At 40.8% G+C, this 269080-nt stretch overlaps 2 protein-coding genes, 1 long non-coding RNA gene, 1 other non-coding gene and 3 pseudogenes across 16 annotated transcripts; 3 read left to right on the top strand and 4 right to left on the bottom strand.

Moving 5' to 3' along the window:
- Positions 1–12812: 12812 nt before the first annotated feature.
- PCDHB1 (protocadherin beta 1) lies at positions 12813–17248 on the bottom strand. The gene has a single exon (XM_072825093.1). The coding sequence runs from the start codon at positions 17056–17058 to the stop codon at positions 14602–14604; it is 2457 nt and encodes an 818-aa protein (XP_072681194.1). The 5' UTR covers positions 17059–17248; the 3' UTR covers positions 12813–14601.
- A 39648-nt stretch (positions 17249–56896) lies between these two features.
- LOC140633522 (protocadherin alpha-C2) lies at positions 56897–244778 on the bottom strand. 13 transcript variants are annotated; one of them, XM_072826190.1, is made up of 5 exons: positions 234772–237335; positions 94656–94714; positions 91235–91323; positions 59524–59625; positions 56897–59083 (listed from the first exon to the last, which is right to left on the bottom strand). In XM_072826190.1, the coding sequence occupies exons 1-5, from the start codon at positions 237298–237300 to the stop codon at positions 59037–59039; spliced, it is 2826 nt and encodes a 941-aa protein (XP_072682291.1). In that variant the 5' UTR covers positions 237301–237335; the 3' UTR covers positions 56897–59036. The 13 variants fall into 13 exon arrangements, with proteins under 13 accessions (XP_072682291.1, XP_072682285.1, XP_072682279.1 ...); XM_072826184.1 differs by lacking the exon at positions 234772–237335 and adding an exon at positions 242199–244778 and having other exon boundaries at positions 56897–59625; XM_072826178.1 differs by having other exon boundaries at positions 56897–59625; positions 234772–237323.
- Positions 70626–95833, top strand: LOC140633532 (uncharacterized). Its single transcript, XR_012031121.1, has 3 exons — positions 70626–70728; positions 71065–71362; positions 95093–95833. It is a non-coding gene; the product is annotated as an uncharacterized lncRNA (long non-coding RNA).
- LOC140634596 (U6 spliceosomal RNA) lies at positions 127838–127941 on the bottom strand. Its single transcript, XR_012032018.1, has one exon. It is a non-coding gene; the product is annotated as a U6 spliceosomal RNA (small nuclear RNA).
- On the top strand, positions 178253–179265 carry LOC140632942 (small ribosomal subunit protein uS2-like; annotated as a pseudogene).
- Positions 244779–254277: 9499 nt separating the features above from the next.
- LOC140632941 (small ubiquitin-related modifier 2-like) lies at positions 254278–254763 on the top strand (annotated as a pseudogene).
- Positions 254764–266119: 11356 nt separating this feature from the next.
- LOC140632940 (keratin, type II cytoskeletal 8 pseudogene) lies at positions 266120–268227 on the bottom strand (annotated as a pseudogene).
- Positions 268228–269080: the final 853 nt, after the last annotated feature.

The raw sequence follows: 269080 nt of genomic DNA, 5'->3' as shown, positions 1-269080 counted from the left end.
GATAATATAGCTGAGCAACCAATAACTGACAACCAATAACTTTTCTGGTAAAGACCAGTGCAGACCTGGGTCTGGTCAAAAGGGTGACCATCAGTATTGTTATTATTAAATTAAATTCAACCTATTTCTTTCCACTGAGAAATTTGCCATTCCAGTTCTGGATATTTCCTGCTATCGTTGTTCTGGCAGTTGTCAGGAGTAGACATGGGACGTGATATTCAAGGTATACTTATGAATACTACCATTTATACCCAAGTCCCACCATCTTTATGGACTTTTGTTGCTACGGGAATGCTCTATTGGATTTTTGGCAGCATTCCCAAGTCCAAGAACACACTGGTGAATGATTACTTATATCCATGAATCACAACTTGGAAAAATGCTAAGGATTGTACTTAAGCAACTAAAAATTCAGCATCTATGTCTCACTTAGTCTCTACACCAACCCTGGATCCAATTTCTATTCATTCATTCATTCATTCATTCATAGAGCAAGGAGGGGCAGAGGGAAAGAGAATCTTAAGCAGGCTTGAAGCCCAGGACAAGCCCAATGTCAGGCTCAATCTCACGACCCTGAGATTATGACCTGAGTCAAAATCAACAGTTGGATGCTTAACTAACTGAGCCACCCAGGTACCTCCTAATTTCTATTAGTCACAAATCCTGAGTCTGTTGGTTTGAAAATGCTTTTATCTTTAGAAATATTAATTACCCCTCATTCTTCCCTCCACCCGCAACTACCACCAAATAGCTTCTCCACTCTCAGGCCCAAAATATCTGTGAAATTAGCAATGAAGGAACTACTCTACAGTGCCTTTGGAACAGAATTCTGCAGGAATTCGGTTTCCTCTAGTATATGCTAAGTAAAATAGAATAAAAGTTTGCCTTAGGTTGGGCTTTATGTATTCCATTATTCCTTCTAACTCCTTAGCAAATATGACTTTACATAATCAAAGCTTTATCACACTAATATTTCTTTCTGGTATTTATACCACCATAGTCTCAGGCTTCCAGTACAACTCTCAAAGTCAGGGGAGTGTAATATGGAGTATACAGTACTATATATGCAGTTGGGTTGCTTTACCATCTAAATCTGCAGTGTCATCATCTGGCCTTTTAGTTTTTCAAATTCCACAGAAAGAAGGAAATTTAGAAAGGCAAATGGAAATATCAGATATTTCACATTTATGTAATATAGCTATTATTATCCAGTGTATTGAATAATGTATATCTTTATTTTCTCATTAACTATTCATATACATAAAAAATCAACAATTATATCTCATTTGAGGCATCTCATGCTTTTGTATCCTCTGCCTTTGATTATTCTAAACTATATCAGAGAGTATTAAACATTGATGTAAAGAGAAGAAAGATGAGATTGTTTTGCCACTCCATGTTAAATGGATTTCCTTTTAATGTATTGGAGATGCTGAGATATTAATCACTAAAGTATGAATGATTTTTGAGGTTAACAGGAAAACTTAGCAAAAATTAATACATACAAATTTAGCATAGTAATAAATAAGCTACATAGCAACTCAGTGATTTACACCTTAAATAATGAAAGAGACATTTATTTCTATCAATTACTTTTTTCCCCTGTGGTTTTATATCTGTATTTGATTTTGTCTCATCAATGTCATGAAAATAAAATGACTATTTAAAATAAGAAGTAGAAAAAAAATAAAAAAATAAAAATAAATAAAATAAAATAAGAAGTAGGGACTCCTGGGTGGCTCAGTGGTTAAGCAACTGCCTTTGGCTCAGGGCGTGATCCTGGGGGTCCAGGATCAAGTCCTGCATTGGACTCATTGCAGGGAGCCTGCTTCTCCCTCTACCTATGCTTCTCCCCCCCTCTCTCTGTCTCTCATGAATAAATAAATAAAATCTTTTAAATAAACAAACAAGTAAAAACTATGTAATAGTAATCAAATAAATAGTTATTTGAATTTGGTAGATGGACAGCAGTCTGGCTGAAAAGAAGACTATCGCAGTTTATGGGCCATCATCTATGAAATATCGAGAAAAACAAAAAATGACAAAACACATAGTCTGGCCTTCCCTGAGAAGACTTCTCTCTCGAAGACTATCATTTTATGGATACATTGGGATGAGTTTCCTTGTCAAGCATTGGATACCTCCTAGGATAGTCCACACAAAGTTTTAGGGGTAACTTACCTTTATGAAAGATCAAAGGAATTTAGGCCTTTGGAGAAAACAATGCATTCTTTTTCTGTACTTAATAAAAAGGTTACTGGCTTCTTTTTTTTAAAAAAATATTTTATTTATTTATTCATGAGAGAGAGAGAGAGAGAGAGAGAGAGAGGCAGAGACACAGGCAGAGGGAGAAGCAGGCTCCATGCAGGGAGCCCAATGTGGGACTCAATCCCAGGACTCCCGGGATCCTGAACCAAAGGCAGACACTTAACCACTGGGCTACCCAGGCGTCCCAGGCTACTGGCTTCTAAACCAAGACCTTTGTGAGGTAAATAAAAAGATAAAAATAACTAAATCATCAGTACTTGTTGACCATAAATGAGCATTAGCTATGCTTCAAAAGAAAAGAAAACACTACTAAAGGTAGAGCCATAAAACAGCTATGCTATTCAGAAAAGGAATGTTTTCTTTTTTTAAGATTTATTTATTTATTTTTATTTATGATAGACACAGAGAGAGAGAGAAAAAGAGACAGAGACACAGGAGGAGGGAGAAGCAGGCTCCATGCTGGGAGCCCGACGTGGGACTCAATCCCAGGACTCCAGGATCGAGCCCTGGGCCAAAGGCAGGCGCTAAACCGCTGAGCCACCCAGGTATCCCCGAAAAGGAATGTTTTCTTCTACTTTTTATCCAAGGCCCAAAAGCAAGAATACCAAGGATGATAGCTGATGTCTTGTTTTCAGCTTCAAAGAACTTAATTTCATTTAAGATGAAGTGATGTTGCCTGCATGTATCTCTCTTCTCTCTGTCCTGCATTAGGTTGGTAGTGTAGGGAATATTTTTAATGTTTAATGGGGGAAAAAAATTCTGGAAGGAAAGATCGAGTCATTTTCTTTTTAGTCCAGAGTGTTTAGATTATGATCCTTAAAGGGGTGAAGTCTGTTTCTGGAAGTTTTTCAGGATGAGCAGGGAAATGTCAACATGACCAATTCTATGGAATTGTCATCCAACCGGAGTGTCATCCAACACTTTTCACAGGGAGAAAGATTTCTGAAAGTATTTCTGCTGTGAATTTCCTGAGCATTTGCCATGTAGCCCTGAAATTGCCTGGTAATTTTCTTGCAGTACATGTTTATAATGCACAGATATGAGCAGTAATTAAAATGTTTGGTGAGTACTTTCCAGATACTGGAGGATTTAGTGAGCCTGGAGAATTCAGCGAGCCGTTTCTTAATTTTTTACTAAGACTAAATCTTCAGCAGACTTCTCACAACCAGGTTGCCCAGGGGCATGCATCTGAAGGATTGTCACTGGTTGTCACCATTTGGCCCTAGGAGGTCCCACACTCTTGCTGATATCTACCACTCCTTTCTGCAACAGTTAAACTTACCTTGGGTTGTTCTTCATCCAGTGATTTTTTTTTTCCCAACGAATGAGCAAATTACTTACCCCACTATTGCTTCACACTTTACTGTGAGAATGGACATTGAACTGATGGTGTTGTTTCCAATGACAGAAAAGTCACCTAAATCTCATCATGCATGTCCCCGGTGCACATTCTGCAATGTTCGGAAGAATTTTTCAAAGAGGGATCATCTTGGACTCATACCTTTTTCTCAGAAAGCCAAAATAGAGTTAAAGGTGATACTTGGAAGCCGAGGTCCTACAGGTCTGGTTTCCTACTCCGGAGAAAAGCCTGTTCTTTAGGTGTATCTAAAACATTCTTGGATCAGTTTGGAAACCACCCTGCTCCCCTCTGTCGTCCCACAGGTACACCGACCCTTCCCTTCCCGCAGCCGGCGCCAAATCTCGGGGCCCTCTAGCCATTAAGAGCCGCCCTCTTTTTGCGAGGCCGCCTGCAATACGCACAGGAAGAGAAGCAAAACTCACCACTTGCTTTTTCTGCCAGATTTTCTCCCGCACAATTTCCTGCACATCCTCTGAGTACGTTGTCTTTAACCAAAAAAAAAAAAAAAGCCTTGCGAAGTCTTGTTAGAGAAATAACGTCACCGTACGTCTAGTCCTCATCCAGTTGAAGAAGAGTCTGAAATCTGAGGTTCCAGCCGACGCTTCCCCAAGCCGCGTCCAAGCCTCCAGTGCCTTTCAGATTTTGTCTTTTCTAAGATGGAGTCTGCGGAAATGCCAGGCTCCTCCTCCTACTCTTTAGCCTGTAGCACCACCAGGCGTCTGTACTGAAAACCTGGCATTCACAGCGCTTTCCATCAGAAACTGTCAAAATCTGTTCATCGCCACGTCGTTTGGTGGCAAGGTTCTTTTTTTTTTTTTTTTTTTAATTTTTATTTATTTATGATAGTCACAGAGACAGAGAGAGAGAGAGGCAGAGACACAGGCAGAGGGAGAAGCAGGCTCCATGCACCGGGAGCCCGACGTGGGATTCGATCCCGGGTCTCCAGGATCGCGCCCTGGGCCAAAGGCAGGCGCCAAACCGCTGCGCCACCCAGGGATCCCTGGTGGCAAGGTTCTTAAATCACTTCTTCGTATTACTTCTCCGATTTTTGATTTGACCAGTGTGGACAAAAACATTTGATAATTTGTGTATGGTTTTATGATCACATTTCTAATTATCGATTATTTTACTATATTATCATAGCTGTGCAATTTCTGTCGAGAGTAACTTGAGCTGGATTTCTGACATTTCAGACGGGTCACCCATTTGGTCACGCATCTGTTGAATTTATTATTTCATCAGCAGCTGTTTGTTTGAGATTATATTCAAGTCCTGTGAGTGGTATTGGGGACATAAAATTGAATAAAGCCTGGTGCCTACACCCCACGACATTACAGCCTAGAAGGTAAAGAGACATTTACAATAGTGGGAGGTAGGTGCGAAGAGAAATTTACACAGGCACTATAACTTCTCAAAAGGGCAATTTAAGTGGGAACAGAAATGAGGTATCAGGAAAGATTCCCAGAGGAGGTGAAGTTTGAGCTAGTTGCATTTTATGGTATCAACTTAAACACAAACCCATTGAAATTATTTTCTACTATAGGTGAAATACTTGTGATTTTGCGAGAAATGAGATTTTCTCAAAAGCTGGGTATGTGAAATGCGCAGTCTTTCAGCAAGTCAACAGCACAGAGCCTTGCACGATGTGTAGCTGTTGGAGAACTAAAAGACTAGAGATGACCCTGTTTTCCAATTTGAATTTGGTCCTGGTAACCAATACCCAATTTAAAGGACAGTCCTGCAGCTTGAATGTGTGCACGTGTGGGTGGTTTGTTGTGTAAAAACATCATTTTTTAAAGTGGTGATTAAGAGTATGGGCTTTTATGTCAAAGGACTCATAATAAAGTCCTGGCTTTACTACTTCACATATTTTATATTAAGAAAATTACTTAATCTCTCTAAACTTCAGTTTCCTCATGTGAAAAAAAAGCGGCTATAATACTGTTCTCTACTTCATGAAGTTGTGAGAATTATTTTAAGCAGGTTCAATGCCCAGCATAAGGCTTGAACTCAAGACCCCGAGATCAAGAATTGCATGCTCTATAGACTGAGCCATCCAGGGACCTCAGTGAAACAGTGCTTATGAAATGTTCAGCCTAGGGCTTGGAACATCACAGTGTTTCATAAATGCTAACAATTATTAGCAGTAATATTACATAAACAGTAACTTATCTATAGTCCTGTTTGCTCCTTCAAACAAATGTAAGCCTAAATGACTCCTAAAGGGGAACCCATGTGCAGTGTTCGTGGGAATGTAAATTGGTACTGCCACTGTGGAAAATAGGATAGAGGTTCCTAAAAAAAAGATGAAAATGGGGCGCCTGGGTGGCTCAGTTGGCTCAGCGCCCAACTCTTAATTTCAGCACAGATCATGAGCTTAGGGTCGTGGGATCCAGCCCACGACCCTCATATACATATATATGAGGGAATATTATTCAGCCATAAAAACAAAGAAGTTCCTGCCATTTGTGAAAACATGGATGTGTTTTCACACATCACACATAGTGGCATTATGCTAAGTGAAATAATTCCAACAGAGAAAGACAAATATTATAGGTTCTCACTAATTTGTGGAACGTAACAAGAGCTAAACTCATAGAAACAGAGAATAGAATGGTGGTTGGCAGGGGATGGGAGTGGGGGAAATGAGGAAATGTTGGTCAAACTTACAGTTATAGGATGAATATATTCCGGGGATCTTATGTATGGCATGCCGACTATAGTTAACAATATTGTATTATAAACTTTAAAGTTTCCATGAAAGCAGATCTTAAATGTTCTCACAGCACACACAAAAATGGTAATTATGTGAGGCATAAATAATATCATTCCAGTTATTTCAATCAGATTTTGATAGCAGGTATGGGAAGTGGAGGGAGATGTTTTAAAATACAAATTCAATTTCCTTAATAGTTATAGGGCTATTCAAATTACCATTTCATGTTGGGTGAACTATGGTAGTTTGTGTTTTTTGAGAAATTAGTCCATTTTATCTAAGTTATCAAATTCATGAGTGCATAATTATCTATAGTATTCCCTTATAATCCTTTTAGTATTTGCAGAGTCTGTAGTAATAATCTGTTTCATTCTTGTTATTAGTATTTTGTGTTTTCTCTTTTGCTTTGAACTTTTCTAAGAACAAGCTCTTTGTTTCACTGATTGTCTCTATTATTTTTATGTTTTGAATTTCATTGACTTCTGCTATTATGCTTTTTTAAAAGATTTTTTAAATCTCTGCATCCAGTGTGGCACTCGAACTTACAACTCCAGGATCAAGAGTTGCGTGCTCTACTGATTGAGCCAACCAGCCACCCCTGTGCTTTTATTCTTATTGTATATGTCCGTCTTCTTGCTTTGGATTTATTTATTTATTTTTTTTTTATGATAGGCACACAGTGAGAGAGAGAGAGAGGCAGAGACACAGGCAGAGGGAGAAGCAGGCTCCATGCACCGGGAGCCTGACATGGGATTCGATCCTGGGTCTCCAGGATCGCGCCCTGGGCCAAAGGCAGGCGCCAAACCGCTGCGCCACCCAGGGATCCCGCTTTGGATTTATTTTGTTCTTTGTCTAGTTCTTGGGTGCTAGCTTAGATTATTGATTTGAGGCTTTTTTTTTTTACTCTATCCTATCCTAATGTTTTTCTCTATCCTAATGTTTGTACTATAAATTTCCCTCCTGGCACTATTTTAACTATGTCCCACAAAGCTTGATATGTTGTATTTTCATTTTCATGCAACTCAGTGAGTTTAAAATTTCCCTTGACACTTCCTCCTTGACATGTATATTATTTAGATGTGTATTATTTAAGTTTGAAGTGTTTTTGGAGATTTTCATATTATCCTTCTATTATTGATTTCTAGTTTGTATTTATTGTGGTTGCAGAACACCTTCTGTATCATTTTAATTACTTTAAATTTGTTGAGGATTGTTTTATGGCCCAGGATAAAATCTACCTTGGTATATGTTCTGTGAGCACTTGGAAAGGGTATAATTCTGTTCTTCTTGAGTGAAGTGCTCTTAAGTGTAGTGCTCTATAAATGTCTACTAGATCCTGTTAGCTGATGGTATTGTTGAATTCTTGCTGAGTTTGATCTACTTCTTTGTCAATGGTCAAGAGAAGTGTTAAGGTCTCCAAATGACAGCTGTGAGTTTGTCTATTTCTCTTTTCAGTTCTATCAGTTTTTACTTCACATATTTTGCAGCTCTTTTGTTTCATACATGTACATTTAGGATCACTATGTCTTCTTAATGAACTGACTTTCTTATCACTATTATGTTCCTTTCTGCCTCTGGCAATTATGTTTCTCTGAAATCTCAGGTACTAATATAGCCATACCTGATTTCTTTTATTAACATATTTATGATATATCTTCTCCCATCCTTTTACTTTTAACTAGCTTGTATTAATATGTTTGAAGTGAATTTATTACAAACAGTATATACTGAAGTCATGTTTTTTAATCCATTCCGCCATCTTCTGTCTTTAACTGGTGTATTTTGATCATTTACATTTAATGTAATTATTCATAAGCTACAGTTTAAGCCTGTCATTTTATTTTTTAAAGATTTATTTATTTTAGAGAAAGCATGTGTGCGTGCGCATGCACACACAAGGGGAGGGGCAGAGGGAGAAGGAGAGAGAATCTCAAGCAGATTCCCAGTTGAGCTCAGAGCCCAATGTGGGCTCAGTCTCAGGACCCTGAGGTCATGACTTGAGCGCAAATCAAGAGTCAGATGCCTAACCAACTGAGCCACCAAGGAAGGCACTCCTGCTATTTTATTTTTCGTTTTCTGTTTGTTTTGTTTCTGCTTTCCTTTTCTCTGTATTTCTGTGGATTACTCAACCATTTGTAAAATTTTGATTTTTATTTATCTATAGTGTTTCTGAGTATATTGCTTTATATTGCTTTTTAGTGGCTGTCTTTAGTTATTATATTATGTACAAATAACTTCTCATAGTCTACTAGTGTCATCATTTCATATGTTTGAATGAAGTATAGTCTCCTTACTCTCCCTCTCTCTCCCTCTCTCTCTCTCTCTCTCTCTCTCTTATTTATAACATTGTCTTGGTTACTCCACAGTCAGAACCACATCAGGCAGTATTATCATTTTTTAACATAATTTAGAAAACCCAAGAGGAAAAGAAAGTCTACTATATTCACCCATCTTTTACTCACCGTGCTCATTCTTCCTTCCTGATGTTCCAAGATTCCTTTTAAAATTATTTCCTGTGTGTTTAGAGAACTTCTCTTAGCCATTCTTTTAGGATCAGTCTGCTGATGACAAAGTCTTTTAGTTTTCCATCACCTAAGAATATCCTGATGTCCTCTTTATCCCTGAAGGATATTTTGAGTATGGGATACTGGGTTGACAGTTCTTTTCTTTCAGTCACTAAAAACATTGTGTTACTTGCTTCTGGCCTCTATCATTTCTGATGAGAAATCCTCTGTCATTCACATTGTTTTTACCCTGTAGGGTCTATGGCCATACCACCCTGAATGCAGCCTATCTCGCCTGTTTTTACCCTGTAGGTAATGTGTCATTTTTCTCTAGATGCTTTCAGGACATTTTGCCTTAATTTTCAGAAGTTTGACTACAAGGACACCTGCGTGGCTCAGTGGTTCAGCACCTGCCTTGTCTCAGGTCATGATTTGGGGGTGCTGGGATTGAGTCCTACATCAGGCTCCTTGCAGGGGGCCTGCTTCTCCCTCTGCCAATGTCTCTGCCTGTCTGTGTGTCTCTCATGAATAAATAAATTAAATATTTAAGTTTCACTACAATATGTCTTGGTGTGGATTTCTTTGGATTTTTCCTGTTTGGAGTTTGCTCAGCTTCTTAAATATCCACATTCTTGTCTTTTGCCAAATTTGAGTATTTTTCAGCCCTATCTTCCCTCTCCTTTCCTTCTAAGACTTCAATGACACAAATATTACATCTTTTGTTATTTTCCCATACATCTGGGAAGCTCTGTGCATTTATTTTTTAGTATATTTTCTTTCTTGTTCAGTTTGGGTAACTATTGTTCTTTCTTCCAATCAACTGATTCTTTTGTCTCTTTCCTCCATTCTGCTGTTAAGCCTATCCACTAAGCTTTTTATTTTGTTTATTGTACATCTTGGTTCTAAAATTTCTATTTGGTTCTTCTTCATATTTTCTGTTTCTTTACTGAGACTTTCTTTTTTAAATTTTATTAATTTTTTTATTTTAATTCCAATATAATTAATATGCAGTGCTATAATACTCTGAGGTATATAATATAGTGATTCAACAATTCTATACATTACTCAGTGTTCATCATGTAAGTGTACTCTTTAAACTCCATTTCCTGTTTCACTCATCCTCCTGCCCACCTCCCCTTTGGTTACTGTCAGTTTGTTCTTTATTGTTAAGAGTCTGATGGAGCATCTGTGTGGCTCATTTGGTTGGGCATCCTACTCTTGATTTCAGCTTGGGTTATGGTCTTGGAGTCATGGGATGGAGTGCAACATTGGGCTTATGCTCAGTGCAGTCTGCTTGTTCATCTCCCTCCCTCTCTGCTCCTTCCCCCACTCGCAGGCAAAGTGCTCTCTCTATCATATAAATAGATGGATAAAATCTTTTTTTAAAAGACTGGTTTTTGGTTTGTCTTTCTTCTTTTTATCTTCCTTTGTTTTGTTTCTTAAATTCCACATCTGAATGAAATCCTATGGTATTTGTCTTTCTCTGATTGACTTATTTCACTTAGCATTATACTCTCTAGCTCCATTCATGTTTTGCACATGGCAATATTTCATTCTTTATATGGCTGGATAATATTCCATTAGGTACATGTATCTATATATACACATACAAACACATATACATATATATGACACTATATATATAGTTATATATATATATATATATATATATATATATATATATATATAAAATCTCTTCTTTATCCATTCATCTATCAGGGAACATTTGGGCTGCTTCCATAATTTGGCTATTGTAATAATGCTATAATAAACATAGGGATGCATATATCCTTTTGAATTAGTGTTTTTATGGGTAAATGCCTAGAGTGCAATTACTGGATAATAGGGTAGTCTATTTTTAATTTTTTGTAGACCCTCCATAATGTTTTACACAGTGGCTGCACCAGTTTGTATTCCCACCGACAGTGAACAAAAGTTCCTTATTCACCATATCCTTGCCAACACTTGTTGTTTCTTGTGTCTGACAAGTACGAGATGATATCTCCTTGTAGTTTTGATTTGTATTTTCTTGATGATAAGTAATGTTGGGCATTTTTCCTGTGACTTTTGGCCATCTGGATGTCTGCTTTGGGCAAATGTCTGTTCATGTCTTCTGCCCATTTTAAATTGGATTATTTGGTTTGGGGATGTTGGATTGTGTAAGTTCTTTATATATTTTAGATACTAACCCTTTACTGGATATTTCATTTGCAAATGTCTTCTCTCAGTTGGTTGTCCATTAGTTTTGTTGATGTTTCCTATCTTTGCAGAAGCTTTTTGTTTTGATTTGGTCCCAATAGTTTTTTGCTTTATTATTCCCTTGCCTCAGGAGAAACATCTAGAAACATGTTGCTATTGCTGATGTCAGAGAAATTACTGCCTGTTCTCTCTTCTAGGATTTTTATGATTTCAGGTCTTACATTTAGATCTTTAATCCATTTTGAGTTTATTTTTGTGTATGGTGTAAGAGAGTGGTGAAGTTCCATTCTTTTGCATATAGCTGTGAGTTTCTTCAACACCATTTGTTAAAGAAACTATCCTTCTCCTATTGCATATTCTTGTCTCTTTTCAAAGGTTAATTGACTGTAAAATCGTGGGTTTGTTTCTGGGCTTTCTATTCTGTTCTTTTTATCTACATGTCTATTTTTGTGCCATGACCATGTTGTTTTGATTACTACAGCTTTGTAGTGTAACTTGAAATCTGAAATCGTGGTAATTCCTTCTTTTCTTTTCTTTTTCAAGATTGTTTTGGCTGTTCAAGGTCTTTTGTGGTTCTGTACAAATTTTAGGATTATTTGTTCTAGTTTTGTGAAAAATGCTGTTGGTATTTTGATAGGGATTACACTGAATCTATAGTTTGCTTTGGGTAGCATAAATATTTTGACAATATTTGTTCTTCCAATATATGAGCATGGAATATCTTTCCATTTGTGTTTGTCATAACTTTAGAAATATTTTGGTGGTGGTTTTTCAACCCTTTTTCATGAACAAGATAGAACCATTATACCTTCTGGCTGTAAGCAATGACCCTTGCTTTTATTCTCCATCTTGCATGGAGAATATTTTTTTCCAATAGCCCATAAGAGCCAAACTTATTGCAACTGATGCCAACTTCCCATTTTGCAACTCAGAAATGTCAGGGTTTCATACTTGTTCACCATTTTATGTTTGTTACATTTTTGTTTTGTATTTTCTAATTTTTTATTTTAAACTTTATCTATTTCTTTCTGCATTCATATGAGCTTGCTTCACCAGCTTAACAGAAAACTGTGCTATTTTTAATTTTTAATATTTTGTTTAAATATAATATAAATACAACTGCTACTTTGTTATTATTTTTACAGTATCACATAAATTTGTAAACAAAGTCAATTTTTTGGTTGGAGAACAGTTGTTTAATTAGTCGCATAATTTGATGAAGTTCAACTGTAGAGAATATAGACTTTATATGAGAGACTTACACAGATGAATTTTGCTTCCATGAATGAGACGAATTCATTTTTTTTTTTTTGAGAGAGAGAGAGACAGTGAGTAGAAAGGTAAAGAGAGAGGGAGAAGGACAAGAGAATCTCAAGCAGGCTCCATGCCCATTGCAGAGCCCCACACAGGACTGGATCTCACAACTCTGAGATCATGACCTGAGCCAAGAATCTGATGCCTAACCAACTGAGCCACCCAGACACCCTGAGAAAAAGTTCATCTTTAAATAGAAACCAAAAACAAAATACAGAGACATGACAGAGAAAGCAATGTATTTACTTATTTTAGGATAACTAAACAAAACCAGATAGACAAATACCATTTCTTATATATCTGTATGTCTAATTTCAGCATATAAATCTGTTTTAACTGACATCTCTATTATACATAGCTTACAAATCTATAAACATGCCCATATAATAACATTTGAATTTTTCATAGTTTAGTATCTATTTAATAGTTTTATAATTATAATGGAAATTTCAAATCAAGTTAACATAATTTTCATTTAAAGTTAAAACATCATTATGAAGAAACCTTAATAAGATTTAGGAAATTTATACTTGTTTAAGATCATATAGCACATAGGGTTACAAATAAATACTTATTTTGGTCAAAATGTATTCTATGTGGATAATTCCAGTCTTAAAAATCTGCTTTTCATCCCAGATAAAAGAGTTTGCTGAACAACAAAATAAATAATGGTAGCACTGGATTATAACCTAAATAATAAAATATCCATGAGTCTATATATACAGGAATCAGGGAAATAGAAAATTACCACTCGAATGCCACAGTATTAATTGCCATCAGAAGTAGCCAGCAATAGATACTAAAATTAATGAGCAAAAATTTAAGCAGAAACATGATATTTGCATAATTTCAAAGTGTCTCTCTCCAATTACTTATTCATTACAAAGAGAAAAATAGCAACTGTACAGTGGAGAAACTTGACATAGTACCTTAAGTGAGTGATGAGGATTAGTATTACCTTAACACTACTGAACTGTATGCTTAAAAATGTTTGATGTGGTAAATTTTTTGTTGCTTTTAACCACAATGTTTTATTTTTTTTAAAGATTTTATTTACTCATTCATGATAGACACAGAGAGAGAAAGAGAGGCAGAGACACAGGCAGAGGGAGAAGCAGGCTCCATGCCAGGAGCCCGATGCGGGACTCGATCCCGGGGCTCCAGGATCACGCCCTGGGCCAAAGGCAGGCGCCAAACCGCTGAGCCACCCAGGGATCCCCCTAACCACAATGTTTTAAAAAATTAATATTACTGCTCAATAGGACACATTGACATCATGTACCCCCTGATAATGAATTTGAGAAGGATACAATATCATGTCTGTGGTATTTTTCCCAATAATGCAGAACATCAATCTAACCTAAAGAAGACAAGGACAATCTGAAATTGAGGGGCATGTTTGTTAACTAAACTTATTATGGTAATAGTTTCACAATACACGTAAGTAAGGTAATTATGCCATACACCTTGAGATTATATAGTGCTACAGTTATATCTCAATAAAACTGAAAAAGTTGAAAAAAGTAAAATCTAGTAATATGTGAAAATGTATCTTTTCTTAAGGCTACTTAATTGGTATTCATGATCATTTTTTCCTTAATATCTTTTTCTTTTATAGTTGTGTGCTAGCAGTTGTTAACTATAGTAAGCCTAATTTATTTTTTCCTTACCTACCTTTCATTCCCCACACTCAATGAATGTGATAAGGAATGGAATGGACATCTGGGTATAAAGAGAAGTTTGAGATTTGCCTTAGGCCATAAACAGCCATTAAAAACTCACATATAACTTAACTTTGGAAAACATTCTTGAACTGAATCTCTTTAGTCTTATATCTGCCTTTATTCACCTTCTCAAATAAGTCAATCTTTTTTTTTTTTCTTTTTACCTGTCTTTCCTCCTGATTATCTATGAGGACACCATTCACCAGGCATTCGTGTTATTATGAATGATGACATGCAAGATTTTGAGTCAAAGATGATCTACACATACTGAGGCACAAAAATCTAGAAACTTCTGAGTAATGATAAACTATATTTCTGCTTCTCAAATCTAATTGCTTCCTGATATATCAAAACTAGAACCTAGTTTTCTTCCCTATGCATGCATAACTGTCTACTGGAAAATAATTTAAAGGCAAAATAACCAGATCTTTCTATGCAACTAAGCATTTCCAGGGCCAGGAGTAATGAACCCAAGGGAGACATAAATAATGGCTGCATATAGCTCATAAGTAAGAGCTACATACAGTTGTCAGATACTCGACCATGATCCTCTGACCCCTGAGACCTATTCCTCTCAGAATCTGGTGGTAAACTGGAGCCAGCCTCTGTTTTTGCCTCTCCAGTGCCATGGGGGAAGGGAAAGTTGGGCATAAAGCGCTTAAGAAACCGAAACTCACTATTGCTGGTGCCAGTGGCTGAGCACATTTCATAGGGACACGGCTGAGATAAAGACCCACTGGCCCCTCCTTGTACCAGGTTGTTAGGGAAATTACAGTCATCATAGAAATGCTCTTGAACTGTGAACTTTTCTCTATATTTAACCTTCTGGTAGATGTGAAGAACAAAGATCACTGTGACAGACAGGAGAAAGAGAAAGGAAAGCACAGCTAGAGAAATGACCAAATATTTAGTGGATGGATTTACCCTTGTAGGATTCTTGGATGGATTCCGGAATTGCAGATAAGGTTCAGAAAATCCATCTACCAGCAAGATGTTGAGTGAGGCAGTAGTGGAAAGAACTGGTTGGCCATGATCTTGAACAAGAACGATCAGTTTCTGAATCATAGGGTCTCTCTCAGATATCTGCCGCAATGTACGGATTTCCCCATTTTGTTGTTGAACAGAGAATAACCCAGGGTCAGTGGCCTTAAGGAGATGATATGAGAGCCAAGAATTCCGACCTGAGTCACCATCCACAGCCACTACCTTGGTTACCAGGTAGCCCACATCTGCAGACCTGGGCACCAAGTCATTGCAGGGTGAGGTGCCATTCTGCAGTGGGTACAAGATCATTGGGCGGTTGTCATTGTCATCCAGAACAACCACTCTGACAGTAACCTGGCTACTCAATGACAAGAAGCCCCCATCAGTTGCCTTTACCACAAACTGAAAATCTTGAATGGCCTCATAATCAATGGTTCTCAGTGCATAGAGCTTCCCGTTATCTGAATTTATGGAGATATAAGCAAACACGGCTAAATCTCCACTTTTTGGAGGCAGCAAAGTATATGTTACTTGGGCATTCTCACCCAAATCTAGATCTTCAGCATGAACTTTGCCAATAAAAATTGCTGGGCTGTTGTTTTCTCGAACAGTCAAAATGTAGGAGTCTTCCTGAAATACTGGGGGGTTGTCATTAATGTCAGATATTAGCACCTCAATCACAGTTTCTGTGAACAGACTGGGTGGCCCAGTATCCATGGCAACAACAGTGACATTGTAGCCGGAAACCTCTTCCCGATCCAAGCCTCTGTCAGTAACCAGTGAGTAAGAATTCCGGAAAGTAGGTTTGACTGCAAATGGAAGGTCTTCTCTGAGGAAGCAGATGATTTTTCCTCCCACCTGAATGTCCCGGTCTCGAATAGAGAAAAGGGCTACTACAGTTTGTAGTGGGGAGTCTTCGGGGAGAGGGCTGGATACAGAGGAGACTGTCACCTCAGGAGGATTGTCATTCACATCCACCACTTCCACCAGGACTTTGCTGTGGGCAGAGAGGCCCCCTCCGTCGGTGGCTTGAATGTCAATGTCGTATGTTTCAATTGCTTCAAAATCTAGGGGCCCTCTTAGACGAACCTCTCCAGTTTGAGAGTCAATCTGAAATGTCTGGAGAATTGTTTCTGGGTTTTGAGCTAAGGAGTACGTTATTTCCTTGTTGGAGCCTTCGTCCAGGTCTGTGGCACTCACAGTGGCCACCAAAGAACCATTGGCGCTATTTTCCGGCACCTGAACGCGGTACATCAGTCTAGAGAACTGAGGTACGTGGTCATTGACGTCCAGAACCTCCACGCGGATGTGGGCGATGCCAGATTTGGGTGGGGACCCGCCGTCCACCGCCGTAATGGTCAGGTTGACTTCAGGCTGCTCCTCTCTGTCCAGAGGCTTATCCAGGACCAGCTCGGCATATTTGGGCCCTTGGCTGCGAAAACGGGTGTGCAGGTGGAAATACGCGTTGGGGCTCAAGGTGTAGTTTTGAAGACCATTGAGGCCCACGTCCAGATCCTGGGCGCTCTGCAGAGGAAAACGTGAACCCAAGGGTGTGCTCTCCGGAATCTTTAAAAGCGGCTGCTTGTTCAGGAAAATCGGGGCATTGTCATTGATATCAAATACCCTGACCTCCGCACGAAAGGACTGCAGCGGCTCCACCAGGACTATTTCAAAGTGCAGCACACACGGGTCAGCTTTGCCACAAAGCGACTCCCTATCCAGTTTCTCCTTCACGAACAGATCCCCTGTCTTGCGGTGGAGCCGGAAATGCACTTTGCTGCCTTCGGAAACCAGTCGCGCCCCGCGCGCAGCCAGCTTCCCTACCTCCAGCCCCAGGTCCTTGGCCACATTAGCCACAAACGAACCGCTCTCCATCTCTTCCGCCACCGAATAGCGGATAGTGGCCGCGCTCCCCGTAGATATGCACAACAAAAAGAGAAGAGACCCTACTTGCCTGCTCTGCAAGAATTTTCTGCGCGCAACCGCCATCCGTTCTCACAAGTGCACTCTCTGCAGCAGCCACCACCTGTTGCGGATATACTTCACTTTTCCGCCGACAGGTTCCTGCAACTGCAGGCGCTGAGCTTTGCTCGGCTCTAACCGCAGCGCCATCAACCGCTAGCCGCGCCCGGTAAGCTGTTTTGCACTTGGAAGAAAATTTGCATTGAGCAACTCAACTCCCTAGTCTATCCACTGTATTAATAGGTATGTTCTCATTCCGGAGATCAGGTAGAGGATGAAAGTCGTTGCCAAAGCAACGGCTGACTCGCCTTTTAATTCCCTTTCAGAAAAAAAGTCCTTGGGAATTAAAAAGCCAATGAGGTTAGTTAAGCTGAAGTCGCCTACCTGAGAGCCAGCCGGCTGGGGCCGCTGCGGCAACCGGCAACCGGCAAACACTGAGGAGTAAGCAAGCTATTTTGAATACTCCACACAGTCCGCCCTGAGATCCAGGGAGAGGCAAAAACGTCCTGGAGCCGGATGGCAGGAGGGCAGAGAGGGATGGAGAATCGGAGACAGTGATCAGCAGGAAAAAGAAAGGGGACAGACAGAGGTTTCCTTCAGGAACCTGGTGTCCATTGATAGAGTAACTGGCTTTGATTTGCATAAATCCATTCCTTTCCCAGAACACTCAAACACTCAGGAAACAGTTGGTTTGGCACTTATGATTATGATGGTATTAGTATTTTTTGATGGCATTAATATTTACTGAGTATGGTTCCATATAGTGCTGGTACTGTGTTGTTTACGTGCATTATCTAGTTAAATCCTTGCAACAACTTCATGAAGCACACATCAGTATTTCTTTCTTTCTTTTCTTTTTTTTTTTTTACAAAGAAACTGAGACTGGATAAGTTATGTCACTCTCCTAAGACCCCCTAACTTAATAAATATTAGAGAAGGAATTCAATTTAATTTTGTCTGACTCCAGAGTCTATGCTGTTAATTAGTACATTACTGTTTCCCAGATAACATGGTGGATAAATGAAATGAAGTTGTTTGGCATTGGATTAGAAAGGAAATGAAATAACAGACTACTTACATATATTGAAAACGACCTGAGAGAAAGTTGGGAGATATTTGTTCAGAGTTTCTTTTACAATCATAGGATCATAGAAGGTTTAAGAATGATAAGCCACCTCAAAAAAGATGGATCCCTCAATCTACATTACAAATCTTAACATTTGGCTTAAGTGTGCATCCCTAAACAGCTTAATTTTGCCTCTTTAAAAAAACTATATAAAGAAATACAATAAAGTATATGGAAGGTAATTTTTTTACTATGGTTAAAAAAACACATGACATTTATAGTGAATAATCTTTTGAATCCAATTTCTTTCCTTCATTATTTAGCTCAGTGTGAGACTGATGTTGTTGTGTTTAGTTCTCATTCATCCATTCCATTGCTGTATAGAATTCCAGAGTATTGTCAATACCCTTTGGCCACAGGGCATCAGGAATGCACCTGTAGTTAAAGAGTTGTATTTTCTGACTTACTGGAATAAATATGCTCAATGCAAATTTTCTTCCAAGTGCACACCACAGAGAATCATGGGACATCTCAGTAAGAGAGTGTTAGAAAATGATTTCAGGTGGTGAAATAGGACTTTGTTTGGATGGGATGCTGCCAGAAATGGAGTTGATACTATGGTTGGATATATTAATAATTCTTAGGTAGAAAGTGAGAAGAAAGGAGGAGGTAAAGCTGGGACTGGCAAAAAAGCTATGATTGATCATTCATACTAGCCAGGATAGATCATTTTTGTGCATTGGATAGTGTTCTTTTTGTCTGTGTTTAGACATGATTATGGCGTGCTCTTATCTGAAATTTGATCCATCACAGTCACAGAGTGGCATTGTGTAACATTGGTGTTCTATGAAATTGTTTTTGTTCTATAGGCAAACACCATGGCCCAGCTTGGAGTATCAGATCAGCTACTAGCTATCAGATATTGCTTTTGTCTTTTTCAGTATGAATATAGCAAAACTCATTTGCACATTTGATTGAGAACTGCTACTGTTCATAGCAGTGTGCCCTTGTATGTGTCACTTTGTAAACATGTATATGTATTTTGGGTAACAGGGCATATACCCAGAAGAGGCATTGATGTCATGGGGTATGTTCTTTTCAGCTTTACTTCTTTTTTTTAATTTTTATTTATTTATGATAGTCACACACACAGAGAGAGAGAGAGAGAGGCAGAGACATAGGCAGAGGGAGAAGCAGGCTCCATGCACCGGGAGCCCGACGTGGGATTCGATCCTGGGTCTCCAGGATCGCGCCCTGGGCCAAAGGCAGGCGCTAAACCGCTGCGCCACCCAGGGATCCCTCAGCTTTACTTCTTATTGTCAAACTGCTAAGAGGTCGTACCTGTTTATACTCTCATCAGCAGTGTAAACTCCAGTTGTTCAAATTCTTACCAACACCTAGCATTACTTATTTTTTTAAAGTCTATCCATTCTTGGTATCTCAGTATGGGTTTAATTGTATTTCTCTGATGATAAATTATTCATGAGGTAGGACACTTTATCTTTGTTTTTTTTGTAATAATAAATTTATTTTTTATTGGTGTTCAACTTGCCAACATACAGAATAACACCAGTGCTCATCCCTTCAAGTGCCCCAAGTTCCCGCCACCCAGTCACCCCCACCCCCCGCCCTCCTCCCCTTCCACCACCCCTAGTTCGTTTCCCAGAGTTAGAAGTCTCTCATGTTCTGTCTCCCTTTCTGATATTTCCTACCCATTTCTTCTCTTCCCCTCTATTCCTTTTCACTATTATTTATATTCCCCAAATGAATGAGACCATATAATGTTTGCCCTTCTCCGATTGACTTATTTCACTCAGCATTACCCTCCAGTTCCATCCACTTTGAAGCAAATGGTGGGTATTTCTCGTTTCTAATGGCTGAGTAATATTCCATTGTATACATAGACCACATCTTTATCCATTCATCTTTCGATGGACACCAAGGCTCCTTCCACAGTTTGGCTATTGTGGACATTGCTGCTAGAAACATCGGGGTGCAGGTGGAAATTGAAGCAGTCATCAAAAACCTCCCAAGACACAAAAGTCCAGGGCCAGATGGCTTCCCTGGGGAATTCTATCAAACGTTTAAAGAAGAAACCATACTTACTCTACTAAAGCTGTTTGGAAAGATAGAAAGAGATGGAGTATTTCCAAATTCGTTCTATGAGTCCAGCATCACCTTAATTCCAAAACCAGACAAAGACCCCACCAAAAAGGAGAATTATAGACCCATATCCCTGATGAACATGGATGCAAAAATTCTCAACAAGATACTAGCCAATAGGATCTGACACTGTTTAGTATATCTTTAGTCACATGGTTATCCTTTGGGTGAAAGGAAGGTTGTTCAGGTTTCTTGCCCAGTTTTTACATTAGATCATTTACCTTTTTTCTGTTGATTTGTAGCTCTTTGTCTATTCTGAATATGAGTCCTGAATATCGTGAGAGAATGAGACATGTTTATCTTTAGTCAATATATGTCCACAGAGTTTTTGTTTTAAAAGGAGATATTTCAAAAACAGGGGGAGGAGATATTTCTGGGACTCCTGGGTGGCTCAGCGGTTGAGCGTCTGCCTTTGGCTCAGGGCGTGATCCCTGGGGTCCGAGATCAAGTCCCCCACTGGGCTCCCTCCAAGGAGCCTGCTTCTCCCTCTGCCTATGTCTCTGCCTCTCTCTTTCTCTCTCTCTCTATCATGAATAAATAAATAAAATTTTTAAAAAGAAAGATATTTCTCCCGGTGATTCACACATTATGAAGAAGCTTATGACATCTTAGGGAATCTTTAAAAATTGAGATGTAATTAACATGTAACATTATGTTAGTTTCAGATGTACAACATAATGATTCCATATTTGTAGATATTATGAAATGATCACCAGGCTAAGTCTAGTTAAAATCTATCACCCCATTGAGTTAGAATATTTTTTCTTGTTATGAGAACTTCTTAAAATTTATTTTAATTCCAGTATGGTCAAGAGTGTTATAGTAGTTTCAGGTGTACTCATCACAACACATAGGCTCCTCTTTCCCCACCTATTTCACTTAACCCCCCGCTAACCTCCCCTGATAAGAACTTTTAAGATCTGTTTTCTAGCAATTTTCCAATATACAATATAGTATTATTAACTATAGTCACCACCTTAAAGTCTTAGTGCAATCAATTTTCAAATAATGCATCCCAAAGCCATAAATTTTAAATATCAAAAAAAATAATTTATAATTTTTAAGACTCCCAGTTTCTGGTAATTTGTTATGGTAGTCCTAGAAACTAATACACAGGGTAAACCAAGTTGTGGCTTAAAATATACTATAATAATTGGGCTTGACCTCTTGTTCTTCTGTCACCTTGATAAGAACATTCTCATTTTAGCCCACTGACCCAAGGATGAGGATGGAACAGCACTGGACACAGCTTGCATATTGAATCAAGCACAGCTGATTTCAGCCTAAATCTGCTGACTCCTATATGCATGAGTGGGAATTAATGTTGTTTTGAGCAACTAAATTTTGAGGTGTTTTGTCACACTATTTTATGTGACAATAGCTGACAGATACAATATGTAAACATTTAGTTTTGCTATGAGTTAGTTGCAGACATCATGATACATCGTCCCGAAATATCTCAACAGGCACCTCTTATGAACAGGAGCATTCTCCCACATAATTTCAAATACAGTTCTCAATTCAGTGAAACTTAACATGAATGCAATCCTAATACTTAATATATATTCCATATTCTAATTTCTGAATTGTTCCAATATTGCCTTTTGTGGTTGTTTTTTTAAAATCCAGAATACATCCAAGGATTGCACATTACATTTAACTGTCATATTTTTCCAGTTTCCTTTAAACTGCAACAGTTTAAAGAATGCTTTTTTACAACTGATTTTTTTTTCATGAAACTTCCATTTTTAAAGAATCATTTTACAGCATATTCCTCAATTTGGAATTTTTACCATGTCTTAATGATTAGATTCAGATGAAATATTTTTACATCAACACCACACAGGTGATGTTGTATCCTTTTCAATACACTACATCAGAAGGTATATAATGTCATTTATTCCATTATGGCTGATAGAAAGTTTGATAATTACATTATAAAATAGCTTACATCTAATTTCTCAATTGGAAAGGTACCTTTTAATTCTTTCCTTAATTAATTAGTTATCTGTGGAGAGATGCTTCAAAACTATGTGATATGCTGTTTCCAAAACAATGACTCAGTGTTTCCCAACATCCATGGGTGATACTTACCTGAATTAGTACATACCTGTACTAACATCTTATAAGTGTGTGTATACACAAATACTTATATAAATGTAATCATAGTACTTATACTTTCAATTCATTAACACAGGTTTCTTAATTTCCATCCTCAATTTGTATTTGTACTAGCCTTGTACCAAAGTGAGAATCTTTGCTTCCCAACATTATCAATATATTTGCTTATTACCTAAATCTTAAAATATATGATACTTTTACAATAAGATCCAGCAATCCCTCTCCTTGTTATTTACCAAAGGAGATGAAAACTTGTGTCCTTCAAAGCTCTGCACACAGATGTTTAGAACAGCTTTAATCACAATGTCCTTTAGTCATGTCTTTGGTTGCTTCTAAGTCTGGGCAATAATGAATAAAGCTGCTATAAACATCCATGTCCAGGTTTTTGTGAGGACATGTTTTCAACTCCTTTGGGTACATATCAAGGAGCATGATTGGTTGATCATATGGTAAAGAGAATTTTAATTTTGTAAGACACAGCCAAACTACTTTCCAAAGTGGTTGGACTATTTTGCATTCCCACAAATAATGAGTAAGAGTCCCTGTTGTTCCAAGTGCTCACCAGCATTTGGTGTTTTCAGTGTTGTGGATTTTGGTCATTATAACTATGTGGTAGTATCTCATTGTTGTTTTAACTTGTATTTTCCTGATGACATATGATGTGGAGCATCTTTTCATATGTTTATTTGCCATCTTTGTATCTTTATATAATGAAGTATCTGTTAAGGTCTTTTTTTATTTTTTTTATTGGTGTTCAATTTGCTAACATATAGAATAACACCCAGCACTCATCCCATCAAGTGCCCCCCTCAGTGCCTGTCACCCAGTCACCCCCACCCCCCGCCCAAGTTAAGGTCTTTGACTCAGTCTTTAGTTGGGTTGTTTGTTTCCTTATTGTTGAGTTTTTAATTTTTTTTGTATATTTTGAATAGATGTGAACCTTGGTCATTTATCAGATATGTCTCTTGGAAATATTTTCTCCCAATTTGTGTCTTGTGTTTTTGATCTCTTGCAAATGTCTTTTGCAGATGATAAATTTTAAATTAAATTTTTAAAAGATTTATATATTTATTTGGGAGATGGAAAGAGAGCGTGCCGGGGCAGGAGAGAGAATCTTGAAGCTGATTCTCACTGAGCAATGAGCCTTACATGGGGCTCAATCCCAAGACCCTGAGATTGCCACCCGAGCCAAAACCAAGAATCAGACACTCAACCAACTGAGCCACCTAGCTGTCCCCAAATTTTTTATATTTTAAAGACATTTTTAAAAATATTTTATTTATTTATTCACAAGAGACACACACAGAGAGAGGCAGAGATATAAGTAGAGGGAGAAGCAGGTTCCCTGAAGGGAGCCTGATGCGGGACTCAATCCTGGGACTCCAAGGATCATACCCTGAGCTGAGGCAGATGCTTAACCACTGAGACACCCAGACACCCCCAAGTTTTTTATTTTAATGAAGTCAAACTAGTCAATTATTTTTTTGGTCATACCTTTGGTATTGTATCTAAAAATTTATCTCAACATCCAAGATCATCTAGATTTTCTCCTATATTATCCTCTATGAGTTTTATAGTTTTGTGTTTATATTTAGGTATTTTTTCTTTTTTTTCTTTTTTTGAGACAGAGAGAGCACATGCATGAGCGGGTGAGGAAGGGCAGAGAGAGAGGAAGAGAGAGAATCCTAAGCAGGCTCCACATTCTGCACAGAGCCTGATGTGGGGCTTGATCTCACAACCTTGAGATTACGACACAAGCTGAAATCAAGAGACACGCACCAACTGAACCACTCGGGTGCTCCCTTTTTTCTTTTTTGAGACAATTTTTGTGAAGTGTATAAAGTCTATGTCTAGATTTATTTTTTTTCTGCATGTGTTGCAGCATCATTTGCTGAAAATTTGTTTTTCCATTGCATTGCCTTTGCTCCTTTGTCAAAGGTCAGTTGACTGTTTTTTTATTATTATTGTTTAATATTTCACTTATTTAACTATTTTAGAGAGAGAGAGAGAGAGAGCATGTGTGAGTGGGGGGAGGAGCAGAGGGAGAGGGACAAGCAGACTGTGCTGTGTGCACCTGACGCTGGTAGAATGCCTGATCCCCAACACCACGACTGGAGCTGAGACTACAACTAGAGCTGGAACCAAGAGTCAGACACCCAACCAACTGACCCACCTAGGCACCCCAGTTGACTTTTTAAAGAGATTTGAATTATTTATTTATTTAGAGAGAGAGAGAGAGAATGAGCAGTGGGAGAGGCAGAGGGAGCAAGAGAGAATCTGAAGCAGACTCTGCTGAGCATGGAGCCCTCCATCCCATGACCCTGAAATCAGGACCTGAGCTTAACAGACTGAGCCACCCAGGTGCCTGACCCCCTGCAGTTGACTTTTTTTTTTTATGATAGTCACACGCAGAGAGAGAGAGAGAGAGAGAGAGAGGCAGAGACACAGGCAGAGGGAGAAGCAGGCTCCATGCACCAGGAGCCTGATGTGGGATTCGATCCCGAGTCTCCAGGATCGCGCCCTGGGCCAAAGACAGGCGCTAAACCGCTGCGCCACCCAGGGATCCCAGTTGACTTGTTTTATATGGGTCTATTTTGGGGCTCTCTATCCTATTCTATCTGTTTATTCTTTGGCCCATATCTTTATTCCTGTAGCTTTATAAGAAGTCTTCAACTTAGCCAGTGTCAGTCTTCTGACTACGTTCTTTTTCAATATTGTTTTGACTCTTCTGGGTCTTTAACCTCTCTAAATAAATTTAGAATCAGTTTGTCAATATCCACAGAACATCCTCCCGGGATTTGTATTGGGATTACATTAACTATGCATCAAGTTGGAAAGGACTGACATCTTGACAATATTGAGTCTTCCTATCCATGAACATGGAATATCTCTCCATTTATTTATTTTTATTTCTTTCATCAGAATTTTTCATATAGATCTTTTTTTAAAGATTTTCTTTATTTATTCATGAGAGACAGAGAGAGAGATAGAGGCAGAGACATAGGCAGAGGGAGGAACAGGCTCCCTGCAAAGAGCCCGATGTGGGACTTGATCTCAGATCCCAGGATCATGCTCTGAGCTGGAGGCAGACGCTCAACCACTGAGCCACTCAAGCATCCCCTCATATAGATCTTGTACATATTTTATTAGACTTGTTCCTAAGTATTCCATTTAGGGGGTACTAACATAGGTGGTATTGTGTTTCTTATTTTAAATTTCACTTGTCTGTTACTGGTATATAGAAAAATTATTGACTTTTTTATATGATGCTCATATTCTGCAGCGTTGCTATAATCACTTATTAGATCCAGGAATTTTTTGTAGAGACTTTATTTTTTCTATATACCTACTCATGTAATCTGCAAACAAAGTTTTATTTCTTTCTTCCTAAGCAGTATACCTTTGTCTCCTTTTCCAGGCAATCTTTTGGGGTTTTTTTCCAGGTAATTTTTTTTCCAGACAGTGTTTAAAAGCAGTGATGAGGGGCACCCAGGTGGCTCAGTCGGTTAAGTGTCTGCCTTTGGTTCAGGTCACGATCTCAGGGTCCTGGGATCTAGCCCTACAGTCATGGGATTGAAAAATAATAATAATAATGAGGAGGGAAAAAACAATGCAACCAAATTGGAAAGAAATAAGTACAATTATGTCTGTTTGCAGATGATATGAAATGATATGTCCAAAGCCATAAAGATCCCCTGCCCCGAAAACTGTCAAACTCATAAATAATTTCAATAAATTTTCAGGATACAAAATCAAAAAATAAATATATAAATAAAATAAAGTCTTGGAGACTCAGCTCTATAAGCCCGTGAAAACAAGCCTTGGAAATCCCTTTCATGAAGATGGTGCTGAAAGCGAAGGAAGCCCCTACCCCTCCCAAAGCCGAAGCCAAAGCAAAGGCTTTGAAAGCTAAGAAAGCAGTGCTGAAAGGCGTGCACAGCCACACACACACACACACACACAGACGATTCCTACATCACCTACATTGCAATGACCCAAGACCCTGCGTCTCAGAAGGCAGCCCAAATATCCTCGAAAGAGTGCCCCCAGGAGAAACAAGCTTGATCACTATGCCATCATCAAGTTCCCCCTGACTACTGAGTCAGCCATGAAGAAAACAGAAGACAACAACACACTTGCGTTCATTGTGGATGTCAAAGCCAATAAGCACCATATCAAACAGGCTGTGAAGAAGCTCTATGACATTGATGTGGCCAAGGTCAACACCTTGATCAGGCCTGATGGAAAGAAGAAAGCAAATGTTCGACTAGCTCCTGACTATGATGCTTTGGATGTTGCCAACAAAATTAGGATCGTCTAAACTGAGTCCAGCCCGCTATAAATCTAAATATAAATTTTTTCACCATAAAAAATAAAGTAGGGGATCCCTGGGTGGCTCAGCGGTTTGGTGCCTGCCTTCAGCCCAGGGCGTGATCCTGGAGTCCCAGGATCGAGTCCCGCGTAGGGCTCCTTGCGTGGAGCCTGCTTCTCCCTCTGCCTGTGTCTCTGCACCTCTCTCTCTCCCTCTCTCTCTCTCTCTATCATGAATAAATAAAATCTTTAAAAAAAAAATAAGCCAAGTATTTTTTAAAATAAACACAAAAAAAGAATTTGGGGGATCCCTGGGTGGCGCAGCGGTTTGGCGCCTGCCTTTGGCCCAGGGCACGATCCTGGAGACCCGGGATCGAATCCCACGTCGGGCTCCCGGTGCATGGAGCCTGCTTCTCCCTCTGCCTGTGTCTCTGCCTCTCTCTCTCTCTCTCTGTATGACTATCATAAATAAATTTAAAAAAAAAAAAAAAAAAGAATTTGGGAATTTGGACTTAACACTATTACAGGAGCGCCATGTTTGTTTGTTTGTTTGAAAATCTACTCAGGCAAGCCAGAAAAATGTAATTAGACTCACATTGGATAACAAATTCTTATTATCCCATGTTCTGTCCTATACAACTCTGTATTTCCTAATTATAAAGTTAGTTTAGATTAAAATCTGTTCTAATATTTTTTTGGTAAAATCTGTTCTAATATTTATGCAAAATGTGTCACTTATGTTTACTTATTTACCTTTATACCATACATTTAAATGCTTCTGAAATTGTTCTGCTGAGAATTTTGTCACTATTTTCAACCTCTTTCAGAAAAAATACCCTATCTAACTAGGATATTGGAGAGATTGTCCAATGTTTGGACAGAAACAATAGATTATTTCTATTATTGCACCCAAACTTCAAGTTGTCTTAGAGTTGTAATGTTTGTACTTTTTTGTTATAGTCATATTATATTAATATCTGGGGTCCCCTCAATTTTCTTTCATATATACTCCTTCCTTAATCTGGAAAAAACCGTATTTGGAGGGGGGGGCAATGTATTTTGAAACACTGAGGTCACATCTGCTGTTTTAGATTTTAGTACTATTTTAGAATTCTTTTCTTTCATGTGTCTTTTCATGCATTAAGTTTCTTATTCATTTGGCAGAAACATGAGGCTTTAGGGGTCCAGAAGTCTTTCTTAGGCAGCTCAATGCACCGCAGCTGCTCTTAATCTACCATCTGTTGCTTTGAATGACAATACTCCTTATTGTTCACCATGTGCATATGCATATAATGTTTCAGTCTTTCACAGTAACATAAGAAGGCATAATATAAACCAATACCATCTATAGTCCAGATTTATATTACATTCTTATTTTAAACAGATGGCTTTCATGCCCTTATTCACGCTTATTTGCTTTCCATGTTGATTCTGGTGGCATAGGTTACAGGTGCCTTTCCATGAAATTTGACAAGTGTTTGGGAAACTTCCCAATTTAATCAAACGGAGCCTAGGCTAGAGTGGTAATTTTTCTCTTCATTGAACTCTGACCAATTTCTTCCTTTTATAATCAAAGACAATTCACATAATGACCTCAAATCAGTACCTCAATTTTTTGTTGAAATTAATATTTTGAATACGTTTTATACCTTGAAACAGAAGCAATAACTATATTTTCTATGTTAAGATCCACAGAGCAGCAAATGAGAAAATTATCTTAAAAATACTAAATATTAACTGGGTTGGCTGACAAAGCTAAGCGTACTTCCTGAATAGGTCTTTTCTTTCTGAGATTGATAAATTTGTTCTTTGAGAAAGAATTTTATTTTGTCAACTTGCTAGAATTGATTTTACATTGTAATCCATGCATCTGAACATATATATATAGTAAGGCTCTGGCTATATAGCAGTCACCTATTTCAAAAGATGGAAGAATGATATTAAACTAATTAGGAAGGAGAGCTTACCAGTGGAGACGTGGAAATTGGATGATTAATTGACATGAAATTTGACTTTATAGCTTCTTTCATTTACTTATTAGCATTTTTAATTTAAATTCAGTTAATTAGCATATAATATATCATTAGTTTCAGAGGTAGAGTTCAGCGATTTACTGGTTTTATATAATACCCAGTGCGCATCACATCATGTGCCATCCTTAATGCCCTTAATGTCCATCATCCAGTTACTCCATCCCTCCACCCTGTCCCCTTCATCAACCCTCAGTTTGTTTCCTATGATTATGCATCTACTGGGACGCCTGGGTGGCTCAGTGGTTGAGCATTTACCTTTGGCTCAGGGCGTGATCCCAGAGTGCAGGGATCGAGTCCCACATCAGGCTCCCTGTATGGAGCCTGCTTCTCCCTCTGTCTATGTCTCTGCCTCTCCCTCTCTGTGTGTCTCTCATGAACAAATAAAATCTTTTTTAAAATGTGCATCTACTTTTTTACGGTATTTTTAAAATCAAAATAACACTTCAGTGAGGCATTTCATTACCTCTTTCTCCTGTTTTCTTCTTGCTATCTATCAAAGAATCTATTTACTTAGCAACCTAAGGGGATCCCCATCTGAGATTGAATAATTAATTCATGGTGATTTAATAATCTCTATATTGAAATACAAAGGGTAAAAACTGCAAAATACACAGAGTAAAAACAGTAAGCATACCAAAAAATCCTATTATGTTCACCTCTCTGATAGCTTGTATACGAACACAGGAAGAAAACAGGAAAAAAATTTACTCCTATATTCGTATTACTTCTTGCCACATCTAAATATAATTAAACATTTTCCTCCCACAAGCTGAAATCAGAGCAGTACTCCCAACTATGCTCTCTTGGAGGTATTTGGCTAACAATATAAAGTATTTCTTCCAGTAAAATGAACTCTGATTATTTTAGTAAATATTTCTAAATTCCTATATATACAAATATTTCTTAAACACCTATCTGACAACAAGATGTGTTGGAAGAAATGCTTGAGAAAATTTCAGTCAGTTTGTACATTATTTTCTTGGATAGAAGTGAGAGATAACTCTGGAAATTCTCAATTTCCCTATACACCTGTATGGATTTTAAGAAGAGGCAGATCTCCCAAAAACCACCTCTGGAAGTCTAAGATCCCAAAATTTTCCAATTTGTTTTTTGTTTTCCAATTTGTAGGGTCTCAATCCGAAGTCCTCTTTGAACTTTATCAAAAGCATTTCCTACTCTACCACCAGGTGGCAGATGGATCCATTCTTTGGAGCAAGAGCCAGACCCCGCCCTACCGGAAGTTGTCATTAAAGGAAACCTCTGGCCACGCCTAGAGTTCAGCACCCTAGACGCGGACAGCGACACCGCCCAGTTTAGTCTCATGACTTGTTACAGAGGCTTTCACCTGACAAAGGAGCTGGCCAATCCCAACTGGCTCCAAGGGGCTCGTGACCGACTAAGTTACAAGGCCAGATATGGAGGGGGATAAAAACCCCTTGATTTTTGGATATTTAGGCTGGCAAGGACACCAGCTGGCTTTAAATAATATTCCCTATTACAAAATGCCAACTTTGTTCTCTCTTACTACTGCCGGATCCTAAGTGCATGCTGTAAATGCTATCTTCGTGTGTGTGACAGACATTAGATCATCCAACCTTGGTGTATTGGTTTATTCCAACAAAATGCGTAAGACAGCAAAGGCGGTGCAAAAGTCTGTGAGTTATGGCGGCCAATGCCTCATCTTGTACAAAGCTGTTTGTCAGTTTTTCTAAGAAACCAGCGTGAAGATGGACTTTTTTTTTCTGCACTGGTTTCCTATTAATTACTCTCGAAAACACAAATAGCAGCTATCTTTGTTCGCATGAAATGACTGTTTCAGGCAAAGAGTGTGCTCAAGAAGTGGCAGTTTAAGTGTTGTGTTTCCGGTTGCTTAGCAATGCATTAGACAAAAAGAGCATGTTGGCGGGTTTTAATTCTCGTCTCAGAACGGCAAACACCCAAGGGCGAATGAAAAATGGGCTCAGAACAGCATAACATATTAACTGAGAGTAGGAATTAGAATCATAGTCTAATTTAAATCTCAGTCCTGAGGCAGCAGCAGGTAGGGCTAAATAGGAACAAGTAGCTGTTTAAGATTAACAAATAAGTTAAATTAGACCTAGTTTTAGCGGTAATTTATCCATGTTAAACCGATTTCTGTTTCCCACTTTGTCTTGGCGGCGATCATTCAGATCTTTAACCAGCAGAGGGCGGATTGGCTGCATTTTTTTGCCCGTAGGACACTCCCTCCTCCCGTCCCCCTACCCCTACGCCTCTGCCCTGGCCCCAGAGAAATTAATTTAGTAGGCTCGTCAAATATACACCAGCTGAGGAAGGTGTGGTGGAAAGACACAGAACTTGGCAGAGTGCCCATCCGGTCTCCCTTGGATCTGTGGCTGCTCTTGGGTCTCCTTGCTTGGGGCTGCAAAGGGGATTGCAGTGGTTGTTCCAGGGAGAGACAGGGATGAAAAGCAGCCCCATTCCAGCAACTGGATATATGGGATCCCTAGCTTCCAAGAATTAAGAGGACCAGAGGTAGCCTAGTTAGAGGAGGAATGTAACCTATGGAGGTTCCAAAGAGAAAAGAAGCAGTGTACCTTTCAGACTAATAACTAAGTATTCTGAAACATCAACCAAAAAAGGCTCTGCTCTGGCTTTGATAATCCAGAAACAAAAATGGGGGGTTGAGGAGTAGGGAAAGGAGAAGATGAGAAGAAAGACTAAGAGTCTGGCTGACTCATCTTTAATACAAAACAAGTGAAGCAAGCCACTCAGGGAGAGAGACAATGAGAGAAAGCCTGCCAGAATGCAGGGCAGAGAAATAAAGCATACTGCACGAAGTTAATTTACTGTTGGACAGAGCCCTCCACATTCTGGACAAACATACTACTCACTCCACAGGGGCGTTTTACCTAGTATTGTAGGATTTTTGCAGAATCCCCTTGGGCAGGCAGCCAGAAATCCCATTAATTGGACATGTCCTTTCTTCTACATATATCTGTGTCTCAGAATTCATCTAACTCAGTTTCAAACTAGTAAAATTAGGGATCCCTGGGTGGCACAGCGGTTTGGCACCTGCCTTTGGCCTAGGGCGTGATCCTGGAGACCAAGGATTGAATCCCACATCGGGCTCCTGGTGCATGGAGCCTGCTTCTCCCTCTGCCTGTGTCTCTGCCTCTCTCTCTCTCTCTCTCTCTGTGACTATCATAAATAAATAAAAATTTAAAAAAAAACTAGTAAAATTAATTTTTTTGGAGGCCATTAAACGGAGTCTTACGTGGCATTGCATTTTCTCTCCTTCAATTGTTACATTTCTGTAAGGCTTATTTTTAATTCGACTCCTGAGAGAGTATGAAACTCTTAAAGTTGGCTATGGCAGGGGGCAAGAATAAGATGTCTTAACAAGATAGATCAACGCTTTTTAGAAAGCATGAGTTGACTCAGTTTCATGATTAATCTTAGATATAAATTGTATTTTGATGATATGTTGGACACTTTGTCTTTGTAGAATTCCCTCTCTTTTATGTGTCTTTGTAGCATTCCCTCTTTACATAAACACTTGTAATATAAATTTTCTATGCATATACCAAATTTCATTTGGTTGTACCAAGATCCAAATGAGTGCTTAAAATTGGCTGTATAATAATTATAATCTCCCCATGGAAATTAATATTATATTTGAAAAACCTAAGTAGTAAGTCAGCAAACACCTAATAAAAGAGAACACCCTAATAGCCAATAATCATATGAAAAATTTTACAACATCGATAATTATCAAAGAAATGGAATTCTGAACCACAATAAAATGTCTTTACCTACCCAAGAGAATGGATTAATTAATTCATTAATTAATAATAAAACCTAACATTTTCAAATGTTAGAAAGGATTGGATAACTTCAACTATCACACACTCTGGTAGAATGTAAATTGGTACAATCACTCCAGAAAGCTGGCAGCATTTAGTAAAGTTTCATATACGTATACCTTACAACTCAGTAATTGCACTCTTATGTATATATTCAATAGAAATGCTTATATGTGCATAAAAAAAGACATGTACAAGAATGTTCATCATAGCTCAACTTTGGAAGCACTCCAAATGTATCTCAATAGTAGAATGGAAAAGGTATTATTATCACCAAATACAGAAATATGTACAGTACTGACATTTTTTAAGATCACTACTATAGCAACAATATGTATAAATCTTGCAAACATAACGTTCAGCAGAAAAAAATCAGAAACCAAAGAAAACATTTTGTATGATTCTATTTATATAAAGGTCAATAACTGAAAAACCTACTCTAAGATGATAAAAGTCAGAATAGCAGTTCCATTTGGTAGAGATAAATTCTGCAGGGAGCTCAAGGGAAGCTTCAAGGGTATTGGTAATATTCTAGTTCTTGACCTGGGTGATGGTTACAAGTGTGTTCCCTCTAAAAATCTAATGACCTATCCATTATGATTTGTATGTGCTAATTATATTATACTGCAGTAACAAAAAAAAAACCACAAGACAGATCATTTCATACTTAAAATCATTCAGTGTCTTCCTATCACACTGAGAGCAAAATGTAAATTCCTTAATTCACCTATAAGGCCCTGAATAAACGAATCTTACCTAATTTATTTTTTTTATTACCTAATTTATAATCTCTTATTAACCACTTTCTCCCTCCACTATCACACTTGAACTACTCTGACCTTTCATCAATGTCTAGAACATAACAATCTATTTTCAATCTTGGGGACTTTGGATTTGCTGTTTGCTGCCTGGAGTGCATTACTGCCAGTATTTTTCATGACATGCTTTTTTACCTTTTATAACTCTCTCACTCTCAGATTAATAACATCTTTTTAGAGAAGCTTTCTTTGAATCTCCTATCAAAAGCCCCTGTGGTATTTTTCTATGTACTGTTGTAACAAATTACCACAAACTTCATGGCTTTAAATAGCACAAATCTAGGGACACCTGAGTGACTCAGTGGTTGAGCATCTGCCTTTGGCTCAGAGCATGATCCTGGCGTCCTGGGATCAAGTCCCACATTGGGCTCCCTGCATAGAGACTGCTTCTCCCTCTGCTTATGTTTCTGCCTCTCTCTCTCTCTGTGTGTCTCTCATGAATAAATGTTTAAAACCTTAAAAAATAAATAAATAGGGAGATGCTTGAGTGGCTCAGTAGTTGAGCATCTGCCTTCAGCTCAGGGCATGATCATGGGGTCCCAGGATCGGGCTTCCTGCATGGAGCCTGCTTATCCCTCTGCGTGTGTCTCTGCCTCTCTCTGTGTATGTCTCTCATGAATAAATAAATAAAATCATAAATAAATAAATAACACAAATCTATTATCTTAGACTTCTGAGGTCAGAAGTCTAAAATGGGTCTCACTGGGCTAAAATCGAGGTATCAGCTGGAGTGCTTTCCTTCTGGAGGCAGTAGAGAACTCATCCCCATGCTTTTGCCAGTTTTTAGAGGCTACCTGCCTGTCTGGGCTTGTGGCCCCTTCTTCCATTCATCCTCAAAATCAGCTATGCAGCATCTTAAAATCTGACTTTGACACACTCTCTCTCACCTCTCTTCTTTACTCTTGTGATAATGTTGTACTCCAGGATGATCTCCTGACATCAAGGTCAGTTGATTAATAACATTAATTCCCACTTGCTATGCGATATAACATTTAAAATTCTGGAGATGTCTTTTGGAGGAGCATTATTCTGCCTACCACAGTCTCCCTTTTTTTTTTTTCCAGCACAGCATCATGTTTATTTCCACAAGAGCACTAATCACAAGTTTTAATTGTTTTATTTATTTGTTTACTTGTTCACTTGTTCACTCTAATGTAAATTCTATGACAGCAGAGACCCTATCTATCCATCTAGTTAGCTTGTTTCCTCAGTGCTTAGCATAATGCCTGGCACACTGTAGGAGCTCAAAAAGTATTAGTGGAAAAAATAAATAAGTGATTATGATTTTAGATTTATGTTTTGACACTAAACAGCTCTGTTTGATTTTTATCTTTCCTTCTCATATAAAAATATATATTGTGTCTTAGCAGGAGGGGAATTTCTGGAGGAATTTCAACCTAGATTTTTCAGACTCTCCATCATATTAACTCACTGTAAAAAAACAATGCCCATATATAGAGGCCCCTATATGTGACATACATATATGTGACTTATTATAAGGATAGTTAAAAGGACAGTTTATAAGGGTACCTTCTCCTGGAAAATAGCATATCAAAGGGCTCATTCCATTGAAGAAAAGATCATAAAGGATGAGAGGTTGTAATTCTTTGTTATAATCATGTGAGAAAAAATTTGGTGCATGGGGCTCTATGTCGGATCCTAGGATACAGTTACAAAGACAAATATCATCAGAAAATCATTGTTTATGTCTGTTTTACCAGATTATAATATCAGATACCAAAGGTTTTTTTTAATTTATTTTTAATCTTTTTTTAAGATTTATTTATTTATTTATTTATTTATTTATTTATTTATTTATTCAGAGAGAGAGAGAAAGAGAGAGGCAGAGACACAGGCTGAGGGAGAAGTAGGCTCCATGCAGGGAGCCCGATGTGGGACTTGATCACCGGTCTCCAGGATCATACCCTGGACTGCAGGCAGCACTAAACCGCTGCGCCACCGGGGCTGCCCTACCAAAGGTTTTTTTTTAATACTTGGTGATTCATCTATTTATTTAACAAATATTTATTGATCATCTATTAAGCATCAGGTACTCTTCTAGGCTCTGAGTACACAGTATCATCATACAAAGTCCCTATGTTTAGGGCACCTACAAATTGATACATATTACGTAAGGTATAGCAAGAGTTATAAAAAAGAAAAGTTTGTGGTTTTATTCAAAATGTTTATTTATTTGGCAGCACAAGCAGAGGGAGGGACAGAGGGAGAAGCAGGCTCCCCACTGAGCAGGGAGCCCGACATGGGATCAATTCCAGGACCCTGGGATCATGACCTGAGCCAAAGGCAGACACTTAACCAACTGAGCCACCCAGGTGTCCCCAGATAAAAAGTTTTGAATGGATATTTGATTTATGTCCTAAAATGAGAAGTTTGATTGTTGTCTGGGTGGAAGAAGGGAGACCAGTTAGAAGGACATTGCAGTAAATTAATATGCAGAAGACAATGGTAGTTCAAACTAGGATGATACCAAAGTTAATAAAAATTGGTTGGATTTGAGAGATATTTTCAAGATAAAATTGACATGGTTTGATGATGGATTTGGATGTGCAATGTTAAATAATAAAGAATGGCCCTCAGCTTGTTTGGAGCATCTTGGTGGTTGGTGGTGCCATTTACTGACATAAGGAAAGTTTGGGTTAATTTGGGGATGGAAAAATCAAGAATTCTGTAGATGTTAAATTTTAAAGGCTTGTTCAAGTTCTAAATTATATTGATTGGGCAATGGAACATTTGGGTCTGAGGAGTTAGGGGAGATATCACATCTAGAAATAGGAATCTTAGAGTAAAGATTAGGAAAACTATAATTAAAGCAATGAAACTGGGGATCCCTGGGTGGCTCAGCAGTTTAGCGCCTGCCTTTGGCCCAGGGTTTGATCTTGGAGTCCCAGGATCAAGTCCCACATCGGGCTTCCTGCGTGGAGCCTGCCTATGTCTCTGCCTATGTCTGCCTATGTCTCTCATGTCTCTCTGCCTATGTCTCTGCCACTCTCTCTGTGTGTCTCTCATACATAAATAAAATCTAAAATAATAATAATAATAAACTTCCTTGTTGATAGCTTTTTTGTTAAACTTCCTATTTTATATAAACCAATGGCTTTCAAAGTATTTTCCAATACCTGCGTTTGATACATTGATGTTACAAATTAGTTCCTTGTATTACTTGTGTTTATACCATGATGAAGCTTTTTCCAATAATCGCTATTGTGATCCTTAGGTCTCCTACTCTCACCAGGTGTCCACTTTACAGAGCTTATAAATCCTTTGCATGGGCCCAGTAAGGAAGTTTTAGAATGCAATCTCTAAATAATCTGTGCCAGTTTTTTTCACGGAAGTGTTAAATTGAGAAGCTTCTAAAGAGTGCGTCATTTCCCCTAACAACACTATAGTCATTCAGTTATTAAATATAAGCATCTTCTATGTGTTTGGCCTCTTCTAGGATCAGAAAATATGATATTGAATGAAATGGGCACCATTCCACCTTCACAAAACTTGGATCCTAACAGGTAAGACAGGTGATTAAACTGTTAGAATCAATATGTTACAGACTATCAGAAGAAGACTATAGGATAATAGAATAACTCAAAACAGCCGGTGGGGCGTGGAAAGTTAGGAAAAACCAGACTCTGGATGCCTGGGTGGCTCAGCAGTTGAGTGTCTGCCTTTGGCTCAGGGGGTGATCTCAGGGTCAGGGGAAGGAGTCCCACATTGGGCTCCCTGCAGGGAGCCTGCTTCTCCCTCTGCCTGTGACTCTGCCTCTCTCTGTGTGTCTCTCATGAATAAATAAATAAAATCTTTTTTTAAAAGGCTGGGGGGTGGGGGAGACTGGACTCTGAAAGATGAAGAGTTATCCAGGAAGGAAAACAATGACTAGTAATAGGGAAAAGCATGTACAGAGGTTTAGAGACAAGGAAATAACAGAAGGATAGTGCATTTGAAGAACTCTGTGAGCAACAGAATAAACTTTATCATTATTTTTCTCTCCTTTAGGATGACCTGCCCCAATACTTCTTAGTGACTTTCAAACTACCTTGAAATTGATTATTCACTATTATGGAAAGTGCCAAATTTTATTTTTTAACTTTAATAATTTGTCAACTTTTTAATAGGTTTGAATTTTTAAAAATAGAATAAAATTTAAAATAAAATAAATCTGAGCCATTGTGACTTTCTCTTCAGGCTAGGTACTTCTATGAGTAACAGTGGTTTCAAATAAAGCAATTTGAATTTATTACCAAGTAGCTATGAGTACTAATTCTTTTTTTAAAGATTTTATTTATCTATTTGACAGAGGGGGGAGGGGAAGAGAGAGAGAGAGAGAGAGGAAATGAGTATGAGCTGGAGAGCCAGAGGAAAAAGCAGACTTCCTGCTGAGCAGGGAGCCAGACAGGGGGGCTTGAATCCGGGATCCTGGGATCATAGCCTGAGCCAAACACAGACACTTAACCAACTGAGCCACCCAGGTGCCCCAATGAGTATTAATTCTTTAAATGTGACTTTTAAAACTTTGAAAAAAAACATTAGGAGAGGAATTGGAGGTGATAAGTAGAGGAAACACTTCCAAGATTTTTTTTTTTTTTTTTTTTTTTTTGGTACAGAAGAGCGAGGGGTATCTGGGTGGCTCAGGCGGTTAAGCATCTGCCTAAGGAAAAAAAAAAAAAAAGAAGAGAGAAATGAGCAGTAACTAGAAGGAAAAATTAGGTCAATAAATGGTTAAGGTGAGAGAAAAAACAATATGCCTGTATGCCGATGGGAAAGATCTCCTAGAAAGGAGAAAATTGATAATACAGAGGTGGTAGAAAGCAATGTCTTTAAATATTTGACATGGGAAGGGATTGGAATACTTGAGGAAGGATGGGTTTAGCAAGGAGCATGGACAGTTTATCTAATAGCCACAGAGTATCAGATAGGTTATATGGGAACAAAGACAAATCAGAAGGTCAGTGTGGTGGAGTTTGTAGACATGGTCTTCTGATTGCTTCATTTATCAATGAGTAAAGAAGATGCTCTACTAATAGAGAAGGGGGGAGCGTGATGAAGGTTGAGAAGAAAGCAAAGAGTATGAAGTGGTCACAGCAAATAGGTGAGGGTAGGAGGGCTTATGAACTAGGAAAACACAGTATGATCACCAGGCAGCATTAAGGGCCGTTTGAAACTTATAATTACAAGTAGAATGTGAGAACAGCCAGAAATAGTGTGATCTTTTTTATCTTTTTTTTTTTTTTTTTTTTTAAGATTTCATTCTGGGCGGGGGGATCCCTGGGTGGCTCAGCGGTTTAGCGCCTGCCTTCGGCCCAGGACGTGATCCTGGAGTCCCGGGATTGAGTCCCAGGTCGGGCTCCCTGCATGGAACCTGCTTCTCCCTCTGCCTGGGTCTCTGCCTCTCTCTCTCTCTCTCTGTCTCTCTTGAATGAATAAATAAAAATCTTAAAAAAAAAAAAAAAAGATTTCATTCTGGTTTGCCTGGATGGGTCAGTCAATTAAGCATCTTCCTCTCGCTTTTGTGCTTTCATGCTCTTAGGGTCATGAGATCGAGCCCTGCATCTGGCTCCACTGAGCATGGAGACTACTTAAGGTTCTCTTTCTCCCTCTCTCTGCCCAACTGCTCTGAAATAATATGCCCTATGCCCACACATTCTTTGTCTTTCTCTCTCTCTCAAAAAAAGAAAGACTTTACTTTTAAGTACTCTCTATACCCATCTTCAGGCTTGAACTCACACACAACCCCAAGAGTCACGTGCTCCAGCTGAGCCAGCCACACACCCTTCTCCCATCACTTTAATCAATGTGAATACAGGCCTAGCATAAACAAAGTTTCAGATTTATGAAGAGTAGGATTTTTAGAAGCATGTATATTAAATTGCAAGAAGATCAGGGAGTTAAGGGAGTATAAAATAGAATGATTATAATAACTGGCTACAGGCTTTTAGCTGGATAAAGAGAAGTAAAGACATAGGGGTAGTAGGGATGATGAAAAGATGGCAGAACTAATGGATTTCATGTATTGGAGTGGTTGAAGTTATTTCTGAGGTTAGGATCCTATAGGGAGTAAGCTGGAAAAGTTGGAGGGTGTGGCAGATAGTCCGATGTTTAAAAAGGTTAAAAGAGAAATTCTAAGTATTGATAACATGAAGTCTATATCTGACTTTGATTGGGAGTAAGTGGCTGAAGTAGGTAGACCACTGGCTAATTGCAGGGGAGAAGATCAAGGGATGGAGAGAGGCTATTGGGAAATAGACCTATGTGTATACCAATGTCACCAAGAATTATGACTGGGAAAACACTGGAGAGGATGATGAAGAGTCAACAGTTAAAATCTTCAAGGAGGTCCCTGGGTGGCTCAGTCAGGTTAAGCATCTGCCTTGACCTCAGGTCATAATCCCAGGGTCCTGGGATTGAGCCCTGCATTGGGCTCCCTGCTCAGCAGGGAGTCTGCTTCTTCCTCTCCCTCTGCCTACCACTCTGCCTACTTGTGCTCTCTCTCTGTCAAATAAATAAATAAAATCTTTAAAAAAAAAAAAGTCTTCAAGAAATGAGGATGAGAGACATAGGGTCAATAAATGACTGCCACAAAGAGAGGTAGAGGGTGGAAAAATTCTATGACATGAGATTCCAAGCTGAATGGTGGTAGAGTGATATGGAAGTGATACTGATGGGCAGGAAGAGAATTTCTTCTTTCTAGGTCCAGTAGTGTTAGGGCTAAAGAGAAGCCACAGCTACATTATGAAAAAAATAAATAGAAGTAATGTCTTCAGGAAGAGCTAGGTTTTAGTTAGAAGGTGTATTTTCAGAAAAGCGGCTGAGGATATAGGGGATTTTGCTGACTGACCAAAGGGCACAGTGGAAGCATTTCAAGAATGGAAGAAGGTGTGGGGTGCCTGTGTGGCTCCATCGATTAAGTATCCCTCTCTTGACTTCAGCTCAGGTCATGATCTCAGGGTCTTGAGATCAAGACCCATGTCGGCCCCGAACTGAACATGAAGTCTGCTTAAGATTCTTTATCTTCCTCTCCTTCTGTCCCTCTACACTCTCACCTCCCACCCCCTGCTTGCTTGTTTTCTCTTTCTCTCTAAAACAACAACAAAGAATGGAAGAAGGTAAACATCATATTGGAAAAAAGAAAAGAAATCCACAGAACAACGTGGAAGTTACTTTCTGGGGGCAAAGAGTTGATAGGGGAGTTCTGAACTTCTAGGAACTGACATGAATTGTAAAGTTAATTCTGATGGTTGCAATGGCAGATAGCATTGGTAAGGATGAGCTTCAGGGGCAAGGTGCAGGGAGTCTCGTGGGAAACATTCAGAATTCTTGGGCTCTCATGTAACTAAAACTGGTGTCTTCCCTTTGGCACAAGGCCACATGGAAACACCCTCCGACCCCTGCCAATGCAGGTTTGGAGGCCAGAGATATGGAGCAATTGCCATCTAACATGAGAGTTTCCTTCCACTACCCTGGATATTACCCACAAGAGGAGAAATCAAAGGTGCTGGCTTTCTACCCATTTTGAACTCAAATCCACTCCTGAAATCCACGCTTCTCCAAAGACCAGAACACTGGGATGATAATTGTACTGCCAATGCTGCCAGTTCTTCTCACACAGAGCAATGGCCTGTGACAACCAAAGGGCAACAAGAATATCTTAAAAGTAGCCTTCAGGGATCCCTGGGTGGCACAGCGGTTTGGCGCCTGCCTTTGGCCCAGGGTGCGATCTTGGAGACCCAGGATCGAATCCCACATCGGGCTCCTGGTGCATGGAGCCTGCTTCTCCCTCTGCCTGTGTCTCTGCCTGTGTCTCTGCCTCTCTCTCTCTCTCTCTCTCTCTCTCTGTGACTATCATTAAAAAAAAAAAAAAAGTAGCCTTCAGGGAAAAGTACTCATGTTTTCACTATAGTTATTAGCAGAAGGGTACTCTCACAATATGGAAGTTCACTTAGAGCTTCCCAGAGAAATTTTTTTTTTTTTTTTTTACTTTAAAAGTTGGCTACTTTCTATCACCAAGATCAGAAACCCATTGGCCTAATCAGTAACCGTGGACATTTTGAAACATCCTAATATTTAAAAGGAAATTAAAAGTAAGTCTTGCTTGCTATCAATGCTAAAAATCACAACAAGACACACTCATTCTGAGTCACTGTAATAATTTTCTGGTCTTAGTTCACTGAATCTCTGCAGATTCAATTTGGCATCAAATAACAGCCCATTCTTCTCTGCCACATGGCCACTGGGAGCTGATGAGGAAAGAGATAGCATCTCAGCTACAGAGAAGGAGAAAGAAGTGCTTTCAGGTGACATTTTGTTTTGAGAAAAGTCTAGAAATGTAAAAGTCTGTTTTTCTGAGCAACCTTGTTAGAAAATCTCATCATTGCTACCTTTTCTTAAATCAAAACTTAAGTAGGACTTAGAGTACTTTAGTTTGCCTCTGGTTCTATCCCTGACGCTTACAAGTCACCAGCTTACTCTGACAGCTTCTCCATGTATGCAAGTGAAAAATAAAACTGCCCAGAGTGTACTAGGGGATTTCTGAGCCATTGCTGACTTGAGACCAGGGGGTTTCAAACTCCAGGGTGGAAAGAATGTTCACATCTTCAGTTCTAGGCCTTGGCTAATAGGCAAGAAACAAAAACTGCTCCTCTCAGAAGTGGCCTCACTCATGCAAAGAGGAGAACCAGATGCAGATGCCAAAATCAAGATGGGACCCTGCAAGTAATGTCTACAAAATGAATCAGGTTCTTAGAAGGACATAGCTCACCAAGAGGGATGGACACCTTTTCTAAGCAGCATGCTAAAATGGCAATGAGGATTTAGTTCACCTGATACTATTTCATGTAAAGTCAATTCTCCTGATGCCAATTGACCTAATTGATTTGGCTAAAATTAGCATTTTCTAGAGCAGTCGTTCTTAATCTTGGATGTGAAATAGGTAATTCTTACCTAGAGTCATGAGAGACACAGGGAGGGACAGAGACACAGGCAGAGGAAGAAGCAAGCTCCCTGCGGAGAACCTAATGTGAGACCTGTTCCCAGGACCCAGGGACCAAGACCTGAGCCAAATGCAGATGCTAAACCACTGAGCCACCCTGGTGCCCCAGACCTAGGGAATTTTTTTAAAAGGAATGCCCAGGCTACAACCCCAGAAATTCTTTTTTATTATTTTTATTTTTTTAAAGATTTTAGGTATTTACTCATGAGAGACATAGAGAGAGAGGCAGAGACATAGGCAGAGGGAGAAGCAGGCTCCTCACAGGAAGCCTGACGTGGGACTCGATCCCAGGACCCAGGATCACACCCTGAGCCAAATGCAGACACTCAACTGCTGAGCCACCCAGGCATCCCCAACTCCAGAAATTCTGATTCATTTTGCCTGTGGTTGAACCCAGGCATTATCAGGTAAACAGGTAATACAGATAAAAACAAATAATAATATATTAATATAAATATATCCCAAATATTGCATGAGACATATTACATGGTACATATTCTAAGAAATTACTCATTATTTACCTAAAATTTAAATTTAACTGGCTATTCTATATTTTTATTTGCTAAATCTGGCAACTCTACCTGTAACTCTAGTTTTAGCCAGGATTGGCTCTAGTTATGTAGACCACACAGATTGGACTGGGTTTATTTAATGTTTTCTGAATAAGTTTGCATTTTTTTATTTTTTTATTATTATTAAGATTTTATTTATTTATTCATGAGAGACACAGAAAGAGGCAGAGACACAGAGAGAGGGAGAAGCAGGCTCCATGCAAGTCCCGATGTGGGACTCGATCCTGGATCCCGGGATCATACCCTGAGCTGAAGGCAGGTGCTCAACCACTGAGCCACCCAGGCGTCCCATTTTGCATCTTTTTAAAAGTAAGTTTTTCCCATTTCTAAGCAGTTCAAGGATTCACTTTTAGCCTGTTAGCTTCTAAGGAACTATTAAATATTATTTTCATATTTTATTTCATATATGTATAATATATTAGGCTTCATTTGATTCATCCAATTTAACCCTTTTGAGTATTTACTTCCTTTTTGCTATTTGCTATTGTTTTGTATGCCTTTGTGCATTTACTAGAATTTTAAAACATGTCCTATCAGATCCAATTAGTGAAGCACTGCAGCTTTGAAAGTAACAGATTTTTACAGATGAAATGATAAATATTTGGCATTTGCTTTAACACTCCAGGGGGTGAAGTAGGGAGAGAAATAAAACAGCATTATCAAGATGATGGTAAATGTTCAAAGCTGGATGATGGGCACATGAGGGTTCATTGCACAATTCATCCTAATTCATGTCATTGAAACTTTTTTTAATTTTATTTTTAAATTTTTAAATGTAATCTCTACCCTCAGTATGGGGCTCAAACTCATGATCCCAAGATCAAGAGTCACACGCTCCACTAACTGAGCCAGCCAGGCCTCCCATGTAATTGAAGCTTTTGATACAGTTTAAAAAACAAAAACAAAAACAAAAGACCCTCCCAGTAAATAGATGCAATTGACACTTCAGACAGACATCTGGACAGGGTTCAGTATTCCAAATAGCAAAGTAATACTAAATCATGACATATTAATAACCAAAAAAAAAAAATTTAAAATCTCTTACATACTGGTCCGCAGCCATGTTCTCCTTAGAGATAACCCACTAATGTCACATCTTTGTGTCTCTCCAGGGATATTCTAAACATACACCAGTATATATAAACATGCACATATATACTACAAAATGATAACTTATTCTATATACTGCTCTCAGATTTTAAAGGTCTTTCCATATAAAGCTACCTCATTATTTTCTACCTGCTATTTCCCTGTACGGATATATTGGCATTTTTTTTTTTTTAGATTTTTATTTATTTATTCATGAGAGACAGAGACAGAGAGGCAGAGACACAGGCAGAGAAAGAACCAGGCTCCATACAGGGAGCCTGATGTGTTGATCTCAGGACTCCAGGATCACGCCCTGGGCCGAAGGCAGGTGCTAAACTGCTCAGCCACCCAGGGATCCCCTATGTTGCATTTATTTAAGCAACCTCATATTTTGGGATTCGGTGGGGTTTAAAAAAAATCCTGGCCATTTTACAATGCTGTAATGCATATTCTTTTACAACCATAATTTCACACATGCTAAAATACTAGCAGATATCTTTAATAAACTTCTAAAGTGGAACTGTTAGGTCAGTATTTTAAAAAATTATAGTAAAAGCTGTCAAATTACTCTTTTTAAAAAATCTCTTTGTAAAGTAGTTTGCCTTTTTTTTAAAAAAAGGATTTTAGGGGATCCCTGGGTGGCGCAGCGGTTTGGCGCCTGCCTTTGGCCCAGGGCGCGATCCTGGAGACCCGGGATCGAATCCCACGTCAGGCTCCCGGTGCATGGAGCCTGCTTCTCCCTCTGCCTGTGTCTCTGCCTCTCTCTCTCTCTCTCTCTCTCTCTCTCTGTGACTATCATAAATTAAAAAAAATAAAAAAAAATTTAAAAAAAGGATTTTAGTTACTTATTTGACAGAGAGCAAGTGAGCAAAAGCAGGAGGAGTGGCAGAGAGAGAAGCAGGCTCTGAGCAGAGAGCCTGATGTGGTCTCAATCCCAGGACCCTGGGATCAGTGACCTGAGCGGAAGGCAGATGCTTAACTGACTAGCCACCCAGGGTTTTTTGTTTGTTTGTTTGTTTGTTTAAGTAGGCTCCACACCTAGCCTGAAGCCCAATGTAGGGTCGGTACTACAGATCAAGACCCCAGCTGATAGCAAGAGTTGGAGGCTCGATTGAGTAAGCCACTCAAGGTGCCCCCAAACTGTTAAATTACTCTTACCAATACAAATCCCATTAGCAATATGTCTGAGCTCAATTTACTCTCTAAAAGCCTGAGGGAAGAGTTTGTGCACAGGTAATTGTCACAAGATGACCCAAAGGACCAGGAAAAGTGAGACAGAAAAAAAACCAATCCAAGATGTAGTATTGAGATCGCCACTGTGAGCAACTGAGGCTCCAACAGCCAGATTAGAGAGGGGTGTAGGATGTCTCTTGTAATTGTTCACCCAAGGATCAATTGGAAGAAGCATTTGTTTTTTATCACTCATTGGTTAAAGGTTGACCCAGAGGTGGTAAGTCCCAAACTTCTAGGGATACCTGTACCTTCAAGCACCAGTGTCCTGGGATAAGACATCAGAAAAGCCCTAGGAAAGGAAGCAAAAGACTTCAATGCATGTTTGAACCAGGACCCTGTCAGCCAGAAATGAGTCTAAGCCTCATTTGTTTATTGCCAAAAGAGGCAGAACCAAAAGTGAAGTTTAGAGGCCATGAGGGAAGGGACAGGAAGTATCTGAAAGATGGCAAATGAGGATACCAGCACCCTTGCTGACACACAGTGGCATTAAACTTCATAACCCTTTCTAATCAATGGATGAAAAAAGTTTATCTCAAAGGAGTTTTTTTTTCCCCAAAGGAGTTTTATTTTGAATTTGTTTGAACTATATTTGAAACAGCTGTATTTTCCATTTCTATGAAATGTTCTTTGCTCATTTTTCTATTGGCTTTGAGTGCTTTTGCTTATTTATTTGTAGGAGCTACTTTTATAGCTCCTATTTATTTGTAGGATAAGTAGCTCCTATTTATTTGTAGGAGCTCCTATTATAGAAATTAGTAGAAATTAGTTCTTCTCTATGATGTTAATAGAAAGATACTTAATCCTTTGACTTTTGCTCACAGTTGTCTTACAATGCCACTTTTAAAAATTTGTCTATATCAATTATTTTATCTTTTATCATTTCAGTATTCTGTCAGGCTTATAAAATCTTTCCCCACCTTGAGATTGTTTTTAAAATTTATCTGTTCTGTGGTAGAGACTATAGCCCTGATATTCTTCTTAGACAAAGAACCCCACTTTTTAGTTGGTCACACACATCCCAGCATTTATTTTTATTTTTATTTTTTTTCACATCCCAGCATTTAGTTTTGAGCATGTGATTGACTGATTGATTGATTTGACCAATGAGATGTAAACAGAAATGTTAGGTAGGACCTGTGGGAAATCTTCTTAAAAGATTTCCCTTCCTTCCTGTTCCTGAAATGGCTGGAGGTCTAGCAACCATATTGAATTCTGGAAGACCCTGACAATGGGAAGTCTCATGCTGAGGATGGCAGAGCAGAAGATAGGACCCGAGGTTCCTAATGACATAGTAGTAAGGCTACCCTATCAGCTTGACATCCTAAGACTTCTTTAATGAGACCGATATAACTTCTATCATTCTTATTCTGAAACTATATTGAAGTCTTTAAAAAATATATTAGCCTACACTAATCCTGATACAATCACATTTGCTTTCTTTTCACATTTGCTTTTAATATTATTATGATTTTTCTCTTCTCCCGCCCCTTTGTTTGTATTGTTAAAGTGCATTTCCAACTCTTTCAATACATCTAAGAACCACACCTAACAGGTTCCAGGACTGCTTCTTGGGGAGTTAGTCAAACTTCTATTAATGCGCTCAGAGACCCAGGAACAATGATATGTGGGCTCCTTTGAAGGCGTTTGGAAGACAAAATCTTGCATGTTCTGGTTTGGTCTGAGTCACTATAAAGACTGAAGGGTAGAAGTCTAGAAGAAAGGCAAGTGGCCCACTGTACTCCATGGTTTCCAAGCTCCTCATCCAGCAAGCCCCCTGAGACACAGGCCTAATGCATCCTTCTACTGAAATGTCGAGTCTGCATTTATTAGAGTAACTATTGCACAAATATATGGACTGAATATTGATTTTGGGATCACATACTGTAACTGTCTAACATATCTACTGGGCCAAATAACTCCATCAATTTTTTACACCTTTTTGAAGCCAAATTTGCTGCTTGGATTCTTAAAGGCATCTTGTATCCCGGTAAATATTTGACACCTGTTCTGTGCTGATCTCAGCCTATCAATAATAACCACAGTTGTGGCTGGACAGGCTCCTGTAGTTCCTGTGATTGCAAAACACCCCCAGCAAGAACCATAAGGAAACTGTGTGTGTGTGGTGGGGCGGGGCCGGGGGAACTTTATTACTTACAGACACTGAAAATCATGTGGCATCGCTGGGGTCAATGGCAAAGTCGCAAGTATATGCAGAGAGAGTGTGCAAGCGTATGCAAGCGTGCGTGCAGACCTGGGGTTCTGCTTTCATTGCTGGCGAGTTTCTTGTGGCCTCACTCTTTATTGGGGAATCTAAAATATAAGAACGAGGGGATTCCTGGGTGGCTCAGCGGTTTGGCGCCTGCTTTTGGCCCAGGGCGCGATCCTGGAGTCCCGGAATCGAGTCCCACGTCGGGCTCCCGGCATGGAGCCTGCTTCTCCCTCCTCCTGTGTCTCTGCCTCTCTCTCTATCATAAATATAAATAATAAATAAATAAATAAATAAATAAATAAATAAATAAATAAATAATTTTTTTAAAAAAATGTAAGAACGAGAATTTAAAGCATGGGGAGAGAAAAAACCAGCTACCATAAGGGTCAGGTATGGCTATCAACCAAGATGGGGGTGGAGGGCATTGCCTAGCTCTTTTTCCAGTCTTGTGACTTGTGCAGGCAGTTACTTGAGCTAGCCATCTTTGAAGTGGAGGCCTTTCTTAAAGTGAATGCCTCAGCATTGAAAACGTAAGTCAGGGGATCCCTGGGTGGCGCAGCGGTTTAGCGCCTGCCTTTGGCCCAGGGCGCGATCCTGGAGACCCGGGATCGAATCCCACATCAGGCTCCCGGTGCATGGAGCCTGCTTCTCCCTCTGCCTGTGTCTCTGCCTCTCTCTCTCTCTCTCTCTGTGACTATCATAAAAAAATAAAAATTAAAAAAAAAAAAAAAAAAGAAAACGTAAGTCAGGCAATTGCATAACAAAAAGAAAAGCCAGCTACCACTTAGCATACACAACAACCAAAAGATGAGTGAAATCACAATCTTCTGGTAGGAAAAAAAGTGCAACTCTATGGTAATCAAAGACCTACAAATTAAACCACAATGTTTTGCTTATCTTCTTTTCAAAGATGAGAAGGAATGATAGTATCCATTAGGCAAAAAAAATTCTCATAAAGTGTTGGTAGGAGTATACTGCATTTCCAAGGGGCCTAGTTGGTAATATGTATAAAAGGTTTTGAAGCAGGAGATCTAGGTTCTTGTCTCACGGACTTGAAAAATGAATCTCGCAGACAAAGGCAAGTGAAATTAAATCAAGTTTTATTAAGTGAGGTGGAGAAAGCTCTCAGGAGTGAGAGGGATTCCGACAGGTTTGCTAACATGGGCCTCCAGTCTTTTATTTAGAACTGACCAGGGAGCTGTGGCCTTACTATTCTTGTGATGTTTTGGTTCAGTAAGGACTGGTGAGAACATCTTTAATGGCTTCCTTTGGGGTCTGGTTATTCTTTGTTGGTCACAGGCGACTGTCATTAAAAAAAAAAAAAAAAAAAAAAAATCCTCCCCACCCACACCCAGGGCAGAGTGGTCTGGTTTGTCCCCTTATCTCTGGTTTCCTCACATCTCAGCATTTTTGGGATTTCCATGAGCCTGATCCCATAGCCCCCTATCTATCTCTCCCTATCTAGCCTTACCTGTCCCTTACTCAGTTAAATGACCATATTTTTTTACTTTGTAATTCCACTTTTTGGAACCTCTCCTGTAGGAGTATTGGACTAATGCGCCAAATGTGGTACAAGAGTGTTCACTGTAGCACTGTTTACAGTGATAAAAATATGCAAAACCTTTAATATCCATTAACATCGATTATTATAAATAAATTATAAAATAACCATATCAGGAAATAGATGCAAGTAATTTAAAAGATGTGTATATATGTGAGGGGAAAGCAAGTTACAGAAAGTAAGACTAGTACTACCCTTTAAAATATATATATATGGGGCCCCTGGGTGGCTCAGCTATTGAGCGTCTGCCTTTGGCTCAGGGGGTGACCCCAGGGTCCTGGTATGGAATCCCATATCGGGCTCCCAGCAGGGAGTTTGCTTCTCCCTCTGCCTATGTCTCTGCCTCTCTCTGTGTCTCTCATGAATAAATAAATAAATAAAATCTTTAATAAATCTTTAATTTATTAAAGATTATAAATTTATTATATACATATATATGTGTTTACAGATAAATGCATCTTCTCACTCCCTTCAATGCAAAGGGGACTCAGAATCCCGCTCTTAGCTTTCCTGTGCCCCTTGTTCACTCTGCCTCAGGGGATTGGAGTGACTTATTTTGATTGGCAATGTGGAAAGAATAAACTATTAATACTTGGCTTGACTCTGTCCCTTTGCTTCTTGGAATTGAGCTGCCTGCTGGGAATACTGGTTCTCTTCTCCATGCTATCTTTTCTGCCTGAAACTGGGATGGAAGCCCTAATACGGAGATTCAGTTAGTTCCTAAACTTGGCACTCACACTGATCCACATCCTCTGACCCATCTTTATCATTAATAAAAGTAATTTGTCTTGTTTATCAATTTATTCATTACTCTGGACAAGGAAGAAGGCTGCATTTATTGGGTCCTTCAGGCACCCAGTTATATATGCATTGAAAAGGGCATGAAAGAGTAGCTTCCAAACCCTTCATGGTACTTCTCTGTAGATACTTAACTTGCTGTTTCCCAAACTCTAGGCTTCTGTATATTTTATTTTAAAGATTATATATATATATATATATATATATATATATATATATATATATATGAGAGAGACAAAGATATATATAATTTTGTATCATTTTAACTTTCTCTTGAAGAGAAATCAATATTGATATTTCCATTTTGAATAAAAAGAGAAATAACAATGATGTTCTTACTCTCTATATAAAATAAATAAGGTTTCCTTAAATTATACTATTTATGGGTATGAAAGATATTATGAAATGGTGTTGTGCCCAAGATCTCGAATCCGAGAAACCACCAAGGAGCCGACACCGATGCAAACACACGAGGGTTTATTTACAAGCTCGAGCTTGGGTCCAAGTATACCCAACACAGCGGAGCTGGGACTTGGAGCCCGAGGCTAAGAGGCGTAGCAGCTTTATAGGGGCCAGTGGCCAATGGGATTGTAACATACGCAGAAAGTTGCACAGTCATGTGGGTCCACACGCAGGTGGCCAATTGAATAACATTTTACCCTATAGTATCCATTTGAGCTGGCCTATTACTTTGGTCAGGATTGGCGCGCAGTTTTGGTGGGCACAAGGCGGGGTTATATTGTTACCGGTAAGGGTGTGCCCAGCGGCTTGACTAGGGTGGGGCAGCGCCTTAAGCAATAAGCAGGTCATGTGGGGGTCATACAGGAGGTGGTGGGTGCAGCACAAAATGGAGTTAGTCCTGCTCTGCTTGTCCAGGGGTAGGGGATTTTTGTTAAATTTCCTGGGTCCCACAATGGGTTTTGTCATTCACTCTCAGTGGCCTCTGGTCTTGCAATCCCTGATAATAAAAGAGTGACTTTGCTTTGTCACTTACTAGCTGTGACCTTGAATGAGACATTTCCCTTCTTTGGTTTTTACTTGTTAAATGAGTTTCTGGTAGGCCCTTTCTAAGATTGTATACACTTAGGTTTAGTTTACCCTTGAGGAATATCAGCAGTCGGCAAGCTTTTAAAGTTGTCTCTAAATGTCTGATCTTCCCTTTTCTGGGGAAGATCTCTTTCCTTTCCTTTCTCCAGCCCACTGGCCCATAGCTAATAGAACCACACTTGACCATCCGACTCAGGGCAATCCAGTCAGTGTTCGTCTCCATGAATAATTTAGAATGGGTATTTAGAAAGAGAATGTAGGTTTTTGTGAGCCACTAGAACCAAGAATAAATACATTTAGAAGCTGTGGAAAGAGGAGAGAAAAACAGTCTATAGAGATAGAGAAGAATGAAGCAGGTTAAGAAAGATAATTAGAGAAGATGAAATTTAAACAAACAAAAAACGGTGGCTTTCTGGCTTCTAGGTCCCTTCCAGAGGCTCAGCTGCATTCCCATTTTTGGTTTCAATGAGATATCCTGTGCCATTATAATAAATTGTCCTTTTTAGCTTAATCTAGATGAAGCTGGTTTATTTAACTTGCAACCAAAAGTCTGTTCTACAATGCACATCCCTGCCAACAGAATGGACCTGTCCCATAGCCCCTCTGCCCTCTCATTACACATCTATACGAAGAAAGTAACTGAATGCTCCTATGTTTCTGATGTAAGCTCAGCCGTAGAAACCCATCTCCCTGCCCTACAAGCATCCCCAGGCTAGATCTAGCACTGCCTATTCCAGCTATTGCTCCCAAACATGTGCATCACCCACTTATGTTCCAGAACTGGCTTGCCAGACATCTGACAGGGCTTGAAGCAAGCTGTCCACTGTGAAAGATGTGAAAGGAAGACTGATACTTCTCTTGGACTGATCCCTTGCTCTTGGAAAATTGGCTGTAGGACCAAGGAAGACAAAGAGGAAAGTGATCTGGAAAGTTACTGCAGTTGAGAAGAAATGTATATTTCATCTGGATAATAAATGCTGTTAGCCATAGAGAATGGAATAAACCTAAGGACATGAGAGTTAATTCTTTCTTGAAAGGCTGATTTGTATCAATAATTTAGTGAGGCCAGTCTTTCAAAGGTTTAAGCCAGATGATTTTGAAACTGAGATTAACACATGAATGGCTACCTTGATCCTTGGCTGTCTCGGAGTCATTATTGATTAACAATTTATTTTTCTTACAATTAAATCTGTTCCACAGATACTAAATTCATATGTCTACTTCTCAGCTAATATGTAACAACCCTGAAGACAATTCGACTGCTTTCAATGCAGTATTCAACTAGATGGTCTAAGCAAGTATTTGAATTGTCTTTTAGGTTCCCTCTTCCATATATGCATTCCAATCTGTAACTGGATTAAAAAAAAGTCTTTTGGGTGAGATGGAGCTCCCAATAAATGATTTTTGGGTAAGTAATTGAAAACAAATTTTTCTTACTTCTTTCTCATGTGAATGTCTCTTCTGTTTTCATCATTCATCTATATAGATAGAGCCATAATTTACCATTGAGTACCAAAACTGAGTATGTATTCAGATGGAGGATGGTGGTTATTATGGAGGAAGTCACATAAAGTTCATAAAAGCCTTATAAAATTCCTCTTTGGGATACACCTAGACCAGATTTTATAAGGCTCAGGTACTGAGTTTCTCATTGCACACAACTGCCATTTTTTGTTTCTGGTAGCAAAAATCTGGATTAGCCTAAACGTCCATTAATAAAGGAATAGGCAAATTCATTATGATCTGGCCATTATATGAAATTTGTATAGGAATTAAAAGGAGTGATTTAGAGTTAAACTGGAGAAATCTCCATGTTATTGTAGATATTTTTTAAAAAGCTTCGGATGATGGGTGTGGTATTATCTTTTTTTTTTTTTTTTTTTGAAAAAGAAAACAATTACACTTAGGTGAACGTGATACACATGTATCACATAAGTTTGATTTTCTACATTTTACCTAGCTGGTTATGACAGTAGAGTTCCTATAGACCACTTTTAAGGCACAACTTCAAAGGGAGAAGAGCACCATGCTCAATGACTAGTAGTCTCCTTCCTAACTATGAATGTTTGTATGTGTCTGTGTGCATGCACACGAGTGCACGCACATAGGAAAAACACACTTGAACATGTTGACATCGGATACCTGTGTGAGAGAGAACTGTAAGATTATTTGATTTATAAAGAAGAACATGTGCTTTTATAGTAAAGATTCAGTGTCACGTAAAATTAAATCAAGTTAGGCTAGTGAAAACCACCCTTAAAAATGGGAGCTGTTTAATTAAGTCTCTTGGATGTTTATGCCTCAGTTGTCAATTTCTTTAGCTCTGCTCTAAGACTAGCTGCTGGCAGAGTGGTTGAATTGTTCATGTTCTTTGTGGATTGATGACTCCTCAGTCACAGGATAATTGCATAACCTAACAAACTGCTGGGCTGTATGTTTTTCACTGCCTAATCTCCCTTATTTCTTTGTGCAGACTAGACTCCGTGTTATGGAGTAAATCTAGCAGTCTCTGTCTCACAGGAACTTAAGCTCAGGTGATCCCTGGGTGGCTCAGTGGTTTAGCGCCTGCCTTTGGCCCAGGGCCTGATCCTGGGGTCCCGGGATTGAGTCTCATGTCAGCCTGATACTGGGGTCCCGGGATTGAGTCTCATGTCAGGCTGCTTGCATGGAGCCTGCTTCTCCCTCTGCCTGTGTCTCTGCCTCTCTCAGTGTCTCTATCATGAATAAATAAATAAAATCTTAAAAAAAAAAAAAAGGAACTTAAGCTCAAAGATAAACTCATAGACTTTTTTTGAGGCAAAAGACTTAAGATGTCGTGTTGCCCCTCCCAACCCCCCTGGCATTTCCCCATGGAACAACCCCATGAGAAAATGGGAACCAATAAACACTTCACCTACTGGTACTGACAATGAGGTTATGGTGTATGTACCACTTTTAGGCACAATTTCAAAGGGAGAAGAAAGAGCATGTTGCTCATTTACTAGAGCCCCCTGCTTTGTTATAACAGAAGGATCTGTGTGTGTACGTATGTCTGCATAAAATCAGAAGGGGTACCTTAGGTTGTGAATATATGTCCTGCTAGCCAGCAGCCAAGCTAATTTCTGAAAGAAATTATGTGATCTGCTTCTTCTACAAGGAGAGGAAATACATATAAAAGTGATGAAACAGGTCAAAAAGTGGCCAGCTTGCCATTTTTTAGGTAAGCTATTGAGGCTTTCAAATCCTAAAGAAGAAGCTTATCTGTAGTTTTTTGTGTGTTTGTTTTAGCATACCTCTTGTTTGGGAAGTTTTAAAATCTAGATTAAAGGGCAGACCCAGTGGCTCAGTGGTTTAGCGCCGCCTTCAGCTCAGGGTGTGATCCTGGAGACCAGGGATCCAGTCCCATGTCAGGCTCCCAGTATGGAGCCTGCTTCTCTCTCTCTCTGTATCTCTAGTAAATAAATAAAAAACTTTAAAAAAATAAAAATGAAAAAAGAAAATAAAATGTAGATTAAAAAAGAAAGATTTTATTTATTTACTCATGAGAGACAGAGAGAGAGGCAGAGACATAGGCAGAGGGAGAAGCAGGCTCCATGTAAGGAGCCTGATGTGGGACTCGATCCCAAGACCCCAGAATCATGACCTGAGCCAAAGGCAGATGCTTAACCATTGAGCAACCCAGGTGCCCCTAAAATCTAGATTTAACATTAGAATTGCTTTAGTGTTTGGTCAACTACATTTGTGCTTTAGGATTGAGTTTTGAATTTATAAAACCTAAAAAAGAGTAATAGGACATCTTGTGACTTAGAATCTTACTTTAGCCTAAAAGCCAAGAGGAAAGACTGACATGCATCGAGGAGCCTCATCCTTTAAAATTAGGTGAATTGTAATTCTTCAAAGGAATGAATCCTGCACTCTCTCTCTCTGTATATAAGACCCATATCAACAGCCTGGTGCTTAAGAGGGATACATTTGGTTTGTTCCTGATTAGCTGTAGGACACTAGGCAAGTTTGTGGACTTTGGTGTTTTGCCTACCTGCCAAAAGAAGTATTTGGAGGTGATTCCTTTTTCTCTCTCAAGCTGTTGCACTTAGGCTCACAAGGAATTTATTCATTGGAAGATGCAAAGTGACTTCTAAGCCCTTTGGTCTCTGGCTTTCAGATCACTGATCATTAACGTGGTACAGCTGTAAACAGACTGGTTGCTTGACCACTTAGAGACCTGATTATTATTCATGATAGAAGTAGGTAGTGTTATGAAACTGACCTGACTGCTTTTCCTTGAGAGGTGAGCAAAAATGTGGAGTAAAAATATTTGTATTTTAAACAAAAAGTTTATGTTGACTTATAATCTGTCACTCGAATTTTAATCAGTAGGAAAAGTGTCCTGAATGTAATAGCTAAATTTCTGAAAAAAAAAGTGAGGAGATGGGGGTACCTGGGTGGCTCAGTCACTTGAGCGTCCAACTCTTGATTGCAGCTCAGATCATGATCTCAGGGTTGTGAGATCAAGCCTCACGTTGGACTCACTGTGGGCATAAAGCCTGCTTAAGATTCTCTGTCTCACTCTCCCTTTATCTTCCCCTGACCCCACCCCATCCCACCCCACCCTGCACCCTACACCCTACCCCTTGCACAAATTCGTTTTCTCTCCAAAATAAATAATCTTAAAAAGGGGGGGGGGGGAGTAGTGTGAGGAGATGGAAGAAAAGGATTATTAAGAATAACAATTCTGGGGATCCCTGGGTGGCTCAGCGGTTTGGCGCCTGCCCTTGGCCTATGGTGCAGCCCTGGAGTCCCGGGATCGAGTCCCACGTCGGGCTCCCAGCATGGAGCCTGCTTCTCCCTCTGCCTGAGTCTCTGCCTTTCTCTCTCTTACTCTAAGTCTATCATGAATAAATAAATAAATAAATCTTAAAAAAAAAGACTAATAATTCTTTACTGAGCACTGTGGTGTGCCTGACATCATGCTAAAACTTTTTGAGATTCTCTTGCTGTATCAGCCCCACAAATCTATAAGGTTGTACTATAATTATTCCCATTTGATAGATGATGAAACTGAGGCTGAACAACTGAGAGACACAATGGTTTGCCCAAGGGTCCCCAGCTAATAAGTGACAGAACGATACTGGTTTGTTTCTTTCTTCTTCAGTTTTTTTTTTTTTTCAAGTTTTTATTTAAATTCCAGTTAGTGTAATATTAGTTTCTCTTTCTTTCTATAAGTAGACTCACCATACATCCCTGTATGCCTGGGATAGTCTCAGCTTACATCTTGTATCCTGATTATTTCCATCTCAAAAATGGATTCAACAACAAATTATATGGTCACTCTATCTCAAGAATTTTGTCTTGGTACTATTGACATTTTGGGCTGGAAAACTCGTTGTTGTGGGGAGCTGTCTTGTGTATTATGGGGTGTTAAGCAGCATCCTTGGCCTCTATCCATTAGATGCCAGTAGCACTTCCATCCAAGTAACAAAACCCCAAAAAATATCTCCAGATGTTACCAAATGTCCCCTGAGAAGCAAAACTGCTCCCAGTTGAGAAGTGCTCATAAAATGTAACTACAGAAGGAAAAAATAATCTGTTACAGAACATATGCTGTGAACTGAACCTACCTCGTAGAGTGGCTAGCATATACACTGCTCAATGAAAGTGTACTTCCTGGGGGCATTATTTGACTGCCCAAGTGTAGAGAGGACCAAAGGCTAAGCAAGTAATGATTAAGATGACTGGAGGGGTCTAGTGATAAAAATTGGTTTGTTGTAATTCTTACTACAGAAAACTGATAGAGTGTACTGGGAAGTGACCAAGAAGCCTCCTGGCTGCCCATTCTGGTCAAATTGTAGAGTCTAAGTCTTAATTCTGTTGGGTGCTTTGCCTTAGTGCTGAACACAGAAGCCAGTGGAAGTAGCCAGAAAATGACACTATAAGTTTCGTATCACAAACTTCTTCAGTGACAACAGCTAATGATAATCAGTGTTCTATTTCCTCCTACTCTTATACTTAGAAATGACCACCATTTCTTTCATACCACCATTTTCCATTTATTAGCAATAACAGAATAAATACCAATAGCACCAATTAAAAATGAATCCACATGATGTGTTTTATCCTTACAGCTGTAATAACTAGTAACTAACATGGACTGGAAAGCACTTTGCAAATGTAAAAAGTGCTGTACAGATACATTATAATTATCATCATTAATAAATTAGCCCGATTCTCCTAGTATTCAAAAGGCACGTAAGGTCAGATACATGGGTTCAATGGGGCAAAATGATCACAACCTACAATGTAGCAATGGTTCACATGTGTTGGCAACAAGTTTTACCCCATGCAATCCTGCAGAGCTGAAGTTACACACCCTTCAAAATATGGGAGAATGAAGCTAAAAGTAGACAAAACAGGCTTTTGTTTTTGAGATTTAATGTTTTTGTTTTAATAACAGACTCCTACCTCTCTTATGATAACTTTGAAAAGATAATATAGTTAAACTTGTACATTTTAACAAAATTAAAATTTCTTATTTAAGGTGACAGTAAATTTTATTCTTCTCTATGAGCTGATATTCCAGATGTCATTAGAGTTTCAAAGCATTCTGCGACTTCAGCGAGGTCAGATTGGTAAATTTTGTGCTTGCATACTCTCAGGTTGTAACTACGGTATTCATTCCAGAATTGTTACTAGAAAAAAACAGCTTTATCCATTCCCTTGCCAGCAGGAGTCTTGGCAAGAGACAGCTCTTGGCTGACCATAAATAAAATTCCTTGAATCACCAGTGTCTTGATTTAAGAAAGAAATTTTACTGTGCCTTTTATACACAAAAGCTGATTAAACAATGGTTAAAAAAACATTACTCCACTTTTTCACAGGTGTACAAAAGGAAATATAATGGAATTACATTCAACAATAAAGCTTAAAGTTCACTCTAGGTAATAGTTGCATTAACATTCACATACACAAGCACAGAGTAAGTATATTTCAGGAGTCTTATAATAGCATACAGCATACATATGGGAGATTGATTTCAGGTAACGTCATAGGTGTTAGCAAGATTAGCAATTCAGAGTGTTCTAAAAAAGGAAAACTAAACCAAAGAGAAGGTGTGGGCTAGCACACCAAGACAAATCACAGAATTCGAGGATTGAAAAGCCGGCTCACTGTGTGTATGAGAAAACAATTATTTTTCTTCAATTTCGGGGTCTTGAAATAGTTAGCTAGAGAAGGCTGTGTATTCAAAGTGCACGTAATTGTTTCTTAGAAAAGAGAGAGAGAGAGAGAAAGATCCTTTCACTTAGTCATTAATACATGCAAGAGGCAGCCCCAGAGTGACCTGAAAGAGTAAAGCTGTGATTGGCAGGTGGCCAGTATAATACAGATGTTTCAGGCAATTCTCTTAAAGCACTTCTGTAGCAGCATGATCATTTAAATGGCTGTAGACTGGATTCTCTTTTGAGGAGAGTTGAGGGGGAACTGTAGTCATCATATTTCTCTTTAAAGATTTATAGTTATAGATTTTCTCTTTTTTAAATAAATCTATCAAACAACAAACAGCATAAAATGAGGTGTTGGGGTTTTCTTTCACGTTTGCTTTTGCATATGTGTTGGAAAAGGATCTGGCCTTTTCATAAACATTGTGTGCAAAAGAATTTTTAATAAAGTGAGTACAAGGACATACACGGCAAACACATCAGATCTGCTTCTGTTGCCCCGGTTGGCCTCATTCAACACTGAGCCTTTGGCCTGTGTGATGAAGGTTTTAGGAATAATGACACCACAGCCAATAGACTTGAGGCCTCCTAAAGCCTTGTCAGTGGGGGTAGTTTTGTCTGCGGGAAGGTGGCTACCGCCTCTTAAGTTGTAAGATTTAAAAAGTCTGGTCCCTTTTAGTTTCGTGTTCCCCCTGGATTGGCAACTCCCACTGTTTCTTTGCCTTTCTTTGAACCAGCTCTCCTTGTACCAGCTAGTCTCACCTGGCCCATCCCAGCCGATGTCTGGCACTCACACGCCCCCGGTGACCACACAAACCCAGTGGCCACAGACACCCAAGCTGCTCAATCTCAAAATCTTTGAGCCTGCCCTGCAAGTGTCATCAAGACAGCATCCCCGGAGCACAGGGCAGAGAGTCCAACCTCTCACTGGCGGGACTGGAAAGCCTCTCATTTGCGGCGGAGGAGAAAGGAAACTTGGGTCTGCTTTTTAGGTTCTGAAAACAAGCCAGAGTGGAGAGAAAGAGTTAACACCAGACTTAGTAAAGCTTTTAAGACAAAAACCTGTTCAATGTGATCTACACAGACATGGGGAACTTTCTGCAGATTTCTGAGGTCTAGAAGAGAGGGCTCATGGAGAGAGGAGAAAGGTGTGGGGAGTTGCTACATGGGAGAGATTTGCCATTATTACAAAAACTGGCTAAGTGGCTTGTTTCCATGAGAGGACCTCACTGGTCACTGTTGTCAGTCGTGCTGTTCCCTTTCTCTTTTTTTTCCTGGGTCTTGTTACCCTTCTTCTTTTTCTTCTTTTTCTTGGTCTCTTCCTTTTTGCCGAAGGTTATGAAGTCACTTTTGTCAATTTGGCTGTTAGTGGGCTCCTGCCGGATGGAGATGATTGCGGGAGATCCCGGGATAATGAATTTGTCTGGCAACTCACCGGGACCAGATTGTTTGGGGTTGCCTGGTCCGTATTTAAAGGTCCAGCTGTTGCTGTTGACACCAGCACCGACTGGAGGGGACACCTCTCCTGCCTCTGGTTCTGAAAGACAGAATATCACAAGTCAGTAAGAGTCAACACAAGCCTTCCAAGCCACACTAGTGACTGGACTACAGGGGAAGCTGTACTGACGAGCCTGGCCCCCAAGGACTCAGGGGTTATTTCTTCAAGCCTGAGGCCAAAGTCAGTGTTTGGAAACAATCAGGAGGGCAGATTTTCTCACCAGAAGGTCTGTAAATCTAATTTTCTAGTGACATATTTTTGGTTCCTTGTGAAGAGTTTCCTAAAGAATACAGTTGTGATTACTTATTCTGATGGGAAATGTACTGGATTAAAGCAGAAGTAGCAATAAAAGAACTAGGAATTTATTTCACAAGGAGCTGAAAGACCTATACTATAAACTCGAAGATATTTATGGAAGGAATTGAAGAAATGACAAATAAATGGGAAGATATTCTGTGCTCCTGGAATGGAAGAATTAATATTGTTATGGAGTCCATGCAATCCTTATCAAAATTCCCATGGCGTTTTTCATAGAAATAGAACAGTCTTAAAATTTGTACAGAACCACAAAGACCCTAAAGAGCTAAAGCAATCTTGAGAAAAAAGAACAAAGCTGGAGGCATCGTGCTTCCTGATTTAAAGCTATATTACAAAGCTATAGTAATCCAACAGGATAGTACTGGCATAAAAACAGACACTTAGATCCATGAAACAGAACAGAAAACCCAGGAGTAAACCCACACATATATATGGTCTATTAATTTACAACAAATGAGGCAAGAATATACAGTGGGGTGGGGAACAGTTTCTTCAGTAAATGGTGTTGGGAAAACTAGACAGCTACATGCAAAAGAATGAAACCTGACCCCTGTCTTACACTACACACAAAAATAAACTCAAAACAGACTAAAGACTTGAATGTAAGATCTGAAAGCATGAAATTCCTAAAAGAAAACATAGGCAATACCTCCCTGATATCGGTCTTCTTGAATCTGACACCAAAAGCAAAAGTGAAAAAAGCAAAAATTAGCTTTTTAAACTAAGAAGCTGGGGGATTCCTGGGTGGCTCAGCGGTTTAGCGCCTGCCTTTGGCCCAGGGCAGGATCCTGGAGTCCCAGGATCGAGTCCCACATCAGGCTCCCGGCGTGGAGCCTGCTTCTCCCTCCTCCTGTGTCTCTGCCTCTCTCTCTCTCTCTCTCTGTCTATCATAAATAAATAAATAAATCTTAAAAAAAATAAACGAAGAAGCTGCTGCCCAACAAACTAAATCATCAACAAAATGAAAAGGCGATCTACTGCATGGGAGGAAATATTTGTAAATCATATAGTTGATAAATGGTCAATACCCCAAATATATAAAGAACTCTTACAACTCAACAGCAAAAATACATACAATCTGATTAAAAAATAGGTGGAAGATCTGAATAGACTTTTTTCCAAAGACATACACATGGCCAACAAGTACATGAAAAGACACCTATCACTAATCATCAGGGAAATGAAAAATCAAAACCACAATGAGATACCATTTCCCACTTGTCAGAATGGCTATCATCAAAAAGACAAGAAATAACAAGTGTTAGTGAGGACATGGAGAAAAGGAACCCTTGTGGATTGTCAGTAGGAATGTACACTGGTGCAGCCACTATGGAAAACAGTATGAAGGGTCCTCAAAAAATTAAAAATAGAAATACTGTAAATCCAGTAATCATACTTCTGGGTATTGATCCAAAGAAAATAAAGACACTAGCTTGGGGCCCCTGGGTGCTGCAGTTGAGCCTCCCACTCTGGGCTTCAGCTTTGGTCATGATCTCAGGGTGGTAAGACTGAGCCCCATGTTGGGTTCTGCAACTGGCGCAGATTAGGCTTAAGACTAAGCCCTCCCCTGGTTCTCTCTCTCTCTCAAATAAATAAATCTTTTTTACAAAAAAGAAAAAGAAAAAAAAAAAACCACTAGCTTGAAAAGGTATGTGCATCCCTATGTTCACTGCAATGTTATTTACATTGCCAAGATACAGAAACAAACTAGGTGTCCATAGATGAATGAATGGATAAAAAAAATGTGGTATATATTGTAAAAATGAGTAAAAAAAAAAAAAAAAAAAAAAAACTCTCATTTAAAATAGAGTCAGGGGGGTCCCTGGGTGGCGCAGCGGTTTAGCGCCTGCCTTTGGCCCAGGGCATGATCCTGGAGACCCGGGATCGAATCCCACATCGGGCTCCCGGTGCATGGAGCCTGCTTTTCCCTCTGCCTGTGTCTCTGCCTCTCTCTCTCTCTCTCTCTCTCTCTGTGTGTGTGACTATCATAAATTAAAAAAAAAAAAAAAAAGAGTCAGGGTGCCTGGGTGGCTCAGTCAATTAAGCATCTGCCTTCTGCTCAGGTCATGATCCCAGAGTCCTGGGATCAAGTCTCACATCAGGGTCCCTACTCCCAAGGAGTCTGGTTCTTCCTCTGCCCTTCCCCCCCTGCTCATGATCTGTCTCACTCTCACTCTTTCTCTCCCTGTCAAATAAATAAATAAAATCTTTAAAAACATAAATAAAAAATAAATAAAATAGAATGGAGTCATGAGGGGCATCTGGCTGATTCAGTCCTTGGAGCATGAGACTCCATCTCCAGGTCCCAGGTTGCAAGTAGGGCTTCCTTTAAAAAAAAAAAAATGGAGAGGCAGCCCTGGTGGCTCAGCGGTTTAACACCGCCTACAGCTCAGGATGTGATCCTGGAGACCTGGGATCGAGTCCCATGTCGGGCTCCCTGCATGGAGCCTGCTTCTCCCTCTGCCTGTGTCTCTGCCTCTCTCTCTCTCTCCTCTCTGTGTATTCTCATGAATAAATAAATAAAATCTTGGGATCCCTGGGTGGCGCAGCGGTTTAGCACCTGCCTTTGGCCCAGGGCGCGATCCTGGAGACCCGGGATCGAATCCCACGTCGGGCTCCCTGCATGGAGCCTGCTTCTCCCTCTGCCTGTGTCTCTGCCTCTCTCTCTCTCTCTCTCTCTCTGTGTGTGTGTGTGACTATCATGAATAAATAAATAAAATCTTTAAAAAAAAAAATAAAATAAAATCTTTTAAAAATAAAAAATAAAAATTAAAACAAAATGGAGTCAGGAAGCTCTAAAGAGGGGAGCTCTCTCACATATACCACTCCTAGCCGACTGCACTACCAGCAGGAAGAAGGAAGATAATTCTTATCTTGACAAAAATAGATACTTTTCATTATGCATTTCATCTCCTGCTTTTAAGAAAAAAAAAGGATGACCTCTCCCTGCCCTGGCATACTAACCATTACCTGAAGCCAAAGGGAAACCACCACAGTCTCAGACTCTTGTTCTTTGCTAAAGAACTTTTTTTTTTTTTTTTTTTTTAGGGGGTGCGGAGGACGGGTGCACAGGGAAGAGGAGAGAGAGAGAGGAAAAAACCAAAAGACCTGAGGCTCTAAGAGCTAAACAGGGCATTCCCTGCAGCAATTAGTGCTGTAACTTTTTTAGCCTTTCCACAATGAAAGACGCCCTGGGCATTTGTTCTTCTAATCACAACTGAAATACTTGAATCTCATTTGATGTCAGGTACTACACTACTGTTTCTCAAGCCAGTTCTAAGGGCCTCTGGGATCTCAAGTTTTCTGTCATAATTTTTCAAATGGAAGTTTCAATAACACTGGTAACATAAAAGGCAGCTGAAGAAGTAGATTTTGTATTATCTGGATAACCCCCCCCCCAACCCCCAAACTAAGAACTGCCAAAGGATTTCAGAACTTGTCTGCAATTATACTGAAAATGCTTTGTCTTCAGGTAATGGAGGAAAAAAAAAAACCTAATTTAGAGGTACATGATGCAGTTTCAGATATTAAAAGAAGGAAAAGAAGAATATGCTAATTAATAGCATGTGAATTAAAGAACACTCTGGGTACACATGTATTTTGACAACTACTCTGTCCAAAACAAAAGATAAATTAGTTGATTCAATTATTTGATCCCAAGTCTATCACAATCATCCTGAGGAGTGGTGGGATGAAGTAGAGAAGAGATGGAAACATGTGTGGGTGTAGGGGATATTGCCCAGGATAGGAGTATGGGATTCTGTTGTAAATACAGGTCTATTTGAGAAAAGCACTAGGAGCCAACTTTACACTCCTCCCTCAGGGTGCTCAGAGTCTAGTTGGGACAGACACTTAAGCGATTATAAGGCAAATTGATAAATGCAATGACCAAGGTACATGTGAAATGTTTTGGGGATTTCAGAGGATAAAATTATTAATTATACTTGAGAAAGTCAAAGGCGATTCCAGAGAAAAGATGAAATTTGCAGTGAGACTGGAGAAAATTATTATGCATCCAAAGGGGTTTTTGATGCAAGACTTTCCCAAGAGTCCAACTGGAAGACAATGACTTCTAGAAGAGTAGAGGTCAGAGCTAGAGAGGAAGAGTAATGGTCTATCTGGGCAAAGTAATCCCAGTGGCCATGACATCGAAACCCTTTGACATCAGAGTAGTGTCCTTGTATCGGACACTGCTCCTTCGGTGGCATCGTGAAAAAAAAAGTTCTGCCAGAGGAACTGTTTATGTTTGATTGCAGTTTGGGATTTTTCTACATCTACTCTTTCCATCTCCTGATCTATGACTTCCCTATCTCTTTGAATCTGGCATCCTTAAACACTACTTTTGTAATACTGCTCATGTCAAACCCACTCATCATATAATAGCCAAAGCCAGTGGTCACAATTCAGTCTGTGCTGCCAGGAACCCCTTGGGAGCATTTGTCAGTCCCTTCTGGAGACACTGGTTTTTATCAGTTCCCTGTCAAACCATTCTCCTGATGTTCTCTTTTGGCCTTAGACCACCTTCTCTTCTTTTTCTTCAACTCCTGTGGGGATTTCAGCCAGGTCCATGGGTATGCATACTGTCCACATGTACTGCTGAGACCCAGATTTCTATGTGGAGACCCCCCATCCTGTGCTCCAGTCTCACGTCTCCTAATACCTACCTATCCTGTATCTTCTCTTGAAAGTCTCATGGGGCATCTCAAGCTGAAGGAACTCCTGATTCCTCTTGTCTAGTTCTTTCTAAATCTCTCCAGTCTCAATAAATGGCACTCCACTCACTTTAATGCTCAAGCTGGAAACTTCAGAGCCAGTGTCCATTTTTTTTTTCTATTTTCTGTTCCCCATTTATCATCCATCAAGACCTGTCATTCCTGCCTCCTAAATATACCTTGACTTGGTCCTCTTCTCTCCATTTGAATTGTCACTACCTTTTTTTCAGGGCACCATTATCCAGAAGGTAAATTCCAACAATTGCCTTGTTCTGCCTGTTTTGACACTGGCTTCTCTCTAGCCCTCCACCCAGGAGCCAGAGTTCTCTTTATTGCTACTCTTTCCCTCCTTTTATTATTTTTTCTTTTTCTCCTTAAAAAACAACAACAAAACAAAACAAAACAAAATCCCCTGAAGTATAGCATACATACAGTAAAATCCTACAAAAATAGAAGCCAGATTACATCACTCCCCTGTTTAAAATTATTCAGAGGCTTTCTACTGCCTTAACAAAAAATAAATTTTTTTTTTAAAAGTCAAACTCCTTAACATGGTATAGAACGCCCTTAAATAAATATATTTTTTATTCTCCAATCGCATCTACAAGTCTCCCTCTTACCACATAGGCCTTCTTTCAGTTTTTCAACACCCCTTGTGATTGTTTTTGCTTCAAGAACTGTATACACACAGTTTCCTTTTGTCTAGAATGATCTCCCCTCCATTCTTAGCAGGACTCCTCATTCTTCAAGTCTGTGCTGAAATGTCACCCCCTGGCAGAGGTGTTCTATGACCCTTCTACCCAAGCATAACCCTTTTACCTCCATCTGTCACTGTAACATCCACAGAGGCAGAAAATATATGTTTTATTCACCACTAATAGTTGATGTCTAGTGTGATTCCTGGCCCATAACAGGTGTTTAATAAAATACTTGATAGGTGGCTGAATGAAAAAACAGATATGAGAAGTGGCAGCCACCCTAGCAGATCCAACAGCTCTCTACTTACTGCACTCTGCTGTCCCTGAAGACAGTGAAGTAATGCGTGTGAAGTGCTAAGCCTGATAGCCAGCGCAATGGAAGAGCCCAATAAACTGAATCACATACGGGATATATATATATATATCTTGGGGCTGGAAGGCAGGTTAGAATAATGTAAATTTAGTTACCAGAATGCAGTAGGGAAAGGAAGCGTTTTTCTTTCCACCAAATCCCTTTTCCTACAGCACGCTTCCCCCAGTGAAGCTTACTCTATAGCTCTTTGGACATAGGGCCATCTCGATGCTTTTTCTCTGAGACTAAAACTCATTTCTTTGAGCCATCTGAGATAAATCTGCAATTGAGCTCAGCCAGAACCTGCCTGTTTACCTTTAAAATACAAGCCCCGTCCCTGAGAGATGAAGACAAAAGCAAGACTGGTATTGAAAAGCCTGGGATTTGGCATCTAGGAGAACTGGGCTTCTGTACCAATCCATGGTCCTTCAGTGGCCCTCACATAGGCCAGGATGGAAATTTTTTCCAACCACAGCCAGGACTCTGCATGGGGCCTTGGAACTGTCATCTGGAGATGCAGAACTCAGAGATATCTTTATCTTACAGAATTAAAGGACATTAATGGCTCTGCCTGTTGGCTGAGGGACCCCCTCACAGCAGGACTGCTAAGAGTTAATGAGATTTTTTACATGTCACTAAGCTTCTCGGCCTTTGCTGGGAGTCCTGGTTGGTCTGACTCAGCCTTAGACTCCAAGAAGCAGAGATCCACTCTGGTGCATCTTCCTCTGATCCAGCTTATGGAATCCTTCACAGACCACTGTGTCTAACCTGTTCTGGCTGATGTGTAAGCAACCGTCTCTGAGGGTTCATTCAGGTGAAATAATAGCTTCAGGATCTGGCAAACAACATTTACTGACCTCCTCCTAATCTTGAGTCCCTTTTGGCCAAGAGCACTAAAGACCTTTGGCTGGCTTTGCCTGTGAAATGCTTGGACTTTGAGGGCAGAATCAAGGAGATGCTCCCCCTTAAAGAAGATGAGAAAGGAAGAGATGCCAGGGCCAGGACCAGCACACAGTCAGTTAAGGGAATGTTTCCTCTTTTGGTGCTGCTTCCCTTCCTCCTCTTGTGACTTGCCACAAGTCTCTCTCCTCTGGTCCCAGGGGACCTAACTTCCTGGCAAGGATGAGACTGACAAGCAGTCAAGACTCTGCCAGACTCCAGAAAGAGGATTTCAGGTACACATCAAGTAGGTGGGGGTCTGGATTCTTAGGCAGAGCCTTCCCTGACATTCAGATTTCAACCCAATGGAATTTATAAAAGCTTTAATAGAATATAATCATAACTACAGTAAATGGCTTTGCTTTTTTTTTTTTTTTTTTTTTTTTTTGGCATTGGCTGATTTTTCCACCATAGGTAGGAATACATTTAAAAATCAGAACAATATACATATTTTTAAAAATGTGTAAAAAAAAATGTGTACAGATCTGCAACTTAAAAAATTGCCCTCTGGAGGTAGCTGGCCACTTCACTTAATCCTATAAACTATTTTTTAAAGATTTTATTTATTTATTAGAGAGAGAGAGAATGAGCAGGGTAGTGGGATCAGAGGGAGAAGCAGACTCCCCACTGAGCAGGAAGCCCTACACAGGGCTCCATCCCAGGACCCTGAGATCACAACCCAAGCTGAAGGCAGGTGCTCAACCCAGTGAGCCACCCAGGTGCCCCTATAAACTACTTTAGACACCTCCCTTAGGCATTGCCCATGGTCTTTTTGGCAACATTCCCTACATCCCTCTTTTCAGCTAAAGGAACACTGGCCAGAGTTTGGCCTCAGGGATTCGGAGGAGCTGGCTGGAGGCTTTGCCAATGCAGATGCTGGGGAAGGTCCTGAAAATTGTGAAGCAAATGCCAGACTTTGTAAACTCATCCCCAACTCTTATTCTCAACTGCTGTGGACAATCAACTAACACCAGCAGAGCAGTTTTCTGATTTACACTGATTTCCTCCAAAAGAACAACACCAAGTCATTTTGACCAAGGACAATGTTTTCAGGAACGCTCTTGGAGGGCACAGGCTGGAGAATGTGGGAGGGTGGTTAAATTATCTTTTCCTCTGTTCATCTTGCTTTGTTCTTCTGAACTTGAGAGCCTGCTCTGACTTTAGCACTTAATAGTACACAGGCCTGCGCAATTTACGTAAATATTTCTGAACTATGGTTTTCTCATCCATAAAATGAAGATGATCACCTTCCACAGGATTATGGATGTATTTTAGATTTACTGGGATCTTCCTATGTGCGTGGCACTGGGCTAAGTAGATCTGCATGCAATATAATTTTTGCTCCTCACAAGAACCATATGAAGTAAATATTGCCAATATCCATGTCTGTTTTATGGATATGTCTGTTTTATAAATGAAGAGACTAAGGACCAAGGGTCTTGAGGTTACTAATTGTAGAACCCAGGACCTGATGGAATCTGGACAGTCTCACTCCACCACATCCTGAGCTGTGTATAAAGGCCCTTGGAAAATTCTGAAGCATTATACAAATGTAGCAATTATTTTGATTACATTTGCCTTGCCACCATTTGGGAGTCAGAGATGCAGGCAGGAACTTCTAAGCTAGAAACAGAAAGGGGAAAAAAAAAAAAAAAAAAAGAAGAATCAGAAAGGAGTGAGGCTGGGGGAGGGGCACGAAGCGGGAGTGACAAGCTCAGGAAAATCACAGCCCGGTTCTGCAGGTTTCTGCCCTCCCCTTCTCTCCCCATTCATCCCTTTGTTGCCATCTTTGGGATTTTGGTCCTGAGGTTAATAAAGAGCTCCCAGAAAACCCATCATTTTGATTAAAGCCCAGGCTATCTTGCCAGACAGCACTCTGGAGCATGCCTCCCGCCCACCCCGCTAGGTCAGTGCAGCCAGCAAAGGCTTTTAAATGATTACAGCCATTTCCGGCCCAGCCAGCCAGCTCCCCTGGATTGCTCATTCTCTGGCGGGCTGCTGCTGCTGCCTCTGGCTGCCCAGGGAAAAGTCAGAGCACGGGTGGTTCTGCAGATTCTGGGTTTGCAGGTGAACATCCAGGCTTTCTGTGTAGGGACACCCTGCTTCTCCCCACTGCAGCCAGCCGCTGCAGCCTCAAGCAGCTCTGATTTTGTTTGCACCCTTTTGGCTTTTATGCAACCATTTCATGCATCTGTCTGTCTCTCAGTTGTGTGTATGTGTGTGTGTGTGTAGCAGAATTTGGCAGATTGTACAGTCATACATGCTCAGCCTGACCAAAAGGCAAAAACCATCCGCCATCAAACCTGCTGCAAGACCAGGCTGAACAACATCCCTAGCTCCCCCTCCCCATCCTCCACTTGCGTCGCCACTAGAACAAGCTCCACCTCCTCTTGCTCACTCAGCCTTTATGAATTGGGCAATGTTAATCTGAGTAATTACAGCCCACAAATCACAGGAGAACCATAGTCTGCAACCCAAATGCTGTCCAGGATCAGAGAGAGGAGGAGAAAGCTCAAACCACCTGGGTTAGCATTTCCATCATTTATTTCCCCACTGCTTCTTAGATCTTCAAATGACGGTGGAAAGAATTTTCCATGGAAACAAGACCATGTAAAAATATACTGCTTGTTCTCTGTAAGGTATTAGGCTCTACAATCAGAATAGGTTTAAATATGGCAACATCATATAAATTATGTGATGTTTAGCAAATCATTTAACATCTTAGTTTTCATATGTAAAGGAGATAATATCTTTATATGTTTATATCTATCTATATTTATATATAAATTATAATTATAAATTAAAGTATATATAAGTTAAGTTATATATATTTATAGATATATAAAATATGTAAAAGAGTTTCCATTTTATAGGTAAGGAAGCTGAGGGCTTAAGTTACAGCAAGGTGATTTGCCCTGAATTACACGGGGATTTGGTAATAGAGCTGAAAAATTCTTCTCATGTGGACTCCCCAGCTCAGTAATAGATTTGTTATTATTATTTTACTCCTGTGAAGCCTTGGGGATGAGAGAGGAGACAGAGTTGAGCTCATTCACAGACCTAGCATTCTGACCGCTAGAGTAGCTGGGAGGAGACAGGGTTAGTGTGATGGGAGGCGGGCTCATGTGAATCCACTCCTCAGAGGCTGCCACTCCCCGGGGTTCCGCCTCCTTTGCTGGGGGGAGGTGGTGTGGTGGGGAGGAGGCTGCATGATCTGGAAGGAGATTTTGTGGATGTTTGTTGCCTCAGGCCACAGCTGGGCTAATTTTCAGTAATCTTGGAGCGGAAGAGATAAATACAGTGGCATATTTTTAAAGCCACAGCTCTTGCTTTGTGCCCAAAATAACTTTACCATTTCTAGGTTAAGAGTATAAAGATATCATGTGCTGTGAACCCAGATTCAAAAATTGGAATGAAAAAAAAAATCATATTTCTTTCCTTGACCCCATAACCCAGCAGGGCTCAAACTATGAGGTTTTCTGTACCTTATTCCTGGTTGCTAAAGTCTCCCTCAGTCCAGAGGGCAATTTCCCTTTATAGCCTTCTTCTTACAACGCCCCCAGCCTCAGCCAACTGTTATAGCCTAGGGGTAGCAGAATGCTTAAAATGAAAGTTTGGGGGACACACCGATTTGAGTTGGAATCTCAGCTTCATCACTCACATGTGTAACGTTGGGCAAGTCAGTAGGCCTCCCAGCCTGCATTCTTTCATATGTAAAATAGAGATGATAATATTCCCCTTAAAGGACTGTGAGCATTAAGAAGACAATGCTCGTAAATCACAAAGAACAATGGCCAGCCTGCAGAAATCGAAACAGAGGATGGGTATCATTAGGGTGCAGCATTCCTCTGAGGAACTTGACTTCCGGTGCCACCCCCCCACCAATCCATTTATTCTTGAATGCAGTATTTCCAGGAATTCTCTTTTCCAGGGGCCCTCCTCCCATCTGCCCCTGCCCCTCCTAGGGATCATTAAAGAAGTCTAGCTGTGAGGTTTTCCAGCTTAGAACTGGTTGCTAGGTAAGGAACCATTCTCCGGAGCCCTCTGAGCAAGGCAGGCGGGAAGGAGGCAGTCTGGACTTGGTGGACCACACAACAGATGAGGGAGGCATCAAAAGCCTCAGGTTCAAATTGCAGCTCTACCATTCTGCTTTCCACTCTTTTCTACTACACCAACTTACAGTTTCTTCACCCGTAACAAGGATAAAGTAGCTAACCTCCTGAGAGACACAGTTACGCAACTAAATTGATTAATTATGTACAATAAATTAGACATGGTGCTAGGAATTAGGGACAGAGATATGAATAATATTAGGACAGGAACCCTGCTCTCAAAGAGTTAAAGTGCAGAAAAAGACAAATGAATAAAGACAATATTGTTTTAAGTGAAAGGGGACTTCCACTACCTCCACTGTGACCTCAGTCTGTACTTTCTAACTGATTTAAGTTCTTCTTTCCAGCTCATCTTTCCCAGCGGGCAAAGCATTTGTGGTGGGAACTGAAATTGCCCCCTCAAGCATTAACTAACGCCCTGACTCCAGCAACACCCTGCATGATTGACCCCAACACCGTGGCCGACCTGACCTTTACTGCCCAGCACACCGACCCACTGCCCTTTGCCCTATATTGGAGACAGCAGCATTCTGGAGACAGTCTCTGATACACTAGTCTGCTGTCCTGGTGTTGGCCTCCCTGAAATAAATTCTGTTCTTGCTTCACCACCCCTGGGTTCTCTGCCTTTGGATTTTGTCAGCAGCGGTAAGTGACCCAGAGAATTTGGTCTGTTTGGGACGCCCCATTACCCAAAGCACCAGGTGCTCTTGCACCCTTGGGCCCCAGTTACATAAGGAATAAACAAGGTAAAGAGCTCTGGCATAAAGATGGCATTAAACTTTCTAGAGACAGTGTGTGCAGAGGTGAAGAGCATGGCTCAGAAGTTAAAGAGCCCTGTTTCAGATCTTGTCCCCAACACTTTAGACAGGTATGTGACCTTACTTAACCCTAGGTACTCAATTTCCTAGGAATTAAAATGGGTATAATATAGAGTTATCTTGGGGTGGTTACACAGAGTAAAGGAGATCATACATGTAAAGTGCTTAGAACAGTGCCTGGCTTAAGTAAACAAAACATGGTTTAAATGTACAATATAGGTAAGCCATTACTATTATTATTCACAAGTAAATTCTCTCATATCTCTGTTCCAGTATTCTCAAGCCTGAGGGCTAAGCCCCTTGATGGTGTGATCCTTAAGTGCTAGTGACATATAATAAAGTACTAGCTAGGGATGAGGGTCAGAGGGAAGTGTAAAACACATGCAGTCCAATCCTAGATTAGAACATGCCAATTTGGTATTTTCATACTCTACAATCCAGTAATCTCACTTGTGTAGTGCCTAAAATATATAAAAATGTATATTGCATTGTTTAAAAAACATAGATACTAATAAGAAACTGGATAAATAAATAATAATATAGGCATACAATATAGTATGTCCTTAGCTAAAAAAATGAGGTGGGTCTCCGTGTACTGATTTGAAAAGGTGTTTGTTAAAAAACAAAGCTGTATATTAACATGCATAACATCTCATTGTACTTTTTGAAAACCTACTTTTTAAATTTTTTTATTTTTTATTTTTTTAAAGATTTTATTTATTTATTTGTGAGGGACACACAGAGAGAAACAGAGACACAGGCAGAGGGAGAAGCAGGCTCCCCATAGGGAGCCTGATGTGGGACTCCATCCTGGAATGCCCTGGGACACCGGGATCACGCCCTGAGCCAAAGGTAGAGCTCAACCACTGAGCCACCCAGGCGTCCCTAAAAACCTACTTTTTTTAATAAGCAAAAAATATTCAGAGGTGCCTGGCTGGCTCAGTCAAAAGAACATGCAACTCTTGATCTTGGGGTTGAGAATTCAAGCCCCATGTTGAGTGTAGAGATTACTTAAAAGTAAAATCTTAAAAAAAAAAAAAAATTTGTATAATCAATTATGTGACAAAAAATTATTTTGAAAAATATTTGGAAGAGCAGATCCGAGTGTAAACTATTGACTTTGGGTAGCAATGCATGTCACTGTAGGTTCATCGAATGTAACAAATGGACCACAGTGGGGGTGGACATGGATAGTGGGGAACGCTTGTGTGGGTGTGGGGACAGGGCCATATGGGAATTCTCTGTACTTTCCACTCAGTTTTTCTGTGAACCTAAAACTGCTCTATTTTTAAAAAATTTTTTTATATATTTATGATAGTCACACACAGAGAGAGAGAGAGAGAGAGAGAGGCAGAGACATAGGCAGAGGGAGAAGCAGACTCCATGCTGGGAGCCCGACGTGGGACTCGATCCCAGGTCTCCAGGATCGCGCCCTGGGCCAAAGGCAGGCGCTAAACCGCTGCACCACCCAGGGATCCCCCTAAAACTGCTCTAAAAAATAAAGTCTATTAATTTACAAAAATATTTTAAGGATACCCACAAAACTGTTAACAGTGGTTGCTCCACCGAGCAGGAGTGGGACTGAGGGAAACATTTTCATGCAGTGATGTTGTATGGTTTAATATTCATATCAACAATATAATTACATGTTTTATTTTACATTTTTTTGAACTTGATACACACTAAGCTGTTGGTAGTAGTTACTTTCTGGGAGCGTGACGGGAGATAGGAGGTAAGGTACTAGTCATTTTATTTTAGTTTTGCACAGATTTAATTTGTCACAATTTTTGGCCTGTTATAATTAAATCAGAGAGAGATTTAAAAAGATGACTAGCCCAGCCCCTACTTAATCAGCCGCAAATTCAAAAACTGGCTGAAAAATTAGCTGAAACAAAACATCTAGATAGTTTGGATCTAGGACCAGCTACATAATTTGTAGGGCCCGTAAAAAATTATTAAGTACTAAAAAATGGCAATAGCATAATATTAAACCAAAGAAGCCTTTCTAAGCACCAAGACCCCATGAAGCAGCCTCGGTGGGACCCCAGAGCTCCTGGGTCCCTCCTTCTTTTTCTTTTTTAGGATTTTATTTATTTATTCATCAGAGACAGAGAGAGAGGCAGAGACATAGGCAGAGGGAGAAGCAGGCTCCATGCAGGGAGCCCAACATGGGACTTGACCCCGAGTCTCCAGGATCACACCCTGGGCGCTAAACCGCTGGGCCACCCGGGCTGCCCTGGGCCCCTCCTTCAGCACCACAACTCCACAGGGACTCTTTCTACAGTTTTCATTCTGCCTGTTGGAAACTGAGGCACAACCATTTCACCCAACAATAAAACTGCTTCTGTGTCTGCTTGGGTTTTCAAACTTTTCATCTCTACCCTTCCCCCTCACTTTGTTGCAATCTGTGCTTCTTAAATTCTGGCAGCAATCCCAGGCTCTGTGTTGCTGTGTCACTTCTGAGCCTTGAGCAACCATTTCTAGACAAGCAGTCATCTCCCTGCACTGAGGGTATAAAATGGAGGTACCTTCAGAATACCGCAGTAGAAGAAGGGAAGTGGAGTGTCATCTGGGGAAAACCCTCTTCCACCACCACTATCCCACACTTTGTACTTAAAGTCTGTACCATTTCGTTTAATTTAGCAAAACCATTTTGAATCCTATTTACTGTGTGCCAGGCATTGTGCTAAGTGCCAGGAATATTAAACTGAGTAAATGATAACATTTTTTTAAATGTTTACCATGAGCTATGCACTGCACTATGCATTCTGCACGCACTGTCTCAATGAATCCTTAGAGCAGCCAAGAGTCTTTCTTCTTTTACACACTAATAAATCTGAGGAGCAATGATTGAGCGGCCCAACAAGAGCCTGAGGCCCTGTGCAATGCTGTGCTGCCTCCCTTAAGAAGCAAACCAAGGCAAAATTTAAACAAATCTGGCCTCAGTCTACACATTTGCTCATGCAAGATCAGATCAAGGCCACCAGAATTAGCTAAGAACATTACCAAGGACAGTCCTTTTTACAAAAAATGCTGTAATCACCTCCCTTTTGGTTCCACATTTCTAGACACTCAGTTTCCAATCTTACTAGAACTGAAAAATCTAGGATACAAAATCAATATACAGAAATCTGTTACATTTCTGTACACTAATAATGAGAGCATAAAAAGACATTAATAGTCCCATCCCCTTTAAATTGCACCAAAAAAATAAACCAAAACAAAACAAAAACACAAACCCCTAGGAATAAACTTAGAGTTGAAAGACCTATATTCTGAAAACTGTAAGACACCAGTAAATATCTTCAGAAATTGAAGATAACACAAATGGAAAGATTATTCCATGCTCATGGTTTGGGAGAAGAAATATTGTTAATATGTCCATACAACCCAAAGCAATCTATAGATTTAATGTAATCTCTATCAAAATACCAGCAGCATTCTTCACAGAACTAGAATAATCCTAAAATTTGTATGGAACCACAAAGGGCCCTGAATAGCCAAAATCATCTTGAAAAAAAGAACAGGGATGCTTGGGTGGCTCAGTGGTTAAGCACCTGCCTTCAGCTCAGGGTGTGATCCTGGAGTCCCGGGATCGAGTCCCGCATCGGGCTCTCCGCGCAGAGCCTGCTTCTACTCCCTCTGCCTGTCTCTGCCTCTCTCTCTGTCTCTCATGAATAAATAAATAAAATCTTAAAAAAAAGAAAGGAACAAAACTGAGGTACAACAACCCCAGATTTCAAGATACACCACACAAAGATTTAGTAATTAAGGCAGGATGGTATTGGCACAAAAACAAACACATAGGTCAATGGAACAAAACTGAGAGCCCAGAAATAAACCCATGATTATCTGGTCAATTAGTCTTTGACAAAAGAGGCAAGAATATACACTGGGAAAAAAACCATCTCCTCAGCAAAAGGTATTGAGAAAACTGGACAGCAACATGCAAAAGAATGAAAATGGGCCACTTGCTTACACCATACACAAAAATAAACTCAAAACGGATTAAGGACCTAAATGTGAGAACTGAAACCATAAAAATCATATAGGAGAGCACAAGCAATAATTTCTTTGACATGGGCAATAGCAACATATTTCTGGATAGGTCTCCTGAGGCAAGGGAAACAAAAGCAAAAATAAACTATTGGGCCTATATCAAAATAAAAATCTTCTGCACAGCAAAGGAAACAACAAACAAAACTAAAAGGCAACCTACTGTATAGGAAAAGATACCTGCAAATAATGACATATTCGATAAAGGGTCAATATCCAAAATATATAAAGAATTTATACAACTCAACACTCCAAACCCAAATAATCCAATTAAAAAATGGGCAGATGACATGAACAGTCATCTCTCCAAAGAAGACATCCAGATCGCCAAAAGTCACAGAAAAAGATGCTCAACATCATTTATCATTAGGGAAATCCAAATCAAAATGACAATGAGATATCACCTCACATCTGTCAGAATGACTAATATCAAAAACACAAAGAGGCACCTGGGAGGCTCAGTGGTTGAGCATCTGCCTTTGGCTCAGGTCGTGATGCTGGAGTCCTGGGATCGAATTCCACAACAGGCTCCACCTGCCTATATCTCTGCCTCTGCCTATATCTCTGCTTCTCTCATGAATAAATAAATAAAATCTTAAAAAAAAAAAAAAACCCACAAGAAATAGCAAGTGTTGGTGAGGATGTGGAGAAAAAGGAACCCTCATGCACTGTTAATAGGAATGAAAACTGGTGTGGCCACTGTAGAAAACAGTATGGAGCTTCCTCAAAAAATTAAAAATAGAATTACCATTTAATCCAGTGATTCCACTACTAGGTATTACCCAGATTAAAAAAACACTTATTCAAGATCTATGTGCCCCTATGTCTACTATAGCATTATTTACAGTAGCCAAATTATGGAAGCAGCACAAGTGTCCATCAACAGATGAATGGATAAAAAAGACATTTAAAAAATTGTTTTATATTTATTTATTTGATATCAGTAAGACCTTTTTTAAAGATTTTTATTTCTTTTTTTAAAAAAGATTTTATTTATTTATTCATGACAGACACACAGACATAGGCAGAGGGAGCCCGATGCGGGACTCGATCCTGGAACTTTGGGATTACACCCTGAACTGAAGACAGACACTCAACTACTGAGTCACCCAGGCATCCTAAGATTTTAATTTCTTTACCTGAGAAAGAGAGAGAGAGAAACAAACAGGCTCCCTGTTTAGCAAAGAGCCTGACATGGGCCTTGATCCCAGGATGCTGAAATTGTGACCTGAGCCAAAGGCAGATACTTAACCGATTAAGCCATCCATGTGCCCCTAAAAAATTTTATTTATTTATTTATTTTTCCCCCTAAAAAATTTTAAAAGATGTAGTATATATCAGTGAGGGTGACAGAACATGAGAGACTCCTAACTCTGGGAAACGAACAAGGGGTAGCAGAAAGGGAGGTGGGCAGGGGGTTGGGGTGACTGGGTGATGGGCACTGAGGGGGGCACTTGACAGGATGAGCACTGAATGATATGGCATATGTTGGCAAATTACTCCAATAAAAATAAATAAATAAATACATAAATACATAAATAAATAAAATAAAAGATGCAGTATATGTGTACAACAGAATATTACTCAGCTATAAAAAAGAATATCGTCTCGCCATTTGCAACAACATGGATGGATCTAGAAGGTATAAACACTAAGTGAAAGAAGTCAGAGAAGGACAAATCCTATATGCTTTCACTCATATGTGGAATTTAAGAAACAGAACAAAGAAAAAGGGATGATAAAATAAGAGACTCAAATATAGAGAACAAACTGATGGTAACCAAAGGAGAGGTAGGTTGGAGAATGGGAGAAATAGGTGATGGGGATTAACAGTATAATTATCATGATATTGAATAACGTATAGAATTTCTGAATCACTATATTATACACCTGAAACTAATATAACACTGTATGTTAATATTACTGGAATTTAAAAAGTTTCCAGTCCTTGGTTTAGGTAGAGAAAAACACTAAGTTGATAGCTCATGAGTTGTCTTGACATATCATAGAATGAATTTTGAAGAGTCAGCAGAGGTAAGGGAGGTCAATAGAGCATCTTGTCTTAAAAACCAACCAACCAACCAACCTTCTGGTGGCTCTCCGCTGTTAACAGATGAAACTTTCAAGTTCTTTAGCAGGATGTTAAAGGCTCTACAAAATCTAATTCCTGTATGCCTTTCTAATCTCATTTCCCAACAGTCCTCTATCCCTTCTACCCAAGTGTACTCATTCTAATTAACTAAATTATATATTTCTGATTTTTGTTGTATTTTTCTTTTTTGGGGGTGTTATTTTTGTTTTTAGAGACCGAGAGAGATAGAGAGAGAGAGAGAGAGAGGAGCACACATGCACAGACCCTGACACAGACCTCAATCTCACAAACCTGAGATCCTGACCCTGAAATCATGACCTGAGCTGAAATCAAGAGTCAGATGCTAAACCGACTGAGCCACCCTGATTTTTGGTGTTTTTTTTTTTTTTTTACATGTATTGTTCACTTTGTCCAGAACTCTCCTGTCCCACATCCTACTTACCATCCTTCAATACCCAGTATTAAATGTCACAATCTTTGAGATGTATCCCTAAATCCCCAATTCCATCTTCTGGGGTCCCACAACATCCAGTATTCAGAGTTGCTGAGGCAGGGTTTAGGCCCTGTGAAAACAATTTTGGGGGCCCTCTCAGGAAAGGTGGACCAGTTTATCACATTTACATGTAGTTTGTATTGATTATAATATAGATGGACATTGGGTCCCATTCTGGACGAATAGGCTCTGGTCATTTGTCCTAGCTTCCTTCCTTCTTATTGGCCCTGCCTGTGCATGGCACTATCACGGTCCTCATCACATGACACTATAATATTTCTATCTTATTTCCTTACATTTCTATCTTCCCCCACTAAATTATGATGACAGGACTGTGTGTTAACATTATATTGGCATCACCAAGACTACAGACCGACCTAGGTAGGTGCTTACTGTTTGTTTAATGACCGTATAGAGGGTTCTAACCAAATTCTGTATTAAAGCTAAGCCAAGGAAAGCACTGTTGGATAGGATACTCTAGTACTTCACGTGCGTGTGTGTCTGTGAGTGTGTGAGAGAGCGAGAGAGAATAAATGAACAAATGAATGGATGAATGAAGAATTTAAAAGAGACTGCTGGGGGTGCCTGGGTGGCTCAGTTGGTTGGGCATCTGCCTTCAGCTTGGGTCATGGTTGGGTGTGGTCCTAGGATTGAGCCCCACATCAAGCTTCCTGCTCAGTGGGGAACCTGCTTCTCCCTCTCCCTGCCACTACCCCTGCTTGTGAATGCTCTTTCTCTGTCAAACATATAAATAAAATCTTTAAAAATAAATAAAAACTAAAAGAGAATGCTTATGGTGGTGGTTAATGGTGGAGTTTTAGGAACCTGCCTGTGAGGTGGGTTTTGTGAGGATCTTCCTAGTACTCTTCAAATTACAACCATTTAAAGGGTTAGTATCCTAAATGCAGGGTTGCAACCCTGAGTGAGAGAAGACAAAGGTGGCTAATTTATATCTCTAAATCCCTAGATTTAGAGAGTTCATTCTTACTAAAGAAATTTCCCCAGAGCAAATATATTTATTTATTATTATATTTTAAAGATTTTATTTATTTATTCATGAGAGACACAGAGAGAGAGAGAGAGAGAGAGAAAGAGAGAGGCGGAGACACAGGCAGAGGGAAAAGCAGGCTCTATGCAGGGAGCCCGATGTGGGACTCGATCCCGGGTCTCCAGGATCCTGCCCTGGGCTGAAGGCAGCGCTAAACCTCTGAGCCACCTAAACCTCTGAAACACCGGGGCTTCCCCAGAGCAAATATTTAGAATCAAGTTCTCCTTGGTTCAACAGGGGGAAACTGATGTGGCCCTGATGACTGACTAAATACAACCCCGCAGACTGCAATGACAACAGCTGGATTAACATCTTGGTGACACAATCCCCTGCAGAAGGGATGCTGGCCTCCAAGGAGGTTCTGTCCTAGGTCTCATTCCTAATCATAGTCAGAGGCCTGGGGAGTAATCTGGTCTCCCATCAGAGCTGCTGAGGGTGCTGAGAGCCTCTCGGCTTTGGAGGTGCCTAGCCTGTCTGGGTCTCAAGGAGGTAGCTACTATGAGACTAGGTCTGTTAGGCAAAATGCTCCTAAACAACAAACAAACAAATCCTGTGTCCCTTGTATGCACAGCCTTGGCCTGCAACCATCCTAACCGATGGTCCTGATTCAGGACATCACACTCAGGAAAAGCAAGTGAATACTGACTGAAGTATATCTCCTCCCCTGAATTCCCCACGACCCCCAACACACACATGCACACGAATCAGGCTCTGTACTTTCTTCTTCAGGGAAGTCCTGAATATATGTTTTAATCTGCCTTCACCTAGACACGGATGCTAGATGCATACACAGGGCAGGCAATATGCATCATCCCTATCTTCTGGCATCACCTAGAGAACAGTGACTTTTCCACTAGCTACCACACCCTTTAATTGACTCCTTCCTTTTTTTTTTTTTAATTTTTTTTTAAAGATTTTATTTACTTATTCATGAAAGACACAGAGGCAGAGAGAGAGAGGCAGAGACAGGAGAAGCAGGCTCCATGCAAGAAGCCCAATAGGGACTCGATTGTGGGATTCCGGGATCACGCCCTGAGCCTAAGGCAGATGCTCAATGGCTGAGCACCTAGGCATCCTTAATTGACTCCTTCCAGATCAGGCTGTGGGTGATCCAAAGAGTTCTGTCCTCTCCTGACTGCTAACTCTTGGGAAAATACTCTTAGGCCTTGGACAGAACAATATCTTTTAGCTTTTAACATAACAATGTACCACTTCCTCTGTCTTCACATTTTCACCTCTGCCCATAGAAAAGAGACACTCAGCAACCAATACTTCCATCCATGGGGAATATGCTTGGAAGGGGGCTCTCGCCTTTAGCTCCATTTCCACACTTACCCTTCCCAAGAAGGAAAAGTTATTTGTTCAATTGGGGAGATTACCATGAGATTACCATAAGTCACATTTCAACCAGCTCGTGCTTTTTGATGGACAAAGTTAGCACTAACAGTCAATTTTTTCATGATATACCTCTCTTCTAACTCTTTTTCACTCTCTGCTCTAGCTCTGTTTGGTAATCAAACCAGGATAGTTCCCACTCCTTGCCAGGGGAGTGGTCTGCCATTCTTGATTTTCCTCCCTTGTATTTGGGAGGTGGAAGTCCTGCCATATTCTCCAGACCATCTTTACCAATAATAAATCTAATTCTAAACTTTGATTCCTCAGTTGGCTCCTTGCATCTATTTTTAATTAGTTAAGACTTAGAGGGAAAGGGAGGTGATTAATTAGTCTCTACCAAAGTTCTGACAATTAATAATAGCCTTCAAAGCCATGTCCACACTGGACTCTCCTCAAAGCTCTTCCTGTTCCTAATATGCACTTTATTTTACCTTCATCTCTACTGAAGTTTACAACACACAGATGCACACAGCCACATCTGTCTGAACATGAAAAGACCCTGTGGTAGGCAGATAATGATCCCTTAAAGAAGCAGCTATCCAGGGATCCCTGGGTGGCACAGCGGTTGGCGCCTGCCTTTGGCCCAGGGTGCGATCCTGGAGACCCGGGATCGAGTCCCACGTCGGGCTCCCGGTGCATGGAGCCTGCTTCTCCCTCTGCCTGTGTCTTTGCCTCTCTCTCTCTCTCTCTCTATCATAAATAAATTAAAAAAAAAAAAAGATGCAGCTATCCTAATTCCTGAAACCTGTGAATGTTCTATTACATGGCAAGGGGACTTTGCGGATGTGATTAAACTGAGGAAGTTGAGATGGAGAGGTTATCTTAGATGTTCCAAGTAGGCCCAATGTAATCACAAGGGTCCTTATAAGGGAAAGAGGAAGGTAGCAAAGTCAGAGTCAGAGAAAGATTTGCAGATGCTATCCTGCTGGCTTTGAAGATGAAGGATCCAGGAGTCCAAAAATGCAGGCAGCCTCTAAAAGCTGGAAAAGGCTAGGAAAGACACCCTCCTTTAGAGTCTCTAGAAGGAATGGAGCCCCGCTGAAATCTTGATTTTAGTTCAGGGAAATACATTTTGGACTTCTGATTTCCAGAACTATGAGATGATAAAGTTGTAGTGGTTTAAGCCATCTAGTTTGTGGTAATTTGGTACAGCAGCTGTGGGAAACTAATACAGATTTTGGAACCTGGAAGTGGGGTCCTGCTGTTACAAATATCTAAAAATGCTGATGTGGCTTTGGAATTGGGTAATGGGCAAAGATTGGAAGAATTCTGAGAAGCATGAGATAAAGTGCCTAGCTTACCCGGAACAGATTGTTAGTAGAAAAGTAGATACTAAGACTCTGCTAGAGAAAACTCAGAAAGAAGTAGTGTTAGAGAGAACATATCATCATCTCAGGGAATACCTAAATTGTCATTATGAACAGAATGTCAGTAGAAATTTGGACATTAAAGGGGCTGTCACTGACAGCTTTAATGCAAATGAGAAACAGGTTACTGGAGACTGAAGGAAAGTGGATATTTGTTATAACAGGAATCCACTGTGATTTTAGCTCAGTAAAACTTCTGACCTTCAGAACTGTACAGTAGTAAATTTGCATTGCTTTAAACCATGAGATTTGTGGTAACGTGTTATAACAGTAATGAGAAACTAACATAGATCCCACAGTCAACTTGGAACTCAGACAATGAATAGTCCTCTCCAAGTTACCAAACTATTCCCATCATCTGGTATGTGAGACAAAGTATCAGTAGTGTGTTAGTTAAGTACACAGGATTCACCAGCAGGCAGACATGATTTCAAATATTGCCTTTGCCATTGTATTCATTAATGAGTTAACAAATATTAAGCACTACTGTGTGCCAGACGCCTTGCTTGATACTGGAAATATAACAGTAAGCAAAAAACACTAAATGTGTAAATGTATAGAAGTTACTTAATTCCTATGAGTCTCAATTTCCTTATCTAAAACATGGGAATAAGAATGCATTTCTCTCTTAAGTATGCAATGCATATAAAGTGCTTACCAATGAATGGATAAAGAAGCTGTGGTTTATGTATACAATGGAATATTGCTCAGCCATTAGAAACGACAAATACCCACCATTTGCTTCGACCTGGATGGAACTGGAGGGTATTTTTTTTTTAAGATTTTTATTTTTATTTATTTATGATAGACATAGAGAGACAGAGAGAGAGTGAGAGAGAGAGAGAGAGAGAGAGGCAGAGACACAGGCAGAGGGAGAAGCAGGCTCCATGCCGGGAGCCCGATGCAGGACTTGATCCCAGGACTCCAGGATCGCGCCCCGGGCCAAAGGCAGGCACGAAACCACTGAGCCACTCAAGGATCCCCAGGAACTGCAGGGTATTATGCTGAGTGAAATAAGTCAATCAGAGAAGGACAAACATTATATGGTCTCATTCATTTGGGGAATATAAAAAATAGTGAAAGGGAATAAAGGGGAAAGGAGAGAAAATGAGTGGGAAATATCAGAAAGGGAGACAGAACATGAGAGACTCCTAACTCTGGGAAACGAACAAGGGGTGGTGGAAAGGGAGGTGGGCAGGGGGTGGGGGTGACTGGGTGATGGGCACTGAGGGGGGCACTTGATGGGATGAGCACTGGGTGTTATGCTATATGTTGGCAAATTGAACTCCAATAAAATAAAAAAAAATAAAGTGCTTATCACAGTTCAATAAATAATAACTTAGCAAGTCTTCCTTTTTCTTATTCTAAAGGCTATTTTACAATAGGGGGCAACAGCACAGGATTTAAAGACTGAAACTTTAACAACAAAGACCTTCTCATCACCATACATACTTCCTTGTTAATAGTTATCTGTACCCCATGGCGCATCATCAAACACAGAGCCAATCTCACAGACTCAAAATGTCTACCTCAGGGCTGTCTACATCTCTAGTGTTACCCTTTCCCCCAAAAAACTCTCTGACATGCAGCTTGGTATGCATCATGTAATGTAAATCATTCACACAGGCTGAGACTTTCAGCCGTGCTACAGACTTTTGGGTGACCCTAGAGGATTATGGGAACAGAGATGTGACACATGTGTTTTGGATATGACTATATTTATAGTGCAGAGTCAAAAAACATAAAAGAGAAGACTTGAAAAACATCACCTCTTTACTCAGCCTGGCCCATGATGCTGTGTAGAGCAACAGTTCTGGACACAGGGTTGATCCAATGTTGGAAGTAAGCACAAACTGGCAGACTTTCTTGCACCATCAACAACAAACTTGTTTGTTCAGACTTTCTTCATTCTTAAAGTTTGTTTGGTTGTTTACAATATTCACTAGCAGCTGTAACTGAGAGGCCCAAGTACACTATTTGAGATTCAGCTATCAAAAGCCACAGTTCTAGTAACAACAATAAGCTTCTCATCATCCCTGTTTTCTTGTGGATACAAATTTGGTTACTTAAAGTTACCTTTTTATACTTTAACCTTATAGAGTTACATCTGTGAGTCTGTCTTTTACAAAGCTCCCAATTTCCTGTTTCCATACTGGTACAAACATACTTTTTAAAATTGATTAAGCTTTTCTCTTAATTCCAGTATAGTTAACATACAGTGTTATAGTAGTTTCAGGTATACTCCTTTTTGCTTTTATTTCTCTCGGTACTGCCATCCTCAGGACTGCCTTCTCCAATCCTTCACCTAGTCCCCTCTCCTGGAGATAGACCATTCCAGGCAAGGCTACTACTGAGCAAACTCTTGGTCCTACTGAGATAAGAGTGGAATGGCATTGATCTATGATGATCTATGCTCCTTCTCCTTTTCCTTTTCTTTCTTTTTTTTTAAAAAAGATTTTATTTATTTGAGAGAGAGTGAGTGAAAGAGATGGCAAGAGCAGGGGCAGAGGGAGAGGAAGAAACAGATTCCCTGCTGAGCAGAGAGCCCAATGTGAGGCTCAATCCCAGGACCCTGGGATCACGACCTGAGCCGAAGGCAGATGCTCCCTGATCGACTGAGTCACTCAGGCACCCTCCCTCTGCTTTTTTGACTGTGAACTGTGAGTAACAAGCGCTAAATGCAAAGGCAGAAAAGGCTCCTCTCCAGTCCACATGCTCAAGTACAGGTCTCCTGGCAATGAACTCTCTTATGACCCTTCCCTAGAGGCCCCTAGGCTCTAGCCAATGCTTGACCTGAATATGTTTCTCCGAATTAGGCAATGACCTTCTCAACTCAAAGTTGACAGCCTCTGTGAAAATGAATATTTCAAGTTCTTTTGGAATCTGGGCTGTTTCTCTGAAAATATTTGTCATTAAAGATCCTTGCTATTGCTGGGGACAGGCTTTCATTTCTAGTTTACTAGAATCAGTGAAGGCTTCATGCAACACTTGATAGAGCTACAAAGCTTAAAGTAATTACAAGCCATTAGCTCTCCTCTGCCTTCAACCCAGGTTATAAGTAGGTCCTTTTTGTCCAAGCACCTCCCAGGGAGGGGCACTATGCCCATGAATTCCAAACATCAAACAATCCAAGCCATCTTTCTGAAGTATAGACTCTCACCCTCCACTTCTTTGCCACAGGGCTCCCAGGCTACACAGGTAACCTGTCATCTTTGAGCCAAGTCAGGTGGCAGACTTGGTGACTCCCACCCTTCCTTGGTCTTTTGAGACACTAGAATTTTCCCAGTAGAAACCTGAATTTCCCTTTGGATAAGGGGCTTAAAAGTTTATCTACAAACTATGGTGTATAGACAACACTAGAAGAAAAGATAATTTGGAAACTCATGTCCCGTGCAACACTCTTAAACAAAAGAAAGATAAATGTGTATTATTTTCCTAAGACATTATTTAAAAGTTGTTTCTCATGATGAAATTTTTAGGGGCCAGACTGTATGCTCCAGTGACACATTAAATGGATCGATGATAACCTAAGGAACTATAATGAGTAACCATTTCCTGACCCTGCATAGCTGCTTGCCTGCATCTGTGGGATTTGAAGGAAAATGGAGCCAGAGGGAAGAGCTCTTGCTACTCTTCTCTCCTCACTATAGCCTTTAAATGTATGCCCAGGAACATACACTGGAGTGCACACGGGACTGTATTTTCAGGAAGCATAGGAACTCTGTTTGGAGCTATGTTTAAGGAAGAAATCTATTTATTATGTATCATGGTCCCAACCCTGACTGTATTTGGCCCAGAGCTAACCAATCCTGGAAAAAATGGTGTAGGAAAAGTAAGAGAGGTGAAAGAAACACAGGGTGGAGGGAAGGAACTATCTCAGAATCTATTTATTAAGCAGAAATGTTTAATTTTGAAAAAACTGGAAAGTTTTCATTCTAGTTTTTTATTTACATGACCATTGAAAATACAAAGTGCAGGTTGTTCTTCTAAGGAGGAGGCAAAGGTGAATGAATGAAGCCAGCAAAGACTTAAGCTTCATAGCTTCTCCTAGGTAGAAGATTCTAACTCTCCTTTCCCACCCTATCTTGTTCCCTCTCTCCAGGCCAGGTCAGAACACAAAACATAAACTACACAGAGAACTCCAACAGATAGGATGAGCACCAGACTCTCAGAAAGTAAAAGTGCATCTTCTAAGGACTCCTGTTCCTCTAAGCTAAAGACCTCTAAGCCAGGCTGGCACTCTGGCCCTGAGATGCAGGTGGGAGTGGAGGATGCCAATGAGGGAGCTGCCTCACACGCACAGATCCCTGATCTCATTTTTTTTCCTAATAAGGATCTGTACACACCTCCCAGGATTGTCATTACCATGACAACAGCAGAAGTTGAGGGCGAGCAGGTTAGTGCAACAACAAGCTTCTAAATTCTCAAACAAGGCCTAAGGCTGCACTCACTCATGAAGTGGAAAAATTCATCTTGGCAGCACTCCTAAACAGATTCCAAAAAACTTAAAGATCGTGGCTTCATTCTGGAGAAGAATCAGAGATGGAGTCTACACAAAGCCCCTTCATGGAAAGTTATTTTGTCAGAGAGTAGGAATCCCTAAACAAATAAAAGCTTGAATCCCCCCACAAAACTAAGGTGTGTAAATTGTATCCATCTTCCACAAAGAGATATGGCAAACTACGGCAAAAACAACCCGCCAGGAACATTAAAAACAAAAAAACAAAAAAACAAAAAACAGGCTCATTAAGAAAAATATCAAAAAAAGAAAAAAAAAAAGAAAAATATCTAGAGGGGCGCCTGCTTGGCTCACTTGGGTTGGGTGTTTGCCTCCTGCTTAGGTTGTGATCTTAGAGTCCTGGGATCAGAGACCACATCAGTCTCCCTGCTCAGCAGGGAGTCTGCTTCTCCTTCTGCCCCTCCACCCTGTTCATGCCCTCTCCCTCTTTCACCCTGTCTCTCTCGCTCTCTATCCCTCAAGTAAATAAATAAAATCCTTTAAAAAAAAAAAGAAAAAAAGAAAAAGGAAAAATCTCTAGAATAGAGACTACTGAGAACAACTCAGACCTCAATTCTCAATGTGAAAGGTAGACTCATACCTTGAAAAATGACAAAAATAATTGCCATCTACCAACCATTATTCTCTAGGTTCTGTAACATGTGTGCATTATCTCGTTTAATTCTTATAACAACCTTATTAGGTAGACACTACCATTATCTCCATCTTACAGAGAAATTAGGAATCAGAAAAGTTAAATAAAGGACTTGGAACTGCAAAGTGGCAGAGCTAGAATTCAAAGGAGGGTTACTCTGGAGCCTGAATTCTTAGGGATTTTCTCTCTGATGTAAGGAAAGGCCTACTGCTTCCTGCATGAATCGTAAGTCGATGCCTTCCTCACATGATTTCTGAGCCTTCAAAGATATCAGACAAGCTCAGGAATATTTACCCTTGATTCTACACCAGTTCTTAAACTTTGGGGGTACATCAGTATAACATGGAGGGCTGGTTGAACACAGATTTCTGGGCCCAACTCTGAGAATTTCTGATTCAGTAGGAATTAGTGTGGCTGCTCCAAGTATTGTACTTGGAGAACCACTGTCTGGTCACTCTAAACTGAGGTCCCCTAAGTCTCACTGCCTTAGTCACCTTGCCTGCCTAATTAATCTTTTCACTGCTTAAGTCCCGGATCCCCTGGGGTCTTCCCTGATAAGCCCTAAGTGTTATCTTTGGCAGTGCTGTGTGGTTTTGGAATTCCCTGAGCTCTTTTGAAAATACTATTTCCCACTCCAGAAATAATCTACTGTTGCCTTAGGTAATGAAATGTAGAAAGTGGGGGCCAGAAGAACTGGTAAGAGTTACCAGAGCAGCCTGGTGCCCTGAAGCCAGTCTTTTTAGTAGTCTTTTTATAACCTCTCGGGATTCTCTCTAGGAACTGATCACAAGAGGGCACTCATTAAAACCTCTTCAGAACATTCACCCTGATAAAGTGAGTTGTAAACGTGACTGACTGGCCCTTTAATACCGCTCCCTGACAAACACAGCCCTCTCTGAAGAAGTGGCTGTAACTGGAGGTCAGGCTCTCCCTTCTCAGCCCATTTTCTTTCTCTGCTCAGTCTCCTTGGAAGGTGCTAAGGAAGAAGCCCTTTTAGTCCAGGTCTGCTCACACGGAGGAGAGGCTGGATCTAGAACAGGGCCAGTAATCGGGATTAACCCCATTTGATGCCTGATTTGTTAATCCTGCAGGAAACATCACCTGGTGATGTCCCCATTGATCCTTTCAGAGATCCTTTCAGACATCTTCTCTTAGTTTTTTTGTGGACTGTGAAGATAAATGAACAGTTTAATGTCAAAGCAGAAGAATTCATCAATGCAGGAAAAACAACTCCAAGAAGACATGTGAATGAGGACTGGTGCACAGCAGGCCTCTCTCTGTCTTCATGCAGGGGGCTACAGCTATTTTAGGTGTGAGAAGGTAGTGGTTCGTTAGTGGGGGTTGCAGACATAAGTGTAAGGAGACCCAGGCAACAGGAAGAAGCCTTCTGGAAGCAACTGCACCTTCATCCTGAAGCACTAAGCAAAAGAATCAATGAAAGGCAGGCTCTTGGGACCAGAAACAACCATGTTTTTTGAAGGAGTTTCCTTTTCTTTGGACAAAACTAATGAAGCCTCCTTATTCCATCTACAGAAGGGCAGCTGGCATAGGGGCTAGGGAGAGTGCCTGGACTGTAGAGATGTCAGGATGATCCAGACAACCTTAGAGGGAGGTATCTGGGTCCAGAAATGAGAATTACTGAATTATGGCCACTAGGTTATCAGCCAAGGCCACATCACAGATTGCACAAAACTATTCCGGAAAAAAAGAGAGAGAGAAAATTAGGCACTTATTAATATTATATGTCAAGCATTATTTTCAGCTCTTTCTTTCTTCTTTAGTTATCATGGCAACTCACTAAGATAGGTATTATCATTATACCAGGTTTACAGATGGGATAATTAAGAAAACATGAATTTAAACAATTTTCTTATGTTCACCTAGCAAGGAAGTCTGGACTTGCAATTCAATTCAGATCTGATTCCAAATCATGATCTTGATCCTTATGCATATTCCCTACTAACAGTGCAGAACATATTTTGAATTCTAAAACCTAAAAGTGTCAAAAGGACAGAGCAGAGGGCAGAGGCACATCCCTTTGACTTCATGTCACTGGTGGGGAAGTGGTGTTGAAAAGTATGGTTGGGTCATCCATGAATGAGTACTTGAAAGATGTAAGCTCTGTCCAGCTCAGTCCATGAGGACTGTGACTTATGAGTCAGGAGCCATCACAGCCTGGAAAGAAGGGTTTAGACAAGACGGGTTGAGACAATAGGTAAGGGAAGTAGTGGAGACTCCTTCCTTATCTTCTGTCCAGAGGATGGGTTCCTAACATTCTTTCAAATCTGAAGGAGAGACCTGGGCCAGGGGCAGATGAAATAATCAGCAGATGGTTCCTATTGTACATTTGCCTAGGAATATACAACCTTCCCCCAGCATCACTCGTGAAAGGGAAAATGTATTCAAACCTAGTTCCTGGCTCACTCACCAGACTGACCTACAAAGCCTCTGTGAGAGCAAGAAAAGCCCTGAAATTAAGGCAGGTGAGCAGGGCATGGCTGTAGCCACTTTCACAGGAAGGCTCTTACCATTCCAGATGCCTCCCATCCTGCAATACTTGGCAGCCTAATACCACTTCCTCCTCCATCACTTCTTCACTCTATCACTAGCATTGGGGTTGCAGATTTGTCAATGAACTATTTAATGTTCTTCTCCTTGCCATCTGGCAATATTAACTCTCTAATGAATTGCTTTAATTTGTGTATTTTTTTTTTTTTTACAAATGTGACTTTTAGTTGAATCATGCAACATTCATAAATAGCAAATGCTGGCTGATTAGAATCAACAAAAGTTCTTAGAATTGCCAGCAAAAATGGGCCCTTAGCTACATGTTATTCAGATAGCAGAATCATTTGAAAGGCACCTGGTTATTTTTGGAAAGAATGTTTCACACGCACACTTATGTCATCTGTAACGTATCTATGTATGTATTTGAATTTGGATGGATTCTTGCAAGTCAGCCATGCTAGGAATATAAGTGCTACATACACGTAGATTTGGAGCTAGATACACTTGAGTTTGAATCCTACCTCTGCCACTTACAAACTACATGACCCTGGGTATGTTTCTTACCCTCTCTGTGTCTCTAGTTTCTCATATGTAAGATAGACATAATAAATCCCTTGCAAGATTGTCATGGGGAATAAAAGACATCAGACATATAATGTGCTCGGCACATGTCCGGGTAGATTATGGCTCAACAATTAGTAACTATTATCATCATCATGATGTTCTACTAATAGAGGATTATGATAGACACCATTTGCAGTCTCTGTATTCCTTCCTTTCTGAAAAAACTACCACAGGGATGGGCCTACAAAGCCATATTTTTTATTATATGACATTACTTTATTGATTAGGCCAGAATAAGGAAACTAAGGAAATGTGAATTAAAAGAATTTTTCTATGCTCTCATCAAACCCAGCCATTGGGTTTTTGGTCCAATCTGGCAGATTCTATTTCCTGAAAGTATGGATTAGGAATCAGTCCCCAATGGTCCTCTAAACTAAGAAACTGTGAGATGGTCATGTGTGCAAATGTACATATCAAGACAGTAAAAAATCGGTCTGCAGAATGATGTAGATAAGCAGAAAGAAGCAGATCTGACTTTGACTTGAAGTCAAAGAGAGTGGTGCCTTGGTTTTCATAACTTTCCACTTCCATGAGAAACTCCACTGCATCTGTCTATGTATATATCTCTTTATCTCTCTATGTATCTCCTTCCCTTTTGCTTAACCACTTTGAATGGGTTTCTATTGTCTTCAACCAAAAGATCTTTGCTAACTGTGTCATCTCTGTGAATGAAGACACCAGATCTTCTCCACATGGCTCAGATAGCCTAAGCACGTGAAAGATGCCTGGTTATTTTACAAAAGAACTTTACACACACACACACCCTTATGGTCTCTGTTTCAATTCTTGAAGGAAATGAAGTAGAAAATCAAAATAATCATGGATATATGTAAGGAAGTCATACATGTAAGGAAAAGAAGAAAAACTAGAAAGAAAGCCATTAACATTTTTGGTCTTAAAAAAACAAGTCATCTGATTGCCTTTGAGAACCCAATCAAGAAGAGAGAGACCTTGGGTCTTTACCTGGTGTTGCACTGGATACTGTTGGCCACTGCTGATCAGGCCCTCCTGGACCAGCCCGTAGAATGCCAGCCTCCTCTAGGTGCACAGAGCTGAGTAAACACACAGACCCAGATAATGGTTAGACCATAAATGACTTTCCAGATCTCCTTCCACCCAGAGAAAGTACATGCATCTCTGAAGGCAAGGCTCCAGCTAACACATTCTACTCATACTTGAACTGAAGCAATTACTGCTGAGCAGTTACCTTACATAAACAGCAAAAGCACTGCTGACTTACTGCTTGCTATACTATTCTGGCAATAAACACATTTTATCTTTATGGCAATTTTGGTTGTCATTAATGCCACGTGGTGTTCACTAAATCTAACAGGAAGCCCATCAGAGGGCTAATGCCGTTTTAACATCTTAATGCTGTAGCAGATGAAGAGAGCTTGTTCTCAGAAGCCCCAGGCCTCTCTTGCTGATTTTGTTTCTGAGTCATCTATAGCAAAGACAAAAACACATGAAAACCATTTGCTGACAACTATAGCATTATTCCAATTTAGTTGCCCAATTACTTCTTAAGCTTATTTTCTGTTTTACTTTCTGTATCTTTTACTTAATAGATAGACAACCCACTCTATATTTCCTGGGACTTGAGGAAGTCTATCACCACCACCCCCAGATCCCAATTCAGAAGAGATTAATTCAGCATCAGATATTGCAGGGAGAGATGAACTGGGACACCCTTAGAGGCAAACAGAAATAGAACATAAACAATTCAAGGATGGAGCAAACATCATAATGCTAGCACATAGTAGACCTTCATGTATTTGTGGGATGGATGAATGAAGGAAAAAACAAATGGAATCCAAAGAGTAAACATCATACAAGAAAATCATCACCAGAATCAGTATTCTTTTCAAAAAGACATTGGTTCATCTTGCAAATTAAGTTACTAAAACAAAATTTATACTATTGTCTAAAGGGGTTATATGAGGCAGCAGAAGCAGACAATCTTGAACTATAGTGGGGGAAGCCCAACTATCAATTAAATATACTTTCACTTGTGACTCTGAATAACATATCTAATAAAAATTCATTCATTAAGCTCTGTCCTATTGTTATTCTTCCCTTCATCTACATCCTAGAATCTTTTCTTTTTTCCCCCCAAATATTAATATCCTTCATGTGTTCCCAGATTCTACCAGCAAATTATATGGGTTCAATCAGATTCATTCTGAAGATATAACTACCCTGGAACCACATCAACTCAAAGCAGAAATTTTCAAAGGAACAGTTATATGGTGTCTGAGGCTGGAATGGCCAAGAAGCCAAGCACATGTGTAAAAAGAGAAGAGTATTCTTTAAGTTTACAGCTCGGATACATGTTCAGTGTATTATACTGCGAGGAATAAATTATATTTAGCTTCAATTTTTAAAAAGATTTTATTTATTTACTCATGAAAGACAGACAGAGAGAGAAAGAGAGAGAGAGAGAGAGAGAGAGAGAGAGAGAGAGAAAGGCAGAGGGAGAAGCAGGGTCCATGCAGGGAGCCCGATGTGGGACTCGATTCCAGGACTCCAGGATCATGCCCTGGACTGAAGGTGGCGCTAAACCGCTGAGCCACCCGGGCTGCCCAGCTTCAATTTTATTTCATTTCTTATCTTACTTATATCTCATGGTATCTTAATTGAAATCTGAATAGGAGCACACTTGCCTTTTTTTTTTCCCCATTTGAAAATGGAATAAGGAAGTTGTGGGTTTTAGCATTTTATTTCAAATATACTTTTTAAGGTACATCTCATGGCTTTGATACTTTTTAAGTACAGCACTAATTCAACTAGGATGGAAAAGCTGGTATGATAAACTATGCCTTTTCCTACTGTACAGTTTGCAACACTAGCTCAGATGCAGGCAAAAGGAGAAACCAGTCACTAACAAATATAAAGAGTCTTCCTGGGCAGCCCAGGTGGCTCAACAGTTTAGCGCCACCTTCAGCCCAGGGCATGATCCTGGAGACCCAGGATCGAGTCCCATGTCCCTGCATGGAGCCTGCTTCTCTCTCTGCCTGTGTCTCTGCCTCTCTCTTTGTATGTGTCTCTCATGAATAAAAAAAAAGAGTCTTCCTGACACCACATTACAGCATCTGCCCAAGTATTTCTGGACTAAAATTGCAACCCAGGTTCCAATATGACATTTCACTATGCCAACTACTAATCTTCTGGCCTTCACTGGTTGCTTCTTGTTCAGGAATAGCCCCATTATAATGATTTCCGCCTAACTTGTAATGTAAGGCTTGAGAATACGTTAATTTTACTTTAATGCATTTTTAAATGGTTTTAAAACTAATTTTTCATTAACTTAACACATACCATGTGAGCTCTCTCTTTAGAAATTGATGTAAGTTTGGTAAAGATCTAGTTATGTGTTACCCAGACATTTTGAGGGGCTTAAGTTTAGAGTTTATTCCTTCTTTAAAACTAAATCCTGTTGGTAGTAGTGATCATTAGTTTCTTGGTTTTCAGGCACTCTAAAATAAAGAATCTTTTATTTGGCCCTATGGCATTAAATCAGCTCTGGGGGGGATCCCCAGGTGGCGCAGTGGTTTAGCGCCTGCCTTTGGCCCAGGGCGCGATCCTGGAGACCCGGGATCGAGTCCCACATCGGGATCCCGGTTCATGGAGCCTGCTTCTCCCTCTGCCTGTGTCTCTGCCTCTCTCTCTCTCTCTCTCTCTCTCTCTCTGTGACTATCATAAAAAAAAAAAATCAGCTCTGGGAATAATGGTAGTTAATCAATTACTGTCAAAGAGACAAAATAGAGAAAGCAAAATCATACTTAATCTGAATCTTAGAGTAATGCTATTACTGTAGGTTCATTTAAAATAAGATAGATTTGGTCTCCAGATATTCAATAAAGTCCTTTCACAAGGCTCATCCTCTGAAGAGCCCAGGCCATTGATGGCAATGAGAGAGTAACAAGATGGAAAAGGAGTTCTAATATGGGTGAACATGAACAAGAAAAACAGACAATTATTGTGGTTGATAAGATATAAGAGTTGATATGTGACAGAAAACCAAAGTAGACAACACGTACCTATACTTAGGTCTAAATGCATCAGGTATTAATTTCTAAGGGAGGGACATAAAGTATAGATGAGAAGGGATCATTATTTCCTCATAGAATTCTGATGAAGGAATATACGCAGCAGCCTGTCTCTGTAATTTTGCAGGGAGTTCTCACCTGCCAGCACTTGATAAACATTTGGCACTATTTCCAATGTTTCAAGGAATAGACTTGGAGACAAAAGGAACTATATTCCCCTAGCAAAGTATCTAAAGCTTCTCAGTTTGACAGCAGTTTCCAGCCTCTAGACACAGAACGTGTCTGAGCCATGCAAAGTTAGTTGTTCTGATTGAAAAAAGTAAGGAAATACATACCTGTGCATTCCTGCTCGTAGGGAGGCAGAGTAACGCCAGTCAGGGTTGGGCTGTCGTGGCTGTAAAATCACAAAGGGGGGTTTTGTTAATAAGGCAAAACAATGATCTCCCAGTGATTGATTAGCTGTTTCTAAAATATTTCCATGTATCTGAAAAAAGTATTGAAGGAGCAATGTGCAACTCTAAGATGATATCTGTATATATAGCGCTTGAGGAGAAAATTAGCTCATCAGGGTCTTTACGCAGACTCAAGACCATGGAAAAACCAGATTTAATGATGCTGTGAGGACCAGCTGTGGCTTTGCTTTGCTCAAAACAGGTCTCTGTTCCTAAAGCAGCACTGCGGGGAGGGCAGTCTATTTTGAGACAGGGAAAGCTTTCATTGTTTTTGCTTTCAAATGCCTTACTAAAGGAATATCTCCAATTTGGTATTCTAGATCTAACAGGGTACACAGCCACAGAAGTTCTGCTGGTCTGGCTGGACTGCAGAGGACTGCAATCTGCTGCTGGCTTTGCAGACTGCAGCACGTCTGACCCAGGATGGATGAACGGGTACGAACTCCAGCATCCGAAAACCTTCTCTTCTGCTGATTGAAGAGGAATACCGGGGAGAGGAAAACACACCACGACGGGAGTTTGATCTTGTTTTGCTACATAATCCTTTTCGTAAAATTGTACTCGTTCCCTGCTTTTCTGAGTGTTTTGCCTCCTCACTCAATTACTGTTCACTCAGCTCTGATTGCTTAACAGGGAGTTGCTGAAACCCAAGAAGCACCTGGCTCACTCTGCACCACCTGTGTACTAGAAAGATCTGCTGTCCTCTGTCCACAGACGGTCACTTCAAAGTGGAGGGGACAAAAAGGAAATTATAGCCCCACCCCCAAAGACTGTTTGAGGAGTCATGGGCTGCGTAGAAGCTACTCAGGAATCAATGCGGACAAAATGAGCCACCATCACTATCTCGTTATTTATTAGCAAAAATTTGTTATTAAAAAAACCTGTGATAGATGTTTTCATGGGCAGAGATTAAAGTGGCTCTGTCACTGAACACTGAAGTCTATTTGAATGGAAAGATGAAGAGATGGAGGTTGTATTCTATAATTTCCTCTGGATTATAATGATCATATTTGGTAGACACAAAGCCACAGTAATATCAATACACTACTTCAAAATGTCAATCATTCTTGTTCTTATCCTTTTTATTGTTTATTCAAAGAAAGCAGAGAATTTCATAAACACCCCTTTTCACAACACCTAGGAAAGAAGTAATTCACATCTCTACTTCCTGACAGACTTTTGGGTGGTTAGATGGTATTTAGAGAGTTAGCCAAAGTCAAGGCCCAGAAAAAGCTACAACTCTAAGATACTTTACCTCAAATGTACCCATACACTAACTGCCCTCTCTGGTCCCTTCCACTTTGCTGGCAAAATATGAATGAATATGCAAACTGCTTCATCCTTGGTTTTTAAGTTCACAGTGTGCTATGGATGTACCATATAGAGTAGCATAAAACTCTACAGATGAAATGAAAGGATTCTCATTTTCTACTGGTGGTGCTGCAGAGAACAAAAGAGAAACTATTTGCAAATCATTCTGTAAACCTGGAACTATGACTGAAATATTTCCTATTAACCCAATCATCACCCTTACCATCAGCAGCCCTAGTATCAACTGTGAGAACCTTCTTTTAATAAAGACTTGGACATCTGTTGCCAGGTAAGTGTTCCCAATTTTTCTGTGAGTGGGTAATATTCATGATGAACACTGCTGCAACTTGATCTTTGGAATGAAAGCATCAACCTCATTTTGCTGAAAGGCACAGTTCTAACAGGACTGACCAAGAACTCAGTTTGCTACACAACCCCACTTCCTCAATGATAATTTGTCATACTGCTATTTTCTGAAATAGTCCATCAGCAACAAGGTGATTCTCAGATTCATTTGCCAGAATCATACTTATGACATGTCTTAGGATAGTAAGACTGGGCAGGGAAAAGGTAAAGAAGAATATAGAATGTTCTAAGTCTCCACACAATATTAGGCAAAGGGGTAAGCACTTTACATATTATTGCAAGTATCCTAACACTTTTTTTTACACCATAAATTCTATAAAAGGGATATCTCTTTTGTTCATAAAACATATGAATAGCCGTAGATATTCATAATACATAGCTATGTCCTCAGAGCTTAGCAGGGTCCAGGCATTTGGTAGGCCTTTAAAATGTTTTTGAACAAGTGAACTGTCATGCATGATAACATTAATGTACTTAAATCTATAGAAATATGAAATCTGAACTTGGGAAAGATTAGATTACTTGCCTGATTAGTGAGTGTGGCCGATTGTTACATTTAGGTCTCCCTAACACCAAAGTCTGTGGGGTTTTTAAAAAAGATTTATTTATTTGAGAGAGAGAGCAAGCATATGAAGGGGGGTTGGCAAGCAGAGAGAGAGGGAGAGAGAAACTTGAGCAGACTTTAAATTCTGAGCACAGAGCCTGATGTGGGGCATGATCCTAAGATCATGACCTGAGCCAAAACCAGAGCTACCCACTTAAACGACTGACCCACCCAGGCACCTCACAAAAGTTTGTGTTTTAAATTAATTTATATGGAATGACATATATTGTTAACACTTGAACAACATAGGTTAGAACAGTACGGGGCCACTTATATGTGGATTTTTTTCAATAAATACCATATAGTATTATAAATGTATTTTCCCCTCCTTATGATGTTCTTAATAACATTTTCTTTCCTCTAGCTTACTTTATTGTAAGAATACAGTATATAATACATGTAACATGTGTTAACCAACTGTTCATGTTCTCAGTAAGGCTTCTGGGCAACAGTAAGATATCAGTAGTGAAGTTTTTGGGGAGTCAAAATTTATACTTGGATTTTCAACTGTACATGGGCCTGGCACCCCTAACCCTTGTGTTGTTCAAGGGCCAACTGTACTTCCCTTTTTTCCCTTTGTTATATCTGAGTTTCCCAGATATTATTTTTAAATGATACAAAATTTAAAGTAATAAGTGTATATGGGTTTCACAAAAACTTGATTAGAGTTGGAAAAACTCAAGTTTAAAGGTTGACTACTGATATACCTGACACATTAGAAACATGTACTAAGGATTTGAATGAAGTGTGATTGTTTCGTCTGACACTTGGAGAGATGTTCTGTTGTTCTGCTGTTTCAAAGCTTAGTCCTTCAGGAGACTAACAGCCACAAAACTCCAGATGTGGAAAAATTGAATTAGGTAGTCCATATAGGTGACATAGCATTAATGAAGAACAAGAAGCCATTTCAGTTTCTATCAAAATTATAGCAAAGATTTAATGTATCTTGTAACGGTATTATTTATTATTTATACCATAGAATATCTGAACTACAGAAGGATGAATCACCTCTTTTGGGACAAATTTAAAATAGGCTTAAAATACCCTATCTCTGTCAAAAAAAAAAAAATCATAGGACCACTCAGGAAATGACACTCTTTGTCATGGAAATCCATGTTGAAGCTATCAGTAAATGGCCCTCTGAGACATGAAACTATAAGCAGCATCTTCTTCCCCTTCTCCTTTTTATTAGGACTCTATTAAGGATGTATCTACTGAAGATTTTTCACAGTCATACTTTGTGAACATTGATATGAACTATGATAGGCAGAATCCTAAAATGTCCCCCAAGATCCTCATATCTTGGTATATATGCATTGCATGATCTCCAAGAATAAATATGATGGATCGTACTCTGATTAGGTTATGTTATATGACACATTTGGCTTTAAGACAGGGAAATCAAATCATCTGGGCCGAACTGACCTACTAATCACATGAACCCTTTAAATCTGGGTCTAGAGATCAGAGACAGAAATTGGAGAGATTTGAAGCATGAGAGGGATTCCATGTGAGAGAATGTTCTCCAATGTTAGCTCTAAAGATGGAGAGGATCATGAGGCAAGGACCTGAGTACAACCCCTAGGAACCGAAACTGAGAGTGACCTCCAGCCACCAGTATCTAAGTATGTAGTCCACAAAGTAAATTCTGGCAGAAGTAAATTCTGCCAATAGCCCGAGTAAATTTGAAAGCATATTATCCCCCCAAGGCCTCCAGAAGAGAACTCAGCCAAGGTGCCATATTGATTTCAGCTCTGTGAAAACCTAAGCAGAGAATCTACTCATATCATGCAGGACTCTGAGATAAGTGGAAGTTGTTTTTAACCACTAATTTGTGGTAATTTCTTACAAAGCAATAGAAAATGAATATATAAACTGTTGGTCAATAAGGCAAAAAGGAGTATAACATTTAAAATAATCACTGCTGGGGTGCCTGGGTGGCATATTAGTCTTTTTTTTTTTTTTTTTTTTTAGTAGTCTTTTTTTTTTTTTTTAAGATTCTATTTATTTATGCATGAGAGACAGAGACAGACAGAGAGAGAGAGAGAGAGAGAGGCAGAGACACAGGCAGAGGGAGAAGCAGGCTCTATGCAGGGAGCCTGACATGGGACTCGATCCTGGATCCCCAGGATCACACCCTGGGCTGAAGACAGCGCTAAACCGTTGAGCCACCCGGGCTGCCCGCATATTAGTCTTCTAGTAAAGCAAACTGAAAAGATGATAAATATGAGAATTCTAAGTGAAATACTTTCCTCTGAAGTCACCTGCAACCCCCAATCCATGAAGCAGGAAAGTAAAATAAACATAATATTGAAACATACCTAATGGGTTCCAGTACAAGAGAAAGAGCTAGGTTCGCTTAATTCTGGACACACAGCCTGTTAGCACAGGGGTTATTCCCTCACTCACAGTTTTACTTCCCCAGAGCCCAGAGTGCTGACCCTGCAAGGCCAGAAAGGAACTGATGTTGCTTATGTGCCAAGGAACTAACATTTTCCTTCAACTTTGCAATGTCAAATATTTCTTTGCACTTGTCAACCTCAAATTCCTGAAAGAAAAAATTTTCATTTTTAGATGATTTGAAAGATTTGAAATACTGCTAAGGAATCCTCTCACTTTTGATTTTTGAAATCATGATTATAGATTATAATGCTCAAAATCTGATCATTCAGCTAAACTAAATTTATATTCATACTTAATATGCACAGGAAAATTGAACCAGGTGAACTCCTAACAAAAGTCATATTCAAAGAAACCTTTAAATCTCCATTAAATTCATCTAAACCTCTGGGTTTGGTGATGGCAAGTTTTCCTCAAATATTTGCAAACTGACATCATCCTAACCTCTCATTGAGAGCAAAAACTGGTGGCAAACCAAAGCAAGTATTCAGAACTGACTCTGCTATTCTGTGAAGCAGACAGCATGCCAATAGGAAATTTATAATATGCCAGGCTGTGTCCCTGCAGTGTTTGGAGGTAGACCAGATGCCCATGTGACAGCTCGCTCCTGGGTCAGAGGAAAGGATAGGCCAATGACATTCAAGCTACAATAAATAGATTTCTTCATCAGTCAGAATATGTGCAAGATACAGAGACTGAGAAGAGCTCGGCCATAATTTCATCTGGCTCAGCAGATCTGCAGAAAAGGGGAGGAAGGAGGTAATTTGAAGAAATTATTATATTACCAGACCAAAGAAAATAAACCTTTTCTCAGAAGAACAGTCCTATAACCAATATGGAAATGGCAAAACAAAGCAGTCCACCCACTTAAAAGTGACAATGAGAGGATGCAACACTGGAATGGAAGTTCACAGAATTTGTTTGCCTGTTCTGACCATCACACACTTTTTATGAATTCACCACCATGTCATTTTGTACCAAGTGTAAATTCTGATACAGGACAGAGTCACCAGATACAAAAGTCAGTCCTAGGGGAAAAAAATTAGATGCTACTAAAAGAAAGGTTAACTCTTTCAGATCATGGCATCTGCAATTAGGGTGAATGTGTATACACAGGGGCAGAAATACTGAAGATCTGATGGTTACAAATTGCTTGAAAATAAATGTCAGCAAACTTATTTCTGTTAGTCTTTTGTGATTTCCACATTGTATGCCACCTGGTCCCATGGAAGCACAGTTGGGCAAATCTGCCCAGAGTACTCAGAGTGACTCATGAGCAGTCACAGACCCATAAATGCACAGAATCTACCTTAAGATTTGGTTTCCTTTTCTTGGAGGCTCTGAAAGGGGAGTTAACCACATTCAGTATCAGGTTTTCAGAAATCTCCAAAGAGAAATTCTGCCCCATTGCCAAAAAGTTACTTCAAAAATCTCATTGCACAAATGGCTCATGAAATAAGCTCACCAGGGGTGAAATCTATCAAAAGATAAGAGTCTGGTGTTAAATTGCTGTTTAATAAGCAACAAAAGAGAAACCAGAAAAAGAACAGAGATGAAAGATCGTAACAGACTATGCCAGAGTCAAACAGATAAACAAATAAAAATATATCAGCCTGGTAGTAATATTTTTACTCATTGATCCTCCCATTTATGACCTACTTTTATGCAAGGAGTTACTCTTTCTCCAAAAGCAGTCAATTTACACTGCTAGATGAACCAGTGGTAGCCAAAATGCCAAAATATCACCTAACAAAAGGAGTATAAACATTGGGATTTCTGTCCACTCATATTATTTCAAACAGCAGAGCTGTTGGATTCAGACAAACAGGACTTAAAATAGACTAACAGAATGACTTGTGTGTGTGTTACTTAACCTCTCTGAGCTTATTTCCTCACATGTTAGATGTCGGTAAAGGTTTCTTTCATCTATGATTTACAAGAAATGAAATCACACAAAGCAGAACATTTTTATATAGCATCGTGGTCAATGAGTGCAGATTTCCTTACTCATCCCTTATAATCTTCATCTAATTTAACACACATGGCATGAGGTGCAGCTAGGACTCTTCTGCCATCTGCAGTAATTAGGTAGGGAAAAGAGAAAGCCTAACCTGGAAGTTTAATAGGCTGACCTAGCAGTCATGACTTTCAGAGTTGAGTGATTTTTGTTTCCATTTTGCCATGTTGACCTGACTCACTCTTTCCTCATAACTTTAATAATTTCAGGAGCTAGAGACCTTAGGGCTTTCACTGGATTTTCAACATGGCTGGCAGAAATCTGCCTTTATTACAATCATGCATGCATTGTCCTGGCAAAATCCCGCAAGAGCAAGCACTTTTCTGACATAATTTCCTCCCTCAATTAAAGCTTTGTGTACCAAAGTATGTATTTACACACAGGTCGGTGTAAGACAGAAATAGTTCATGTGTCAAAGTGCCCTACACTTTGAGCCAGGAGGAGGGTAAGATGTCATTCAGCTGAGCTTCCTGCTCATAGCTGGTGGCAAAGCTTGCCTGGCCTGCTCTCTCAGCCTCTTCACCACCTGCAGCCCACTCCAGGCCCCAAAGGGCTGCACAAAAATTTGTTAAGCAAATGTCTACAGCGTCCTTATTTAAAGCTAAGCCTTTTTACAAGCTTCCAAGAGCTACAATCTAAATATTTCTGGAAACTCCCTGATTTTGTCCCCCAGTTTTTCATAATCTGCAATCTGCTCCTGTGGCTGCTCAGTATTGGCTAAAATCAGGCTTCTCTGACACATCTGCGTAAAATGTATCTGGGAAATACTCTCTATCCATCTGGGGCATCTGGGGTTTTTTTCCTGTATTTTATGCATAACTTTCTTCAAGCTTAGCATGAATTTAGAATGTGAAACTACGAACTAATAAAAAGACAGCAATATGTCACTAAAAATACATCACAAAAATATAAGAGGGACAAATATTACTAATTTCTTCTGTAGTACCTCTGAAAGTCCTAGCTACAAAAGTAGTTGTTTGGGAAGATGACAATTCATTACTATTGATGGAACAAAATTTTGGCTTCTGAAATACAACTTTGAGGTATCACAAAGCAGATGTCTATTTTCAAGCATACACATGGAGACACATTACACAAACATATCTTCACATTCATGCACTGTCCAATTTATATACATTCTTCATAATAAAGAACAAGCTGGCCTCATGCCTACCTAAAACTTAAGGGGTGCCTGGGTGTTGAGGTCAGTTAAGTGTTCAACTCTTGGTTTTGGCTCAGGTCATGATCTGAGGGTTGTGAGATCGAGCCCTGGAGTGGGACTCCACACTCAGCACTGGAGTCAGCCTGGGATTTTCTCTCCCTCTACTTCAGCTCCTCCCCCACCTCCACCCTCCAGCTCCATACTCTCTCAAATAAATAAATAAGTCTTAAAAAAACAAAACAAGACTTAAAACCCATGTATTTACTAACACCTGTCTTTCACATACAGCAAGCCATCCATTTTCTAAGGCTTTTCTAGCTATTGCAAACTAAATTTTAGAACCTGAAAATGAACATGTGCTTTGAGTATGTTGGAGTGTTGTTTGAAATATTGTCATTTAACTTAAAGATATAAAGGGCTTGAGAGGCTACCTCACATCTCTCTCTCTTTTTTTTTTTTTTTTTTTTTACTTCACATCTCATTAAAAGCTTAGAAATTGTCAACAGGAAATCAGGAGATTACAGGTTGTGTTTAACATAACACAGGAAAATCATCTTACAATGAACTTGTATTACGTAAAGAAAGATGAGTATCTCCTTCTCTTTCTCCCCACTTGTCCTGGTATTCACCACATCCCCACATGTTCTAATATCTCCCTAGCCCAACCAGACAAATTGGTTCGTGGTCTCTTTGCCTTACCATCCTTTATCTCCTCTGACAGCCCCAAACAGAAGAATTACCACATCAAAGAGCCAAAGCAAACTTTGGCTTCAAGGTGGAGATCCATAGTCTATGGCTTTATTGGCTTTATCACCTCTGACATAAATTTCCAGAAGACCCTACCACCTCAGTTTAGTGTAATTACTGGAAATATTAACAGGATAATTTTCAAGGTATAAACAAGGACAGCATGCAGAGCTGACCACCACAACCCCTAGAGGTCTCACAGCTTTAAACAAACAAACAAACAAACAAAAAACAAATAAAAACAAAAAACCCCCACTATGATAGCATTTCCAAAGAGAACTTTCCCTGTAGATGATACAGCAGAGACCATTTCTTCTTCAATCTCAAAGCATTAACCAGAATGGCATCATCTCATTCTCAAGCCTGTTCCATTCTTCTGCAGAGCTATATTTTAACATCAAATATTTAAGTCTAATCCTTATTTCTCCAACAATGTTATGCTTAAGGCTTCATAGATCTGAAAAGAAAACAAGACAATTCTCTGATGTTATTTTTCTAGAGTGGAAACAAAGTAAATTATAATCAAGTCACAGGCACTATACACACACACACACATATACATACATATACATACATATATATGTATGTATATATGCAGTTTTCCAGATCACTGCTGTTACTGTTAGTAACTCAATAGAGCCACTGATACTGGTGGGGGGAGGGGATGTGTGAAAACACATGACCGTGGAAGAATCTCTTGACTGCTATCTCACCTCGTTTTGAGAAACAGCATCATTTTTGAGAATAATCAGGTTCCCAGCACTCTGCCCACTTTGGCCTGTGAGGTGCCTGCTGTCACTCGCTGCTGCTTGGGCTCCCCCAGGCCCCAGTCCTGTCTGTGCCCCTGTGTTATAAAACATGAAAGTGTCACTCCCTGAGCCTGCGGTCAGACAGGCCTTGTAGCAGTAGGTCTTGGTAAGGGAGCCATTCCCTCGCACTTCAATGAAATGAGGCTGCACTTTGAGGCCATGTGGTATCCTGGCATCAATATTGTTATTGGCCTGTTTGTTTAGTTCAGCCGGACACCGCTCTCTCACTCCACAGAAGCCCCCACAGCACGCAGTACCATACGCGGTGTAGCGGTAGCACTTGATGATGCTCAAAACAATGATTGTCAAAAGAAATATAAAAGACACTGTGCTTAATGCTATTATTAGATAAAGTGTAATTTCAGAGTATGTCCGAGGACTCTTAACGTGTCTCTGAGTATCTGGGAGGATCTTGGAGACTCTATCCACCACAGCCACTGTAATGGCCACAGAGGCGGACAGTGATGGCTCTCCATTGTCTCGGACCACCACGGTCAGGTTGAAAGTAGTTCCGCTCTCATCTCCCATCTTTCTGGTAGTCCTAATTTCCCCTGTGTGTAGCTCTACTTTAAAGAGGTCCAGGTCAGAAGTCTGGGCCAGATGGTAGAAGAGCCAAGCATTTTGGCCAGAGTCTGAGTCCATGGCTATGACTTTGGTGACCAAATAACCAGCAGGGGCAGTTCGAGGCACCATCTCAATGGCTGCTGACGAATTAGTTGAGGTAGGGTACAGGATGTGAGGGGCATGGTCATTCATGTCCACCACATACACATTGGCGGTCACAGTGCTGCTCAGTGGTGGACTCCCCTTGTCCTGGGCCTCCACAGTCACAAAGAACTCCCGAAACTTCTCATAGTCAAAGGAGTTGACAGCATAAAGGCTGCCACTGGCACTGTTAACGGAGACATAGGAGGTGACTGGTAGCCCTTGAATCTCCCTCTCCAGGAGGGAGTAGGTCACCTCTGCATTCTCCTTTTCATCTGGGTCTGTGGCTTGCACGGTGCAGAGCAACACCCCTGGCAAATTGTTCTCCTGGATATAGATGGAGTAGGAGTCCTTTAGGAAGCTTGGTGGATTGTCATTGATGTCAGAGATCTCAATCCGGAGTGTCCGCTGGGATGTGAGCTGTGGTACTCCCCCATCAGTGGCTGTCACTGTGATGTTGTAGGCAGCCACCCGCTCCCTGTCCAAGGAACCACTCACCACCAGCGTGTAGGAATTTCCAAAGCCATTCAGTCGGAAAGGCAGTGAGGCCTCCAGGCCAAGGCTCACCTTCCTGTTGAGGCCTGAGTCTTGGTCATTGACACTGAGGAGGGCCACCACGGTATTAGATGCAGCATCCTCAGGCACTGGGCTGTACAGGTCGGTCAGCACCACCTCTGGTGCATTATCATTCACATCCACGATGTCCACTAATACCTTGCAGTGACCCACCATGGGTACTGGACCCTGGTCCGTCGCCTGCACATAGATCTGGTAAGAAGAGGCCTCCTCATAATCTAGTGCTCCACTTACCCGCACTTCCCCAGTGTTGGCATCGATGCTGAAGAGCTGCCTCTCCCGGTCCGAGGTGTAGCTGCTCAAGGAGTACCTGAGCTCACCATTGGAGCCCTCATCCGGGTCCGAGGCATTCAGCTTCACCACCAATGTGCCCGGGGGAGCGTCCTCCCGAAGCTGGACGCGGTAAGTGGACTGGTCGAAGGTGGGAGAATTGTCGTTAGTGTCCAGGACACGCACAGAGATCTGTGCGGTGCCCGAGCGGGCTGGACTGCCCCCGTCCACAGCTGTGAGAACCAGGTGGTGCAAGACTGCCTGCTCGCGGTCTAGGCCCTTCCGCAGCACCAGCTCCAGCACCTTGCTGTTCTCCTGCAGCGGTTTAAGGTCCAGCTCGAAGTGCTCGCTGGGGCTGAGCTCGTAAGTCTGCACAGAGTTGGCGCCCACGTCGGGGTCCTGCGCACTCTCTATGTGAAAGCGCGCTCCGGGGGCCACCGATTCGCTTACCTGAAGCTGGTAGTCGGGCCGCGGGAAGCGCGGCGAGTTGTCGTTGATGTCCAGTACCTCCACCTCCACGGCGCTCACCGCCACGGGGCTGTGCGCCAGCACTTCCAAGCTGAGCAGGCAGCGAGGCCGCTGCTCGCACAGCGCCTCCCGGTCAATGCGCTCGTTGACGAAGAGCGCTCCACTTGTGAGGTCCAGCTCCAGGTAGCGCGGACTGGGCGCACCCAGATGGTTGATGCGCAGGCAGCCCGGCCCCAAGCGCCGCAGCTCCAGCCCCAGCGCGCTGGCCACGTTGCCCACAAGCGCGCCGGGTGCCTGCTCCTCCGGCACCGAGTATCGCAGCTGGGAGGCCGCTGGGCCCGGCAGCGGCAGCAGCAGTAGCAGCAGGAGAGGCGGCGGCAGCCAGGACAGGGGCGGCCGGAGTCGTGGATGCTCAGTCGCCCCGGGTCTGGCGCCCGCCAGCTCCATAGCCACCGGCCGCGGTGGAGGTAGTAGCCGGGCAGGGCCGGAGGCAGCCGCTTCCCCCGCCGGGCTCCACGCCCGGGCCCCGCCTCCGCCTCCCGCTCGTGCTGCCGTGCGCCCGCGCCCCACCGCTCACGCGCTAGCAAACGCCGGCGGCCGCTCCCCTCGCCGGCCCTCCCGAGGGCGCCGGGCCCCGCCGTCCCCGCGGGCCCCCCATATCCCAGCGCCTCGGCTCGCTCGGGGTCGCTCAGCCCGGCTCCGCCGCCTGCCTGCCTGCTGGCAAGCCGCCGCCGCCGCCGCTCCAGGGGGAGGGAAGAGGAAGCAGAAGGGGAGGGGGAGGAGTGCTCAGCGAGTCCGGCTCGGGTTCCGCACCGAGGTGGCAGACGGCGACCGGGAGTGATGGGTCGCTCCAGCCACTCCAGCCCCGGCTCCTTCACCCTGGACCCGCAGGATCCCGGCAGACCGCGGGAACGCGGCCACTCCCTTTCTCCCTGCCCCCATCTCCCTGTTCAGCCAGTCTCCACGGTCCCTCGGCTGTAACGGCTGTAGGGAGATTATTCTAGGACAAGCAGTTATGTCCCTAGGACTTGGGCTATCGCATTCCCAGGAAAAGACTTCAAGCGCAATTCAAGAAAATAAACTCAGGGCCGCAGCCAAGTATGGGCACCTGGGCGGCGGCTCCACGTTCGAAAGAAACGCAAGGGAGGTGCTCCGAGGTTGCTGATGTTAGGGATTATTTACCTGACCCCAACATTTTCCCTACAGCACTCCTACGTAGTGCAGAAAGTGTTCAACTCCAGGGGCAAAGGGAGGGGAGATGGTAAGTGCGGTCCTCTCCTGCAGAGCACGCCTAAAACTAACATCCCGGGATCCCGATACTCAGTTCTGCCAGTAGCCAAGTGGCGCTTGATTTCGGTGTGTACCTTGGCAAATAACCAGTATTTCAAGTTTTAAAATTTTCTTTTAGAAATTGGCTCCATGAAACTGCAGGCTAAGTTTGACCCCTTTATATCATAGTGGGGAAATCTGGTAAAATTTTTAAAAAATTCTTCCCTCAAGCTTTTCCTTCTTTTACTCCAAATCTTTTAAATTTATCATCTAAGACATTTTCTTTGTTCTTTCAAGACTGATTTTTACTTTTTTTTTCTTTAACAAATGACAATGTCTTCAAGAGCCTGCAAAACCACTTCATCAAGAGGGTTACTCTTGATCTCCCAAGCCTGGCTGGAATTTGGACTCCATTAATACTTTGCAGTGAAAAATCTGCTATGAAGCAAAATGCAATGTGGGAGACTGGGATTTACCTTTACAGCAGGCAGCAGTTTCAATGGCTGCAGCTCACCTACCATAAATGAGGTTCCTTTACACCTCTGGCCCTCCTTTCTCCTAAGACTCAACTTTGTGCTACAGAGACAACAAAAAGACAACCAATTTTCTCTATAGTGAACATGAAGGCAAAAGGATCAGAGGAAGTGTCTCTGTGCTGTGTCACTGCCTCTGCTTCTCTGTTCCAGACATCCACTCTTCCCAGGCCTCATCTCTTCCACAGGAATTTACAATCCATTGCCCAACGTGCAGAAAGCACTGGCCAAAAAGTCCTTTCCCTTTCTTATTGCCCAGCCTCCTCTCACTCCTAGATCTTCCTCTGTGGGCCATTTTCTAGCTATGGGCTGGAGTAAAGCCAGATGAGAGCTGACATATGGCATTCTTCCCTCCTTGAGGGGATAGGTGAGGAGGGCCAAGGCAATGATCCTGATACCCAGATTTCAAAGGCCTGAACTAGCACATCCCTTCCTTCCAGCCACTGAGTGTACTTGCTGACAACTCTCCACAAACCAGCCAATTTTATTCCAGAGACGCCCCCAGATTCCTCCTATCACTGCTGCTTCTTATTTGTCCTCTTTGTTTCCTCAAGGGTGCAGAGTGGGAAGCAATTTCCATCACCTTCTATTCCTGTCTCCTTTCTTAGGTCTCTGGCTTCTCCTTCTCTGTCTGCTTCCTCTCCGAACGTCCCTACAATAACTGTCTCGGTTTGCTATGGTGATTTGATCTCAGAAAGCCTTAAACTCTCAAGTGCATGAATTGTAGGCCTGGCCTGTGTCTTCACCCATTACTTATTTCTGAAAATAAATGGCTTATAAGTGGAATCAAGTTATAAGTTGTCAGGAAGGTGAACTTTTCTTCTCTCATGTCCTCCCAGGCCCTGACCATCACTGCCACCTCTGCCCACAGCTCAGAAAGCTGGCCACTGGGTACTGACCATGCATGGATCTGTGCCCCTGAAAAGATCACAGGCACTTAAGGAAGAGATTAAGGTGACAAAGGCTTGGTGAAGTTTTTAATGGAAGCCCCCAAGTGTCACATCTCTTGAGAAAAAACAAGGCTTGTCTTTTAGTAATTTTGTCATCTTTCAGCAAGGACACCTGCCAGGTTGTCCATTTTGATGTGTCAGGATCATAAGCTTCAAGTAGTATTTACTCCCTCGGTGACTGAGAAGGCAAACAGAAAGCCAACACAAGTCAGCCATCTTTTCAAAACCATAGTACTAGAGAGATTGTACTATTTTTGGCACTACAATGATTTTGTTCCTCACACTGTTGTACTTACCCTCTTGCCAACCTTCCCAGTTGGTGGAATGAAATTGCATAGACTGCTGGCAGGTATCCTGTCTACAATATGAATATTAATTCTTTGACCACTGCTTCCCCTGTTAGGTACTCCCTTCCTGGAACCATCAAGAACCCCTATTTAAAAGCAGAACACAGGGATCCCTGGGTGGCGCAGCGGTTTGGCGCCTGCCTTTGGCCCAGGGCATGATCCTGGAGACCCAGAATCGAATTCCACGTCGGGCTTCCGGTGCATGGAGCCTGCTTCTCCCTCTGCCTATGTCTCTGCCTCTGTGTGTGTGTGTGTGTGTATGTGACTATCATAAATTAAAAAAAAATAAAAGCAGAACACAGTGTTTAGAAGCACAGACTTTAGAGTCAGTCATACACTTGCCAGACTGTGTAGCCTTGACATGCACTGGAATCTAAGCTTCAGTTTAATCATTTTAATGGGGGAAGACAGACAGTAAGTATTAAGTAAAACCCACTGGGTAGTTATGATTACATGAGATGATGTATTTAAAGCTATTTGCATAGTGACTGCCAAGTATAACTATTATCATTACTAAAATCCAACAATTTATTATCAGATAATACCTTAGGTCTCTAGGTAGCATGGAGGAAGTCAGTGATGATAGGAAGCTGGTGTGTACCAAAGTTAAGCTCTTCCAATTACTTCTAGAGCCTATCCTATACCTTGAAAACAAAAACCAGTCCTTTTCTAGATCACTAAGGAAAAGGGACTTCTGTCATGAGAATTCCTTCAAGGAATTTGCTTTCTCACAAGAGATTCACCTTTTTTAAAGTTTTCATTTATTAATTTGAGAGAGCGAGCACACAAGTGGGGATGGGGGGCAGAGGGAGAGGGACAAGCAGACTTTCCCCTGAGCACAGAGCCCAATGTAGGGCTTGAGAGTTTGGATCCCAGGACTCTCAGATCATGACCTAAGCCAAAGTCAGATGCTTAACCCACTGAGCCACCCGGGCATCCCCAGAGATTCACCTTTTTAGGACACATGAAAATACTTTAGCAACAGAGTACAGAAGAGTTCTCAAACATGCTGTAATCTCCAGCACATAGTACAGTGCTTGGCACTTAATTAATGTTTTTTGAACAGAACTAAATTTACAACTTGTGCAATCCTCTCAAATAGAAATAGCTTCTTCTTTTCTCTCCCAAGTCTTATGTACATTTCAAAATCCATCTTAAAATTCATCTAATCCAAGAAACATTGTCTATTCTAATAATAATGCCTTTTCTTCCTCTTTCACCACATATTTCTGAATACTAACATGTGTCATTCTTTAATTCATCCAAGTGCTTTAATAATTATTTCTTTATCTGAATTATAAGCAGCCTGTAAGTAGAAGCCATGTCTTATATTTCTGTGTATTCTTCAGAGTGTGGAAAACCTTATAAATGCTCAATAAATGACGTTTGTGTCATTTTATTCAGATCCTTTTTAGCAAATTCAAGAAGAGCTGCTACAATTCAGGCTTGCCCCCTTTGTTGTATATGCACAGATCCTGTCTAATGGAGAGAGGTCTCAAGAGTCTGAAATGACTTTACCAAACATTTTTTCCTTTAAAATTTGAAATACTTTGTATTTCATATTTGTGTGTACCCCTGAAGAACTTAATCCCACTAATAAAGTTTCTGGACTCTAAAAGAGGCTCTGTCCAAAAGTATTATGTGATCTATCTTTCTATCACTTTATATTGTGATTATAAAATACAAAGTACAAGTATTTGCTGCTTAGAACTAACAAGAAAAGTGACAGGTTAAGAGAATTGCCACAAAAGACAAGGTTTTGTGCCACGGTGAGGATGGTCTTGTCTATCCTTATGGTAGACAATAATTTTCAAATAGTATTCCTCAATTGTATCCCTTAATCATATTTGTGAAATGCATCTATCATGAGGTCACTGGTCACAAGAGCAAAAGCAATCACAACACAACCAAATTAAACCTATAAGAAAAATACTGGCACTCAGTGAACTCTGCTAATTCACATAAAATTCCTTTATTATTGCATCATTACAAATAATTTTACTTTGAAATGATCAGAACCAAACCATCTGGAGTCTTCTGGCCATAGGGCAAGGGGACATAGTCCATTAGTTTGATCAGGCTTTGGGCTGACCATGATAATATCTGCCAAATCAGGAAGGATCTAATTTTCATTTGTAAGATGTATATTTATGTTGCTTCACAAACTAAGCACATGATATATAATTCAAAAACAGAGACAATGAATATCCCAATGTTTATTTAGCACAGCCCAAAGTTGTTAAACATTTTCACTTTATTATAAAGGAATAGGATTTCTGATCTTTAGGCATCTCTGGAAGTAAAATATTTTCCTATATGGTTACAGAATTCTCTATAAGTATAGCATCCAGTGGATGGAGAGACAAAAAGATTCTCCATATAACATGACAGCTAAATTTTTTTCACATTCCCCTTCCTTCAAAAGGCACTAGCATTCAGGGAGAGATTTCTACATTTTTAGTTCTGAGAAACTAAAGAATTGCTGATTCTTGACCGAGGCATCTAAAAATTGCTTAGAATAAACAAGGGACTCAAACTACCTTTGGAGGAATAACAATAAAAGGGGAGAATAGGTCGAAGGATTGGGGCACATAGAGTAATATTAACAGATAAAGTCAAACTGTTCAATTATCTTGTGGCTCTGCTTCTCTATCAGTGTTCTCCGTCTTAGGCTCTCCGATAGCCTAACAAAAATCATAGAATGTTAAAGATTGAAACACATTTAAAAAGTATGTCACCCAAATTCTTTATTTTTCATTGAAGGAAATGTTTAAGCAAACTTGAACCTTAAGATCAGTGCCAGAAGTAAGTCAAATGTCTTTAACAAGAGAAATGGTCTTCCAGGGTAATGGAAGAACTTACAGATGTGACCAGAGAATCAAATTTCCTATTTTTAAAAACACTGTCATTAGATTTGATATAAATTCTTTCAAAACTCTAATATTAATAAAGCAATTATTTATGAGCACTTAGAAATGAAGGCATTCATGCTACAGACTACTTTGGCTTAACAAAACTGTAACATAAACCAACTACATAGACTTAAAAAATATTTCACATTAGCATTTTAGATTTTCAGTTGCTATAATCTTTGTTAAGGGAAATACTTCAGACAAATCTATCTGAAGTTCATGGAGACAGTTAAACAAAATCTCCCAATTTAATTAACCTTGCAGGGAACATGAAGAAAGAAAGGCTGCAAAATGGTATAATTAGGTGATTTCATAACTGTTTAACACTGCCAAAGAGTGTTTATTACTGGAATGCTTCAGAAGGTTAAGTCTAAGTGGGTGAATACAGCAATCCACTACTGGTCTTACTCCCATTCAATATTTTATCAATGACTCAAGATAAGGAAGCCTCAAGTGTCCAGGCCAATCCAGCAACAAGTTGAGCTGTCTGGAATGAGAACAACTGCCTAGGTTAGCCATGTTTCTAATTCACTAAAATTAGTACCAGTATTTTATTGAGATTCAATACATGCCAAAAATTCCTAAGTTTGTATTTCAGCTAATTTCTGGCTTCTAGAAGTGCCACTAAAACTTGTTCCAAGTTGCCATTCATCATTTGGGGCCTCTTATTTTATTTATTTATTTTTTTAAAGACAGACTGTTTCTTTTTTTAAAAGATTATTTATTTATTTATTCATGAAAAACAGAGAGAGAGAGAGGCAGAGACACACAGGCGAGGGAGAAGCAGGGAGCCGGACGTGGGACTTGATCCCAGGTCTCCAGGATCACACCCTGGGCTGAAGGCGACGCTAAACCGCTGAGCCACCCAGGCTGCCCAGCCTCTTATTTTAATAGAAAACCTTGTCTGGCCCTGTTTCTCCTTATAATTCTTGGGATTTTAGCCATAGAACAAAATAAGATGGGAAACTGGCACTAAAGAACATCTTTGTTCCCAAGTGGGTTTTAGCCAAAGCATTCATTGATTTAGATACTTTTTTTCTTTCTCAAAAAAAAAAAAAAGTACATATTGTTGAGGTTCCTTGAATTTAAACTGTTTTTCCACAGACAGAGGGAGAAGCAGACTCCATGCAGAGAGCCCGATGTGGGACTGGATCCCGGGTCTCCAGGATCGCACCCCAGGCTGCAGGTGGCGCCAAACCGCTGCGCCACCGGGGCTGCCCTCCATTTTTTTACTCTTAAGTTTAATTTCTTACACTGTATTGATCGGGCACCCGATCTCTCTCTCTCTCTCTCTCTCTCTCTCTCTCATGAATAAATAAAATCTTTGAAAAATAAAAAATAAATAAAAAAAATAAACTGTTTTCCAAGATATGACCTGAGTTCAGTTTATTTATTTTTTTAAAGACGTATTTATTTATTTTTATTTATGATAGACACAGAGAGAGAGAGAGAGGCAGAGACACAGGAGGAGGGAGAAGCAGGCTCCATGCCGGGAGCCCGACGTGGGACTCGATCGCGCCCTGGGCCAAAGGCAGGCTCCAAACCGCTGAGCCACCCAGGGATCCCCCCTGAGTTCAGTTTAAATGAAGGCCATAATTTGCTTGCTGCTTGGAAGAAAACAAACTAAATTATACCTCTCAGATATTTATTAAAAGTATCTGTTCATTTATTCAGATTATGAAGTAACTGTTGGCTTTTTGGGTCCCTCTTTCATTCTGATGCCTAAGCAGTTAACAGTTATTTTTTTTTTTAACAGTTATTATTTCTATACATATCACCTCATTAAATCTTCACAAGAGCACAGTGAGGGTAGTATTGATGAAGATACTGGATCAGAATCTCCAGGAAACTTTTTTTATTTTTTATTTTTTTATTTATTTATTTATTTATTTTTTTATTTTTTTAAATGATAGTCACAGAGAGAGAGAGAGAGAGAGAGAGGCAGAGACACAGGCAGAGGGAGAAGCAGGCTCCATGCACCGGGAGCCCGATGTGGGATTCGATCCCGGGTCTCCAGGATTGCGCCCTGGGCCAAAGGCAGGCGCTAAACTGCTGCGCCACCCAGGGATCCCTAAAGATTGTATTTATTTATTCATGAGAGATACAGAGAGACTCAGAGACACAGGCAGAGGGACAAGCAAGCTCCCCGCAAGGAGCCCGATGCTGGACTCAACCCCGGATCTCAGGATCACACCCTGGGCCGAAGGCAGACAGACAGACATGCAACTGCTGAGCAACCCAGGCGTCTTACCAGGAAGCTTTTTTTCATGCCTCTGGTTCTTGACATTCTGCTATAACATCTGACCACTATTCATGTATTCCTGATTAAGAATTATATTATTTGGTCTCAAGAGCTATTAATTTCCAATTATTTCATATGGGATCCTATTCAGTTGTTTCCATAACTACAAATGTTTTTTTCCCTTTAGAGACTCCTATTGAGTCTTCTGAAAATTTTTTAAGACCTGGACTTGATAAACTTGTAATATAAAATAATTTTTAAAAAAAATTTATGATAGTCACACAGAGAGAGAGAGAGGCAGAGACACAGGCAGAGGGAGAAGCAGGCTCCATGCACCGGGAGCCCGACGTGGGACTCGATCCGGGTCCCCAGGATCACGCCCTGGGCCAAAGGCAGGCGCTATATCACTGTGCCACCCAGGGATACCAAGTAATATAAAATAAATTTGTATTTCATACCCCAACTTCTTCTTGAGTATCATTTTCCTACCTAAAATATTCTTTTTTTTAAAAAGAGCCACTCATATGTCCCTCTACCTACAATATTCTGCCTAAATTTACAAATGCGGTTTTACAAATGATTTGGACTTTTCTGATATAAATCCCACTCATGTATTCCTTGAGATAGATTTTGTCACTTAATTCCTTCAGCAGTACTGTACATAATACATTATAAAATGGGTAAAATAGAAATCCTCTAAATTAGCTAAATTAAGCTGCAGTGTGTTTTCTATGAATATTAAAAGATCCTCTAAGGCATTTCAATGAGATAATTAAGTTTATCTAATAAACTTTCTTCATCAAAGCTCCTTTTGGGGAGCCTGGGTGGCTCAGTCGTTTAAGTGTCTGACTTTGGCTCAGGTCATGATCCCAGAGACCTGGGATTAAATCCCACGTGGAGACCCACATCAGGCTCCTGCTAGCTAGGGAGCCTGCTTCTCTGTCTCCTCCTCTCCTCCCCGCTCGTGCTCTCTCTTGCTATCTCTGTTTCTGTCTCTTTCTCTCAGATAAATGAATAAAATCTCTTTTAAAAAACTTATTAAAGTTATTTAGGAAAGACATACAGAGTCTTCAATTCTGTGGTAACCTCAGAAATTTTTTACAAAGCATCTTTTAGGTAGTAAGATCTGGAATTAAATTCCACTAGCAATTATATACCCCCAGCTCCTTCAAGGTTTTTAATCACATTGTATGCTGAGATCATGCACCTTAGGTAGGGCACTCTTCTAGTACTTCTGCTTAAAATAAAACCAGATTCTATGATTCAAGATCTAGTTCTACTGTTTAATAATTATTTGTCCTAGGAAAAGTTGTTTAATTTCCCTAAAACTTAGCTTAGTATAATAAGAAACACCTAGCATTTACTATAAGCGTTTATTGAGATATAGCATGTAAATTTTTCAGTATATAATTATTATATTATTGATTATTAGCCAGAAAAAAGAAGGGGCCAGCATAGGGATAGAAGTCTCATAAAATTAACCAAATAACCTGAGGAGAAGGGAGGGATGAGTAAAAAAAAAAAATTGGAAAATCCAATCTTCTGCATTCTCTTTTTTAATATTACAAGCAAAAAAAAGCGTACTCTATCTAACCGACAGAATTAAGTAGAGTAAAAGAAAATCTAGTACTGGTTCTTTTTATACAGCATCTCTGAATTAATGGTCTCAAAAGAGTCGTAGGGCAGGTCTATTTTTAACTCTTTGAGGAACCTCCATACAGTTTTCCAGAGTGGCTGCACCAGTTCACATTCCCACCAACAGTGTAAGAGGGTTCCCTTTTCTCCACATCCTCTCCAACATTTGTGGTTTCCTGCCTTGTTAATTTTCCCCATTCTCACTGGTGTGAGGTGGTATCTCATTGTGGTTTTGATTTGTATTTCCCTGATGGCAAGTGATGCAGAGCATTTTCTCATGTGCTTGTTGGCCATGTCTATGTCTTCCTCTGTGAGATTTCTCTTTATGTCTTTTGCCCATTTCATGATTGGATTGTTTGTTTCTTTGGTGTTGAGTTTAATAAGTTCTTTATGGATCTTGGAAAGTAGCCCTTTATCTGATACGTCATTTGCAAATATCTTCTCCCATTCTGTAGATTGTCTTTTAGTTTTGTTGACTGTATCCTTTGCTGTGCAAAAGCTTCTTATCTTGATGAAGTCCCAATAGTTCATTTTTGCTTTTGTTTCTTTTGCCTTCGTGGATGTATCTTGCAAGAAGTTACTGTGGCCGAGTTCAAAAAGGGTGTTGCCTGTGTACTCCTCTAGGATTTTGATGGAATCTTGTCTCACATTTAGATCTTTCATCCATTTTGAGTTTATCTTTGTGTATGGTGTAAGAGAGTGCTCTAGTTTCATTCTTCTGCATGTGGATGTCCAATTTTCCCAGCACCATTTATTGAAGAGACTGTCTTTCTTGCAGTGGATAGTCTTTCCTCCTTTATCGAATATTAGTCGACCATAAAGTTCAGGGTCCACTTCTGGATTCTCTAATCTGTTGAGCACACAACTCTTGATCTTGTGGTTGTGAGTTTGAGCTCCATGTTGAGGGTAGAGCTTACTTTTTTAAAAAGAGCTTGCTTGATATCTGATCTGTTAATGAACTGGAATGAATTATTAAAGTAGAATTGGAATACTTTTATTCTGTAAGCACACATAGGTAATATTCTTGATTTTCTTACATAGAATAAAAATCATTCTAAACAATAGTTTATTCTCCTGATGTTTGGAATATATGACATTAAATACTTGTTCAGACACACACGCACACACACACACACACACACGAAAACATGTCCACGTTTAGATGCCAGGAACTTCTCATTCATTCAACATTTACTGAACATTAACTTTGTGGCAAGGACTGAACTAAATACTTAACCTCAGTAGCACTTTCCTGGCACCTCTCATATATAGTTTTAATTTATATATTAAATTAGGGTTAGGTGTGTACATATCTCCCCTGTTCAACATGTTTAAGGGACAGAGTTTACTCACTCATGTGACAAATATTGAATGATTATTATGTGTCAGACATTCTTCTGGCTACTGGAGGAGCCATAGCAAAAGAAATAGACACGGTATTGATCATGGAGTAGTCCAATAAAGGAGCTGGATGATAAACTGGTGAAAAAATAAGTAGGTTAAAAGTGAAAGGGATCCCTGGGTGGCGCAGCGGTTTGGCGCCTGCCTTTGGCCCAGGGCGCGATCCTGGAGACCCGGGATCGAATCCCACATCAGGCTCCTGGTGCATGGAGCCTGCTTCTCCCTCTGCCTGTGTCTCTGCCTCTCTCTCTCTCTGTGACTATCATAAAAAAAAAAAAAAGTGAAAATGTCATGAAAGAAACAATCAGGAAGTTATAATAAAGGACACTCAAAGGAATATACTTAGATATGGATATCAGCAAAGGCCTTTCTGAAGAGGTGATATTTAAAAATCATGACCTGAAGGATGGCAAGAGGCCATCTATGCAAAGACTAGTGGGGAGAGCATTCCCTGCTGGGGTAACAGCAGATATGAAGGTACTAAAGTAGAAAAAATCAGGGCATGCCTAAGGATTAGAAAGACAGTGTGGCTAAAGCATAGGAAGCAATGGGAAAGTGGCATAAGATGGATGGGAAACAACCAGGGGTGGGATCTTACAGTCTTGCACATTACCATAAAGAGTTTGGATTTTATTCCATTTATTCCAAAGTACTAAGTCATGGTAGGTTTTGAAAGGTTCATGAGATGATCCACTGTATATATTTAAAAATACTACCATAATTGCTACATGGAGAATGATCTAAGGAGAACAGATATAGGGGGTAAGGATGCGGGAAAATCAGTTACAAGGCTATTGCATCCATCCAGGGGAGGTAAAATGGGGATGTGGATGAAAGTAATGGCTACTGGTTGAAGATGGATACCAGTAAAATAAGTTTCAGCAGTGGAATTTAAAGGACTGATTCATTAAAGAGCAACGACAAGCTACTCTTTGGAGAGAAGCTGTCAGGAATGACTCCCCAGCTTCCGGGGTGAAGAACTGGGTGGATAATGGAACCAGATTCTAAAAAGACTATAGGAGGAGATGGTTTGGAAATCAATTTTAGGCACGTGTGAACTGCCTGTGAGAAAGCCAAGCAGAGTTAGGCAATCAGATATGAGAGTTTGGAACTCAGCAGAAGGGTCTGAGCTGAAGAATTTAAAATTACAAATTAATAAATGTTTTCTAAATGAATGTGGACACTGGGTAAAGTGGCAAAGGTATCCTTTACCTTTTAATAGTTGCTACCCAAATGGCCTTAAGCTTCCATTGTGTTATAACAATACTCCTTATTTCTTATATTTAGGTCCCTTCCTGAAATACAAAATTGCACAGAAGATCTACCCAAAGCAAAGTGTACTTGCTGTTCTGGATATTCTTAGAAGCAACTAATAAAGGAAAAAACATCTGGGGACCGACCATACTGCCATAAAAAAGAGCCTCTATTATATACATATGTGCTTTCTGAATAAGTGAATACAATATATACATATATTTTAGGTTTTTAAAAGGCATAAACTTTGGTTATACTTCCTATGTGATTTATTTTTAGTTTTTATTAGTCTTCTGTTTATTTAATTCTGGTTCAATAATGCATCCTTGTACAAAATTCATTTCATCCAGAATTGTAAAAAACAAAAAAGTCAAAGTCCTTTCAAATTCTATTCTCCTATAGACTATGCCTCTGATAGATAATTGTATGTCCCTCCAGACTTTTATTTATACATATATAAATATGTAGATATATATTTTGCTGAAATGTAACCATATTACTCTATACACTATCATGGAATTTTGCTGTTTCATTTTTATTTAACATATATGATGGACACCCTTCCATGTCAGTGCCTATAATTCTGTTCATTCCTAGTAACAGCTAAGACTGGATCCAACCATGTATGGATATTTTGTAAGTTATTTTTACTCCATGATTTAATATTTAGGTGCATTTCTGAAAGTTTGTACAAGTATACGCCTCTGTGTTTATCCTGAGAGGTGTTAAAAGTATGCACATTTAATTTTTAGCTAGATAGGACAAAATGCTTCCCTAAATTTTTGAGCCAATTTATACTCTCAATCAATGGTAAACAAGCCAATTCATTTACTTTTGATTTGTCTAAAAAATTCTTACCTTTATTCATAACACAGTAAAAAAAAAAAAACCCATGGAATCATGTTCACAACTTCCAGAAGAAAACATGAGAGAAACCCCTGAACCTGGGGTAAGTAAAAGTTTCTTAAATAGAACACAGAAGACATAATAATAAAACAAAAAATTATTTACCCTTATTGAAATTTAAAACTTTGGTCTTAAATGGACACTATTCAAAAAAAAAAAAATGAATGGGCAAGCCACAGAAGAAAAGATCTGCTATAAATATATCTGATATAGGACTTGTACATAGATTTTTACAACATAATGATAACAAGACATGCAAACCAATTAAAAAGAGCAAACAATTTGAACATACTCCATAAATGACATACAAATAGAAGCACATTAAAAAAACAACAACAACACTCAACATAAGTCATCAGGGAAATGCAAATCAAAACCACAATGAGGTAATGACTCACACCCATTAAAATGGATAATATTAAAGACTGACAATAGCAAATGTTTGTGAGGATATAGAACAACTGAAACTCCTACACATTGCTAGTGAACGTGTAAAATGGTGCAAATACCTTGTTTGTTTTTTAAAGATTTTATTTATTTATTTATTTGAGAGAGAGCAAGCACAAGTGGAGGGGAGGGGCAGAGGGAGAAGCAGATTCCCTGCTGACCAGGGAGCCTGACACAGGGCTCCATTCCAATACCCTGGGATCATGACCTGAGCCGAAGGCAGACGCCCAACCGACTGAGCCACCCAGGTGCCCCAATGATGCCAATATTTTGAGAAACAGTCTGTCAGTTTCTTAAAACATAAAACCACTACAGAACCCAATCAGTGTACTCAAAGGTAGTAGAGAAGTGAAAGTGAAATAACATATATTCAAAGAAGGATTTGCATACAACTGTACACAGAAATCTTATTCACAGAGGCCAAAACCGAGAAACAGCTCAAAGATCCATTAACAAGTAAGTAGATAATAAGAATATGATATGTCCTGGGATCCCTGGGTGGCTCAGTGGTTTAGCGCCTGCCTTCGGCCCAGGGCGTGATCCTGGAGCCCTGGTATTGAGTCCCACATCGGGCTCCTTGCATGGAGCCTGCCTCTCCCTCTGCCTCTGTCTCTCTCTCTCTGTGTGTGTGTGTGTGTCTCATGAATAAATAAATAAAATCTTAAAAGAAAAAAAAAGAATATGATATGTCCTTACAATGGAAATACTACTCAACAATGGAAAGGAATGAACTACTGAATATATACAACTACATAAATCGATCTCAAAATCATTAGGCTGAGTGAAAAAAGGCAGATACAAAAACTCCCTATTGAACAATTTCATTTATATATTATTCTAGAAAACGCAATTAATCTATCAGTGAGAGAAAGCAGATCAGTTGTTCTCTGAGGCCTGGGACAGAGGGAGGGGAATGAATGCAAAGGGATAAAAGGAAACCTTTGGGGGTGATGGAAATATTCTGTACCTTCATGGTAATTTGAAGAGTGTATACGATCATCAAAACTCACCGAATCAGGGCAGCCCCGGTGGCGCAACGGTTTGGCGCCGCCTTAAGCCCAGGGCCTGATCCTGGAGACCCAGGATCGAGTCCCATGTCGGGCTCCCTGCATGGAGCCTGCTTCTCTCTCTGCCTCTCTCTCTCTCTCTCTCTGTCTGTGTGTGTGTGTGTGTTTCTCATGAATAAATAAATTAAAAAAAAAACACAACTCACTGAATCATATACTTTAAATGAATGCAGTCTATATTAGCTACTATAATAAAGTTGATAAAAATAAAGCCAGATACATTGAATATCACTATAAAAATATGATTCATAAACCACAAAAGGATACTGGCCCTTTGTTTGTTATCATAATCAAATTACCTTGAGGTACTTGATAACAATCTTAAATGACAATGGGGGAAAATTCCATTTCTTTAACTGCATAGAGTTGTATATCTAAATTTAGATTACTTAATACCTAGGGGGAGATTCTGGGAATTTATAGTTTCTGTGCAATATTTTTGTATTATTTAGGATGTAAAACAAACTCTACTGATGTTATAAACAGAAAATAAAATCTTCACAAAAACTGATTTAAGTTTCTCCTGGTCTTGGATTTCTAAAAACCCCAAGGAAGCTTTTGAATAGGAGACTATTCAGCCATTATATAGACAAAAAAGAGAAAAAAGGCTCAAAATAAATTCAGTCAAATCACTCTAGGGTACAACCTTCAGTAGAACATTTCATGAGAACAAATGATAAAATACTGATTAATTTATAAATAAATTATAGAATGAAAATGGACAGTGTACTTCAGAGGAGAGGCAAACCTGAAGGAGGCAGATAGCAGCTGAAATATGCCTAAACTACAGATTAAATTTTCACAATTTATCCCTCTGCTCATCTAAGTAGGTTGAATACAGAATATCATAACTACAAATATGAATATAAACTACTTTCAACTCCTCACTTGTTACACTGATGGTAAATTCTGTTTGGTAGTAAAAATCAGTATGAGCAAACTTTTTGTGAGCCTAAGAGTCATAGATTATGAAGTACACTACATAAGAATAAAGGCAAATGCTTAAGCTCTCAAAATTAGATCTTTTGTCCTCCACAGAGCTACAAGGGGCATCATTATAACTCAGACCTATTAGATTTTTAGTTGAATAAAAGTTGAGAGGTACCCGAGATCACCAATTGTGATTCACAATGCACCAAAATGCAGACAGCATGCCTTATAACCTTCCCAATACTTTAATCTTCGGTAGTAGAGAACAGGTGCTTGGGAAATGCATTTCATCTTAAACACCTTAATAATTAACTATCTTGCTCAGGCTGTTGTTAATTTTGGAAGGTATCCTATGGAAGCCTTAATAGAGATGTAGAATATGTTCATTTTAAGAGAAGAAACCAAATATAAAATCTTTTTTTCCTATTACATGACATTTTCCAAATCAAAAGAACAGGAATGCAAAACAGGCCTGTTACTAACTTCCTTAGTGTCTATGTTATTTCTAGGTACCAAGTTGGAGACTAGAGACAATCTCAGTGGACAACTTGTGATTAATTATTAGACCTGATGGACTATTTTTAGTATTTTCCAAAATAGTCCCAACTATGGCTAGAAATAGGAACCAAAGAGAATTATGTTTCAGAGAATAATTCACGACTTACAACAATTACAGAAGCAGATTCAGCAGCAGAGAAGTTAAGACAATATTCTTAATCACAATCATCAACAGAAAGAATAAGCCAATATTAGAAGCTGAGAGCATGAGCAGATGTTTCTGCAGTGATAAGAACTATACAGTGGAATAGAAGATTAAAAGAAATAGAAACAGTTCTAATGTCTCATTTCAGAACTATGAGGAAATAGGCAAAAATCACTTCAAGAACTTCAACAGACTTATAAAATATAAAAGAAATTTTAGGAAGAAAACACAGCATTTTCCCCCTTGTAAACATTCAAGTTGCTTAGGTGTTCTAAAGCCAAATAAAATAATAATTATTCAAATGTATACAATGCAATTTACAATTATTTTATCTTCCTGATCCTCTTATAATTATGTAATGTCTATACTTATAACTATTAAGTTTCTTGCCTTAAGGTCTACTACAAGTGATATTTGTATAGCAAATACTGTATACAGTTTCCTTTTGATAAGTGTTTGCATGATATAATCTTTACCCATCCTTTTACTTTCAAACTTTATCTTTTAATAAAGATATGTCTCCAATAAACGACATATGGTTGTTTAATTTCTAACCAGTCTGACCATCTTTTATTAATTTGAATATTTAGTCTGTTTACATTTATTTATTTTTATTTATTATTTTTTTGTCAGTTTACATTTAATGTAACTACTGGTATACTTCAATTTATATAATCTCATTACTTTTTTAAATTGCATCTGTTCTAATTTGTCTTTCCCCCCCTTTCCTATAGATTAAGTATATTTTTATCCTATTGTCCTCCCATTAATAACTTATTGGTCTCATATTCTTTCTTTTTAAAGATTTTTAAATTTATTCAAGAGAGGGAGAGAGAGTGCACTTGTACATATGTGTGAGCATGAGCAGGGGGGAGGGTCAGAGGGAGAGGGAGAAACAGACTCCTCACCCAGCAGGAACCCCAAACCAGGACTCCATCCCAAGGATCATTACTTGAGCCAAAGTCAGACGCTTAGCCAACTGAGCCACTCAGGCGCCCCACATATTCTTTTAATATTTTAAACAGGATTACCCAAGGGGTACTTGGGTAGCTCAGCTGGTTGGGTGTCTGCCTTCAGCTCAGGTTATGATCCCAGGATATTGGGATAGAGCCCTGCATTGGGCTTCCTACTTCACGGGGAGCCTGCTTCACCTTCTCCTGCTCCCCATGCTCATGTGCTCTCTCTCAAATAAATAAATCTATGGCATAACTTATTTTTTACAAAGAGAAAGCAAAAATACTAATATGAGGAATGTAGAAAGAAATATGGTCTTACTACATTAAAATAATGAGAAATACAATGAATGACTTTAAGCCTATATATTACATTATGAAATTTAAATTGTGCATTATGAAATGCACAAATATGTGGGAAAAAATTTGCCAAACTGACACAACTAGAAATATAAAATTTCCATAGCTCTGTGCCTCTTGCAGATATTGAATTCATAATTAAAAATATTTTCATGAAAAGACCTTTAATCCAATAAGGCTTAATTCTGAATTCTCCCAAATATTTATGGAAGAAAAAAACCCACTGATTTATACAAACTTTCCAAAGAATTAAAAAAGAAGTAAAATTTCTTATCTTACTATATGAAGCCAGCATAGCCTTGATATCAAACCCTGACAGAAACATTACAAGAATTGAAAATTACAAGCCAATTTCTATCATAAACACATATGTTTAAAATTCTAAGCAAGATGTTGGAAAACTAAATCCAGTGATATAGAGAAGAATAATAAATTACAATCAACCAAGGTTTATCCCAAGAATGCAATATTGGTTTATTATTAATAAATCAACCAATGTAACTTATGATTTGAATAAAATAAAGGATAAAATCATATGATCACTTCAATAAACAGAGAAATAATATGATAAATTTAATACCTATTCATAATCTTTTAAAGATCTCTTAGTAAATTAGAAAAGAAAGGAAGCTTCCTTAACCTGACAAAGGACTTCTGAGGGAAAAAAATGTATCTCATATTAAATATAAAAAACTTTCTCTCTTAGATAAGAACTAAGACAAGACTATTATCACTTCAACAAAGCCACAAAACATAAAACAAAAGCTATATGAAGAAAGTTAAGGGCAGCCCGGGTGGCTCAGCGGTTTAGCACCGCCGTCAGCCCAGGGCCTGATCCTGGAGACCCAGGTCCCAGGTCAGGCTCCCTGCTTGGAGCCTGCTTCTCCCTCTGCCTGTGTCTCTGCCTCTCTCTCTGTGTGTCTCTCATGAATAAATAAATAAAATCTTTTTTTTTTTTTAAAAAGAAAGTTAAGAAAATAAATAAAACTAAGAGTATTGGAAATGGCATAACAGTGTATGTAGAAAATGTAAGATAATATAAAAATGTGAGCTTTCAAAACAAAATTTGGCAAGGACACTGGAAGCAAACCTAATACAAAAATTAGTTTTATATCTTCATATCTGCAACAAAAACAATTATAAAATGAAATTTTTAAATGCCATTTATAATAGCATCAAAATACCAAACATCTAATGAAATTGCACAAAATATCTCCACACACACATAAATTCACATAAACACTAAGAGAAAAAAATAAATAGAAGGATACATCATGTTAGTAGACCAGCTGTTTATGGATATATAGTCATTATGTTAATAAATTCCATATTTTTATACAGTAAATAAAAATCCAAGTAAAATTTTGTCAAACTGTCAATATGCCTCATATTTTCTGCAGATTTAATACAATACGAATTGAAATAAGAGCAGGAGTTTTTTGGCAGGAATTGACAAGCTGATTCTACAATTTCTATAGAAATGCAAAGGGTCAAAAAGAGCTAAATTAATCTGGAAGCAGAAGAACAAAGTGGGAGAACTTACACAACTGTATATCAATACGCATCAATATACAATGGTATTAGCACAAAGAAGAGGACTAGCCCAATGAAACAGAATGAGTCTAGAAATAGGCACAAATATACAGTCACTTGGTTTATGATAAAGGTAGCACTGCAGAGTAGTAAGAAAAGGGTGGTCTTTTATTAAATGGTGTTGTATATGTAGAAAATCCAACTGATTTACACATGGAAACAATCTCAGCTCCGACATTACACCATGTACTCAAATACACAATTTCAGATGGATTAAGATTCTTAATGTACAAGTTAAAACAAGAAAGCCGCTGGAACTATGGCAACCACTAATCAGATATGGCTATTTAAACATAAGCTTCAATTAAATTTAGTAACATTAAAAATTCAGCCCTGCAGTTTCACTAGCCACATTTCAAGTGCTCAGTAGCCATCTGTCCTATATACGTAGATATAGAAAATTTCCAACATACAGAGTTCCATTGGACAACAATGTTCTAGCAGATAATATAGAAGTGTATCTTCATGACCTTCAGGTAGGCTACATTTCATTAAAAGGATAGAAAGAATACTAAGTAAAAAGAAAATATCAAAAATTGGATATCATTAAAATTAGGAGTTCCTGGGAGCCTGGGTGGCTCAGCAGTTGAACGTCTGTCTGCCTTCTGTTCAGGGCGTGATCCCGGTAGCAGGATCGAGTCCCACATCAGGCTCCCTGCAAGGAGCCTGCTTCTCCCTCTGCCTGTGTCTCTAACTCTCCCTGTTTGTCTCTCATGAATAAATAAATAAAATTAAATTAAAAAAATTAGGAGTTCCTGTTAACCAAAAGACATCATTAAGAAACATGGAGGGGATCCCTGGGTGGCGCAGCGGTTTGGCGCCTGCCTTTGGCCCAGGGCGCGGTCCTGGAGACCCGGGATCGAATCCCACGTCGGGCTCCCGGTGCATGGAGCCTGCTTCTCCCTCTGCCTGTGTCTCTGCCTCTCTCCCTCTCTCTCGGTGACTATCATAAGTAAATAAAAATTAAGAAAAAAAAAAAAGAAACATGGAGTACTTTTATATACTACTACGGAGTGATTGCAAGTTTATATTTTTAAGTGAAAAAAACTAAAGTGCAGAAGAATATGCTTTATATGTCATAATTTATCCTAAAAAGCAGAAGATATACACACATACATATTTGCTTATATCTATCAGAAGAAGAAATAGTAAAAAGGATAAACCATAAAATTTGATTACCTATAAGAGGAAAGAAGGACTAAAGTAGAGGAACAGGCAATAGTACATACCAGACTTTTCTAAATATACTTTTTTTTATAAATGTATTTGGGAACCATTGTAATATTTTACATAATTAAAAAAGAAAATTAAATTTTAAAAAGCAAGTCCGATTTTAAAAAGTTTTTATTTAAATTCCAGTTAGTTAACATACAGTGGAATATTAGTTTCAGGACTATATTTGAAAGCAACTTAAAATAAATGAACCTAACTCTGTGTGTACTTGGCAGCTTAACACAGAGATGAACTATTCCAAGATATTTTTTAAAGATTTTATTTATTTATTCATGAAAGACACACAGAGAGAGAGGCAGAGACACCCAGGCAGAGGGAGAAGCAGGCTCCATGCAGGGAGCCTGATGCGGGACTCCAGGACTATGCCCTGAGCCAAAGGCAGATGCCCAACCGCCCAGCCACCCAGGCATCCCTCCAAGATATTTTAAAACACAGTAATTTGCACATTCCTAGTGGGATATATGCTACAGTGAAAATAATGACAAAAATATTAAACTGATACGATAATCATATTTTTAAAAATATTCTATTTAAATTCAATTTGCCGGGATCCCTGGGTGGCTGCAGTTTGGCGCCTGCCTTTGGCCCAGGGCGCGATCCTGGAGACCCGGGATCGAGTCCCACGTCGGGCTGCCGGCGCATGGAGCCTGCTTCTCCCTCTGCCTGTGTCTCTGCCTCTCTCTCTCTCTCTCTGTGTGTGACTATCATAAATTTAAAAAAAATTGTTTTTAATTCAATTTGCCAACATATAGTGTAACACCCAGTGCTCATCTCAACATATGCCCTCCTTAATGCCCATCACCCATTTATCCCATCCCCCACCCACCTTCCCTTCTGCAGCCCTTTGTTTCCCAGTTAGGAGTCTCTCGTGGTTTGTCTTCCTCTTTAATTTTTTAAAAATATGGAACACTTCACGAATTTGCCCATCATTCTTGCGCATGCGCCATGCTAATCTCTGTATCATTCCAATTTTAGTTTATGTGCTGTCGAAGTGAGCACGATACCATAATCATATTGTTGATGTAGTGCTGGTATTGTTTTCTAAGTCTGTTGCTTGAGTAGCATGTGGTAACAAATGAGTAATTACACTGGTATAAATGAAAACTGGGATTTTTGTTGTGGGGAAAAAGGAGATGTATACAATACTGAGTGAAATTAACCAGACATAAAAACATAATTATACTATATGATTCTATTTTTATGATGTTAGAACTCATGATAATGGTTATATTTCAGACGAGAGTAACCATAGATGGGTGGGGTAGGGGTGGGTTGCTGGTAATTCTCTACTTCCTTACTTCTGTGGTTGTTACATGATTTGGTTGGCTTTGGATTATTCATGAAGCTGTATACTTATGATATATGAACTTTTATGTATGTTACACTTCAATTAAAAAAATTTAAAGTAAGATTTGTGTGAAGCAGCTAATACTATGCTTAGTGGAAATTTATAGGTTTTTAAAAACTTTGTTTGTTTGTCTTGAGAAAGAGAGAGAGAGGAAGAGCACAGGGAGAGGGAGAGACTCTCTACCAGGCTCCATGTATTGAGTTCAGGTCCAACTCGGGGCTTGAGATCATGACCTGAGCTGAAACCAAGAGTCAGTTGCTTAACTAACTGAGCTACCCAAGCACCTCAGAAATTTATTGCTTCAAATCTATATATTAGAAACAATAAAACCTGAAAATCGGTAAGCTAAATAAAGCAGGTAGAAAACAAATGGAAAATGAATATGGGGAAAGGAAAATAAAGTTAAGAGGAGAAGTTAATAAAATAGAAAGCAAATATACAAGAAATAGAATTCTAAAAGCCAAAAAAATTAGTTCTTGGGAAGGCTAATATAACTAATAAACTACCTCCCAATCTAGTCAGGAAAAATGGTGACAATAACTAGTATCAGGATTTAAAAGGGGAATATCACTACAGATCCTACAGGTGTTAAAAAGATCACAAGAGGATATTATAAAAAAAAAACCTTCTACCAAAAAAGTTTATATGAAATTAACATATTTTTGGAAAAGACAATTTACAAAACAAGAAGAATAAAACTATAAATAACTCTTTACCAATAAAGAAATTTAATTTTCATGCCTTAAACTTCTCCACAGGGATCCCTGGGTGGCGCAGCGGTTTAGCGCCTGCCTTTGGCCCAGGGCGCGATCCTGGAGACCCGGGATCGAATCCCACGTCAGGCTCCCGGTGCATGGAGCCTGCTTCTCCCTCTGCCTGTGTCTCTGCCTCTCCTTCTGCCTGTGTCTCTGCCTCTCTCTCTCTGTGTGTGACTATCATAAATAAATTAAAAAAAAAAAACTTCTCCACAAAGAAAACTAAGGCACAGAGAACATCACTAGTGAATTCCACTAATTTAAGAAAGAAATATCACCAATCTTAATAAACATGTCCCGAGAATAGACAAGAGAAGGAAAAGAAACCCTTTGAATTTAATAGCGACAGCATAACTTTACACCAAACTTATAAGAAAGGAAAATGACAAGCCTATCCTGAGTGTTAAGTATAAATGCAAAAAAAAAAACACTACAAAGATGTCTTAACTAGTTGTTTTTATTTTGTATGAACATCATTTTTAGACTAAATAAAACAGCTGTAATCTTAGCTTAAAGATTCTAAAGAATAAGCATAATGTGCAAGAATTCAGAGAACATTTTTGAGGCTATGTCATTACAGTTTTCCTATGAAAACAGTATATATGTAGATGGCTACCAGATGGTTCTAGAACAGCCAAGAATTTAGGATGAGACAGAAAAGTTTTTTCTCTTTCTCTGCAACGCAGGATAGAGAATATGTGATTGCATATTCATTCTTAGATTCAAAGACAAGTTCCAGATGAATATATAATGACCTCCTGTGTTTATAGCTTGAGGAGGAAATTGTTATCCAAATTATTTTCTTTCTCATAAATGCAATATAAAAGAGACACGTAATTTATTTATATCCTGAATCAATTTTATCTTATCAATTAAAACTGGGAACAAAGTGAGTAGCAACCTTTATGATTTAGTTTTTGTTTTTAAGAATCATCTTTGGGGATCCCTGGGTGGCTCAGCGGTGTAGCCACTACCTTCTGCCCAGGGAGTGATCCTGGAGACCCAGGATCGAGTCCCACATCGGGGTCCCTGCATGGAGCTTGCTGTCCCTCTGCCTGTGTCTCTGTCTCTCATGAACGAATTAAAAAAAAAAAAAAAAATCTTTACTGGGCATCCCTGGGTGGCTCAGTGGTTTAGCTCCTGCCTTCAGCCCAGGGCGTGATCCTGGAGCCCCAGGATCGAGTCCCACATCAGGCTCCCTGCATGGAGCCTGCTTCTCCCTCTGCATCTCTGTCTCTGTCTCTCTCTCAGGAATAAATAAATAAAATCTCTTAAAAAAAAGAATGTAAAAAAAAAAAATCATCTTTACTGGGATACCTGGGTGACTCAGCGGTTTAGTGCCTGCCTTCCAACCAGCGCATGATCCTGGGGGCCCGGGATGGAGTCCCTCAGGCTTCATGAATGGAGCCTGCTTCTCCCACTGCCTATGTCTTTGCCTCTCTCTCTGTGTGTCTCTCATGAATAAATAAATAAAATCTTTTTTAAAAATCATCTTTACTAACAAACTCCTTATTTCCCATAATACTTCAGTCAGAACCCTAGGCTATGGTCCACATTCACTTGACATTTTTCAAAATGTTAATTATTTCTGATATTCATATTATATCCATTTGAGCAATGTAAAAGCATCTTTGCAATTTAATCCACCTTCACCCCAACCCAGCAAAATGCATTTAGTTTCTGGAATATTACTGTTTCCCTCTAAATGTAAATATTGAAGGCAACAAACACCAACAGATCATTAACATTATCAGACATGCTGTTAAAATTTTCCCATTCATGCATTTCCCAGGCATTGCTTTTTCCTTCTGTCTACTTGTTATTAAGCAATTTTTTCCTTCCCTTTTACTAGTTTGAGGTTTCTCTATTATACAACGAATTCTACTGTATGCCTACATAGGTTTTTTTTTTTTTATCTGAATGTATTTCATATGCTCAGCAAGCTTCCTTTTTTTAAAAAAATATTTTATTTATTTATTCATGAAAGACACAGGTAGAGAGAGAGAGAGAGACACAGGCAGAGGGAGAAGCAGGCTCCATGCAGGGAGCCAGACGTGGGACTTGATCCCCAGTTTCCAGGATCACATCCTGGGCTGAAGGCAGCACTAAACTGCTGAGCCACCCGGGCTGCCCTCAGCAAGCTTCCTTAGTTACAGCACTCTAACGATTTTCAAAATGCAGTTATGAGTTTCAAAGTCAAAATAGATAATCAACCAATGGGAAAGTCTACTGATGGCATATATTTAAACAAAAACACCTAGAATGTAAAAAAAAAAAAATTCTATCACTGTTAACGAATGTCACTTCAAAGGGAAACATTCTACATCCTAAGTATCCTGGCAAAGGGGAAACTGCTTCAACTCCAGATGAACGATACAATAATATAACATTGATGTGTCCAAACTAAAATTTTCATGCCTAAGTCAGTGGTTCACTGTTGCGCATTTTTGCCACATTATTATACTTATTATCCAAAAAATTTGCCAGTATAATTAATTTTAAATGGTAAGCAGAGATTTAGATTTCATAGACAACATCTTGGATACCAATCTAAACAAAATTAAATTGCTCATCACAAATCTTAGAAAAAATTAACATGAGACACATGTTATCTACTTGTTGCTCAGTACATCAGTTTTGTTTATATCTGTAAAATATTATCAACAGGAGATATACAAATAAAAATGTTTTCTGAATTACCTAAATGATAGATTTTAGTATTGTAAAATACTAGTAGTCTTGTAAAATATGTTTGTTTGTTTAAGTAGGCTCCATGTTGGGCTTGAACTCACAACCCTGAGATCAAGACCTCAGTGGAGATCAAGAGTCAAACACTTAACCAACTGAGCCACCCAGGTGCCCCAGTTTGTAAAATACATTAATACTTACACTGTAAGCTAAAACAGGACAGAAGGGCTTAGTATTTAGAGTACAATGCTAAGTGAAATACGTCAGTCGGAGAAAGACAGATAACATACGATTTTGCTCACATACAGAATTTAAGAAACAAAACAAATGAGCAAAGGATGGGGGGCGGGGAGGAAAGAGAAACAAACCAAGATTGGACTTTCAACTACAGAGAACTGATGGTTATCAGAGAGGAGATGGGTGAGAGGGATGGGTGAAATAGGTGATGAGGATTAAGGAATGCACTTGTCATGATGAGCACTGGGTAATGTATGGAATTGTTAAATCACTATATTGTACTTCTTTAACTAATACATTACTATATGCTAACTACACTGGAATTGAATTTTAAGCTTAATTTTTAAAAGAAGAACTTAGTATTTGAATGAAATATAAACACATAAACATCAACACGATTCTGTATGACTCAGACAGAGTTAAGATTGTTCAGAAATTGCACTCTTCAAAGGATTTTTGTTTTATAAAATTCAAGCAATAAATATTTTATTTCTAGAATTCTGTTGTTGTGTTTAAGGCATTCAGTGAACACTATGACAAGCATTCTTTTCTAAAGAATCAAGTTTGGATCACTATGCAATTGGAGAGGAAGAGGAAAACAATAAAACACTTGGGTGAATTACAAACACTCCATCTATGTAGAAGTTATTTTATCCATGCTCTTATACATCATACTTTTCTTAAATGTAAGGAAATATCCAGTCCACAAAAATTACTAGCAGACAATGGACTACCTAAATAATGAAATTTTAACATTGATGGAAAAAGATTGCTCAAGTGGACAAATGGGATGGCACAAATGGATGTATGAACAGTATATCTTTGCTACTGTCACTTATTTAAGCTTAAAAATTTGGTGGCAGGGAGTATTTTCTTTGTTATTAGCTATATTTATCCATATATATATATGTATATAGATATATATTTTTTTAAAGTAGGCTCCATGCCCAACATGGATCCCAAGGTGGGGCTTGAACTCACAACCCTGAGATTAAGACCTGAACTGAGATCAAGAGTTGGATGTTTAACTGACTGAGCCACCCAGGTACCCCTACATTTTTCCTTTTAAATAATTTTTCAACTTCCAGATCCAATTCCTTTCAAGTCTACTCAAAAGGTGTTTTTCAAACAATATCCGACTCCCAAACTTCAGACATTACTGGTATTCTCATCTCTCTTTGTTATAGAAAGCAATGAAATAGAATAAATAAATTATGAATTTTTTGGTAGGAAGAGAGTATATACATTAAGTGTTTTGATACCTGAAATATTAACACTATAAAGCACCAATTTTCTCCCTTAAAATTAAATGCACTCTTTTGTGTCCACTTCAACTTTCATGATGCAAAGACACGCATCCCTGATAATCACTTTGTCATCAATGGAAACTGCCATCATATTTAGCGCCAGAACACAGCATTGAGGTTGTTCAAGCACGCTCTAGGACCAGAAAATCCCACTTCGTGTTGTTTCATTATTAGACATGAGGAAGAAAATAACCATTGAAATAATATATTTGAAAATGATCTTTAAAGTGTTAAAGATATATACATATAAAGTGGGTAAATGAGTTAAATCTTTTCCCTTGATGTTGAACTCTTCCCTCTATGGTACCACACCATTCATACACTGCCAAATGTATTTAGTATTTCATTCAGCAAACATTTACTAATTGTATCTTATATACTGGATTCTATTATGTTATCTGAGAATATTAAATATGCAAAATTACAATGCATGTAAGTCATTTTATTTGCAGTTAACATCATTATTTGAAGGAGAATAACTTATAACTCGCTTTTCTCCTATTACCTGGAATAGTAAAACAAGGTATCTTCCATTCTCTTCCCTAATCTCTGCATACCTCCTTCCCTTGCATCCATGATCTCTATGAGAAGTCAGAAGTCTTCTTCTAGAGATCAGAACTGCCAAAGATAGCAAAACTGCTAAAGACTGTCATCATTTGATTTAAAAAGTTTCTGAAATGCAGAGGGCCGCTATGGATACATTTAAGTATTTGAATAACTTAATTTCTATTAGATGCATTACTCTCAGATATGGTATTTACATATTTTAAAGTATACTGCCCTCTAAAATAATAAGAAAATTAAATCCAACTTGAATGGGCTTTGAATGGCAAATTTACCTTGAATATATTAATATTTCTGATGTAATAATTTTCCTCTTTCAAGTACTAACACATGGAATTGTTGAATCATTACATTGTACACCTGAACTAAATATAACACCATATGTTAACTGGAAGTAAACTTAAAAAAACAATGGTTCATCTTTCTTCTTTGTGAAATATATCAATAAAAACACAACATTAAAGGTTGTCAAGTCCTATACCCAATGGTTTTATCTTCTTTCTATCAATACAAATCGGTGTTCTAAGACAAGCTTGTAATTTCCATATACTTACAAATAATGTGTGGAGCTATTCTGTTTTAGAGTGTCATTCTCACAAAAGACTACCTCTCCAAAATGGCATTTATTTAACGTATGACCTAGAAAATATGTTTCATTTTTATCAAATTGTGTATCACTCAAGATTAAATTCAAATGCCATCTCTACCACAACACCTTCTCTGATTCCCTCCCTCCTTTCCCAGATGTTCTCTCACAGTCTCTCTTTCCCTTCTCTCCACTGCAATTTATTTTTACATTTTTTAGGTTATAATCATTAAACTGTGTATTGTAATGGTTTGGACAAATGTCCTATCTTCCGTGATATTTTGCGTATGTTATGCAAAGAGTATTGCGTATTTTTTACTCCTACTTTTGGTATCAGAATGCTTTACACATATCTGTGACTCAAAATATTTTTTGAATGAAGAGATTTATGCTTTAAATAATTCCTTAAACAAATTCCTAAAAGGTCATTTATTACCTGTACCAAAAACTGGTGCCTTACTTCCAATTTTGGACCATTATACTATATTACTTTTATTGTTCTTTAATGGGTTTGAGTTTCTCAAAAACAAACTATAAACTCCTTGAAGTCAAGAATAGTCTTTTACAGTGTGGTACTGGCACAAAAACAGACACATAGATCAATGGAACAGAATAGAGAACCCAGAAGTGGACCCTGAACTTTATGGTCGACTAATATTCGATAAAGGAGGAAAGACTATCCATTGGAAGAAAGACAGTCTCTTCAATAAATGGTGCTGGGAAAATTGGACATCCACATGCAGAAGAATGAAACTAGAGCACTCTCTTTCACCATACACAAAGATAAACTCAAAATGGATGAAAGATCTAAATGTGAGACAAGATTCCATCAAAATCCTAGAGGAGTACACAGGCAACACCCTTTTTGAACTCGGCCACAGTAACTTCTTGCAAGATACATCCACGAAGGCAAAAGAAACAAAAGCAAAAATGAATTATTGGGACTTCATCAAGATAAGAAGCTTTTGCACAGCAAAGGATACAGTCAACAAAACTAAAAGACAACCTACAGAATTGGAGAAGATATTTGCAAATGACGTATCAGATAAAGGGCTACTTTCCAAGATCCATAAAGAACTTATTAAACTCAACACCAAAGAAACAAACAATCCAATCATGAAATGGGCAAAAGACATGAAGAGAAATCTCACAGAGGAAGACATAGACATGGCCAATATGCACATGAGAAAATGCTCTGCATCACTTGCCATCAGGGAAATACAAATCAAAACCACAATGAGATACCACCTCACACCAGTGAGAATGGGGAAAATTAACAAGGCAGGAAACCACAAATGTTGGAGAGGATGTGGAGAAAAGGGAACCCTCTTACACTGTTGGTGGGAATGTGAACTGGTGTAGCCACTCTGGAAAACTGTATGGAGGCTCCTCAAAGAGTTAAAAATAGACCTGCCCTACGACCCAGCAATTGCACTGTTGGGGATTTACCCCAAAGGTACAGAGGCAATGAAACGCTGGGACACCTGCACCCCGATGTCTCTAGCAGCAATGTCCACAATAGCCAAACTGTGGAAGGAGCCTCGGTGTCCATCGAAAGATGAATGGATAAAGATGTGGTTTATGTATACAATGGAATATTACTCAGCCATTAGAAATGACAAATACCCACCATTTGCTTCAATGTGGATGGAACTGAAGGGTATTATACGGAGTGAAGTAAGTCAATCGGAGAAGGACAAACATTATATGTTCTCATTCATTTGGGGAATATAAATAATAGTGAAAGGGAATAGAAGGGAAGGGAGAAGAAATGTGTGGGAAATATCAGAAAGGGAGACAGAACATAAAGACTCCTAACTGGGAAACGAACTAGGGGTGGTGGAAGGGGAGGAGAGCAGGGGTTGGGGGTGAATGGGTTACGGGCACTGAGGGGGGCACTTGACGGGATGAGCACTGGGTGTTATTCTGTATGTTGGTAAGTTGAACACCAATAAAAAATAAATTTATTAAAAAAAGAATAGTCTTTTAATATTTATATACTTCCAGGATTCTTAGCACAGTGTCCTTAGCAGGAGTGTCCAATTCTCAAGCAGAGCAGGACTAACTCCATTTTGTGCTGCACCCACCACCTCCTGTATGACCCCCACATGACCTGCTTATTGCTTAAGGCGCTGCCCCACCCTAGTCAAGCCGTTGGGCACACCCTAATCGGAAATCGGCTCATAACAATGTAACCCTGCCTTGTGCCCGCCAAAATTGCACGCCAATTCTGACCAAAGTAATAGGCCAGCTCAAATGGATACTATAGGGTAAGATGTAATTCAATTGGCCACCTGCGTGTGGACCGACATGACTGTGCAACTTTCTGCGTATCCCATTGGCCCCTGGCCCCTATAAAGCTGCTACGCCTCTTAGTCTTGGGGTCCAAGTCCCTGCTCCGCTGTGTCGGGTATACTTGGACCCAAGCTCAAGCTTGTAAATAAACCCTCGTGTGCTTGAAAAAAAAAAAAAAAAAGGAGTGTCCAATTCAAAGGATTTTTTTTAAAGTATTTTATTTTATTTTATTTTTCAAAGGATTAAATGTTGAAAGACTCACCTAAGAAGCACTTCAGAACATAGCTAGCAGTCGTCTCCTGGCCAAGGGAATCAAATCCCCAAAAATGTGCTTAACCTGGCATTGACATTTATGGTATCCCCTTTCCTATTCCGAATGTGAATGCAGGATACTGGCAAAGTCAGTCCTACCTCAGCAGCCAGATTTCTCAGGTCAGCAGCACTGTATTCCCCACACAATAGCAAACTGTTATAGTCAGAACCAAGTCCTAGAGATGCCTGATAGAGATAGGTCTGAGAGAGTCTCTCAACTGTAGTGACATCTATTGTCACTGATGTCATACAAGGATTCGAAGCCATCTTCCTCCCATACCTCAGTCCCTCTGGAGAGTGACAGCAGCTTTGAGAACCACAAACTGGGCTCTAATTCACCTTGATACACACAAAGAAAAGCAAGCACCCCGGAAATAAAAAGGAAATACAGGCCAGGGCAATTACTAAATACAGGTTCTGGGTAGAAAGGTGGCCTTCTGTTTCCCAGGTATCTTCAAAGTCTGGAAGGACCTGAGGTGCACAGTTGCTCAATAGTATACCCAATGTGATGGAAGAGGAAAGTGGTGGGTCTCCATGGTCCCTAACTACTACCACCACTCTCTGTTTCATTCCATCAGTGGGAAGAATTAAGCGGGCGGTATGGAGCTCTCCCATACTAGAGGAAACTCTGAAAAGGCTAGAGTCAGAAGCCTGAGAAATATGGTAGGAAAGCCAAGCATTAGAACCGCTGTCTGCATCCTCTGCTACCACTTTTGTGACCAAGTGTCCAGTTCTGGCAGAGCAGGGCACAATTTCCACAGGAATAGAGCCATTTCTGGGCAAGAGAAACAAGAGGACTGGAGCATTGTCATTCCTATCTACCACAAACAACTTCACAGTCACTGTTGTACTTCTGGGAAGAATGCCACCATCCTGGGCTTCCATTTGGAAGTGAAACCCCTTGAGCTGCTCAAAGTCAAAAGGAGTTCTGGCAGTGATAACCCCGCTGGATGGTTCTACTGCCATCAAGCTAGAGGCTGTCTGCCTTTCAGAGATAACATCCAACAGCTCATAGAAGACAAGGCCATTCTTCTCCAGGTCAGGATCTTGGGCAAACAGTCAGCCTAGACAGGCCCCAGGACCATTGTTTTCAGCCACAAAAAGTTCCTGTTGTGGTTGAGCAAAGCTTGGTGAATTGTCATTCACATTAGCAACAAACACAGTTAGTGTCCTGTGGGTGCTCAATGGGGGTGAGCCACTATCTGACTCAGTGATCAGGACCTGGTATTCGCTGACCTGCTTCCGGTCCAGGGGCCCCTCAGTCAGCAAGCTGTAGTAGTTATCAAAGGAAGCCTTCAGCTTAAAAGGGCCTCCACTGGACATGCTACAAATGACCTTATCATTGGGACCAAGATCCTCACCCCTTAGACTGCAAAGAGTGATCGCTGTGCCGGGGACAGCATCCTCAGAAACTGAACTGGAGAGACTCAGGAGATTGACCTCAGGGGCATGATCATTCACATGTCACTTCCACCAACAGTTTGACTGTACTAGCTAAAGCGAAGGTGCCTTTATCCTTCGCCTCAATGTATGCCTCCAACAAGGTTTCAGGTGAACCAAGTGAAGCAGCTAACCGCACCTCCCCGTTTCTAGGGTGCATATGAAAGTGGTGCCGCAGTCTTGCTTGCGTGCTACTGCTTAAGGAGTACCGGATTTCTCCTTTGGAGCCTTCATCGGTCTGAGGCCTGAACCTGTAATAACACAGTCCCGGGGGTGCAGTCTCTGGTACCGTGGCGCGGTATACTGTGCGCTTAAATACCGGCGCATTGTCGTTTGTTTCCACCACTACGATGGTAATTGTGCGTCTCCGGAGCGCGCGGGCTGCCCACCGTCCTCAGCGGAGAGCACCAGCTGGTGGGTGGCGCGCTGCTCCCGATCCAGCGCTTTCTCTAATACCAACTCCGGGTATTCACTGCCGTCGACCCGCGATCCCATCACCAGGTGAAAGCGCTGGCTGGGGCTCAGACTATAGCTTAGGACCCCGTTGCTTCTCTCGTCAGCATCTTGGGCATTAGGGAGGGTAAACCAGGCTCCGGGCATCAGGAACTCGGGGATGTGCAGCTGCACGTCGCCGGCAGGGAAAAGAGGCGACTTGCCATTGTCCACGACGTGAACTCGCATCGTGTGTAGCTCCAGCGGGTCCTCGAGCACCAGCTCATAGGTCAAGACGCAGACAGCTTTGGTCCCGCACAGCCGCACAGCCGTTCGCAGTCCGCGGGCTCTAGGACTACCAAGCTACCGCTGGCCAGATCCACCCCGAAGTAGGGCTCGCGGTGGCTGGAAAGGAAGCGAAAGTTCCTCCCGGTCAGAGCGGCCGCTGACAGCTTCAAGTCCGCGGAAACATTGCCCACGGCTACGCCCCGCTCAGTCTCCTCCAACGCTGAGTATTCCAGCCGTCTGGCGTCAGAACCGCAGGACACCCACAGACCGAGAACCGCCACCCTCCAGCCCACCATGCTCCCTCTCGGCGTCCTCGCTCCCCCAGGACCAGGCTCCGGACTCCCGGAGAGCGCGAACCGTCCGAGAGCGAGAGCCAGCCGCCCGCCACAGCGAGCTACAGGTGCACCGACCGCCGACCTGCCTCCCGAATATACTGGGATCGCCCGGGCCCGGCTGGCTGGAAGCTACGCTCGCCCGACTGGAGGTTTGGCAGCCGTCTGGGAAAGCCAAGCTGGCCGGTGCGGAGGGGCGCAGCGCCGCCTAGGGGTGCAGAGACGAGGTAAACCGCTCGGGCTAGGGAGGCACCGTCTCCATTCCCCGCTGGCCGGCGCTGGGGCGGGGCAGGGAAGACGCCCCCAGAAACCAACGCATCTTCCGTCGAACCGCGTTTCTAAGAGCGACACCCTCAGACGGCCCCGTCTTCACTTCCACAGCCTCTGCCTGAAGATTGCTCATAACCGGGGCTGAGCCTGGCTGGGCTTCCCCCTCGCCACTGTTGGGCAGCGCAACCTCTAGTTCCGGGGGCTCGGACCCACAGAACCCTACAGAGCCCGCGGAGAGGGCGCAACTCCCAGAGAAACCGCGGGGCGGAGGCGGAGAGAGGCGGACTCGGGCCGAGGAATGACCATGCCTTCGAAGCTTAAGGAAACGGGAGCCCCCAATCTAAGGGCTGAGGCGCATTGCAGCTGGATTGCCAGCCTCTCCGGGGCGGGTTAAAGTCTCTCTCCTTTACCTTCTTATATATACCAGGATCTAAGATTTCAATGGAGGGGACCAGCGAGGGGCAAATTGGGGTGTAGGGTCCTCCTGAAACTTCCCCGGGACCCTGGCTTTTCGAGGCACCCAGGTGGGCGAGCGCAAGGCTAACTGTGGGTCAGCAGTTTCCCCGTACCCCAGGAAGGCCCTATGGGGGGAGTGCCTCGCAAGGGGCCCTTGCCTGGATGAGAGAGGTTAGGAACCAGTCAATACAAGCACCTGAAACTCAGACTGACACTCATCCCCAACAGGAGGTGCGAAGTGGAGTGGGAAGAAAGTAACTGAGATTCTCTCCAGAGTGTAACCAGGAAAACTGTTCTGTAAATTTACTCTCTAAATATTTAGAAAGTAGCATAGGGTAGGAACTGGCTAGGAACTGGCTACATGTTCTCCGACTTCGTTTTGAGGCCGGTCTCCTGAAGGGAAATCGGTATATTGATCAGTTCTATGAAAAATAGCGCCGATCTACAAGAAACATCTCCAAATTTCGCCTTGCACCCTACAACCTGCGGCTTTCCGGAGAGGCGAGCCGAAAAAAGATTGCCTTTCAATGACTATTAAACACTAAATTCCTTAAACTTCTTTTAGTACAATTGCAGAGTCTAAAGCCCCGGAACCAAAATTTGACAAAAGCTGAATACAGGTCAAGAATTGAAGCTTTCAGGGCAATATATTTTCTGGTCAGAAAACTGCCTCGAAGTGTTGATAATTATTGAAGCTGAATGCTGGCTACATGGGAGCTAATTACGCAAGTCTCTTAACTTTACTGTATGTTTGAATATTGTTATGATACTTTTTAAAACTGCTGATTAAAATGGGGGTAGAGGGAAACAAGCTGTTCCAGCATTCTGGTTTTAAGACTGAAAATGGGATTGGTGAATTCATTATGTCAGTAAGAACCAATCACCTCCTTGGGGACAGTACAAACCCAACCCCTTATCTCTCCCAGGGAAGCAGGGCAAGCAGCAACATAAGGCAATTTAAGTAATAAAGGTCCTTGACTAATCTGTCTTTCTGAGTTAAGGAACCAAGAAAATCAGTGACACCAAGTCTTGGAAAAAATTAAAGCAAAAACATGTTAGCCCAGTGAAGTGTTAGGTAGAGTCATAAGTATAGCCATCACTGGGATTCCTCATTATGATGTGAAATAACCCATAAAAATTAAATTTATTCACAAAATTTCAAACCAAAACTAATTATCTACTTCAGTGACACAGATTAGGATTTGCATTTCCTCATTTTCATTTTTTTTTAATTTTTATTTATTTATGATAGTCACAGAGAGAGAGAGAGAGAGGCAGAGACACAGGCAGAGGGAGAAGCAGGCTCCATGCAGCGGGAGCCCGACGTGGGATTCGATCCCGGGTCTCCAGGATCACGCCCCGGGCCAAAGGCAGGCGCCAAACCGCTGCGCCACGCCAGCTAGGCTAACGGGTTTGGGGTGAAAGTTTATACTTTTCACTTTTCCCTTAGTAGCATATGCATCTGGAGAGACGCACTCAACTTTTGGAAGGCTGCTGATTTTAAGACCTGCGATCAAGTTTCCAGATATACTGGGTTTAGAATTTCTGAGCTCTGTCTAGGAGGAAGTATGTGTGGGTACGAATTAGTAAATTGGGAAAAGGAAAAACTCATACTGAGAATCAACGAGGAAATCTTGTCAAAAACCCATCCCCCTTCACATACCTCTCAGACTTCTGGCTTTCCCCCCTTTTCCCATTTCTGTCTAAACTGCCACTGATGGGACGCTTGGGTGGCTGAGTGGTTGAGCATCTGCCTTCGGCTCAGGTACTGATCCTGGGGTCCTGGGATGAGTCCTGCATCAGGTTCCCAGCAGAGAGCCTGCTTCTCCCTCTGCCTGTGTCTCTGCCTCTCTTTCTCTGTGTCTCTCATGAATAAATGAATAAAATCTTTTAAAAATAAAATTAAAAAATAAACTGCCACTGATGATTATTTTTAAAGGGTTTAATTTCTGTCAAGCATAAGTGAATAGCACTCACCTAATAGGATTTGTCCCACCATCTGCCTCCCTATCTTTAGGCATAACTGGGATTTGTGGGAAAATAATATTTAGGAGATATTTGGGATATTTAGATATCTCAAAGATGAGTTTTTCCTTTTGTATAAGTAGGTGAACATTAAATCATAAATCAACAAAACTTCTCATTAGCAGAACCTAATATTTTATTTTGTCATTTTATGCCATTTTCCATAATTTCCCCTAATTCAGGTATTTTCGAACTTAAATTAGGCACAAGTACAACTTTAAGTGGACTCAATACAAAAACAGTCTTGTTTTCTGCAGGGGTTCTATTGCCAAAACTATTATTATAAAGCTCTCCCAACCAAACCTAGCCTTAAATTATAAATTCCCAAGATTTCTAGCAAATACATAAGCTCCTACCAAAGATCTCACAGCCAAATAAGAAAATAGTAAATCTGACACATACTACAGAGTTTGTCAACAAAAGTGATGAGGAATAGAAGGAGAGAAACAGTCACCTTTAGCCCAGAAGGCTGACCACTGGCCTGCATAGTTTTAATAAGGGTCAAATACATCCTTAAAGGGTCTCATGACTGCCTGTGCATCTTACTGATAGTTTATATCGAACTGAAAGTACCAGAGAAATCCTACAGAAGTAGTTTTATGAGTAGAAATTTGAAGAAACATTTATGATCTAATACTCCCTGCATGTCCTCTCCCCCTTGAGCACTAAGTATATAGCCACCAGCTTCATACAACAAAAAAACGTAGCTCTTTCTGCCCATGGGTCCTGTCCCTGTCCCGTGCTACTTAAATAAATTACTAAGTTGTTACTAAGTTGCACGTTACATTACATCTCAGGAATTTCTTTTTTTTTAAGATTTATTTATTTATTCATTTATGATAGACACACACACATACACAGAGAGAGAGAGAGAGAGGCAGAGACACAGGCAGAGGGAGAAGCAGGCTCCATGCCAGGAGCCCGATGCAGGACTCGATCCTGGGACTCGATCCTGGGACCCCAGGATCGCACCCTGGGCCAAAGGCAGGCGTTAAACCGCTGAGCCACCCAGGGATCCCCATCTCAGGAATTTCTTGGCCACTCTGCTCAACTACCCATAACAAAAGGATATTGCATTTAAGACAAAATTAAGATTATATTTTATTTTATTAAATACTTTATTTATTTATTCATGAGAGACACAGAGAGAGGTAGAGACACAGCAGAAAGAGAAGCAGGCTCCCCATGAGGAACCCCATATGGGACTCGATCCCAGGATTCCAGGATCACGCCCTAAGTTGAAGTCAGATGCTCAACCACTGAGCCACCCAGGACTCCCTAAAATTAAGATTTTAAACCAGATTTTCTTAGTGCTTAAGATTATTCCTTGGGAATATATTATGTACTTAAACTGACTTAAAAGACAGGACATCAACATCACATTAAGCAAATTTTCATCCTGTAAAAGTTGATGTAGTGTCCAAATCAAGTCCCCCCAATCCCAAATCAAGTCTAGTAGAGTAGGAGTTCTTTGAGGGTAGAGGCCTCTATCCTCAAATTTTGTTTTCTTAAGTATCTAGCTAGGCTCTAAAGCACTCTCAATATACAACATCCTCTGCCACTTTTTTCTTGCATCCATTACCAATAACATATTACTACAGAATTTCTTTCTCAAAATTCTAATCCTAAGGAACTAGTTTTTCTCCATAACATAATACTATATAAAGAATCTTGAATCTTTCTTCATGAATTTTCACTGACTCTATATTGTTTACTTACTACTTTTTATAATTATGTACCAATTTTTTAAAAATTACTTTTTTCTAAAAATCTTTTTCTATTTCATCTTCAAAGTGTAGCCCTCAGAACTTAAAGTCATACTCCAGGTTGATCACATCTGGTGCAAAAGAGGAGCTCTGGCCCTTTTGATGCAGGCTGGCTGGGCTCAGGGACCCAGAAGGGATCCCAAAAGACCAGCAAAGAGGTTCTTGGCTTCACACAGGCTAGAAATCAAACACAAGCCATGGGGAAGTGAGAACAGAATTTATTGAAGATTTGTGGAGAGATCAGATACAGACAGTGTGTCTGGGAGACTCAGAATGAAAAGGGAGCTTGGGGTTTAGGGTTTTGATTGAAGATGGTGGTCTGGTATAGGTGTCCCTTCAGGCATTCAGGAACTGGTCAAACAAGGACAAGTGCTTAAGTGTCCTTGGTAAGTCACTTATGCTCTGGGAGCAAGGGTCTTAGTGTTATGTTAAGGTGTCTGGAGTCAGTGATCTTGGAAAATGTTCATTACAACCTTGCTCAGTCATTCCTTAGACGTTATCTGTTATGCTGAAAGACCCCCCAAAATCATTAGCTCCTTGACCTTTATAAGGAAGACATACATTAAGGCACAAATAAGGTGGGGTATAGGTCCTAGCAAGAATAGAAGCAGGAAAAGGAACAAAAAAGGGCAATTCTTTCATGCAGTCTCTTCAGTTTCTCTGTCTAGATCTAATCTTATACATGCCTTAATGTATGTTCTCCTGGTAACAGTCAAGGAGTTAATGATTTCTTCAGATTCTTCCAGCACAACAGATAACATCTAAGGAATGACCAATCGAGGTTGTCATGAATGTTTTCCAAGACCAGAGCCTCAGTGACTTATGGAGGATGTCTAAGAACTCATCCTTGTTTTGACCAATTCCTGGATGCCTGGGGGACACATATACCAGACCATGGTCTTCAATTAAAACCCTAAACCCCAAGCAAAGGTGAAACACTCTCCTTTCTTTTCTGAGTCTCCCAGACTATCTGTATCTGCTCTCTCTATAAATCTTCAATAAACTCTGCTCTTATTTCCTCCAGGCTCATGTTTGATTTCCATCCTGTATGAAGTCAAGGACCCTCTTGTCTGGTCCTGTGGGACCCTCCTCTGGATCCTTGGACCCAGCCAGCCTGAATCACTTTCATTATAAATACTACACACCAAGGAACAGAGTCTAAAATTGCATCGAACTCTTTTTTTTTTTTTTAGAGATTTTATTTATCCATTCATGAGAGACAGAGAGAGAGAGAGAGAGAGAGAGAGAGAGAGGCAGAGACACAGGCAGAGGGAGAAGCAGGTTCCATGCAAGGAGCCCGATCCGGGACTCGATTCCGGGTCTCCGGGATCACACCCCGGGCTGCAGGCGGCGTCAAACCGCTGCGCCACCAGGGCTGCCCGCATCTAACTCTTGAACACCCACATCACATACTTTTTTCATGATGGACTGAAAACTAAAATTCATTTTTTTTCTAGATGCTCTTAAGCCACAGATCCAAAAGTCCTAGACTTTTACACTTTTTCTTTTTACTCAAACTTGCTGAATATCATTGGGTTAAAGGCTAGTTCAATCACATATTTTACCTATGTGCAAATTTTGTATTACTACATATTTGGTAAGCAGTCACACTAGATCTTCGTCTGAACTACAGATGAAAGTTTTCATCAGGTGTAACTGAAATAAAGGCCTACAACCATTACCAACCAACGCTCCTGACGTCAGCTTAACCTGAAATAAAAATCTGACAGTCTCTTTCTCTCTGTCTCTCTCATGAGTAAATAAATAAAACCTTTAAAAAAATCTGACAGTCTGTTAACATTCTTTAAAAAGGACTCTACACAAATCTCACATTATAGTTTCAAAACATGCTAAACAAAATATTACTAGATCATTATAATAGATGCTTAAAAGAAATTTGATAAAAATTTGACAGCTGTCACAAAACAATGACTATTTTCATTTTAAACAGTAAAACACCAGAATCAGGGGGATCCCTGGGTGGCTCAGCGGTTTAGCACCTGCCTTTGGCCCAGGGCGCGATCCTGGAGTCCCGGGATCGAGTCCTACATCGGGCTCCCGGCATGGAGCCTGCTTCTCCCTCTGCCTGTGTCTCTGCCTCTCTCTCTCTCTCTCTCTATCATGAATAAATAAATAAAATATTAAAACAAAAACAAAAACAAAACACACCAGAATCATTTCCACGAAAAATCATGAGCATAATAAGACACTTCATGTCATAGTTATTATTCAGTATTAACTTGGGTATTCTAGACAACACAAGATAAAGAAATGTGTGTGTGTGTGTGTGTGTGTGTGTGTGTGTGTGTGTGTTAGAAAGGAGGATAACATATATTGTTAGGTGATAGGTTTATAGGTAATATAATTTTCCACTCCTAATATCCCAGACAATTTACGAAGAAATAATTTGAACTAGGGACACCTGGGTGGCTCAGTGGTTGAGCGTCTGCCTTGGGCTCAGGGCGTGATTCTAGGGTCCTGGAATCAAGTCTCACATCAGGCTCTCCACAGGGAGCTTGCTTCTCCCTCTATGTCTCTCTCTCTCTCTCTCTCTGTCTTTCATAAATAAATAAATAAAATCTAAATAATAATATTTTGAACTAAAAAGAGTTCAGTAACATGATTAGCTTTCATCTTTGATGAAACTCCGTAAAAACATTTGAACTTCAACCATTATATATATGAAGAGAAGTTACCAAGTGCCATGAAAATTGAACCAAGATGTGAGAACATGTAAGAGTGAATTCCTGCCACTGGAGACTTGGAAAGAGCTGGTGGACTGGAGTTTTCCAGAGTGGTACTTCATATTGAGATGCAAAACAAATGATCCCCTTGTTTGGAACTACAGGGAAGCAAAATATGCCACCCCAAAATGTCTCTTTGGCTAGCGCATTATTTTGGACTGGTTATTTTTTTCCAAGTTTTTCTAAATTCCAGTTAGCATACAGTACAATATTAATTTCAGGTATAGAATTCAGTGGTTCAAAGTTATATACGACAACCAGCACTCATCACAGGCTGGTTATTTTTTAAATATTTTATTTATTTATTTCTTGGAAAGAGAGGGAAAGAGTACACGCGCACACAAGCAGGCTAGGTGGCAGGCAGCGGGAGACGGAGAAGCAGGCTCCTGGGTGAGCAGAGAGCCTGATGTGGGGCTCAATCCCAGGCCTCTGGGATCATGACCTGAGCCAAAGACAGATGTTTAACCGACTGAGACACCCAGGTGCTCCACAGGCTGTTTTTTTTTTTTTTTTTTTTTTTTTTAAGAAACGGAAGTTTTTCATTTCTGTCTCTCCTCTAACTGCCTAAAATAATTTAGAGGACCTGCTCTGGGAAGGGAGCTATCACCATAGATAACTGCAGCATAATATGAACTAGACATGGAAGAACCTAGCAAGGCCTGTTTGATCAAAGTCCTCCCTATGTCATTTTTTTCTTGGACACATTTGTTTACCAAACATTTACTCTTTCCATTCTTCCTATGAATTGCCTTCTTCAGCTTTGAAGCCTTAGGCCCTATCCTTGTTGTCTCTTTAGTTCAGAAAGTCATATACGTACTTCATTTTGCCTAACTTTGGAATCTTTCATGTTTATGGGGATTCCCAGTAGGTATGTAATTAAATTTTATTTTCTCCTGTTAATCTGCATCATGTTAATTTAATTCTTAGAACAGCCAAAACAACTTTGAAGGATAGAGAAAAAATTTTCCTTCCCAGATCGGAACAAAAAGATCTAGGCACATAAGTTGAATCAGGTAGGATTCTCCTATAATCGTCTTTGTCAGCACAAAATATAAGAGAAAGCAAGACTAAATGTGACAGACAGCAGAGGCAGTCTTATTTCAAGAGTGAACCTAAGGATGTATGTAGCACAGTGAAGAGAAAATTCTGGATAACAAATTGCTCTGCAGTTGCCAATTCTCATCAGTTGGAGATATGTAAAGGCTAAGATACACACAAATCATTCTACCAAACAGTAATAAGAAAACATTCATGTCAATCCAGAGAAGTGCTAGCCCATCCATTTACATTCTTCACCTGCAGACAGCTAATCTTGAAGGAACTCCTTTTAAAAAATGAATGGGAAATATCAGAGAGGGTGACAGAACATGAGAGACTCCTAACTCTGGGACACAAACAAGGGTAGTGGAAGGGGAGGTCAGTGGGGACTGGGGTGACTGGGTGATGGGTACTGAAGGGGACACTTAACAGGACAAGCACTGAGTGCTATACTATATGTTGGCAAATTGAACTCCAATAAAAAAACATACAAAAAATTTTAAAATGAGCAATAATTAAAAATAAGTCAAAATAGGACTTCCATAAATACTATAAGAAATATTAGAAAATAAACATGTACATCTATCTCACTGCCAGAGCCACAAGGGGATCTTTCTTGGATGTTCACTGTGAGAACTTGGTGACATTCCTTACTACATCCCTAGGTTTACTCTTGTGCAGAATTATTGGACTAGAGGTTAAAATAACAAGATCCAACTATATGTCATCTAGAGAAGGCACCTTTAGATTCAAAGATAAGTTGAAAGTAAAAGATGGAAAAACATATATTATGAAAATAGCATGAGCACTGGGTGTTATACTACATGTTGGCAAATCGAATTTAAATAAAAAACATAAAAAAGAAAAAAGAAAATAGTAACCACAAGAGAGCTGCAGTGGCTATACTAATATCAGACAAAAATATTGTGAGGAGGGGATCCCTGGGTGGCTCAGTGATTTGGCACCTGCCTCCTGGAGTCCTGGGATCCAGTCCCGCGTCGGGCTCCCGGCACGGAGCCTGCTTCTCCCTCTGCCTGTGTCTCTGCCTCTCTCCCTCTCTCTCTCTCTCTGTGTGTGTGTGTGTATGTGTCTATCATAAATAAATAAATAAATAGGGATCCCTGGGTGCCGCAGCGGTTTGGTGCCTGCCTTTGGCCCAGGGCGCGATCCTGGAGACCCGGGATCGAATCCCACGTCAGGCTCCCGGTGCATGGAGCCTGCTTCTCCCTCTGCCTGTGTCTCTGCCTCTCTCTCTCTGTAACTATCATAAATAAATAAAAATTAAAAAAAAATAAAAATATTTTAAAAATAAATAAATAAATAAATAAATCTTTAAAAAAATATTGCGAGGAAAAAAGAGGGATATTTCATAATAACAAAAGAGTTGATTAGGAAATTATAACAATTATAAACGTATAGACAGTTAACAACAGAGCCCCAAACACATAAAACAAAAGCTAATAAATGAAAGGAGAAACAGACAATTCAATTCTAATAGCTGGAGATTTTAATACGTTACTTCCAGCAATGGATAACAAGTAGGTAGATAATCAGTAACGAAATGGAAGGCTTTTAAAAAACACTGTAAACTAGCTAGACCTAAAAGACATCTACAGAATACTCAACCAATTATAGCACAATATATATTTTTCTCAAGTATGCATAGAACATTCTCCATAACAGGCACATACTAAGTGTCAAGCAGATAACTATGCACCAGTTATCAACACCAAGAGAGGACTCTAATACTGCTGCCCATTGCATCACGGTGTCAGAGTTGCCAAGAAAAACATGATATAGTCAGGCAGGATGGAGCAGCATTGTACTTACATAGAGAAAAGACAGAGCAAGATCAGCTTCAGTATTGAGCATCAGTACTCCATGGCCATGGGTTTCTCCTAGGCTGTTGCAGAGCAATACGCCTATGTGCACCCATCTTGTGCCACATTAGAAAGGCCTTTTCCCCTCTTCTCAGAGAACAGATAAAACAGTGGGGTTGGCCAGGTGCCACTTGATTCACATGCTCCAACTGGAGACAAAAGAGTTTCAGTGAGCCTGAAACAAGGAAAGATATTCTCACACAAGATGATAAGCCTAGCACAGGCTGGTAGACTCCATTTCTTGGTAAGGAAGTGTCCCAACCCCAAGGCCCATTCTTACGTGACTGAGTGAAAGTTGAAAGACTGCACATGAGAGTGCCCTTCTCAACACTGTGCCATAAAAAAAAAAGCTTCAATAAATCTAAAAGGACTGATATAAAAAAAATTTTTTTTAATTTAAAAAAAGGACTGATATCATACAACATTTGTTCTCTGACCATAATGGAGTGAAATTAGAAATCAATAACAAAATAAAGTTTGGGGAATTGACAAATATGTGCAAATTAAATCACCTATGCCAAAATAATCAATGGGTCAAAGAAGAACAAGGAAAATTAGGAAATACTCTTAGATGAATGAAAATAAAGACACAATATATGAAAACTTATGGAATGCAACTAAAGCAGTGCTCAGAGGAAAATGTATAGTTGTGATGTTGACACTGAAAAGGAAGAAATGCCTCAAATCAATAACCTCACCTGCTAGTTTAAGACACCCGAAAAATAAAAGCAAACCAAATCTAAAGCAAACAGGAGGGAAATGATTAGGATTAAAGCATAAATAGATAAAGAAAAGAAAAATAGGAGAAAAGGATGACAAAGCCACAAGCTGGTTCTTTGAAAAGACCAACATAATCGACAAACCTTTACCTAGACTAACCAAAAAGCAAGAAAATGAAAATTACTAAAACCAGAAATGAAAGGAGACATTACTACAGTCCTTAAAGAAATAAAAGATAAGAGAATACTATAAACAACTGTATGCCAGTAAATGAGTAACTTAGATGAAACAAATTCCTAGAATACACAAATACTGAGTTTTAAAAAAGTAGAAAATCTAAATGGACCTATGAAAAGTAAAAAGATTGCATTAGTAACATCAGAACTACACAGAAAACAAAAACAGGACCAAAAGGCATCATGAATGAATTCTACCAAACATTTTAGTAAGCATTAATAGCAGCTCTTTTTTTTAAAGATTTTATTTATTTATTCATGAGAAACACACAGAGAGAGAGGCAGAGACACAGGCAGAGGGAGAAGCAGGCTCCATGCAGGGACCCTGACGTGGGACTCGACCCTGGGTCCCCAGGATCAGGCCCTGGGCTGAAGGCAGCGCTAAACCGCTGAGCCACCTGGGCTGCCTTAATAGCAGTTCTTTACAAATTCTTCCAAAGAACAGAAGAAGAGCAAAGGGCACCGGGGTGGCTCAGCTGGTTAAGCATCTGACTCTTGATTTCAGCTCAGGACATGATCCAGGGGTCCTGAGATGGAGCCCCACATCCATGCTTAGCATAAAGTCTGCTTGTCCTTTTCCTTCTGCTCATCCTCTCCTCTGCTTTCTTATAAATAAATAAATAAACTCTTTTTTAAGAAGAGGAGCAAATACTTCCTGGTTCATTCTGAGGGTAATATTGCACTGATATCCAAAACCAAAGACATCACCAGAAAAGAACACTACAGACCACTACCTTGTATGACTATAAACACAAAAACACTCAATATACTAGAAAACTAAATTCAGCAATACATATAAAGGAATTATACACTATTACCAAGTAAGAGTTATCCCAGAAATGCAAAGTTGGTTTAGCATCTGAAAATAAATAAATGTAATATATCTTACATATTAGTTTGCTCGGGTTACTATAACAAACTAAGTCACTAAGACTAGGTGACTTAACAACAGAAATTAAAAAAAAAAAACAGAAATTTATTCTTTCATAATTCTGAAGGCTAGAGGGGATCCCTGGGTGGCTCAGTGGTTTGGCGCCTGCCTTTGGCCCAGGGCGCGATCCTGGAGTCCCGGGATCGAGTCCCGCGTCGGGCTCCTGGTGTAGAGCCTGCTTCTCCGTCCTCCTGTGTCTCTGCCTCTCTCTTTCTCTCTCTACATCTATCATGAATAAATAAATAAATAAATAAATAAATCTTTAAAAAATTCTGAAGGCTAGAATTCCAAGATCAATGTGTCACCAGGGTTAGCATCTTTTGAGGCTTCTCTCATTGGCTTGTAAATGGCCATCTTCTCCCTGTGTCTTCACATGATCTTCCCTCTGTGTATGTTGATGATCTAATGTCCTCTTTTTCAAAAAGATTGATTGATTGATTGGTTGATTGATTTTAGAGAGAGTATATGTGAGCAGGAGGAGGGGTAGAGTCCTAATTTCTTTTTTAAGATTTTATTTATTTATTCATGAGAGACACAAAGAGAGAGAGGCAGAGACATAGGCAGAGAGAGAAGCATACTCCTCACAGAGAACTCGATGTGGGACTCCATCCCAGGACTACAGGATCACGCCCTGAGCTGAAGGCAGACACCAAACCATTGAGCCATCCAGGCATCCCCGAGTCCTAATTTTGTAAAAGGACATCAGTCATATTGCATTAAGGTCCACCTTAATGACTTAATTAATGACTTAATTTTAACTCAATTACCTCTTTTAAAATATCTCCAAATATAATTTCAAATAAATTGTGAGGTACATGGGTTGGGACACCAGCATATGAATTTTGGAGGGACACAATTCAGCCCACAGTGATATATCTGATTAACATACAAAAACTACATGGTCATCTCAATACATGCAGATGAATCATTTGACAAAATCCAACACAACTTAAAAATAGAATCAGCCAACAGACTAGGAACAGAAGGGAATTTCCTCATCCTGATCGGAGCATTCATGAAACAAAGAATGAAAAACAGAAGAGAAACAATGAAGCTAAAAGCTGGTTCCTTGAAAGATCAACAAAACTGACAAAACTTTAGGAAGATTGACCAAGAGAAAGAGCCACAAGACTAAAATTACCAAAACCAAAAATGAAAGAGGGATTATTATTATTGACCTACTGAAAAGTAACATTATAGTTACAGGTGAAAAACTGTTCTTTTGCTCCAAGGCCAGCAACAAGTCAGGAATGTTTTCTCTAACCATTTCTATTCAACATTGCACTAGTGGCTCTAGCTAACACAATCAGGCAAGAATACAAAATCTAAGACATTCAAATGAAATGGAAAGTAAGATTAAAACTATCTTTATTTCCAGATGACATGCCCTTGTACATTGAAAATCCTAAAGAATCCACTAAAAGCTAAATAAGTGACATCAGTGCGGTTATAGGATAAAAGATTAATATAAAAATCCATCTGTTATATTTTACACACTAACCATTGTAAAAATGAACCAACAAAGAATGAAATAAAACAATTCCATTTACAATAGCATCATAAACCTAAAATATTAAGGAATAAATTTAACAAAAGAAATATAAAATGTGTACTCTGAAAACTACACAACACTGTTGAAATAATTAAAGATCTAAACAAATAGGGGAGAAATCCCATGTTCATGGATCAGAAGATCTTATGTTGTTAACATGGCAATATTGCCCAAATGGATCTATAGATTTAACATACTCCCTTCAAAAGTAAGCTAGTTTCCTTGCAGAAATTGACAAAGTGATCCAAAAATTCATATGGAAATGCAGGTCACCAGAACAGCCAAGACAATCTTGAAAAAAAGAACAAAGTTGGAGAACCAATAGTTTCTAAAACTTGCCACAAAACTACTACAATAAAGAGAGTATGATACTGAGATAAGGATAGACGTATAAATCAATTGAATAGAAACAGAATTCCAGAAATTAACCCCCACATTTATTAATCAATTGATTTTCTTTTCTTTTTTCTTTTTAAATATTTCATTTTAAGTAATTTCTATACTCAAATTGGGGCTCAAACTTACAAGCCAGAGATCAAGAGTCTCATGCTCTACTGACTGAGTCAGCCAGGTGTCCTTTGATCAACTGATTTTCAACAATGGTTCCCCAACAGGGAAATATTAGTTCTTTCAACAAATGATGCCAGGATAACTGGATATCCACTTACAAAAGTATGAAGTTGGACCAGTACCTCACACCATCTACAAATATTAATTCAAAATGTATCAAAATTATGTCAGCAAAATATCAGAATAAGAAGTTCCAGCCCTTATTCCCCCCACAAAAATACCATTAACAACAACATATGGACCAAAATTCCTTTATGAATTGAATTGATTGATTGAATTGAATTGATTCCTGAATCCAGTTATGATGCTGAAGTTCACCAGGTGAATACAAAGCTGAAATAGCTGCACTGGGACAAATACAAAGAATAATTTTACTTTGCTCACATCAGCCCCTCACCCATGCTGGCACACCTCAGCACCAGAAAAGAACACCCTGCTTGCTACTTCACCTTCAAGGGAGAGAAGAGTATAGCATGTGTCCAGTGTATCAGCTTCTCAGAAGGCTGCCTTAAGGACTGGTTTCTATATTGCCTCAATCAGAACTGATTGAACTGGCATAGTCTGGATGCCTGGGGGCTATGGAGAACAAAAAATACTAAGGGAGCATCTCGCTCCTTTGGGAAGGAGGGAGAGAGGGACATCTGGTGGCTCAGCGGTTGAACATCTGCCTTTGGCTCAGGGCATGATCCTGGGGTCCAGGGATTGAGTCCCACATCAGGCTCCCTTTGAGGAGCCTGCTTCTCTCTCTGCCTATGTCTCTGACTCTCTCTCTGTGTCTCTCATGAATAAATAAAATCTTTAAAACAAAAAAAAGGAAGGAGGGAGAGAAGTGAAGGTGTGTCTGGCTTTTAGGGTTTTGGAAAGTAAGAAACTGGTATCTGTTTTACCTGACTTGGGGTGCTGACAGGAAACCAGCATACTTTGGATGCCTAATGACCACTAGGAACAAGGGAGAACAGCTCAATGCTGTAGAACCAGAAACTGAAATGCAGCAGACAATAGAGGGAGCAAAAAGATCATTTAAAATTATCCAGTCAAAAGGAACACTCTAGGAAACAAACTGAGGGTTGCTGGAGGGGTGGTTGGTGGGGGATAGGGTAATTGGGTGATGCGCACGAAGGAGGACACTTGATGTAATGAGCACTGGGTGTTATATGCAACTGATGAGTCTCTAAATTCTATCTCTAAAACTAATAGTGCACTATATGTTAACTAAATAGAATTTAAATTTAAAAAACTGTTTAAGGAGCAAAAAGAAAAAATAGTGAAAAGGAAGGAAGAAAGCCTGATGGGACATATGGGACTTATGGGTCACCTTTAAAAGAAACTATCACTGGAATCTCAGAAGGAGAAGAGGGAAAGGGGTAGGAAGCTTATTTAAAGAAATAATTGGAGAGAACTTCTCAAATATGGGGAAAGATCTAGACATCCAAGTTCATAAAGCTAAAAGATCACCCCAAAACGTCAATCCAAAACAATGTTCTCTAGGATGAGTTATAATAAAACTGTATAAACCAAAGACAAAGAGAGAATTTTAATAAAGAAGAACAAGAGAGAAACATTTCTCTCTTACAAACAAACTCCCATTAGGCTATCACCAGAAACACTGCAAGCCAGGATAGAATGGGGTGATATAATTCAAAGTGCTGAAATAAAAATAAACCACCAATCAAGAATACTTTATGCAGCAAAGTTATCCTTCAGAAATTAAGGCAAGATAAAGATTTTTTTAAATACACAAAAGCTTGGGGAAATTCATCACCATTAGACTTCCCTTACAAGAAATGATGAAAGGAGTTCTTCAAGCTGAAATGAAAGGATGATAACTAGTAACATGAGAACATGAAAATATATTATATGCTAGTAAAGGTAAAGTGTAGAATCAGATTCACAATATCCCAACATTGTAATATGGTAGTATAACCACTTTACTATAAGGGTTAAAGAACAAAAATATTTAAAATAGAACAAAAATATTACAAATAGGGTGTTAATGGATACACCCTATAAAAAGGCATAAATTATGGGACACCTAGATGGCTCAGCAGTTGAGCATCTACTAAGGGTGTGATCCTGGGATCCCAGAGTCCTGGGATCAAGTCTCACATCAGGCTCCCTGCAAGGAGTCTGCTTCTCCTTCTGTCTATGTCTCTGCCTCTCTCCCTGTGTCTCTCATGAATAAATAAATAAAAATTTAAAAAAATACATAAACTGTGACAACAGAAACATAAAATGGGAAGAAGTAAAAGAATAGTTTTGCATGTGATCAAAGCAAAGTTGTCAGCTTAAAATAGAATTTTATCTATAAGAGGCTTCAAGTAAATCACAGATAACCATAAAACAAAAAGCTAGAGTAGATACACACAAGATAAAGAAAAGGAAATGAAATTATTCTACTATGGAAAATCATCAATTCACAAAGGAAGACAGCAAGAGGAGGGGAAAAAAGGAACAAAATTACCGTAAAACAGCAAGAAAACAATTAATAGTTTGGACATAGTTAAGTCTTTACCTATCAATAATTATTTTAAATGAAAATAGATTAAATTCTCCAATCAGAGGCACGAAGCAGCTGAATGGATTAAAAACAAGACCCAGGTATATGCTGCCTCCAAGATATTCACTTCAGTTTCAAGGATATACATAGGTTTAAAGTGAAGAGAAGATAAAAGACAGTCCAGGCAAATGAAAAGAGAGAGCGAAGTAGCTATATTTATATCAGAAAAAACTGACTTTAAGTAAAAATAATGGAGTCAATTCATCAAGAGGATATAACAATTATTATACATCTACCCAACATGAGAGCGCATAAATATATAAATCAAATACTAACATATCTGAAGGGAGTAATAGACATTACAGTAACAGCAGAGGACTTCAATACCCCACTTTCATCTATGGATGGATGATCCAGACAGATAATAAATAAGAAAATATTGAAGTTTAACTCTACTTTAAACCAAGCGGAACTGACAGATATATACCTGCCAACCTCAGTAGAATACACATTCTTCTCAAGCACACAAGTAACATTGTCCAGGATAGATCATGTGCTATGTCACAACATAAGTCTCAGCAAACATTAAATGACTTAAATCATACAGAGTAGCTTTTCTGGCTACGATCATACAAAACTAGAAGTTGATAAATGGAAGAAAACTAGAAAATTCACAAATATGTGGAAATTAAATAACATTCCTGAAAAACAGTGGGTTAATGATTAAATCAAAGGGAAATAATACTTTGAAACCAGTGAAAATGGAAACACAATGTACCAAAACTTAAGGGATGCATAAAAAGCAGGGCTAAGAGGGAAATTTATAGCAATAGATAACTACATTAAGAAAAATGATGTTGGGGCATGGAGGTGGCACAGTCAGTTAAGTGTTGGACTCTTGGTTTCCACTCAGTGTTGTGAGACCATGCCAGGTGGGGCTCCATACTCAGAGCAGAGTCTGCTTAAGACTCTATCTGCCCTTCCCTCCTTCTTGCTCTCTCTCTCAAATAAATAAATCTTAAAAAAGAAAAATGATCTCACTTATGTGGAACCTAAAAAAAAACCTTAAAAACTAAATGATACAGAGATCAGATTGGTGCTTGTCATTTGCAGTGGATGGGAATAGGCAAAATGGGTGAAGGGGGACAAAAGGTACAAACTTCTGGTTATAAAATAAATAAGTAATATACAGAACAGTTACTACAGTTAATAATACTAAATTACATATTTGAAGGTTGCTAAAAGAGTAGAGCTAAAAGTTCTTATTACAAGAGAAAAAAGTTTGTAACAATATATGGTGATGGCTGTTAACTAGACTTATTGTGGTGATCATTTCCCAATACATACAAATATCAAATCATTGTATATCTGAAATGAATATAATTTTATATGTCAGTTATACTTGAATTTTCAAATATACTTATATTAGAAATAAATACCTATTAAATTAATTTAATTAATGGATGTTCCATATAAAAATTAAGATCCTCCTAACTAATTATGGAGACTTTTTCTAAAATCCATAAAAGAAAAATAGACATATCTAATATAAAATATAAAAATACTTTTATATGGAAAAATGTATTGTAATCAATATAAATTGCATAAGAGGAAAAATATTTGTGATATAAGTAGAAGATTAAAGTTAATATCTAATTTTACAGATAACTTTGTAAACTGAAAAACAAATTTTTTTCAAATAAAAATGGGCAAAGAATTTAATTGACAAATCAAAGGAAACCAAATACAAGTAATAATGTGCTCAGTGGCTCACCTATTCAGTGTGGTATATGGAATTAAAATTAAACTAACAATGAGATATCACTCTGGCAGAATATAAGATCATTACTGATTGTTGGTGGAATTTAAAAGAACTACAAAATTCGGGATCTCTGGGTGGCGCAGCAGTTTGGCGCCTGCCTTTGGCCCAGGGCGCGATCCTGGAGACCCGGGATCGAATCCCACGTCAGGCTCCCGGTGCATGGAGCCTGCTTCTCCCTCTGCCTGTGTCTCTGCCTCATTCTCTCTCTCTCTCTGTGACTATCACAAATAAATAAAAATTTAAAAAAATATTTTTAAAAAAAAAGAACTACAAAATTCTCAGAAAGTACTCTAACAATGCATTTTAAAATTAAAATTAGGGCAGCCCGGGTAGATCAGTGGCTGAGCGCCTTTGGCCCAGGGTGTGATCCTGGAGATCTGGGATCCAGTCTCATGTCCGGCTCCCCTCCCCTCATGGAGCCTGCTTCTCCCTCTGCCTGTGTCTCTGACTCTCTCTCTGTCTCTCATGAATAAATAAATAAAATCTTTTAAAATAAATAAATAAAAATTAAATTTAATAAAAATTATTAATGACCTTTGATATATCTATTCCACATCTGAAAGTGAATTTCACAGAAATAAAAGCACCAATATTTTAGAAATATGTAAATGATAGTATAGCAGGGCTTATCAGGGCAAAAGAAGACTTGAAACAAATTGCTAATCAACAGGTGAGTAACTAAATATATAAAGGATTCACCCTGCATTATGGGGTATTATACAGCTATTAGAAGTATCAGATCTGGGATCCCTGGGTTTAGCGCCTGCCTTTGGCCCAGGGCGTGATCCTGGAGACCCGGGATCGAATCCCACGTCGGGCTCCCAGTACATGGAGCCTGCTTCTCCCTCTGCCTATGTCTCTGCTTCTGTGTGTGTGTGTGTGTGTGACTATCATAAATAAATTTTTAAAAAATTAAAAGTATCAGATTTGTGGGGATTTCCAAAGACATTGGTGTTTGAAAAGTGTAAAATACATTATCTATCCTAATAAACTTTCTAAAATAAACAATAACAAAAAAACCACCAGATGTATGCACGTGTGGAGCAATTAAGTGACTGAAAATAAATAAGAATTTTCTTGACGGGATGAGCACTGGGTGTTATGCTATATGTTGGCAAATTGAACTCCAATAAAAAAATTTTAAAAGAGAGAAAATTTTTAAAAGAGAGAGAGAAAATCACGAGCTTGTTAGTATCAGATACCTGACATGAATGGTGATGTGACTAGAAGAAAATGAGGAGGGACCAAATAAAAAAGGTTTTCGTTAAAGAAATGAAAATGAACTTTTAAATGGCATTTTTGTAAAAGGTTATGATTCCCTAAAAAATGTCTATGAGCATACGTATAAATTTTTTAATAGACATTTAAAGTGTAAAAATTCTCATTAGCCTCACTAAAGCAAACTTTTTAAAAAAACAAACATTTTCTAAATGCTTAAGTATTCATAAAGTGTGGTTTCTTGTAAATGCTCACATAGAAAATACTTACAAACTGTTTGTAATATGAATAAAAACCCCACGAATTACCATCATAGGCAATTTATTATGCTTTTTTAACTTAACGATTTCAATCAGAACAATTATTTGTTTGTTTAAAGAGACAGAACACGCGCGGGGAGTGGCAGAGAGAGAGAATCTTGAAGCAGACTCAACGACCAGAGTGAGACCCGCTGGAGACTAGATTTCCCGTTCCTGAGATCAGTACCTGAGCCGAAATCAAGAGCTGAATGCTTAACTGACTGAGCCACCCAGACGCAAGCATCTGAACAATAATTCAATCCAAGAGTCAGTAACACTCATTAAATACCATGACGACGCACAATATTAAAGAATAAAGCTACACTGAGAACGAAGAATCTTAAACGATAAAACTGTGAATGAGCTAAAAAGAGTAAAGCAGACTTTGATACGAACTCACCTCTTTCAACTGTTCTGAGTTGTCTTCTCTTTCACCTGTTTCCCCCTTAGAACTCACGCAGGGAGGCAGGCTGGGGCTGAAGGCCATGAGGTCGGCCTTGGGCGGGCCCTCCCCAGAGCACACCCTCTGCCGCCTCTGCTGCGAGTACGACCAGCTCCCCACCGCGCTGGAGCACACCAGCGTGGGCTTCCCCGGCCCGCACGCGCCCTCGCTGGGCGGCGCCGAGCACCGCAGCGCCGTGGACAGCAGCAGCGTGAGCACCAACAGGCTGGACACCGCGCAGATGGCGACGATCAGGTACACGTTGACGTCCACCAGCGCCGCGCCCGCGCCCGCGCCCGCGCCCGCGCCGCCCGCCAACACTCGCGACGACGGCCTGGGCGCCTGGCCGCTCTCCACCAGCGACAGCAGCACAGTGGCCGTGGCCGTCAGCGCCGGCTCGCCGTGGTCCTTCACCAGCACCAGCAGGCGCTGGCGCGGCGCGTCCGCCTCGTCCAGGGCGCGCGTCGTGCTGATCTCGCCCGTGTACAGCGCCACGCGGAACGGGCTGCGCGCGCCCCCCGCCGCCGGCTGCAGCTCGTACGACAGCCACGCGTTGTAGCCCGAGTCCGCGTCCACCGCGCGCACCTTGGCCACCACGTGGCCCGCGCCCACCGCCCGCGACACCGGCTCGCTCAGCGCGCCGCCCCCGCCGCGCGCCCCGGGCAGGGGCAGGGGCAGGGGCAGCGGCAGCAGCGCGGGCGCGTTGTCGTTCTCGTCCAGCACGAACACCTGCAGCGTCACGTTGCTGCCCAGGGGAGGCACGCCCGCGTCGCGCGCGCTCACTTGGAACTGCAGCAGCTCCAGCTCCTCGTGGTCCAGCGGCTGCAGCGCGTACACCTTGCCGCTCTCCGCGTGCACCGACACGTAGCTCGACAGCGCGCGCTCGCCCACGCGCCGCTCCACCAGCGAGTAGGACACCAGCGCGTTCTCCTGCGCGTCCGCGTCCCGCGCCGACACCGTGAAGATGTGGCAGCCGGGCGGGTTGTTCTCCTTCACGAACACCGTGTACTCGGGCTGCGCGAATGCCGGCGCGTTGTCGTTCACGTCGGCCACCTCCACGGACACGCTGGCCGTGGCCGACAGCGAAGGCGAGCCTCCGTCGCGTGCGGTCACTACCAGAGCGTAGTTCGCCACGCTCTCTCTGTCCAGGGCGCTGTCCAGCACCAGCGAATAGTAATTCTTGAAGGTGGACACCAGCTTGAAGGGGACTTGGGGTGTGAGTGAGCAGGTCACCTGCCCGTTGGCGCCAGAGTCACGGTCGGACACGCTGATCAAGGCGATGACGGTGCCCACCTGAGCATCCTCTCGTACGGGGAGTCCCAGAGAAGTGATGGTAATTTCTGGGGTATTGTCATTTATATCTAGTATTTCCACCAAAATGGTACAGTGACCTGCCATTGGAATATTACTCTTGTCTGTTGCCTCCACCGATATTTCATACAACTTCTTTTCTTCGAAATCTAGTTTACCTTTTGTTCTAATTTCTCCACTGTTGGGATTTATCATAAACGCATATAATACCGCAGGCGATACAGGCCTTCTAAATGAGTAGATTATGTCTCCATTCGTACCGTCATCCAGATCCGTGGCATTTAGCTTGATCACTAATGTTCCATTAAATGCGTCCTCTAACACTGTCACTTTATAAATAAATTGGTCAAATTCTGGGGCATTGTCATTCACATCCAGAATTGTTATCAGCAGCTGAACTGTGCCAGTCAGCTCCGGTTTACCCCCATCACTGGCTGTCAATAATAAACTATGCTCCTGAATTTGCTCTCTGTCCAATGATTTTTTCAACACAAGTGACAACGATGACGTTTGTTCACGATTGTTTTGTGTGTCCAAAGCGAAATACTCGTTGGGATTGATTCGGTAGGTCAAGGCCGAGTTTATTCCAATATCTGCATCGGATGCGCCATCTAGTGGAAACCGAGTTTCTGGGGGTCTAGATTCTGCAATGATAATCCTTTTTTTACTTTCAGGAAACACAGGCGGGTTGTCGTTAATATCTTTAACTTCCACTTCCACATGGAAAACCTGCAGCGGCCTGTCCACGATCACCTCCAGGTGGATGCTGCACTCCGCGCTCCGTCCGCACAGCTCCTCGCGGTCGATCCGAGAATTCACAAACAAAATGCCATTCTGCAGATTTACCTCCAGAAGGTCCCCGTGGCCTTTGGACGCCAGTCGGAAAAGGCGCGGCACCAGCTCCGCCAGCTCCAGCCCCAGGTCCTGGGCGATGCGGCCCACGAAGGTGCCGTGTTTGGCCTCCTCCGGGACCGAGTAGCGGACCTGGCCGCTCGCGGGCTCCTGGACTGCGAGGAGCAGAAGCCAGAGCAACGAACTCAGGGCTCCTGGGTCTCCTCGCCAGGAAAACAGCATAGTACACTCGAAAGGATTCAAATACATCTGAAGTATATGTAATACCTTACCGCAAACTGACCCTCACCGCCTTCTATTGCGGGAAGAGTCACTAGAGGTTCTCCACTATCTGCCCAATTTTCTGCAGGAAGGAACAGAGCACCTTCTTCTGGGAAATGTTCTCAGTGAAGAGCGACACCATGTGCATGAATGTGTAACTGTAAAAAAGATTTGGTCTTCACATTTTCCATTGATGTAGGGGATTTTTTCCTTAGATTTTGTGATGTTTTTCACTGCAAATACGTAATTGAAGATTAAATGTCTTTCTTTCCAGAAAGACATAACCATAACCACCATTTCATCTATACATATCACTAATTAACACATGAAATTTCAAGTGAACTTTCAAAGGGGAAGTTTCAATGAACATGAAAAACACAAAAAGTTCAAAATAACTAAGAATGATCATACCTCAGTAAATCACTGTATTCTGGTCTGTATAGGATGCTAGTTGAAAATTGGCTGAATTCCATTTTCCACAAATATATTTTTGCAAGTGTAAAACTCTCATGCAGAAATTTTTTAAAATATTTTATTTTTAAGTAATCTCTATACCCAATGTGGCTCGAACTCACAACCCTGACATCAATATCAAAGTCACATGCTCTACCAACTGAGCCAGCCAGGCACCCCCATGCAGAATTTTAAAAGAGGAATATTCTACATTCACTTTTGGAAACCAGTCTGCCTACCTCTGGTGGTTTTCGGTTGGGAATATCTTTTTTCCTGCAATATTTATTTAGAACTATTCACACAACAGCCTGTAACTCCAAATGAAAACATAATCAATTATAAGAATAAAACAGATGATTGTGGAAAATATTAATACATGATATACTAGATGTGTAATATCCCCAAAATATGACTGAAATGTAGATAAAATATTTGTATTTAAAGGGAGTGTCCTGTCAATGTATGAGTTTGCATGTGAGCATGTTTGTGCACAAACATGATAATTTAGACCACTAAGATATTACAATGCTTTACATTTTTCTTTGCATAAAAGATGCCAAGAACTAACATCCTATGTATCTGATGGAATTTAAATTAATACCAATAATTTAAACTTCCCTCTTCTCCTCCCTATCCCTGGGGAAAACCTTACTATTATTTAAATTGACTCTGATTTTTCCAAACATCAACAGATAAACAGAGATGTTAACACATCTTTAGCAAGAAAGAAAAGAAGGGAATATTACTTTTACCTATTGTTACAACTATCTTTACCAAGCCACAAATTTCCAGATAAAATAGTGCTATAAAAGACACAGTATAGCTCCAATAATTACCTTGCCTGTTCTGTGCACAATTCTGCAAGACACAATAGTTGAGTTTGTTTCTGCATCTTTGCTCATCTCTGAAAATTTGAGTAGAGTATTTGATATTCTCTTAACGCCATCTTCCAGTCCTGTTACATTACTTTCATTAACATAACTTTACTCTTACCTGAGAACAGCCTCTTGATTCCTTCTGGTTGTTCTTGTCTATCAAGCTCTACCTTATTTCCCTTTTCTCTCCATCTAACCTAGACTACATAGTCAACTATGTAAATTATGTCAAACATCCTCAAAGCACTCACCCACTTATATTACTCCTCAAACATTTTCTTTAGCTTCCAACACACAATATAACTGTTCCTTTTCTCTCTCTCACTGAGCTTCTCCATTTAAGGATGTCACTTCGCCATGATCACTATATTCTCTACAAGTTTACTCACACATTCACCTTGATTTGGGTTTTCAAATGAATTCCTAATTAACTCTTTCCTCCTGCATATAGAGATTCTTCTATATTTTCTTCTCTCTCTTCTCAAATCCCCAACCTCATTTCCACCATTTTATTCTCAGAAAATTTACCCAGAGAGATAAGTAATCAAATATGAACTTGATAGCTCTTCTAATACCAACATTTTTCTTTCCCTACTAAGGGAAGTTGTTTTTTTTTTTTTTTTTAAGTAGGCTCCACTTTGGAACTCATGACCATAAGATCAAGACCTGAACTGAGATGGAGTCATATGCTTTACCGCCTGAGCCACCTAGGTGCCCCCATATCTTTCATCTTCATCTTCATTCCTTTAAAAAAAATTTTAATTCATTTGAGAGAAAGAGATTGAGCTAGAGAGAGACAGCATGAGCAGGGGGAGGGGGAGGGGAGGAAGACACTGAGCAGGGCTCAATCCTAAGACCCTTAGATAAGGACTTGAACCAAAGGCAGACCCTTAACTGCTTAACTGACTGAGCCACCTAGGCACGCCAAGGCTGGTTTTTTATAAGGTTTATTTTTAAGTAATCTCTACATCCAACACGGGGCTTCTACTCACAACCCTGCGATCAAGAGTAGCATAGTCCACTCGCTAAACCAGCTAGGTGCCCCATGGCTAACTTGGTGTTTAGATGAGATGATGCAATTAAAGATCTTAGCACAGGTCCTAGAAAATAACAGGAGATTGATTTTATGTAAATAAGGATAGTAAGTAACCAATCTCACTTAAAAGAAAAAGGCACTCCGTGTGAACAATAACAAAATTATTCCTTAGAATTAATAACATAATTTTTATTATTATAATATCTGAAGGACATTGTGCTGAAATTAAAGTGGTGACCAGGAGGATATTTTACAAGCTTATGTATATAAGGAACAGTAAAGGAATTCAGTTCATGATGTATGAAAACTATTTGTACTCTGATCATGATATTAAGTTCAAACTTAAGAGTTATCAAACACCTATGCAGGTTTTACTCTTATGTACTAATATTTTTCAAGGCTAATAATTCATTTAGGAGAAATGATAGAAAAGACAGTTTAAAATGTGGTGATCCATAACCACCATTTCATCTACACATATCACTAACTAATACATGAAAGTTCAAGTGAACTTTCAAAGGAAAGTTTCAATGAACATGATATACACAAAAAGTTCAAAATAAGAATGATCATACCACAGAAGATGTTCTCTGGTTTAAAAGATAACACGAAGAAAAAAGAAAGGATGTATTTATACCCTAATAAAAAGCTATGAAAGGAAACAAATATTTAAATGATATGAATGACTTACTTCACTGGAAGTATTTAAACAAACTTCTGACTGTGGAAGGCTGGGGCTGAAGGCCATGAGGTCGGCCTTGGGCGGGCCCTCCCCAGAGCACACCCTCTGCCGCCTCTGCTGCGAGTACGACCAGCTCCCCACCGCGCTGGAGCACACCAGCGTGGGCTTCCCCGGCCCGCACGCGCCCTCGCTGGGCGGCGCCGAGCACCGCAGCGCCGTGGACAGCAGCAGCGTGAGCACCAACAGGCTGGACACCGCGCAGATGGCGACGATCAGGTACACGTTGACGTCCACCAGCGCCGCGCCCGCGCCCGCGCCCGCGCCCGCGCCGCCCGCCAACACCCGCGACGACGGCCTGGGCGCCTGGCCGCTCTCCACCAGCGACAGCAGCACAGTGGCCGTGGCCGTCAGCGCCGGCTCGCCGTGGTCCTTCACCAGCACCAGCAGGCGCTGGCGCGGCGCGTCCGCCTCGTCCAGGGCGCGCGTCGTGCTGATCTCGCCCGTGTACAGCGCCACGCGGAACGGGCTGCGCGCGCCCCCCGCCGCCGGCTGCAGCTCGTACGACAGCCACGCGTTGTAGCCCGAGTCCGCGTCCACCGCGCGCACCTTGGCCACCACGTGGCCCGCGCCCACCGCCCGCGACACCGGCTCGCTCAGCGCGCCGCCCCCGCCGCGCGCCCCGGGCAGGGGCAGGGGCAGGGGCAGCGGCAGCAGCGCGGGCGCGTTGTCGTTCTCGTCCAGCACGAACACCTGCAGCGTCACGTTGCTGCCCAGGGGAGGCACGCCCGCGTCGCGCGCGCTCACTTGGAACTGCAGCAGCTCCAGCTCCTCGTGGTCCAGCGGCTGCAGCGCGTACACCTTGCCGCTCTCCGCGTGCACCGACACGTAGCTCGACAGCGCGCGCTCGCCCACGCGCCGCTCCACCAGCGAGTAGGACACCAGCGCGTTCTCCTGCGCGTCCGCGTCCCGCGCCGACACCGTGAAGATGTGGCAGCCGGGCGGGTTGTTCTCCTTCACGAACACCGTGTACTCGGGCTGCGCGAATGCCGGCGCGTTGTCGTTCACGTCGGCCACCTCCACGGACACGCTGGCCGTGGCCGACAGCGAAGGCGAGCCTCCGTCGCGTGCGGTCACTACCAGAGCGTAGTTCGCCACGCTCTCTCTGTCCAGGGCGCTGTCCAGCACCAGCGAATAGTAATTCTTGAAGGTGGACACCAGCTTGAAGGGGACTTGGGGTGTGAGTGAGCAGGTCACCTGCCCGTTGGCGCCAGAGTCACGGTCGGACACGCTGATCAAGGCGATGACGGTGCCCACCTGAGCATCCTCTCGCACGGGGAGTGCCAGAGAAGTGATCATAACTTCAGGGGTATTGTCATTCAGGTCCAGAATTTCCACTAGGACTGTACAGTGACCTGCCATGGAAGGAATCCCTTTATCAACGGCGTTAACCTGAATTTCGTACTCATTATTCTCTTCAAAATCCAATTTCCCGTACATTCTGATTTCACCTGTTTCTGGATTTATTGTAAAGGTACATTTCTCACTCACTGGCAAAATCAGTCTGATTCCATAGGAAATTTCTCTATTCACCCCTTCGTCTAGATCAGAAGCGTTTAGCTGAATCACTCTCGTGCCATTTGGGACATTTTCAAACAGCGCTACTTTATAGCCAGGCTTACCAAACTCCGGAGCGTTGTCATTCACATCCAGAATGTTTATTTTAATTTGAACGGATCCTGTTAGCTCGGGTTTACCGCCATCCTGGGAGGTCAGCAATATATTAAGTTCTGGAGTTTCCTCTCTATCCAATGACTTCCGTAGAACTAGTTCAGGCAATATACTTTTATCATTTTTCGTTATTATTTTAAGAGTAAAATATTCATTTAGACCTAACGTATAGGTCAGAAGAGAGTTTACGCCAATATCCGCATCGAAAGCGCCCTCTAGAGGAAAATGAGAATCCAGAGGTGCAGATTCAGAAATCAATACCTTTTGTTCTCCTTCTCTGAACACCGGCGGGTTGTCGTTAATGTCCTTCACCTCCACCTCCACATGGAAAACCTGCAGCGGCCTGTCCACGATCACCTCCAGGTGGATGCTGCACTCCGCGCTCCGCCCGCACAGCTCCTCGCGGTCGATCCGAGAATTCACAAACAAAATGCCATTCTGCAGATTTACCTCTAAAAGGTGTCGGCGGCCTTTGGACGCCACCCGGAATTGGCGGGGCACCAGCTCGGTCAGCTCCAGCCCGAGGTCTTGCGCAATGCGGCCCACAAGGGTGCCGTGTTTAGCTTCCTCCGGGACCGAGTAGTGGACTTGGCCGCTCCCGGGTTCCCAAACTGCGAGGAGCAGAAGCGAGACCAGCAGTCGCGGGGCTCCTGGGCCTCCTCTCCAGGAAAACACCATTGCAGTTAACAAGACCTCTGAGGTGGGACTGTTGGTTTTAAGGGATCGCTCACCTGCGAACCTTTATGAGTATGGAGTCAATCCTATTCTGTCAATGGGTGGAATCTGGGCGCGGAGACAAAATTTTTCCTTTTCACCTTCTGAGTGTACAGCGACATCATGTGACTGATTATGTAAGTACAAGAAAGATCCTGAGGTTCTTTTTGGTTTAGCCACTTTGTGGAACACTTAAAATTTTTTGACTTTTGGATATTTTCATAGATTGTTTGTAAATGCCTTTTTATTTAATGTATATAATATTAGTAACAAAGCACAATCATTTCCATCATGCTGCAGTTTTTAAAATATTCTGCTTCAGTCTATCATAAAACAATCATTGAAATACAGGGTGTCAGAAGCTACTCTTTGGCTATCATGGAGAATAAAATGAATAATATGCATCACCCTCGACCTTATTTTGCTTACAATTCACACTTGTTGCCACTTTTATCCTTCATGAGCACTTTTGTAGAACTTTAGGAGAAACTCAAGAACTCCCACACAGTAAAAAAGAAAAACAAAAAACCCAACTAAAGTATTTCTATTAACTGAGTATTTCACTCATACAAATTATTTTATTCATACTTCTGTTGGATATAAAAATACGTCATATATATGGAACATGTCATTGTTTTTGGTTCCTTGATGCTTAACTGTGATGACTTTTCTTAAAATTGCTCTCATTCCTATAACATGTTCAAATGAGGCTTGGCTACAGATCCTGCAGGAGGAAAGCATTTTCATGTAACATGTTGAATCAAAGCCTCTAAATTTCACAATATTCTAAAGTGGCTGTGAAGCCCTAATACAAAATAGTTCTGTGAGATATTTTGAAGCCCAGTGTCACTGACTAAAATCAAAAGAATATAAACTTCACAATGAGGGCAGCCCCCATGGCGCAGCGGTTTAGCGCCGCCTGCAGCCTGAGGTGTGATCCTGGAGACCCAGGATCAAGTCCCACGTCTGGCTCCCTACATGGAGCCTGCTTCTCCCTCTGCCTGTGTCTCTGCCACTCTCTCTCTGTGTGTGTCTCTATGAATAAATAAATAAATAATCTTTAAAAAAATAAAATAAAATTCAAGTCAAAATCTTTAAATCAACGATTTGTCACCATTCCTTTTGCATAAAATAACAAGGGGAACTGTGATAAGAAATCTTTATAGAATCATTACATAATAACCAACGATGGTTCTACAAGTATAAGATAACTTGAATCAGGGCAGCCTGGGTGGCTAAGCGATTTGGCGCCTCCTTCAGCTCAGGGCCTGATCCTGGAGGCCCAGGATTGAGTCCCACGTCAGGCTCCCTGCATGGAGCCTGCTTCTCCCTCTGCCTGTATCTCTGCCTCTCACTCTCTCTGTGTCTCTCATGAATAAATAAATAAAATCTTTTTAATAAATAAATAAATAAATAAATAAAATATTTTAAAAAATAAGATAACTTGAATCAACTATAAAACTGGCTTTTAAGTAATCAAAAAACCATTTGAATTTTGATGTTATTGGACTACTTAAATTGTCTGATATCACTAACATGCTTCTTCATTTTCTATCATCTGTTTTCAAGAAAATCAATGTACAATGATTACTAAGGAACTTTATTGAAGAAGTAATGTGCTATGTAGTCCCCACACGCTGTTAGACATAATTAAATTACTTAAACAGATAGGAGCATCTAAAATTAGCTCAATACTTAAACAATTGAACTAGAAAATGGTTGAAATTATAATTTTAGGGCAGCCTGGGTGGCTCAGTGGTTTAGTGCCACCTTCAGCCCAGAGCCTGATCCTTGGTGCCCCGGGATTGGGTCCCACGGCAGGCTTCCTGCATGGAGCTTGCTTCTCCCTCTGCCTGTGTCTTTACCTCTCTCTTCCTCTCTCATGAATAAATAAATAAAATATTTTTAAAAAATATAATTTTACACCATTGAATGTAATCCTGAAATTAAACACAAAATCTGCAGAAAATAGCCCACATAATTTGGAATTATCTAAAAAGGTGCATCAACCGCTTATGTACTGTAAAAGTAATAATTTGCAAAATTTTTAACATGTGCTTAAGACATTCCAGTATCTTTATTTATTAAATCTAGATGGTCTCCAGTCATTCTAGGAACTTCATTTGGAGATGGATAATAATGTGTGCCTTATCTAACATTCACATTTATTATGTTTACAGTTTCATAAATGATGTGATGGCTTAATCTTTTAAGTCTAAAGCACTTTGCATTTTAATTTGGCTGCCTACTATAGAATAAAGGAATTTTAGCCTCTAATTTTAAGGGGAGAATAGCCACATACAAATGTTCATCAAATTCTGAAAGAAGTGACTCTGCCACTATACAAATAGCTAGAAGAATGACTTAAGGGTAAATGGCCTTTTGTAGAATCATCAGATGTGATTATAGCACATGGAAAGAAAATTTCACAAACACCAGGAATAAAGAATTTAAAGACAGGAAATTTAAAATGCAAGATGAGTGAAATGATAATTTTCAGTTCACTTTTTTCTTTTTATAAATTTGTATTGATTTATGATAGTCACACAGAGAGAGAGAGAGAGGCAGAGACACAGGCAGAGGGAGAAGCAGGCTCCATGCTGGGAGCTCGACGTGGGATTCGATCCCGGGTCTCCAGGATCACGCCCTGGGCCAAAGGCAGGCGCCAAACCGCTGCGCCACCCAGGGATCCCCTTCAGTTCACTTTAATAGACTTAACATTTTCCTTTCTAGATGAACCCGCAAAACTTAAGGAAGACTGCCAACTAGTATATGTTGAAGATATTATAAGCTTATATGTTTGTCTTCAGCAAGTTTGAAGACTTGGGTGAGTAATATAAATAACTTTATTTGCCTAGTAAACTGTGTAAGCATAAACCTGGGAGTTCTGTTTGTTGTAGATAAATCTGTACCCATTACATGCAATAAAATCAATAAAACTTTTAGTTACATAATTTCAATGAAACCAGCATACAACAATACAAGACTGAATTTTTTAACTGCGAATAATATGAAAACAACTGGTATCCAGAAATGGACTTTCAAGTCTATGGTCATCTAATCTTTTGACAAAACAGGAAAGAATATCCAATTTGGAAAAAGGACAGTTTCTTCAATAAATGGTGTTGGGAAAATTGGAGAGCCACATGTAGAAGAATGAAACTGAAACATTCTCTTACACCATACACAAAGATAAATAAAAAATAGATAAAAGATCTAAATGTGAGACAGGAATCCATCAAAATCCTAGAGGAGAACATAGGCAACAACTTTTTTGAACTTGGCCACAGCAACTTCTTGCTAGACATGTCTATAAAGGCAAGGGAAATGAAAGCAATAACAAACTATTGGGTTTTCATCAAGATAAAAAGGTCCTGCTTTTTATCAGCAGCAAAGGAAACAGTCAACAAAACTAAAAGGCAACCTTCAGAATGGGAGAAGATATTTGCAAATGACATATCAGATAAAGGGCTAGCATTCAATATCTATAAAAAATTCATCAGACTCAACACCCAAAAAACAAACAGTCCAGTCCAGAAATGGGCAGAAGACATGAACAGACATTTCTCCAAAGAAGACCTACCCATGGCCAACAAGCACATAAAAAATGCTCCACATCACTTGTCATCAGGAAAATACAAGTCAAAACCACAATGAGATACCATTTTATACCAATGTTAAATGTCTAACAAGACAGGAAACAACAGATGTTGGTGAGGACATGGAGAAAGGGGAACCCTCTTGCACCATTGGTGGGAATGCCAGCTGGTGCAGCCACTCTGGAAAACAGTGTAGAGGTTCCTCAAGAAGTTAAAAATTGAGCTACCCTATGACCCAACAATGGCACTACTGGATATTTACCCCAAAGATACAGATGTAGTGAAACAACACTACATGTTCGTAGCAGCAAGGTCCACAATAGACAAACTGTGGAAGAGGCCAAGATGTCCTTTGACAGATAAATGAATAAAGATGTGATGTATATATACATATATGCAATGGAATATTACTCAGCCATCAGAAAGGATGAATACCTACCATTTACATTGATGTGGATGGAACTGAAGGGTATTAGGCTGAGTGAAATAAGTCAATCAGAGAAAGACAATTATCATATGGTTTCACTCATATGTGGAATGTAAAGAAAGGGACTATAAGTGAAAAGGGAGAAACTTAAAAGTTAAATTAAACTAAATTAAAAATTCGAGAGGAAAATGAACCATGAGAGACTCCTGATTCTGGGAAACAAACAAAGGGTTGCAGAAGGGGAGGTGGTTGGGGGATGGGATAACTGGGTGATGAGCACAAAGGAGGGCATATGTGATGAGCACCAGATGATATACTACATGTTCACAAATTGAATTTAAATTAAAAAATACGATAAAAAAAAGAAAACAGAAAATGGGTTTTATTTTATCAGTTGAGGCAAAACTAAAGATTATTTAATGGACAATAAATGTACAATCCATGTTTAACACTACAGAAAAAAAGGCAAATCTTTTCAGACTTAATGAAGAGACAGTTCAAACTTCGATACAAGACTGAAATAACACAAGTGAAGTGATCTAATAATGTGAAAATATTAAAGCAAAAGGCTGTTAAAAGAGAAAAAGGATGAATAAATTGAAATATCCATAGTAATTATTTATAGTGAGGATTAGGGAAGAAATAAAGTGATCCAGGTACTTCATGGAAAATTAGAAATTGTATCTAATAAAGTGATGACAGGAGAGTGGTTCTTTCATCTTTTAACATTTTCTACCAAACATTAGGAGAAATAGGGCATTTGTTGGCTAAAAAAAACCTGATTTTTCTCATAATTAAACTTGGATTTTTATCTTTTCGCATTTCACTAACAGAAATTGTTCTCTAAAACATTTATACTCGTTTAAAACATTAATACCCAAAATACAGAGTATTCGTTAAAATATTCAATGAAATAAAATGGATTGTTTAAAATTTAACGTAGACTTCAAAAGAAGAGGAATCTATAGAACTCACCTGCCCAGGGTGATTTGATCCTGCCTCCTGCCTTTCCCCTCCGACTTCTCCATCCAGGCCCCGAGGCAGGCTGGGGCTGAAGGCCATGAGGTCGGCCTTGGGCGGGCCCTCCCCAGAGCACACCCTCTGCCGCCTCTGCTGCGAGTACGACCAGCTCCCCACCGCGCTGGAGCACACCAGCGTGGGCTTCCCCGGCCCGCACGCGCCCTCGCTGGGCGGCGCCGAGCACCGCAGCGCCGTGGACAGCAGCAGCGTGAGCACCAACAGGCTGGACACCGCGCAGATGGCGACGATCAGGTACACGTTGACGTCCACCAGCGCCGCGCCCGCGCCCGCGCCGCCCGCCAACACCCGCGACGACGGCCTGGGCGCCTGGCCGCTCTCCACCAGCGACAGCAGCACAGTGGCCGTGGCCGTCAGCGCCGGCTCGCCGTGGTCCTTCACCAGCACCAGCAGGCGCTGGCGCGGCGCGTCCGCCTCGTCCAGGGCGCGCGTCGTGCTGATCTCGCCCGTGTACAGCGCCACGCGGAACGGGCTGCGCGCGCCCCCCGCCGCCGGCTGCAGCTCGTACGACAGCCACGCGTTGTAGCCCGAGTCCGCGTCCACCGCGCGCACCTTGGCCACCACGTGGCCCGCGCCCACCGCCCGCGACACCGGCTCGCTCAGCGCGCCGCCCCCGCCGCGCGCCCCGGGCAGGGGCAGGGGCAGGGGCAGCGGCAGCAGCGCGGGCGCGTTGTCGTTCTCGTCCAGCACGAACACCTGCAGCGTCACGTTGCTGCCCAGGGGAGGCACGCCCGCGTCGCGCGCGCTCACTTGGAACTGCAGCAGCTCCAGCTCCTCGTGGTCCAGCGGCTGCAGCGCGTACACCTTGCCGCTCTCCGCGTGCACCGACACGTAGCTCGACAGCGCGCGCTCGCCCACGCGCCGCTCCACCAGCGAGTAGGACACCAGCGCGTTCTCCTGCGCGTCCGCGTCCCGCGCCGACACCGTGAAGATGTGGCAGCCGGGCGGGTTGTTCTCCTTCACGAACACCGTGTACTCGGGCTGCGCGAATGCCGGCGCGTTGTCGTTCACGTCGGCCACCTCCACGGACACGCTGGCCGTGGCCGACAGCGAAGGCGAGCCTCCGTCGCGTGCGGTCACTACCAGAGCGTAGTTCGCCACGCTCTCTCTGTCCAGGGCGCTGTCCAGCACCAGCGAATAGTAATTCTTGAAGGTGGACACCAGCTTGAAGGGGACTTGGGGTGTGAGTGAGCAGGTCACCTGCCCGTTGGCGCCAGAGTCACGGTCGGATACGCTGATTAGGGCGATGACGGTGCTGGGCTGAGCGTCCTCTCGTACTGGGAGAGACAGGGAAGTTATGGTGACTTCAGGGGCGTTATCATTCGCGTCTAAGATTTCTATCCAGACTGTACAATGACCTGCCATTGAGGGATTCCCTTTATCTGTGGCCTGTACTTCAATTTCATAAAACTTGTTTTCTTCATAATCTAAAGTTCCATTGACCCTCACTTCTCCGTTATTTTTATCTAGTGTAAATAAGAGTTTTCCATTGGGCTTAATTGACATCAAGGAGTAGGTTACCTCACCATTGACTCCTTCATCTGGATCTGTGGCATTTAGCTTTATTACCAAAGTTTCTTTAGCTGCGTTTTCCGTCAGTTTCACCTTGTATTCTGATTGCTCAAATTCCGGATCATTGTCGTTAATATCCAAGACGTGGACGAAAAGCTGAATGGTGCCAGTCAGCTCCGGTTTTCCCCCATCTGCAGCCGTCAGTAGCAAATTAAATTCTGGAGTTTTCTCTCGATCCAGATACTTCTTTAATTTAAGCGACAGTCTTTTAGTCTGCTTACTTTGTGTTGGTAATTCTAAAGAAAAATACTCATTGTGACTTAGTCTGTAGGTCAATAGAGCATTTTCTCCTATATCCGCATCAGAAGCTCCCTCTAGAGGAAAATAAGAGTCGGGTTGCTTAGATTCAGGAATCAGCAGTTTTTGTTCTCTGAGAGAGAACAGCGGCGGGTTGTCGTTAATGTCCTTCACCTCCACCTCCACATGGAAAACCTGCAGCGGCCTGTCTACGATCACCTCCAGGTGGATGCTGCACTCCAGAGTCCTCCCACACAGCTCCTCCCGGTCGATCCGAGAATTCACAAACAAAATGCCATTCTGCAGATTTACCTCCAGAAGGTCCCCGTGGCCTTTGGACGCCAGTCGGAAAAGGCGCGGCACCAGCTCCGCCAGCTCCAGCCCCAGGTCCTGGGCGATGCGGCCCACGAAGGTGCCGTGTTTGGCCTCCTCCGGGACCGAGTAGCGGACCTGGCTGCTCGCGGGCTCCCAGACTGCGAGGAGCAGAACCGAGAGCAGCAGACGCCGAGTGCCCAATCCCCTTCTTTGAAAGCCGAACATCGCATAAGACTATGACTTCCAAAATAAGGTTCTTTACACTCTCAGTACCAGAGACTCCGGTTTGGAGTTGAAAATCTGGCTGAATTTTTGAGAAGTTTCAAAGAATCCTTTAATGGTAGCGTTCGGCGTGATTGAGTCGTTTTCGTTTGGGGCGTTTCTGGCTGTTCAGACAGACCCTGGAAAGAACTATTTCCACCGAGTAAAGAGCGACACCTTGCGCCTGAATAGTGAGTACTGTACACTACATCGTACACTTAAAGGAAAAATATAATTAACTTCACGTATTTCATTTTATTATATACTAAAAACAATATTTCCAAAGTGCTTACTGAGGGAACACTCTTATCATAAGTCATATTGAAACTGATGGTATGTGGGAAATGATCTTTTATTCTTAACATGAAATTTTTGTTCCTATGTTTGAAGTTCTACAATTCTTCTTTTACATATCCACATAATATACAGTTTAATTCTGCAGGTAGCCTTATGAAAAACTAGGGTCAAAAATGTCCTAAAGATATTGTTTCTAAAAAAAAAAAGATATTGTTCCTAGGGGCAGCCCTGGTGGCTCAGTGGTTTAGCCCCACCTTCAGCCCAGGTCCTGATCCTGGAGACCCAGGATTGAGTCCCGCTTTGGGCTCCCTGTAGGGAGCCTGCTTCTCCCTCTGCCTGTGTCTCTACCTCTCTCTCTGTGTCTCTCATGAATAAATAAATAAAATATTTTTAAAAATAAAGTATTATAAAAAAGATATTGTTTCTAAAATTGAAATGCTACCAAATTTGAATTGTTTGACTTCTAATCTCTCTTGTTACTTTGGCTTCTAGGAAACTCAAAGACACATTTGAGGTTTTTTTTTTAAGTTTATTTATTTATTTATTTATTTATTTATTTATTCATGACAGAGAGAGAGAGAGGCAGAGGGAGAAGCAGGCTCCAAGCAGGGAGCCCGATGTGGGACTCCATCCCAGGTCTCCAGGATCACACCCTAGGCTGAAGGCGGCGCTAAACAGCTGGGCCACCAGGGCTGCCCAACATTTGAGGTTTTAATAACAACTCTAGGTTATGCGTGTTATCTATGTGCATTTGCCTTCTTTCCTATCTATTTTCTTTAGTTCTAATTCTTTTTTGTTATTTACATTTAATTGCATTTTTGTTACAAGCAATTTTATATCCACTGAAAAACAAAAATATAATTTCAAACTTAGTTTTTAATACATAGAATTCACAATGGAAAAGTTTTGGATGTAGATGAAATTTATATTTGGCACACATGATTTATCAGGTAAGTTGCACTGCTAACAGTATAATATGAGGTATCAAAATGATACTTTTTGATGGTGTCAATGATATGGAAGAAGGTGTCTTTCAATTATAAAATAAATTTTATTATAATTCAATGAAATAAATGTCACCATAAAAATGGATGTGCCATATTGGCCTTTCTAAGCCATCAATGTTGGTTTTTGTTTATCTGTCAAGATATATTCATGAAAATAGCTGACTTTTCTTTTTCATTCACCTTACAAATGTTTTTTAAGCACCTCTGAGTACCAGGCACAGGAGAGGATCAAAGAGACAATACATAGGAAATTCCATTAGAGAGAGCAAGGCCTGAGCAGGGAAGGCTTAATTATCATATTAAAGAATTGGAGTTGATCTTTTTTTTAATTTATTTATGATAGTCACACACAGAGAGAAAGAGAGAGAGAGAGGCAGAGACATAGGCAAAGGGAGAAGCAGGCTCCATGCACTGGGAGCCTGACGTGGGATTCGATCCTGGGTCTCCAGGATCGCGCCCTGGGCCAAAGGCAGGCGCCAAACCTCTGCGCCACCCAGGTATCCCTGGAGTTGACCTTAAGGGCACTGGAGAGCCATTGTATGTGCTGGAGCAAAAAAGTAAGGTAAGATTTAAGAGGGCTGAGACTGGCCAGATACGCAAGGCCAGTTTGAAGGGGAGAAGACCAGAAGCCAGGAGACCAGCAGGGAGCTGTTGTAGCATTGTAGGTGTGACCTGAGGTGGGCTAGCACAGAGCAGAATTTCCAGGACACAGTAGGCACTCAATAATGGTTGAATGTCCTGTTTCTTGTTGAAAGAATTCTGGGTTTGAGACCATAAGTTCATCCAAAACTGGGGAAAGGATTTTTAATGATACCTCCTCTAAATGCCTAATACTGTGTTAAATATATATATAGAAAATAATCAGGGCAGCCCAGGTGTCTCAGCGGTTTAGCACCGCCTGCAGCCCAGGGTGTGACCCTGGAGTCCCCAGATAAAGTCCCATGTCAGGCTCCCTGCATGGAGCCTACTTCTCCCTCTGCTGTGTCTCTGCCTCTCTCTCTCTCTCTCTCTGTCTCTCTGTCTCTCATGAATAAATAAATAAGAAGTCTTTTTTTAAAAAAGGAAAAACTTAAAAAAAGAAAATAATCAAACAAAGCAACCAAGTAGCAAATGACCTTAATGTTTGTATAAATTTAATTTCATAAAATATCAAGTAGAAAATGGGAATTGTTGATATGAATTATTATTGCCTGAAGATGTAATTTGGTTATATGTCCTTTGTCTTTTCACACAGCCTTGGATTTAAAGTGTCAAAAGAGGATACAGTGGAAGTTAGAAGTACAGAGTGATTAAGAATAAATATCACTCTAGCTTGAGTATTTAGTTGTGTGATTTTGATTATTCATCTTCAGTTTGAAAATATAGAAATGGCATATGAAAAATTACTAGTATAATTATGTTAGTATTTTCCTTTATCTTGAGTACACACACACAATAGTTAATTTCAGATCTTGTTCCATTTTTTTTTCAAATTTACTCTTTTCCCCATATTATCATCCTGCTAGAACCCTTAGTAAATTCTTTCTTAAAAAACTATTAAGGAAAAAAAAAAAACTATTAAGGATGGGCAGCCCGGCCTTTCCGCGCTACCCAGGGAAGGGTCCATACGGCGGCGTTGTTTTGCGTTCCCATCGTAACTTAAAGGGAAACTTTAACAATGTCTGGAGCCCTTGATGTTCTGCAAATGAAGGAGGAGGATGTCCTCAAATTCCTTGCAGCAGAAACCCACTTAGGTGGCACCAACCTTGACTTCCAAATGGAACAGTACATCTACAAAAGGAAAAGTGATGGTATCTACATCATAAATCTGAAGAGAACCTGGGAGAAGCTTCTGTTGGCAGCTCGTGCCATTGTTGCCATTGAAAACCCAGCTGATGTCAGTGTTATATCATCTAGGAATACTGGCCAGCGAGCTGTGCTGAAATTTGCTGCTGCTACTGGAGCCACTCCTATTGCTGGCCGCTTCACTCCTGGAACCTTCACTAACCAGATCCAGGCAGCCTTCCGAGAGCCAAGGCTTCTGGTGGTTACTGATCCCAGGGCTGACCACCAGCCTCTCACAGAGGCATCTTACGTTAACCTGCCTACCATTGCTCTGTGTAACACAGACTCTCCTCTGCGCTACGTGGACATTGCCATCCCTTGCAACAAGGGAGCTCACTCAGTGGGTCTGATGTGGTGGATGCTAGCCCGGGAAGTCCTGCGCATGCGTGGCACCATTTCCCGTGAGCACCCATGGGAAGTCATGCCTGATCTCTACTTCTACAGAGATCCTGAAGAGATTGAAAAGGAAGAACAGGCCGCTGCTGAAAAGGCTGTGACTAAGGAGGAATTTCAGGGTGAAGGACGGCTCCAGCTCCTGAGTTCACTGCTACTCAGCCTGAAGTTGCAGACTGGTCTGAAGGCGTGCAGGTGCCCTTTGTGCCTATTCAGCAGTACCCTACTGAAGACTGGAGCACTCAGCCAGCCACTGAAGATTGGTCTGCAGCTCCCACTGCTCAGGTCACTGAATGGGTAGGAACAACCACTGAGTGGTCTTAAGCTGCTCTTCCACAGAAGGAACAGAATGGAAATAAGGTTGACCGAAAATAAACAGTTTCTAAAAAAAAAAAAAAAAAAAAAAAGGATGGGCAGCCCGGGTGGCTCAGCAGTTTAGTGCCGCCTTCGGTCCAGGGCGTGATCCTAGGGTCCCGGGGATCCAGTCCTACATTGGGCTCCCTGGGTGGAACCTGCTTTTCCTTCTGCCTGTGTCTCTGCGCACCCCCCCTCTCATGAATAAATAAATAAAATCTTTTTTAAAAAACTATTAAGGTATGCAGACTTGTCACTTTTTATAACACTGAATTATCTTCTGCATCTGTGAAACAATCAGTTATAAGGTCCTCTAATCAAAACATAACATTAGATTACACTAACAGTAGACTTAACATACTATCTGAAGCCTGTCAGATTTATTTTAGAGGAAAAGGAAGGAAGAGATCTCCAAATGCTCCATTACAGAAATTAGGGATTGAGGTGTTACCTGCAGTATGGAGTTCTCAAAGATAGACAGAGGGATGAACATCAGAAAGTTTGCCCAAGACATATAATATTATATGTCTGCATTAAAACTAGATGTTAATTTAGCAATTACTTTCCAGTAATATGGTATGTTTTGAGTATATGAAAGGACACCTGGATGAACACCAAGTCATAAAAGAGTTTAATATATTGTATAAGCCAATGGCCCATCTTCTGCATTTTGGCTCTGATATTTCAGATACCACCATCACAACTAGTCCAAATAAGAGAGATTGTGTTATCTTTGAACTCATCTTTGGGGATAAACTTGAGATCTGGCAATAAGCTAATGCCAAGAAGTTCACATCAATACTGTTTTTTTTTAATATTTTATTTATTTATTCCTGAGAGAGACGGAGAGAGGCAGAGACATAGGCAGAGGGAGAAGCAGGCTTACTGTGGGGAGCTCAATGCAGGACTTAATTCCAGGACCCCAGGATCACAACCTGAGCCAAAGGCAGATGCTCAACCACTGAGCCACCCAGGCGCCCCACATCAATATCATTAATTAACATTGATTTTGTAAAATTGATTGAAACACTGAGGAACTTTGTGCCTGACCTTTACTAAATAAATCTGGTTAGTCTTTTTAAAAAAGATTTATTTATTTAAGCTTGAGAGTGCAGGGGGAGGTATAGAGGGAGAGAATCTCAAACTGACTCCATGACAAGCATGGAGCCCAACATAGGGCTCCAGGAGAGGCTCCACAGGAGGCCCCAAAAGGCTGGATCCCATGATGGGGAAGATCCCAACCACAGATGAAACCAAAAGCCAGACAGTGAGCTGACTCAGCCACCCAGGCACCCCAATCTGGTTAATTTTAGTTTTAACTGTATGTCCTGCTAGTCATATAATAGAGTGCATGGTTTAATATTCTATTAGTCCTCATCATAGAGCATAACAGGACTAGTAATATTATTGAAATGTAAAACAGAGAAACAAATCTTGAAACCATTCTTGGAAACACAGGAGGTTCTTTAAAATCAATAAGTTAGAAGTACCGTCCAACATTGTATTAACAAAATTATAGGATATGCTTATTGATTGATGTTTATTCTTTGCTCTCACAGCTTATTGAAGTATACAGTTATTTGATCATAGATCATCTGACCAGTCAGCACAAATCTCACAGGCAACAATAAGACTGAAGCAGACTGAATTCTGAAATAGCCACACACACACTCAAAAGATTTCATGGGGAATATATAGCTTTAAAGCTGTTTTTGAAGTAAGCAACTTTGGAAACACTTATTGAATCCTTTGTTGATATCCAGGACCCTGGAAAGAATCATATTACCACTTATATTTGCCCAAAACATTATCCTTGTTCACAACATAAAAAGGACAGGGTCATTTTCGTATTTGTTATTTGGTTTTGGTGTTCTGGTAGAATGTTGCAGATCAGTCTTCTGGGTTTTCTCATATATTAAATGATTCTTCTTACTTATACTACTTTCAAACAATGAATACACAGTCCTTAACAATGGCAACTATTCATTATATACTGATTGAATGATGTAAATACCTATTTCAATGAGGCATTAGACAAATGATAATAATGTTCATGAACTCTACTGAGAAAAAAATCACTTAACATAAAAATCTCAATTCTTATCTCAATTATGCCACTGTACAAAATTAACTATGAGGATAATCATGGAGTTTTTCTTAAGCAAAACGGAAAGGAGGATTCACCTGTATATACTTTCTGCTTGGTTTTCCTAGCCAGAACTATGCCTGATCAGAGAAAACAATTAGTGTAGAAAACTTTACAGTGAATAAAAGAATGGTTCTGGGCTAAAAGATATATATTTGAATATCATCTTTATCATGGACTGGATGGATGTCAGTAGACAAAGGAGAAAAATATCTTACCATCTCTTAGCTCAACTTTAACATTTGGATAGTGAGGGGCGCCTCGGTGCGTCAGTCAGCTAAATATCTGCCTTCAGCTCAGGTCTGAGCCCGGGGTCCTAGGACAGAGCCCCATGTCAGGCTCCCTGATCAGTGGGAAATCTGCTGTTTCCTATCCCTCCCCCAGTTCATGCTCATCCTCTCACTCATCCTTTCTCTCAAATAAATAAAATCTTTTAAAAATATAAAATTTGGATAGTGACATGTAGTTTACAAGTTGATATAAGGGTTAAATAAAATTATGTATTTTAAGTCCTTCACACAATGTCTAATAAACAGAAATAGTTCAAATAGTAATGGTTTATTTATAGTTAGTGACTGTTCTTATTTTATTTTGTAGATATGGATGAAAAGAATTTCAGTATGATAAACTAGGGCATGGTTTTCCTTTTCAGAAAATTTCCTAATGTTCATCTTCATGGAAATCATCCTCTTTTTGTGGCTAGAAAATTGCCACTAAAAAAAAGAAAAAGAAAAAAAAGAAAATTGCCACTAATGTCTTCTTAGCACTCCTATTAACTTTACCCTATCCATAACATGGTTCTCCACCACATGTAAATATATTATATATTAATTTATTTCTCCATGCAATACAGTAAAGTGTTTCTAACTTGTACACTGGAGTAAATAAATAAATAAATAAATGTTCACATTAGTTGATTTACATGCTTATAGCTCTAAATATAAGTTCTCTGTGATCTCTTTAAAGAAAACAATTCACATGCATATAGCTTTGGGGCAAAAAAGAGTTTGCATCAAGTGTATTTAAAGTATACAATATTAAAAAAAATAAAGTATACAATATTATATTGTGAAATGCCATCAACATCACCAAATGGAAATGACTTTATAAATATTCCAAGGTTGTTTGCTTAAGCTATTTACATCAATGCCATTTCAAAGACCTTGAAATAGTGGCTTGGTAGACACACAGGCAGCAGGACGATATTTCCCCATATATGGGAAGATTCTCTTAAACACAAAACACAAAGAAGAGTGAATTTTCTTACTCTACCCTAAAATATTTCCATACAGCCTCACAATGGGTACCATGAATGGAAGAAACATAAATATGATCAAATATCAAATAAATCTTCCAAATAAAAAAAAGGAAATCAATGAATTAATCTGAAAGAGAGCAGCACTAGATTCAACACGCAATTAGCAAAGCTGAAATTATGCTAGGAAATAAGGAAAAATGTAGTTTATCTGAAGCACCTTATCCCAAAGGTAAGGCTGAAACTAAATCCAGTATCTGGAGCAATCAACTTACAGTAATATCACTGAACATACTCTGCGATTGACCTCAACAGGAATTAAATACATTCCAGAATTACTGTACTCACCTCATTCCGGAAAATCTGTTGTTCTCCACTATCTCCAGAACCTGAAGCAGGAGGAACACTGGGGCTGAAGGCCATGAGGTCGGCCTTGGGCGGGCCCTCCCCAGAGCACACCCTCTGCCGCCTCTGCTGCGAGTACGACCAGCTCCCCACCGCGCTGGAGCACACCAGCGTGGGCTTCCCCGGCCCGCACGCGCCCTCGCTGGGCGGCGCCGAGCACCGCAGCGCCGTGGACAGCAGCAGCGTGAGCACCAACAGGCTGGACACCGCGCAGATGGCGACGATCAGGTACACGTTGACGTCCACCAGCGCCGCGCCCGCGCCCGCGCCCGCGCCCGCGCCGCCCGCCAACACCCGCGACGACGGCCTGGGCGCCTGGCCGCTCTCCACCAGCGACAGCAGCACAGTGGCCGTGGCCGTCAGCGCCGGCTCGCCGTGGTCCTTCACCAGCACCAGCAGGCGCTGGCGCGGCGCGTCCGCCTCGTCCAGGGCGCGCGTCGTGCTGATCTCGCCCGTGTACAGCGCCACGCGGAACGGGCTGCGCGCGCCCCCCGCCGCCGGCTGCAGCTCGTACGACAGCCACGCGTTGTAGCCCGAGTCCGCGTCCACCGCGCGCACCTTGGCCACCACGTGGCCCGCGCCCACCGCCCGCGACACCGGCTCGCTCAGCGCGCCGCCCCCGCCGCGCGCCCCGGGCAGGGGCAGGGGCAGGGGCAGCGGCAGCAGCGCGGGCGCGTTGTCGTTCTCGTCCAGCACGAACACCTGCAGCGTCACGTTGCTGCCCAGGGGAGGCACGCCCGCGTCGCGCGCGCTCACTTGGAACTGCAGCAGCTCCAGCTCCTCGTGGTCCAGCGGCTGCAGCGCGTACACCTTGCCGCTCTCCGCGTGCACCGACACGTAGCTCGACAGCGCGCGCTCGCCCACGCGCCGCTCCACCAGCGAGTAGGACACCAGCGCGTTCTCCTGCGCGTCCGCGTCCCGCGCCGACACCGTGAAGATGTGGCAGCCGGGCGGGTTGTTCTCCTTCACGAACACCGTGTACTCGGGCTGCGCGAATGCCGGCGCGTTGTCGTTCACGTCGGCCACCTCCACGGACACGCTGGCCGTGGCCGACAGCGAAGGCGAGCCTCCGTCGCGTGCGGTCACTACCAGAGCGTAGTTCGCCACGCTCTCTCTGTCCAGGGCGCTGTCCAGCACCAGCGAATAGTAATTCTTGAAGGTGGACACCAGCTTGAAGGGGACTTGGGGTGTGAGTGAGCAGGTCACCTGCCCGTTGGCGCCAGAGTCACGGTCAGTTACACTGATTAGGGCAATGACAGTCCCTAGTGTAGCATCCTCTGGAACAGACAATGATAGTGACGTCACTAGTAACTCCGGAGCATTATCATTAATATCCAAGATTTCTATCAAGACCGTGCAGTGACCAAACATCGGGGGATTTCCTTTGTCAACTGCTTCTATTTGAAGTTTCCATAATTTGGTTTCTTCAAAATCTATTTTTCCGTTTACTTTTATTTCTCCACTGGCTGAATCTATGTGGAAAAAGTCTTCTGTATTAGAGGAGACATCAGTTGCAAAGGAATAAAGAATATGGCTGTTTGAACCTTCATCCAAATCCGAGGCGTTAAGTTTAATAACCAGTGTACCGTTTCTCGAATTCTCCAATAATTTTACACGATCGACAGCTTTGTCAAACACTGGGGCGTTGTCATTTACATCCAGCACTGTGATGTGTAACTCTGTGGTACCTGTCAGCTCGGGCTTTCCCCCATCAGTTGCTTTGAGCACCAAGAGAAGCTCTGAAGCGACCTCCCTGTCTAAAGGTTTTTTTAGCACTAGTTGGAGTGGTTTTACCTGATCATCGTTGGTGGGTACTTCCAGAGAGAAATACTCATTGGGGCTCAGTCTGTAAGTCAGAAGAGCATTGGCCCCGATGTCTGCATCAGAGGCGCCCTCTAGTGAAAAATGAGAGTCAAGAGCTGTAGTTTCAGAAATAAACAATTTTTTTCGTGGTGCTGGGAACACAGGCGGATTGTCGTTAATGTCCTTCACCTCCACCTCCACATGGAAAACCTGCAGCGGCCTGTCCACGATCACCTCCAGGTGGATGCTGCACTCCAGAGTCCTCCCACACAGCTCCTCGCGGTCGATCCGAGAATTCACAAACAAAATGCCATTCTGCAGATTTACCTCCAGAAGGTCCCTGTGGCCTATGGACGCCACCCGGAACAAGCGTGGCACCAGCTCCACCAGCTCCAGCCCCAGGTCCTGGGCGATGCGACCCACGAAGGTGCCGTGTTTGGCCTCCTCCGGGACCGAGTAGCGGACCTGGCCGCTCTCGGCCTCCAACGCTGCAAGGAGCAGAACCGAGAGCAGCAAATGCTTGGTTCCCTGGCCACCTGGTCCAGAAGCTAACATCCTGCTTTGCTTCTGGTTAATAAAGCAATATTTCATGAGCGGAAAGGGGTAGTCCTTTTAGATCTTTCTTTTGAGCCTTTGTTCCTGAGATCCCGACTGATCTTAACAACATAGATATATATACAGTCTTTAAAACACCGGAACAGTGGAGATTCTTTCTGGTCCGTGAATAATCGCAATTTTCTTCTGTTTAAAGAATCCTCTCCTTGGAGAACAACGACATCCTGTGGCTCAAAATGGAAGTGCGTTTGTGTGTATACTATTTTTCCACTTCTATTGATTCTCTCCTAATTCCTTCATATATTGGTCCATATTTTACTTTGTAGGCTTTTGATTCTTTATACGTTCCTTGTGTGTGACCACTAGCTCTTTAAAGGTGGTTTCTGTCTTACAATTTAGAATCCTAAGAAGAGTTTTTACCTTGGACATAGACATCTAAGAATGTACTGCTGGACCAACTATATTCATGTATATAAACACGAAAATCCATATTTGTAGGTTACTAGTGATGCTGTGTTTTTTAGACTTTCAGAAATTGATCATTTTGGAATGGGCTTTTATTAAGTTTACTCCACTGCTAACACTATAGTTTCTATTGCTTAATCCTTACAGTATGTTAAATTATTCTAAACATTTAATTCAACTGTGCAGAGAACAACTCAAGATGCAAGGTTTCTAAGTTACTGCCTCAACATAATGGTCTTTAAAATCAATGCTGATATGCAAGCTATTTATCAGTTTATTCAAAGATTTATTTTCTTTGATGTTAATGAATTTACCAAGTACTGACTCCTAGAAATACAAGGCATATTTATCTTTGGCTCATTTTAAAGCTTTTTCAATTATTGTGTCTGCTCAGAGTGAATGTCATAGTTTCCATCCTGAAGGATAACTTACATTTGCTTTATATCCACTACTATTTGAAAATAATTTATTTCTAACCCACCCCCAACAAAACCACTGAATCAGGAATTCAAGTTATTTTTGTCTGTTTGTTTATACTCATTTTTTTTTTTTAAATTTTTATTTATTTATGATAGTCACAGAGAGAGAGAGAGGCAGAGACACAGGCAGAGGGAGAAGCAGGCTCCATGCACCGGGAGCCCGACGTGGGATTCGATCCCGGGTCTCCAGGATCGCGCCCTGGGCCAAAGGCAGGCGCCAAACCGCTGCGCCACCCAGGGATCCCATGTTTATACTCATTTTATGCCAGAATTGGTTTCCAGAGACTAGAGCATAAAAATCATACTAAATCTAATTCATTTACTCAATTTTATTTTCCTGTTCTTATCTTAAATGCAAAAACCCAGTGGAAATTTGCATAGCAACTATTATCAATTGCAATAAAGCTTATCAGTCATATTAAAAGAGAAAAATATTTTAATCATTCTCAAGACTATTAAGAAGCCAACAATCCAATATCTGAAATCCTTCTGATAAGATGGCAGCCATTGGTAGAATCCCAAACTTCTCTAATGAAAAAAATTGTAAATAGCCATCCAAGCCAATCTTAGGTCATATGTGAAAGTGAGCTTCAGTATTCATTTGGAACACTTTTAAAAAATAGTGATTTAATGATTATAAATCTATGAACAAAATTTATAGTTCTAACTACTTGTAATTCTTCTTTAAATTGTAATTCTTCTTTAAACGCAAGACTAGCATAGTTGCATAAAGAAGAGCAAAATAATTTTAGCACATAGGGATTACTAAATGCAGAAAAAGACATGACTAAGAACTAAATTTCCTTGTGTTTGCTGATTTAAATAATCCAATCCCTTTGAGAATATACCATGCTGAAGGTCCATTCCATTTCTAGTTTAAGGAATTGCCTCATTGGTTAAGTACACATTAAAGATAGTTTTTAAAGCCCTCAAATTCTAAGGTTATCATATAGCTAAATAAATACAGTGTACTGATAAAGCTATGGGTTAAAAAAAAAAAGCTATGGGTTGGTTACTCATCTTAAAATAAACAATAACAAACACAATGCCATCAAGAGCTATAGAGTACTCATGATTAGCCTCATTTTAATATCACTTAATAAAGAGCATATTAAATATGATCATAAAATTAAGATGGTATAGTTTTTTTACATTTATTTATTTATTTATTTCAAAGAAAGAGGGAGACTGAGCGCATGGGAGGAGGGGCAAAGGGAGAGTAGCTCAAACCGACTGCACTGACTGCAAAGCCTAATGTGGGGCTCAGTCTCATGACCCATGAGATCACGACCTGAGCCAAAACCATGAATTGGGTGCTTAACCAACTGTGCTACCCAGGCGCCCCTAAGATACTATACTTTTAAGAGAAATTGACTAATTTCTTTTTTGGCAAGAATGTTAAAAGCAATCCTTGATTTGGAAAATTTTCTGGTTTCATTCTTAAATTTCAGTAATTCTGAATTGAATGAAAGAAACTTTGTCCATTAAATTTATTTTAAAATATTTATCTTAAAGCAGAGACAGAGGAAGATGTCCTTGCTAGTTCTCAACTACTCCTGACATCTCACCTCGTTTCATCTCCTACTGCATTGCTTCCTCCAAAGACTTTAAAATTATATTACTGGATAAAATGCTAACTGGTTATGTTAAAACTTTGGTGAATACTTGTATTTTAAATATGTCCCCCCCAAAAAGCAAAGTAAAACAAATAGGACTGAATTGGTAAATGCACAATTCTGTATTTCATTAATTGCTCAGAAAAAGAGATGCTTTTGGATAAGACTTTCCTGCAAGGGGAACATAGTGACATTATAAAGGGCTGAAAGAGAGGGCAGATATAAGATAAAGGGATTCTATATACAAGTTGAAATACTCTAGTGTAAGTTATCTTCTGTAATCTCATAGAACTGTGGACTGGCCATGGGAAGTATTAGCATAAGAAGGCAATGCCATGCTTAAATTCCTGCCACAGTTGTCTTTCTCAATGTTCCTTACTTGGATAGAGATTCCAAGTTTTACTGGAAGCTTTTTGCGAAATACAAACGGAGTAGAGAAATTCAGCATGCATACAGAAAGGAAAAAGCATTGCTAAGAACCAGAGTCAAGGTGATAAACTAGATGCACTGCTATTATGGTAACACTGGACCTAACAAAATAAACAAAAATGAAACCATAGGTATCAGGTAACAACCAGTCTCAAAAAGGAATAATGTATAGGATAGCGTTGGCACCCTGCAATTTAATTGTCCTTCATTTCTCAGTCTACCCCATTCAACGCAATTCTGTTTAAGAGGACTAGAAAAACTATAAATTGTACTCTATGATATCAAATCAGTAGATAACGTTCTAAGAGAACAATTCATTTCTCTCTTCAAATTTCTCATGTTAATTTGGACTAAAGTAATTGTCTCCAACCTCCCTAAAATTAAAAGTGATTTTCAAATGTTCTCCATTATTAAACATAATCATACTCTTTCCTCACAGTGCAAAAACTACTACTTGAACATAATAAGCAATGTTTTATGTTAACAAAGCAGTAGGTAATGAAGAGCGACTGCATAAAATTATGTAAATAACTATAAAACTTCATCTTCTGCTAAAAAAAGTGAATAGTACACATCAGCACAGGTACCACCACTACTAAAATAAAAATGATAATCATTTTAAAATCTCAAAACATTTTCATAGATTAGGATATTTATGAATGAATTTCAAGTCTACATAGAGTACCACTAAAAATAAAATGTAAACATGGAATACTGAGGATATAGTATTATTATGTTATACTGCAGTATAATATTCATTTTTTAAGGTTTATTTCTTTATCTGAGAGATAGAGCAAGGAGGCCTGCATGAGTGAGGAGGAGAGACCGACAGAGGGAGAGGAAGAGAAATCCTCAAGCCAATTTGCCCCATGGTTGGAACCCAGTTCAAGTCTCCATCCCAGGACTCTGATCATGACCTGATATAATCAAGAGTTCCAGGCTTAACCTACAGAGCCACCCAGGCACCCCCCCAAACATTCTTTAATAAGGGAGAAAGGGCACATTTTGATCCTGAAGAGAACTGAGAGCAGTCTTTAATGATTTTTTTAAAGATTTATTTATTTATTTATGATAGACACAGAGAGGCAGAGACACAGGCAGAGGGAGAAGCAGGCTCCATGCCAGGAGCCTGACGTGGGACTCGATCCTGGGACTCCAGGATCGCGCCCTGGGCCAAAGGCAGGCGCTAAACCGCTGAGTAACCCAGGGATCCCCTGAGAGCAGTCTTTAAAAGTAATATGGCCATATCAAAATTTAGATTTGAAAGTTAAATAAACTTAAAGAACTATTCTCATAAATACTTGTAAAAATAAAAAAGACTGCTTTATGAAAAAAACAAAACCTACAAACGACTTCAAATATTTGATTGGAAATATAAATACTTAAAAACAAGTTGAACTATTTAAAAATTGAAGTATCAAGAAAAACATGATGCACAGAGTACAATAGACAAAACACAAAATGAACTTTTTTTAATTTTTAAAAGTAGGCTGCATGCGCATCATGGGGCTTGAGCTCACCACCCCAAGAGTCACATGCTCTACCGTCTGAGCCAACAGACACCCCCAAAACGAGCTTTTAGATAAATTATATTAGGCATTAGTAGAAATATTTGAGATTTTACAGCAATATGCTATATTAGAAAGGATGAAGATATTCTGAGAGGGCATGAGGGCAAAAAGCGATTAATAAATTCTTCACAGAGCAACATATGGAAATTTAAAAAGTAATAACCCACCTTTCCAGAGTAGTCCCCTCCAGAAGACTCTCCTTCCATTTCCACATCTGGTACTGGACACGGTGGAAGGCTGGGGCTGAAGGCCATGAGGTCGGCCTTGGGCGGGCCCTCCCCAGAGCACACCCTCTGCCGCCTCTGCTGCGAGTACGACCAGCTCCCCACCGCGCTGGAGCACACCAGCGTGGGCTTCCCCGGCCCGCACGCGCCCTCGCTGGGCGGCGCCGAGCACCGCAGCGCCGTGGACAGCAGCAGCGTGAGCACCAACAGGCTGGACACCGCGCAGATGGCGACGATCAGGTACACGTTGACGTCCACCAGCGCCGCGCCCGCGCCCGCGCCCGCGCCCGCGCCCGCGCCCGCGCCCGCGCCCGCGCCGCCCGCCAACACCCGCGACGACGGCCTGGGCGCCTGGCCGCTCTCCACCAGCGACAGCAGCACAGTGGCCGTGGCCGTCAGCGCCGGCTCGCCATGGTCCTTCACCAGCACCAGCAGGCGCTGGCGCGGCGCGTCCGCCTCGTCCAGGGCGCGCGTCGTGCTGATCTCGCCCGTGTACAGCGCCACGCGGAACGGGCTGCGCGCGCCCCCCGCCGCCGGCTGCAGCTCGTACGACAGCCACGCGTTGTAGCCCGAGTCCGCGTCCACCGCGCGCACCTTGGCCACCACGTGGCCCGCGCCCACCGCCCGCGACACCGGCTCGCTCAGCGCGCCGCCCCCGCCGCGCGCCCCGGGCAGGGGCAGGGGCAGGGGCAGCGGCAGCAGCGCGGGCGCGTTGTCGTTCTCGTCCAGCACGAACACCTGCAGCGTCACGTTGCTGCCCAGGGGAGGCACGCCCGCGTCGCGCGCGCTCACTTGGAACTGCAGCAGCTCCAGCTCCTCGTGGTCCAGCGGCTGCAGCGCGTACACCTTGCCGCTCTCCGCGTGCACCGACACGTAGCTCGACAGCGCGCGCTCGCCCACGCGCCGCTCCACCAGCGAGTAGGACACCAGCGCGTTCTCCTGCGCGTCCGCGTCCCGCGCCGACACCGTGAAGATGTGGCAGCCGGGCGGGTTGTTCTCCTTCACGAACACCGTGTACTCGGGCTGCGCGAATGCCGGCGCGTTGTCGTTCACGTCGGCCACCTCCACGGACACGCTGGCCGTGGCCGACAGCGAAGGCGAGCCTCCGTCGCGTGCGGTCACTACCAGAGCGTAGTTCGCCACGCTCTCTCTGTCCAGGGCGCTGTCCAGCACCAGCGAATAGTAATTCTTGAAGGTGGACACCAGCTTGAAGGGGACTTGGGGTGTGAGTGAGCAGGTCACCTGCCCGTTGGCGCCAGAGTCACGGTCAGTTACACTGATTAGGGCGATGACGGTGCCGACCTGAGCATCTTCTTGCACCGGGAGAGCCAAAGAAGTGATAACCACCTCAGGTGGATTATCATTTTCATCCAGAACTTCCACTAGGACGGTGCAGTGACTAACCATGGGTGGGTTTCCTCTATCTGTAACATCTACATGAATTTCATAAGTGTTACTATCCTCAAAGTCAATAGCATCATTTACCCTTATTTCTCCCGTTTTTTCATTCATTAGAAATTTCCTTCTTATGCTGGGAGAAACCAAAGCACTAAATGAATATATCATTTCCTTGTTTATTCCTTCATCTGCATCAGACGCATTTAGCCATATTACTAATGTTTGGTTCGCTGAATTTTCATACATCTTTACTTCATAAACAGATCGGTCAAATATAGGCGCATTATCATTGGCATCCAACACCAAGATCAGCAGAGTAACAGATCCTGTATATTCCGGTTTGCCTCCATCAGTTGCCGTTAATAACAACTGAAGCTGAGGGTTTTCTTCACGATCTAGCATTTTTCCTAGAACAAGCACTGGAAATTTGCCTTTGTCTTTTTTGTTTATAATATCAAGAATGAAAAACTCATTTGGACTGAGTCTATAAGTCAGCACTGCGTTCTCTCCAACATCCGCATCAGAGGCGCCTTCTAGCGGAAACCGGGAGTCAAGCAGTCGAGATTCCGGTATCGAAAGCTTTTGTTCTGAGACTGAGAAGATGGGCGCATTGTCGTTAATGTCCTTCACCTCCACCTCCACATGGAAAACCTGCAGCGGCCTGTCTACGATCACCTCCAGGTGGATGCTGCACTCCGCGCTCCGCCCGCACAGCTCCTCGCGGTCGATCCGAGAATTCACAAACAAAATGCCATTCTGCAGATTTACCTCCAGAAGGTCCCCGTGGCCTTTGGACGCCAGTCGGAAAAGGCGCGGCACCAGCTCCGCCAGCTCCAGCCCCAGGTCCTGGGCGATGCGGCCCACGAAGGTGCCGTGTTTGGCCTCCTCCGGGACCGAGTAGCGGACCTGGCCGCTCCCCGCCTTCCAGGCTGCGAGGAGCAGAAGCAAAAGAAGCCCGTGCTGGGCTATGAGGCCGCTGGGTGTGTAGACCAGCATCATACCTTTTTGTCGATTTACAAATTGATGAATCAGCGGTCTAAAACAAACATGCTCTCTGGATTTTCCTATTCTATTTCTTACATCCAATTTTGTCGAAATGGCTGAGATCTGAGTATGTAGCTCCTTTTTAGTCCTTGAAAAACAGGATTATGCCTTTGTTGTAAAAAATTTTATGGAAGACAGCGACATCCGGTGGCTGAATGTGTAAGTACATTTCCATAAGTTTAACAACTTGTTTCATAGCTTTTAATTCTATTTTTACGTATTTGTATCTCTATGGATCTTCAAAACTTCACGTGATTTCTCTTTAATATATAATAGTAATTATCATCTACTCTTAGTTCAGCGTTTTGTTGAGTGCAGAGCTTCAGAGAGGTAATTTCTCCCCCAACCATGATTATCATTCGCTACATTTGAAAATACTTAGTATTTGTATATAGTGAGTGTATCAAAGTAAAATACCCAGTATTTTACTGGGTAACAAATTTAGACGTCTTCAACTTTTTAAAAGATCTTATTTATTTGAGAGAGAAAGAGAGAGAGTGCACAGCAGAGAGAAGCAGAGAGGGGGAGAAGCAGACTCGCCACTGAGCAGGGAGCCAGATGCCAAGACTTGATCTCGAAACTCTAGAATCGTGACCTGAGCTAAATGCAGGGGATTAACCTACCGAGCAATGCAGGTGCCCCTAAATGTCTTCAATGTTGACACTTAATTTACTTCTTTTTTATTATTTTGAGATTAAATAAACCTTACTGGACACTAATCTGAAGAATCAGTTCTCTGTGAGGTGTTTGAAACTCCTAAATTTCAGTCATCACTAGATAGTTGAGGGAAGATTATTGGCTTTGACATCAGAAATGTCTCCATTCTGATTCCTATTCTTAAACTTACTAGTTTTGTGACTTGGGGAGAATAATTTAAACTCTCTCTGCCTCTGTTTCCAGTTTTATAACATTCATAAAGTAACAATATAGTGATTGTATCAATTATGATACTTTAAATGCCTAGGACAGTACCTTAAGGAGAGTAAGTGCTTCACAAATGGCAATATCCTCAGGCCTCAATTTAGCCACATTTCTTTTCATATTGTGTCAAGACCACAATTGGCTTTTTGGTAGAAATTATTGCCTATAGAATTTTATCACTCTGCAATGCCTTTACTATTACTACTGCACAGGCTGATTGGTGGTTCTTGTCTTTAGGAAAATAGAAAAGTGCTTTTTATTGAGAAATTTGTTACTACAGGGAGAAGTTTCATTTTTTGCTATGCATCTTACATGGGCAAAAATAATCTTAGTTATGATTCTAAATAAAATAATTCAAAAATTTATGATTTCTACTGGCAGGGACAAGTGCTTTCATCTTTATTATATTTAATCTTTTCAAGTACCCTAAATGAACAGTTTTGGAATTATCTAATAGTTTATCAGTATCAATAAAGCCTTTCATCACCACCTGCAGTAAAAATATTTTCTCTTTCTCAAAGTTCTTGGAATCAAATATTCAGCAACTGACATTCCCTATTAATATATCTACACTACTGAAAGAAAAAAGAGAGAAAATTCTCTTTTTCCAATAAGAGAAAACTTAATAATAGGACCTTTGGTCTTATCCAAAAGGTTAATTTATTTACTTTAATGATATTATGATTTATAAAAGAGCCAAAAAAATGTTAATCCTTTCCATTGTTATTAAGAGCTAAAAAAATAGAGCAACATTTGAACAAGAAAATAGATAGGAATGAGTCATTGAATTGATTCATCTGTTCTACTAAATTGTTTTTACACTTTTCTACTTCTTTAGACTGACCTTAAAGGTTAAAGTCCAAAAAAAAAAAAAAAAGGTTAAAGTCCATTCATATTCTGGTTTTAAGGATTATTTTTCTTGTAAAGCATGAATTAAACATAAACAAAACTCCATTCCTATTAATGTGTGTTTTATAGCAAGCAATAACATAGCTGTGCCAATTAAATCTTCAATAATGAGTAGAAAGTAGGGGATACTTAAATTATATCCTGTCAAATAATAGGAACTTGCTTTGCCAAGCATCTCAATAGGGCTATTGGATCTAAAACTTCAATTGAGTAAGAACCACCTGGAGTGCTTATTAAAATTTGCAAATTTGCCAGTCCTACTTATTTCAAAATGTTGTCGTGGAGTCTGGGAACCAGAATGTTCATTAAGGACTCCAGGTGTTGCTAATGCAGTTAGCATTACCAGGTCTAGGATAGGATAGGCTCACCATAGACGGACCCCAAGTTACCTAGGATATACTCCCTTTATGTCTGTGATCCTGTGTATTTATTTATAGTGTCCCTTCACTCTCAAGTTTCAGATTGGATCAGAACTTAGCCTACAAGTTGGGGACTGATAAAGGGAAGTTTCATTATTAGCTTCTTAATTGCTACTTGAATTGAGGAGTGTTATCCGCAGAAACACAGAGAGCTAGCTACTAAATAAATACTAAAGTGTCTTCCATGCTCTCACCTCTCTACTTTGAACTTCCAAGCTATTTTGAATCCTAACCTCCTTGGATCCCAGTGTGCTCATGCTTTCTGATGATGCAAAAGATAAATTCATTGTTAGATGTTCACTGATCTTCTGAAAATTTGCATATGATGATAGCTCGTATTCATGAGAAAATAAATATTAATATAAGGACAAAATTACCAATTATATCAATACAGCCATCAATAATAAAGAATAAAATTTATAGTTATAGGAGATATATTAAGTATTTAATAAATAATACTTGCTCTAAGAAACTAGTGGGAGTGTGGAGGGGAGTGAGATTTCTAGCACTCTTCAGTCCATATAATCCATACAGCATACAATCAAATACCCGGGCTCAATTCATTTAATTCATTGATTCATCTGTTCTACTAAATTGTTTTTATACTTTTCTACTTCTTTAGACTGACCTTAGGTTAAAGTCCATTCAAATTCTGATTCAGGTGTCCTTGCACCTGAAAAAGTGCAAGGACAGAGATATTTGAAGGCATAAGTTTGGATTTAAGGGGAGTTATGCTGGGACACCTGGGTGGCTCAGTGCTTGAGCCTCTGCCTTTGGCTCAGGACAGGGTCCCGGGGTTCCAAGACCCAGTCCACATTGGGCTTCCTGGGTGGAGCCTGTTTCTCACTCTGCCTGTGTCTCTGCCTCTCTGTGTGTGTGTCTCTCATGAATAAATAAATAAATAATTTTTTAAAAAAGTAAGAAGAGTTATGCTGACAGACATAGATAGGATTGATCACGGGAGCATAGAGAATACTCAACTTTTGAAAGAAGTATAATGAAAAGAGGCCCTTGAGGGGTGCAGTGGATTAAATGGTGAACTCTTGATTTTGGCTTGTCTTGAGATTGGCCCTGCATTGGGTTTTGGGCTCAGTGAAGAGTATGCTAAATCTTCTCTCTCCCTCTCCCTCTATCCCTCCCTGTGCTTACTCACTCTCTCTGTTAGATAGATAGATAGATAGATAGATAGATAGATAGATAGATAGATAGATAGATAAATAAATAAATAAAAATTTAAAAAGAAATATAATGAAAATTGATTGCTTTGGAACATATACTACACATGTCTTCTATAAGGGAAAAGAAAAATTACTGAAATATATCATTTAAGTGAATTTTACTTGCACTTTCATGGTTATACTGTGGCTCTATTCTCAAAACTACTCTGATTTTGCTCTGCTGAGTTTTTTTTTTTAATTTTTTATTTTTGATAGTCACATAGAGAGAGAGAGAGAGAGAGAGAGGCAGAGACACAGGCAGAGGGAGAAGCAGGCTCCATGCACCGGAAGCCCGATGCGGGACTCGATCCCGGGTCTCCAGGATCGCGCCCTGGGCCAAAGGCAGGCGCTAAACCGCTGTGCCACCCAGGGACCCCTCTGCTGAGTTTTTAATTAAGGAATGTATCTAACACAATAAAAAATCCTGGAATAGACTGGAATAAGTCACATAACAAAAACTCACTGTAAGTACAAAGGAAATTTCTACAATATAAATTAGAAAACAAAAGCTTCAACTAAAGACAGAGTGTGAAGAAACACCAATCTGATAGTCACAGGCCACAATTCAGAAAATATAATTTTAACATGGAATGAATTTGAAGGTGCAATCTCATCTCCAGATTTCTGTCTTTCAGGATATTGAGGGGAGGGGATCCCTGGGTGGCTCAGCGGTTTAGCACCTGCCTTTGGCCCAGGGCATGGTCCTGGAGTCCTGGGATCGAGTCCTGGGACCGAGTTCCGCATCTGGCTCCCTGCATGGAGCCTGCTTCTTCCTCTACCTGTGTCTCTACCTCTGTGTGTGTGTGTGTGTGTGTGTGTGTGTCTCATAAATAAATAAAATTTTTTTTAAAAAAAGAATACTGAGGGGAAAAGTAAAGCATCTCAAATGACAAGAGTAACTTTTTTAAGGTATAGACTATGAATTCAACAGAATTCAAAGTGTAGAATAGATATCTCTAATGCACAAACATTATATACTAACAAAAATTTCAGTAAAAATGAGAAAGTCTTCTGAAGAAAGTACCTGACAGGAAGTTTTTTTTTTTCCAATATCAGATAAAAATTTAATTTTATAAATTTCAAAATACTTTCTAAATATAGAAAAAATTTTCAATCAATACATTGTCAAGCATATAGAAACATATTTTACACAACTTGGAATGAGAGTTGTATTTCTAACATTTATTGTCAGAATTCTATTCCTAAGGTAAAGTAACTGTTTTCTAGAGTATACTGAAATTTACTCATTGAAATAAAAAACACTGAGTAAGGCTGGCCAACCAAGTCTTCAGCCTCACACAGAGAAAGGTAGAAAACTACAAAGTTAATGTAACAGTTACTACACATTTTGCTTTGGGACTTCTTGTAAACAATAGAATTATTTTAAAGCACCATGCAAACTTTAGAAATGAATACATGGTAGAGTGGTGTTGAAATATATTTAATGTGTAGCGATTAAATTGTTGGTCACTGAATACTTTTCAGATAGGTTTGTTTGGTTTTTTTTTCAGATAGGTATTAAATGAAACTAATTCAGATTCAGCACCCAATAAATACGTACTCAGTGTATTTTTTTATTTTTCATTTAAATATTTTTTCTTTTCAAGATTCCATCCATTTATTAATGACAGACACAGAGAGAGAGGCAGAGGGAGAAGCAGGCTCCATAGGGGGAGACCGACGTGGGACTGGATCTCGGGTCTACAGGATCATGTCCAGGGTCGAAGGCGGCGCTAAACCGCTGAGCCACCCGGTCTGTCCTCAGTGTATGGTTTTTAATGATTCACAATTGGAAGACGAAACACAAAAGTCAGCTATAAACTTAAAGTGCTAAGTTCTGAAAAATAAATAAGAAATACTTGCAGATCTCTAGAATGAGAAAAAAAACTATAAAGGCACCGTCTGAGGTAATAAGAATTCTTTTTCAGACTTCAAAAATAAATAGATAAAAGAATAAAATATTTGAGTAACCCACCTTTCCAGAGGACTGCAAAGAAGCTTGTGGATCTTCAGTTGCATTTAGAGATCCGGGACACGGAGGCAGGCTGGGGCTGAAGGCCATGAGGTCGGCCTTGGGCGGGCCCTCCCCAGAGCACACCCTCTGCCGCCTCTGCTGCGAGTACGACCAGCTCCCCACCGCGCTGGAGCACACCAGCGTGGGCTTCCCCGGCCCGCACGCGCCCTCGCTGGGCGGCGCCGAGCACCGCAGCGCCGTGGACAGCAGCAGCGTGAGCACCAACAGGCTGGACACCGCGCAGATGGCGACGATCAGGTACACGTTGACGTCCACCAGCGCCGCGCCCGCGCCCGCGCCCGCGCCCGCGCCGCCCGCCAACACCCGCGACGACGGCCTGGGCGCCTGGCCGCTCTCCACCAGCGACAGCAGCACAGTGGCCGTGGCCGTCAGCGCCGGCTCGCCGTGGTCCTTCACCAGCACCAGCAGGCGCTGGCGCGGCGCGTCCGCCTCGTCCAGGGCGCGCGTCGTGCTGATCTCGCCCGTGTACAGCGCCACGCGGAACGGGCTGCGCGCGCCCCCCGCCGCCGGCTGCAGCTCGTACGACAGCCACGCGTTGTAGCCCGAGTCCGCGTCCACCGCGCGCACCTTGGCCACCACGTGGCCCGCGCCCACCGCCCGCGACACCGGCTCGCTCAGCGCGCCGCCCCCGCCGCGCGCCCCGGGCAGGGGCAGGGGCAGGGGCAGCGGCAGCAGCGCGGGCGCGTTGTCGTTCTCGTCCAGCACGAACACCTGCAGCGTCACGTTGCTGCCCAGGGGAGGCACGCCCGCGTCGCGCGCGCTCACTTGGAACTGCAGCAGCTCCAGCTCCTCGTGGTCCAGCGGCTGCAGCGCGTACACCTTGCCGCTCTCCGCGTGCACCGACACGTAGCTCGACAGCGCGCGCTCGCCCACGCGCCGCTCCACCAGCGAGTAGGACACCAGCGCGTTCTCCTGCGCGTCCGCGTCCCGCGCCGACACCGTGAAGATGTGGCAGCCGGGCGGGTTGTTCTCCTTCACGAACACCGTGTACTCGGGCTGCGCGAATGCCGGCGCGTTGTCGTTCACGTCGGCCACCTCCACGGACACGCTGGCCGTGGCCGACAGCGAAGGCGAGCCTCCGTCGCGTGCGGTCACTACCAGAGCGTAGTTCGCCACGCTCTCTCTGTCCAGGGCGCTGTCCAGCACCAGCGAATAGTAATTCTTGAAGGTGGACACCAGCTTGAAGGGGACTTGGGGTGTGAGTGAGCAGGTCACCTGCCCGTTGGCGCCAGAGTCACGGTCGGACACGCTGATCAAGGTGATGACTGTGCCGGGTTGAGCATTCTCTGAGATAGGGAGAGACAGGGAGGTAACAGTCAACTCTGGAGCATTATCATTAGCATCCAAAACTTGCACAAGAACTGTACAATGACCAGCTAGTGGTAGGGAGCCTTTATCGATTGCTTCCACTCGAAGTTTGTAGGTTTTGCTTTCTTCAAAGTCGATATGTCCTATTGCTATAATTTCTCCACTTACGGCATCTATGTAGAATTTAGATTTTATATCTGGGGAAATGTCACTAAAGAATGAGTAAATAATATCCCCATTCAAGCCTTCATCCAAGTCTGAGGCATTAAGTTTAATTACCAAAGTCCCATTGGGGACGTTTTCTGGTAATTTCACAGCATAGAGTGTTCTATCAAAAGCTGGGGCGTTGTCATTGGCGTCCAGCACTTTGATGAGTAACTGAACGGTGCCAGTCAGCTCAGGTTTGCCTCTATCAGTGGCCGTGAGCAATAAATGAAGTTCCGGAGATTGCTCCCTGTCTAAAGGCTTCCGTAATACAAGTCCAAGAGGCTTTACCTGTTCGTCATTTGTTGGCACGTCCAGAGAGAAAAATTCGTTGGGGCTCAGTCTGTAAGTCAACAGCGCGTTCTCCTCAATATCTGCGTCGGAAGCGTCCTCTAGTGGAAACCGAGAGTCAAGCATCCTAGATTCGGCTATAAACAGGTACTTTTGTGTCTCGGGGAACACAGGCGCATTGTCGTTAATGTCCTTCACCTCCACCTCCACATGGAAAACCTGCAGCGGCCTGTCCACGATCACCTCCAGGTGGATGCTGCACTCCAGAGTCCTCCCACACAGCTCCTCGCGGTCGATCCGAGAATTCACAAACAAAATGCCATTCTGCAGATTTACCTCCAGAAGGTCCCCGTGGCCTTTGGACGCCAGTCGGAAAAGGCGCGGCACCAGCTCCGCCAGCTCCAGCCCCAGGTCCTGGGCGATGCGGCCCACGAAGGTGCCGTGTTTGGCCTCCTCCAGGACCGAGTAGTGGATCTGACCGCTCGCGGGCTCCCAGGCTGTGAGCATCATAAAAAACAGCAGTAGCTGCCGGTGCTCCCGATCGCCTTGATTTGAGCACACCATTTCAAATTAATTGTTTTTTTTTTCATTCAAATCGTAACTTGTCTCAAAATTTGGAGGAATCGTATCTCTTCCTTACCATCCTGAAGTGCTCGCCATTGTTCATCATCCGCTTAGAAAAATAGAGTGGAGTCTTTCCAATATGAAAACGGATGACTTAGTTTTGGCTTGAATGAGAAAATTTCGCGGTAAAGAGCGACATCATGTGGCCAAATAGTAAGTACTAACTACAAATAACTACAAACTTTTTATTAATAAATGTGAAATTTTATTTTAACCTCTGATTCCCCCCCCTTCAGTTTAGCTACAGCACAAGACAACACTTCTCACGCCTGCTGAAAGCATTAAGAGACTTAACTTCTAAATATTTAGTGTGACCATAACTGCGGTCTCCTTATGCCTTGAGGCATCAAGGATCAAGTCCCACATCGAGTTCCCTGCGTGGAGCCTGCTTCTCCCTCTACCTGTGTCTCTGTGTCTCTGCCTCTCTCTCTCTCTCTCTCTCTCTCCATGAATAAATAAATGAAATCTTAAAAAAAAGAATTTATAAACTCCGTTCCAAAAGTTCATAGTACTTATCTCTTTATTATTTCCATCTTTTCTAATCCTCACATTTCATGAACATCTACCTTTTTTTACAACCTCCAATTTAATTTAGATTATTTATTTCATAACAAATTTATTTCATTAAATATTGGTACCCATCTGTCATACTTAGGGCAGTCTTTAATCAAGCTTGGGGTGTTTTTTTTTAATTTTTATTTATTTATGATAGTCACAGAGAGAGAGAGAGAGGCAGAGACACAGGCAGAGGGAGAAGCAGGCTCCATGCACTGGGAGCCCGACGTGGGATTCAATCCCGGGTCTCCAGGATCGCGCCCTGGGCCAAAGGCAGGCGCCAAACCGCTGCGCCACCCAGGTATCCCTTGGGGTGTTTTATCCTTTTTAATTTTACTTCACAGAGCAAATTTTCTTGAATGTATTACTTTCCAAGTTTGATATGTGCCTAAAAGAGCTTTTTCCAACTTGCATATGTTTTTAATTAGCACAAAAATGGACAATAAAACCACATAGGCATACCAATTTATGTACTAATGCTAAGAGCATGTACAAATTTTTAAACCACATTTCTCATACTTAATTGTCTTTAATACCATTTAGTCATATAATTCATAGTGGTATAAGTTTATAAAAATGTTTAAGACTGATTGATAGTCCTAACTTAGGTGTCCTTTTGAAATGGAGAATAGAGGAGCTAGTTATGAATTAAATAGTATTTCAGGATGGCATGTTGACTATAAACTCAAAAGGTACACAGATATCAATTCTATAATTAGTAAATATGAATATAACTTATTTAAGCTTACTGGTTCACATTTTTTAAAGCATCCTCATTTGTTTAAAATTAAGTATTATAAATGGTTCTTGAAAGTCTATTATGGACATATGAGTCCAACTAATTGGGGGCCACAGGGGTGAATTATGTGACCATCCAAATTAGAGCCTGGTTTAGAGTTAAGAAATCAAACTACATTACAAAAAAGTTACAGTCATAGGTAACATAATCAGCCACTCAGATAATACAGCTTCCAAAGCTCATATCATCCTGGTGACCCTCCTTTACTTTTGACTTACACATAACCTTTCTTTTGAATAAGCAAAAAATATAAATGTTCACCAAAATCCGGGAAGTCACTGAATTCAATTCTGAATGATAATATCAATTCCGAATGATAGTAGTTTTAGCATTTCATATTACAGTCACTTTCATTACACATATTTTCTTCATTCTAGGTCAAGGTGAGGTAAAATAGGAAGAATATGATTCCCAAATGCAGAGTCTTGAGTTTTGAAGCATCCAAATGAATGTGCATGTGCATGCTGCAAAGCTATCTTTTGCTGGGCTGCAATATGCTGCTGCTCGGCATGGCCTGGAAGTCCTTTTTTTTTCCAAAGAGAGAGAGAGAGCATGGGAGCATGTGCACACAGGAGCATAAGTGGGAGAAGGATAGAGGGACAGGGAGAGTGGAAATCTTAAGCAGGCTCCACACTGTGCTCCATTTTACAACCTGAGATCATGACCTAACCTGAAATCAAGAGTCAGATGCTTAACTGAATGCGCTACCCAAGTGCCTGTGAAAGTCCTTTTAAAAAAAAAGATTTTATTTATTTATTCATGAGAGACAGAGCTTTGGTGGAGGGAGAAGCAGGCTTGAGGCGTTGACAGGATCTCAGGATCCCAGGACCTGAACCAAAGGTAGAGGCTCAACCACTGAGCCACCCAGGTGCCCCTGAAAGTCCTTCTTAAGAGAGAGTCTAGCTCTCTCTTAGAGTGCATTGCTAGTTCCAAGATGATTGGTTGAAGATTGATTACACTAGTAATTTTCTTCCCTCGTTGTCCAGTTCTGCCAAGATAGCAACTCTGTTTTTGTTTTGAAAACCTTGTCCTGAAGAGTTTGCTGACATGTTCCAATTTTCTGTTCCAACTATCTTCAGTGGCAATGAATTTAGCACTAATCACTAGGGCCATTAGAGGGATTTCCTTGCTGTGGGATGGCATTCTAAGGGATATGACCACTTAGATGCTTGCAAAGGAAGCCCAACAGTAGAGTATACAACCTTCTGGTCCTCCTCTGAGCTTCTGCCTTCTGACTCTGCCTACATGAGTTTTAAATATTGCCGCTATCCTGGAGTATTGTAATAGCTTCTTACTGTGTTGTCTTGCCACAACCTCATTTATCCTTTACTAAATCCTGAAAGTCATCTTTCTGAAAAACACCTTTTATCCCAGTTGTTTCATACTTTCAGTTTTCAGAAGACTGTAGAGGTGAGTCAAAATTTCTTACTCTAGTGTTCTAACTTATCCAAGAGATTTTTCTCTTACTACTTTTCCTGCCTTATCCTATACTCTTCCCTGTAAGAACCATATGTTTTGACCAAAGTAGACTATTCTGTTTCTAGACACATTGCAATTTTCTGTGTACTCATTTACTTAAGTTCATCTGTTCCCAAGAATGCCCATCATGTTCAGTATTCCTCTCTCAGAGGAACTTGTCCATTTCTAAAAAGATTTGCTTAGAAAGAGAATCTCAGGGCAGCCCACGTGGCTCAGCAGTTTAGCGCCACCTTCAGCCCAGGGCCCAATCCTAGAGACCTGGGATTGAGTCCACATCAGGCTCCCTGCATGGAGCCTGCTCCTCCCTCTGCCTGTCTCTGCCTCTGTGTGTGTGTGTGTGTGTGTGTGTGTGTGTGTGTGTCTGCCTCTGTGTGTGTGTGTGTGTCTCATGAATAAATAAATAAAATCGTTTTAAAAAAATAGAAAGGGAATCTCAGGCAGACTCCGTGCTCAGTGTGGAGCCTGATGTGGGGCTTGACATTCCCCAGAATAGATCACAAATTGGGTCACAAATCAGTCCTCAACGGATACAGAAAGATTGAAGTAATACCATGTACTTTTTCTAACCACAGCACTATGAAACTATAAGTCAACCACAAGAAAATATTTGGAAAGACCACAAATACATGGAGGTTAAACAACATGCTACTGAAGAGTGAATGGGTCAACCAGGAAATTAAATAAGAGATTTTTTAAAAAAATATATGGAAACTGGTGAAATGAAAACACGATGGTCCAAAACCTTTGGGATGCAGCAAAAGCAGTCCTACGAGGGAATTTTATAGTAATATCACCCTCCTCAAGAAGCAAGAAAAATCCCAAATAAATAGCCTAATCTTAAACCTAAAGGAGCTAGAAAAGAACAACAAATTAAGCCTAAAGCCAGAAGAAACAGAGAAATAATAAAGATTAGAGCAGAAACTAAAAAAAAAAGAAATAGAAGATATCAATGAAGCCAGAAACTGTTTCTTGAAAAAATTAATAAAACTGATAAACTTCTAGCCAGATTTACTAAAAAGAAAATAGAAAAAGATCCAAATAAGAAACATCACAAATGAGAGAGGAGAAATAACAACCAACACCACAGAAATACAATCATAAGAGAATATTATGAAAAACTATATGCCAATAAATTGGACAACCTAGAAGAGATGTATAAATGCCTAGAAACATATACTGTACCAAAACTGAAACAGGAGGAAATAGAAAACTTGAACAGAAAAATAATCAGCAAAGAAACTGAATCAGTAACCAAAAAAACTCCCAAAAAGCAGAAGTCCAGAGCCAGATGGCTTCAAGGCAAAATCTACCAAATATGTAAAGAAGAGTTAATACCTATTTTTCCCCAACTATTCCAAAAAACAGAATAGGAAGGAAAATTTCCAAACTCATCCCATGAGGCCAGCATTATCCTGATACCAAAACCAGATAAAAACTCCACTAAAAAAGAGAACTATAAGCCAATATCCTCAATGAACATTGATGTAAAAATTCTCAATAAGATACTAGCAAACCAAATCCAATAGTACATTAAAAAAAGCATTCATGATGATTAAGAAAGATTTATCCCTAGGTTGCAAAAGTGGTTCAATATTTACAAATCAATCAATATGATACACCACAAGAGTAAAAGAAAGGGTAAGAATCATGTGATTTGGGATGCCTGCATGGCTCAGCAGTTGAGCATCTGCCTTTGGCTCAGGGTGTGATCCTGGGATCTGGATTCAGTCCCACATCCGACTCCTTGCAGGAAACATGCAGCTCCTTCTGCCTGTGTCTCTGCATCTCTCTGTGTGTGTGTCTCTCATGAAAAAATAAATAAAATCTTAGAAAAAAGAACCATATGATTTTTTTTTCAATAGATGGAGAAAAAGCATCTGACAAAGTATAATGTCCATTCATGATAAAGACCCCCAACAAAGGAGGTTTAAAAGGAACTTACCTCAAATTAATAAAGGCAATCTATGAAAAAACCCACAGCTAATATCATCTTCAATGAGGAAAAAGTGAGAGCTTTTCCTCTATGGTCAAGAACAAGATGAAGATGTCCACTCTCACCACTATCATTTAATGTAGTACTGGAAGCCCTGGCCATAGCAAGCAGACAACAAAAAGGAATAAAAGGCATGCAAATCAGCAAGGAAGTAGTAAAATTTTCACTATTTGCAGATGACATGATACTCTATACAGAAAACCTGAAAGACTCCACCAAAAATATTTTCTAGAATGGATACATGAATTCAATAAAATCACAGAATACAAAATCAATGTATGTACAGAAATCTGTTGTGTTTTTATACCAATAATGAAGCAGCAGAAAGAAATTAAAGAATCAATCCCATTTACAACTTCACTAAAAACAGAAGAATACTCAAAATAAGTCAGTCGAGAAGGCCAATACCTAGAAATAAGCCTAACCAAAGAAGTGAAAAATCTGTATTCTGAAAACTATAATACAATGATGAAAGAAATTTAAGATGACACAAAGAAATGGAAAGATTTCCCCTACTCATGGATTGGAAGAAACAATATTGTTACAATGTCAATACTACCCAAAGCAATCTACACATTTAATGCAGTCCCTATCAAAATATCAACAGCATTCTTTACAGAGCTAGAACAAATAACTCTATAATTTGTATGGGACCACGATAGACCCTGAATAGCCAAAGCAACTTTGAAAAACAAAGCAAAGCTGGAAAGGTAACAATTCCAGACTTTAAGTTACATTACAAAATTGTGGTGATCAAGATAGTATGGTACTGGCACAAAAGTAGACATACAGATCAACAGAACACAATAGAAAACCCAGAAAGTAACCCACAACTGTATGGTCAATTAATGTTTAACAAAGCAGGAAAGAATATCCAATGGGGGAAAAGATAAATCTCTTCAACAAATGGTATTGTAATAGCTTCTCGGCCTTTTGGCTAAGATCAAGTGCAAATAGTATTGGAAAAACTGGACAACAACATGCAAAAAGTGAAACAGGACCACTTTCTTACACAAAAATAAATTCAAAATAGATTAAAGACCTAAATGTGAGACCTGAAATCATAAAAACCCTAGAGGAGAACTCAAGCAGTAACCTCTTTGCCATGGGTCATAGCAATTTCTTCCTAGATATGTCTCCTGAGGCAAGGGAAACAAAAGCAAAAATAAACTATTGGGACTTCATCAAAATAAAAAGCTCCCAGATAGTGAAGAATTCAATCAACAAAAAGAAAAGGCAACCTACAGAATAGGAGAAGATACTTGCAAATGTCATATCTGATATAGGATTGGTATCCAAAACATATTAAGTACTTATAAAACTCAATACCCAAAAATGAAATAGTCCATTAAAAATGGGAGGAAGACATGAATAGACAATTGTCCAAAGAAGACTCCTAGATGGCCAACAGACACAAGAAATGATGCTCAACATCACTTATCATCAGGGAAATACAAATCAAAGCTACAATGACATATCACCTCACACCTGTCAAAATGGCTAAAATCAGCAACACAAGAAACAACAGGTGTTGGCAAGGATGGAAAAAGGCACCCTCTTGTGCTGTAGGTAGGAATGCAAACTGGTGCAGCCATCTCTGGAAAACAGTATGGAGTTTCTTCAAAAAGGTAAAAAATAGAACCACCCTATTATTCAGCAATTGCATTACTGGGTATTTACCCAAGAACACAAAGATACTAATTTAAAGAGATACATGCGACCTGATATTTATAGCAGCATTATCCACAATAGTCAAATTATGGAAACAGCCCAGCTGTCCACTGATTGCTGAATGGATAAAGAAGATGTGGGACCCCTGGCTGGCTCAGTTGGTAGAGCACATGACTCTTGATCTTGGGGTCATGAGTTCGGGCCCCACATTGGGTGTAGAGCTTACTTAAAAATAAATAAATAAAATAAACTTTTTTAAAAAGGTGTGGTATACACAATGGAATATTACTAAGTATAAAAAAGAATGAAATCTTGCCATTTTTAACAATGTGGATGGAGCTACAGAGTATTATGCTACTACTCAAAATAAGTCAGAGAAGGCCAATACCATATGATTTCACTCATTTTGGAATTTAAGAAACAAAACAAATGAGCAAAGGGAAAAAGAAAGAGAGAGAGGCAAACCAAGAAACAGACTCTTAACAATGGAGAACAAACAGGGGGGAGATACGTGGGAGATGGATTAAATAGATGACAGGGATTACGGAGTCCACTTGTGTGTGACAAGTACCAGGTGTTGTATGAAAGTGTTAAATCACTAAATTGTACACCTAAAACTAACATAACACTGTATGTTAACTAACTGGAATTTAAATAAAAACTTCTTAAAGATCTTATTTTATTTATTTGACAGAGAGAGAGTACAATCTGGGGAAGCAGCAGGCAAAGAGAGAGAGAGAAGCAGGCTCCCTACTCAGCAGGGAGCGGGAGGTGGAGATGTATCCCAGGACCTTGAGATCAAGACCTAAGCTGAAGGCAGACACTCAACCCACTGAACCACCCAGGCACCTCTATTATAAAACTATTTTTTTTGAAAGATGAAGAAATATCTCTCCATGAAAAGCAACACACCAAATAAAATTCAAACATAAGAGACTTGGAGTGCCTGAGGAATGCAGATTTTTTATGAATTGCCTTGACCAAAGTGCGAATTCCCTTGAATTTCCGTTTAACTGCTATTTGCATCAAATGTAAAGAAATGAAAATTCTACAGAATTAATTAGAAAAAATGCTACTACTTATGCCAATTTAAAAATGTACCGCAAATAGATATAATGTCTGATTCCAGGTTATATTAAGACTAATAACCAACCAAAAATAGATAACAATTGTTAACAGAAAAAATGAACAGATGTATATGAAGTAAATTTATTCAAATTTTTAAAATTGAAAAATGTAAAGAGGAATACTAGGAAAACACATTTAACATTTCAAGTATGTATTAACTGTTAATTATGAAAATTCAGACTCACCTTGGTACAATGCTCATCATTTAAATCTTGATGCTCATTCATATCACCCACTACTAGGCAGGGTGGATGACTGGGGCTGAAGGCCATGAGGTCGGCCTTGGGCGGGCCCTCCCCAGAGCACACCCTCTGCCGCCTCTGCTGCGAGTACGACCAGCTCCCCACCGCGCTGGAGCACACCAGCGTGGGCTTCCCCGGCCCGCACGCGCCCTCGCTGGGCGGCGCCGAGCACCGCAGCGCCGTGGACAGCAGCAGCGTGAGCACCAACAGGCTGGACACCGCGCAGATGGCGACGATCAGGTACACGTTGACGTCCACCAGCGCCGCGCCCGCGCCCGCGCCCGCGCCCGCGCCGCCCGCCAACACCCGCGACGACGGCCTGGGCGCCTGGCCGCTCTCCACCAGCGACAGCAGCACAGTGGCCGTGGCCGTCAGCGCCGGCTCGCCGTGGTCCTTCACCAGCACCAGCAGGCGCTGGCGCGGCGCGTCCGCCTCGTCCAGGGCGCGCGTCGTGCTGATCTCGCCCGTGTACAGCGCCACGCGGAACGGGCTGCGCGCGCCCCCCGCCGCCGGCTGCAGCTCGTACGACAGCCACGCGTTGTAGCCCGAGTCCGCGTCCACCGCGCGCACCTTGGCCACCACGTGGCCCGCGCCCACCGCCCGCGACACCGGCTCGCTCAGCGCGCCGCCCCCGCCGCGCGCCCCGGGCAGGGGCAGGGGCAGGGGCAGCGGCAGCAGCGCGGGCGCGTTGTCGTTCTCGTCCAGCACGAACACCTGCAGCGTCACGTTGCTGCCCAGGGGAGGCACGCCCGCGTCGCGCGCGCTCACTTGGAACTGCAGCAGCTCCAGCTCCTCGTGGTCCAGCGGCTGCAGCGCGTACACCTTGCCGCTCTCCGCGTGCACCGACACGTAGCTCGACAGCGCGCGCTCGCCCACGCGCCGCTCCACCAGCGAGTAGGACACCAGCGCGTTCTCCTGCGCGTCCGCGTCCCGCGCCGACACCGTGAAGATGTGGCAGCCGGGCGGGTTGTTCTCCTTCACGAACACCGTGTACTCGGGCTGCGCGAATGCCGGCGCGTTGTCGTTCACGTCGGCCACCTCCACGGACACGCTGGCCGTGGCCGACAGCGAAGGCGAGCCTCCGTCGCGTGCGGTCACTACCAGAGCGTAGTTCGCCACGCTCTCTCTGTCCAGGGCGCTGTCCAGCACCAGCGAATAGTAATTCTTGAAGGTGGACACCAGCTTGAAGGGGACTTGGGGTGTGAGTGAGCAGGTCACCTGCCCGTTGGCACCAGAGTCAAGATCTGACACGCTGATTAGGGCAATAACAGTACCTAATTGAGCGTCCTCTCGGATAGGCAAGGATAAGGAGGTCAATGCAATCTGAGGGACATTATCATTTATATCCAAAACTCTCAATACAACAGTGCAATGACCAGCCATGGGTGGGTGACCTTTGTCTGTCGCGTCAACACGAATTTTGTATAAATTTAATTTTTCAAAATCTAAATTCCCTTTAGTTACTATTTCTCCAGTATTTGGATCTATTCTAAACTGGTCACCAACCATGGCTGGAACAAGACTATTAAAAGAATATGAAATCTCCCCATTCACTCCTTCATCGCGATCAGAAGCATTCAGTCTGATTACTACTGTTCCGTTACCCAAGTTTTCGAAGATCCTTACTTCATATTCAGTCTGTTCGAAACTGGGAGCATTGTCATTCACGTCCAGCACAGTGACCAACACCTGAACAGTACCAGTGAGCTCAGGTTTGCCTTCGTCAGTGGCTGTCAGCAGTAAGTTATGTTCGGGAACTTCCTCTCTGTCCAAGGATTTCCTTAATACGAGCCCAATCTGTGTATTGTCATCACTGTTTGTTTTCACATCTAGGGCGAAGTATTTACTAGAACTTAGTTTATAGGTTAAGATGGAGTTTGAGCCAACATCCGCATCTGACGCGCCCTCTAGTGGAAACAGAGAGTCTGGCAGCCTTGATTCGGAAATCCGCACTCTTTGTTCCTTTAAATGAAACACCGGCGCGTTGTCGTTAATGTCCTTCACCTCCACCTCCACATGGAAAACCTGCAGCGGCCTGTCTACGATCACCTCCAGGTGGATGCTGCACTCCAGAGTCCTCCCACACAGCTCCTCCCGGTCGATCCGAGAATTCACAAACAAAATGCCATTCTGCAGATTTACCTCCAGAAGGTCCCCGTGGCCTTTGGACGCCAGTCGGAAAAGGCGCGGCACCAGCTCCGCCAGCTCCAGCCCCAGGTCCTGGGCGATGCGGCCCACGAAGGTGCCGTGTTTGGCCTCCTCCAGGACCGAGTAGCGGACCTGGCCGCTCCCCGCCTTCCAGGCTGTGAGGATCAGAAGCGAAAGCAGCAGATGCTGAGATCCCAGTCGGCCTTCCAGGGTAATCACCATGTCAAATATTTATTTCCACCAGATGATCTTGTCTCGAAATTAGTATGAAATACTGTATGATCCCGAGTCTGTTAATGCAATTCTTCTGCGCCTGCCATTACTGAGCACTCGTGGAACCAAGAGGTAATCGGAGGAATGTATTTTGCATACTGTAATAACTAGATTAACTTCATGGTAGACAGCGACATCATGCGGCTACAAAGGTAAGAAATGAATTCACATAACATTACAGCGCTAAGCTGTAGTTCTTGAAGTTTAAAAAAAAAACCTGTTTTTGCCTTACTTTAATAATAAATCTCCTTATATTTGCAATTTGCAGAGCCAGTTTCATCTCGTCTGATTTCTTTTACTAGTGTAGAGTAGGGTGAGGGATCAGATAATTCATCACAAAACTTCTCTTCCAATAATTTAATTACTGTTATCAATCAGTTCAGAAAATTTGTGATCTGAAGTAGGTCTGGGAATTTAAAGTGCAAACTATACTACACTCTGTGTAGAGAAGAACATACATATATTTCTGTTATAGGACATGCTATTATATTTTGCTCTGGGAAAATAATGTAATTTTGTTTATTTTTGAAAAGATTTTATTTATTCATTTGACGGGGAGAGAGAGCACAAGCAAGAGGAGCAGCAGGCAAAGGGAGAGGGAGGAGCAGGATCCCCAGTGAGCAAGCAGCCGGATGTAGGTCTTGATATCAAGACCAGGGGATCATGACTTGAGCTGAAGGCAAATGCTGAAATGACTGAGATACCTAGTTGCCCCAAGAATATAATTTTAAGTTAACAAATTTTATCCATATTTCTAAAATCTTATAGATTATCAAAGTCCATTCTTTCTTTGTTCAATGAATATGAAATACTCCCAAGACTGTTTCTTTTACTTAATAATGGAAGGTGAAATTTTTTTTAAATTTTTATTTATTTATGATAGTCACAGAGAGACAGAGAGAGAGGCAGAGACACAGGCAGAGGGAGAAGCAGGCTCCATGCACCGCGAGCCCGATGTGGGATTCGATCCTGGGTCTCCAGGATCACGCCCTGGGCCAAAGGCAGGCGCCAAACCGCTGCGCCACCCAGGGATCCCTGGAAGGTGAAATTTTAAGTGCATATTCTTTTTAAAAAATATTTCATTTATTTGAGAGAAAGAGATCACGGCAGCGGGTGAGGGGCAGAAGCAGAAACAGACTTCTTCCTGAGCAGGGAGCCTGAGATGGGACTCAGTCCCAGGACACTGGGATCATGACCTGAGCTGAATGAAGGCAGTTGCTTAACCAACTGAGCCACCTAGACACCCTCCCTTCTATGGTTCTAATTGTCATTTTCTTTTTTAAAAAAAGATTTTATTTATTCATGAGAGAGTCAGAGACCTAGGCAGAGGGAGAAGCAGGCTCCATGCAGGAAACCCCATGTGGGACTCAATCTGGAGACTCCAGGATCATACCCCAAGCCAAAGGCAGATGCTCAACTGCTAAGCCACCCAAGTGTCCCTCTAATTGTCATTTTCCCCCATTCATGCTAGAGACTCTCAGAAAATAATTTGATTACAATTTGAAGTTTATGAAGAGACATCATTTCAAACCCTACAAATTCTCATTTTTCATTAATGGCATGAACATTCTACATGTCACCTATATGAAATTTTTATTAGTCCTCCTCCCTTACCTGCCCTATTCAAACAGTCGATCTATCTTTTCACATACCACCATATTTATCTTCATCAGTACAGCTATTATTGAATAACAACTAAAGGTAGAAATTCCATGACATTAGAGTCACTTCTACATGACCTGAGATGCGATCACAACCCAACATTTCCAGTGTTACTTATTTTTAACTACTCTCCAATGTGTTTTGGAGACAATATAGATCACTTCCTTGTCTTCGTTCTCTAGCACAACCTTTGTTTAAGTTGTTTCTAAAATTAATTCCATTTTTACGTGTAAAAATGTTATCCTGATATAAAAATTCAGCCCAAATGTCAATTTTACTGTAAATTCATCTGTAATGTCATCAACTGGAGATGATCAAACTCTTCCTCAAAATGAAAAGCACAAAAAAAGACTTTTCAAATGGTCTTATGCCAACGCCCACCCCCCAAAGTTCTGATATACTTGTAAAATCCTCACAGACAACTAATACGGAGAAGCTGTATTAATACAACTAATACTATGAGAAGCTTCATCTTAAACTAATTAACCCAGATCTGTGTAATACTCTCTATCACTGAATTTCCATTGCTGTCATTTTGGGTAAATAAATAGTTCATGTGCTAACCAATAATATCCCCCCAAATAAAATTTCCCTTTGCTTCCAGGAAGATAAGCCTTAACAAAAAGCTATATTAGTTTGCAGAGTTTTTAAAAAGCCCAATGCAGTGCTTGAACTCAAGACCCTGAGATTAAGACCTGAACTGAGATCAAGAGTCCAAGGCTTAAACAACTGAGCCACCCAGGTGCTCCTAGCTTGTAGTCTTATTGTTGAAAGTTTTCTATAGTGGTTAGGATTTTCATAAATTTTGAGCTATGTGAAGAGTCTCTTCAAATTTCAACTTTAAAATTAGCTAATTAAATTTAACTATCAAATCTCTATTGCAGTTCCTAGCAATTTCTGGAAGAGTGATATGATATCTAATCCAATTAATAGGGATATTTGTAATAATCCTATTTATTGGCCCCTGGTAGAAAATTATTCAATGTTACTGAAATCCTTCCTGTTAAATAAGCATGGAAAAGGAAAATATTGGTCTTTTCATAAGAAACAGTTTACATATTTGTTCATTTATTTCCTCAAATAGTTTGTTCCAATCAAGGAAGACTGTGTAGAGAAAAACTTTAATCAATTTATGGACAGCTTCCTCTCCCAGCAAATAAATATTTTAGTTATAAATCAAAGAATTTATATTTTACAAGTAAATTAACTTAATTTTTTTAAAAGCTGACAAGTGTTAACTATAAATTTAGTGGCAGGAATTCCCTCTCAATTTATAGGACTTCCTCAAAGTAATAGGGCAGTAGAAATACTTAAATACTATGACACAAGTATATTTATAAAATTAAATACATGTGAGAATGCAAGAAATAGCCAAAGTAATAAAAAGGAAATAAACATTTTATCGTATGAAATGTGGAATATTTATTACCTTCTAGACCCACATTGTTTTTTGAAGAAGTGCAGAAAAACAATTATGTGTATTTAAGACAGAGAGAGATCTTGCCTCTGGTAGAATCAAATGTACAGCTTTGTTTTAAAGAATTGTATTGGTAAACAACAAACCCAAGAGGGGATTATGTATCAGGGTGTTGGTTTTTAAATCTGAAAACAAAAAGCAACAACAAAAACAACAAAAAACAATAAAGAACATGGGCAATAATTTCTTTTACATCAGCTATGGCAACATTTTTCTAGATGTCTTCTGAGGCCAGGAAAATAAAAGTGAATTTAAACTATTGGAGCCACATCGAAATAAAAAGCTTCTGCTTAGCAAAGGAAACAAAAAAACTAAAGGATGACCAACTGAATGGGAGAAGGTATTTGCAAACGACATATCCAATAAAGGGTTAGTATTCAAAGATATAAAGAACTTATACAAGTCAACATCTAAAAAGCAAAAAATCCAATTAAAACTGGGCAGAAAAAAAAAAACTGGGCAGAAAACATGAACAGACATTTCTCCAAAGAAGATATCCAGATGGCCAACAGACACATGAAAAGATGCTCAACATCACTCATCATCAGGGAAATGCAAATCAAAGCTACAATGAGATATCACATTATACCTGTCAGAATGGCTAAAATCAACACAAGAAACAACAGGCGTTAGTGAGGATATGGATAAAAAGGAACTCTCATGCACTGTTGGTGAGAATGCAAACTGGTGCAGCCACTTTGGAAGACTCTGGATATTCCTCAAAAAATTAAAAATAGAACTACCACATGATTCAGTAATTTCACTACTGGGCATTTACCCAAAGAACATGAACACTATGCTGAAGGGATATATGCACCCCTGTGTTTATTGCAGCATTATTTACAATAGCCAAATTTCAAAAGCACCTCAAGTGACTATCAAAAGATGAATGGATAATGAAAATGTTATATATATATATATATATATATATACACACAATGAAATATTACTCAGCCATAAAAAAACATCTTGCTATTAGCAATAACACGGATGGATCCAGAGAATATAATGCTAAGTGAAATAAGTCAGAGAAAGACAAATACCATATGATTTCAGTTATATGTGGAATTTAAGAGAGAAAACAAATGAACAAAGAAAAAAAAAGGGACAAACCAAAAAATAGACTCTTAACTATAGGGAACAAACTGATAGTTACCAGAGTGGAGGTGGATGAGGTGATGGGTGAAATAGGGGATTAAGAGTACATTTGCCATGAGGAGTACTGAATAATGTATAGAAGTGCTGAATCACAATATTGTACATCTGAAACTAACATAACACTGTCATTACATACTACATATGCACATAGATAAACTCATCATTGTGGTTCTAAGGCAAGACCCATTTTAAAAGAGTCTAGAAGATTTTTGCTGGTGAATTTTGTTATTGAAGCTTAGAACAGTATTAGATAATGATTCAGTCTTATCTAAGTATAATAAATTGCTAGGTTTTATTTAATTTCAGGCAGTCTACTTTTGCCAAGTTTGTGAAAGACCTACACATTGCTAAACTCTGCAAGAAATATGATGCAAGCCAATGGACAATTAAGAATTTCAAGTAGCCATATTTTATTTTATTTATTTTTTATTCATGAAAGAACTAGTTTTAAATGATTTTATTTATTTATTCACAGACAGAGAGAGAGAGAGAGAGAGAGAGTCAGAGACACAGGCAGAGGGAGAAGCAGGCTCCATGCAGGGAGCCTGACGTGGGACTTGATCCTGGATCCCCAGGACCACACCCTGGGCTGAAGACATCGCTAAACCGCTGAGCCACCCGGGCTGCCCAAGTAGCCATATTTTAAAAATAATCTCTACACCCAACGTGTGTCTCAAACTCACAACCCTGAGATCAAGAGTCATGCACTCTACCTACTGAGCCAGCCAGGTGTCCCTTAGTAACCCTATATTTTTAAAATTAGAGACAGAGAGAACGTGGTGGGGCAAGAAGGGGAGGATGAGGCAGAGGGAGAGAGAGAATCCCAAGCTCAAAATTGCCTCTAATATAATAATTTGTCAATCAAAAAAATACAAGTTAGAGAAAAGTTAATCACTGTTTCACTAAGTATTGATGTTAGAGTAAGTGAAAAAATTATGATATGTCTCAAAATGGGGCATCATAAATTTGGAAAAGAATGAGAAACCTCCTCACATACTGATATATCATGACTATTCAATTAAAAAAAATAAGAGGAAAAGTGATATGACTATTATGTTTTAAAATAGAAGAGAGGAATTAAAAAAAAAAAGAAGAGAGGTGTTTATTTGTATGTAAAAATAACTGTAGAAAACTAACCAAGAAATTGCAATGTTTGAAATAGTCAAGGAACACTGGGCACCGGGCTGACTCAGTCAGTAGTGCATGTGACTCTTGCTTATGGTTGTGAGTTCAAATTCTGACCTTGGGTGTAGAAATTAGTTAAAAATAAGAACCTTAGGGCAGCCCCCATGGCCAGGCGATTTAGCACCGCCTTCAGCCCAGGGTGAGATCTTGGAGTCCCTGGATCCAGTCCCATGTCCCGCTTCCTGCATGGAGCCTGCTTCTCCCTCTGCCTGTGTCTCTGCCTCTCTCTCTCTCTGTGTGTCTCTCATGAATAAATAAAATCTTTAAAAAATAAAATAAAAATAAGAACCTTAGAAATAGTTAAGGAGGTATATTATGTGGCTTTGATAAGCCAATGCATAACATGTAAGTGTATTTTGTATTCAAAGATAAATGAAGTCCCTAGTTAAAAAATCATAAATATCAAATTCATCATAAGTATGCAAAACCCAATCGTTAAGAGAAACCTGAAAAGAATCATTCAGTGTACAAATGTTACTTACAAAGGAAATTAAATTGGTGTAATAAAAAAACACTAAGAAAATGATATTTAATGTAAAAGAAAAGGCAAAATGACATAGTGTTATTAAAACACTTCATTGTGGTTGTAATATGAGATTTGAAAGTAAATAACTCCAAACATGTCATGCAAGTATCTCCCTACATTTCCCAAAGATTGAAAATTAAAATGCTTATTAAAAATTTATTCAGGAAACAATTTTTATGGTGCAAAGAAAAGTAATACATTCACACCAACTTTTAAAATCTTTTAATTAAAAATGTTGGCAAATTGAATTTAAATGTAAAAATGTGAAAAAAATAATGAGAAAATCTTTTAAAAGTGGGAATGTTACTAAAATAAATTCATTACTGCAAAGCGATCATCTGCAACCAATTAAATGAATTCTATGCATAACTGTAATTTTAAGTAAATGAAGTAGTACGAATACAGAATTTACATCTAAAATGATGAGACTATAATCATATATAAAACCATACTTTAAAAGAAAAAATAATAGAGGAAATAATAAACATTTATAACGAAAATTATTTTGAAAAATATTTTAAACACTCACAATGTCTGCGGAGCTGGGTCCATGAGGCAGGCTGGGGCTGAAGGCCATGAGGTCGGCCTTGGGCGGGCCCTCCCCAGAGCACACCCTCTGCCGCCTCTGCTGCGAGTACGACCAGCTCCCCACCGCGCTGGAGCACACCAGCGTGGGCTTCCCCGGCCCGCACGCGCCCTCGCTGGGCGGCGCCGAGCACCGCAGCGCCGTGGACAGCAGCAGCGTGAGCACCAACAGGCTGGACACCGCGCAGATGGCGACGATCAGGTACACGTTGACGTCCACCAGCGCCGCGCCCGCGCCCGCGCCCGCGCCCGCGCCCGCGCCGCCCGCCAACACCCGCGACGACGGCCTGGGCGCCTGGCCGCTCTCCACCAGCGACAGCAGCACAGTGGCCGTGGCCGTCAGCGCCGGCTCGCCGTGGTCCTTCACCAGCACCAGCAGGCGCTGGCGCGGCGCGTCCGCCTCGTCCAGGGCGCGCGTCGTGCTGATCTCGCCCGTGTACAGCGCCACGCGGAACGGGCTGCGCGCGCCCCCCGCCGCCGGCTGCAGCTCGTACGACAGCCACGCGTTGTAGCCCGAGTCCGCGTCCACCGCGCGCACCTTGGCCACCACGTGGCCCGCGCCCACCGCCCGCGACACCGGCTCGCTCAGCGCGCCGCCCCCGCCGCGCGCCCCGGGCAGGGGCAGGGGCAGGGGCAGCGGCAGCAGCGCGGGCGCGTTGTCGTTCTCGTCCAGCACGAACACCTGCAGCGTCACGTTGCTGCCCAGGGGAGGCACGCCCGCGTCGCGCGCGCTCACTTGGAACTGCAGCAGCTCCAGCTCCTCGTGGTCCAGCGGCTGCAGCGCGTACACCTTGCCGCTCTCCGCGTGCACCGACACGTAGCTCGACAGCGCGCGCTCGCCCACGCGCCGCTCCACCAGCGAGTAGGACACCAGCGCGTTCTCCTGCGCGTCCGCGTCCCGCGCCGACACCGTGAAGATGTGGCAGCCGGGCGGGTTGTTCTCCTTCACGAACACCGTGTACTCGGGCTGCGCGAATGCCGGCGCGTTGTCGTTCACGTCGGCCACCTCCACGGACACGCTGGCCGTGGCCGACAGCGAAGGCGAGCCTCCGTCGCGTGCGGTCACTACCAGAGCGTAGTTCGCCACGCTCTCTCTGTCCAGGGCGCTGTCCAGCACCAGCGAATAGTAATTCTTGAAGGTGGACACCAGCTTGAAGGGGACTTGGGGTGTGAGTGAGCAGGTCACCTGCCCGTTGGCGCCAGAGTCACGGTCGGATACGCTGATCAGGGCGATGATGGTTCCTACTGAAGCGTCCTCTTGCACCGGCAGGGATATGGAGGTTATGACCATCTCTGGGGTATTATCATTCTCATCCAGGAGTTTTACTATTACTTTGCAGTGTCCAGTTAATGGGAATGGACTTCTATCTACAGCATCGATATTAATTTCATATAAATTACAATCTTCATAATCCAGTTCTCCCTTTACTGTTATTTCTCCACTATTCGAATCGATTATAAATTTAGATTTGACGTTGTCAAGAACAAGATTACTAAAGAGATACACTATTTCCTTATTAATGCCCTCATCCGCATCTGAGGCATTCAGCTTAATAACTAATGTCCCATTCGGTGCATTTTCTAGTAATCGGATATTATAAATTGATTTATCAAATTTTGGGGCGTTATCATTCGCATCCAATACATTGATCAATAATTGAACTGTACCTGTTAGTTCAGGTTTTCCTCCATCAATTGCAGTCAGTAATAAAAGATGTTCTTGAATCTCTTCTCGATCTACTGCTTTCTTCAAGACTAGCTCTAAAATGTTTGTTTCTTCTTCATTTGCTTTAACATCCAAGTCAAAATATTCATTAGGATTTAATTTGTATCTCAATTCTGCATTTGCTCCGACATCCATATCAGATGCGCCCTCAAGTGGAAACCGAGAATCCACTATTCTTGATTCTAAAATAAATAATCTTTGTTCCTGTCGGAAGAACCTGGGCGCGTTGTCATTAATGTCCTTCACCTCCACCTCCACATGGAAAACCTGCAGCGGCCTGTCCACGATCACCTCCAGGTGGATGCTGCACTCCGCGCTCCGCCCGCACAGCTCCTCCCGGTCGATCCGAGAATTCACAAACAAAATGCCATTCTGCAGATTCACCTCCAGAAGGTTCCCGTGGCCTTTGGACGCCAGTCGGAAAAGGCGCGGCACCAGCTCCGCCAGCTCCAGCCCCAGGTCCTGGGCGATGCGGCCCACGAAGGTGCCGTGTTTGGTCTCCTCCGGGACCGAGTAGCGGACCTGGCTGCTCGCGGGCTCCCAGACTGCGAGGAGCAGAAGCGAGAGCAGCAGGCGCCAGGAACCTGGACTTCTCTGAGAATATACCATCGCTAATTCGTTGCAATTTTCAAATGTCTGTTGCACTACCAGACGATAGCTTTTGGAAACCTAATTCCCAATTAGCCATAATGTTTTATTTGCTCACCTTTTCAGCTTCAGCAGCAGAGTAAAAAATGGAGTAGCCTTCTCCTTTCTAAGGAAAATAAACTCACTGTATTCCTTTATTGGGGGAAGAAAAAAAAAACCAACCACCAAACTTGCGGTTTCCAGCGCCACCATGTGGATGAAAAGGTGAGTTTTTACTTTGTTATGCCTTACCTACCTTACATTAGTTAAATATTTCCCAATTTCAGCGACTTTTAGGTATTCTTTATTTTCCTTATTTCTAATTTAAATACACCATTAAGATTATAATAAAGACATCAGTTTTCATTAAAACAGTGCAAAATCAATACGATTTGTTTATGCCACACCGATCTTTATTAGAGTAATTTGTATTGGTCTATTCTATTTAGGGAGTGGCTTTATATAATTCCTAACTGAAATTAAAGGTATTAGTTTTCATTTACTGCAAAATTTAGACATATCTTATTCAATTTCTCCAGTATTTTCTATTATTTTCATGGGATGTTTGTACACTACTTCTGTGTTACTCATGAAACAAATTTACAGTCCTATTTGCAAGCATTTGATATTGGCTTTTTGTGGATGTTATTTTCAAAGTAACAAACGATTTGAATAGCATTCTTGTCAGAGTTACTGGTTTGAAGTCTGATATTTTAATGGCTAAAACTCCATTCTTTAATTTCTCCTTACATCACATACTTTTAATGTTGACTATAAAATGATAATGTGGACATTTACATTTTCTAGAGGCCAAGATCATAGTAAAAACAATTTTGGTCAGTATCTTGACACCATTTTTCAAATTAGATGCATCTAGGCAGCATTTTTTCAACTTACAACTACTGATAAATCACAATTGATATAAACTGGGATGCCTGGGTGGCTCAACGGTTTGGCACCTGCCTTCGTCCCAGAGTGTGATCTTGAAGACACAGGATCGAGTCCCACATCAGGCTCCCTGCAAGGAGCCTGTGCCTGTGTCTCTGCCTCTTTCTCTGTGTCTCTCATGAATAAATAAATAAAATCTTAAAAAAACAATTGATGTAAACTGTGACAGTATAGATCTTTGCTTTTATGCAGCAAATCAAAACACTAATTTTTCTGTAGATGTACTACTCTATAAAACGTTTGGGTTCCAGTAAAAATTAAAACATTGAAAATAAACCACATTATTAACTGGACTATGTTAATTTTCTCTTTTTAATTGTTTGATTTACTGCATGATACAACATAGACTTACTTATAAATATGGTCAGAAGAAAATTTCCCAAAAGAAAATGTCACCAAGTTTTTCCACTGAAAAAAAAAATTAACCTTCTGTTTGTTTATATACTCCCTAGAATTCCTTAAATATCACAAAATCCTCCTTACCTATGAAGACACTGGGTCTTGGAGATCAATAATTTTATTACTTGACACATTTTCATGTAAAACATAAACTTCAAATATATCCCTTAATTTTGGTTTAAGTTGTATGTGAGACTTGAAGTATTATTTTTGTGTCAATGTATAAAACAAATGTGGAAAAATAGTAATATAAATAGCAAGAAGAAAAAGAATTACTAGAAAGTACAAAATCAACTGAAATACATTTGCTTCCCAGTATTCAAAGTAGTAAAGAAGTACAATAATGATACTGGTTTCATTGCTTATATAATATTTAACAGTATGTTTATCATTCCCTTTAGTTTTTCTAAGATTCTTACTCTGCCTACTAATATGATGTCCCCCACAGCACTCAGATCACCCAAACACTGAAGAATCTGAATGCTAATAAATTTTCAAGATTCTTATTATCTGTATCCGTATCATTATCTGCAACTGATGATAATTTGAAAACATTCTAATATACACCAGTTTAAAAATGATAATAAATGTGTTGAAAATATCACCAGTTAAGGTTGATTTACCTTCTATTAGAGAACCACGACTGATGGGAAACTCCAAAACCACAGTATAAATAAATTTACTTTTGGAAAAAGTATTTAACAGCCAAACTGACAGTGTATATTAACTATGTATGCATGGTGACTTATAGGATATTTTCAGTATGTAATTCAACGTTTTGAAAATATGCACAATGGAAAAAATGGCACCAACAGTATGACATGCTTCTTTTGGTTTGTAATTTTTTCTAATAAATATATAGATATTTCAAAAGAAAACAAGGATCTTGACATTTGACCCATCCTCGCATCTGTTAGATAACATTAAGTTTTTGAATTATCACTTGCATTTGTCTTTCAATGTTCAACTATTTGGGGGGAGGTTAAGTCTCAACAACTATAAATTCTCTGGTCTTGATTCCATAGACAACTCCATAGGTAGAGAATATTCCTTAAATCTTTTTCCAAACTATTCTTTCAATCAATTATTATATATTACCTTAACTGATCTTTTCACTTGCTTGTTTCTTTAAAAATTTTAGTTATATTTAAGCCTTGTTACAGAAATTAAACTCCCTCACTGACAATGAATTTAGGTTGAAAAAACCAGATAGAGTTTTGAGGCATCTCTACTTAATAAGAAGCATTCCAAAATGTTACACTAGAAAATTTAATTTTGCATTGGAGTCTAGATGTCCTTCATTACCTACAAAACTCCAGAATAGGGGCACCTGGGTGCCTCAGCCAGTTGATTGTCTACCTTCAGCTCAGGTCATGATCTTGGGTCCTGGGATGGGCCAAAGGCCCAGGTCCACAGCCCAGGTCAGACTCCCTGCTCAGTGGGATATCTGCTTGTTCCTTTCCTTCTGCCTCTCCCCCAAATCTCCTACTCATGCTTTCTCCGTCTCTCTCTTAAATAAATAAAATATTTTTAAAAACTGCCAGAATTAATTTTTAAGAAGTTATATTTCCCTTCTTTCTGTAAAAATTTACATAGGTCTACCACACTGCCCAGAAATAACAGGTGAAGTTGAAGCATTCTTTTATAAATCTTTTAAAGATTTATAAATAATTTAGGTAGCTGTATCAAATTTGACTAAAAAGTTAATTATGAAAAATTATGAGAACATATTAGTGCATATAATATACATCTTTACATTACTTTTTTAATGGTTCATATTCTGTATAAAATACTGTACTAAAATATTTATTATTTATATCCATTCTGGGGAGAAAAATCTGAGAGTAATTTCAAAATACTTCTAAGTGAAAAAGTAAAGTACATTATATATAGTTTTTACTCACAATCCTATTGCCTTTATTACCATCAAATAGGCTCATTTAAAAGTAGAAAGTGACAATAAAGCTAAAATTTAATACTTTTGGTTCTATTATCTATTATCAAATTAATATCCATGTGGCCTCAAGCAAGTTGTTTTATGTCTCTCGGCCACAGTTTATTCATCATCTAATTGTGGGAAATTATGATCTTTTAGGTCATATTCAATTTTAAAATCCTAGGTCAAGTGAGTAGAAACTTGCTGAGGTGCAAGATTCTTATAGCATTAGCCAGTGTCCAGGGTAAAAAGAAAAAAAAGAAAGAAAGGTAACTAAACAGTAATAAACTTCAATAAGCTTTGTTCTCATGAGTTAGTGGTGAGGAGAAAGAAACAAAATTTCAGATAAAGTACAAAATTTTTATTCTACTAACTGTATTTCATATACTACAAAATAGAACCAGAGAGTGAGTGGTAAAAAATTTATGTTATCCATCTTTTAAGGACTATAATGACATCTACAGCAACTATACCTTCTCAAGCACAATATCCAGAAATCACTACAAAATGATCTGGCTTACCAACAAGAACATAATGAGAAAAAAAATCACAAGAAAAGAGGCACACATATTATCTAATTATTATGGTTAGATAGAGCACAAATAAACTGTGATTACATATTATTACATATTGAAATAAATACATTAAAGAATTTCACCAGAAAACTGAAATCTATTTTCAAAAGGAAAACTACAATTCTAAAGCTAAAAATTTTCACAATTGAAGTTTTGATTCCATTAATGATATTAATAGTAGATTGTAAGAAGAGAAAAATGGTAAATTAGAAGATTGGTCAGAATAAATATCCAGCATGTAATAAATAGATCAAAAATACCTTCGAAAAACAGAAAGGAACATAGAAGATATGAGAGCTAGGGTGAAAATATTTCACACACATAGTCCTTGAGTTACAGAAAAGGAGGGTAAAAAAACATGATACAGAAGTGATATTTGAAGGCGAACTGCTGAAATTTTTTCTGTACTGATGAAAGATACCAAGCCGCATATCCAAGAAGCTTTCAATACTGCAAAGAAGATAAATCAAAGAAAACTAAAAGTGAGCATATAATAAAGAAACTGAAAATCAAAAACAAAGATAATTATAAAAAACAGCTGGAAGAAAAAAAAAAGGCACACTACCTGGAAAATAATCTTAACAGCCATTTATTTCAAGAATGGCATTCATTCCAGGGATGTCATCTTAAAAGTGCTTGGGAAAAAATATTTCAAACCCAGAATTTGATAACTCTGCAAAACTACTTTTCAAAAGTGATGATGAAATAAGCATATTTCTGATATGCAAAAAAGTTGGAGAATTCTTTCAACCACTAAAGGAAATATTAAAGAATTTCTTCAGGGTAAAAATAATTACAGAAAGAAACAAAAACAAAAGTAACTGTACAAAACATAATAATAATGTAATCTGTACCTAAAATAAATGTAAAACTGAAAAACATAACACCAAACAAAACTGGGAAATAGAGTTATTATTCAAGGTCCTAGCATTGTCTGAAAGCAGTAAAAGCACTAATTTAAGTTCTAAAAACTCAGTGATGCTTGCTTTTAAAATCCAGGAAATCAATAAAGAAATTAGCAAAAGAATGTACTATATAACTGCAAAGATAATAGAGAAAATGAGTAATTAAAATATACTAACCCAGATAAAAACAAAAAAGGAAGAGAAATAAGAATTTTTAAGATTTTAAAAAAACTATACAAAACATAATTAGTGATAAATTATTTTTTTACAAGATTTTATCTATTTATTTGGGAGAGTGTTGGGGAGAGAGAGAGAAAGAAGGAGCAAGGGGAGGGCCAGAGGGAAAAGCAGGAGCAGAGCTGGTCTTGGGACTTGATCCCTGGACTCTGGGGTCATGACTTGAGCAGAAGGCAAACACTTAATGGACTGAGCCACTCAGGCATGCCAATGATAAATTATTTAAAATTTTCCATTGACTTCATAAATAGACAAGGTTGCTTAATATTGCCATTTCTATTTACCATAATACTAGTGGTCCAATTCAATGCCATTAAAGCACATAAAAGGTATAATGGGAATAAGAATTGGGAAGGAAAAAGCTACAGCTATCATTATTTATTGTCAGCATGATTATCTATATTGAAAAATACAAAGCACCTAGAGATAAATTATTAGAATCAAAAGCGATTTTAACAAGTTAGCTGAATAATATTTCAATACAAAAACACACACTATATTCATATGTACCATTTTTTTTTATTTTGAGAGAGAGAGAGCAGGAGTGAGTAGGGGAGGGGCACAGGGAGAGGGAGACAGAAACTTAAGCAGGCTCCACACTCAGCATAGAGCCTGATGTGGGACCGGATCTCGGGACCCCAGGATTCTGACTTGGGCTGAAATCAAGAGTCAGATGCTGGGATCCCTGGGTGGCACAGAGGTTTAGCGCCTGCCTTTGGCCCGGGGCGCGATCCTGGAGACCCAGGATCGAATCCCACACCAGGGCTCCTGGTGCATGGAGCCTGCTTCTCCCTCTGCCTATGTCTCTGCCTCTCTCTCTCTCTCTCTCTCTGTGACTATCATAAATAAATAAAAATTTAAAAAATTAAAAAAAAAGTCAGATGCTTAACCGACTGAGGCTCTCAGGCACCCCCTGCTTCACATTTCTAAATAGATTCAATGCAATCCAAATAAAAATCTCACCAAATTGTTCTTATGGAATTTATATACAAATTTAGGTGGAAGTGAAAGAGGCAACATGGCACTGATATAAAAAGTTTTTTAAAAAGTCTAGTAGATTAGAACAGCAAAAAAGATCAAACTTATAGAATGGATAATTATTTTGTAAAAACATACGAAATGCATTTTTAAGAAATAGTGTTGCTTCAGTTGAAAGTCACTTGGGAGGAATGAATCTTGACCCCTATGTCATAAAAGACAAAAAAAATTGGAAAAGGATTGTATATGTAACAAGAATATGAACAAAAAATACCAAAGAAATTACCTTCATTAAACAAAATAAAGATGAAAAGATTGATAAATTGAACTTAACTAGAATTAAAAATTTTTATTCACCAAAAAAAAAAAAAACCTAATGAAGACAAGCAGAGTATATAAGCAAGAAAGGTGTTATATCCATAATAAAGGAAAATTTGAAAAACAATAGAAAATGCACCACAATAGAAAAATAGGCATAGGGCAGCCCTGGTGGCTCAGCAATTTAGCACCGTCTTCAGCCCAGGGTGTGATCATAGAGACTCCAGATCTGATCAAGTCCCATGTCAGGCTCCCTGCATGGAGCCTGCTTCTCCCTCTGCCTGTGTCTCTGTCTCTCTCTCTCTCTGCCTCTCATGAATAAGTAAATAAAATCTTTCTTTAAAAAAATAGGCATAGACTTGAACAGCTGTTATACAAAATAAGATGTAAAAAATGGCTGATAATAAAGAAAGGGGCTCAACTTCATTCATAAATCAGGAAACATAAAATGGAAACACTAAACATACCCAGCAAAATGGCAACTATGTAAACAATCTGATAATGGCATATTTTGGAGATGATATAAAGCAATACACTGCCAAGACAAGTGTAAATGGGTAAAAACACTTGAGAAGGCTGATATAGTCAAGATGAATGTGTGTACATATTTTATGTTCTACTAATTTCAATCCTATTAAATAGTAGAGAAAACTGCATACATAGGCACTGAACATTTTAAAAATATATTTATGGCACATTATTTGGAAAAGATGTAAGGACAAACAATGCAAAATCCTCAACAGTGAGATAATGAACTCATACTATGGTCATAAAATAAACTACTGGGGAGAAAACAAATTAAATGAACTCCAACTACACAAGGCGATATGGATGATTCCATAGAATGATGGACGATAAATATAAAGAACACATAAACACTGTCACACACTAACACATGTAGTGCACTTCCATTTAGATAGTTTAGAAAACAAGTAAAAATTAATAACAGCTATAAAATTAAGACTGGGTACGTTTAAGAACAAAAAAGGGAGAGTGATTTGGAGGTGCATTTAAGTACCTTCTTAAAGAAATCGAAGTAACATAAGCTTTCACTTTCAAATAATTGACTGAGTTATATTACATTTGAGCAATTTTCGATGTATATAGGCAATAAGACGAAAATGTTCTCTTAAAAGTTGATTACAACTGAAAATAAATAAATAAAGATGATATGCACATAATTTATAATACTAGTTAAATAAATATGCAATGAATAATGAAGATTTTTAAAACAACATATATTGCCTTGGGGCCCTATAATACTAAAAGATATTAGCTAAAATGAATATATAAGACGTAAAGAAACACATCAGAAATTTCATTCTGAACTTTCTTTTAATTAGGAAGAAACTGATAGAAAAAATGGAAAATAAAATTTTAGATTAAATAATTCAGATTAAATAAAAGATATTTAAAACTAACCTTTGAAAGGGAATCTCCTGTTGCTGACTGCAGATCCTCTATGTCTCTAGAGTCAGGAACACTGGGGCTGAAGGCCATGAGGTCGGCCTTGGGCGGGCCCTCCCCAGAGCACACCCTCTGCCGCCTCTGCTGCGAGTACGACCAGCTCCCCACCGCGCTGGAGCACACCAGCGTGGGCTTCCCCGGCCCGCACGCGCCCTCGCTGGGCGGCGCCGAGCACCGCAGCGCCGTGGACAGCAGCAGCGTGAGCACCAACAGGCTGGACACCGCGCAGATGGCGACGATCAGGTACACGTTGACGTCCACCAGCGCCGCGCCCGCGCCCGCGCCCGCGCCCGCGCCGCCCGCCAACACCCGCGACGACGGCCTGGGCGCCTGGCCGCTCTCCACCAGCGACAGCAGCACAGTGGCCGTGGCCGTCAGCGCCGGCTCGCCGTGGTCCTTCACCAGCACCAGCAGGCGCTGGCGCGGCGCGTCCGCCTCGTCCAGGGCGCGCGTCGTGCTGATCTCGCCCGTGTACAGCGCCACGCGGAACGGGCTGCGCGCGCCCCCCGCCGCCGGCTGCAGCTCGTACGACAGCCACGCGTTGTAGCCCGAGTCCGCGTCCACCGCGCGCACCTTGGCCACCACGTGGCCCGCGCCCACCGCCCGCGACACCGGCTCGCTCAGCGCGCCGCCCCCGCCGCGCGCCCCGGGCAGGGGCAGGGGCAGGGGCAGCGGCAGCAGCGCGGGCGCGTTGTCGTTCTCGTCCAGCACGAACACCTGCAGCGTCACGTTGCTGCCCAGGGGAGGCACGCCCGCGTCGCGCGCGCTCACTTGGAACTGCAGCAGCTCCAGCTCCTCGTGGTCCAGCGGCTGCAGCGCGTACACCTTGCCGCTCTCCGCGTGCACCGACACGTAGCTCGACAGCGCGCGCTCGCCCACGCGCCGCTCCACCAGCGAGTAGGACACCAGCGCGTTCTCCTGCGCGTCCGCGTCCCGCGCCGACACCGTGAAGATGTGGCAGCCGGGCGGGTTGTTCTCCTTCACGAACACCGTGTACTCGGGCTGCGCGAATGCCGGCGCGTTGTCGTTCACGTCGGCCACCTCCACGGACACGCTGGCCGTGGCCGACAGCGAAGGCGAGCCTCCGTCGCGTGCGGTCACTACCAGAGCGTAGTTCGCCACGCTCTCTCTGTCCAGGGCGCTGTCCAGCACCAGCGAATAGTAATTCTTGAAGGTGGACACCAGCTTGAAGGGGACTTGGGGTGTGAGCGAGCAGGTCACCTGCCCGTTGGCGCCAGAGTCACGGTCGGATACGCTGATTAGCGCGATTACTGTGCCTAATGGAGCGTCTTCTCTGACTGGAAGCGACAGAGACTTGAATTCCATTACTGGGACATTATCGTTGGTGTCCTCAACTTCCACCATAACTGTACAATGGCCAGAGAGTGGGGGTTGTCCTTTATCAATACCCTCTACAAGAATTTCATAGGATTTGCTTTCTTCAAAATCGATATATCCCTTTACCATAATTTCTCCGGTTATTGGATCTAGGTAAAACTTGGATTCCACATTTGGTAAAATATCAGTTGAGAATGAATAAATAATGTCCGCATTCGAGCCTTCATCTAAATCTGAGGCGTTAAGTTTCATTACCAGCGTTCCATGAGGAACATTTTCTGGTAATTTCACGGCATAGAGTGTTTTGTCGAAAGCTGGGGCGTTGTCATTGGCGTCCAGCACTTTGATGAGTAACTGAACGGTGCCAGTCAGCTCAGGTTTGCCTCGATCAGTGGCCGTGAGCAATAAATGAAGTTCCGGAGATTGCTCCCTGTCTAAAGGCTTCCTTAACATTAGCCCAAGATGTTTCACCCGCTCGTCTTCGGACGGTTTATCAAGCGAGAAATACTCATTGGGGCTCAACGTGTAGGTCAGCATAGCGTTGGCCCGGATATCTGCATCAGATGCGCCCTCTAGTGGAATCCGGGAGTTAATAGGCCTGGATTCCGCCATAAATAGATTCTTTTGTGTTCCAGGGAACAGAGGCGGGTTGTCATTAATGTCCTTCACCTCCACCTCCACATGGAAAACCTGCAGCGGCCTGTCCACGATCACCTCCAGGTGGATGCTGCACTCCGCGCTCCGCCCGCACAGCTCCTCCCGGTCGATCCGAGAATTCACAAACAAAATGCCATCCTGCAGATTTACCTCCAGAAGGTCCCCGTGGCCTTTGGATGCCAGTCGGAACAAGCGCGGCACCAGCTCCGCCAGCTCCAGCCCCAGGTCCTGGGCGATGCGACCCACGAAGGTGCCGCGCTTGGCCTCCTCCGGGACCGAGTAGTGGACCTGGCCGCTCCCTGCTTTCCAGGCTGCGAGGAACAGAAGAGAGAGCAACAGACGCCGGGATTCCTGGCCGCTTCCCCAGGAAAACTCCATCTCCAGCCCGCAGTGGTTTGTTTTCATCAAAGGATCTTGTTTCAAAATCAAGAAAAATCTAACTGTTCAGTCCAGTGCCACTGTATCCTCCATTTCTCAGTGTCTGGATGCTGGATGCAGCTTCTTTATCAGAACCGAAGAGATTTTTTCTTTCTCTGTAAGATCAATTTTATGGTACAGAGCGACATCATGTGGCTCCAAACCTTAAGTAATGGATTCTGCTACCGGTAAGTCTTATTCTCTCAGCCATTCCGCATACTTTAACGCCATTAGAAAAAAGAAACCCATTTTATACTTCTAAGTATAAAACACATTTTATACTGCTAAGGTCCTTGTTTTGTACCGTTGATTGAGTGTGATCCTTAGTTTTACACAGGTGCAGCTTTTAGTTCAGTGGAAATCCTTTTTTCATACAGATTTTAAGTATTTATAGAGACCCAGCTGTAGTTAACATAAACTTTGTAAACATAGAATTGTTAAGTGTTGATTAGGAAAATTCATTACAGATTTTATGTGTTCTTGAGAATCAAGGAAAGTAGTTATTAATGGTCATACAGTCTTCATCTTTGGATTTCATACTCCTGGTGTGGAAGACTTGAGAGAAGTCTCCCATCTAGGAAACCTCCAATACCAAGAATAAGTCATTGAAAGGGAATTTTTAAAAGTGTTCGAAAGGGACACCGGGGTGGCTCAGCGGTTGAGCGTTTGATTTTGGCTTAGGGCATGATCCAGGAGTCCCAGGATCTAGTCCCACATTGGGCTCCCTGCAGGGAGCCTGCTTCTCCCTCTGCCTGTGTCTCTGCCTCTGTCTCTCTCATGAATAAATTTTTTAAATCTTTAAAACAATGTTCGAGAAAGGAAGCAAAAATCACCAGCATTTAACTGAAAGTCTTCTTTAATTCATCTAAGGGCTGAAGGTTCAAGGAGTTTTATCAAGGAAGTAGCATGTTGTGGTATATAACTGGTGTGGGAAAGTATTGCACATAATTTTATTAACAAATACACTCACATCCCACAAGCAAGATTGGTATTCTTAATTTGTCTCTTAAATTTATAAATACTTGCCTGTTCTCCAATGTCTAACATGTATAAACTTCTATTTTATTCTACAGTGCTCATGTATTTTAGTGAAAGTGGACAATTTCCTGCTTTCAATAATATTTTCACTCAGCAAGACATACTCATTTCATCCCCTAAGTACTGTTCACCATTTCCAAATACTTCATAAAGCAATTTCCCCCATTTTATACCTATTTAAAAATTTCTTGACCTTTTCATAAAATGAAGACTTTCATGGTTAAACCAATTGAGCAGGTACCTTTATCTTCCTTTATATACTATAGCATACAGATGGAATCACTTGGGTCATTTTTACATTAATTATCTCTGTTGTAGTCATTTGGGCATGTGTCTAATGACATAGGTGTCATGTAATAAGCACAAATATCCAAATAATTGGAACCTTCTTTTATGAAATATAAACTTTTAAAGAGAATAGTTGTGTCTTATATTTTTTTTAATTTTTAAAAGATTTTATTTATTTATTCATGAGAGACAGAGACAGAGAGAGAGGCAGAGACACGGGCAGAAGGAGAAGCAGGCTCCATGCAGGGAGCCCGATGTGCGACTCAATCCCGGGTCTCCAGGATCACACCCTGGGCTGAAGGCGGCACTAAATCACTGAGCCACCAGGACTTCCCTGTGTCTTATAAGTTTAAGAGCTCAGAATACATACCTAGTATTTCCTGAATATTTACATATTAGAATGGTTTGGTTCTCTTCAATTGCCTAATAAAATGTATTCAATTAAGGTGGTCACAAATCTAATTAGGAAAATAATTATGTCTCAGCAGTAGCCTCTATAATTTTCCAGAGATGCAAAAATATTTTACTTGGACATTACCCTAATTAAGATATATTTCAATTTCCATATTGAAAACCTAGACTTGAGCTTAGTTTTCCTTCTAGTTCTTGGTATTCATGACCTTAGAGACATCCTGAGTTTTAAAAGTCAATGAAGAGGGCAACCCTGGTGGCTCAGAGGTTTAGCGCCACCTTCAGCCTAGGGCCTGATCCTGGAGACCTGGGATCGAGTCCCACTTCAGGCTCCTTGCATGGAGCCTGCTTCTGTCTCTCCTCTCTGTGTATTCTCGTGAATAAGTAAATAAAATGTTTATATATAAAAAAATCAATGAAAAATTCTCGATAAATATAGCACAATATATTTTCCTGACATAAGGAGACTTAACATAAAAGGACACGATGGTAATTATTTTCAAACTTTCTTTGCCTCTTATATTCATAAACCTCTTTCCCCCATGCTTGTTTAGAACAAAAAAGATCAAGCTACTGAAAATAGCTTTAGGCTTCCATTCTATGAAGACCCACATTCACATACACACAAATATATTTTCTGAATTAAAACATCAATCAGAGGAGATTCTCTGATTGAGGACCCAAACTGTAGATTTGCACAAAATGATTATACATGTCAAACATGCTGGAAGAAACTGAAAAAAGAGTCCCTTTCCATTTACTTTACTTTGAAAATAACTAAATGTATAGATGAGGAATGCAGTAGAATATAAAGGATATTTATGTGAGAACTATTAGTATTCATCTAGTATGGTAGCAATATGTCTCTAAGGAGAAAACTCAAAAGTCTTTAAAATGTCTTATTAGCGTGAGATCTTATTAGTCAAGAATTTGAGGGATCCCTGGGTGGCGCAGCAGTTTGGCGCCTGCCTTTGGCCCAGGGCCTGATCCTGGAGACCCAGGATCGAATCCCACATCGGGCTCCCGGTGCATGGAGCCTGCTTCTCCCTCTGCCTGTGTCTCTGCGCCTCTCTCTCTGTGTGTGACTATCATAAATAAATAAAAATAAAAAAAAAGAATTTGAAAAAGAGCTCAATTTAAAGACTGAAGTCCCACATCCTGAGAAACAAGAACTTTGGATGACCCTATCAATTACAACACGATGAAAATGAGGCCTAATGAAATAACGTGTGAACTCAGGTTGGACATTCTGTGGCTAACACTTGATGGGCAGGGGCCAAAAAAGGATAGTGAGAGAGAAGGAAATGAAAATGGGAAAAAAGAGGATGATTTCTCTATTGTATATGTTAGCCTCAACCACAATATTACTGAGCATTAACCAGGTTTCAGAAAGTAAGCCTGTACAGGAAGTAGGAAGTCCTAGTTATAATCTGTGTAGAGGGATCCCTGGGTGGCGCAGCGGTTTGGCGCCTGCCTTTGGCCCAGGCGCGATCCTGGAGACCTGGGATCGAATCCCACGTCGGGCTCCCGGTGCATGGAGCCTGCTTCTCCCTCTGCCTGTGTCTCTGCGCCTCTCTCTCTCTCTCTCTCTCTCTCTCTGTGACTATCATAAATAAATAAAAATTTAAAAAAATCTGTGTAGAAAAATATTCCATATAATTATATACACTGGAACCCAATGACCTCCCACAAGGTTAGTATTCTCTTTTTGTCTTTCGTGGTTTAGAAATAATCGCTTGTTTTCTAGTCTCTAATATGGCTAAGTTTCAGTTTCTAGTGGCAAGGAAACTTGAATGGAAGTACATCTATTTGGAGTAATTATCAAATGCCAAATACAGAAATGACTACAAAATAATCTCATTTTGTTTTATTTGGTTCCAGTTATTTGGAGCTTTTATGTACTATATAACATTAATGGACAGATTGGCATTTAGAGGAAAGTTGCAAATAATACTAACTTATTGGAGTTTGGGGACATTAGCATCCTTAATACTGTTTGTGAAATAGGTTGATTAATAAGTTTGCTTGTAGAACTGTTTTTAAAATATTTATTTATTTATTTTTGAGAGCAAGCATGGGATAGGGGTAGGGGCAGAGGGAGAGAGAATCTTAAGTAGACTCCTGGCAGAGGACCAAGCCCCACTCAGGGCTGGATCTCACCATTCTGAGATCATGGACTAAGTGGAAACCAAGTGTCAGATAGATGCTTAACCAACTGCAATACCCAAAGCCCCTAACAGTGTTTAAATTAGATATAGAGTAATATTCTCAACAAACTGTCCTGATGGAAAATAATCATAATAAAATTAATAACATACTTTCAAAAAGAATATTTTCTAAATGATGATATGCTGAAGGGAATATAAAATTTCAGTTCCTATTGATTTTTTCAATGCTTACTAATAAAAGTAATGAGCAACTTGAGACAAAGATATGATTCTAAAGCAAAAAATTATTATTATGGTGTGTGTGGTTTTCTTTACCCAACTAGAAAACTAGCAACAATACAATGAATTACCAAATGTGAACACAAAGACTAAAATAAATTATACTCAAGTAGAAAGAAAGAGCTTAGACTTCAGATAAATGAGTGAGTAAAAGAGGCTTCATAGAGACAACAGGCTTAATAAACTAATATTTGAAACTGAGGTTATAAAGTGGTGAGACTTATGGTGAACTCATAAATTGGGCCAGTAACATCTAGACCAACGTCTAATAAGAATCCCAAATGAGAAGTGGCAAAAGGTATTGAAGCCTTGCACAAAGATTAGTACACCACAGTTGGAATCAAATATTCTAAACAGTACAGTTGATCAAGGAAAATATATTTAGTTTCTATCCATACATTAGCAATAAAATAATCCTACTATTGCACCTACTAACAACAAAAAACTACAAGTATGCTTCTTATTACTTATTGCTGATTCAATTAAAAAACGTTAGTCACAAGAAATTCAAACATTCTAACCACAAAAACCTGGAAAACTAATTACCAAAAACCACATGTCTCAAAAGAATAGAAACATTGAAGAATAAAAAAACAAGGACATTTTGAAAGGATTTTTTAAAAAGTACTTACTTTAGGAGAAAGATCAACCTCCACATTCAGCTGTTCTCTGTCTCCGCCAATGGGACCGGGTGGAAGGCTGGGGCTGAAGGCCATGAGGTCGGCCTTGGGCGGGCCCTCCCCAGAGCACACCCTCTGCCGCCTCTGCTGCGAGTACGACCAGCTCCCCACCGCGCTGGAGCACACCAGCGTGGGCTTCCCCGGCCCGCACGCGCCCTCGCTGGGCGGCGCCGAGCACCGCAGCGCCGTGGACAGCAGCAGCGTGAGCACCAACAGGCTGGACACCGCGCAGATGGCGACGATCAGGTACACGTTGACGTCCACCAGCGCCGCGCCCGCGCCCGCGCCCGCGCCCGCGCCCGCGCCGCCCGCCAACACCCGCGACGACGGCCTGGGCGCCTGGCCGCTCTCCACCAGCGACAGCAGCACAGTGGCCGTGGCCGTCAGCGCCGGCTCGCCGTGGTCCTTCACCAGCACCAGCAGGCGCTGGCGCGGCGCGTCCGCCTCGTCCAGGGCGCGCGTCGTGCTGATCTCGCCCGTGTACAGCGCCACGCGGAACGGGCTGCGCGCGCCCCCCGCCGCCGGCTGCAGCTCGTACGACAGCCACGCGTTGTAGCCCGAGTCCGCGTCCACCGCGCGCACCTTGGCCACCACGTGGCCCGCGCCCACCGCCCGCGACACCGGCTCGCTCAGCGCGCCGCCCCCGCCGCGCGCCCCGGGCAGGGGCAGGGGCAGGGGCAGCGGCAGCAGCGCGGGCGCGTTGTCGTTCTCGTCCAGCACGAACACCTGCAGCGTCACGTTGCTGCCCAGGGGAGGCACGCCCGCGTCGCGCGCGCTCACTTGGAACTGCAGCAGCTCCAGCTCCTCGTGGTCCAGCGGCTGCAGCGCGTACACCTTGCCGCTCTCCGCGTGCACCGACACGTAGCTCGACAGCGCGCGCTCGCCCACGCGCCGCTCCACCAGCGAGTAGGACACCAGCGCGTTCTCCTGCGCGTCCGCGTCCCGCGCCGACACCGTGAAGATGTGGCAGCCGGGCGGGTTGTTCTCCTTCACGAACACCGTGTACTCGGGCTGCGCGAATGCCGGCGCGTTGTCGTTCACGTCGGCCACCTCCACGGACACGCTGGCCGTGGCCGACAGCGAAGGCGAGCCTCCGTCGCGTGCGGTCACTACCAGAGCGTAGTTCGCCACGCTCTCTCTGTCCAGGGCGCTGTCCAGCACCAGCGAATAGTAATTCTTGAAGGTGGACACCAGCTTGAAGGGGACTTGGGGTGTGAGTGAGCAGGTCACCTGCCCGTTGGCGCCAGAGTCACGGTCGGACACGCTGATTAGGGCGACGACCGTGCCGAGGGGAGCATCTTCTAATACAGGTAATGATAGTGATTTGATAACCAACTCAGGTACATTATCATTGGTGTCCACAATTTCCACCAGAACCGTGCAGTGACCTGACATTGGGGGGGTTCCTTTATCTGTCGCTTCTACCTGGATTTCATATAACTTAGTTTCCTCAAAATCTATATTACCCTTTACATTGATGTATCCATTCACTGGGTCTAAGTAGAATTTCGAAAGAGTATCTGCTGACGTGTCTGTATTGAAAGAATATACGACGTCCTTATTTACTCCTTCATCCAAATCAGAGGCATTAACAATCACTGCTAAGGTACCGTTTGGTGCATTTTCGAATAAACTGACTTTGTAGACAGTCCTCTCGAATTCTGGGGCGTTGTCGTTAACATCTAGAATGGTGATCTTCACTTGAGTAGTGCCAGTGAGCTCTGGTTTCCCACCGTCAACTGCCGTTATTAGTAAGTGATGTTCAGGAGTGTCCTCACGATTTAAAACTTTTTTCAACACGAGTCCAAGGGATTTAATATTCTCATCATTTCTTTTAATATCCAAGGTAAAATAATCGTTAGAGTTAAGACTGTAGGTCAACAGAGAATTCGCTCCAATATCTGCATCTGATGCGCCCTCTAGTGGAATCCGGGAACCAGGCGGCCGGGATTCAAAAAGAAATAATTTTTTTACTGCCATTGGAAAAACCGGCTGGTTGTCGTTAATGTCCTTCACCTCCACCTCCACATGGAAAACCTGCAGCGGCCTGTCCACGATCACCTCCAGGTGGATGCTGCACTCCAGAGTCCTCCCACACAGCTCCTCGCGGTCGATCCGAGAATTCACAAACAAAATGCCATTCTGCAGATTTACCTCCAGAAGGTCCCCGTGGCCTTTGGACTCCAGTCGGAAAAGGCGAGGCACCAGCTCCGCCAGCTCCAGCCCCAGGTCCTGGGCGATGCGGCCCACGAAGGTGCCGTGTTTGGCCTCCTCCAGCACTGAGTAGTGAACGTGGCCGCTCCCAGTCTTCCAGACTGTGAGGAAAAGAAGTGAAAGCAGTAGTCGCCGGGCGCCTGAACCTTCTTCTCTCCATGAAAATACTATTGCAAGCCTTTTCCAAATATTGTGTCGTTCTTGCCTCCGTCCAAACTTCAAAAAATAATTTGAGTTCCTCATTTTTTTCTTAAATAACCTTACCATGCCCGTATTTCAGAAATGGTAAGGAAAAGCAGCATCTGAGCGCAAAAGGCATCCCGCATTTCTTTTGTGGTGAAACAGCCTGTAGTGGACAGCGACATCATGTGGCTAAAAGTGTAAGTATTAAATAAATGTACTTACCTTCTTAAACAATTAGGTCTCCTCTTTCCTAAAATTTCTATTTTCGTTGTAATTTCCTTCGAGCACTTTTCAAATTCTTTATATTTTATAAAAATCTATCCTTATACCTTTTGTGCTAATTCATCACTTCCAAATATTCCAATCCATACACAGTAAAATATAGTTAATAGTGATTAACGTTATAACAGTAGTGGACATCTACTGGAAATATTCTCCATGTAACAAGCATGGGGTTTTAATGGGGTTATCCCGTTAAGTTCTTTTTTTCCATTAAATGCTCACAACAACTCTCCAAAGTGGGAAATAAAGATTCACTATTTACAAACAAGGAAGTGAAAACATATACTGGTTAAGTAACATAATGATATTAACTGGTGGTATTTGGGTGGGATGTCAATCTAATTCAAGACCCAAAACTTTTATGATTTGGCCTGAAAGTCTTCATTTTATAGAAAAATCAAGCCTTTGATATTCGTGACCACCAAAACATCAAGACATTGAAAGTAGGGGTATATAAAGGTACCTGTTTGGCTCAGTTGGTAGAGCATGTGACTCTTAATCTCAGGGTCTGAGTTCAAGCCCCATGTTGCATGTGGCTCCTACTTAACAAAAACAAAATGTATCTATACGTATATATACATATCCGTATATACATACATATTTACTTCTATATTATAATGGCAAGTGTTAATTTATAAATTTAATTAATTAATTAATTGATGGACTGTCTATGACCCATTCTTGTGTCCTTTATCCAATAATTATACCCTTGTTGTCTATCTTAAACGTTATTTATATAAGGATTCCAGAAGTCAGTTTTTTTACAGTGCAGTTCTTTCGTAAATTTGTTTTTTACTGTATGACAATAATGTGTGATTTAGATATTTGTTACATTCATATGACACCAAGTCAGAGTTTGTTTCTCAAATTTCCACACCATTTCTACATTTCCACTTACCTGCATATCCTAATATGTTCACAATATGAAATAATTATGTTTTTATTGCTCTCCACTCTAGATGAATTTCTGGATTCTAGTTCCCTAAAAAGTTGTTGCTTGAAAGTATTGGTGACTTAACCAATCAATTAAAAGAAAAGTAACTTTGGTTTGCAATTCATTATTCAATATCTGAAAGATGAGGCAATGTAATATTCTAAAGGTCTCTGAATTCAGTGAGAATACAATGAGTTCTCTGCATATTTGAAAGTTGATCAGAGAAAATTCATAGTCAGAGGTTGAATGTAGAGAGGTAAAAGAATGTCCAAAGTTTTGCTTAGTGTTAGAGCCTCTTGATATAAAATCAAATACATGACCTAAGCATTAGGAGAAAAGTTTTCATATCATCTTTTTCTCCCATGTACTCACAGAATGCATGCTAGGATTGCCACTTACTCATATTTTATCATTCACATTTAAAATAGAATAAATTATCAATTAATGTTTTAATGGATAAATGAATATTTTAAACTTTCTCATGCAACATAAGAGGTAAGTTATATTAATATTTGTTAATAGCCAACTTACAATAATTTCTAATTGATTCTATTATACTAGTTCATGAACAAGTAAGTAAACATTTAAGAATTATTTTGGAAAAACATGGATCAAGGAAATAATTATAGATATCGTATGTCAGTTAGTGCTTTGAAGAATCATGAAAGTAGTGGCTAGTTTTAAAATGAGATACACAGGGTCCCTGGGTGGCGCAGCGGTTTGGCGCCTGCCTTTGGCCCAGGGCATGATCCTGGAGGCCTGGGATTGAATCCCACATCGGGCTCCCGGTGCATGGAGCCTGCTTCTCCCTCTGCCTGTGTCTCTGCCTCTCTCTCTCTGTGTGTGACTATCATAAATAAGTTTAAAAAAATAAAATGAGATACACAATTGAAATTTTTAAACACCAAGGACACCATATTAATGGAATACCTCTGACAAGTTATAATACTATACATTTCATGACATTTAAGAGTATGCTAATTGCAAAGTAGAATGCCACAGGCAATTTATGACAGAGTAGACTCCAAAATTTTTATTAGGCAATAAAGGTAATACCAAAAGAACAACCAATTTAGATGATTGAGCCATTGTGTGGATAAAGTATCAGTGAATAATATCTATTCTCAATTAGACATCTCCTTAGGTAACTTAATTTTAAAATCTAAATAATGAATAAGAAATCAATAAGAATTTAAGTGATAGATTGTGAATCCTGGAGGCCTGGGTATATCTGGATATAGTTTTAAAAGCTAACCATTTACCTATAGTACAAATGTAGTGGCCAGACTTCTAGTAGGACAGAGTCTACCCAACCATGCGTACTCTCTGCATACTCAGGTAATGAGTAGCTATGACACTCTAGGTAGGATGACTCCTCCCAAGAAAGAGCTTCTTCCTTATTTGCCCAAGTCACTTCTTTTTCTCTGTAAAACCTCAGATAAACTTTTCTGATTCCCAGACAATATATATGTTCTGTACTTTGAGACTTATTAACTGTTAGGAGCTAAGAAGTTTACCATAGAAACATATTATCCTTAGAAGATTTCCCCATCTAACTTCTCAATTCCTTTAAAAGCAGATCTGGGTGTTATTCTGTATGTTGGCAAATTGAACACCAATAAAAAATAAATTTATTATTTATTTTTTTTAATATTTTTAAATTTTTATTTATTTATGATAGTCACAGAGAGAGAAAGAGAGGCAGAGACACAGGCAGAGAGAGAAGCAGGCTCCATGCACCGGGAGCCCGATGTGGGAATCGATCCCGGGTCTCCAGGATCGCGCCCTGGGCCAAAGGCAGGCGCCAAACCGCTGCGCCACCCAGGGATCCCTAAATTTATTATTTAAAAAAAAAAAGCAGATCTCAGATCAAAATGAATGGCTTAGGTCAGATCTCTTAGTGGAAGTTATTTCTACAATTCAATATCCACATATATATACATGCATATGGGGGAAAAAACAGCAAAAAACTAAGAACCAAATAGAAGACAGTTTTAGACAGTTTTTCACACCAAGACATCTTCTTTTGAAGTTTAAAATTATTTTCCAAGTGCAACATTTATTTGCCAAGTTTATGTTTTACTTACCCAATACAGGAGTTCCCAATAAAATGCAGTCATTCAATATCAGTCTTCACCTTTTAGGAAAACTCCAGCTTCATTAGTTATATGGATGCTTCCAGGAGGAAGCAAGTGGGCTCACAATTGTGGAAAATGTTATCCCAGGCATAGAGTGTGGTGCCAGAGGCAGGTCATCCATTTCTGCACAGTGGGAGGCCTGCGCACATTAGTCTGGTGATACAGATACTGGGAAGGATGACTAAGCAACTCACTAACATAGTATGTGTCACTTACATAAGAACTAGGTTAGAGTACTCAGGACTTTTACAGGAAAAAGTTCCACCAACTGGTCACCCCACAATGTATTTTTTTTATTTTAAGACATTTTTAAATGTTTTTCCACTTCCTTTTTAAAAAAGATTATTTATTTATTTGTTTGTTCATTTATTTATTTATTTGAGAGACAGAGTGAGCAGAAGCTGGGAGGAGGAGCAGAGGCAGAGGGAGAAGCAGACTCCCTGCTGAGCAGGGAGCCAGATATGGGTCATGATTCCAGGACCTGGGCTGAAGTCAGACGCTTACTCAGGTGCCCCTATCTTTTTAAATGTTAAGATATTTTAGGGTGCCTGGGTGGCTCCATCTGCTGGATGTCCCACTCTTGATTTCAGCTCAGATCATGATCTCAGGGTTGTGAGATCCAGCCCACATTGGGGTCTGCAATAGGTGTGGAGCCCGCTTAAAGATTCTCTTTCTCCCTCTGCTCTTCCCCACTCCCCTACTCTCTCTCTCTCTCTCTCTCTCTCTCTCTTAAAAAAATAGATATTTTAAATTGGGGCACCCAGGTGGCTCAGCGGTCGAGCTTCTGTCTTCCGCTCACGGCGTGATCCCAGGGTCCCGGGATCAAGTCCCACATCCAGCTCTTAGCCGGGGAGCCGGCTTCTCCCTCTGTCTCTGCCTTTCTTTCTGCATCTCTCATGAGTAAATAAATTAAATCTTTTTTTAAAAGATATTTTAACAAAATTGAAAGAGGATTCTAATCTTTTCTCCTAAAGATTTTATTTATTTATTTATTTATTTATTTATTTATTTATTTATTATTTTGAGGGAGTGCCTATAGGGAAGAAGGGCCTGGGAAGAGGGGAGGAGCAGAGGGAGAGGGACAAACAGACTCCACTGAGTGGAGCCCCATGCAGGGCTGAATCCCACTACTCTGAGATCATGACCTGAGCTGAAATTAAGAATCCCAAGCTTATGCCAGGCGCTGCAGAGAAGGGATTCTTTTATCAATGAACTCTCTATTGTGCCTTAAAATCTACAGATTTTCCAAGTGTGAGATCTTAATCCCAAACAACAGATTATTTGACTACTGAAAGGTATAGTTAATATTAGAAATTATTCCTGAGTGATGTCATGTATTGTAATGACCTAAGACTTTTGGAGGTCCTGGCATTAAAAGATCCATTCAGGCTGCTTTCAAATACAAGGAAAAGAAAACCTAACTTAATTATGAAAAAAAACAAAGTGTGATAATAAGAAAACCATTGAGAACCAATTGTTCTCAATGCAAGAAATTCACCTCTATTTCATACCATATGTTGCACAATAGAATAATGATTTTAAAAAATAAGGGCAAAGCTCTGATTCAAAATAATAGAATCATAAATAAAGGATATAGAAAAATTCTAGAATTGACAGGAAAGACTCACCTTTCCTAAGTGTTCTGATTCTGAGGGTTGTTGTCTTTCTTCTGTGGAGCCTGGAACTTGAGGCAGGCTGGGGCTGAAGGCCATGAGGTCGGCCTTGGGCGGGCCCTCCCCAGAGCACACCCTCTGCCGCCTCTGCTGCGAGTACGACCAGCTCCCCACCGCGCTGGAGCACACCAGCGTGGGCTTCCCCGGCCCGCACGCGCCCTCGCTGGGCGGCGCCGAGCACCGCAGCGCCGTGGACAGCAGCAGCGTGAGCACCAACAGGCTGGACACCGCGCAGATGGCGACGATCAGGTACACGTTGACGTCCACCAGCGCCGCGCCCGCGCCCGCGCCCGCGCCCGCGCCCGCGCCGCCCGCCAACACCCGCGACGACGGCCTGGGCGCCTGGCCGCTCTCCACCAGCGACAGCAGCACAGTGGCCGTGGCCGTCAGCGCCGGCTCGCCGTGGTCCTTCACCAGCACCAGCAGGCGCTGGCGCGGCGCGTCCGCCTCGTCCAGGGCGCGCGTCGTGCTGATCTCGCCCGTGTACAGCGCCACGCGGAACGGGCTGCGCGCGCCCCCCGCCGCCGGCTGCAGCTCGTACGACAGCCACGCGTTGTAGCCCGAGTCCGCGTCCACCGCGCGCACCTTGGCCACCACGTGGCCCGCGCCCACCGCCCGCGACACCGGCTCGCTCAGCGCGCCGCCCCCGCCGCGCGCCCCGGGCAGGGGCAGGGGCAGGGGCAGCGGCAGCAGCGCGGGCGCGTTGTCGTTCTCGTCCAGCACGAACACCTGCAGCGTCACGTTGCTGCCCAGGGGAGGCACGCCCGCGTCGCGCGCGCTCACTTGGAACTGCAGCAGCTCCAGCTCCTCGTGGTCCAGCGGCTGCAGCGCGTACACCTTGCCGCTCTCCGCGTGCACCGACACGTAGCTCGACAGCGCGCGCTCGCCCACGCGCCGCTCCACCAGCGAGTAGGACACCAGCGCGTTCTCCTGCGCGTCCGCGTCCCGCGCCGACACCGTGAAGATGTGGCAGCCGGGCGGGTTGTTCTCCTTCACGAACACCGTGTACTCGGGCTGCGCGAATGCCGGCGCGTTGTCGTTCACGTCGGCCACCTCCACGGACACGCTGGCCGTGGCCGACAGCGAAGGCGAGCCTCCGTCGCGTGCGGTCACTACCAGAGCGTAGTTCGCCACGCTCTCTCTGTCCAGGGCGCTGTCCAGCACCAGCGAATAGTAATTCTTGAAGGTGGACACCAGCTTGAAGGGGACTTGGGGTGTGAGTGAGCAGGTCACCTGCCCGTTGGCGCCAGAGTCACGGTCGGATACAGAGACGAAGGCGATGACGGTTCCCAGTGGAGTGTCCTCTCTCACTGGCAAAGACAGAGGTGTGATTGCCAATTGTGGAGCATTATCATTTACATCCAGCACTTTTACTAAAACTTTGCAGTGATTCGACATTGGAGGATTTCCTTTATCAACTGCTTTTACCTGAATTTCATAGGATTTTGTATCTTCATAATCCAATTTACCAATTAGCCTAATTTCTCCTGAGCTGGAATCAATTTTGAAGTTTTTTTGAAAGTTTATTGTAACATGACTGCCAAAGGAGAAGACAATTTCGCTATTTACACCTTCGTCGGCATCAGAGGCATTTAGTGTAGTCACTAACGTTCCATTTGCTGTACCCTCTAATAAATGGACTCTGTACACAGCCTGGGCGAACAATGGGGCATTATCATTAACGTCCAGCACTGTGATCAGCAGTTGAACTCTACCTTCTAGCTCTGGTTTGCCCCCATCAGTGGCTGTCAATAATAAATGAAGTTCTGGTGTTTCTTCTCTGTCCAAAGGTTTCCTCAATTCAAGTGAAAGTGACTTACTGAGTTCATCACTTGCTTGTACGTCCAAAGAGAAATAATCACTGGGGCTGAGGGTGTAAGTTAGAAGAGCGTTGATACCAATGTCCTCATCAGCAGCGCCCTCTATCGGGAAACGTGAATCCACCAGTCTAGACTCAGGAATAAATAACCTTTGTTCTCTCGCTCTGAAAACTGGTGGGTTGTCGTTAATGTCCTTCACCTCCACCTCCACATGGAAAACCTGCAGCGGCCTGTCTACGATCACCTCCAGGTGGATGCTGCACTCCAGAGTCCTCCCACACAGCTCCTCCCGGTCGATCCGAGAATTCACAAACAAAATGCCATTCTGCAGATTTACCTCCAGAAGGTCCCCGTGGCCTTTGGACGCCAGTCGGAAAAGGCGCGGCACCAGCTCCGCCAGCTCCAGCCCCAGGTCCTGGGCGATGCGGCCCACGAAGGTGCCGTGTTTGGCCTCCTCCGGGACCGAGTAGCGGACCTGGCCGCTCCCCGCCTTCCAGGCTTCGAGGAACAGAACTGAGAGCAGCAGACGCAGGCATCCCTTGCCTCCTTGCCTAGGAAACAGCATCGCAAAACCACTACACCTTTGGTACCGCTCTCTCACATCAAAATCATACTTTCTTTACTTTATATCTTGAATAATGTATCTCCCAGCCGGTTTTGTCGTCTCTCAGGCTGTGACAAAATGGAGCTTCCTCCTTTAGTTTTTGGTGAGCTGTACATTAACGCCGACAATACTTTGTGGTATACAGCGACATCATGTGGCTAATGGTGTAGATTTTAGATTCATGCTTTGATTTCCAAAATCTATATATTTGCAATTTACTCAATGCAATAATTTTCAGTTAATGTTTTTTTGAAGACCGGTACACTTCAAATCTCACTTGAGAATATGTAATTCAGTACTGTCCTTTAGCTGTTATAACAAAGATACTACAATTCGATTTTGGGAAAATCAAGATATGCACAAAGAACCTTACACATCTTTTTATTTAAAACAATTTATCAGCTCATATAAATATTTGTAACTGAATACTGGAGCTTTAAAATAAGTCACTTTGACCACTAAAGTTCAACTTATTCTAGGATATCTGGGTGTTAATTTTTTTAATGATATCACTACCAGGAACTTATAGATAAAATTTTTAGAATTTTTTCAAATTTCAAATAAATACATTTAAAATTCTCTCAGCGTTAATGAACAACGATATTACTTTTTGATACTTGAAATCCTAGAATGATGATATTTGGGATATTTCCCTTTGTTGCTTCTTATATAACATCTAAGTGCTGAATAATAACTTTGACCTCCAAAAGTCACTTTTCCAAATTCAGTTAGTGTCCATTGGATCCTTATTCGTACATTAAATTTTCAGAAAAAAAAATACTTTTTTTCTTATTAAGACGTCATATTTCAGTAAGTATAATATGAATACTCAATATCAAGTACACGTCTGAGAATTTTATAATAATCTGTAGTCACAATTTTAAACATAAATTTAATGTGAGGATTAGGTTTCCAGAAAAAAATATTTGAGAATAGCCTATTAGTAAACTTCTCTTTCAACTTCAGTCCAATTTATAATACCCCATATTTAGGGGCAGCCCGGGTGGCTCAGCGGTTTAGCGCCGCCTTTGGCCCAGGGCCTGATCCTGGAGACGAAGATCAAGTCCCATGTCGGGCACCCTGCATGGAGCCTGCTTTTCCCTCTGCTTATGTCTCTGCCTCTGTGTGTGTGTGTGTGTGTGTGTGTGTGTGTGTGTGTGTCTCATGAATAAATAACATCTTTAAAAAAAGAACCCCACAGTTACATCAAAATTTGACTAAGAAATGTGATCTGAATAAACCATCACTAGTTAATTTTTAAAGAATGGCCTTAACATTTATGCTTTAAGTACCATGGATATTTAAGGATATTAATATTAATAAAGATTAATATATTTTCATAATCATAAAGCCCAAGTCATTGTTAACTTGATAATTAAAATGTAGATGAAACATGACAGTATTTTTTTTAAAAAAACAGCTTAGAATTTTAATAGTAGTTCCAATGTAGTAATTACTTCACTACAAAGGTAGAGCAATATAAGATACACCAATATCTTCTTATTCTTAAAATGAAGTAAATTCAGAATTTGGAACTTTTAAAGACACCAGTAGATTTAGACAATACTGTCAATATTTTTTTTTAAATTTTTATTTATTCATGATAGTCACAGAGAGAGAGAGAGAGAGAGAGGCAGAGACACAGGCAGAGGGAGAAGCAGGCTCCATGCACCGGGAGCCCGATGTGGGATTCGATCCCGGGTCTCCAGGATCGCGCCCTGGGCCAAAGGCAGGCGCCAAACCGCTGCGCCACCCAGGGATCCCAATACTGTCAATATTTTAATGTGCAAGTTACTTCAATGGGGTACAAATTTCCTTTTATGCATTTTATTACTATGAAGAATTCATAGAATAAATGCTAACCACAATTTACTAGCATTCAAATATTTCAAACATAAAACTTTTTAATTAAATATACTTTGTTTTCTACAGTTTAAAGCTTATTTTACCTTTTATTTTTTTAAGATTTTATTTATTTATTAGAGAGAGAGAGAGAGAAAAGTGATGGGAAGAATGAATGAAAGAGAGAAATAGGTTCCTTGCTGATCAGGGAGCCTGATACAGAGCTCAATCCCAGGACCCTGGGAGCCAAAGGCAGACACTTAACTGACTGTGCTACCCAGGCTCCCCTTGTTTTACCTTTCATAACATATCCATATTTAACTGAAAACTTCACAATTATCAAGCTCTAATGTTGAAAACTACAATGATCTTTATGATTTCAGTCATGTTTTAATGTTTCATCCTCTTTATTTTTATGAAAATTGTTCAATTTGAAGATATTCCTAACATTAGAAAAATGTCATTCACAATAATCAGATGACACTTAATTGAATCTTAAAACAATACTTAATCATGGACTACATTATCATGGTTGTGATTATGAAAATAAATACTATCCTCAAGGGAAAAATAAACAGTATAATGTCTGGAAAATTTGTTATCAGAGCTGTTAAAATAGCAGAGTATTTGTATATTATTGAAGTTAAGCTGTTACAAGCTCAAATTAGAGTGTGATAACTTTAAGATATTAAATGCAATGCCCATGGTAACCACAGGGCAGATAACTATAAAATCTGAATAGACCCGGGGTACCTAGGTAGCTCAGTCAGTTAAGCCCAGACCATGATTTCATGGGTGGTGGGATGGAGCCTGCATCAGGCATGGCGCTCAGCAAGGAGTCAGCTTGAAGGTTTTCTCCCTTTGCCCCTCCCCTCACTCATGTACACACTCTTTCTCTCTCTCTAAAATAAATCAGTCTTTTAAAAAAAAAATCTGAATAGGGGCACCTGGGTGGCTCAGTGATTGAGCATCTGCCTTTGGCTCAGGCCATGATCCCAGGGTCCTGGGATCTAGTCCTGAATCAGGCTCCCTCTGCTTCTCCCTCTGCCTGTGTCTCTGCCTCTCTCTCTCTCTCTCTCTCTCTCTCACTGTGTGCCTATCAGGGAATATAAATAATAGTGAAAGGGGATATAAGGGAAGGGAGAAGAAATGTGTGGGAAATATCAGAAAGGGAGACAGAACATAAAGACTCCTAACTCTGGGAAACGAACTAGGGGTGGTGGAAGGGGAGGAGGGCGGGGGGGGGGGGGGGGGGGTGAATGGGTGACGGGCACCGAGGGGGGCACTTGACGGGATGAGCACTGGGTGTTATTCTGTATGTTGGTAAATTGAACACCAATAAAAAATAAATTATTATTAAAAATAAAAATAAAAACAAAAATAAAAAATAAGCTCAGGACGCCTGGGTGGCTCAGTGGTTGTGTCTGCCTTTGGCTTAGGGCGTGATCCTGGAGTCCCGGGATCAAGTCCCACATTGAGCCCCCTTTGAGGAGCCTGCTTCTCCCTCTGCATATGCCTCTGCCTCTCATGAATAAATAAATGAAATCTTTTTTAAAAATAAATAATAAAATAAAAATAAGCTCCATTAAAAAATATATTCTTTTTCTCCCTCTCCCACTGTCTCTCCCCCTCCCATCTTACTCTCTGTAAAAGAGAGAGAGAGAGAGAGAGAATGAAACAAAGAAACAAACAAAGAATGGCATTATTGTTAAGATGTCAGTACAACACACACACACAAACAAAAGATGTCAGTACAACACAAAGTGATCTACAGGTTTAAGGTAATCCCTACCAAAATCCTAATGATACTTTCTGCTGAAATAGAAAAATCTCATTCTAAAATTCATATGGACTCTCAAGGGACTTCAAACAGACAAAACAGGGGCACCTGGGTGGTCTGCCTTAGGCTCAGGTAATGATCTCCAGGTCCTGGGATGGAGCACCACATTGGGCTTCCTGCTCAGCAGGGAGTCTGCTTCTCTCTCTCTCTTTCTCTCTGCCCTGCCCCACTGCTTGTTCTCTCTCTCTCAAATAGATAAATAAAATATTTTTTGAAAGAAAGAGACAAACCAATCTTGAACAAGAACAAAGTTGGAGGATTCACACGTGCTAATTTCAAAACTTATTACAAAGCTGCAGTAATTGAAATAGTGTGGTATTGCCATAAAGACAAACATATAGACCAATGGAATAGAATAGAGATTCTGAAATAAGTCTTCATATATAAGGTCAAATGGTTTTCAACAAGGGTGTCAAGACTATTTGGTGGCAGAAAAGAGTCTTTCAACAAATGGTGCTAGGAAAACAGGATGCAAAAGAATGAAGTTATATCCTTACCTAACATTACATACATAAATGAACTCAAAATGGATCTATAGTGGGCACCCTGGTGGCTCAGCCAAACACCTGCCTTTGGCTCGGGTCGTGATCCCAGGGTCCTGGAATTGAGTCCTGCATTGGACTGCCTGCTCAGCAGGGAATCTTCTTCTCCCTCTGTCCTTCCCCTCTGCTCATGATCTCTCTCTCTCTCACTCTCTCTCTCTCTCTTTCTCTTTCAAATAAATAAATAAAATCTTTTAAAAAATGGATCCATGATGTAAATATAAGACCTAAAATTATAAAATTTTTAGAATAAAACATAAGGGAAAAACTGCATAACACTGGGTTTGGCAGTGATTTCTTGGATATATTAAAGGCATAAACAATAAAAGAGGGCACCTGGGCAGCTCAGTCATTTAGGCAACTGCCTTTGGCTCAGGTTATGATTCCAGTGTCTTGGGATTGAGACTGCATTGGGCTCCCTACTCAGTGGAGGGGTCTGCTTCTCCCTCTCCTTCTGCCCCTCCCCCACTCATGCTCTTTTTTGCTTACGCTTTCTCTTAGATAAATAATCTTAAAAAATTAAATAACCAAATAAAAGACAAATTAGACTTCATTAAAATTGAAAATATTTTCTATTAAAAGATACTGCAAGGACTTCCAGTTTTTAGTTGTGAATGTAAGGAGCTTGGAAATCACTGCTCCATCTTAAATAAAAAGATGAATACACTGGAAAGTCAATTCTTTGGGATGTGTAAAAGATGGGAAGATGGGAGGATACAGAGCAAATCAGTGACCTCAAGATTAGAGAATTACGGAGGGATACAGAGAGTATAGCTTACTGGTACAGAGACTCAAGAGCAAAAACCACTGTGGTAATCAGTGCTGGAATAGGAAAATCTGAAGTGTAATTGATTAGCCACTGGAAGCTCAGTGTGGAGAAGTCTGACAGTTGCAAACTCCAGGGAAAAGCAGTCATGGAGGACTCCAACAAAATTATGAGATTTATCTCCCGGAACATGACCAGATTCCCACAGTAATTAACAGAGAAAAATCCCCTTATGCTTCTGGCAGTGGGAGGGCAAAAGGAACCATTTTGAAGTATCCAGAGCATTCTGTTCTTTAAAAAACCTTCAGTCAGGGAAAACTTTAGTGAGATGCTAACCTGTTGGGTTATTATCAGAGCTTATCTGTCCTACAGGAAGAAAAATACCCAACTCCAGCAGGCTCTAGTTTTCCATGAGGAGAAAGGAAAATATCCAACCCCAGTGCATTGTAGCTATTCCGTTTTACCTAAAGGTTGGAGATGGTGAGAAAAGTTACATAGTTCACAACCCAGAAGCATATGCTCACTAAAATATTGAAACCTGATCATAGAAATATAGAATGTTTTCCCTCTCTGAATACCTCACCACCATATTATTGCAAGCCCATTTAGATCAGTTCCTTGCACCAGATACATCTGTTCAGCTATCAAAAAAAAGTACACGTGATACCAAAAGCCAAAAACAAAAACACAACTCCACATTTTGAAGAGACAGAGTGAACATCAGAACTCAACATGACAAGGATATTGTAATTTTCAGACCAAGAATTTACAACTATGAATAATATGGTAAGGGCTCAAATGAATAGACAGACAGCATGTAAGAACAGGTGAGCAATGTAAACAGAGAAATGGAAATAATAGGAAAGAACCAAAAATAAAAGCTAGAGATAAAATATATAACAGACAAATCAAAACCACAATGAGGGGTGCCTAGGTGGCACAGTTGGTTAAACATCTGACACTTGGTTTCTGTCAAGGTAGTGATCGCAGGGTCATGGGATTAAGCCCCGTATTAGGCTCCTCACAGAGATTCTATGTCCCTCTTCCTCTGCTCCGACCCTCTACTCTCTTAAATAAATAAATAAATAAATAAATAAATAAATAAATAAACAAACACACATACATACATATATACATACATACATACTTTTTTTGAAAAGCCATGATGAGAAGCCCCTGGGTGGCTTGGTTGGTTAAGTACCTGCCTTCAGCTCAGGTCATGATCTCAGAGTCCTAGGATTGAGCTCCAAATAGGGCTCTCTGCCCAGTGGGGAGTCTGCTTCTCCCTCTCCCTCTGCCTCTGCCCTTCTCCTCTGCTTATGCTCTCTCCCTCTCTCTTTCAATTAATTAAATATTTTTTTAAAAACCATGATGCAATATCACTTCACACCTGTCAGAATGTCTAAAATTAACAATACAAGAAACAACAAATGTTGGCTATGATACAGAGAAAGGGGAACTCTCTTGCACTGTTGGTGGGAATGCAAACTTGTGCAGCCACTCTAGAAAATGGTATGGAGGTTCCTCAAAAAGTTAAAAATACAACTATCCTACTACCCAGCAATTGCACTACTAGGTATTTACTCAAAGGATAAAAAAATGCTGATTCGAAGGGACACATGTACCCCAATGTTTATAGCTGCATTATCAACAATAGCTAAACTATGGAAAGAGCCCAAATGTCTGTCAGCTGATAAATGGATAAAGAAGATGTGGTACACACACACACACACACACACACACACACACACACACACAGGAAATCAGTCATCAAAAGGAATAAAATCTTGCCATTTGCAGGGCAGCCCAGGTGGCTCAGTGGTTAAGCTTCTGCCTTCAGCCCAAGGTGTGATCCCAGAGTCCCAGGATCGAGTCCCACAGCAGGTTCCCTGCATGGAGCCTGCTTCTCCCTCTGCCTGTGTCTCTGCCTCTCTCTCTGTGTCTTTCATAAATGAATTAAAAAACCTTTTTAAAAAAGAGGTATACAGATGAGAAAGAAATAAAACTCTCCCTACTTAGAGATGACACAGATGTGCACATTAAAATCCCAAGGAATCGGGATCCCTGGGTGGCGCAGCGGTTTAGCGCCTGCCTTTGGCCCAGGGCGCGATCCTGGAGACCCGGGATCGAATCCCACGTCGGGCTCCCGGTGCATAGAGCCTGCTTCTCCCTCTGCCTGTGTCTCTGCCTCTCTCTCTCTCTCTCTCTCTCTCTGTGACTATCATAAATAAATAAATAATTTAAAAAAATAAAAAAATAAATAAAAAAAAAAATAAAATCCCAAGGAATCAAAATAAATAAATAAATAAATAAAAACTCCTAGAATAAGTGAGTTCAGCAACATCACAGAAAGCAAAAACATACAAAAATGAAAACAAGATAAACATACAAAAAATTAATTATTCCTACATACTAATAATGAAAATACAAACACCAAAATTAAATTTAAAATATAATATATTTACATTAGCTCAGAAAACATATTTAGATGTAAATGTAACAAAATATATACAGGACTTGTATTTGGAAAACTACACAACACTGATAAAAGAAATTGAAGAAATTCCAGATAACAGAGTAGAGATATACTCTGTTCATGAATTGGATGACTCAGCATATCATAAGGAAATGTTCATTTCCCACAAATTAATATAAAGACAACACAATTACTACCAAAATTCCAGCAAAGATTAGAATGTCAGAATGGCAAAGGAACTGCAATACCTAAGGCAACTTTAAAAAGAAAAAAGTAGAAGGAATCAGTGTACTCTAGATTAAGATTTATTACAGAAATCAAGACTGTGTTATAGACAGATTAATAGACCTGTAGATCAATGCAACAAAATAAAGAATCTAAAAATAGACCCATGAAAATATGTCAAACTAACTGAATTTTGACAAAAATGCAAACACAAATGCAGAAAAGATAATAAGCAGTGCTGGAGCAACTGGACTTTGTTAGGCAAAGAACAAGCAGAAGTGGAAGAAGAGGAAGAGGAAAAAGAAGTAGAAAAAGAAGGAGGAAGAGAAGGAGAAAAGGTTTACAAACAGCATTAGAAGAAAAAGGAAGAGGAGGGGAGAGGGGAAGAAGAAGAGGAAGGAGGAGGAAGAGAGAAGAAGGAGGAGAAGAAGTGAGGGAAGTGAAGGAGGAGGGAAGGAGGAGGAGCAGAAGACGGAGGAGAAGAAGAAGGAGGAGAAAGAGGAGGAGGAAGAAGAGGAGGAAGACTAGGAAGAGGAGGAGGAGGAGAAGAACAACAACAACAAGAACAAGAAAAAAAAGAACTTGCTTGACCTAAGTCTCACATCTTATAATAAAATTAATCCAAAATGGATCATGAGAGGAGTAGGAGGTATACAGGCTTCCAGCCATGGAATGAATAAGTCACAAGATGAAAGGTACAAAATGTCAAAAATATAGTGGATCAAAATCTGAAAAAATAAAAAAACCCAAAATGGATCATGAACTTCAAAGAAAAACATAAAACTCTAAGACTTAAATATACATATAATCTTCAAGCTCTAAGGGAAGGCAAAGAATTCTTAGATATGACACCAAAAGCAATCTAGAAGAGGAATAATTGATAAACTGAACTTCATTAAAACTAAAAAATGTTTCCACACTTATGCGAAATATAAGAAACAGCACAGAGGATCACAGGGTAAGGGAAGGAAAACTGAATGGGAAGTAATCAGAGAGAGAGAAAAGCCACGAGAGACTCTTAACTATAGGAAGCAAACTAAGGGTTGCTGGAGGGGAGATATGTTAGGGGTGATAATATGTTGGGGGTGAGCTATAATTGGGTGATGGGCATCAAGGAGGGCACATGATGTGATGAGCACTGGGTATTATATGTAACTAAAGAATTACTGAACTATACATCTGAAACTAAGATGTTGGCTAATTGAATTTGAATTTAAAAATAAAAATAAATGAAAAAACTTAAGAAAACTTTTACTCTGTGAAATATCACATTTAAAGTATGAAAAGAGGGCAGCTCCGGTGGCACAGTGGTTTAGTGCCACCTTCAGCCTGGGGCGTGATCCTGGAGACCCAGGATCGAGTCCCACGTCGGGCTCCCTACATGGAGCCTGCTTCTCCCTCTGCCTGTCTCTCTCTCTCTCTCTCTCTGTGTGTGTGTGTGTCTCTCAAGAATAAATGAGTAAAATCTCTAAAAAAAATACAGGAAGAAAACATTAAAAATAAATAAATAAAGTATGAAAAGAAAAGCTACAAATTTTGGAGAAATTATTGCAAGCACATATCTGACATACAGCTTGTATCTAGAATATATAACAGACAAAACTCAATAGCAGAAAATCAAACAGCCCAATGACAACCTGGGCAAAGACATAAAGAGACATTTAACTAAAGGTACACAGAGGGCAAATAAATACATGGAAATATTTTCAACACCAGAAGCTATTGGGGAAATGTAAATTAAAACTACAATGCAGTATCATTACACATCTATCAGAATAGCTGAAATGAAAATTGTAACATTAGCTCCTCCACTGCTGCTGCCTCATTCTTCTGCTCCTGGTATTGCTTGTGTTCTCAATTGGTGTGACCTGGTACCTCTCTGTTGGGAAGCAGCAACTGAGAGGATTCTGGCACTTGACATGGCTGATGAAAAGCCCAAGGAAGGAGTCAAGATTGAGAACAGCAAGCAGAGACGCCTGGGTGGCTCAGCGGTTGAGCGTCTACCTTTGGCTCAGGGCATGATCCTGATCTGGGATCGAGTCCCACATCGAGCTTCCTGTGAGGAGCTTGCTTCTCCCTCTGCCTATGTCTCTGCCTCTCTGTCTCGCATGAATAAATAAATAAAATCTTTTAAAGAGAGAAAGAGCAGCAAGCAGCAATCATATTAATTTGAAGGTGGTGGGGTAGGATGATTCTGTGCCTATTAATTAAGATTAATAGGCATACACCACTCAGTGAACTATTGAAAGCATATTGTGAATGACAGAGTTTGTCAATGAGATGGATCAGATTCCGATTTGATGGGCAGCCAATCAATGAAACAGACACACCTACACAGTTGGAAATGGAGGATGAAGATACAACTGATATGGTCCAGTAGCAGACAGACAGGAGGGATCTATTAAAAAGGGAATCTGCTACTTTACTTCAGAACTCTCTTCTTCCAGACCAAGAAGCCATTCTCAATTAGAAAACTGCAGTTTGAGGGACGCCTGGGGTAGTTAAGCGGTTGAGCGTCTGCCTTTGGCTCAGGGCCTGATCCCAGAGTTCCGGATCAAGTCTCACATTGGGCTCCCTGCATGGAGCCTGCTTCTCCCTCTGCCCATGTCTCTGCCTTTCTCTGTGTGTCTCTCATGAATAAATAAATAAAATCTTTAAAAAAGAAAAAGAAAACTGCAATTTGATTCCACTATATCCTGACTACTACAGTACAGTTTTCTTTAATTTTTCATTTTCCTCTTCCCCATTCCTTTATTGTACACAAAGTAACTGTGTATGGGCACAAACACATTGCCTTCTTTAAAAAAAACCTAAATGGCCAATGATATGTCTTCATCAACATCAAATAAAGATGGGATAGGGAAAAATACTGGTTCTTTGAAAATACCCCCTTTCTCCATTAGTGGCACTCTCATTTGGATCTTAACTTTATATTTTAGTAAGTTATTTTGTTCTCACTGTTTAACAAAAAAAGAACAATATAAAAATGCTTGCATATTTAGTTCAAATTGGAAAACTTTAATTTTTCTCTTTTATCATTGTAAAACTGAGGACAATTTTATAAAAATTTTTGTACATAGCTATTACGTGTTGGACAAAGTGTCTTTAAGTAGAGATAAATTACTCTAAAAGAAATGAATCCGAGGTAGCTTTCTCTTCAAGTCAAGTGCCTTGTTTAAATAAACTTCTTGCTTAAAATTTTAAAAAAGAGGGATGCCTGGGTGGCTCAGTGGTTGAGTGTTTGCGACTCAGGGAGTGATCCTGGAGGCCTGGAATCGAGTCCTATATGATGCTCCCTGCATGGGGCCTGCTTCTCCCTCTGCCTATGTCTCTGACTCTCTCTCTCTCTCTCTCTCTCTCTCTGTCTCTCATGAACAAACAAATAAAATCTTTTTAAATTTTAAACTAAAGGGCAGCCCCGGTGGCGCAGCGGTTTAGCGCTGCCTGCAGCCAAGGGCATGATCCTGGAGACCCGGGATTGAGTCCCACATCAGGCTCCCTCCATGGTGCCTGCTTCTCCCTCTGCTTGTGTCTCTGCCTCTCTCTCTAGCTGTGTCTCTATGAATAAATAAATTTAAAAAATTAAACTAAAAAGGAAAGAAAAGAAAATTGTGACATCGAATGTAAGCAGAATGTAGAGAAAGTAGCTAACCCATACATGGCTAGTGGGAATGTAAAATGCTACAGCCACTCTGGAGAACAGTTTGGCAGATTTTTGTTTATTTTTTTTAGTTTGGCAGATTTTTAAAAAAGAAACATAGACATATAAATGCACTTCTGAGCATTTATCCCAGAGAAATGAAAACATGTTCACACAAAAACCTTTACAAAAATGTTGTTAGTAATATTATTTATAGTATTCAAAAAACTGAAAACAACCCAGATGTTCTTAAATGGGAGAATAATAAAGCAAACCATAATACAACCACATCATGGCATTGTTGGAACTAACTACTGATACATGCAAAAACAAGAATGATTTTCCAGAGAATTATGCCAAGTAAAGGAAAAAAAACAGTCATAAAAGGTTACATATTTCATGATTCCATTTATATATTATTCTTGAAATGACATTTTAGAAATAGATAACAGATTTTTAAAATATTTTATTTATTTATTCACAAGAGACAGAGAGAGAGAGAGGCAGAGACATAGGCAGAGGGAGAAGCAGGCTCCATGCAAGGAGCCCAATGCGGGACTTGATCCCCGGACTCCAGGATCACACCCTGAGCTGAAGGCAGACCCTCAACCACTGAGCCACCCAGGTGTCCCTAGATAACAGATTATTGATTGCAAGAGTGAAGGAAGAAGTGACTGTGGATATAAAATGGCAATATGAGGATCCTGATGATGATGAAAATGTTCTGTATTTTGGTTACATCAATGTCAATATGATTGTATGTTATGTACTATAGTTTTGCAAGATCTTGCCAATGGGGGAACATGGGTAAAGGCTAGAGAGGATTATTATTTCTTATAGCTGCATGTGAATTTACTGTTATCTCAAATACAAAGTTTAATTGAAAAATCAGAAGTGATGTCAGCAAAATGGTAGCCTAGAAGGCTTCAAGTTCTCATTTCTCCACAGAAACATCATAAATAAAGAAACAAATAATCAGAAGCTGTCTGGGTCAACTTTGTAGGAGCTCTGGAAAATACTCAAAGGTTTATAGAAATCAAGTGGATACCTCATCAGTAAAAAATAAAGCCATCCTCAAAATGGTAGAAAAGTTTTGTGTTTTTACTCATCTTTTTCTCACCTCCTCCCTGAAAGGTCATCAATCTTAGTCATGAACAGATGGCAGACCACTTCCTAATTGCCCCCCTTGAACCAAAGAAAGCATGATAGACCTTATTTGGAAATTATTGAGTTTGTCTTTTTTTAACCTGTGTGGGGGATGCCAAAAGGACTAAAGTAAGGTGATCATATCTTTATTTTTTTTATGATAGTCACAGAGAGAGAGAGAGAGAGAGAGAGAGAGAGAGGCAGAGACACAGGCAGAGGGAGAAGCAGGCTCCATGCACCGGGAGCCCAACGTGGGATTCAACCCCGGGTCTCCAGGATCGCGCCCTGAGCCAAAGGCAGGCGCCAAACCGCTGCACCACCCAGGGATCCCCAGAATACGTTTTTAAAAAATTTTTTATTTAGAATAAATACACTCTTTTCAAGTACACATGGAACATTCTCTAGGTTAGACCACATGCTGGTTTATAAGGCAAGCCTCAATCAATTTAAAAGGAATGAACTGATAAAAGGATGCTTCTCTTTAATGGAAATTAATAATGGAAAGAAATTTGGGAAATGCAAAAACTTGTCTAAAAACTAAACAATATGCTACCAAAAAATCAATGGTCGAGAGAAGAAATAATATGAAGATAGTCTGAAATAAGTAAAAATATAGCAAGCACAACTTACCAAAATGTGTGAAAGACAAGTGGAAACTTAGAGCTGTAAATTCTTAGATTCAAAAAGAGGAATAATCTTAAGTCAATACACTAAACGTCCACCTCATAGTCCTGGAGGAAAAAAAGATGAGCAAACAGAAGAAAATAGAAGGAATAAAATAATGTAGATTAGAGTGGACACTGATGACAGAGTACAGAAGAAGAATAAATATCAATGAAACCAAAATATACTTCTTTGAAAAGATCAATAAGATTGACAAACCTTTAGCTAAAATAACCAAAAAAAAAAAAAAAAAAAAGGAAGAGATACTAATGAAACTACTAAAATCAGAAATGAAGGAGACATTACCACTAATGTTATAAAAATAAAAAAAACAGGGGCAGCTGGGTGGCTCAGTCAGTTGAGCATACAACCCTTGATTTGACACAGATCATGATATCAGGTCCTAGATTGAGCCCCTCATTGGGCTCCAAGCTTAGCACAGAGTGTGCTTGAGATATTCTCTCCCTTCCCCTCTGTTCCTTCCCCCACTTGTTCTCTATATCTCCCTCTCTCTCAAATAAAAAAATAAGTTTTAAAAAGAAATAAAAATACAAATGCCATACGATTTCACTCATATGTGGAATTTAAGAAACAAAATAGATGAACATGGGGCACCTGCATAGATAATTCAGTTAGACATCCAACTCTGGATTTCAGTTCAGGTCACGATCTCATGATTGTGGGTTTGGGCCCCATGTCTGGCTCCATGCTCAGTGTGAAGTCTGCTTTTCACTCTCCCTCTGCTCCTTCTCTACTCATGCTCTCTTACTCATAAATAAATAAATAAATAAATAAATAAATAAATAAATAAATGAATGTCTTTAAGGAACCCATATGAACATAGGGGAAAAGAAGAGAAAAAAGTGGGATCCCTGGGTGGCGCAGTGGTTTGGTGCCTGCCTTTGGCCCAGGGCGCGATCCTGGAGACCCGGGATCGAATCCCACGTTGGGCTGCCAGTGCATGGAGCCTGCTTCTCCCTCTGCCTATGTCTCTGCCTCTCTCTCTCTCTCTCTGTGACTATCATAAATAAATAAAAATTAAAAAATTTAAAAAAAGAGAAAAAGGCAAACCATAAAATAGACTCCTAAATATAAAGAACAAACTAAGGACTATTGGAGGGGAGCAGGGGAGGATTGATTAAATGTGTGATGGGTAAGAAGAAGGGCACTTGTTTGACGAGCACGAGCTGTTGTATATATGTGATGAATTACTAAACCCTGCACCAGAAACTAATATTACACTGTATGTTATCTAACTAGAATTTAAATAAAAAATTGGAAGAAAAAAAAAGAATGAGAGTTTATACTATGAAGAGCTGTAGTCCAACAAACTGGATATGCAGGTAAATGGAAAAATTCCTAGAAATATGCAAAATACCAAAATTAAGTCAAGAATAAATATAAAAATCTGACTAAACCTATAACAAATAAAGAGATTGGATTAGCAATAATTTTGTTAAAAACTCTCCCAACAAAGAAAAGCCCAGGATGATTAAAGAAGAATTAATACTAATTATTCACAAAACTTTAAAAAAAAGAATAGAACACTTCCTCATTAATTTATGAGGCCACTGAGAACAAAACCAGACAAAGGCATCACATGGAAAAAGTCCTAGAAGCAATTATCTCTTACAAATATAGACACAAAAATACTCAAAAAAATACTAGCACATTGAATTCACCAATTAAAAAAAAATTAAGAGAGGGAAAGGGGGGGAGGAGCAGAGGCAGTGAGAGAAAAAGAATCTTAAGCAGACTCCATGCCCACCCAGTGAGGAGCCCAATTCAGGGCTTAGTCTCACAATCCTGAGATCATGACCTGAGCCAAAATCAAGAGTCAGATGCTCAATCAATTGAGCTACCCAGGCACCCCTGAATCCAACAGTGTTTATTTATTTATTTTTTAAATTTGACAGTTTGTAAGGTGTGTATGATGTACGTATTTTTTATTTTTTTATTTTATTTTTTATTTATGATAGTCACACAGAGAGAGAGAGAGGCAGAGGCACAGGCAGAAGGAGAAGCAGGCTCCATTCACCGGGAGCCCGACGTGGGACTTGATCCCAAGTCTCCAGGATCGTGCCCTGGGCCAAAGGCAGGCGCCAAACCGCTGCGCCACCCAGGGATCCCCCAACAGTGTTTAAAAGAGATAATGCATCATGACTAATGGTGATTTATTTCAGTAATGCAAGGTTGTTTTGTCATCTGAAAAATCAATTAATTTAATATTTTATATGAATAAAAGACAAAAACCTCAAGGTCACCTTGACAGACATTTCTCTTTTCATGTTGGGATATGGGAAATCCAAACAATAGCACAGGGATCTAAACATGACTAGATGTTGAGGTCTTCTCCAAAAGGAAATATCAATTTTAAGATGCATTAAGGTAATTTTATGAGTTCATAAAAAGGAAGAGAATGAATAAATCTAAGGAACTGATGAAAGTTAAACTAGGTCCTGGAGGTGGAGAAGGGTAAGAGAAGAGTAGGAGATAGGTAGAGGAGTATGACAAGTTTTTATAGATCTACAAATAAGGCAGTTCTAATTTTCTCATGTTTTTAATTTGCTTTAGCTAAGGAATTATTTAGTGAGGCAATTTTAAAGTCCCATTTCGTGTTGGAAGACTCTTCATACCAATTAAAGAAAGCGTGCCATTGGAAAGATCTTCTTACATACCTTGTGTTCACAGATTTTTCTCAAGAGTGAATTCTCTGACGTTGAGTAATTTAATAGCCACTACTTAAGGTCTTCCCACAACGTGTTATATTAAATGTTTTTCACAAGTATGAATTCTCTTTTGCATGTGAGGGTGTGTTCCTTGACTACAGGCTTTCTCACATTCCCCACATTCATAATAATTCACAACAGTATAAATTCACCAACATAGGGGCACCTGGGTGGCTCAGTGATTGAGTGTCTACCTTTGGCTCAGGTTATGATCTGAGAGTCCTGGAATTGAGTCCCACATCGGGGTCCCCTCAGGGAGCCTGCTTCTCCCTCTGTCTATATCTCTGCCTCTCTCTCTGTGTGTGTCTCTCATGAATAAATAAAATAAAATCTTTTTTTTTAACCAACTTTATTAAATTTCTTATATTCATGAAGCTTTTCACCAGTATGAATTCTCTATGTTATAATAAGGACTGAATTAAGTATAAATATCTTCTCATATTTCTTACATTAATCAAGTATCTCAAGAGTATGAATTCTCTGAATTTAGTGACTTGTCCACACACACTAAATGTGTGTCCACACACATTCCTTATATTCATAACAATTATTATCAGTATGAATTCTCTAATGGGAAGAACGAACTCATTTAGATCCCACATTCTTCATATTCCTGTGATCTCTCACCCATATAAATTCTCTGATGTTGAATAACTTATCCACAAATAGTAAAGGCTTTCCCCATTCCTTGCATTCATATAATGTATCACCAGTATGAATTCTCTGGTTTGAAAAAATAACTGTCAGGTCTAAAGACCTTCCCATATTCTTTATATTCGTATGATTTATCATCTGCATGAATCCTCTCATTGAGTAAATTATCCACACACAGTAAAGATTTTATTTCATTTCTCCTATTCATTAAAAATATCTCACCAGTATGAATTCTCTAGTATTTAGTAAGGACTGAATTAAGTCTAACCATCATGCCACATTTCTTACATTCACCAGGTTTCTCATCATTGTAAATTCTCAATGTTAAGTAACTTGTCCACACACAGTAAAGGCTTTCCCACATTACTAATATTCATACAGCTTATCTGCAATTTGAATTTGCAGATTTGCAAAAAGAATTCAACTCTAAATACCTTCCTACATTCCTTATATTCACAGGATTTCTCACCAGGATGAATTTTCTGGTTGTGACTAAATTACCCACACAAATAATGATGCTCTCAAATTCTTAACACTTATAAAATTTCTCACTCTATGAATTCTCTATATGGGTAAGGACCAAATTAAATGCAAACATCTCCTCACATTCTTTACTCTCACTCTATTTTCCACCACTATGAGTTTTCTTATGTTGAGTAAATTGATATACTTACTAAGGTCATTCCACATTCTTTATGGTTATACCATTTTTTAAATTTAAATTCAATTTTCCAACATATAACACCCAGTGTTCATCACATCACATGCCCTCCTTAATGCCCACCACCCAGTTACCTCATCCCCCCAACAACCTCCCCTTCTGCAACCCTTTGTTTCCCAAAATCAGGAGTCTCTCATAGTTCATCTTTCCCTCTAATTTTTCCCCACTCAGTTCCCCCCCTTCCCTTATGGTCCCTTTCACTATTCCTTATATTCCACATATAAGTGAAACCATATGGTAATTGTCTTTCTCTGATTGACTTATTTGACTCAGCATAATACCCTCCAGTTCCATGCACATCAATATAAATGATAGGTATTCATCCTTTCGGATAGCTGAGTAATATTCCATATATATATTCCATATATATACATATATATATCACATCTTCCTTATCCATTCATCTATTGAAGGACATCACAGCTCCCTCCATAGTTTGGCTATTGTGGACATTGCTGCTATTAACATTGGGGTGCAGGGACGCCTGGGCAGTTCAGTGGTTGAGTGTCTGCCTTTGGCTCAGGGCATGGTCACAGAGTCCTGGGATGGATTCCCACATCAGGCTCTCTGCAGGGAGTCTGCTCCTCTCTCTGCCTATGTTTCTGCCTCTCTTTCTGTGTCTCTTATGAATAAATAAATAAAATCTATTTTTAAAATATTGGGGTGCAGGTGTCCCATTGTTTCACTATCTCTGTAACTTTGGGTTAAATACCCACTAGTGACATTGGTGGGTCATAAGGTAGCTCTATTTTTAACTTCTTGAGGAACCTCTACAGTGTTTTCCAGAGTGGCTGCACCATTTTGCATTCCCATCAACAGTGCAAGAGGGTTCCCTTTTGCCCACATCCTCACCACAATTTGTTGTTTCCTGTCTTGTTAATTTTAGCCCTTGTCACTGGTGTAAAGTAGTGTCTTATTCTGGTTTTGATTTGTATTTCCCTGATGACATGTGATGTGTGGAGCATTTTTTTCATGTGCTTGTTGCCCATGTGTAGGTATTTTTTTTTTGAAGAAATGTCTGTTCATGTCTTCTGCCCATTTCTTGACTGGATTGTTTGTTTTTGGGGTGTTGAGTTTGACAAATTCTTTATAGATCTTGGATACTGGCCCTTTATCTGGTATGTCATTTGCAAATATCTTCAATAATACCATTTTTAGAGAAAATTATCTCGGTTTTCAAAAAGATTAGCTTTATGATATTTAATTAATATGCAGAGTTTCTGTTATGAATTACATACTATAAAATGTCTATAAGCGGCCATTATCACAGATTATAATTTGAGTAAAATATTCCCTTGGGTTACCTGAAAGTTAAATCAGTTCCTCTCAAGCATGCTTTCACATTTTCAGTAATTTCTGAAAATAGAGGCCTTAAGGTCAACTGTATTAAATCCCAGGTAACATATTTAGTGCACACTCTCCAGAATTCTGGCTTCAGATATTGTTGTGACAAATAGAATAAGCTGCAGAAGTTGATTGGTATACTTATAATGGCATTCTCAGCAGAAATAATTTTACTGGGCAACTGGATGGCTCAATCAGTTAAGCATCTTCCTTCAGTTCAGGTCATGATCTCAGAGTCCTGAGATTGAAACCCACATCCTGGGGCTTCCTGCTCAGTGGCGAGTTTGCCCCTCTCTCTCTCCCTCTGCCCCTCCCTCCACTCATGCTCACTCTCTCTCTCTCTCAAATAAATAAAATCTTAAAAAAAGAAATAATTTTACTAGCAAGCTCTTTTTTGTGCAGCTTACTAGTTAAACCTTTCAATAACATTGTAGGCATATAATTCCCTCTATGAATATCCTCCCAATTAAAAACAAAATAAGAGATAAAACTATATAATGCATAAAAGCATTTGCATCAATTTCCCAGGGCTGCTATAATGAATTACCACAAACTTGATTGATTTAAAACACAGAAATTTATTCTCTCACATTTCTAGAGGCTGGATTGTGATAATAAGGCATTAGCAATGTTTCACTTCCTCCAAAGGCTCTCGAGGAGAACCCATACTTACCTCTTCCAGCTTCTGGTGACTATCAGCATTCCTTTTGGCTGTATCGCTCCAGTCTCTCCCTCCACCTTTATATGGCTCTCTCCTCTTTTCTCTATTTTCTTCTGTCTTATAAGGACACTTGCTATTGGATTTAGAATCCACCTGTGTAACCTATGATATGCTAAGGTGATTAATTTATCTACATCTGCAAAGAGTCTTTTTTCACAATAAGATAACATTCAGAGGATACAGGTATTGGAACATGTACATGTCTTTTGGGGGGCCATTGTTCAACCTACTACAATATTCAATAAAATTAAATACATAATTCTGATTAAAAATAATTATTGGGAAAATTTCTTTTCTTTGAAAAATTATATACTAAAACTACAGCATAAATTACACTTGATATAGAAATTCTACATGCATTAAGATTAAAATAACTAAGATTGTATGAGCCCACCCACAATGGTGAAAGCAATCTGTTTTCTCAGTCTATCTATTCAAATGTTAACCTCATTCAGAAATGTCCTCACAAACATACCTAGAATAATGCTTAACCAAATATGTGGGCACTTAATGGCCCTGCCAAATTAACAAACAAAATTAAATATCACAGTATATCCTTGTTCTTAGGAGATAGATACATAAGGTATTGCAGTATGAAGTGTTATGATGTCATTAGCTGACTGTAAAATGGCTTAACACTTGTAAAATTCATGTAACATTATAAAAATCATTTAACATTTTATCTTTATCTCTCTATATACATATATATCATATATATGTACGTGTGTGTGCAAATACATATTAAAAAATACATAAATATCTGTATATATAGAGAGATAATAAGGTAAGTGTTAACAATTAGTAAATACAAGTGAAGGATATATGAATTTTCATTGTCTGATTCTTGCAAGTTTTCTATAGATTTGAAGTTTTCAAAGTTGAAAAAATACCAAGAATCCTACTATTTTATTTTCCCAGGTGCTACCACCATGTCCAAGGTAGTCATAACCTCTCATTATGATGACTGAAATCACCTCTTATTGTATCTTTCTGCTTTTACCCTTTCCTCCCTGCATTGTATTTTCAACATGGCAGCCAGACTGACTTTAGCTATATCACTCTCGTCCTGAAAAGAGAAGTCCTAGATTCCCATTTCACTCAGAAAACAAGGCAAAGCCTTACTGTAAAATAGCCCAAATTGTCTTGTTCTCCCCTTACCATCCTTACCTCATTTCCTACTGCTCTACTGATCATCTTTTCTCTGCTCCAACCACATCAAACTTTGTACTGTTCCTTGGACATATCAAGAACATATCTTCCTTATGGCTTTTGCTCTAGATTTCCCCCTCTGCCTGGAATGTTTTCCAGCAAAAAAACATTTGGCCAACTCCCTTCAGCGTCTACATAGTGATCAATCACATGGATTCTACCCAGCTTTGGAAGTGCCAGGCCTGATAACAGACTTCTGTCATTCTTCCTCACATCCTTAAATATCTGATTTTTCTTCTTCAAATGGCAGGGTGAATTGTCAGACCTTATTTCACGAAATATTTTTTTAAGATTTTATTTATTTATTTATTTATTTATTTATTTATTTATTTACTTACTTATTTACTTATTTATTTATTGGAGAGGAAGAGAGTGAGCATGTGCAGGAAAGAAGTAGAGAGAGAGAGAGAGAGAGAGAGACAAGCAGACTCCACACTAGCACAGTGATAGATGTGGAGTCTGATCCCATGACCCTGAGCCAAAACCAAGAGTTGGATGCTCAACTGACTAAGCCACTCAGGTGCCCTATTTCATGAAATCTTGAAGGTTACATCTATCACCTGAAATAATTACCATATTGACAGAAGAAGAAGATAAAGTACTGAATCATGTTGTATACTTACAATATATAGATCTACAGACTTTTTATAAAGATGACTTGAAAAAACTTTTGGCTATAAAGAGAAGAGGAATGAAAGAGGTTTTTGCATCTCAAGTTCCTCATTTTAGACTTCTGTTAAAGATAGTCTTTTTTTTTTTTATGATAGTCACATAGAGGAGAGAGAGAGAGAGAGAGGCAAAGACATAGGCAGAGGGAGAACCAGGCTCCATGCACCGGGAGCCTGACGTGGGATTCGATCCCGGGTCTCCAGGATCGCGCCCTGGGCCAAAGGCAGGCGCCAAACCGCTGCGCCACCCAGGGATCCCTGTTAAAGATAGTCTTTGCTTGTGCTACTTCTTTTCCATCATATCTTCAAATTAATGGAAGATTTTAATTCCATTTGGTTGTGTTGCAGCAATTGCAATAGCCACTCTGTGGTAAGAAAATTTTCCTGGGAGAATTGGAGAAAACATTTGCTTTGTTGTTTGGGTTTTTGCTTTAAGAAAAAAACTCATATACAATTGATTTGGGTTTCAACTCTAGCATTTCCATTTAATCCTTTCTTAGATTTTTCTGTCTCTGCTTTCATTACCGATTTATCCTTGTGTGTTTTTCACTTCTTTCATTAGAGCCCTTAGTACATTAATGCTAATTATTTTAAATTCTAGGTATTGTAATTCCAATGTCTCTGTTATATCTGAATTCTTTTGGGGGGTACTGGCAGCTACATGAGAGGCTTTATTTGGGAAAAGACACTTGAGTTGGCTTTCCGCTGGGGTCATGGACAAGAGGGGGTACTCATGGCAGTAGACTCCCCCTAAAGGTAGGCTGAGGACTGGGACTGAGCCTTAGGGGGGTCTCTTGTAGCAAGGCTCCCCTGCACAGCTCTTTCCCCCAAAGGCTCTATGGGGGCCACAAGAGTAAGGAGGCTGGGAGGACCCATGGTCACTTAGGCAGGACTTCAGATGACTCAGACACCAGCTTCCCATCCACAAGTCTCGATCTTCTTCACCACCACAGCTTTGGAGGAACTGCCGCGGCTGGAAGAACCGCCAGGGCCAAAGGGGGACTGGAAGGAGCTCTGGCCATAGTTGAGGCCAGGGCTAGTGAGGCCCCCATAGGCCAAGTTCAGGCCACCTGAGTAGCCGCTGGTGGTCTTCATATGGATACTCATGTTCTGCATCCCAGACTCCAGCCGGCTCTCCTCGACCTCCAGCAGCTTGCGGTACGTGGCGATCTCAATGTCCAGGGCCAGCTTGACGTTCATGAGTTCCTGGTACTCGCACAGCTGCTGGGCCATGTCCTGCTTGGCTCGCTGCAGGGTGGCCTCCAGTTCAGCCACCTTGGCATTGGCGTCCTTAATGGCCAACTCCCCGCACTGCTTGGTAGCAGCTATGGCAGCCTCCAGGGCAGCCCTCTGGTTTTTGAGGGCCTCGATCTTGGCCTGGAGGCAGCTGATGCTCGGGTTCATCTCGGAAATCTCTGTCTTCATGTGAGAGGTTATCCCCATGCTTCCCAGCCAATGTCTGCAGCTCCTCATGCTTGATCTGGTACATGGTCTTGGCCTCAGCCGGCTGCAGTTGGTGATGTCCTCGTACTGGGCCTTGACCTTGGCAATGATCAGCAATGGACCGTCCAGGTCCAGGGAGGGGCTGTTGTCCATGGACAGCACCATGGACATGTCCAAGATCTGAAACTGCAGCTCACTCATCTCCCCTAAATACAGCTGCCTTAAGAAGTTGATCTTGTCGGTCAGCCCTTCCAGGCGGGACTCCAGTTCTATCTTGTTCATGTAAGCTTCATCCACATCCTTCTTGATGAGGACAAATTCATTCTCCATGTCTGCACACTCTCTGATCTCATCCTCATATTTATCCTTGAAGTCCTCCATGAGCCCCTGCATGTTGCCAAGCTCCACTTCCAGCTTCAGCTTCTCCTGCCCCCAGAGGTCCAGCTGCCTCCAGAGATTGTTGATGTAGCTCTCAAACATGTTATCTATGTTGCTGAGTGGTTTTCTGCTGCTGCAGGAGGCCCCACTTGGTCTCTAGCATTTTGTTCTGCTGCTCCAGGTGCCTGACCTTGTTGATGAAGGAGGCAAACTTGTTGAGGCTCTTGATATGCAACTTCTCCTGGGTGTGCACTGCCTGGATGTTGGGGTCCACTTCCAGCTTAAGGGGGCTCAGCAGGCTCTGGTTCACTGAGACAGCTGTAATGCCCCCCATGCCCCCGGGCCCACTGTAGCCCCCGACCACACTCATGCTGCTGTTCAAGCCACCCCAGAAGCTGCTGCTGCTGCTGCCCACCCGGGAGAAGGCAGAGGAGCTGATGTGGGAGCCGGACCCACTTGTGTAAGAGAGGCTACTGAAGGCCCAGGGACCAGAGGTGGACATCTTGTAGAACTTCGAGGTCACCCTGGTGGACATGATGGAGGCTGCAGCAGAGGCTGGAGTGGAGGCAAGGAGGCTGAACCTGACAGAGGTTCCAGAAGGAGCATGAGGAGCTGCTTCTAGGTGGGTGTCATATCTGAATTTGATTCTGTTTGCTCTGTCTCTTCAGCCTGTGGCTTTATTTCTTTTAATGTTCCCTGTAAATTTTTCTGAAAGCTGGACATGTTGTCCCAGGTAACAGGAAATTAAGTAAATAGGCTTTTTGTGTGAAATTTTTATTTTCTTGCTAGGGACTATGTTGTTTTTACTGTTTGATTTACCTAGAAGCTGTTTTTACTCCTAGCTGTAGGTGTCAGAAGTTAAAATTTCTTCTAATTGCTTGCTTTTGTCTCTCCTGTTGTCTTTGGATTTCCCTTGATATTCTTTTTTTTAAAAAAAAGATTTTACTTATTCATGAGAGAAACAGAGAGAGGCAGAGACATGGGCAGAGAGAGAAGCAGGCTCCACGCAGAGCCCAATGCGGGACTCGATCCCAGGACTCCAGGATCACGCCCTGAGCCAAAGGCAGACGCTCAACCACTGAGCCACTCAGGCATCCCAATACTCCTTCTTAAATAAAGTCTGAGTCATGCACTTCTTTCAGTTGCAATCTTCTGTTACACAGGAGGCTTACTGATATGGTGGTATGTTGTGGGGAGAGGGGAAGTATTCTATAATCCTGTGATCACGTCTTGGTCTTTAGCGACCCTGTGCCTGGGCTATAACTAATATCTGTGCTTTTCTGCTTTTCCCCACACTTTTTTTTCTAGCTTTATTGAAATATAGTTGACATACAACATTGTGTAAGTTAAAGGTGCTGATTTATGTATATATTACAAAATGTTTGCCACAATAAGGTTAGCTAACA

The sequence above is a fragment of the Canis lupus genome, chromosome 5 (assembly GCF_048164855.1).
Source record: "Canis lupus baileyi chromosome 5, mCanLup2.hap1, whole genome shotgun sequence".
In the NCBI taxonomy this organism is placed as follows: domain Eukaryota; kingdom Metazoa; phylum Chordata; class Mammalia; order Carnivora; family Canidae; genus Canis; species Canis lupus.
The sequence above is the reverse complement of the archived record's forward strand: the minus strand, read 5'-3'. Positions and strand labels throughout refer to the sequence as shown.

What these genes read in the sequence shown, in the direction of transcription:
- PCDHB1 (XM_072825093.1), bottom strand. Translation starts at nt 17,058, where the DNA reads ATGGCGGTTGCGCGCAGAAAATTCTTGCAGAGCAGGCAAGTAGGGTCT.
- LOC140633522 (XM_072826177.1), bottom strand. Translation starts at nt 106,654, where the DNA reads ATGGAGCTGGCGGGCGCCAGACCCGGGGCGACTGAGCATCCACGACTC. An exon ending in ATGCTGTTTCTCAAAACGAG is followed by an intron (nt 94,715 to 104,092) that starts GTGAGATAGCAG and finishes GTGATTTTACAG; the next exon opens with CCACGACAGCCCAACCCTGA. An exon ending in AGTATCCAGTGCAACACCAG is followed by an intron (nt 59,626 to 91,234) that starts GTAAAGACCCAA and finishes TCTGTCTTTCAG; the next exon opens with AACCAGAGGCAGGAGAGGTG.